Source organism: Uranotaenia lowii, chromosome 3, assembly GCF_029784155.1.
Source record: "Uranotaenia lowii strain MFRU-FL chromosome 3, ASM2978415v1, whole genome shotgun sequence".
Classification (NCBI taxonomy): Eukaryota; Metazoa; Arthropoda; class Insecta; order Diptera; family Culicidae; genus Uranotaenia; species Uranotaenia lowii.
This window is the reverse complement of record NC_073693.1, coordinates 30,160,868-30,404,660: the sequence shown is the minus strand read 5'-3', so window position 1 is coordinate 30,404,660 and position 243,793 is coordinate 30,160,868. Positions and strand designations below refer to the sequence as shown.

The following is a 243,793-nucleotide window of genomic DNA, read 5'->3' as shown; positions in this document are numbered from 1 at the left end:
TTGCTCATTTCAGCGGACCGGTTTTGGTATACACACTCTTTCGCGCACCGGGCGTTAGCAAATTTATTTTTAAATTTAGCATAGCACTGAGAAATTTTTTGCAGAAAATCTTGTTCAAAAATTTAAGCGACTGATTTAATTTTCTGAGCCGTGAGTTTTTTCGCTTATAAATTTCGGTTGATGGCACTTTGGTAGTGGATCGAAAGGGTTTGGCTCGTTTAGCTGCTTTAACAGATATATCGCCATAGTCGACATCCTGGAGGAACTTGCCGTACAGCACCAGCAGGGCCCAGCAGCTTCGAGCGACTAGCAACCGGGTCTGGTGGCGGATGTAGCCGGAACTTCCTGGCAGCAGCAGCCGGAATCAAAGTCAGCGGAACCTGCGCAAATTATGCTAGCATGCTGTGGAGATCCAGCATCAAGCAGGAGATTTTCCGCCGCTGGTCACAGCCTCCGGCTTCAGTGGGCCGGAACCGTCCGCCCTGGTGCAGCGAGATGGAGGACCAGCTTGACCTAACATTGCCCCGGTTCAAGCTTATCTGCGGCTATCTGAAAACATCCTCGATTTAATTCACCTCATCAGGAAGCGATCCACTCGCCATTAGGATCTGCGGTTGAACCCAATCTTCACCGAGGGAGTCATCCGTGCTGGCTCTGATTGACCAGGTAATAATTCTACCTCATTGGAAGAGTAATAACTGTAATAACCCATAATAGAACCAGATTTCAAAAAAATCTAAACAAATCTCTTCAATAACAGGCTGGACATAAGCTGCGTCGATCGACGAGAACATGGCAAGTATGTATCTGCTAATGGCACTGCGGTTCAACAACCTTCAGCTGATAGATTTCTTGTCGAACAAGCTGGGTCTGTCGCTGATCCAATGGGTTGGGCGGAACAAAACGCTGTAGCGGTTCGATCTCCGGAACACGGATACCTCGGCGGACGTTTGGGCCACCATCGACGAGCTGATCATGGAGAATCGGGATCCACACGTTTGAGGAAAAGGTAGTCGATGGGTGGTTTTATATTTTATTTATATTTTGAGCTGTAGTGTATATCAGAATGACTTATTGGGCAGTTTTACCATGATTACGAATACGAGAAGAGATATAACAAATGTAAATAAACTTTGTAAAATAATCCATTGCGTGATTTCTAAATGGTGTCCAAGAAAAACCTTGTAATCAGCATTCATATTTGAAAGAGCATAGGTAAATCTCAGTCATATCAGGACCACGCTATAAAGTCCAAATTTTGTTTTCTTGAACAAGGGAAAAAGGCCTTGGAAAAAAACCAATAAAAAATTACATTTCTAATCTGGTCCAACTGTAAAAAATATCTATGTTAGCAATCATTATGATGGCGAAATAAAATTGTAGCTGGGCTGGGAGTAAGATTCATAGAAATAACTCTACCTTACAATCGCTTGCCATAAATTCTCATTTTTTATTCACAATAAATTATCCTTATAAATATCTGTATTACACTTGCTGTGTTTTTCGTAATTGAAGCAAATAATAACAAAAATAAAATACAATTTTGATTTTCCGGAAGTTTCCATTCCATAGCACCAGCCAAAGGTAGTTATCGACATGCATTCTGAAATATAAAAAATATGAATTAAAATGGGGCTAATTTTTGAAGCCTCCAGTAGATCTTACATTTTATAAAATTCATAATCAAGTTGTTAGATCAAAAATATTAAACGGAGGTACGGAAATAGACGATGCAAAAAATATCCAACTTCAAATTCGATGTTTTCTTGTTAATCAATACCAAAAGCAACAGCCCCATTTTAAAGTCGCTGAAATGAAAACATGGAATTAAGAATGTTCATAATATTTTAGCTTCAAGAATTTTACCGGTACATTCTCGTTGGGTAGTCTGGAAATTTTTGGTTATGATTTGAGAATTTTCGGATTCATTCCAATCGCTTCTTCGTGCATCTTGTCATCGTTCCCAAATCGACTCCCATGAATAATCTAAAATTACTTTTTTAGATATTGTAAACATCTTTTCAAGTCAGCCTGCACCATTCAATTTCTTTTTTATCGTCTCTGAAATGAAAAAATAGAAAAGTCCAAAACTACCATGAAATTGGAAAAAAAAAATTTTCTTACGAATATTGGATAAATTTCGGAAATAAGTCTGAATGCCTGCTTTAGCCTTGTTTCCATCTTGCTTGCGACAAATTTGGCTTGCGGTCTTACGTTGGATTCCAAATGCAAACTCTGGACAAACAAAAAAAGTTTGATGATCTACACCAATGGAAGCTCCAGCAGCATGGTTGATGAAACAGTGGGATGCGACGAGATGGTGCATGGTAGTCGTTGAACGGTTGTTAACGTTTTATTGAGGGCAGAAAATCTAATTTCCGAGAAACTTGTGGAACGCTGCAATTTGCATAGCTTTGAATAGTCTCTCAATTGGAATTTTGATTGGATTAAATTCTATTCAAATAAATTTCAGCCAAAAATTGATTTTCATATTTCTGGCCTCATTAGACGCAAGAGTAATTGTTACAATCTAAAATGAAATTGAAAAAAAGAATAGATTTTAATGTTATAACCTAGGGGATTTCCGTACACTTACGCTTTTAAGATTTGAAATAATCCACATGCAGACGTTGACCAACATTGATCCACACTATTTTTAGCTGCCCATACCCGATTCGTTGCCGGAAATAGCATCTTGACTCTTGATGTTAAAACCTACGTACGAAGGGGGAATAAATGTATTGTTACAAGAACTGTCCTGTATCTTTGTGGACCATTTGCGCAGCTCAGATTAACTGGAATTTCTGTCGTGCTCTTATAGGACAATCACTTTATCTGCCACTTACCTTTATAGCCGCTGGCCAATAGCCAATGTGCCAAATCACCACAAAGATTCTTCTGCGATTCGATTTTCGCTCACGAACAACTATTCTTTTCCAGCTACAGGCTGCCGTTGTACCTTTCGGGGCCCTATGGCTGCTGTTGCTGTTGGTGCGAAGAATGATTGTGTTGTCGGTGCGGACCTCTATTCTGGTTCGGATTTGCGGTTAAAGAAATACCGACAGCAAACGAATCTGCCGGTTCCACCACGGCTATGGTGTTCTGTGGGCAGTTGGACGGTTCGACCAATGCGCAAAATGAAATGTAAATAAACTCTACACGCTGAACGTCGTTTGTTTAACTCAGCATTAAACGGTAGAATTTTTTCAGTGTATGTTTGCTCTCGCCCCTTTCTTGTGAGCAAATTTGGTGATTTTGTCGGTCCCGACGGCAACGGCCCTATTTTGCTCACCTTCATATTAACCCCCGGTGCGGTATAAAAGTGATTAAACTCGTGAGCATTTTCACTTTACTCGCGATTGCTGCGGATGCCCTTAGGGCATTGTTTTATGAGATCTACAACATCTAGGAAACATCTATGAATCCTCGAGGGCAACATAAGTTGATAGAAATCGTTTTCGATTTTCATATAAGGGCGTTATGATCCAAAAGGGTATAAGTGCTTAAAGCTAGTTTCGAGAAAACACGCTTTTGCTGTGGTATTTGGTTATTTTCCGTATAATTAAAAAAAAAACTTTTCTTTCGAATGTTGAAGTATGTAAATAAAATTCTTAAAATTTGAAAAATCGCAAAATATATTTTCAAATATGAAGAATCGATTGGCGTTATGAACTCAAAATCGAACATTTTTGCCCTTTTTTGGCTCTGATGGCCTCATGTAGGTTTATTAGCTCATCTATTTATTATCAATGTTGATTTTACTCAAATCTGATGAGGTTTAGAGTTTCCAAACAACATATCACTTAGAGCACCTGCAACGGTTCAGGCGTAAATATTGGTTTTAAGTATACCAGTTTAAGCACAATTTGAAATTTTAGAATCGGCTTAAACACCTACTCCCCACCGGTGTAGGAGCAAATTTAAAACGGAAACATTTTCATTGCAGACACTCAATAATTGAGAAGGAAGAACCCATTTTATTAGAAAAATTGCATAAGTTTTGAGTTTCACGGTTAATTGTCATAAATATAATTCTACGAATATTCTTTTTGACAGAACAATGATTTCAACTATTCTACCAGGATTACATTAATTTTAAAGCAAAAATGACTACACAACGAGGAAAAAAGGTCAATTGAAACAATTCTTCAATTAATTCAATCAAATTGCTTTGAATCAATGTAATAAGGTTTTGTTAAAATGAAGTGAAAAAGCAATTTTTTTTATCAAGTTATTGCTGACATTGATATAGGAAATGAGAAATGTTTATTCCAAAGTCAAAGGAAATTTTCCTTTGATTTGTCGATATTTTTGTTTATCAAAAACTTGTTTCACTTTGTAAATTTATGTATGGATACAGAAAAATATGCTGCTATTGACGAAAACTCCGAGCAATCTATACGAAACTAAAAATCTCTCAATATCTCAAATAAAACAAAAATTATAGAACAAACAATAAACATTTATTTTACCTCATCTAAAAAGTATTAAAATTTTCTTTTCGTTTATTTTTTTCAAATTTTAGAACGATGACTGAATTCACTAATTCGTCGAGTCCAAATGAAAAGCTTTTTATTTAATTATATTAAATCGAGAATAATGTGCTTATACTTGATATGGTTTTTATTAACATATATTCTCAATTTATGTTACGTATAGGCAGGTTGAAGCGAAAAAAAACATTCAAATAATATCTCAAAAAGAAACTATTATCACACCCAATGTTACCAAATATGTGTGAAAGAAATCATTGTTGGCTAAAATTTTCTCACCGTGAACTAAATCGGTCTGTCGTATATTTTGAAATCCTGTTCCAAATTTGCATGAATTTGGAACAAAGGCGTATAACTGTTGGGAATTTTGAAATCGATAACTGTGCTAAAACAGCAATTTACGACACCGGTGCCAGACGGACTGTTTTAGCGTGGTCGAAAACCGTGTTTTGCATCTACCGTTGGGACAGCCCTTAAAATAGAAGTTATTGAGAAATTTCGAATTCAGGATCCAACAATTTCCAGAATCGGCATTAGAAATATACGAATTTAAAGTGCTGTTGACCTGTGTAATTTGAAAAAAGAATTCTAATTTTTTATTTCTATTCTAAGTTTTAGACTTTAGAGTTTAGGTTAACTCTTGTTGCATAAATTGATTGGTTTTTCAAAAGTTTATCTTTTCCACAGAAAATCTTGAAACAGACTCTGATTTTGAAGCTACACAGTAGACATTCCATCCCAGTCGCTTGGCAAGTGCGGATGTATTTTTGTTTCGCAATACTAATCGGGTGCTTTATACACGCAAAAGTGCAGTTAAAATTGGAAGTTTCCACTATCAGTTATCCTGCATCATTCGGTCGTCAATTGCCGAATCAATTCAGCAACAGAAGTGACAAGCTGTGTTTCCCCCGGCAGCGCTGGTGCGCAATCCCCACATCTGGCTGGAACATCAGGCTGCCTTGTCGTCACCATCAGCACCAGGACCATCAGCAGAGAAGTACAAATTGTTTCCTCCCAATTATTCCGGGTTTGATTACTGTTTGGGTGGTTGTCCGATAGATCCGGTATTAATGGCCGTGACCGGATAACCGGAGACATTGCACAACTCTGATTCGATTGGTCATTCTCTCCCGGTAAATCGAGCCATCATCAAACAACCGAGGAAAAATCATCGCCGTCGTCATCGTCAGGGCCAGCTGCGATCAACGGAGAACACGTGGTTGTGTACCAAAGAAAATACACTCAAGAAAAATAGCTCATAAAGAAGTGCTTGAAAAAATTGTAAGTTCTTTTTCATTCTTTTTCACTTTTTCTTTAACTATCTTTTTCCCTATATTTTGACCATTGTTTGCTTCGTTCATATTTTTAACGTCGGACATTCGTGTTCGTGTGAAGAAATATGAGCGAAGGCGGGGGGCTAATCCCCTCAACTGAGGATGATGAAGATAGCATCTATGAGGATGAGGAGCATTTAGAGGATTCGATTGTTGCGGGTCCTTCTAATGTTTTTCATTCTCCAATGGATGATAATTCTGAGTCATCCTCAGTTGAAAGTAAAGCATCCCGACTCCGAGTCTACACAGAGAGCCCAACTTTCACTGGTCCTTGGGTGGTTTTCATCCGGCCCAAAAAGAATGGAAAACAGTTGAATGTGGTTCAGATCACAAGAGATCTGGCAAGGTGGTCCTCCGTAACCTGCATTAAAAAGGTGCGTCCAAACAAATTGCGAGTTGAAGTGGCCAACCGGAAAGCCGCAAATGAAATTGCTGTCAGCAATTTTATAAACTTAGAGTACCACGTGTACATTCCGTCTCGAGACGTAGAGATCGAGGGCGTGATTACAGAAATGAGTTTGAAGGCAGATTACGTGAAATCCAACGGCGTTGGTAAGTTTAAGAGCCTCGATTCGGCTTCGGTCGATATCTTGGATTGCCGCCAACTCAGAACTGCCACCGTCGTAAATGGAGTCAAAGGGTACTCACCTTCAAGCTCATTTCGTGTGACCTTTGCGGGTACCGCCCTCCCTCATTACGTCTTGATTGACGGAATATTGAGGCTTCCTGTGCGACTCTTTGTTCCTCGCCCAATGGATTGCAAAAATTGCAATAAGTTGGGGCACACTGCGTCGCACTGCTGTAACAAGCCACGGTGCCCCAAATGCGGGGAGAATCATGGGGCTGGAGCGTGCTCAGCAATAGAGCAGAAATGTGTCTATTGCGGGGGCTCACCCCATGAAATCTCTTCGTGCGAGGCATATAAGAGTCGCTGGGATAGTCAAAAGCGCTCTTTGAAGGAACGTTCAAAACGGTCTTATGCCGCCATTTTGAAGAGCGCGGCGCCTCCGATCCAACCTCATACAAGTAACATTTTTACTGCGCTGTCAGTTGTAGACAATGTAGAATCAGATTCTACCGACGAAGAACACCCGGTCATCTTTGTAGCCAACTCGCGAAAACGCTCAAAACCAGCACCGAAGACCCCCAAAATTCCAGCAAAAATCCCAACATTTAGTCCCTCAATTGGTATAAAGCAAAAACCGACACCTATAGTACCACTAGTGAAAGAAAAACAAGTCCCTCCTGGATTCCGTATGAATATGACATCTCAGAATACACCAGACATTGCAGAAACTGCTAAGTCTTTCATTCCTAACGTAATTTCGTCAGAATCAACTTCACAATCTGGAATTTTTAAATTGTCCGACATCTTAAATGGGGTCTTTACTTTTCTCAACGTCTCGGAATCGATCAGGAGTATTGTTACCTCTATGCTTCCTGTAGTAAAGACATTTTTGAAGCAATTGATGCAAACTTGGCCCCTTCTTTCAGTGTTTATCTCTCTCGATGGCTAGTTTAAGCCGAGAGGTCGGAGATATCACTGTGTTACAGTGGAATTGTCGTAGCCTAATCCCTAAACTGGATCCGTTCAAATTTCTTCTTCATGAAACTAGTTGCGATATTTTTGCCCTTTCTGAAACATGGCTTTCTTCTCAATCAAACATCTCATTCCACGATTTTAACATCATCCGTTTGGATCGCAATGATTCTTATGGAGGGGTGCTTTTAGGGATCAATAAGCGCCACTCTTTCTATAGAATCCACCTCCCTTTGTCAGGAGGAATTGAAGCTGTTGCTTGTCATACAACTATAAGAGGTAAGGACTTATGTGTTGTCAGTTTGTACTGGCCTCAGAGAGTTGCGGTTAACCAAAGCCACCTAGAGGACCTGTGCTCAGTGCTACCTGAACCAAGGTTGATCCTGGGTGACTTTAATTCACATGGGACTGTCTGGGGGGAGCAAACTGACGATAGTCGTTCTACTCTTATCTATGACATTTGCGATAGTTTCAATTTAACAGTATTGAACACGGGTGATAAAACACGGGTACCTAAACCTCCTGCTAGACAAAGTGCAATTGACCTCTCACTCTGCTCAAACTCACTATCATTGGATTGCCAGTGGAAGGTAATCCCTGATCCCAATGGTAGTGATCACCTGCCTATCAAAATTACAATCACCAATGGGGTGAACGCTTCGAATTCAACAAATATGGTATATGACCTCACAAGACACATCGACTGGAAAAAGTACTCGGACGCAATTGTTTCAGCCATCCATTCTGTGGAAGTGTTACCTCCGTTGGAGGAATATACCTTCCTTGCTTGCTTGATCCATGATAGTGCAATTAAATCTCAAACGAAATCCATCCCAGATCCATCTGTTCGCCGAAGGCCTCCCAATCCATGGTGGGACAGTCAGTGTACTAAACTTTACGTGGACAAATCGAACGCTTTTAAAGTTTTTCGGAAACACGGAACCCTGGATAACTTCAACGCGTATTTTTCTCTTGAGCAGCAATTTAAAAATTTGATCAAGGGGAAAAAACGTGCGCATTGGCGTAATTTTGTGGGAGGTTTGTCGCGGGAAACATCCTTAAGCACTTTGTGGAATGTGGCACGCAGCATGCGTAATCGTTCTCACACGGACGAGAGTGAAGAACATTCGCATAAATGGATTTTCAATTTCGCACGAAAAATCTGTCCAGATTCCACACCTGTGCAAAAAATCATCCGAAGTGTGTCTCCGAACAGATGCGATCTGGATTCCAGCTTTTCAATGATGGAATTCTCACTTGCTCTCCTCTCTTGTAACAATTCAGCTCCGGGAGTTGATAAAATCAAATTTAACTTGTTGAAAAACCTTCCGGATGCCGCCAAATTTCGCTTGTTGAATTTATTTAATCAATTCTTGGAGCATAACATTGTTCCCGAAGATTGGAGACAAGTGAGAGTTATTGCCATCCAAAAGCCCGGAAAACCAGCGTCTGATCCCAACTCTTACCGTCCAATAGCGATGTTGTCTTGTATACGCAAATTGATGGAGAAAATGATATTGTTTCGTTTGGACAAATGGGTAGAAACAAATGGTCTCCTTTCAGATACTCAATTTGGGTTTCGAAGGGGCAAAGGGACAAACGATTGCCTTGCTTTGCTGTCTTCAGAGATACAAATGGCGTACGCAAAACGTGAGCAAATGGCTTCAGTGTTTCTAGACATAAAGGGAGCTTTTGATGCAGTCTCAATAGAGGTTTTGTCAGACAAGTTGCACTCCCGGGGTCTGCCTCCTCTATTGAACAACATCTTATACAGCTTACTTTGTGAGAAACATTTGAACTTTGCTCACGGAGATTTTGCAGTTAGAAGAACATCTTACATGGGCCTCCCACAGGGTTCATGTTTGAGTCCACTTTTGTACAACATGTGAGTGACATCGACAGCTGTCTCTCTGAAGGCTGCACTCTAAGACAACTTGCAGATGACGGAGTAGTGTCTGTCACAGGATCTACTGAGTCTCATCTGCACAGGCCTTTACAAGATACTTTAGACAGATTGTCTTCCTGGGCTTTGGGGCTTGGGATTGAGTTTTCCCCTCAGAAAACGGAAATGGTTGTTTTCTCTAAGAAACGTAGACCTGCTCAACCTAAGCTTCAACTCCTAGGCAGAACGATCACTCAATCGAGGAGTTTCAAGTATCTTGGGGTTTGGTTTGATTCCAAGTGTACCTGGAGAGCCCACATTGAGTATCTGAAAGGAAAATGCCAACAAAGAATCAATTTTCTCCGATCAATCACTGGCACCTGGTGGGGAGCCCATCCAGAAGATCTTTTAAAATTGTATCGAACAACAATTCTCTCGGTTATGGAATATGGTAGCTTCTGTTTCCAGTCGGCTGCCAAAACTCATCTCATCAAACTCGAGCGTATCCAATATCGTTGTCTCCGCATCGCTTTGGGCTGTATGCCCTCAACGCATAATATGAGTCTTGAAGTTTTGGCAGGCATACTCCCACTAAAAGATCGATTCAATTTATTATCACTCCGGTTCCTCATCAGGTGTGAGGTCATGAACCCATTGGTGACCGCAAATTTTGAAAGGCTTCTTGAGCAAAATCTTCAAACCAGATTTATGTCTATATACCATGTCTTCATGTCCATGCAGGTTAATCCTTCTTCATATTCTCCAACTCGTGTTTACATCCCAGACTACGACAACTCTTCTGTCCAGTTTGATTTGTCTATGCAGCAAGAAATTCGTGGAATCCCTGATTCGCATCGTCCACTTCTGATTCCAAGAATTTTCGATGCTAAATATAGACACGTCGATGCTGACAAAATGTACTTTACAGATGGGTCGCTTATAGAGGAATCAACGGGATTTGGAGTTTTTAACGAAATAGCTACTGCCTCATATAACCTCCATCCACCATGCTCGGTATACATCGCAGAATTAGGAGCCATTTACTGGGCGTTGGACAGCGTCGTTTCAAGGCCAGTAGGACACTACTATATTATAACGGACAGCCTCAGTTCTGTTGAAGCAATCCGTTCAATAAGACCAGGAAAGCACTCACCGTATTTCCTCGGGAAGATACGGGAGACGCTGAGTACTTTATCAAGACGTTGCTTTGCAATCACCTTCGTTTGGGTCCCCTCACATTGCTCGATAATGGGTAATGAGAGGGCGGACTCTCTGGCTAAGGTGGGGGCGATGGAAGGAGACACATATCACCGTGAAATCGTCTTCAACGAATTTTACTCCTTAGTTCGAAGGAACTCTCTTGTCAACTGGCAGCGCAAATGGGACGAGGATGAGTTGGGTCGATGGCTCCACTCGATTATCCCAAAGGTAAGCCTCAAACCCTGGTTTAATAGATTGGATCTGAGTAGGGATTTTATTCGTGTATTTTCCCGTCTCATGTCCAATCATTATTCCTTAGACGCGGTACTCTATCGTTTGAATATTGTTGGCAGCAATTTGTGTAGTTGCGGCCAAGGTTACCATGACATCGAGCATATTGTCTGGTCGTGTGAGGTCTATCTTGTCGCCAGAACGAATTTTATAGACTCCCTTCGGGCCCGAGGAAAACCACCTAACGTCCCAGTGAGAGATGTACTAGCTATGCTAGATTTGGACTACATGCTCGAAATCTATCTTTTTCTAAAAGCTATTGATCTTCGTCTATAATACTTTTTATTTTCATATTTCCCTTTCCTATCCTCTTTCTCTTTAAAATAAAAGTGTTAAGCTAAGCAAAATATTGTAAAAACAAAAAACGAGTTTGGCTCCTTAAAACCTGAAGGTATGAGCCGTTTCAAATAAAGATTTACAAAAAAAAAAAGCTACACAGTAAACGAAAATTACCGAGTTCGGTAATTTTTTTTACCGAAATCCTAACATGTGTAAATCGTTAAACTGTTCGGTAATTTTTTCGGTAAAAAATAAACGAACATCGGTAAATGAAGAATCGATTTACCGATGTTCGTTTATTTTTTACCGAAAAAATTACCGAACAGTTTAACGATTTACACATGTTAGGATTTCGGTAAAACAATTACCGAACTCGGTAATTTTCGTTTACTGTTTACTGTTTACTGTGTAGGTATATTTTTGTTTGAAAATTGTATTTCAAACTTAATCTTAGATTGTAAATTTGAAATTTCGGAATAATATCGGAAATCTTAATATTAAACCTGAATTCTGAATATGAATTCTTCATCTGCATTTTGAGTCGGACTTCTATTATAGAAATAACAGAAATTTCGCTTTAATTCAGTTCGAAAATAATTTCAAATTCTGAAATTCTTCTAAAATTGTTGAATATAAATTCTTTGTGATACTTTTTCGGCAAACAGTCTAAAGGGCGAACACGAAATTATTGCGACACCGAAAATTCCATGCTAATGTTCTTATAATGTTAAGAATCAAACCAAAGTTTTAGGGTAGTTTTATACATATATTTACTTCAAAAATCAAAAGAAAAGTTAATCGATGGAGCCTTGAGTGTGAAATAGAACGCATTTTCGCTTGATGCCCTCTATAAAAGTCTCTACAGTGTCGTCTGGTACCAGTTTCTCAGTTTTTTTCCCATTTTCTTAACATGTCCTTCTCGTCTTTGACTGTCTTCCTGCTCTTCCGAAGTTCCCGGTTGATTATTGCCCAGTACTGTTCCACCGGGTGCAGCTCCGGATAGTTTGGCGGGTTCATGTCCTTTGGAAGAAAATCGACAGAATTGGCCTCATACCACTCCAGAACATTTTTAGAATAGTGGCATGATTCCAAATTTGGTCAAAATAGCGGAGCTTCGTCGTGCTGCTGCAAGAACGGCAAAAGGCGCTTCTCGAGGCACTCAGATTTGTAGATCTCGCCATTTATTGTGCCATTTGTCACGAATGGCTCAATGGCTTTGACGAATGGCTCTTGCTGGTGAAAAACAACCATATTTTGTCACACGGAAAATAAAAAAAAGGTAAAATTTACCTTTTTGCGAGGTTAATTTTTTCCACCCCTCTTTCGAGGTAAATTTTACCTTTTTCGCATTCACCTAGCAAAATAGTAAATAATACCGTTTTCCCATTTACTGATTTAAAAGGTAAATGCTGGTTGGTTTGATTGTTTTCTTCAATAAGAATTAAAAAAATACTAAATTCTTTCAAAAATGATATTTATTGGAGATAAATAGGGACTGGTAATTCGGCTTCGCGTTCTTCTGAGCCACTATGGCCGCTGAATCCACCTGCGTTGCGTACATTCATGGCCTCCTCCGTTCGACTAATCCGGTCAGGTTCGGCTTTTCCGGCTGGAGGATGACGTGGAATACACCTCAAAACTCTATGGGCCGATCTGAAACAAAATCAATAGTATTATGACGAGAACCAGCACAACTAAATGATATTTAAGAACATTTACCATTCTATTCCGATTTTCACATATTAGGCACAAAGCAAAACTTGTTCCTAGAATGACAAAACAGCTTAACCTTAATGAACGGGTTCGGCGAATAGTTACTTTTTTTTAGAAGAATTGTACCGTTTTGTTTAGCTCAATCCAGGTCAATTACACCTCGCTACGAGGTAAGTTTTACCTTATTTGGATTCACCTTTTTTCTCGGTGAATTGTACATTTTTTCCAACCTCGATTCAGGTAAATTTTACCTCGCTGTGAGGTGAGTTTCACCTCGAAGAGGTAGAAGTTACCTTTTTGGCTTTCACGAGCGTTCACCTTTGCTAACTCGGTAAATTGAACCTTTTTATTATTTTAAAATTTTTACACACTGAATGTTTGGATATTAAAAAAAAAATAAAGCAACCATGATTTTTTGCTGTCATATTGAGTAACAGCCTACTCGATCCATTTGCTACTTATATAAGGTACCAATATGAGTTTATGGTTTTATTATCTGAACTTATTTGTTCTATTACCTCTGATCACACTGACATGACACTTAGAACAAAATTCCGTTCATATTTTTCATATTTAATTTGTATAGAAGCATACGTTTCATAGATGGAATGAGTTTAAAGCCATTATAATAAACGATTTGTCGTACCCCGAAATCCTCAGAGGTCAAATTTGGTTAAATTTGGTTCAATTTGCTTGCTTGTTCCTTGTCAGGTTCCTACCAGTTGTTAGATCTTTTGTGGTTGCTTGGTTAGTTTTTTGAAATGTAAAAATTTCATACCATTTCTATGTAATTTTCTTCTTCCAGAAAAAAGATTGGTCTCAAACTAGCGTTAAAATAACATGCATTTCTTTCTTGACAAATTTGGGTCCATTTGCATTATTTATTCAAGAGTTTTGTAGATATTCAGGTAACATTTGTATGGGGACCCCCCATTCTTGTAAGAGGAGGGGTCTTAAAGCATCATTTAACTTATTAAGGGTCCTAAAAACCCTTACATGATCATTTTCACGCCGATCGACTGTGTAGCCTTCAAGTTGATAAGGAAAATCTGCTAAACATAGTTATCTAGATCAAATTTTACAACATCCAGATGAAAAAAAAGTACATCAAATTAAAGATTTTGATCAGATGAACAACTTTTCAGAAAACTTCAAACCAGTAGGATTTCATTTAAAAAAGTTATGAGGTTTTGACCATCGATTGGTCAGGCCTGCCCCACTGTGCGTGCCCGAGTTTTAGCCGTCGATTGTTGCCGCTAATCGCGGTTTGGGAAGTTCTGTACTTTGTATGTATGTGGTCTAGCTCTCTTCTTTGCATTCATAGCTCTGCAGTTCGGAGGAAAACGAATCCTTTGGTGGCTTGTTTTAGTATCGTTTTTACGTTTTTCTTTTAGCCCTTTTATAATGTTCGGTAAGTTCTTGTAGGTGTAGGAACGTCTGATGTCCATGAACAAATACATTCGGAAGCAGTCCTGCATTTGGAACGATGTTCAAAGAAAGGGTCATGGCCTCTAAAAACAAAATCAAATTTTCAGATCGGAAACCAAAAATCTCTTTAAAGCGCGAAACTCACTTCAAACCATTGTAACCCAGAAAAGCATATACTTGGTGTTCATGTTCTTGAAGTCCAGTAGTGAGTTTTCGCCTCGCAGGATGATTTTGTCCCACAGGACTACCTTATTGGGCTCGTTCTGTTCCGTCTGGTATTCGGCCGTCAGATACAGGAACAACTGCTTCACACTCCAGTTGAACAACCTAGGTACTCAGATTGGTATTGAGATCGAACGCCAGGAAGCCCTTTTCCGGGAAGCGCTGAAGTCCGGAGTGTTTTAGCTGTAAGATTTGATCGAATCACTCCCATCCCAAAACGAAATCGCATACGTGGTCTTAATTTTCAAAATTATTTTGTGTTATTGAGATTTCATTTCAAACTTACACTTGCATTTTGAGGGCGTTAATCCGAGCCGGAGTTCGATAATCGTTGAAGAAAGTTGTCGTAAAGCAGCAGAACGTCCCATCGATTGTGGTGTAAACAAAAATTCCAAAGCATGCTGTTAAAATTTTCGAACAAATGGTTAAAGTCTTATTCGTCAATATTATTTTGGCGCTAGTGTTTTGTCCAAGGACAAGGATATATTTTGTCACCGCTGCTTTTTCTCATCGTAATGGATGAGATCTTGACTGGATCGATTGACTGTAGACCAAACCGAGGATTGCCGTGGAATCCATCAAGGGAACAACTGAACGACCTTGACCTGGCAGGCGATATTGTTTTGCTCGCCCAAACACAACAAGACATGTAGAGCAAACTCGATGACCTTTTTTTTAACAAGATGGAAATTTGACTTTAAACCATAACAGCCGGGTGTTCGATGACCTCACCGAAAGCTCCAAGGCAGCAGGTCTCAAAATCAATGTCGGAAAGATCAAGTCGATGGAAATCAACACAAAAAATCGTTCCAATTTCGTGGTAGTTGGACAACAGATTGAGAAACTGGAGTGCTTCCAGTATCTTGGTAGCCATATAACGCCTGATGGTGGTTTTAAGAAGAACATCGAAACCCGGATCAGAAAGGCCCGATTTGCTTATGCGAGTCTCCGAAACATCTGGCGCTCACGCCAGATCTCTCTACGATCTAAGATACGAATCTTCAACTCAAACGTCAAATCCGTATTGTTGTACGGGTGTGAAACTTGGTGCACATATGCGGTGACGACGCGAAAACTGCAAGTTTTTGTGAATCGCTGCCTGCGGAACATCATCCGCGCTTGGTGACCTGGCCATTGGATCTCAAACGTGGAACTTCATCGCCGGTGTCATCAAAAGGCGCTGGACATCAAGATTCGGGAACGTAAGTGGAGATGGATTGGGCACACGCTGCGAAGAGATGAAAACGAGATTTGCAGAGAGGCGCTTGACTGGAATCCTGAAGGTCATCGAAGAAGAGGCAGGCCCAAAAGCTCGTGGCGGCGAAGTCTAGCCGCTGAAATCCGCACAGTTGACGAGAACCTTGGCTGGCAGCAAGTGAAGACGCTGGCTCCGGATCGCCAGCAGTGGAGATCTTTTATATCAGACCTATGCGTCGGTCAATCGGCGCCGGACCCTAAGGTAGGTAGGGTAGTGTTTTGTCCTCAAAATTTCTCAGAAGCCGATAGTACCTGCTTCCGGTCTTCCTTTCAAAATAGAAACATTGTCAAAGGTGGATGATGCGAGTCGACGTCTAACTGCAGGTATGGGTTTTATGTTGTCCACGTCAGCCTGTAAAGCCTGATCGGCTAAGAAGTTGTATATCATTTCCGTTTTTTCAATATGAAGCAGATGTTAAAAAATTATGAAAACGACACTTCAAAATTGGTTTATTTTAAGGTTTTGCACTTTTTCGTTACACTACTGAAAAACCAATTCTAACCAAAATTGTTGCAGCAAAATGAAGTTTTAAGGCTTCCATCAACGAACAAAGACAGAATCTTGAATGTTTCTTCTGTGCTATGCATCTTAAACAGTTTCGTGTAAAACGTCTTATATCGAACACACTTTTTTGTAAAAGAAATAAATTGAACTGCTAAACATGTGAAATGTCTTATTTACATGTCCTGAACTTAGAATGCGGAACAAGAAACTCTGATATCAATATTCATATTTTGATCTTCCATCAAATTCGATGAACAAAAATAGAGAACAACATTCATACTAGACAAAAAAAATTGCCGGAATAATGATTTGGTAATTCCACGAGTCTACATTAGAAGATTTAATGTATGAAAATTCGATTCGAAGACCCGATTGGTTTGCGCATATTCAAAAATCGAAACCTGATCCATAATCATATGTCTTACCGCGCCGTCTGTCAGGGGTTGAAAAGTTCGACCACCTGACTGCTGGCTGCTGCTGTGTCGTGTCGTATCTGGTTCAAGGAACCACTGAGACCGGGGTGGCTTCCTAAGAGCGAGCACATGGCCACCCCCACACAACTACCCCGCGCCAAAAGAAGATGCGCCCGGCTATCGGGATCCATCGTCCCCCGATGCAACAACGGAAAGTATAAAGCCCCGGGGCATCTTCACAGCAGCCATCAGTCAGTCGGAACACCAGAGGTTGATCAAATCAACTGCTAGTCACCAAAAATCTAACCTAATCATCCCCCCAAACTTAAGCCTGAAAATGTACAAAAAATTGGTGAGTGTTTTTGGGTGGTGTATAGATATTTTCTCCGAAGCCAAAAGCAAACTGAAAACGATAAAACAGTGTGCGATCTTTCTGTTGGAAATCATCCGGTGCATCAAAGTGATTCGAAGAAGCTTGACCCGTGGAGATCTGCAAAGCAGATGGGCATTTTGAGCAAACCAAAAAATGCAAATAGAGACATTAGTGATGCAGATTTACGGTTATTTCTGTTTTCGTAGAAGGGTATCAGGTTGTGGACAACCGCGTCGTGATAATAATGATGTGTGGTGCAACTAAATAACGCACATTGGAACTGACCGCATGGTGATGGCGGTTTCAAAATTTGTGAATTTTAAATCGAAAGTGCTGCCGAATTCGGTGGACAGATAGTTTTGTGAGGGGTATAATCGGTGGGGCTTCTGGGAATCATTGATTTATGTATTTAGATTCCACTCCAAGCCCCTAATCTGTAGACTGAATGTGATAAAGTTTAAGGGTAACGTTCAATTATGAACGCAGAAAACAAAATTCTCAACCTGAATCTAAATCCTGCAATTGAGGTGGAATCTGTTTTGTGATACTTTCAGAGACTTTGAAACAAATAGTTCAATTTTGATTCTCAATTCTATATCCGGGAATCCAAACAAGAAAATTCTAAAATCTTTATCTTTTGTTTTAGTAAGCGTACAATTTTGGACCCGAATGTAAAAAAAAGGTCCATAATAAAAAAGAGTGTACAATTTAACAAGAGTTATGAATTTAAAACTAAAATCTTTAATTTTCAATTTCGAATTCTAGTTTTGAAATTAAGAGTTAATCAAGGGTTAAAGTAGACGGATATAAGATGAGAAGAAAATGAAAGGTGTTCAATTTTTATTTCTAAATTTTGGTTAATGAGTTAGAAGTGTTAATTTGGAATTCTATCTGAGTGCTGATAGTGAGTTTACTTCTGAACTTTTCTCAAACAAATTTGAATCTGGATTCTGGAACTACATTATATTATCTATCTCATTATGAGTTTCAGGCTCAGGATTTTGAATCTAAAATTGTTTTTAAATTATCAAAATTTCAATTCAAAATCTGGATAATATCCCTCTTTTTTCATGTTCAGGATTTAAAATTTAAATCTGTAACGTAAAATAAATTACACTAAAAAGCTCAAATTTCAATTGAATTTGAAATCTAAATTTTGCATCTGGATACTTATTTTAAATTTGAATACAGAGTCGTTCTTTTGAATTTAAATTCTGAATCTAAACTTTGAGCCTTATTCCTAAGCTATGAACATTCATCAGAATCCTGAATAAAGATTTTTCAATCAGAATTTAAAATCGATATTTGGGTAGCTAGATTCTAAATTAAATTTTTATTTGCTGAATCTAATATTTAAAGCAAGATTTTCAATCGGACACAAAAATACAGTCCAGCGAGCCGCATTCTCGAAGCCAAATTTGTTTCTAAATCGGAATATTTCATTCTGAATGTGAATTTTGATCCTGTTTTCTAATTTTAAAAGTTTTTCGGAATTCTTAATGATATGTTTAGATCATTAGAGTCATAATCTGAAATCCTTATTCTAAATCTGAATCATAAACCTTAACTTGGAACTCTAAATCTGAACCCCCGTGCCAGAAATCTGAACCTCAAATGTACACTGACGGCCAAAAGTTTGGGATCACCTCTTCAAAAACATGAACATTTTGATCGGCCATATCTCAGCCATCTTATTACATATTTGAATGCTTTTGATCTCATTCAAGATATCGTGAGCAAAACCTTCTTTGTATGTATTTGACAAAATGTTAATATTGAATTTATATGACTAAAATTTAGCTTAAATTTGGGACATTTTCAAAAACCGAACATAAAATTCAAACCTGATCATCTCAGGGTGGGGTGGACCAAATTTCAAAATTCGAGTTTCATTCGAATCCTTTTTTTGTACTTATTAAAATACATTTATTGAATTTTTTGCTAAAAATTTGCAATGTACCTAAAATATATAAAATAGCTACTCAAGTCATCGTCCAAAAGTTTGGAATCACCCCGTAGTATGGTGCAACGGCCAAAAGTTTGGGATCAGTCTTCTAAAACATGCACTTTTATTTCACGCATATCTCTGTTATCAAACAACGTATTGTTTATCTAAAATGCTAATTTCGAAGCTAATGAGTTGAAATTGCTTTATGGATATTTATTTGAAACAGTTTTGACAGACTAACTTCTTCAGAACTTTAGCTAAAGATTCATCATTTTCTGATGATTTTCACAAAATAGTCCGACAGTTAAAAAAATGCAAATTTGTTTTGATCATAACTTAGTTGTCTTACAAGCTATTGCAGATCGGGTTGGTTTTTGAGGGGGTGATCCCAAACTTTTGGCCGGCAGTGTAAATCTTAGTAGAATCTGCCACGGCAGCCCTGCTTTAGTATTGGTACAGACTAGAGTGCCTATAAGAAGAGTGACGCCAATGTCAAAATTGGAATAAGCGATGAGCCGTCAGTGTCATTCCAAACGAACAAATGAGCTGTCAAATTCCGCCTTCTCCAGGCAGAATTTGACAGGTTTGGAACGACACTGACAGCTCATCGCTATTCCAATTTTGACATTGGCGTACATATTTTTGGGAGACCTTTTTTGGGGTTGCTTCAAAATTAAACTTTTTTCGCCACACCGAAACTAAATGCTATTTTTTTGAGAATCATGCATTTACAAATAAAAATCCAATTATACTATACGGCAGTAAATAGAAAACGAACTCTAGAATAATATGTGTTTTGAAAAAAGACTCAAAAGCATACAGATTCGCTAAAATTGAAAGTTCCCATCTTGCCTCGTGTGGCCATCATTCCCTTATTTCCCCTAAAGATCAATGCTTAAAAAGTCCTTAAATGAAATAAAAATAAACACATATTTAATGAGCATAGTTGGTTATACACCTACAGTACCGTTCATTATTGTATATAAATTGGAAGCACGCGCACTGTCACTTCGAATTTGAACTTCCATAACTTTTTACTCTGATGATATTTTTGGATCGAATTTTTTGCGTTAGATTGATCAACTATCGCACTATTATATCACAGAATTTGAGCTTTCTGGAGTTTGTTTGGCCTGAGATACAGTAATTCTACTAAAATCGGACTTTTTGGACTTTTCTCATTTAAACTGCAATAACTGAAATATAAAGCTAGCATCTCTGAAGTTACGAAAAGTTCTATCGATGAGATCAAAAGTTACGCGAGGTGCAATATTTCAGGCATGAACCTAGAAATGCGATTTCTATAGAATTTTGGTTAAATTTTGTGATATAATAGTGTGATAGTTGATCTATCTAACGCAAAAAATTCGATCAAAAAACATCATCAGAGTAAAAAGTTATGTAAGTTCAAAGTCGAAGTGACAGTGCGCGTGCTTCCAATTTCTATACAATTATGAACGGTACTGTATCAGACATAAAAATTCTATTTGCGTTTGAAACTGAGAGGAATAATTAAAAAACAAACGATTGGCATTGCTCTGATTGGCATTGTTGTCCAGAGTTATTAAACTACAAACGCTAAGAAATCTGTTTTAACTTAACCAGACTCTCTGGAGCCACCACCTAGAAATCACACTAATTTCCACCCGTTGCCTTCCTTCCACAGTTCATCGCCTCCGTGCTGTTGACGACCATCGTCTCAGCCGTGCCGGTGCCACCTGGTGGCTCCGATGCCGAAGCCACCATCGTGGCAATGGACACGGTCATCAACGACGATGGGAGCTACGCGTACAACTACGAAACCAGCAACGGCATCAAGGCCAGTCAGCGCAGCGAGAACGGAATCAACGCCAACGGAGAGTACTCGTTTGTGGCCCCGGACGGTGCCGAGTACAAGCTAACGTACGTGGCCGATGAGGCCGGTTTCCGCCCGCAGGGTGCCCATCTACCCGTTGAGCCCGAAGCGCCGGAACACGTCATCAAGATGTTGGAGGATTTGCGCGCCAGCAACAACCCGGACTTCGATCTGGCCGTGCTCGATGCCACCATCGCCCGGCTGAAGGCTACCCGAGGCTAAGGAGGGAGAGACCACGTAGCGCTTAAGGAATCCTGACCACCGTGATGATGATGATAATGGCTCCGTGGAAGGTGTACTGAACACTTCTTTTGTACATATTTCGATAAGGGACGATGATGAGTAGTTTAATGCTATAGGAATATAAAAAAATGAAAATAAAAACCTAAAAAAATATTAAACTTTTGCCTTTTTATGTCTGCTTAATTCACCAAGAAGAACGATTTGAAGTAAGAACAGATTCAAAGCCCTTCATAAGATCATCTCCCAAAAATTGATTTAGAAACCCGACATACCTCCTATACCTCCGGTAGTCCGGGGCTGACGTGTGATTGGAGGGTCCTAAGTCCTTCACGAACAGCGACCTTTGCGATTCATTATCGGACGGGCTCATGTACGTCCTAAAAGCGATGAGAGTTCGCTGTGCATACAGGATCATCTCAACAGATGTAGCTTTTTTCATCGTCGGCATGATGCCAATCGACATCACTCTGACAGAGGATAAAGAGTGTTACGTAGCTAGGGCAGTTATAAGAATATGTAAAGCTCAACGAGCAGCATCAATGCTCAAGTGGCAGTAAAGCTTAGTTCTTTTAAAAATGGGACAACTACGAAAACCATTCGTTTAATCGAAAAACTTTCTATGAAGGAAATGAAGGTAATGTTATGAAAATTCATGAAAAAATTAAGAAAAATATTTATTGTTTTTTTGGAATTTTTTTTTTACTTTACTTGTTTTTTTTTCTACGGAAGCGGAATCTTGGCAAATCATTATATTTTTTACAAAACAACCAGCAAATACATACTACAATATGCTAGGGACCTTGCCACGAGCAGACATGGTATAGGTTTCAAAAGCTGGAATTTGTTTGAAATAGGGTTTTTTATAAGTTTTATCGTTCATCAGAAATCATCTGTCACAGTGTCACATAGCCTCGGTACCGGCTATACAGCTTACGAGCTCTGGAACAAATTTGTTGTAAGGTTTGAATGACTCATAACTAGGCAACACTTTCAGCTTATCGGAGAAAATTTTTTTTTTGACATTTCAGCGATCTAAACTTAGTTTTTCGCTTATTCAATATCAAAAATGCTGGTATGAGACTTGACTTCCCTGATGACCCTTAAACGTAGTTACCGATCATGTCCTTCACTCCAATGCTTAATTTGAACTTTGTGCTCATTTTTGACAGTGTTAGTCAACTCACACACAGTAATTCTTCGAATAATCAACGTTTTGTCAGCTATCGTTTTAATAATGAAGGATTTTGAAGGAAACTGTGCAAAGTTATTTTTTTTCTTTTTCTCCTACATCGTAAATATAACAAAAATGCGTGAATTCTAAATTTTCGAAAAAATAGGTCTAAAATTACTTTTCACAGGTAGCAAAATGCTGTTGAAATGAATGTCCGATTACTAGTAAATGAACTATTATCAAAAGAAGGTGTCCCATTTCTAAAACAACTAAGCTTTAAATAGCCTAATGGGATGCATCGAACAACGCAAGATGGACGCGGCTCTCAGACTTGGTAAATCGCAAGTATGGAGAGGTCAACAACTTTTGCCTGAGCCGGGTGTTTCAGGCAATACCTTCATCGGTTTAATCTCGTCAGCTCACCATATTGCTCAGAATGCGTAGATACGGAGGAATCGGTAGACCATGCTATCTTTTGCCCTTATTCTGCGCCACGCGTGAGGTGACGATTGTCGACCTCGGAGTCACCGTGAAATTTGTCACCTTATTCTCGGACAATGAGTTACACTTCAACTAAGGTGGCACACTATTGCACGTCCGATAGAAAAAAAAAACGAAAATGAACATAAACGAAGTCGTTGTCAGGCAGCTGTAACAAAATACAACGCCCAAAGATCTTGACATCATTTTTGCATGGTAAAATTTTCAAAATGTGCTACAAGTGTCAAAATTTCTACCACTTTTTCTCAACACCAGTAAACTTGCTCTAAGCAAAATGCGTCGAAAAAATTGCCTGTAGTGACGTAACTTTTATCATGGTAACTATGTTTACGAAGAAAAAACTAAACTAGTACCATTGAATCGATTCTTTCTCATCACCTCTCTTTTTTCACCGAAGTGGAAGGTGACACTTCATCCGAAGCAGCGGTGTCATATACACATATTTTTCTGTATTATACAGATTTTTCAACGTCAATACAGATAAGATACAGATACAGATTTTTATACAGATTTTTGAACATTAATACAGATTTATACTTATTTTTTAGAAAACCTAAATCATTTGTTGATGAAACGGTTTCCACGGGCTAACTGAGCTAAATCTTTTTAAACCTTTATCTTTCCAACTGCAGTATACCTCAAATGCTTCCAACAGCACAAATAATTTATCCAGACCATTAACTTCTACAAGTAAGCTTTTGTGAAGACCATAACCATCATTTATTATAGGTTAGTAGGAGCTTTAATAGTCTCTTTTTCTCAACAGCATAGCATAACTTTATTGTTTTAACGGCGAATGATAGCCCCCCAAAAGAGTACACAAATTTTGATAATAAAATCAGTACAAAATCTCTTCTCCATAAGTTTGATATCTATAAAGTAGGGTGGTATTTAAGATTATCACTTTAAGAGAGTTATAAAAAGAAAAGGATTGAGAATCATATACCTAGAAAACTCTTATTTCATATTCAATTAGGTTTGCATCATCAAAGCTCATTAACTGAATAAAGTAGGAGAACACTTTAGAATTTTAAAACAAATTCGTTTCTTATACGATATGCAGTAATTTTTTTAAGCCAGCCCACTAATTGAAACAAGTTTTAGTTCATAAATACAGTAAATTTCGATATTTCATTACGATAACAAAAAGGATTTGCCTTTATGCTCCATGCACTGATTTGAAATTAACTAATTCATAAAATTTTATCAACTGAACCTGAAATTGAACGTGTTACATTTCGACAATGACTGAAGTCAATATTACATTTCATAATTTATCTAATGTGTCGAGTTTTATATTGCAGAATATTGTAAAATTGTTACTTTTATTTATAGATTTCGAGATATTCTTCTAAGTGTAAAAATAGGTTAAAAAATACATTCAAAAAATTTATGCACTGGCAAAACTACATGATAAAGATATAAACAAAATTGTTTCAATTCAGTCATCGACTTTCTCGAGGACCGCGAGTAATTTTCACTTCACTTCACTTTTTTGATTAAAGTTTTCGTTTTGTCATTTTTGTTCCAATTCAACAAAAAATGGAAATTTTGAACTAAATTTCATAAACAAAATAAATCTTTCATATTTCTTGAGGCATCAGTCAAAATGTTCTGCAGACTTCGGCAAGGTTGGGAAATAAGTTATAATCTTCAATATCAAATTCTCAAAGACTTTTTTGAATGATGCCAGATTTATTATTTAGATATAATTAAATTTTTTAAAGCGTTGTGTTTCTGAAACTAAAATATCTAAGCAAAATTGATTGAATGTAAGACAACAGAAAGGTTAAAATCTGTTGTACGTATTCATGTAGGTTTATTTTTGGGTTTAAAAGAAAATATTAAAATTTCTTTTTAAAATTGATTGATTTGAATTTAGGAACCCAAAATCTTCCAACATTAATTAAGTATTAAAACATAGGAAACATAAATGACTTTCCCTTGTGTAACTTTCATTTATAACTTGAATTCAATTTTCGTACTTAAATATACATTTTTGAATTTTAAAATTTTATAAATAGGGTTGGGAAAATTTAGAAAACAGAAATGAGATTCTGAATTCAGAATAACATTCATAATTATATGGTTAATTATTTAGAATTATAACTCAAAATCATTGAGCTAAATCTTAAGCATTTTGCCTTCCGATTTATACAATTAAAAAAATAGTTTAAAAGTTTTATGTATTAAAATGAAAAGATGCTCAACTAAATGCTGCTCAAATGTGACAAACTTTTAAATTTTGGTCCTAAGGTTGTTAGGTTGCGGCCAACAAAATCGCATGTTTTCATCTGGTGTGAGTTAATTAGCCTTTAGTAATAATTTTCATATCTGACAAAAAAAAAATCTTAGCAATCTAGATCAGAGATGAGCAATTCGTGGCCCTCAAGACCCCAATGTGCGGCCTGCGAAGCTTTTCCGAATTGAATTATTTTCTCAATTTTTTCCTGTGATAGATCGTTTGATATCATAAAATACCAGCTAATAAACCAGAAATAGTTGATACGGCGATGACTTGTTTAAATATGTAATTTACGTGTTTCTGTTTGGATTTATCCCTCAATCATTCATATAGGGGACTTTTTTCCAGAAATGTATCATTCAATGTGTTTTTCAAAGGGATAAGTGCAATGTTCAATATCATTGTCAGAAACAAAATTTATTCTTATTGAAAATAAAATTTTCCTATTTTTCTTGAACGTTTTTAAATTCAGAATCGATAACTAAATGAAAGTCGTAGTAATGATGATTTTCATATTTTTTGTCAAAGATAAAGTTGTATGATAAATTAACTCAGCAGATAATTTTTTTGAAAACATGATTATTTTATCAAATTGGAAAAAAAATGCTAATTTCGTTAGTAATTGAATTAAAATTCAGCATAAAAAGTGTCGAAAAAAAAATTTACATTCATGACAAAACCCTGTATTGTAATTTTGTATTTGATTCAAAAAATCTGTGGAAATGTTCTCTGATGTTATACCAAACGTTGATAAATTCAGTCTTTTCACTTAGTAAATAACAATTCATATTCAAAACGTTAAGATATGTATCTAGATACATTTTCTTCAACAGGCCTTCGAAATCTTTTTCCACACAGCAAAAATTATTTCCTGTAAAATAACGCAAATGTCCTGTAACAAAAAGGAGCAGGACATTTACCGTAATTTTACAGGTCGAAAAATAAATTTTTAGTTTTTTCGTTATTGCTTTGATATAGATACATAGCTCCAGAAGACTTTTAAAGAAAGTGATGAGTAGATACCGCCAGTTTAGATAAAAATGATTATTATATAGAAAGGCGTTAAACGTGTTTGTGCATCGTACGTTTTTAGGGAAAAATGTGATGCAAATGATGTCTATGTTTGGAAGAACGAATGTTTGCGAAGAAGTTAAAGTTAATTGAAAAACTATTTTTTCAAAGATTTAAAACAAATAATTTGAAATAAAAAAAAATCGCTAAAAATTTGTATTTATTACAATTTAACTTTTTATTATCTAGCAGATCTATTTGTTATTATCTATAGAGTTTGATAAATGATTCACGAGTGTTATTTTATATTAGCGCGGCCCGCCGAGAGTATGTTGAAATAAAACTGGCCCGTTGGTTCAAAAGGTTGCTCGCCCCTGCTCTAGTGTTCAATTAATGAAATAAATTGTCAAATTGTGAATAATGAATACGTTAAAACCACCAAAACTGATTTCCAAATTGCATATTAAACGATAAGCTTATATAGAAAACAATGATAAAAGATTTTGGTCGTTAAAGTTCAAATACAGATAAATACAGATTTTTTCATGAGGCCGATACAGATTTTTTAAAAAACCATCTGACACTGGATGCGACTACTGGAATCGAGTGACCCAAGTCACTCAACTTTTGTCACCCCACGCGCGGTGCAGAGTAAGGGCCTTTGTCTGGCCCAGGTTCATGTCAAGGCGTAGGAAACTGCTAACCTTGAATGCTGAGAATGTTGTGAATGAAATGTGTCGCGACAACTCAACAACGACGACGGTCTTGAGCCTCCTAAGCAAAAGCAACGATGGACTCATACGGGTGGTTTAAAGGATCTCACATACTCCTGCTACGATCTTTCCCTACAGCAACTGCGTTGCGATATGTCTTTGTCAGGGAGCTCCATTAATCTAAAGCGGGCCATAGACTACACAAATTGGCCTGTACAAATTCGATGATTCCGCGTCGATTGTTTGATCTGTGCTCGCCCACACACTATACAAACATATTTCACGCGAACACAAATGATTACTGGCGAAAACAGCAACAGCAACAAAAAAAAACCATCTCCACCCCGGCTGGGAGAATGTTTTGTACAAAATATTTCGATCCCGACCGATTTTACTCCAACCGTTTGGGCGCTCATTCAAGCAGTGCCATACACTATGCAAATCGTGCTCACAGCGACAAAATTTCATCGAATTTCATCGCATTTGTACAAAGGTTGTGTAGTCTGTGGCCCGCTTAAGGCAATATGCGTCGCGAAAATTGTCTGAAGTGACGTCACTTTTGTTATGGTTACTATATTTACGAACAAAAAACTTTAATACTACCTTTGCAACGTTTCTTTCTCATCACCTCTTTTTTTACCACATTGGGACAAATCCTAAGAGCACCTGCAACGGTTCAGGCGTAAATATTGGTTTTAAGTATACCAGTTTTAGCACAATTTGAAATTTTAGGATCGGCTAAAACACCCACTCCCCACCGGTGTAGGAGCAAATTTAAAACGGAAACACTTTCATTGCAGACACTCAATAATTGAGAAGAAAAAACCCATTTTATTAGAAAAATTGCATAAGTTTAGAGTTTCACGGTTAATTGTCTTAAAATTAATTCTACGAATATTCTTTTTGACAGAACAATGATTTCAACTATTCTACCAGGATTTCATTAATTTAAAAGCAAAAATGACTACACAACGAGGAAAAAAGGTCAATTGTAACAATTCTTTAATTAATTCATTCAAATTGCTTTGAATCAATGGAATAAGGCTTTGTTAAAATGAAATGAAAAGCAATATTTTTTCAAGTTATTGCTGACATTGATAAAGGAAATGAGAAATGTTTATCCCAAAATCAAAGGAAATTTTCCTTTGATTTGTCGACATTTTTGTTTGACAAAAACTTGATTCACTTTGGGGCCGTTCACATACCACGTGGACAACTTAGGGGGAGGAGGGGGGGGGGGGGTATGGAAATGTCCACGCTTGTCTACGGAGAGGGGGGTAGGGGTTTGGGTCATGTCCACGTGGACAAATTTACTTTCAAAATATTTTCTAAAGGTGAATTAGTATTCAAATGTTTAAATCAAAATCTTAAAATGGCATACCTTTCCAGTTTAAGTTTAAACAAAAAGTAGCTACTTAAAAGCAAGTGATAAATATGATAACTAACAACCCGAATAGAAATGCACCGTGAAAAAACCATGAATTCCATATTCACAGACCATAAATATTAACGTCCTCGATACCGTGAATGCACATTGGAATTCATATTTTTCGACCATACATTTCATCGTTTTGACGAAAATAACCATGAAAAAGGGGTATTGTTATGCAGCGTGACCATGAAAAAAATGGCGATTTTCCATACATTGGAAAGCCCAAAAATATAAAGTTCATGGTTAAAACAGCTTCCAGTTTTTCACAATAAAACCATGAAAATATGTTCATTCCGATCGTTTTAGCGAAGATGGAAATCAAGGTTAATTGATGGTACAAAAGCATAATTTTTACCGTACAATTTCATGGTTTCTACATTGAAAAATTCACATTTTCAAGGTTTGCAATAAAATTTTATTCATTCATTCATCATATTTGATCACTCATTTTTCACATTTTGATAACCAGCACCATGCACTTTACTGTATCACCGCCGACCGTTTCTAGTGTGGAACTTCCGATAGGAGACTGGTTTCTTCCCGTTGGCCACTAGCTGAGCTATTCTGGAACCTGACTCTCTGGTTCCGACAAGGTCTTCCCGATGACATTTTCCCCGATTTCACATCGGCCCATTTTGAAGGACTCAGCACATTTCCGACGGCTGCCAATGATTTTCCCGTACCGTCTTCGCCGATGGGGGGAAAACAACCGGACGCTTTGTTAATAAGAGCCTGCCTTCCGGAGCTGTGGAACAGTAGCATCTAGAAAAATAAATTAACAGTTCTCAAAACCGTAAATAAATAATTAAAAAGCAACTTACCGCATCCAAAATATTTCGATGCGCACCACAAAAAATTGACCGCGAAAACAATTTTTTGCCAAAATGGCGCGCACTGAAGAATCTCTGCACGATCAATTAAAAGTGTGTAAAATAACCAAAAATTTACCATTGTTCGTTTTGGTTTGGACTTACATTTTACCATGAAGTACACTGTAACAATAATAATCACAATAAAATTATTGTTAAACCGTGTTTCTGTCATTTTCGTCAACTATGAAATATTTTGAATAAACTATAAACTTTACGGTGACTTTAAAATTTATGGTGATTTCGAAATAAAATGCGGTTTATAGATATTTAGATACTACGGTGAAGTTTACAGTTAAATTGAAAAACATTGTTCGGTTATCTTAAAACCATGGTCTTTGCTATTCGGGAAGTTTAAATTTTTTTTATATCAGTAAATTCTTTTTCGGTTTTACAAAATCAGCCATTTTTATAACAAAAAAGGCAAAAAGTGGTGTTTTCTAACTGTCAAATTATAGGTATCTAAAATAAAAACTTTTCCAAATCTGTCCACGTGGACATCCGGGGAGAAGGGTAGGGGTGTGCCAAATGTCCACGCTTCTCCACGGAGGGGGAGAAGGGGGTCAAAAATCTAATTTTTCTGTCCACGTGGTATCTGAACGGCCCCTTTGTAAATTTATGTATGGATACAGAAAAATATGCTGATATTGACGAAAACTCCGAGCAATCCATACGAAACTAAAAATCTCTCAATATCTCAAATAAAACAAAAATTATAGAACAAACAATAAACATTTATTTTACCTAATCGAAAAAGTATTAAAATTTTCTTTTCGTTTATTTTTTTTTTTCAAATTTTAGAACGCTGACTGGATTCACTAATACGTCGAACCCAAATGAAAAGCTTTTTATTCAATTATATTAAATCGAGAATAATGTGACATCTATTATTTATACTTGATATGGTTTTTATTAACATCTATTCTCAATTTATGTTACGTATAGGGTGGTTGAATCGAAAAAAAAACATTCAAATAATATCTCAAAAAGAAACTATTATCACACCCAATGTTACCCAAACATGTGTGAAAGAAATCATTGTTGGCTAAAATTTTCTCACCGTGAACTAAATCGGTCTGTCGTATATTTTGAAATCCTGTTCCAAATTTGCATGAATTTGGAACAAAGGCGTATAACTGTTGGGAATTCTGAAATCGATAACTGTGCTAAAACAGCAATATACGCCACCGGTGCCAGCCGAAATGTTTTAGCGTGGTCGAAAACCGTGTTTTGCATCTACCGTTGGGACAGCCCTAAAGAGACTCGTTACACGGTAAACAAAGTTACTCTGTTCTGTATAAAAATCCATACAGATTCGAGAAAAGTGTCTCCACTTAGTTTTATGTTTGGGCGCTTTACACAGAGCGTGAGCAAAAAGCTTTTACACATTCGAAAGCTTTCAGCCAGTTAGTCAATTCTGTATATTTTGACATGGGGATGTCCATGCATTTTGGAAATTTCTACACAAAAGTAAAGTTGAAAAGAATTTCTTAAAAAAAAAGGTATCTTTGCAGTAATTAAGTCTTTATTTGTGTCATCAAAGGAAATACAATCGATTTAAACGTATCCATAGCATCGCGTCAGTAGATGCTTGTGAGTTTTGTGAGATAATCTGTCAACCTTCTTTGACCGGGTATCATTCGGATCATAACCCAACATCTGGTGCAGAATTTCGGGCGAATCGAGAACCAGATACCGTTCCGGATTCGATAAACCTGCTCAGCACCGGTTCCTGAAATTAAACCAATCAATTAGGTTCTGTAAAGTGTTACAATAATTTCGGAAACTACCTTTCAGCCATAGCAGGTGTTTCTTTCCCATTGCCGGGTCCCAAGTTGAATTATACCTACTGCAACACAATTCGCCGATTCCGATGCCGATAGGAATTATGTACCTGGAACAGAAATCAAAGTTTTTTCTTTGAATTGAAAAAAAAGCATCAATTTGGTGAAAAATATTTGAAGTATGTATTATATGAAACCATTGTTTTGAACAATTTAAACCATACCAAGAATAATACGATTTAATAAAAAATAGGGTTATTTTTTTCATGTGGGGTTTTTAATTTCGGTTTTGTTTAAAATGAACTAATTCCATTAATGAATTCATTTTCTAAAATAAAATCCAGACAAAATCAGAATGAATATCTAGAGAAGTTCTACCACATTTCAACTTAATCAGTATTCATGTTGTAGACAAGCAAAAATTAATTTATTATTTATTGAAATTACAGCAGTAATACGTAACTAATATGCAAGGTCAAGGATAAAACGTTACGGAAATCTTTAGAAATGTGTTTTATCGTAAAATTTCGCTTTTGAGTAGAATCAATTCGTTTTTAAAAGAAGAGTAACTTATAACTAAATTTGATAAAGTCTATTATGCAAATGGCATCGATATTTCCAACAATAAATTGTAAAAATCGATACTTACTCTTGGGACGAAGTACTTGAATTTGATGTTGTCTTCATCAAAAACCATGTTCTACCATCGTAAGCGACAAAATACTCGTTCCTATTTTTAGTTTTTCCACGTTATAATGAGCTGGATGCCATAGGGTTTCCTCACAGGATTTTATTTAAACGGCCGCTTCTCATTGCATCCTGCAAACAAACAAAAATAAATGTTGGTCTCAATAAATTTCTGTCGGTTTTAGAAAATTTCGGACCCGCCGATGACTTTCCGGAACCGTTGAAATATTCCGGGTTGGATCACTGCCAATGACGTAACCATTTCAGTTATGAATGTTCATTCATTTAAGGTACCAGGAGCAAAGATCGTCTTCTCGTTTCTAGTTTAGTTTCGGAACACACAGTACATTTTCGGATTCACCTGGAGGCAGCGTTACGTGAGCTTCCCGTACCTTTTTGAATAGTTCTTGGACTTTCATGAAAATACATTGAGTTGAAAGTACATCAAATCAGTTTTTTTTATGCTCGAAAATTGTTATCAACTTAGATAAATTAATAAACAATTAACTTACTTATTTTGGTGGGATCTTTTGGTACTTTTGGTACGCCGAAGGTTCCATGTCCAGAGTGGATCCGAAAATTTCTCCGGTCAAATCCATCGTCTCTTGTTGCAGAGCGTTTCTCAGCTTTTTCTGCATTATTTATCGCGTACCGTTGCAAAAGGCCTGTGCCTTGACCTACTGTTCCTTTTCTTGCGAAGCGCGTTCTTGGCACTGGATCGCACTTTCAATCGTCCTTGATGATCCTTCAAAAAAGTTTAAATATTTTTGTTTTTTTTTCTCGACATCCCTTTAAATACAATTCCAACAACAACAAACTTTTATACAGAGCTGCCTAATCGAGTTTTAGTTCACTTTTGTATATTGTCAACTCAAATCTACTCAAAACTGTATTGAGGATATACAAAATTTGAGCATCAATCGATTAGTCTCAATGAATGTGTATTCTTAACTCATTTTATAATTAACTCAATTTTTCCGTGTAACGAAACCCACTTACGGCAGCAAAAACTGCCGGCTGTTGAAGTCAAATAAAATTTCTATCTTATAAAACAGAGCTCTCTGAAAGTCAACACAATTCGACCAGAATGTTTTGGTCGAGGCGTTGAAGTGAGAGAGGAACCTGGACAACCTGTCTACGAAAGAAATGACGAGGGTACTTGCTCGCGTATGTGAAGCCGCGATGTTGAGGAGGGGCCAAGCGCAAAAACACTAGGCGGGTGTATTGGACTCATTTAAATGCAGGACTACGCGCCACCTGCCATAGGGCTAGGCTCACCATACAAAATGCAAGGACTCAAGCAGAGAGGGAGGTGCACAAGATGCTCTTCACAAGCACGAGATCTGCACTCCGCATCTCCGATCTGCAAGTGAAAGGGCACGTTTCAAAATGCCAATAGGATAGTTACGGCCAAAACAAAAAGTTGACTTCTTGGCAATCCGCAGCCGCCGGAGGAGGATACTGTCGTGCGAGACTTCGTCGATCGTGGCGGGCGTATTCCTCATCTTGATTTTGTTAGAGGAAGATATCTGCTGCTATTAAAAAAAAAAGGCCAAACCCAACGGAGGGGAACTCATCAAAGAGGACACGATGTCCAACTGGCAACATCTGTGAGAAAGCTCAACGAGAGTAAGGTGGAGCCATCGTCTGGTCCCACACATTGTGAGCTGAGAAAATACGGGAAAGTGGACTTCTACATAACGCAGTTCCTGACTGGTCCCGTATGTTCCATTATATATCACTACCGGTTCGGATTCGGACACGTGGTTTTTGCCACTTTGCCCGACTTGTGGTGAGGTAGAGGAAAAACTTGTTGATGTGGTGTTCGAATCAGCACATGCCAATATATTGCCGCCTGCGGACCCGGCACGATAGTTGATCGTGGTACAGATGATGTGATTCCAACACTTGGCATGCAGTAATTGATGGGTTCATTAGAATCATGACTGTCATGCAAAGGCAGTCCGCGAACGGTGAGGATGACTTTACGTACGCAGGTCCTCCTCGAGCAATATCCATGTCTCGTGCCCATAGAAAACAACCAGTTTAATGAGCGTCATGTACAGGTTACACTTCGTGCGAGGGCTAAGTCTTCTCGACTGCAGTTTCTTGTGGAGTTCATAGTAGGTACGACTCTCGCTGATCATTCGCCGTCGGATCTCACACGGCTGGTGTCATTGTCTACGGTCACCAGTGAGCCGAGATAGACAAAGTCTTCGAATATCTCCAGCTCGTCGCCGTCAATCGTGACCTTGTTATTTCGGGACAAGCAGGTTCAGTCATTCTCGGATCCGCAGGCCAGCATATACTTCGTCGTGGACGTATTAATCATTAACCCAATCCTTCCTGCTTCGCGTTTCAGTTTGCGGTAGATCTACTCCACCGCCGCAGATGATCTGCTGACTATATTAATGTCAGACAAGTTAACCGGATTTGTTCGAAATTGTACCCCGAATTTCGCCCACCACTCGTCGAATAACATCTTCTAACGCCACGTTACCGGAAAAGTCGTTCTCGTCCATGATTTTCCATAGCTCGTCACGGTCCACCGTATCAGAACCATCTTCGCAGCGAACCTTGTAGGTTTTCGAATAAAGAGGCTCGCAACGCCAGACAAGTCTCTCAAGTCGGTTAAGTCGTAGTGTAAAAGGTTTGGAAGGTGTGATGTGGGGCGACACTCAAACGGCACACGACGGGCAGAGGGGAGAGAAAAACACAGGGAAACTATCGTAGATTTGCTGTGAGGATAAGACAAGATTTTCTTCGCATTGGATGTTGTTGGGAAAAGGTTATTCAACTGGCGGGAAATACCCGCCTATTAAAGTGGCCCTCGACGCGGGATGTGCCATTTAAGTCGGTGTAGGATGAAATCCTCATCGTTACGCTAAATTCCGTTCGTGTGACAGGCTAAGCTGTTTTCGACCGGTACACGTTGCGAAGGGATAAGAACGAGATTTTTGAAAAGCACTTGAATTTAGTCCAGATGTGCATCGAAAAGACAGGCCCAGAAGCCCAGACATAGTCTATTCGCTGAAATAGGCACAGTTGACAAAAACATTGGCTGGCAGCAAGCGAAGGCGCTGGCTCCGGGTCACTAGCAGTAGAGATCTTTTATTTCGGCCCAATGCGTCCGACAATCGGCGCTGGATGATTAAGTAAGTTAATGCAGTAAACTGACATCTAGTGCAAATTACGGTTTGAGAGACGTCATGGTTCGTTCGGAAAATGTAAGACAAAGCCAACAGAACAGCACATGTAGTATTTTTTTCAGAAATTTTATTGTTGTTCTGGTTGGTTGGTTGGTTTCATATTTAATAGTATATATGCATTTTTAAATAATATAATTTTGTTTTTGTTTGCTTCTACTATCTTTGTTAATGCTCGACACACACAATCGGGTAGCCGACTTACGATTTCTTCATTCTCGGACTTTTAATCCTTTGGTAGGTATATATATTATGCATTCAAACGTTACTCGGATAGAACTAAGCAAATAGAACGACGCCTGGTAATAGTTGGTATGTAATAATGACAATAATTATAATGGTGGTACTAAAAATCTAAGAAAGGAAAGCATCAATACAAAATTTATTTAATAGAATAAAAAACAAATAGACGAGATAGTGCGCGCTTAAATCCTAAGCAAAAAACAACTGCAATTCAACTAAGTAAGTAATATATTGTATGTATATGCAAAGACAAAACATGTTTTTTCATTCAGTTAAGGATTTGGATTAGTATGTTTCTCCTTACTTGCTTTAACTTTTGCTAATAATGTCCTATATTTTCCTAGGTTTTTTTTTCTGTGGTTTTCTGTAAAATCAATGTTTGCAAGGTTTGGCAGGTTTTTTTTTCTTTTACATATCCCACCAAAACATTGTCAAAATTGGATAGTTTACAGCTTAAAACTAGCCACAATCTTTTTGTGGGTCTGTGTATGGATGTGTGATTATGACAATTTTGTGAAAATGTCGAGTTTTGTTTGCCTTTAAAACTATTAACCATTGTCGGTTAGTTTATGTAGTAAAACAAATTGTTTGATTTTCATTTCTTAATTGGTCGACCGGTATCTACTAAATTTTGCTACCTAACATTTCAAAACTTCCATACATCTTCAGTTGAGTAGATCTCTTGTGCTTCTTATTGTACACAAGATTTTCTATTATATTTTGAAGAATATTAATTTGCTAGCCATGATATAGGGAGGGTGTTCTATGTATCGGGGTTTGGCTCCTTAAGGTTAATAAAAACCATGGTGCTGTATTTTTGTTTTAGAATAATTTGTTTGTTTGTTTTTATATATTAGTTTATGATAAAATAATCTACACACTCTGAGATACTTGCATGCCCGTAACCTTCTACTAAGTCTATTGTTTAATCGCTCTTTGAAGACATATTTACTAAGTTTGTTTTTGCTTTCGGCAAACGCGTTCACCGGTTTTGCTCCTCGCTCTATTTGGCTGTGACTACCTACTGCCTAGAAATAATATTCACATTAACACACACGTGTACGATTTTTTTTCTTGTTTTTTCATAGTACTAATTTTGTTTTTAACATGTTTTGCATTGAAAATTTCGTCACCTGTACGCCGCAACTACGAACACATTATTTAACTGCTTCCTCTTGAGAAAACTTAAATCAAGGATGAAATTTAAAAACTACCTCTCAAAGAACCACACACACGCACACTCTATTTACAAAGCTTGATCGAAAGGACAACCCCCTCGACCGCTTAGAAAACTTATATTCAGTTTCCGACGGTTTTTATCCATTTTTTTAGTTGTTTCCTACTACAGTGAATGAGGGAGTGCTGTTGTTTTGTGAGCTTCTATTGTTTCATCTGGATTAGGATTTATGTACCTACTACTCAAATCGTAATTTCCTGCCATTTGGTTTTGATGTTGATTGATTTTTTTCTCATCTTTATTTTGTCACTTACCAGAGCTGATATGGTATAAGGCATGTTCCCTTCAAAGGCGATAACTTTTCCTTAATTGTTGCTTTTCCGTTTCTATTTATGTTAGTACTGATTTATTTTTTCCTTTGTTTCATTGTGATCAGTCAAATGAGACTGAAACTGTTCTTTGTTGGATATTTTACGCAGTCAGGGTTATTATAAGTCTGAAGGATAATAAGTTACCCGAAAGTCATTTCAATAATTTGAAAGCATTCATACTTAAATTGAACTTAGTTCAGACGAGTTATGGGTTGGAAAGCTCTTATTTAGTTCTTTGTCTGTAACCACGAAAAAGTTTGACATTTTTTAAAGTTTGTGACAATTAGTGATAATATCGAAATTAGAAATTCACAACCAAATAACTGGAGAACCAATTGGTTATAAACTCATTGTACTTTGCAGAGGAAAATATTCGACGGAGTCCAGTTTTAGGTTTCGCTTTAAATAATCCACCTTCACCGGAATCGAAACATTCGCCACAACTGATCCTTTACAGAACGAGACTTTTAACCCAGCAAAACTTTCTCAAACTGTCGAACATTCGGATTTGATTGGTTGGGATTCGATCTCACAACTCACAAGATTGCTCAGTTTGAAACCTATTTGTGCAGAATTGTTTGTAATCAGCGATACATGCTTTTTATTAAATCTGCAATCATACATCATCCTCTCACGTTTGGCGACCATCTTCTAGTATGAGAAAATTTTGATGAACCAAACATGGAAGCAATGAATATTTTATTTATTTGGTAGGAAAAAAGTTCCTGCTTTCATTTACGCAACCCTCCAAACGCATCATTGAGTGCCATTTCCGTAGCCCTTCTCAATTTATAACAAGTCTAATAAGTGCACTTAACAATTTTTTTTCATTTGTTTTTAGACATTATAACCAGATTTCCTTCAAAGGAAAAAAACTATGTTCAAAATTATCATGTATCACTTAGATCGTAAAAGGGAAAACAATGAGTGAACAAGAATGAAACTTAAATGTCACATAAATATCGAAATGATGAATCAAAATGGTTCAAAAATGTAATGAATAGAGTTGAGTACAAACTTTTGCCTTGTACGAACAACAACATCCTGTACAATCGAATCAAAACCGAACTTATACTTTTAGAAGTTGAGCTAACTCAATACACATAACTAACAGCGGCTCGGTGCCGTTTTGTTTGCCGGACCGGCTCCAGATCAACTTCCTGTCTCCGCTTGCGTTGCTTCGGTTTCGATTTAGTGGTCGTTATCGTCGTCGTCAACATCGGTTGTATGTGGAACCGTATGCTTAGTGGTACGGCTGCCAGTTCTTCATCGTCGAACCCACGGAAGAGCAGATCATCCGTGTCGAAGCCTATCTCGAAGGATGCCCGCAGTCCGAACAACAGAGATTCTTCCGAACATGACGAAATCTCAGGATCGAAGGAATCATCCAAATCGGCTTCTTGCTGTGGTTCTTCTTCCGCATCCGGTTCCTCCTCTTCCTTTTCTACTTCTTCAACATCCTCTTCTTGATCAATGTCGTCCTCTTTCTCTTCTTCAAAGTCGATCTGCTTTTCTTCTGATACCAATTGTTCAATAATCACTACCGGAAGAGGTTGATCTACAGGTATTTCAGGAAGTAACAAAGGCATCGTGCAACTACTAGTATCACTCGCACACGATTTTCTTTTTTGCTGTTCTTCCTCTTGAATATGTTCCGATTCTGATGGTACTTCTGCTTCTTGTTCCTCCGCACAATCTTCATAGCCTTGAAGGAACTGATCCAACATATCATCAACTGCATCCTCAATTTCTTCTTCGTCATGCTCCTCCGTTGATTGAACCTCAGCCTTATCCACGTCATTGTTGTTACTCTCCGCAGCAGGTTCTATCGATTTCAAATTCTTTTGCTGATGTTTCTTCTCTACGCTTACATCCTCAACAACTGCTTCGTCTTCTTCCTCTTCCTCACCACTACTCTCTCCTTCATCTATCACCACGACCTCGGAACCATTCGTTGAAACGCTTATCGTCCGCTGATTATTATCTGAAATAGAACTGCTCTTGCTCGACTTACTTCGCCCAATTCCGCTAGAAGTGCTCTCTTCCATGGAACTGCTGTACTGACTCTCGGTCGATTTCTTTGACTTGGTACCATTGGTTCTTCGCTGGGTAGCACTCACTCGACTGACTTCCCGTAACCGGAATCCTTCCTCCTCGGCTCGTTTAAATGCGTCAAAGGTGTTCCTTACGTTAGCTTCCAGTTGTCTCAGGCTCTGTTGGTTGTACACCAATTTCAGCTGCCTCCTTACGCCAGCTGTCCTACTTAAATCGAGCCACTGATGCACCAACAGTTGTTCCATGGTTAGCCTCCGGTCCGGATCCACCGTCAACAATCGTTTGACTAAGTCTTTGGCCTCTTCACTCACACACACCCAAGCCGACGAAGCGAGATCGAACGACCCTCGTCTGATTTTGTCTATAATAATTTCCATCTGCTTGGCAGACGAAGCCAGATTTGGATGACCGAAAAATTGTCGTGGCGTAAACGGAGCCTGGCCACACAACATCGTGTACAGTATCACCCCCAAGGACCACAAATCTCCGGCCACTAGCGAACCACTACTCGTTCGACCACCTTCTTCAAACACTTCAGGAGCAGTGTAACCCAAGGTGCCCGATATAGGTGAATTCACTAAACAGTTGTTATTCTCTATGCTCCTCGCAAAGCCAAAATCGATCACCTTCAAATGTTCCGAATTCGGACTCACGAAAAGCACGTTCTCCGGTTTAAGATCACAATGTGCGATGCCCTTCTGATGCATAAATGCCACCGCCTCCACCATCTGCCGGAAATAGTGCCGCGCTTGACTCTCGGTAAAGCTCCGGCACTGGTTTATCCGATGCAACAACTCCCCACCGTCCAGCAGTTCTAGCACCAGGTAGATGTGATGCGAGTCCTTGAGTACTTCCACGAACCTGACCACATTGGCGTGACCTTGACAGGCTTTGAGGGTTTCAATTTCGGCCTTCGCGTAGCCCGCTGGTTCAGGATGATTGTAGAGCACCTTGACGGCGTATCGTTTCTCGCTGCTGCTATGGTTTCCGTTGGAGGAGGAGGAGCTGGACGACGATAACCGGCGACATTTGAAACACGTTGAGAAAATTCCATCTCCGATGGCAGGCTCCGACGTTAGTTCGTACCGTTTGTGGAATGATGAGCTCTGGAATAAAAAACAATTTAAATCAATTTTGAACAACCTCAATGATTCCATTTCAGTAAAACCAATTTTGAGCCTATTTGAAGCAGATTATAATCCAACTTACCTTACTGACAAACCGGCGAACTGAGCTCTCATGCGGTCGAGTATTTTTATTTTTCATGTATTTGTTCTTATCGGCAACCTTATTCGATAGTAAACGTGGTGATACGTACGAGTAACCTGAAAGGAAAATCGAAAACCAGAGATTTTAGGTTCAACCTTACCCATCCAGATGTAAAATATACAAACCGTACCTCTAAATAACCGTTCCGAATTGGGTGGCGCCGCAGCCGGTGTATCTACCGGTGTTTGGCGGGTAAATTCGTCACTAAAGTTGTTCGTATCCAACTCGTCCGATATCACCGGTTTGAAGGGGGCACCGATTTTCTTCTCCGCCAGCTGCCGCCAGTTTATGCTTTTGAAGAAAGAGTGCGACTTCAGTTCGGAAGCATCGGCCGATCCGCCACCCAACCGCCGCCGTGGATCCTTGACCAACAGCTTCCGGATGAAGTCCTTCGCCTCCCGGGACAGATGATCGGGTATAATAGCTTCGGTGTTGGTAATCTTTTTGGAGATCTCGGTCTGGGTAGCCGGTTCCTCGGAACTGAACGGTGAACTACCGGTTAGAAGTTCAAAGGTCAATACTCCTACCGACCACCAGTCGACGGAAGCGTCGTGTCCGTTCGGGGTAGACTTGACAATCTCCGGTGCCATGTACTCAATTGTACCGCAAAAGCTGTGTGCCCGTTCGTTCTCGTACACCAGTTCCCTGGACAGACCGAAATCGGTCAGCACGATGTGACCTTCCGAATCGATGAGGATGTTTTCGAGCTTGATATCGCGATAGATTATTCCGAGCTGCGAAGAGCAAAATCAAAAGTTTATTAATTTATCATCTAGGTGTTTAAAAAACCGCCTTCTTACCTTATGAAGTTGTTCCAATGCTACGATAATTTCTGCGATGTAGATCCGCACCTCGTCTTCGGTAAAGTGTTCCTTATTGTACAAATGGGTGAACAGTTCCCCACCGCTCACGTAATCGAGGATTATGTGCAATTTGGAGTCCGTTTGAAAGGCGTAGTGCATGGTGACCAAGAAAGGAGACGTCTTGATGGACTCCAGTACCTGAAAACATTGATAATCTATTAGAAATTTTGAAAGCAGAGCGATCGTTTTGTTTTTCCTAAAAAAATATAATAATCTTCGAACATTCAAAAACATTTAACAAATACTAACCTGCCGTTCGGTTTTCGTGTGTTCGGCTGTCTTTTTCTTCTGGCAAATCGTCGACTTTTTCAGCACCTTCATGGCGTACAGTTTGTTGTGGTCAGCGCCACCGAGCTTCCGCACTAGGAATACCTTGCCGTAGGCTGAAAATTTGAATGCCATTAATTTGAACGTGAACGACATTGGCAAAAAAGGTCTTCAGTTTTTTCAGATTTTGAGAAAATCTACTTACCACCGGTTCCCAATACTTTTAACAATTTAAAGTTGTCCATGCTGACTTTGTCGTCTTCGCATAATTTAACTGTAAATAAGAAAAAAAAAATGTCACGATAAGTACAGTTGAAGATCTCATAGATCATGTGATAAATTATCATTAAATAGACATAACGTTTAAGCTTTATATGGAACCAAATGAAGACGATGGCTCCCGATCGTCAACAGAACAGAGAGCGCAAATTGTCAAGGCTACTGCTTCGAAAAAAATATTTCTGATTCGGCCTCCGGTATGAAAGACGGATTGGCACAGGGAGCACAGATTTTAAAGGCTGCTGCTACGAACAAAATTGATTTGATTTGGCCTCCGGTAGGAACACGGACTGGCATAGGGGGGAGCACAGATGTTGAAGGCTGCTGATATGAACAAAATTGTTGAAGAATCGGTCAATGGAAAAAGACGGAATGGCTTTGGAAGCGCAGATTTTTAAGGCTGCTGCTGCTGATTGTTTGTTTTGGTTTGGATTTCCGGTGTAAAAAAAATGTGCCTGTTTAACCCGATTTTATCGTAGAAATTGCCTGTTTTTTTTTAAGTTGGAAGGCACTTTCTAACTGGGATAGCATTTCTTCAAATCGATCTATGCGCACTCTGGAATCGATATTACGTACTGTTGGGAAAAATTATCCAACAAACGAAATCGAGTGTCCAGTCAGTATGGTCAGTGATTTGGCTTTCCGGCCGATAAAGACTGAATGGCTTTCGGAACACAGATCTTTAGGACTGTGGCGACTGATTGTTTGCTATGAGTTGGCCATCCGGTGGAAAAAGACGGAATTGGCTTAGAAAGTGCAGATTTTAAATAAGGCTGCTGCTACTGATTGTTTGTTATGATTTTGTTTTCCGGCGGAAAAAGACGGAATGGCTGCTGTTTGTTTGTTTTGATTTGGCTTTCCGGTGGAAAAAGACGGAATTGGCAAAGGAAGCGCAGATTTTTGGGCTGCTGCTGCTGGTTGTTTGTTTTGGTTTGGCTTTCCGGTGAAAAAAACGGAATTGGCTAAATAAGAGCAGAATGTTAAGGCTGCTGCTGCTGATTGTTTGTTATTATTATTATTTTTATTTAAGACACTTTACCATTTATATGGCATTCATGTCTGGATTTGTTTGTTATGATTTGACCTTTCGGTGGAAAAAGGCGGAATGGATTAGGAAGCGCCGATTTTCAGGCAGCTTCTGCTGATTGTTTACTTTGATTTGGCCTTTCGGTGGAAAAATACGGAATTGGCTTAGAAAGTGCAGATTTTTAAGGCTGCTTTTGCTGATTGTTTGCTTTGATTTGGCCTTCCGGTGGAAACAGATGAAATTCGCTTTGGAAGCACAGATTTTTAAGGCTGCAGCTTCTGATTTTTTATTTTGATTTGGATTTTTAAGGCTACTGTTGCTGATTGTTTGTTTTGGTCTAGCCTTTTGGTTGGGAAGGCTGTTTCTAAGTATACTATCGAATTATTCCGGCTCCGGTAAACACAAACCGAGCGACAGGAAAAGCACAAATTGGGAAGGTTATTGTGAAGAATATTTTCGAATTGAATGAAGAATATGCAGAAAATAAATAAAATTTGAAGATTTGCAAAGCTTTTATCGAGAATGGAATGTAGAATTGGGATGAGGAATATTTGGTATACAAAATTTTGTATTTTAGAAAGATTCTATTGAGAATAGAGTTAAGAAGGAATATAGAGATGAGATGAAGGATAAGCAGAAATAAAATAAAATTTGTAGATTGGAGAATAAAGATGTGGAATATGGAATAAAAGTTTGGTAAATAAAATTTTGTTCTAAAGAAAAAAAAAAACAAAAGTTGACGCATAAAAAGTTTCAATTGAGAATAGAGGTTAGAAGAAATGTAGGGATGAGATCAAGGATATACAAAAATAAATCAAATCTTATTAAAAATAAAATAAAATAATAGTTGTATTCGGCAACACTGAAAATCTCTCTAATAAAGACATATAAAAAAACTGAAGATAAATAAAATAAAATATATGTCTATGGGAACGTTTGTTATTTTGGCAACACTAGGAAAAACAAACAAAACAAAGCCAGTCATTGATCTTTTAGTCATCGGTTTAAGTCAGGAGTGTCAAATTGATACTACAGAAACTCTAGAGGATATAAATTTCTTGGACGGATGAGGGTTAAGAATTGCATCTCCTAAATGGTTCAGCATTAGGTTAGGAAGGTCAGAAGTGGTATCCAAAGTGTTGAATCTGAAGCATCAAAATTCTTAAATGCCTTTGTAAATGAAAGTCCTGTGCAGCTGTCAGCAAAAATGACATCCGAAAAATTAATTTTATTTTATTAATTAATAAATCCTACTGTAGGACGACTTATTGTATAATGTTACCAATAAAAATAAAAGTTAATAATAAAAGTTTTGGGTGAATTGTACCTCCTCCTCAAAATGGGAGCCCCCGAACATGGGAAACATTTGGCATCAAAAAATCAAATTTAAATTTTTCTGATTTCCTTTGGTCCCCTCATTGATGATTTTTGAGAGTAAAAATCGAAACTTAATGCGCATTGAGGCACCCTTAAATCAAGTCCGATTGAGCTGAATTGAGGCACAGGTCAGTTTTTTGGGCCAGCCAGCAGCAGCCTACAAAATGTTAATGGTCGGTTTGCGACATTCGAAATTATCCATTTGGCCCATTAGAAAAAAATTACATTATTTGTTACATGTAAAAAATCTAATATCTCAGTCAATTATCTACTAGCCAACAGTACCTTCTCATACTCGACGCCCTTGAGTCTAATGAGAATTTTTTATCTGTGTTCGCCTCTCATAGTATTTAAAAATACTAACCATAACCACTACTCCTTCAACCGAACCTCCACAATACTATTCTCTCAATCGCCGGCATGTTTCCATTCCATTCGCTAAATACTAGCGCTGTTCTGTGTATGGATGCGAGAGAAATAACCAAGCCTCCCACTGGGCTAATGTTTCCTCGTTTTCAACTTGTGTACCGACCCATACTTGCAGAAACATATGTTCACTCTTACTCCGGCGTGCTTCACTCATTGAAAATTTCCTGATAAACTACACAGAAAAAAATTTGGAATATCACGTGTCATTGAAAATGGTTATCTGTAAATTAATACAAACTGTAATTTCGAAATCACGTAATTTTTAGTTGATTGGTTGAAAAGAAATGTTAAAATTATTTAATTTTACAGCAAATGTCCTGTAACAAAAAGGAGCAGGACATGTACTGTAGTTTTACAGGTCACAGCATTTATGTTTAAGTGAGAGCATTATTTACAGGCTGGTTTTGAATTTCAGGACTGTAAAATTCGAACGATTGTGGCTAGTGTTTGTGAATGCTGTTTAGAGAATGTTCGTTTTGCGGGATGTGAATATCAATTGGTACAGTTCACAAGTAGATCATGAAATGAAAACTACGCATCAATTGTGAAAATTGCAATATTGATTGGCCAATGTATATCAGCGCGATTAGACTCGTTTGCACACATTTCGATTGATTCCGTCGATTGATGGCTTTGTTGACGCGCTGAGGTAAATCTTCCGGCTAGGAAGATGCAACACCAGTATCGACGGTGGAAGGGACCGGAAAATCAGGAGCTGAACATGATGGAGGGGAACTGCATACAGGATAACTAACAGGACAGACCGCTGAGAAACGCCTGCAAACGGGACTAGCACCGGGTGGATTCGAACGGGTACATCCGGCTGCATTATCTGCTGTGAAAATTTTGGTTTGATTGCTAGAAATTTATTCTACGGGAAATTTCACTTTGACTAAGATTTTTCTGTATGCTATCGTGTTCTGTAGCAAATATTTCACATAACTTCCCATAAACATACTCATGAACGTAAACTAAGTGGATGATAGAAAATCATTTTTGATTACTTTTTCACGAAGGTGTAGGTGTACGAGGTGAAAATTCTTATAAGAAAATCGAACAGCTGACTTGCACTTGCTGCTGCGCTTGTTTATATTCATTTTCAATCGAGTGTAACGAGATTTCGCGACCTTTTTGTAATATTGTCAGTATTGTGATGTGTTTTCCTTCCGTGAATTTACTACCTGCCCCAACGAATGTTCACGTAATCTTCACTTCTAAATCACCAGCATAGCGGCACTTCCAAATCACCCCAAAGGTAAGAGTCAAAGTTGAAAAAAAAACAAACCCGACCGAATCTGTTTTGTTTGATACCACCGCTAATTTGGTTGCCTTTTGCAGATCAAAGTGGTATAACACCGTCGAGTGCCACGGAATTGTCGTTCCACTGTTCCCCTGGGTTAAAGAAGAATCGAAACTAGTAACGGAAAGAAGTAAAAAATCGTTGAGGTCCGTCACGGAGCATCCAAGTGAGACCAGAAGGAAATATAATCACGGAAAATCCTGCTATGCCAGCCTTATAGACAGAGGTAAGTTGATTTTCTAGAATATGAAAATGTAATCATTTTATAAATTGTTACAGTTATTAAAACTTCATTGCTAAGCCTGGATTATTCTTGCTTGATATTGCTGATTGGGACAAATTCACAATCGAGCATAACGGAGCTCCTGCCGAAAACATGTCGATAGCAGTTTGCTTAAAAATGATTCTCCTTGGACGCTGGTGCAAATAACAACAGAAGTTTGCTATACTGAATCAAAGATACCCTGGTCGAGAATATTGAGATCCAAAAACTGTCTTCGATGATTTTCACTCCCGAGATGAAATGGTACCTGGATTCACTATGAGCCATTCCCTCACGGAAGAGGGATCCGCACCACCACAGGTGAGCAGTTTTAGCGAAACGAAAATGTTTTGTTTTGCTATTAAAGAAGTTTCTTTTAAATTCTAGTACAGCGGGTAATACGGAACAAATTCAAAGAAGAACTACGACCAAACCAGGAGCTGGAGATGGAGGTTTTCCGGAAAGGAACCGTTAAAGGTAACAAGCATAGCCAAATGGATTTTCATTCATTCAACATTCGTCCTTTTGATGATCGAATATGTTTAAAATACTGTAAATAATGCTTATTATTTTGTTGAAGGTTGGTTCACATCGTTTTAATCTTCGAAATCGGATTCTAAGACATTCTAGAACTAAAAGATTTAAAAAACAAAAAAATGCATAGGGCTTTTACAATTTACAAAAGTTTATAAGGCACTAAAACTTTTGAAGACAGCATTAATTGAAATTAAGGATATTACAGTCAAAACAATGTTCTCATCAACCTTACGATGTGAATCGGTCATTCAATTTAAACATTAACATTTGTTATTTTTACTAAAATATCCAAATGGTAACATATTTTTATATTTTTATTTTCGAATTCAGGCAACCGGATAATAATGTAGCTCCTTCAAAGAGGCCACCTGGAAAGGATATATTAAACCTAATTGAGGTCACCTATCAGAGTTGAACCCTCAGCCAAACAGATTCAGATAAGGTATTTTATTTGTATTTTGTAAGATAGACTCCAACACCTTTCTCATTATGCACATTCATTGTTTTTTTTATTAATTCAACAGGACATACCGGAAGATCAACTCCCACATCTGCTGTTACTAGTAAAGCTAGTACCATTTTATCATGCGCCCGGCAGCTCTACAAGCCCCAATTGTTCAACCAGATGGTATTGGAACTGAACGCCTTGGCCTCGAACCTCAAAGTATCATCGAAAAGTATACCGACTATATGCAGTTTTGTTTCATCTGTAACTAACTGAGCAAGATTATAACGGTTGTGTAGTCAAATTGCATCCGGTTTCGGTTTGCACCGCTGGCTGCAGCACAGATTCTTCCCCGGCTGGAGCATGTCGTTGAAGCCGAAAAGTGAGCGATTTAATACATTCCTAAATGAAATGTCATTTTTTAAAATGTTTTTTTTTTCAGTTTAAAATTTCTGAAGACGTAAGAAAGCCCTTATAAGGTTCTGAACGTGTTGCAAGTTGCAAGTACCTGGATAGCATTTAAAGATGTAACCGAGCGTAAAAGCCACATTACCAACATCGTTAATTGGTTGCTGAATGTCGGAAAATTCCGGGAAACTTTAGAAAGTATGATTCCATTATTTTCAATGTTTTTGTGAAATTTCAAATTTACCAATTTTTTGTTTCAGAAATTCAAAAGCTGAAATCCAATAAAGGTTGAGCCCTGGAGGATATTCACTACTATATTCATCGGATGGAATTTCCTGGAAATCGCAGCCTTCGAACAAAGGTTGGCCGGACTGTTTTAGCAACGCCCGCCGTATTGGAAACGATTGTATTGACTTGCCAGCCGCATTTAGACGGAGGAAAAGCATCTTTCGAATATTGAAATTGAACAATAAAATTGTCATGAATGGCATTTAAAAATAGATACGTTTTAGTTTTTATTATTTCTCATCTCATTTCATTCATTTGTTTTATAATGTATCTGAAAAATGAGGTAGAAACTACAACCCTGAACAGTGTACACGGCTTTTAATTACAGGCCCGTAATTTTACAGCAGCCTGTAAAAAAATATGCTCACGTAAAAATAAATGTCGAGTAATTTTTTTTACGACCTGTACAATCACGGTAAATGTCCTGCTCCTTTTTGTTACAGGATATTTGCTGTAATTCTACAGTAAATAATTTTTGCTGTGTACTATGTAGTAAACAGTTTTCGCTTTAGCATAAGGTAGTGTGGAAACCAATGCCCAGTCGCTTCCGACGAATTTACTCGTGTTCGTTTGATTAAAACTCGTGTTGTTGCGAAATTTTCCTTTATAACCCATGAGAAATAACAAACATTCAAATTCATGAAATTGTTCAGGTAAATCCTGATTATCAAAAAGTTTACGAGTTCCAATGTCAATTTCATTCATCAAATTTTACTATTCTGGAGACATGCATCATTTCAATCGAAGATTCTCAAAGTTCATTCGATGAAACTGTTCCAATCTTTCCCCATCAACTGTCTCTGACGACATCGGAGATTCCACACCAGCCAGACAGTTGAGTAGTAGGCAGCAAGCGAGCAACAAACCAAGCAAGTACAATGATGAGGGCCCGAAATCTGGGTCGCTTTGTTGGTGTTAAATGGTGTCAACGTTCTAAATGGAATGGATCCGAAAACAATCATCATCATTACCTGGTATCATCATCATTTACCATGTAAACGAAACAGAGCCAGGGCAAAAAACAAACTTTGTAATATTTGTTAGTAGGTAGTTGATATTTCATATCGCTGACTGACTGTGGTGCTGCGCTGTGACATCAGTCAAACAAATTTTGACACAATTGCAATGTAGGACATTCGGATTTTTATGGTGTTAAATGTGGAAGCGCTCCAGACTGAAATATTTAAGTCCTCCTAATCGAAAAAGGTGAATCATGCATGAGCTTCTCAGGTAATCTGATGCAACAATAATGAAAACATTCAGCCATTCTGAATCTTGTTCCGTCTAAATAGGACTCAAAGTCAAAGGCATCGAATAGAAGTTGTAGGAACCGTTATAATGTATTGAAAAAAAAAAATTATAATAATCTTCTTAATCATTAATTCAATTTTATGACTGCAAAACCACTAAATTTCAACCATTCGGCCGATGGACGTTAGGTTAGGCCGTATGGGTTATTAAGCCTAATAGATCACTAGGCCGACTGGGTCATACGATAGTTATCCAGCCGAAAGGATGTTAGGTCGTAAGGCCGAATAAACGATAGGCCTCATGGACGTTAGGCCGGATGGGTTATAAGTCAGGATTCATGCAGACTAGCGTCAATTAATGTCTAATCGACATGGATGCTTTTCGGGGAAAGCTCCCTGCACGAGTAGTTATCTATTGTGGTAAAGTAGCATACCATTCGGTTTAACAGTCTCAGGCTGTATAAGCCAGATTGGTCACTGAATTTCAATTTTTCATTTTCCGCGTTTTTCTCAACAAATATAACCCGATTCTCAAAAACAAAAAATTAAATTTATAATCTAAGCTTAAATCGTGTTCCACCTTAAACTATTGGTTTCATCATAAATTTTTCACTAAACCTAAAAATCATAGCCTATTCATGAAAATTTCCATTTTTAAAAATCTCACTGTGAGCGGCTCTAATTCTGCGCCTTTTTCATCTTTCGCTAACGAGAAAACTTATTTTAAACTAATCAAATTGAAAGAACACGCAATTTTTTAATCGTATTTTGAAGTATTTTAAAAAAATTGGAAAGATTTAGTTTTATCTAAAATTTAATACTTAGAGTATGAATATGATAAATAGGTATATTGTTGTTAAACTGCTTCTTAGAGCATCGGCAGCGGTACATGCTATTCTAGGTGTTAACCCGGGAAACATTGCAGGTCGTATTTTGAATTTAGCAGCCCATTTGTGCATCGGTAAGTGGTGAACCTGTTTCCGCCACTTTGGTTGGTTTGGTTGTAGATTTTTTGGTATTTTGTTTTGAAAATTTCCCCCAGACACATTAGCACCTCTCAAATCATGAGCTTGTCGGTATTCCAATTTAGCTCCTGATACTCTTATTAGGGCTAAATTTGACATTCTTCTCTTGTCACTCGGAGATAAGACATCACAAGGGGTTAATATTAAAAAAAATAATTCAAAAAATTGGTATCGGAAAAATCTTGTATGCGAAAAGTGCATGAAATTCACATTGAGATTGAGCTCGCCATCAACTATGGTCCACATGCGGCCCTCCTGGTCAATGGCATACTGGTTGCACTCCGTGATTGATTCGAGACAATCAAAATTGGACAATGAACCAAATGGAAAATGCTGGAAACAAGCATCAAAATCTCAATGTACAATTTCGAGAATCTCACTTGAGCATAGAAACCAATGACGACGCCGGTCAAGTCCATGTAGTCGATAGGAAGAAGGGAAGTGCAGCACATGTGGAAATATGTTTAGCGGAGATCGGTTGTATGCCATCCCTCCACAAATCTCCACGATGAGTGTTTGGGGAAAGGGTAGTGTGGCACGGAAAATCATATGGATAGACAATGAAGCTGCGTTAGACCTATGCTCCTAGCACCTACAATTGCTACACGCAAAGTAAATTAGAAATTAAATATATCTACGGTATTTTTCACGTAAACTAAGATATTGTTGCATCCCATCGATTCTACGTGTGTTTTGGAGTAATTTCTTTAAAGAACGTAACTGCCGCATGAGTTTCACGTAAAGTTGAAGTGGATGCCTTAAAGTCCATCTGGATCAGTTTTTTAAAGAACGTGTTTTTTTGCGAATTCTTATAAGAAAATTATTAGTCCTCCTTTAGCACACAGCTAACTTTGTTAGGTGTGAAATTTTTGAATGTTGTGGCCTTTTCTCTTTATTCCCTGGGTGTAACGGGGTCCCTCGTTGCATCTCGTGCCCTTATCAAACTGTCAATCACGCGACAACAGAAATGAAATGTAAACGTCAGGAATAGATAGGTAGAAGGATAGAGAGATAGATCGAAAAGTGCAAATCATCTAAAAAAGTTATCACAGCGAGAAAACGTGTGTGCGAAATTGCTTATATTAATACTTCCTTTCTGAGTATCAGGTGTTGTAATTATCAGCATAATATTATCAGGTTATAAAAACAGAAGTTGCTATAGCGACTAAGTAAGTATTCCCGTTTCGATAGCGGTAGGAATCAAAACTTAAGTAGTCGTCACATTTTATCTAATTTAGTATCATAACCTGACCGGAGCTGCTCAGAAACCACCAATTAAAAAGAATCCTATAAACCGGCAATTGGTGCTCAGTCGGCAAACGTAAGCTCTTGAACCTTAACTATTAGATGATTGTAAACAATTATGTACTACTTATCCAGGGAACACTGAGGCTAACTTACCTTATTGATCAAGCCGAACATATGAGATCTTCGTTAAGTGCGGACAACATACTAAACGTAAGTTTATGAACATTATTAATTAATCGCACCTATCTAAATTTGTATCAATTATTCAGGGATTTAAAATACAGCATCATAATTGTAAACTGCGTATTCGTGATCCGGAAATATTGTTGACTAAGAACATTTTTTAAATCCGTTTACCGAGGATCTTTGTCGTTCGGACATGGGACTGGACAGAACTACACTTGCGACAACGAGAGGCTTCGGAGATGCCATTCAAGAAACCGTTGGGTTTAATTGCCAAATATGCGAGCAATGTGACAGCAGTCGGATGGTGTTATGTGATAATTGCTCCCTATGGCATCACTATGAATGTGTAGGTGTAACCGATCAGATAGAGGATGAAAACGTTCCGTGGAGCTGCCAAAAATGCAATAAAAAGATGAAGCGCTCCAAAAAGGGCTTTCAAGATGCAGCATCCTTGAATCTACCGGGCCCAAGCAAACCAACAAGCAAAGCAGATATGCCATTGGAGACACGTGAGCAGATAAGAGCAAATCGAACATCAAAGGTAGGCTCGGTTTGTTCCCGAGGATCGGCGAAAGCCTTTCTTGAAATTCAACTTCGTAAGGTGGAGGCGGAGCAAGAGATTTTAGAGGAGAAAAGAAAACTCATGGAAAAGAAGTTTAGCTTACTTGAAGAGATGGCAGAACTCGAGGAATTACATTCTGTCAAGGAGGACCAGCACACTATGGACGCCGTTGATAAATGGCTAGAAGAATCGGAACTATCTATTAAACTCCAGGACGACCGGAAGAAAAAAGCTCCGCTCAACGTTCATCACAGCTCCGAGTCAGAGTCCTCAACGGACACCGATGCTGACTCAGTGAAGAGCGACCCAACGAAAAAGCGGAATTTCAGACCACATAAACAGTCTACACCGAAAGGAATTTCTTCAGGATCGATGAGATCGGGTAAGGCTGGGGCGAATGCTACCAAAAGCAACCAGAATGCCTGTAGCCTTGAGCGTAGTCACCTAGCAGCCCGACAAGTGGTTAAAGACCTACCCGTCTTCACAGGGAACCCGGAAGAGTGGCCCATGTTCGTATCCACCTATGATAGTACTACCACCATGTGCAATTTTAAAGATGAGGAGAATTTGATTCGCCTGAGAAATTGCCTCAAAGGAGATGCTCTCAACGCTGTGAGGAGCTTCTTAATTCAGCCATCGACAGTACCAAAGGCCATTAACGCGCTTCGTCTGCGATTCGGTCAACCTCAATTCGTTATAAGTGCTCTCAAAGAAAAAATCCATTCGATGCCATGCCTAAAAGTAGACTATATGGACAAGTTGATAGACTTTTCTTTAGCGGTCCTAAATCTCAGCGCCACTATAGACGCGTGTGGTAAAAAAGAATATTCACGAGACACCTCGTTATTGAAAGATCTCGTCGATAAACTTCCGGAAGAACTTAGGATGAAATGGGGCCGGCACCAGCGTAGTTTGAAGAGAGTCAATCTTGCGAAATTTAGCGATTGGCTTTACACGTATGCTGAGGATGCTTGTCTGGTAACGGAACCGCGAAGCTCAAAGAACAAACCTGCTGATGCCGACCGGTATGGTCCCCGTAAAATACGGGCTTCACTCAACACCCACACTGAGTTGGTTGACTCGGAAAGCAGTATCCACGAAGAAAAAAGTTCAACATTGACGCATTACGCTAACAAGGGTTGCCTAGTATGCAAAGGAAGTTGCATAAGTCTTGAAAAATGCAATAAATTTCTGGGAATGACGTACAACCAAAGATGGTCAGCAGTGCGAGAGAAAACATTATGTAAGAAATGTTTAAAATTGCATAGAGGACGTTGTGTGGCACCCGTCTGTGGTCAACAAGGCTGCACATACAAACATAACGCCCTGTTACACAAATATTCCGATAGTCCAACGGCGGCACCTGTGGAAAATTCTGTATGTAATACGCATCAAGTCAATTCGGGTTCAGCACTACTCAGATACGTTCCAGTTAAGCTCTACGCAAACGGAAACGAGCTAGAGTGCTTTGCATTTCTTGACGATGGATCCCATCTTACGCTTCTAGACGAAGAAGTCGCTAACACATTAGGAATTGTCGGGGAGAAACGTCCAGTTTGCCTTCAATGGACGGGCGGAACCGAACGGAATGAATCCAACTCCCGAGTGGTAAATCTCCAAATATCTGGACTAAACGGTGAAAAACATCAATTAGACGGTGTGCGTACTGTTCGTGAGCTCCAACTACCATATCAAACCCTCGATTTCGATGACATGAAGCTTAAATATAATCATCTCTGTGATCTGCCCGTCCAATCGTATCAAAATGCACGACCACAAATTCTCATAGGAATCAAGCACGTAAAGGTGGCGCTAGTGCAGAAAAGTAGAGAAGGAGATATGGACGGTCCCGTGGCAGTTAAAACTCGCCTCGGCTGGTCCGTCTACGGAGGAGGAACAGATAGTTATGCTGTGAGCATGGTCCACTACTCCTTCCACATACGCTCGAGTGGAATTGAAGAAGAGGTACACCTGGAAACACAATTGAACCAAGCGTTAACCGATTATTTTGCCTTGGAAAGCCTAGGCATTACCACTCTGAAAAACGATATACGTTCCAAAGAGGATGAACGAGCCCTGATGCTCCTCCACGAAAAAACGCGGTTTACCGGGGAACGTTATGAGACCGGACTCCTGTGGCGATATGACCATATTCGTCTTCCTAACAATGAAAGTATGGCTAGGCGCCGTTATGAACTTTTGGAAAAACGAATGAAACAGAATCCGGAACTGAAGCGAATGCTTACCGATAAAATCACTGACTACATAGCTAAAGGATATGTTGAGAAACTAGCTCCGTCTGAGGGTACCTGGTCCGATCAGTATCCGGTTTGGTATCTACCAATCTTTCCAGTAACAAACCCGAACAAACCAGGAAAAATTCGAGTGGTTTGGGATGCTGCCGCAGCTTACAATGGTATCTCACTCAACTCTGTACTGATGACGGGCCCGGATCAGCTGGCGTCATTGGTTACAACATTAATCAAATTTCGAGAACATCGTTTCGCCGTTAGTGGCGACATCTGTGAAATGTTCCACCAAGTCATCATAAGAGAACCTGACCGCCAGTGCCAGCGCTTTTTCTGGAAGGACCGAGAGACAGACGAATTCCCCAGCAAGTACGTTATGAAGGTCATGACCTTCGGAGCCAGGTGTTCTCCATCAAGCGCTCAATTCGTTAAAGATGCTAATGCGGAACGATTTTCAAAACAGTTTCCCGTCGCCTCGAGCATCATCAAGTATTCAACTTATGTCGATGATGTTCTCTTTAGCGTAGAGAACGAGGATAAAGCAATTGAAATAGCAAAAAATATTCGCACTATCAACGCTGCAGGAGGATTTCAAACACACAACTGGATGTCCAACTCGCAGCGGGTTCTGATGCTGATGGGTGAGTCACCGAAAACGGAGAAGAGTCTCGAAGTCACCTCGGAGACTACAGGCGAGAAAGTTCTTGGTATGTTTTGGTGCACCGAGGACGATTGCTTTACCTTCAAGATCAATTGGAGTCGACTGGACTGCGAGCTGCTGAACCTAAAGCGAATCCCTACGAAGCGTGAAGTCCTAAAAACATTGATGTCCATATATGACCCGCTCGGCTTAGTGTCCCATTAGCTTATGTTTCTGAAAATTCTGTTGCAAGAAATATGGAGAGCCAAGGTAGAATGGGACGAGTCAATTGGAGAAGAATTTTTCAAAAGGTGGACAGCGTTTATAAGCGTACTTCCCTCCCTAGAAAACTTAAGGATTCCTAGATGCTACCATCAGATGTACGAACCTGATCCGAACGTCAAAGTACAACTGCACACGTTCGTAGATGCAAGCCAAGACGGAATGGCTGCGGTGACGTTCCTCCGTTACGAAATTAACGATGCCATCTATTGTTCCTTGGTTGGATCTAAAACTCGAGTAGCCCCTCTAAAATACCTGTCAATCCCGCGAATGGAACTACAAGCGGGGCTTGTTGGCGCCAGGTTAACAGTAACAATCAAAAAAAGCCTGACTATCAATATTCAACGAACGTTCCTTTGGACCGATTCACGCAATGCACTCTCGTGGATCGTATCAGACCACCGTAAGTATAGTCTTTTCGTCGCGGCAAGAGTCAGCGAAATACTCGAACTAACTCATGAGTCCGACTGGAGATGGGTCCCCACTAAGTGGAACGTGGCTGATGACGGGACGAGATGGCAGCGACAATCAGATCTCTCACCGACATCGCGTTGGTTCGTTGGGCCTCCATTTCTACGCCAGTCCGAGAACACATGGCCGATGGTGAATTTGAAAAAACTAAGTACGCACGAAGAACTAAAAAGACCACTGCACATACATGGTGAAAGACCAGAGGCAATATTTCGCGCAGAGGACTTCAGCCAGTGGAAACGGTTAGTTCGAGTCACTGCTTACGTGTTTAGGTACTTAAGAAAGCTTCGTCGAGAGGGGAATTGCGGTGTACTAAAACGGGAAGAGCTACTGATTGCTGAAGAGTTTCACTACCGTCAAGCGCAAATAGAGGCCTATGAAGAGGAGTATCGTAATCTGGAGACAGGCACAACAGCAATTTCTAAGCGAAGTTCTATTTATAAGCTTTCAGCGTTCATGGATGAGAAAAAGCTACTTCGGATGGATGGCAGAACAGGTGCGTGTCGGTACCTGGACCCCGCAACGGTGAAACCCATTATATTACCATGGAAACATGCCATCACCAGACTTATTGTTGCATCGTATCATGACATGTATCACCATCAGAATCGAGAAATGGTTGTAAACGAAATTCGTCAGAAATTCTACATCGCAAATCTCCGTCGCGTATGCAATCAAGTGCGATCAGGATGTCTACGCTGTAAAAACCGCAATGCTAATCCCCTTCCTCCAAAGATGTCCGACCTACCCCCTTCTCGTTTAGCAGCTTATACAAGGCCCTTTACTCATACAGGGTTAGACTACTTCGGCCCGTTGGAAATCGTGGTAGGGCGAAGAACTGAGAAAAGGTGGGGTGCATTATTCGTCTGCCTTACTACTAGGGCCATACACCTTGAAGTCGCGTATAGTTTAAGTTCCACCTCCTGTATCATGGTTATAAGAAGTTTCATGGCCCGTCGCGGAACCCCAGCGGCCTTTTACAGCGACAGAGGAACGAATTTCGTAGGGGCATACCGAGAGCTTAAGGAGGCCTTGGCAAAAATGGATCACGACGCTATAGCAGAGGAATTTATTAGCTCGCAAACAGATTGGATCTTCAACCCTCCAGCTTCACCCCATATGGGTGGAAGCTGGGAACGGCTTGTTCGTTCCGTGAAACGAATTCTCCCAGAGCTGCGAGTATCGAGGAAACCAAACGACGAGGAACTACGTAACGCCTTTGCAGAAATAGAAAGCACTCTAAACAGACGTCCGTTAACTCATGTGCCGGCAGACTACGAATCACACCATGCCTTAACTCCCAATCACTTTTTGCTGGGCAGTTCGGATGGGTCGAAACCGCTGACGGACATTAGCAACGAAGGTATAACTCTGAAAAGAGGATGGATGATCTCGCAAGCAATAGCTAACCAATTCTGGAAACGATGGTTGCACGACTACCTCCCAGAGATCACCCGGCGGACCAAGTGGTACGAACCAGTCAAACCTATCAAGGTAGATGATATCGTCGTTATAGCTGATCCTGATCTCCCAAGAAATTGCTGGCCTAAGGGACGAGTAATCAAGACAACCAACAGAGATGGCCAAGTAAGAAGAGTTTGGGTTCAAACCAGTAAATCCATCTACGAGAGACCTGCCGTTAAAATCGCCGTACTGGACATAGATGGAAGTAAGACGATCTCGGAGTAGGGAGCATCGCCTTACTTGGGGGGGAGTGTAACGGGGTCCCTCGTTGCATCTCGTGCCCTTATCAAACTGTCAATCACGCGACAACAGAAATGAAATGTAAACGTCAGGAATAGATAGGTAGAAGGATAGAGAGATAGATCGAAAAGTGCAAATCATCTAAAAAAGTTATCACAGCGAGAAAACGTGTGTGCGAAATTGCTTATATTAATACTTCCTTTCTGAGTATCAGGTGTTGTAATTATCAGCATAATATTATCAGGTTATAAAAACAGAAGTTGCTATAGCGACTAAGTAAGTATTCCCGTTTCGATAGCGGTAGGAATCAAAACTTAAGTAGTCGTCACATTTTATCTAATTTAGTATCATAACCTGACCGGAGCTGCTCAGAAACCACCAATTAAAAAGAATCCTATAAACCGGTAATTGGTGCTCAGTCGGCAAACGTAAGCTCTTGAACCTTAACTATTAGATGATTGTAAACAATTATGTACTACTTATCCAGGGAACACTGAGGCTAACTTACCTTATTGATCAAGCCGAACATATGAGATCTTCGTTAAGTGCGGACAACATACTAAACGTAAGTTTATGAACATTATTAATTAATCGCACCTATCTAAATTTGTATCAATTATTCAGGGATTTAAAATACAGCATCATAATTGTAAACTGCGTATTCGTGATCCGGAAATATTGTTGACAAAGAACACTGGGTCCCCGGCAATTTGAAAATGTATTCGAATATCATGCTCAAACAAAAAAATCGATTCTTCCAATCTGTTTTGATGTGTTTTTTGTCGAAATACTTTAGAAAAGTGATCTAACAGAAGAAGAGTAAGTTCACGGAATTTGGATCCAGCTTGGCATCCGCTAGGACACTAATTCGGGATCGAACACTCGGTGCGATTGTGTATCGAATTTAGTGCAAAGTCTAAAATAATTTTTTATTATCTAAATAATTTTTATTCATTAATATTTTCAATTTCTGCAGGATCTTGAAAATCGAGCTGCGCCAAAAGAGCCCCGAAATCCAGTATTTATCTTTTTTAAACAGTGTTGTGCCACTTATGTGTTAAGTGAGTGATTGTGAAAATAAATTTCATTTCTGAAGAAATATTGTCCTTCTGAATTTTATTGGCTGTAATAAAAACACACAGAAACAGAAAAATCGACCTGCATTGAATTTGGTCATTACACACATTAAACATAGTATTCATCATTACATCGCGTTAAACTCGTTAAAAATTCACGTAGCTTGTAGGTGACTTCCATGAAGCATTTATTCTTATAAAGGGCGATACGGTCAAAATTTGGTCAAGGGAATACGCGTGAAAATCGGTGAAATCGTTTATTTAAAAAATCAAATTAAATTTCTTTTTCAAGTTTAATTAGTATAAAATTCAGGAAAAATATTCAGTTAGGCTTCCGCTTTTCCAAATCCGAATTGCCGGGCCTTACGCTTAACCTCTGCCATCAGATTTTGTACAGCCACCTTGTCCACCTTCTCGCCGCAGAAAGCCTGTTTGCCTTGAACTGCTGCTCGTCCTTAGCAGTTTTTTGGTCTTCTTGAGGTTCCGCATGACAATAGCCAGTATTTCACAATAAGGCGGAGCTCTGGCGTGTTGGGAGGGTTCTTGTCCTTGGGAACCACTTGCACGTTGTTGGCGGCGTACCACTCCATGGCCTTTTTACTGTAATGGTAAGATGCCAAATCCGGCTAAAACAGTACGGAACAATCGTGTTCCTTCAGGAAAGGCAGCAGACGTTTATTCAAACACTCTTTCACGTAAATTTCTTGGTTGACAGTCCCGGAAGCTATAAAAATGCTGCTTTTCAAGTCACAGGTACAGATAGCTTGCCAAACCAGATATTTCTTCGCGAACTTTGACAGTTTCATGTGCTTGAAATTATCTGCTACCTCTCCCCTTCCTTTTGCCGTATAAAACTCCTGTCCCGGAAGCTGCTTCTAGTTGGCTTTGACGTAGGTTTCGTCGTCCATTACCACGCAGTCAAACTTTGTCAGCATCGTCGTGTACAGCTTCCGCGATCGCGCTTTGGCCGTCGTATTTTGTTTATCATCGCGATTTGGAGTCACTACCTTCTGTAAGTCGATAGTCCGGCTCGTTTTTTGGCTCGATGCACGGTTGTAGACGATACACCCAGCTTATTTGCGGCATCTCGGAGAGAGAGGTTAGGATTTCGCTTGAAACTACCGACAACTCTCTTTGTCGTCTCAGCGGCTTCCGGTTTTCGATTTCCCCCCGATCCAGACTTCCTGGCTGTCGACAAACGTTCCCCAAACACTTTAATTACATTTGTAACGGTTGATTTGGCAACTTTTAGCGATTTTGCCAGCTTTGCGTGCGAGTAGCTCGGATTTTCGCGATGCGCGAGCAAAATTTTGATACGCTGCTCTTCTTCCTTGGACGGCATTTTGACAACTGAAGAGTGAATTCCAAAATCAAAATAGGAGCAACATTCTACACACACACACACACACACACACACACCTTCAAAATGAGGGGTGTTCAGGTTTTAAAATGCAAAATTGAAAGAAATACGTCAAGTTGATATTGACAAAATTTCGACCGTATCACTCTTTAGGCGATTGTTTACATATTTATTTCGTAGCCTCTATGTGAAAATCAATTGGATAAAAATTATGTAGTTTTTCACGTAGCCACGTCGTGCAGATTATTTTGCGTGTATAAGTTTCCTTTTGAAATTCCTGAATATTAGTAATGGATGAAAATCTCGTACAAAAAATATACTTTCAAGAAAATTGTATCAGATTCTTTGATGGAAAGATTCATAAAAAATTGCATAAGATTCACATCCCAAAAAACCGAAATATGAGTTATTTGTTTATGATCAAATTTTTTAAATATTTGGAATATGTAAAAATAATGGTAAAGTTCCCATCTTCCCATTCTTTGTTTTGTTTGCTCTTGTCGTTGTTTGAATATTCGATGACTTCAGGTTGAGACTTTGAGTGTTAACAATAAAGCTAGATCTTTTAACGGTAACTAGCATCATACTGATGCTTAAACCACAGAAAGAGTACTATGTATGCCGTTACCTCTGGCTTTGAAGACTTAAACGCTATCCCGCTCTAAGCCAAGTATGTTCTATGAAAATAATAATCATGTTAACAAAATAAAACTAAAATTTATGTAAAATCGGTATCGGTCAAAGTTTCCATGGAATCATCACATACGTATTTATTCATTTGTAGATAGATTCATTCTTTAAAATTACGAATCTTATTGAATCAGCTCAACACAATAAACTTGTACGAAATATATAGCATTTAAAAAAATGATAGTTTTTTGGGACTTTTTTCCATTTGTTGCTGACTACAGGTTATTTACTACAACATTTTGGCCTAGTTTTAGAGTGTTGATAAACAAAAGCAAATTTCCCTTAAAATTAATCTAACATCTTTGAAATCGGTCAACATTGGTGGCCAGAAGAACTATAACAAACTACGGGTAAAAAAGAAATTACCTAAATTTGCACGGATTTTTTTTTGCGAACGGCAAGGGAAGGTTAAATGCTGTCATTTAAAGTAATTTATTGAACATTTATCGTTTCAGTATTCAAAAATTCGTGAACTGATTGATTATACGTCATTGTAAAATTTGTCCCTCAAATCTATATTATACATCGGTTTGGTAAAGACTACTTTTTCGATTTTCTCTAAAATTCTCTAAAAATTGGCGTATTGACTATCCAAAAATGTCGTACCCAAAAATAGCGATGTATCGACTATTCAAAAATAGCTAGAAGATTAAAACTTAAGTCTCCTAAGCCAAAGGTCATGAGATTGAATCTCGGTCATAGCCGCCAGTTCTGGAGGCGGGAACGCTTTAGTAGAGATATGGATGGATTTTTCAAAAGACTTTAAGGTTGAACAGAATACAGAAATAGAATTCAATTGTACTGTTAACATGATATTTTTTAGTATTTCCAGGATAGCGGAATACAAGATTTTTCGAATTTGCTCTGCAATGTATTGATATGTTAGACACGTTAAACAATTGACAAATTGACTGATACCTGCATTTTTCCCTATCGGTGTGATAGGATCAAATTTTGTTGCTTTATCCTTACACTTATTCCTTTATTTTGAACACACATTTAAAATAGTTCAAAAAAAGTTTTTTGCTGAATTGTATGTTCAATATAAAGTGGGTGCGAGTGGATTCAATTTCACTCTCACCCGTCCAACCGACAAACAACGAACGGAATCATAACAGTAAATTCCAGTCCCAGTGAAGGAGAAAGGTGGAACTAAATCGCACACCTGCAACATTGGCAAAGGCCTCCTGGCCGGCCGTCCTCCTTCTCCTAGCCTTTCATTCCATACCATTCGAATCTACAGGTGTGTTCCAGGTGTGAGAAGCCAAACAAAACACCCCCTCGATACCCATTCATGATGTTCGTTTGTTCCTCGATCAACAAACTGACTGAGAGAACTCTCTGAAAGTAAAAGATTGGAAAACAGATTTTTCCCTAGACTCGTTTACAGTTGCCCAAAGGAAGAGAGCCCACTCTTGGCAGCCAAAAACAAATTCACCGCACAAACGTTCGTCTGCCTTCCGGAATCCGTTTTCCCTCGGAGGAATGGTCAAGGGAGGATGATGTCTGGCTTCCACCAAGGCTCCAACACTCATATCAACCCAAAAGCCATTCGCCAATGTCTTCGTCTGAGTGTGAGTCGTCATTTGCTCTGCTAGTGTGGGTGTGCCTATGCTGTGCATACTTGAGGTTTTATTTTGTTCAATGGTTGGTTGGAATCTGCCGGAATTCGCTGGCTGCCGATCAGGCCCGTCAAGCCGAGAAAGTGTTGTTGTTATATAAAACCGTTAAGGTTTCCACTACTACCGTTCCATTCATTCGCCCATTCGTGCGTTACACTCCAAGCTCCGATTCGGAAGCTTAATTTTTAACCTTTTGCAACATTGCTGGAATCGATTACTCGTTTTGTTCGTCTTTTCGATTGCAGGTTGCAGGTTGAAGATGTTCAAAAATACTGTGTAAAATAGCTCGATTTAAGCTTGAATAGTTCAGAATTGAACTAATTTCAACAATTAGAATGAGTAAGAGAGATTGCGCAACCAGAGCTGTTTTCTAATCTTACTCATCCTAGAATAACTTTTAAACTTCGAACATATAAATTATAACTTCAAAAAAGGTAATTTTTTTAACAAAAAACCGGTGTGTGGGACAAACTGGGGCATAATGGGCACTTCTATAAAGATCAGCTAGAGAGATGGATGGAAGCATAACAAGCACACAACCATATACACGTAAATAAAGTATTCTGATAATTATAAATACATACTATAATAACCGTCATTTCAAAAATCATGTAGTGTTCAACCAAATTTTGGCTGCGTACTGTTGTTTACATTCAAGTGAGTCATTTTTTGTCGTTTTTCGCGAAGGAATCTGAAAATGCTTGGCCTTACTTACAATTACTGCACAATTCGCAAAATTTTGAACAATTCGCGCAATTTCTTTCTCTTTAAGCACTGCTCTGGTTTTTTTAACTAAAATTTACTCATTTTCCCGCACAATTAGGCACACAGCAAAAAATTTCTTAAAGTATACGGAATCTAAAACATGAGTGATCTATTTTTACACAAGTATAATTATAAAAAGATGTAATTTTCCACTCTTTTGGATGTAATTTTAGTCTTTTCTCAAAAAGCGAATAAAAATCAATTGCTTCGGTATAATTTTACATTCCATGATGTAAAAATAAAGCGGCCAATGAAATTTATATCACAAGCAGTGTAAAATTATATCTGTTTGAATTAATATTGACTGAAACTGTTTGTTTGTGCAATTTGCCAGTCGAGTCATTTTCCGGAAACCCAGTGTCTTCATTCTAAGACGAAGCTCCATCATCTCTATGGTAAAAGTGGTAGGTTTTTAAATTGAAAAACAAACGAATGATGTTATTGAATTTAATTATTTGTTTCTCGATTACAGCGACGGCAGATTTTGAAGTGGCAGGGGTCCGGAATTTGATTCCCAGGAGAAGAATTTGCCAGAACAATTCGAGGCAAATCCGGACCATAACAGTCCGGAACAGAATTCTCTTTGGTCCCCCTAGTGACGTTGACCGATTATTAGCAGAATGGACATCTTCGTATTCAACAGTGCGCCAGCCTGGCGGTGCTCTTGATGGTGTACTTTTTTTATTATTATTATTTATGTTTTTTATAAATAAATGTTTAATAATATTAAACAATAGTGTATTTTTCTACTCAAACGATTCATAATATCCCAATATGTCATAAAAACTTTCTAATATTCCGAAAAAAAATCTAAAATTTTACATCGCATCTTTTTTTTTAACTCTAAGGCTGATGTCATGCTGAAGCAACTAGCAACGCGACCTACAACGCAACGTTCACACGACTAACCAGCTCTCATTTGATCTCCATGGAAATCGCGCAGACCTGTCATACTGGTCGCTTTGTATAGCGCGACCAATCTGATGCCAATGTGTTTTGTAGCGCGACTAGTAGGAAATCCAATAGGAATATTGTTTTTTCTCGATTTGAAGCAGTGATTCCGGGTTTTAAGCACAATAGTACGAAGATCTGTCCGAACTTGTGATAATAAACTAAAAAATATCTTAATCGGCGAGAAAACTTCCATGAATTCTTAGTTCCGGCAAAAAAAACAAGGAATTTTGTCGGTTCAAATTTTGGCATTCTTGCAATCCGGGTCGTGATTTGATGAGTTTTGATGGCTCCCGAAAGAAAGGAGACGATTCAAAGCATTATCAGATGTAGAGAAGTGATGATTTGTAGGGTATTTCAAAGTCACAGGTCGCGCCAGCATGACATACCAATGCGTTGCAACGCAATCTTATTGGAACGTTGCGTTGCGTTGCTAGTTGCTTCAGCATGACATCAGCCTAAGCGTACATCTTTCGAGGATATGTGGCTACCATCTTACAAATGCTAAAACCATCAACCCACAGAAAATGTACTACGTCGATCTCATGCCCGCTGGCTTAGGCCATTAAGATATTTTTTAGTTTATTATCACAAGTTCGGACAGATCTTCGTACTATTGTGCTTAAAACCCGGAATCACTGCTTCAAATCGAGAAAAAACAATATTCCTATTGGATTTCCTACTAGTCGCGCTACAAAACACATTGGCATCAGATTGGTCGCGCTATACAAAGCGACCAGTATGACAGGTCTGCGCGATTTCCATGGAGATCAAATGAGAGCTGGTTAGTCGTGTGAACGTTGCGTTGTAGGTCGCGTTGCTAGTTGTTTCAGCATGACATCAGCCTTAGAGGACTTGGAGGCTATCCTCCAGGCCGCGGGCTGCGAACTAGTGGCCATTCAGCCTAGTGACCATTTGCCCTAGTGACTATCCAAAAATCACGGGGGCAGACCTGACCAATCGATGATCAAAACCTCATAACTTTTTCAAATAAAATCCTACTGGTTTGAAGTCATCTGAAAAGTTGTTCATCTGATCAAAATCTTTAATTGGATGTCACTTTTTTCAGATGTTGTGAAATTTGATCTAGATAACTTTGTTTATTGATTTTTCTTATTAACTTGGAAGCTACTCATCGGCGTGAAAATTTTCATGTAAGGGTTTTAGGACCGTCAAAATATTAAATGATGCTTTGAGATCCCTCCTCTTAGAAGAATAGGGGGCTCCTATACAAATGTTATCTGAATATCTGCACAACTCTTGAATTAATAATGCAAATGGATCCAAATTTGCCAAGAGAGAAATGCATGTTATTTTATCGCAAGTTTTCTTTTCTGGAAGAAAGATATTTCATAGATATTGTACAAAATTTTTAAATATCTAAAAACTAATAAAGCAACCACAAAAGATCTAACAACTGGTAGGGACTTGACAAGGGACAAACCAAGCAAATTGGACCAAACTTGACCTCTGAGAATTTCGAGATACGAAAAATCGTTTATTATGATGGCTTGAAACTCATTCTCTCTATGAAACAAATGCTTCCATACAAATTAAACATAACATTTATGTATAACTCGAGAATTCAGCAATCAAACCGAACTAAAGTTAGGCATTAAGTCTCGTCTCCGGAACAAATCTCGGGAAAAAAAATCAGAAAAAATCAACCAAACTTTTGTCAAACCAATAAAAAAACACGTGCATGAGGTCAGAACCAAGAACGCGAACTGTCACTTCGTCTTTGAACTTCCATAACTTTTTACTCTGATATTTTTGACTTTATGAGACTTTTTGCAAAAGATAAATCAACTATCAAACTATTATATCACAAAATTTGAGCTTTCTAAAATATGTGTGGCCTGAGATACAGTAATTCTACGAAAATCGGACTTTTTGGACTTCAAACTGCAATACCTCGAATATTTTGCAACGCTTTTTATTGAAATTTTGCAGAATGATTGTTGAAACATAAAGTTAGATGTCTAAAGTAAGGTTGCCAGAATTTTTTTAGCACGTATCCGGGCCAGAAAATCTGGGCTATTTTTATTTAAAAACCTGGCAAAATCCGGGCATTTGATTTCAAAATGGTCGACCAAAATCCTGGCAATATCCTGGCAAATTTGGTCAAAACCTAGAAATTACTCAGCAAAAATCAAGAAAAAAAGATAAAAAAAATTTAGACTTTCAAAAAACCTTTCATGATTATTTTTATGAAACTTGCTCAGAAAGTTTCGTTTTGGACGCATAAATAAAAAAAATATAGCCCAATTTGTTTTTTAAAGTGTGATTTTAGAATGAAAATGAGAATAAACCCGGGCAAAATCCGGGCTTTTCCAATGAAATCCGAGCAACCGGGCCGGACCGGACTTTTTCCAAATTTTATATCAAATATCCGGGCAAACCCGGATAAAACCGGGCAATCTGTCAACTCAAACGAGTCAAAAGTTACGCGATGTACAATATTTCAGACGTGAATCTAAAAATGTGATTTCGACATGGGGTCAGTTTCTGAAAAGCATAAATTTATGGTGAATTTCCGAAATTTACAAAAAGGGGTTTTGGCCAAGCTTTCATAGGTCCTGTCCCACTGTGCGACGTAGCAACTATCAAAAATAGTTAGCGGTTTCGATGTAGCGATTAAAGCTTATTTTTTCTAAGCCAAAGTCAACCAAGCTTAGCTAATACGAGACTTTGTTTTGTTTGGATTCAAACCTTTGTATTGAGATTTCTCTATTCTACATGAATACATTCAATAAGGGCTAAACAATTCTTAGTTGATTGTCATTTGTAAAAGAATTCCGCCGATATTGTAATCAGTGGAAAAGAGTTATTCAAATAAACGAAATCGTCTCCGGATTGGCGTGATTCATTCGTCAAGCTATTGAAATTGGAACACTTTTGGAACCGAGAAAAAAAAAAACACAACGACACCATTCATTCATTGTGGGTGGAATGAAGCAAAAGGTACTTTTACAAATACACAGAAAAATCCCGTTTGCTGTGCATGAAATTCTTTTTCTTGATTCACCGAAACAGGCACGACCTCAATTTCATATTTTAACTTTTATTGTCGACTGCTCGTCCGTTTGCAGGCCATAAACACGTGATTGAATTCGAGATTTTGATAAGATTGCTCTGATAAATGACGAAAATTTGAACTTCAAAATCAGTTGGATGATGTTGTCTTCCGATTTGTCTCATTTATTTTTAAATTAATTATCTTGAATTCTGGTGATTAGTATAACCTTAAACTTAACAAATACTCTATAAGAAATTTATCATTATGAGCTCTAGAATTCGAGATCTCATCGAAATTAAAACAGTACCCGTGTTGAGTTCAGTGCGTCTAGGGGTCAAAGTACGCCAGGGCAGAATGAAAGCAGCAGCACCAGCAATTTCACATGGTTCAAAATTTTATTGAAAAAAAAAACCACCAGAGTAAAGTCGGTCGAAATGAAAGTAAAAGTGATTTCTGGCTTCCCATCGGGTAAAAATCCTCTCGTGGCGATTGAGGCACGAGCGACACTCCACATACCTATACCATTAAAATTAAATTAATAATAAAATAATAAAAAATACAGCACAAGATCTGTTTACCATCGTAATGATGATGGTCTCGTGAGTTGCGACCATGCAGGGGGGTTGGTTTAAGTGATTGTGAATCAGTTGTGTTTCCCAGCGTTATTATTTCCGTTTTTCTGGCATTTACCGCTTTTGTTGAGTTGGGTCTTGTTTCTGTTATTTTTTTAAATAATAAATTTATCGAACATATCAAATGTATTGCGTCTTTAGTTGGAATCCCATTTCTTTAAACGATTCATAATTTCATCAATAAACTACAATAATGGAAAAATGAAATGATAATATTCAAACTTTACAAGCCACATAGTATCGATTGGTCACCACAATCAACGATATACTAAGGAATAATTTCAGTAGCAGACTCGTGCGGTAAAGGAAAAGAAGTAAAATAAAACCGGACAAATTCACATGATTGTCAGTGAAGGCTAAGCAGCAATTTAGGAAACTTTGTTGTTGGTTGTGGTTGTGATTGGCTGGTGTCAATGCTCTCCCCCCGGGCATACTCGTTATCTATGATGGACTTCCTTGAACTTGATTTAGCTTCGAATGGACACCGGTGTCGAGCCGGAGACCGCAAGGCAAAAAATTAAAAGGCAGAAAAAAAAACAATTCAAACCACTTCCCTTTTCGGTTGAGTTGCAGGGTAGCTATGTATTCGATTATGGAAACTTCAAAACACCAGACTCTCGTTATGACTGTGAAAATTGCTTGTCGTTCTGTTATACTTGCATTAAAACTAATTTCAATATCCTTGTGCTAATTTTAAAATTTCAACTTTCACTCCATTTTCTATTCCTGTATCTTAATTTCGAATCCTCAATTCTCATCTTATAAAAATGCTTAAATCTTATCATCTCATACTATATTTCAATTCTGTAAATATGAATTCTGTAAATTCCCCACTCCATACCTTTTACTTTTCACGTATAGATACTTTTCAACGTTTTACCACAAAACCAATGCTATATGAACCTCTACCGTATTCGTTTATGTTCAGTTTTGCACCAGATCAGTTGTGCCCTTTTTGCTATTTTCGTGTTCGTTTATACGTTCAATTTTGTTCAGCTTTGCACTGGGAATGCACCAGAAAATGGACGGTGGCAACCACTGAAAAGTTTCAATTTTGCTGTAACTCCACCAATACTAGGTACCATAAATTTTAACAGGTGGTGCTTCCCGATGTAAACAAATTTTATGGACTTCACTTTAGTGTCTGAACACATCACATAAGTGGAAATTACATACTAAAGCTTTTGAGTATTGTTGAATAACCGTCTTCCTTAAGATGCCCATTACGCCCTCATTTCTTCTTAAAGAAAAAACAATCTGATAAAAGATTTAAATTTAAACACCCGAAAACTAATTTTAACTAAGGAAGTGTCAAGCAAAAAACTACTCCCATAGAAGAGGATACAAAAATCCAACGCCGATTTAGCAATTCTCTGTGCTGAAAATGCGCTGAAAAGTGTACTGTACCAACGATGATATGATTGGAAAAGTACTATTGGCATAAAGACTCGAGCTTCCAAGTAAAATGATACCAATGCTTTCCTTCTACCCTCCTCTTAATCATATTTTTTGTCGTTACTCATATGATACATTCAACGCACTTGCGTTCAGAGAGTCGGAAATTTTCAAATAACTTCTACAGCGAAAACATTTCCTGTGTTTCTAGAAGAGGATGATTCAACGCGTTCGAAAATGTATATTTTTCACAATTAATAGTTCATTTAGCAGCCTGTAAATTAAGTGTCGAAAATGGTAAAATTGCTTTAAAAACTGAACCTTTTCGTCAAATAAACTTCAAACTCACATCCAGGAAGTGAAATTGATCAAATTCAAATTCGTTAAATGCAGTTTTTTAATTTACTGGATGTACAAAAAATTTGCCAAATAGTGTATATCGAATTTGTTTAACACGGGCGAGTTGTTGTAAAGGAGCTGGTACACGTTTTTTGCGTTATCACGCCACGAAAAAGGTACATTTGTTTAGTTTTCTCTTAATTTACTATTTAAAAAACTACCAACTATCTACTTTGTGATCATCAAGATCTTGACAAGAGCTTTCCAAAAAGTATCGCTTTTTAGAAATCGGTACAACCGTTTCCGAGATGCACTTGCGCAAAACAAGGTTGCGGAAATCACAGAAAAATCTATAATTCGCAGAATTTTTGAGCAAACTTTCATCACAGATTCTGTGTCACAGAGCAAAGAATTTTGTAAATATTCACAGATTTCACAGATTTTTTAAATTTCGCACGTATTTCTAAAATTACCACTTTTATGTAAACCTAAATTTTGAGTTTTTAACTTTGTTTTGGAAAAACATTATAAGATTAGTAATCTTTATTGATTTTTTGCTAGTAAAATGTAAAAAAGATTCAATTTTTCATTAATTTTTTAAAGAAATTTATGCTGTTTCCAACAACGAAAACTGGGTAAAATCATTGAAAGTCAGAATTTTTTTCGCAAAAGCACAGAATTTTTTTTGGCAATCTTGACGCAAAGTTCCGTAGTCACGCCCCTTTGAAAAAAAAAAACAGGTCTAAAATTCACACTTGCACACTTGTACAGAAAGCGGAACTATATTAATAGCGCCCAGGGATGCAAAGATAGACTGTTAGTGTCTTGACTCTTGAACAACATTGTTAAGTTTAACAAGGCGCATATTTTGATATAAACATAAAGTCGAGAAGTCCACCAATAGAAAGATCAAAATGTTAAGTTTTTGCCAAGCATTTTAGAACTTTAATTTCTTCAACGAAGTTGTTTATATCAACACAATGCACAACTTCGATGACAACATGTTTAAGTTCTACAATTTTCATCCTTAGGAGATTTGATAGAATTGAAAAAAATTACATTGAAAATCTTTTTTTAATTTATAACGTTGTAGGTAAGACAAAATGATTTGTAGTCTTCGACTAAAAGTTGGAATGAGCCAAGATCCGGCACTGTAAGAAGCATTTAGTGTAATTTTTGAACAATTTTAATTAAAATGTGGAAATTTTGCAACGCTAGACTATGCGTCATATATATTTGGTATTTTTGCACAAAATTTCATAGTACAAAACATTTTTGAAGGTACCTCGTGACTATTCCTTGTTGAAATAATGTTTTTTTGCTTAGGAAGTTGATAATTTTTGCCATTCTGTTGCAGCTCTATGAAAACGTGAAATAGCAACGGAACGAAAAAGCGAAAGTTTTGCGTTTTTCATTTTTCTGGTTAAAACACGAAAACACATCTTAGTCATTTTTTAAATTTTGTTGATCCTGTTCTTTTCGATTTTTGTTAATGTTGCGCTGGTAAAAAAGAAAGTTTTCCTGATAGAAAAAAAAAAAACAGTTAATACAAGGGTCGTTTTTGAAATTTCATCATTAAAACAGGGATAACTGTCTAAATTTTTCAGAGTCAGTCTCTGGAATATATAGGGACAAAAGGTTGTGGATTAAACCTAAAAAGTATCCTACTAACATCCTTTCTTATTTCCCCTATTGACTACTAGGACGTGACCGGCGCCGTTATTGATCTTTTTCAAAGGAAGAGTATGAGTCTTGTGCATTCAAATGAACTGTTAGTCCCAAGCACCATTCTGTTGGCCCTTGCACAAAATTGATGGCCTCGATCAATCACGGAGTAGCAACCATTGGCGAAGTAGAATTCGTTCTACCTAGTCACGCCAGCGATCATGGAATTGGAAATGCGTAAGTTGAACAAAACATAATAAAATATTTTATCTGAAGTCTCGGGCCTCGAAAAGCGTTTCGTTTTCCAACAGGATAACGATCCGAAGCATACGGCCAAGCTGACGAAGTCATTTTTCCGTTCTTGCCGCATCAAACAACTTGAATAGCCCCCACAAAGTCCTGATCTGAACTTCATCGAAAATTTGTGGGCCATCCTCGATGCTCGGATTGATAAGACTGGTGTGATAAATAAAAATACTTATTTTGATGCCCTGGAGCGTGCGAGGGAAGAACTCGACCCACAACACTTGCACAACCTTGTTGAAAGTATGTATGCCGAAGCGCTTGCAGGAGGTATTGAAGGCTAAAGGAGGCCAGACCCGTTATTGAATCGTTCTTGTTTTCCTTCAGTTTGATTTATTTGAAGCTGTACTGATATGGACACTTGATTTTGCCCCTGTTTTTTTTTCAATATTAACTGTTTTTTTTTTTTTGGAATATTAACTGTTTTTTTTTCTATCAGAAAAAGAATTCTTTTTAACCAGTGCAACATTAACAAAACTTGAAAAGAACATAATAAATAATATTTGAAAAATGATTACGATGTGTTTTCGTTGAATTTTAACCAGAAAAATAAAAGAAATGGGAAAAAAATAATTTGCCCCTTTGAAAAAACTTTATTTTGCCCCTCACTGTAGTTTGATGGGGTTCTTTGGCTATAAAATAAGAAAATAGACAAATTATGAAAAACAAAACCTTTCAAAAGTACTCATTTTAATGGTTGTGCTAAACGTAAAAATTTATGCTACACAAATAACACACGACGTATTACAGGACACGACACTTAACGTTTTTACTAACGGAAAAAGGAATTAAATTTACCTTTTTTGTCGACCGGTTTCGGGCTCGATGTTGCCCATCTACAGGACGATGTCTGACTGACTGATCAGTGACGACAGTCAGTCGGATATCGTCCTGTAGATGGGCAACATCGAGCCCGAAACCGGTCGACAAAAAAGATAAATTTAATTCCTTTTTCCGTTAGTAAAAACGTTAAGTGTCGTGTCCTGTAATACGTCGTGTGCTATTTATGTTTCAAAAGTAGGCACGTTACGCTGGAATGAGCCATATCGGCTTTTTGGAAGGCCAAGGAACGATTTCAGTCCCCAAGGTTCCGATTCCATGTAATATCCCTGTAAAATATTGACAATTTTGATAATTTTGCAGATTTTTTCGGTTTTAGTCGTGTTAACATCTTTATGTCATTCGAGACTTATATCAACGATGCAGTTGACAGAGTCATTGAAAAACTTATCCGATACAACTGTGATCGATGTTCACTCTAGGGCACGAACTCACGGACATCGGCTCAGGGAGCAACTGACTTTCCAACTGAGCTATATCACTAGCCCAGTTTTCGATGTAATATCGCAACACATTTTTTTTGCTTAGTTGCATCAAAATTTGAGAAATAACTTTTTTTTTTTTTTTTTTTTTATTCTACAAATGGCTTAACCTCTAATACATAGCCGGCCAAGTGTTAAATGGTAAATTGTAAATTACATGTCTATATTACAATCAATGAAAAAATCAGCAATATTTCTAAACATATTTAAATTTTTGGTTTTTAACATCAACTGTAGATCAGGTGCGATTCGTTTTTCCAGCAGAATTTTCCAAATAGGCCATCTCATCTGTCCAAAATTGGGACAGCTGAACAAATAGTGATCCGGATTGGCATTAGTTGCTCCACAGCTACAGTTTGCACTTTCAATTATGCGGTTACGATGAAGGTGTGCTGGCAATCGAGAGTGATTGCTTATCAGTTTAGAGAGTATAACAATTTGCCTCCTTGAAAGCTCCGTTTTGAAGAACCATGGTTGTAGAGACACTTCCTTCATGATGCTATGACAAAAGCGACCTTTGCTTCCTGAGTTCCACCGATACTGCCAAAGTTGCTTGGAATGCAGACGACATGGAAATGAAACATCGTTAGATGTTAGAATGTAATCATTTCCCATTCCTTCAGTACACGCTTTTTTGGCTTCCTGGTCAGCCAATTCATTGAGAGGGATTCCTCGATGCGAAGGCACCCACATAAAGACAAGTTCTGATCCTTTATAGGTAATTGATTTTGATATTTTTTTGATCTCATACCATGCCAGCGGGTTTTTGGACAAAGGTTTAGAACATTGAAGGCTTTTCAAGCTGCTCATGCTGTCGGAAATTATTACGAATTTCCCAACAGGTTGCTCATCAATGATTTGCACTGCCTTTCGTATTGCTAACAGTTCAGCCATGTACACCGAAGATGCTGGATTTAGTTTGATTCTTGCATAATCAATGTTGCTGTTGTTCACGACAGAGAACCCTACTCCAGAGATATCTCTGGATCCGTCTGTAGCTAGTGTAGTCCATTCATCGTATTTCTCCTCCATAACAGTTAAAACCATCTCGGCGGCTGATGTTTCATGAGGTTGTGCCAGTTTTGTTTCCATGCACAAATCAATAGATAGGTCGAATTTACCAACGTCTAATATGAACAGAAAGCACGGGATATTGTCCAGTGTATTCTGTAACGGAATAAAATTATTTAGTTCATTTATAGCTTTACGAATATAACTATTTGTAGATCCTGTTTCCAAGATTGGCTGGACAAAACGTTGATTCCAATTCGTTAGATGAGACCGTCTGTTGACAAATCGGATTGCTGCTGATTCTCTCCTTATGCTGAGTGGACATAATCCAGCTAGGACTTCTAGTGATCCGGTATGTGTAGTTTTAGTTGACCCTAAACATACACGGATACATGCCCACTGAATTCTATCCAACGCCACCGAGTCCGTTTGGTTTAGCTGAGTCATGAAGATGGAACCGTATTCGAGTATCGATCTGGGAGCAGCCTTATATATCTTTATCAAAGACGCTGGATGACATCCCCAGGATTGCCCTGCGATGCTTCGCAGAAAATTTATGTAGGGTGTGACACGTTTTTTCACATTTCTTATGTGGCACGACCATGACAGATTCCTGGTTAGATGCATACCCAACAGTTTCATGGAATTCACGAATTGAACAGGTTCACCAGTTATGATAATCTCCGGAATTATATCGGGTTGTTGTTTCGCTATCAATAAACATTTGCTTTTATGCGGGGAAATTTCAAAACCAAGGTTCATAATTCCGCAAATGAGAGTATCGACTGCCCCTTGCAATACGTTGCAACTTTCATTCAAATTATTACCTCGCCGAGCGAGTGTTGTATCATCAGCATAATTTATTGTTATCACATCGGTGGTTATTCTTTTCAGCAATCGAGTGATGACTACGTTGAAGCAAATCGGACTAAGCGGGGACCCCTGGGGTAGTCCTTTCCATGTTGTTCTTGTTAAAGAGTTGGAACCACCTACGTCAGCTGGTATAAACGCATTTTGTTATACATTCAGGGATTTCCAGACCTCGCAGTTCCTGGATAAGAATTTCAACTTCCACGTTGTCATAAGCGCTTTTTATATCGACACTGCAAATAATCATATGCTCGCGACTATTGAGTGCATCAGTTGCTTGTTCAATCAAGGGACAAAGGGCATCCATAGTTCCTTTACCCTTTCTGAAACCACAAATTTCTCCGGAAAAAATATGGTTGCTTTCAATAAACCATTCGAGTTTTTCTTTAACCATCAGTTCAAATATTTTTCGAAAACATGATGCTAATGCAATAGGGCGAACGCCAGACACATCATTTACATCTTGGTCTGGTTTTGGAATGGCGACTACTTTAAATATCTTCCATGCTTGTGGAATAATCCCGTTGTTAGCAATGGTGTTATAGATTTCGACCAGATGCCTTAGTGCGATAAATGGCAAATGGTTTATCACCGAATACGGAATTCCGTCCACTCCAGGAGCAGAGTCTTTTCCTGATTTTTGAACTGATTTAACATCTTTAATCGAAAATAGAATATTCGTGGGATGGTCGCAACATTGACAATTAGCAAACTCTATTGGTTGTTTTTTTACAGATTGAGGGGCAAGTTTTTCTAATAGATCCGTGATAACATTTTCTGGGACAGTCTTCCCACTAATCGATCCGCGATTTTTAAAACGTTTTGCTAAGCGCCAGAGTGAATTCAAAGACGTTGAGCTATCGAAAGAATCGCAAAAAGCATGCCAACACTTGGTTTTCTTCTTCCTGACCATGTCACGAAACTGGCGCTCCAGTTCAGCGTATTCATTATAGCTTTGCGAAGACAGTGTTCTTTTCCACACCCGAAAAGCAGTCCGAGAAGCTACTTTTGCTGCACTTAATTCACTGTCCCAGTATGGTTGCGGAATTTTAGACGGATACGTACCTCCTCTACGACTCGGTGTGGCAAAAACAAGAGCATTCCATATGTGTTCAAAAAATTCTTCAAAAGAAGGCGTTTGAACATTGCAGAGTAGATCCTCCACTCTGTTTCCGAAGATTTCCCAATCCGTTTTTGACAGATTGATACCTGTCCGTTGATGCAGTACATTAACAGCATTAGTCCCAAAATGTATCGGGAAATGATCGCTTCCGCTTGGAGATTCGTCGGTGTGCCATTCAAAGTCCAGACTTAGACTCGACGAAACCAGTGTGATGTCGATAGCGCTCCACAACCGGTTCACGTCAAATCTAGTCCATTGGCCGGTGTTTAAAACAACAAGATCGCTCGATTCCAGGGCATCCGATAGTTGTGTTCCGCGTCTGTTGTTGGATGTATTTCCCCACGAATCGTGTTTCGCATTGAAATCACCTCCAATTATGCAGGGTTTAGGAATAGCAGCAAAGAAATCCTCGAAATTGGATTTAGTTACCGTAGCTTGGTGATGGATGTATAAGGAGACCACAGTGATTGTTCCCAGATTACATTTTAATTGGCAGGCAGTATGCTGGATATCAAAACGTCCAGAAATACGGAAAGCAGTTGGTTGTAACTCGGATCGTACAGCTAATGCTACTCCCATTGAGTTGCTGCGATGGTCGGCTCGAAAAATCACGTGTTTGGGTAGCGTAAAACTCAAGGATTGGTCTAGATGCGTTTCGCTTAGTAGCACGATATTAGCTTTGGATGTGTTAATCATGTTGATTAACGACTGACGTTTACTGAGAACGCCCCTACAGTTCCATTGCAGGCACTGTAAGGGTATCGTGGTGTTTGAATCGTTCGGTGTGGATGCTCATCATAATCTTAGCGTACTAAGATATGATTTCATTTTTTCTGTTACGGCTTCGGAGATCCGGACCAGTACATCACTGCTTATCCTTTCCAATATTGGCGTATCCTCTTCGGAGATTCCTAAGGCATCCGCGATAATATTCAGCGTCAATTCGGATTCGATGACTGACTGGATGGATTCGCACGCCCCTTCCGAAATGTTTACCTCGAGTTGGGGGAGCTCTCCAATCGAGTCATCATCGTTTCCGCAGCGTCGTTTGGGGCGAGGTGCTTGTTCGTTTTGTGTTTGGACATTTATTGGTTGAGAAGAATTATTCATATCATCATTTGAAGCTGATTGACAGAACCAATCTGAAGTGCCTTGCGAGAAGGTGTTTCGACGTTCCTGATCTTTCTGCTTTTTTTGCTGAATTTTCGGGCAAGCCCTAAAGTCATTAGCTCTATGAGCCCCGTGGCAATTCACACATTGGGGCAACGCGGCGATACAGTTGTGTTCGGCTTCGCCTGTTCCATGGATACAGACGTTACAGCGAATTTGGCTTTTGCAGTTGTTTTTGCTGTGGCCCAAACGCCAGCAATTTGCGCATTGGCGCACAGGATAAATGTACTGTTTCACGGAATATAACACTTTGTTTAGTTCAACATGAGAGGGCAGCGTTGATCCACTAAATGTGAAAATAACCGTATACAAACGCACATCTTTGCCATCATGTTGTTTCTTTATAATTCTGCGGAATTCAATCATCTCAGGGTTCCCCTGTTGAATTAATTTATTTTTCTCGAAAGCACGAGCCATGGCCAATTCATCATCATCAACATCGATATCGATGTAGGCAACTCCCAAACATTCCACTAATCGTTGAGGGATAACAAAACGAAGGTCATCGCTCACTTTTTCCACAAGCGAGTTCGCAGCTTCTTTTGTTCGCATCAATATTTTTAGTTTCGTTTTCGACATTGGTGTAGCACGAACGTAATCTTCTTTGTATTTCTTCATGATCACTTTAGCAATTTTGCCGGTTGCTAAATTGGATCCTTTGGTTGATTCCGCAATCACAATGAACGGACCAACATACGAATCCGGATATTTCCTGATCCGACGTTCTTTTCCAGGGAGCGGTTCTCCGTCGGTGGACATTATCCGTGAAAGTAGAACACGATAAAAGAAGATTAGAGTTTGCTCAGATCAGATCTCAACAAAATAGGTGCGATACGTACCAAGGCACAAAAGAGAATGTTGAGAAATAACTTTCTAGGTACAAAATTGGTACAATTTGGTTCTGAAAATTTTAAGCAATTCAGAGAATGTGTTTTCCTTATAACTTCCAATTTTTGCTGTGTCATGTCCACCAAAAATAGCACAAGGCCATCGGGTGGAATGAATAATTTTTCCACAATAATAATTCACTCGCAGGACTCTTCAAGACTCCGTTACACGACAACCTATTCATAGCGGTGTTATTTTTAAATAACCCTCAATGGCATCCGTGTCCAGATGATGTGCGGTCGCGGGTCATTCTCTATTTACTGCTGAACCATATAGATACCGAATATATCATTGCAATCGCAACTTTCAATGTCACTGTTCGTTGGTAGATTGGCTTTATTCTTATCGCCCAGCAATGCAATGGTCGCTGTGCTGTCAAAATGCAACGCCATATCTTTTGCACGTGTAGGGTGCAGTCCGATACACATGACCAGACCTTCGGGGATGCGCGTGTGTCCGTCACCCTCCCCCGCCTCTCACCAAACTGCATCTGACTGAACTGCAACAAAATTTCATATTCTTCCTCTCCATGCAAACTCAACCTGCGCCGCCTCTCATTCGCACGTTTGCCGTCGTGTAGTACGAAAACTACTCAAACATACAAACGCGACCGGGAACGAAAACAACATTGCAGTAAATGCTCACTACTCATGGATCAGAGCAGAGGTTTGTTTACGACGACGACAACGACTGTGGCTCCGGTCGATTGGATCGGAAGGTCGTTACCACCTTGCGTCGACGTTACCACTTTGATTCCCCAACACAGCCCGTATGAAGGTTTCACTTCTGCATTTGGGTTTACGTATACTCGTCCGGTTTTTTTTAATTAACTGCATGTGTGAGTATGGGGCGGTAAATTGCAAACTGGTGTCAGTTGTTTTGGTTTGTCCTCACGGAGCTACGGCACGAAAAACAACATACGCGCCTCATTCAACAATGGCGTGTGTTGTGCAATTATGATTAAAATAATTATAAAAATAATATTGTTATGAATAAGGAAACATTCACATATTTTTATATACTGCGAGTCTATCATCTGCAACAGTAAATAAAACGAAGGAGGTAGCTTTTTACCAGCCGGGTGCACTTTCCTGTATTGATTTGCGCTAGCTGCTCAACCGAAAGCCAAACAAACAAACATGACAGTATCAATCTTTCTCGGCAATTACTGCTGCTGCAGGTACTGAGTGCGCGAACAACTGAAGTTTGTTTGTTTATGGACACGTGTCCTCCAACTGTCCCAAGTTCAACCGGTTGTTTATTCCCATATGTGCTTCTCGTCTATACACTTGCTACTCGACGGTTATGGCGTAAGATGGTTTAGGAAAAAGTTTTTGCATTCGTCACATACGACGATTTGCAAAAAAATGATGCAAATTTCCTTGATGTTATGTGGTGAACAAAACATTCTGGGTAAACTGGCTAATTGTTCACCGGAACTTCCGTTTCCACAAGGTAGTAAGTAATCTTGAAACACTTCAGTCTACAATCGCTTTTATCGATGTCACAACTGGATTGAGTGAAATGTGTACAACCAAAATGCGCTGAGAAGTGTACTGTGCCAAAGATGATATGATTGGAAAAGTACCACGGGCATAAAGACTCGAGCTCCCAACCCATTTTCACCCCATTGGACAATTCATCAAAAAAAAAAATATAGTGAGAGTCGAACTCACTGCAACATCTCATCTCGGCTTGCCAGTCCGACATCTTACCAAGTGCACCAACTGAGTCGGTTGGCAAACGAAAGTTAATTTTCCTTCTTTGTCTTGTGATAAGATATGGGATATGATTTATTTGGTTTTTTTCATACATACATATGCAATGCGGTTGTGCTGGAAGAACAATGCCAGTTATTAGAAAGCTTGTAAATGCCGGTTCGGCATAGAACCTAATACCGATAATCCCACCTCCAAGGTAGTTCACTATTGAAATAGAGCCTGATTTGTGGGTGTGCCACATATTAAATAAGTCTACAGCGTCTGACTTAGGATCACGTTCCCCATTTGTGAAGGGCGTCAGCTCACGCTGGTGGTGCAGAGGTCGACAGGTTCAGCTGGAACAACACCCAGGAACAGTTTGGCGGAGCTGATACTCTCATGATTTGGGTGTGTTCTTTGGTCAGCATGCATGAGTTAAGTAATACATACATAAATGAATATCAAAGCAGAGGTCACGAGATGTTCCAAGTCAAGGTGTCACGTGTCTTTAGAGATCGAGGCCGACAAGTTTGGTTTCCCTCGATGTCTTGCGGATCTGCAACCAAGGTGGGTCGAAGCTCAAAATCTAGCCCAGATCGTAGGTTGGAAGAAGCGGCTTAGTAACTCTTAGGATGTGGAGCCACTGATAATCTGATATAACTCCCCCTGCGTAGGAGAAAAATATTCATCGCGAAGTGCTCCTGGCGCCAACTAGCTCATCATTCCCTAAGCTTCGTTTCCCTATCATGTAAAGATAAGTAGCTAAATTTCGATTTTTTCGTAAATCATTCAATTTTTATTCGACAATTCGAAATTCATTTAGTTTTAATTTTAGTTTCAATGTATCGGATCCATTCTATTCTTGTTGAAAAAGAGTGTATGATCTTTTAAAATTTTTATCCAAATGGGAAATTTGAAGAAATTTCAGAAGATCTAGAAAGAAAATTCATTATTAAAATGCCTCGATCTAGAAAGAAAATTCATTATTAAAAATCGTTCACCAGAAGATCCCGTTTTAAAGAACTGCGATTTTATCCTCAATAAGATAAAGAACATTTTCGCTTTGAAAATCTTTAAATCTACACTTTTATTCATTAGCTAAAATTAATTCTTTAAAACTGTTAAACTTCAATTCAATTATATTATGAAATTATTTTTCAAATTTTAATATCCCATTAACTGGAATAGTTTTTTTTTTTTAATATGAAGAATTGATTTTCATATGTAGGCACGTTTCTAATTATGTTCCTCAAATTTAAAAGCTCAATTAATCTAGTAAATTTCAACCATCGGGACCTTTTTTCACTGGGAGGAAAACAAGGTTGATGTCCTTTTCAACAAAATCCACCCGTTGGCCGAATACCACTGTAGTACCTCCTAGCTGTAGTGGCAGCATGCCAAATCTGACGAAAACTTTACTGGTCTTTTGTGAGATCTATTGTACGAAAAAAAAAACATTTTTTAAGGCACTCCTCCTTGTACATTTTGGAGTCCATGGTCTTGTTTTTCACAAAAACCGGGGTTTTTCGTCCGCAGCTGCAAATACCTTGCCAGATCAAACACTTTCTTGCCAACTTATCGGCAAAAACGAATTTGAACTTGGCGAGGACATCACCCCGAGTGGCTTTATATTTTTTTTGGCCAGGAAGCTGCCTTAAATCTATCTTCGCGTACGTTTCGTCATCCATGAGGATGCATCCGTCGAACTTCGTTGGAATCTTGTTGTATAACTTCCGGGCACGTCCTTTGGCTACTAAATTTTGCTTAAATGTCCGGTTTGGTTGCTTACTGACCCGATAGGATCGTAATCCTTATGACGGTGCACCGATCGGCGTTGAATTTCTTGGAGATGTCGTAGTCCGACTACCCTGTGTTTGCCTTGATCGTTCTCAAGACCTTCAAATGCAGTTTCTGATTCTTAGGTCCGCTATAACGTTGGTATGAACCTGCCGATCGATAGTATGCATCTCACGGAAACGTTCGAGAACGCTGCACACGGTTGATTTGAGCATTTTTAACGATTTCGCGATTTTTTTTAACCCGACCACGTCGGTTTTTGACGTGAGTGTCCAAAATTTATTTTCTTCTCGAGGCTTCCATCACATGTAACTTTTTTGGAACAAACGAATCGTAATGAAATTTTCAGCACTGATAGAGGAAACTTTTCCGAACAAAGTACTGTCAAAACATTCCAGATCCAACAACTAGGAGCGTAATGGTATAATAAACAGTGCGTCCAGATTCATGGTGATCCATGATTTATTAATCACTTACTAAGCAGTAAGACACGAACCTTTGGTTGATGGAAATGTGGTGCAGAGTTATATCAGTTTATCAGTGGTGGAGCTACGCTGCAGTTATCACGTGTGAGCTGATCCAAGACAGCAGTTTCATTCATGTTTTGGAGGAGATGTTTTGGGAGATGGTTAGTTGTTAGCAACTTCAGCAATGCATCTGTTGGAAATCAAAACAAACGCGGTGATTGGAAATGCAACATTTGACAAACGGCGGTTAAACGAGGCGACGAAGAGGTTTAGAATATATAAGCAGGGTTGCTAGTGATTTTTCGTTTTGAAATTCCAAAGTTTTTCCCGGTTTTCCCAGGTTTTCTCCCGGTTATAAATGCTGATTTTCCCGATATTTATTACACTCGTTTTTGAAATAAAATCATGGTACATAAAAAACTCAATATAAAGGGCTTCAAATTTCTACTAATTGTATCCCAAAACTTGTTAAATGGTTAGAAATCATGACAAACACTTCGGCGTCTTCTAACACAGGTTTTCTAGACAGGTTTTCATGATTCTTGACAGGTTTTCATGATTTTTTTTCAACAAATCTAACGAACTTTACAATTTAAACAATTTTGAAAAAATATTCCAGTTAAATTGATCTTGAAACTAAAAATAAACTAAAAATGTAGTACTTTTAAGCCGACAAATCTTTTACATAGGAAAACAACCTGAGCTAATTCGGAGTTCTCCACTAATTGTTTATATTCGTCTGGTTTTCGAAGTCCAGCTCTCATCGTATTTGAGCAATTTTACGCGCGAGCAGGTTTTTGTAGATTCAAAAATATGCGCTGATGTTTCCAGTTCATTTTAAAATCAGTTAAAACTTTGGATTCTGTATATCATTTGTAATTTTGCCCCATTTGCAGTTTGTACTTTTGCACCTTTAAGATTTTTTGTGATTCATAAAATGCAACTTTCCCTTATTTCATGTCTGGATGTAGGCAATCCAAATCATTTTCGATCCACGCCAGAGTTCGAAATTTTGCTGTTCCCAGTTTATGACAATCTTTAAACGTACTTTTACCCTACCCACCTTACTCTATAATTTGTATAGAAATATGTTAACAATACATCGAAACATATTATAAAATCATCTTGTATAGAGATTTGTCGTACAAAACTTAAAATTATCAGATTGCAGGAAAATATTTAGTTATTTTTAAAATGCAGTTAATTTTAAGACATGTTTATTAAATAAATGTTTTTTTTTTAACACAAAACAATGAATAACTTTAGTAATAGTCATTTGAACTAAAGATTCATGAATATAGAAATCGTGTATAAGACAGGGCTGAGCTTTAATTGTTTGAGTGTAAAATATTATTTTTTATCAAGGTTAAGACCTTAGATTTCGGAAAATTCAAGCAACAGCTTAACGTAGAATAGATTAAAAACCTTAACACTTGCAAAAACACTTTTTTTTACTTCAAACGAATCTTTAAATTAGTTTCAATTCAGCTTCAATTAGCTTCGTTCCTCAGGCCAATCCAAACGCAATACACAACAACAACAACAACGTTGGAAATCCGATATCTTTTTCTGGTGAAAAAGAGGTATAACTCTGCTTAAAAATGTCTCACGCTGCCAAATTATTTGCTTGCGAAGAGTGAAAACATAAGATAACTCATGTTTCTCCGCAATTAGTGAAAAAAGCGATTCAAACTTCGTTTGTTTACTAATGAACGAAAATAAGCTTTTATGAGAAAATATCAAACATGTTAATTTTCCCGGTGAGGTGCCGAAATTCCCGGTATTTTCCCGGTTTCCCGGTGACGTGATGAAATTCCAAAGTTTTTCCTGGTTTTCCCGGTTTTCCCGGTTCGCTAGCAACCCTGTATAAGTGATATAGAAGATATAAGTGATAATTTTGATAGAAACGTGGTCAGTCAGTGAGCTCGATAAGCCAGTTATTTAAAGAGAAATTAGATAGGGAATCCAGAAGTTGAAGGTTGTGTACCGCAAAGTTGTGGTGATAAAATTGAGGTTACCTCAGATACTCAATCGGAATCGTTAGGACGATCAACACCTCATCCAAACCTATCGAAATGGGATCGTAAGTTATATCCGGATTAGAATTGTTTCCTAGATTGTAAAAGCCCTTTTTGATTTAGATATGAGAGACGAGAGGTACCTATCCATTCGAGTGCAGGACATCAAGTGCTCAACCGACTAAGTGCACGTTTGATTAGTAAATCAAAAGTAAGTGGCCTCAATATCTTCACAATTGAATTTATTGTTTATCAATGTCAAAAGACATACCCCTGATAAATAGCCAATAACTTTTTTGGTTAATAAGATAAGAAGTTACGATTTTCGAAAAAGTTGTTCAGCGAAAAATTTCCGTTAGAGAATTTATAAATTGACAAAAAAAACCATTAGCGGGATCGGTTCCACAGGAGAAACGAAAATGATGTTGATTTTTCAGTAATATTTAGTAACATTCAATTTTCCCATACAAACCTAAAAGTGCAAATTTAAAGTCTGTTTCACAATCTGGTCGCATATTTTCATTTACTGCAGCGCCCCTAGTTGTCACATCGCGAATCTATTGACAGTGTTTTGATCCGGATGGTTTGTTTACAGTGGTGAAAATTTCATCAAGATTGAAGCAGTCAGTCAAATGACTCCAAAGTTTTTGACGATGGAACGCGAAAGGCGAGAGAAAATTCTGCACACTCACGTAAAGAAACCGACGTGGTCAGGGGTAAAGATCGTGAAATTCCTGAAATATCCAAAAATCGACTGTAAATTCGGTGCTGCAACGTTACCGGGAGACCCTTACGGTGGATCGAGCAAAACAAACCAGGCGTAAAAGTGGAACATATGACCGGAAGCTTCGAGCAAAGGTAATTCGATCAGTTCACAATAATCCTGGAATCTCCTTGCGTGATTTGGCGAAAAAGTTCAAGACGAACCACAGTACAGCTCGACGAATTTGTTTGCGAGAAGGATTGCGGTCGTATCATGCAAGCAAACACCCCAACAGGACGCTGAAACAAAACCTGGTTGCCAAAACCAGGGCAAGGAAGTTGTACGAGAAAGTGTTGACCAAGTACAACGGATGCATTTTGATGGACGACGAAACTTACTTCAAAATGGCTTTTGGAAAAATACCCGGTAACAATTTTTACATTGAGAAGCGTAAAGGGAATGTTGCGGGTAGATTCACGTTTGTTTTAGCAAATAAATTTGCTCGTAAGTTAATGATTTGACGAGGGATCTGTAGTTGTGGGAAAAAGACTAAGATTTTCATCACTGGGGACACAATGAATGGAAATGTTTACAAAGAAGAATGTCTCCAGAAGAGGGTTTTGCCATTCATTCGGTCCCACAAAGGTCCGGTGAAGTTATGGCCGGACCTGGCACGCTGCCACTACAGCCGGGATGTCGTTAAGTTGGGCAATAGTTAAGGGCAAACTGAAGAAATGTGGCAGAACCATGAAAAACCCGCTCAAATGGAAAAGTGGTGGAACAAGATGGCGAATGAGGTTACCAGCAGTACTGTGCAGAAAATGATGGGTGATATTACAAAAAAAAGTCATTCGTACCGCATCACTTGCTATAAACGGTCGTGTTTTTTCGCCTCTGCTAGTGTAGCTCAAAGACAGTGACGAAAAGTTTATTGTGCCAAAATTATTCGGGTGTGAATACCGTTCGGTAGTGAAACACGATTGTGATATTATCACTGATCACGCGATCACAGCTCAGTGATAAAATTTGTGAATAATTGGGTGTGCAGTTGTCAGGAAAGCCGTTTCTATCTGTACGCATAGAACAAAGCCACCATTGACCTTGGACTTCAGCTGCTTGGAACAAAGGGCCACACGTTTGGTCGGGCCGAGAAGTTTGAGATTGGTATAGGGTTACCAGACGGATAAGTATTTGCTAAAAAAAAAAATTTTTTTTTTCTTCTTCACTAGTTTTTTTTTTAACTTATTCTTGTTTATTATTTTGTTTGGTTTTATTATTCTTATCCACTTATTATTGATCCTCATTCTTTTAATTTTTTTTTTTCTTCTGATCTTATTTTAATTGCTAAATTTTATGACTACACACAGTGTAATACACAGTAGTAAAGGTTTCGTTCTCCACTTTTGCCCGTTATGTCGGAAAGCAAACGTCTAACGGATGACGATGGCGAGGATGGTATGCATCCTCCATTCAAAGAGGGAATGCGCACGGAAGATAATCTTTTGGAGGAACCTCCTTCTCAAAATATCCCTATACAACCGATGTATCTTTCAGATACAGAAGATACTCCTGCCTCTGCTCCTGAACTAACTAAAACTCCTAATTCGTCAACACCCTTCATATTCGGTAATCCCCGCCCCCTTTTAACAAATGAAAGTTCAAAGTTACCGGAAACTACCCCTCGCCGTCGGGTTTACCAGTCTCAATCGACGGGACCCTGGGTAGTCTATATCCGGCCCAAACAGAATGGGAAACCACTTAATGTGATTTCAATCTCCCGAACCCTCGACCGATCGTACCCTTCCATAATCAACTACCAGTCGATGAGTCGGAACAAGATGCGCGTTGTCGCTGGTAGTCTGAAGGAAGCAAACGCCATTGCTTGTGACGAGAGGTTTACGATCGAGTACCGCGTTTACGTTCCCGCTCGTGACGTGGAAATCGACGGAGTGGTAACCGAAGAGGGTTTGACCGTCGATGACCTAATGGAATCAGGGGTTGGCCGATTCAAGGATCCTGCTCTTCCAACGGTCAAGGTGTTGGACGCGCGACAATTAAAATCAGCATCTGGCGAGGGGGAAAAACGAAAGTTTTCCCTGTCGAACTCTTTTCGGGTTACCTTTTCCGGCACTGCACTTCCTGATTACGTTGCGATCGGGAAGGTTCGTCTACCTGTGAGACTTTATGTGCCTTCGGTCATGTTCTGCCAGAAGTGCAAGCAGTTGGATCATACGGCCGCCTACTGCTGCAATCAGGCACGCTGCTCTAAGTGCGGGGAGAAGCATGAGGAAGCTTCGTGTACAACACCAGCGGCAAACAGGTGTTTGTATTGCACTGGTGAAGCATCTCATGCTCTCTCGGCGTGCCCTAAGTACATATCGCGCCGGGAAAAAATCAAGACTTCTTTGAAAACTCGCTCTAAAAAATCATATAGAGACATGCTGATGAAGTCTCTGCCAATCGTCTCAGAGAACCAGTTTGACCTTCTAAGTGACTGTGAGTCCGAAGGGGAGGATCCATGTGAAGGGACTTCAACTGGGCCATTTTTAAAAAATAATGTTTCACAGGCTCCAAAAAGGAAACGCATCACTAAAACACCAACCAAATTAGCTGCCAGCAAAATTAAAAATAAAAGAAATCCTCAAAGTGGAAATAGTAATTCTGCCCCTCCTATTCAGAGTCCTCCGGGTTTTAATCCGTCCCCGAAGGACTTCCCTCCACTTTCTGGGAAGTCAAAACCCCAGGCTTTCCTTCAGAATTCAGGCCTAGCAGTAACTAACAGGAATGCAACAATTTCCAGAGAAACTGCATCTGATCCATCGTCGAAAGGTTTTCCCAGCTTTTCGGCTGATGGTAAGATGAAATTCTCGGAAATTGTTGCGTTCATCCTGGACTTTTTCAGTGTACCAGCAGGATGGAGGACTATGATCAATATGTTTGTACCGCTTTTGAGAGAAGTCTTGAAAAAGAAAGCTCTCACCATGACCCTCATCGCAGAGACAATTTCTTTTGATGGCTAACTCATCCAATAAGGGAAGAGAAATTGTTTCTGTATTGCAATGGAACTGCAGGAGTATTTTACCAAAATTAGACGCACTCAAAATATTGGTACACAATTTGAATTGTGATGTGTTCGCCTTATGCGAAACTTGGCTTTCTCCTAACGTAGATTTCAACTTCCACAGCCACAACATTATTCGCCTGGACCGTGATGGTCAAAGAGGGGGTGGTGTTCTTTTGGGGATCAAGAAATGCCACTCTTTCTATCGTATTCCACTACAACCATCTCCAGGTATTGAAGTCGTTAGTTGCCAAGCTAGAATAAAAGGTCAAGACCTTTGTCTAGCCTCGGTTTATATTCCGCCATCTTCAAGCGTGAGCCGGAACCAATTGGCGAATATCATTTCTCTTCTCCCAGAACCCCGGTTAGTTCTGGGAGATTTTAACTCTCATGGCGTGGGCTGGGGTAGCTCACGTGATGATGATCGTGCTAACATTATTTATGAGCTGTGTGACGACTTCAACATGACTGTCTTAAACAATGGGGAAGTGACTCGAATTAATGGATCCCAATCACAGCATAGTATTTTAGACCTTTCTTTAGCTTCTTCCTCTCTGAGCTTGGATTGTACGTGGAAGGTAATCCAGGACCCTCAGGGAAGCGATCATTTGCCTATCCATATTTCTATCATCAGTGGTCGTAGTCCACCCGGAGAAATCAATATTCCTTATGACCTCACAAAGAATATAGATTGGAGAAAGTATGCATCGGGTGTTAGCGACGCCATCAACTCAACGAACGAACTACCTCCGGAGGCAGAGTATGGTTTCATCTCCGAGACGATTGTGGAATGTGCAATCGGGGCACAGGTCAGACGTAACGAAAACTCAACGATCCTGAAAAGACCTCCTACTCCGTGGTGGGACGGTGAGTGTTCTCGCGCGGGAAATGAAAAGCGCAAGGCGTTTGTCGAGTTTCGCAGAACCGGATTGCCAGAGAAGTTCCAGCGTTACTTAGTTTTGGAACGCAAGTTCAAGAACCTGATCAAGGCCAAGAAACGTGGATACTGGCGGCGATTTGTGGATGGGTTATCTCGAGAAACGTCTCTGCGCACACTTTGGCAAACAGCACGAAACATGCGTAATCACACTCCCTCGAACGAAAGTGAGGAAAGTTCGAGTCGATGGCTATTAAAGTTCGCGAAAAAGGTCTGCCCGGACGCAGCGCCAGCTCTGAAAATATATCGGGATACAGAGAATAGCTCCGACACCGAGGATAAATTCTCGATGGTCGAACTTTCACTTGCGCTCTGGTCCTGCAACAATTCAGCTCCCGGACTGGACAGAATCAAATTCAACTTGTTGAAGAATCTGCCAGACTCCGCTAAAAAACGGTTATTGAATTTATTCAATAAGTGTTTGGAACTGAACATTGTTCCGCATGACTGGAGACAAGTGAAAGTCATCGCCATCCAAAAACCGGGAAAACCAGCTTCTGATTACAATTCGTATAGTATAGGCCGATTGCAATGCTCTCGTGTCTCCGGAAATTGCTCGAAAAAATGATCCTCTTTCGGCTGGATAAATGGGTTGAATCAAACAATCTGTTGTCAAGGACACAATTTGGATTCCGTAGAGGCAAGGGTACGAACGACTGTCTAGCATTACTTTCATCAGACATTCAATTGGCGTTTGCCCAAAAAGAGCAGATGGGGGCAGTATTTCTGGACATCAAAGGGGCATTCGATTCGGTGTCCATAGAAGTGCTATCTAGTAATCTTAACTCTTGCGGACTTTCACCAATTTTGAACAATTTTCTATATAACCTGTTGTCTGAAAAAATCATGCATTTTAGCCATGGAGAAACCAATATTGAACGAATTAGTTACATGGGTCTACCCCAAGGCTCATGTTTAAGCCCCCTGCTATATAACTTTTATGTCCGAGAGATCGATGCTTGTATGGCACAAAATTGCACGCTAAGACAGCTTGCGGATGACTGTGTTGTTCATATCACAGGTAAAAAAGGCACTCAAATTAAACCTCCGTTACAAGAAACTCTAAATAATTTATCACATTGGGCCAGGAATCTAGGCATCGAGTTTTCGCCTAGTAAAACAGAGTTAGTAGTTTTTTCAAGGAAACATTCCCCTCCTCAAATAGAGCTCCTTATGATGGGTAGAACTCTAACTCAATCTCTTAGTTTTAAATATTTGGGTGTCTGGTTCGACTCTAAATGCCTTTGGGGAAAACATATTAGGTACTTGACACAAAAATGCCAAAAGAGAATCAATTTTCTTCGAACGATTACTGGAACCTGGTGGGGTGCTCATCCACAGGACCTCATCAGGTTATATCAAACAACGATACTGTCGGTCATAGAATACGGAAGCTTTTGCTTTGAGTCCGCCGCGAAAACTCACTTGATCAAACTAGAACGAATACAGTATCGTTGTTTGCGTATTGCCATGGGTTGTATGCAGTCGACACATACGATGTGTCTCGAAGTACTGGCGGGAATAATGCCGTTGAAAAATCGGTTCTTCGATTTATCGCTACGTTTCCTAATTCGAAGTGAAACTGTGAATCCTTTGGTGATAGAAAATTTGGAAAGGCTTATGAATATTAATCCGCAAGTAAAATATGTAGATAATTATAAAACTTTTAGTCAATTAGAAATAAATCCTTCTTTATTAAATTCGGACACGAGTCACTTTTTGCCCGAGTAGCAGTTCCTTGATAAAATTCGATCTGTCCATGACCGCTGACATCCGTGGAATACCAGATCACGTCCGACCCAACATTATTCCTTCAATCTTTGCTTCAAAAGTACGTGAAATTGACCCTATAAAAATGTTCTTTACTGATGGTTCTAGAATCGAAAACGCGACTGGCTTCGCAGTGTATAATGAGGGCTTTGAAGCTTCGTTCAAGGTCCGAGAGCCATGCTCCGTTTACACTGCTGAGCTAGCCGCTATTTACTGTACCTTGGAACACATCCGCACACTGCCCGTAGACCACTATTTCATCTATTCGGATAGTCTCAGCTCCGTTGAGGCAATTCGATCGATGAAACTGATGAAGCGCTCTTCCCATTTCTTGCTGGAAATTTCAGGGGTATTGGGCGCTTTGATCGAAAATTCGTATAGGATTACCTTAGCTTGGATCCCGTCTCATTGTCTTATACAAGGCAATGAGAAGGCGGACTCATTGGCTAAGGTGGGCGCGTTACAAGGTGAAATCTTTGAGAGGATAATAACTTACAACGAATACTTTTCAATACCTCGCACTTTAGCGATTAACGCTTGGCAGTCTAGCTGGTATAATGGCACAAAGGGACGTTGGCTCCATACGATTATCCCTAAGGTTCCGACGAAGGCATGGTTCAAGCATTTTAACTTGAGTCGCGACTTCATTCGCGTGATTTCTCGGCTCATGTCAAATCACTGCCGGCTTGACGCGCACTTGTTTCGTATTAATCTCGCTGCAACCAATGTTTGCGTTTGCGGGGATGGCTACCACGACATCGATCATGTTGTATGGACGTGTGAAAGGTATGGTCAAACGAGGGCTTGGCTACTGGATACCCTTAGGGCCCGAGGTAGATTACCTGGTGTTCCAATTCGAGACATTCTGGCAAACTTAGATTTTGGATATTTGTTCCCAATTTATAAATATCTCAAGCTGTCTGACTTGGTCGTTTAGTCCGCTTACCATGTAAACTCTCCCCTTATGTGTTCTTCATTTAATGTCTGTTTTGTTTGTTTAATTCTTAGTTCCACCTCTCATCCAACGGGTTTGACAATAACGTAAAGAAGGCTGGCCAGAAGGAAACCAACATCAAACCGTAGCCATCGAAACTACAGCTGCAGGAGGCCACCACTGAACCCTAATGGAAAACTGTTCTCGAAGAATACCCCCCTATAAACCCCCTCCTTCCCCTTATTTAAAAAGTTCTAACAGTTGAGTCGCTGCGACTATTACGGCCCCCTTCCCTACTAACCTAGTGAAACGAATACACTCGGCACATTGAAACTTGTAAAAGTAAAAGGCCTTTAATAAACTAGTTGTTAAATTAAAAAAAAAAAAAATTACAAAAAAAGTTCGAAAATTCATCCGAAAAGCTGATGAATGATTTTTATGTATTTTTTCATGAAAGTGCAATAAAAACCCTACAAAATGACATTTTTACTTTTGTTATACGTTATTTCTTTGCGGAGAAATGATCTATTTTATCCGACCAGATTCTATGTGAAACAGACTATACTCGTGTAAACGTTACTTGAAAATTCTGCTAAAAATTATGGATGAGTTTTGAACCAAAACGAAGCTTTTAAAACCCCAGAGTTTGAGAAATTCAAAAATGACCCCAAAATCGACTTAGTCTAATGATCTTTCTCATATCGCACGGAACAAAATGGTAGTTCACAAGTACCCGAATGTGTCCGTCCATGGTTAAATGTATGGAGGGAAATGTTTCGTAAAAAATTTCAAAGGTTCCATTGCTGTTCTTTAAGCATGTTGTTGAAAAAAAAACAACCAAGGTGGCATTGATGATGTCTCATCGTCTAAAAACACTACAAGACTTCAGTAATCGAAACCGCAAATATACTACCAAATTCCACCCAAATCAAATAATATCTGTTCAACTACCAAGCCGATCGCTTTAAAACAAACTTTTTCAACACTTTTCGCCGAGTTCCACTTCCCTAATTCGATCGATTGCCTTCTCAGTTATGGAGGTAGATATACGTTATTCAACAAGGTTACACAATCGTGGCGGCCGATTAACCAATTCTGACACCAACTTACCACACCGGTTGTCGGTAATAAAATGTGCCAAAACATCAATGAAGGAATCACCGAAACTGATTTAGATTGCATCGAGTTGGATCATCGATTTCAGTGAAAAGAGAAGGTGAGAAGGTAACGAATTAATGAATTTTGAAGGTGGAGCTAGAATAGTTAATAAATAGGTCGTTATTTTGTAGTCAAGAAAGTACACCAATTTTTTGCAGAATTTTTAAGTAACGTTTACATGAGTAAATTAGCACTTTTATGTTTGTTTGGGGAAATTTAATATTTTGTACTGAAAAATCATCATAATTTTTATTTTTTCTGTGGAACCGAGCTTGCTAATGGTTTTGTGCCAATTTATAAATTCTCTAAAGGAAATTTTTCGTTGAATAACTTTGTCGAAAACTGTTACAATAAGACATGTAACTGAAGACCTTAGACCTGAGACGTGCAACATGCAATCTGTAAGCTGAGGACTGAGACCTAAGACCTGAGACTTAGGAAAAAGCCCTTAGACATGAGACCTTACTCCTGATACCTCAAACCTGCTACATTAGAACTTAGACATGAGACTTGAGCGAGACCTGAGACATGATACTTAAGACCTAAGACATGACACATGGTACATGGGACGTGAGATACGAAAAATGAGACGTGAGAAGTGTGATATGAGACGTTTGAAATGACACGTGAGAAGTAAGAAGTCGTACGTGGAACGTGAGAGTTAGAAGTGAAAATTGAAAAGATATGGGATATGAGAAGTGGAATGTGAGAAGTGATACATTAGATATAAGACCTGAGAACTGAGACTTAAGTCCGAAATCTGAGACATGAGACCACTCAAATAACTTATTTGGACAAGTTATTAGTGCTCATGGTTACTTAGGGAGAGACTTTGAACATGAGACAGTGAGATCTGAGACTTCAAGACCTGAGACGTGAGAAGTGAAACATTTACGACCATAGCAGTCCGTTGGACTCGGGGAGCAAGCAATGGACCTCGTTTGCATGAGAAGGTAATGGTGGGATAATTCGTGTAACATAGTCTTATCATGCGGTACGCCAGGAACAGTCGGAAATGCCGCTTAGGGGCAGAGGTGCCAGGTCGTTTTGTCAAAAATCAGGACACCGCGAAGAAAAAATCAGGATTTTTCAGGACACCCCCAAATTGTTGAAAACAAAATGCAGTTCTGCTTAGATTGCCTAACTAAAGGCGAAATATAGGTGATGAAGACGCCTCGAATTATGCAACTGAAGCGAGAATGACCTTGGCTGGCCTGCAGTTAATATCGAAAAACCTCATTTGAATGTAATTTAAATCAAAGAATCTCATTGGTTCAACTGGTTTAACTATTTTATTTAAGATTTGTTTGATGTTCTCATCATTTAACAATAAATTTAGTTATGATTTGGATATTTTTTAAAAATCAGGACAAATCAGGACATTTTCAGGGTCATTTTTCAAAAATCAGGACAATTCAAGCGTTTTTGAAAAATCAGGACGGTCTCTCAAAAATCAGGACAAATCCTGATAAATCAGGACACCTGACACCCCTGCTTAGGGGTGCCCATATCTTGGAATTTACCACTTGGATGAACTACTAAAAACGTTAAAGTGAGACATTTTAGGCCGTCAATCGAATGCGTCACTCAATTGAAGAGCCCTTGTTTTAGCCAGGTATGAGCTGAATTATTGTGATCGATTATAACAAATATAATAAACGCCAAAAAGTTTAATAATGGTGAATCTAAACCGAAATTGTACCAACTCATGCAACTCGGGTGGCTGAAGTGTCTAATTTGAATTCCGCTTAATTCGAAACAGTAGCATTAAATTCAATTCTGCTCAACTTCCTCAAACCCGACGACGACACAAGTTGCGCACGCCGATTCCAAAATTTCACTCTTACATAACAATCTCTATCGCTCAACACTCCACAGTTCCCTGAGCCTACCCACCCCAAAACCAAACCGAACAAAACGTCAAGGCAATGCAGCTCAACTTATACGTACACCAAATATGCAGCAGCATCGTCGTTATTGTGTTTCTAAACAGTCGTGAGTAGGTAGCTGGGAATGTATCCGAGAAGCATTTTACAAAGCTGGTGGGTGCTAGCAGCGAACTGAATTGTAAATTTGGCATGCAACCGGTTCCGCAGATGCACGCTTCTGGCATCCATCAGGGTAGTGGTAGCGATCATCGAAACACACTGGCGCGCGTTAATAGGAAGCAAGAAAAAACAACGACGTAAACATAAACCTCCACATGGACGTGCCGTACGACATTAGCATAATTCCTTGTAAACGTCATGTGTGTTGATGTTATAGCCATCAGGCGACGACGGCGACGGCCAGTGTTGTTTCCGAGTAATTTCCAAGTAAAAATAACTGTGCTCCACCACCAGCACCAGCATTGATCATCACCATCATCCATTCAGCTGTTGGTGTTACGATTGTTGTTGTTGATGTTCATTGAGGAAGTTCCTCAAATTCAAATATACATAGACAATCGGTGTGCGTTTTCATCATCAGTCGGGTCGGAACACAACTGAAGGTATCGGCGGATCGCGAAGTTTTCCTTCAAGATTTGGGAATGTGTGAGTGCAGTGTTTTGATCGAGCACTGGTAGCATAACATGCCATCGACCACCAGACGAACCATTGAAAACACCACCAGCCCCGTCTCGAGCAATGTCACGTAATATTGTTGCCGATTCATGGCGGTGTTGGTGATGTTGGGGCCCGTCTTTTAAATGTTACGGAACCTGAATTGAGCTTTCCACCCCCTTCGGCTGCCCACCTCCCCCTTTTTTGACTGTTCCTCTTTGATCGATACAATCGTGTGCGAGATTGCCCAGGAAACGTTAGCCAATCGAATTTAGCACGTACGCATATCTCGGCAAAGGTTTCGCGGGGGATCTTGTATTCAAAAAATAGCAGTAATCGTTCTTCTGTTTTCTTCAATGCTTCCCCACATTGAAATATGCTGCTCAACTTAGCAAAGCGCAAACAATCGTCGAGCCGGTTCAAGTATGACGAGTACACTTGCTCGGTTCGAACGGTACATACTGGCTCTTCTGGAGTTCTCCTGCTACGGAAAGAGGATTATAGAAGGCACATCATAGGAAAACTACAACAGGTGCCGGCTGTCTGGTTAGAGATGGTTAAGTTTGAGAGCTGTCTAGGACAAGTGCCCATGAAACTATGTCCCAGAAATGGAATGGAAATCGTTCCCTGGTAGCGAATAATCTAATAGGAACTATGTAATTGCCGTTTTTTTTCTCGTTCCATCGAAATGGAGTTTCCAATGGAATGCTGATCAATGAATAAACAACAGTTGAAGGGCACCCTGCAGTCGTTCGACTAAAATGGAATTCATTCCCATTTCATTTCGCAGTTTGAATTTCTTCATTCCTAACCAACTTAAAACTAATAAAACAAGCAAACAAATCTGACTCACCTTTGGTGTTGATGGTGGAAATCTTTATCATTTCCAGTCCGTCCTTATCGATGATGGTCCCGTTGTAGATAACACTGCTACCACTTTTCTCGTTTCGCTTCTTCGGTGTATCCTGTTGATGTTGTTGACGTTGCTGATGCTGTTCCGATTGATACTGTACCTCGTCCTCGTCGTCCTCTTCTTCCTCGTCGTCATCGTCGTCTGCCTCGACTTCCTCAACGGTGTCAATCCGCTGCTGTTGACCGTTATCGTACTTCTTGGAGGACGATTGCTTCTGCTGCGGCATTTTACCGTGAGTAGCAGGGTGACCCTCCCCGTCGCTAGCACTGTCGTTACCACTGCCGGCATCCCCATTATCGGAATCCTCGGAATCGATAATGACCGGTGCTTCCCGGACCTGGTGATATTTGCTACTGTTCCCACTACTGCTGCTGGTGCTGCTCACTGCCGAGTGTTGCTCCAGTTGCTTCTTGCGAGCGGCATCGGCCACAATCTGATTGATCAGATCCGGCGGTTCTATCGAACGCTTCTGCTCGGACGATTGTTGCTGTTGATAGTACTTCAGATTATCGTAGTACGAAGTGTAATCGGTCTTCTGCCGATGAGGTTGATGACGAGAAGAGCTGGAGCTCTTTCCGGACGATAACTTCAAATCTTTGATCATTACGTGAGCCAACTGGGAAGTAGAGTAACTTCCCTCGTAGAACACATTATCCTGTTGCTTCTTGCTGGAAGAACTCGAGCCAGTACCGGTTTTGTTGCGATTTCGACTCATTTTACTTTTTTTTTCTTGGCAAGCCTTCCCCTTGCACTGGCTTTTCCCAAAATTCACTCAATAATCACCAGAGGGCCCCCAAGAAACTGAGCGATATTTTCGCAATAAGAAACCAACCCAATGTAGGCATCACATCTTATAACACTCCCATTATTTTGCTGGCACTTGATTGTGACGTAATTATTTTTATCATCTTTACATTAAAAATTACACTTGATATTTTGTAAATCTCCGGTTGGGTATTTCATACACAGTTTTTCAACTAAGTGAAATCTGGAAATAGAAGAAAAGAAATTGTAGTTAGATGTGATGTTTAAAAAATAAAAAAAAATCAATAGAAAATCGTTCTGTTGCAACCAAACAAATGCAATGCAAGTCAAGGTGAGGTGTTCAAACTCAGAAAAAACAGTAACAATTCTTGGAGCAGATTTATTTATTGCTCTGTTTATTGCACCGGAAAAAATAGGACACATGAACCACTCAGAGTAGGTACGGGCGTACTTCACGACGCGGACGGCGTTCTCGATGGAGACACGATAATGATGATGATAGCTTCGACGATGATGATGATGATGATGAGGGATTCTACTACATATAGAAACAAGTCCGGTCGACCGTCGACTTTGCGTGTGAGTTACTTAAGCTTCTTAAGTATTTAGTACCGTTAAGTTAGTAGTATGTACGAGACAGACAGCCTCAGCCACGCCATGGGAGAAGAATTCTTCGTGTTTTCCATGCGGGAGACGAACGTTTTCGAGCTGTGTTCGTTATAGCAGCTCAACCTTGCAATCCCTTCAAACTACCAGGCAGTGGTTTTGTAAAATTAAGAGGAATCGCAACGGAGAATGTTTTGAAAATAATTTTCCTTGGAATAGGAATTTTCTGTTATTTTACTGTTAACTAGGAAGAAGCAATAGAAGCTAAACTCATTAGCTTGAATATATTTTTTATCTGAATTCTGGACGGATTTTTTAACCGTAACATTCTAACCGATCCAATTCAAAGTATAACTATTTTTAAAGAAAAACATACCTGTTCAATCCAAACAATAAATTTTGTGGGAAGTAGGAAACAACTATATTGTTACAATAAGTTTTTGCGTTGGTGATTGGTAACTTTGCCAACCAGCAACGATGAAAAAGTCATCAAACACTTCGGCAATCGGAAATTCTTTCATTTGTTTGGTTCCGATTCTTGGAAGATGTTTGATTGATGTCGGATCAACATGAAATTTCGTCAGTGATGTCGCCATCGCTGATGTTGACGAAATCTCCGGTTTGGGAATCCAGCAACAATATAAGCACGAAATAATCAACTATTTTCAAGATTATAGTTTTTTTTCAGTTGGGAACATAATTCTTTTTTTTTTTTTTTTTTTTTTCTTTTTGATAAAACATAATTCTAAATTTTGGACTTTAATTGAAAATTGTGCCCTGAATCAAAAACATGATTTTAATATAAGACTGCGAATTAAGATTATATATACAATCCGACTTAAGGTTTCAAACTGTGATCTATAACTTCAAATTTTGGTATATTTGAAGAATCTCAACAATATGTTTGTACTACTTATTGAATTAGAGTTGTTTAGCCCTTTCCTTTCCACGAAGTTTTTTACGTTTTAAAAGTATTGATGAAAAACTAATTATTTATTTCGCCTAGAACAAAAAATGCATAATTTTAGGCTACAATAAAGATCCATTTGATAAATTTGGGTTATGAGGTGGATCATATATGCTCCATTATTGGGAAGATAACAACACATAGGGTGCAGAAGAAAAAATAAATAATTGCAGTGTACATGAAATTTCATCACATCATTCATCAAAAACTTAAACGATCCTATTTTGTAAAATATTTCTTTGGTATACCTATCCCTCAAAGGTCTGATTATTGAAATTTTTAAAATTTTCATTTTTGCCTTGAACAATGGCCGCCATGACACTTTGCGCCAGAAAAACAAAACAGGCCGTTTTTCGAAAATATCACAAACTTGTTTTAAGGAGATGGGCAAATTTTGTGACGTTCTGTCAAGTGGTTTTTGAGATAGCATCTTACAAAAAAGTTAGTATTTTTGGGCACCACTAGCGCCTTCTATAATGAACCACCCTTTTTCCCAATCAACGCAATTTTTGATTACGTTTTCTATTTTCTGGAGCTTGGCCTTACAAATTACACGATTTTTTTTAATTTTCTCGAAGATATGACAAATTTAGCCGGTTGTCCTCTCGACACAAAAACAACATATATACTTGACTTTCTACGACTCCACCACAATTTTTGCGTAATGACTCGTTTCCAGATCCAACCGAAACAGAGTATAAACTTTGTGAAACCTACTGAAGTGCTATGAAGGGAAAACGGTTGCATTTGAAGGCAGCCTTCTTTGTATATTTATTTTAAAAACTATTTAGCCATTCATCGTGTCAATCGCTATGAAACACTGATCGATTTGCAGCTTCCACAAATCGTCAGCTTCCTCAACTACTAGACATCAATTTTTTCCATTTTTTTTTCTTCGTGTTTAACTCCGGAAAATACAGGCGAGATAGTAAACGCAAAATCGCTGGCTGGAAACCTTGCAGGTGCCCGCTAAATAGTGCGTTTTGTTATCCATTACGATTATTTTTCAAAACATCTTTCCACAGGCAGTCCAAATATTTTGCGCACGATTCGACCACCGTATTTTGTTTATTATCCGGTTGGCAACTTTTTTTCTTCCTTCTAAAAATGAAGTCAGCCCTGTTTATCAGTCAGCAAGATGAACCAGTCAGTAAAATCTACCTTTTTTATTACTTTTTTCATTTAAATTTTCATTTTCGGATTGTGCTCTCACATTCCTTAACTTTATGAAATCAATCATCTTCACTTTTATTCAAATTTAAGCTCACTGTTAGAACCTCTAGGACTCCTTAAACGATTTACCATATGAAATTTGAACAAATAGTTGATTTCTAGTTATTTTCGTTATAGTTATTTTGTTTTTTCTTGATTCTGCCCAAAAAATTTTGTCAATAACTTTCTGTACCTCAAAAACCACTTGACAGATTGGTACTAAATTTTGCACACGTACACATTACATTACTAGGAAGCTTCACTGAAAATTTCATCAATTTCCATCCATGCATGCAAAAGTTATTTACAGATTTTTTTTGAATACACTCCTTAGTTGAAATTTAAGTAAACCATCATTCGGTTCTGCTTGCATAATCAATTGGGTGGCCCAAAATTTCACTATGTCTGGGATTTTGGGGGCTCAAGCTATAAATGATAGCTTAGGGTGTAAGAAACAATATTGTATATGTAGGCGACTCAGAAAAATGATGTTTAGAGGTCGCACTGGTTCGATTTTTGATAAAAAGGCCATTTTTTCGATAGTTTGTCCTAATAACATATTCAGTTCTTGAAGAAGTATCAAACATGTGTTTCTAATATTTTTTAAATTTTCTTTATAATGTGTGTTTTAAACTAAAAATTTATTGGGACTGTTTAGGACTCTCAATTTGTATGTATGATTTTTTAAATTACGCAATACTATAAATTTTTGTAAACAAAAAATTATAATTAATAAAAAAAAGTGTACTTTGGATTAAGATTTTTCATCAACATTGATTTCAAAAGATTTGCGACGTTATGATGTGCAACTTTGCAGAAGAAAGTGTATAGCTATGACTTGTCGTTTCAAATTAATTCAAGTTTCACTGTGGAAAAAGGCCACAATTTTATAATTTTGGCTAAGAATTGCTTTATATTATGATGTGGATGAGTTTCGAGCAATCTAATAACCAAATAAACTCCTGATATCAATTTTTTTCATACTTTTATTAGCCTTTTAATCACTAGAATTTAAAATAAAAATCTAGAAACTAGTCACGGTTTTTTTCTGCTGATTGAGGGATCGATAAAAGAATGAAAAAGTTCGATATCAGAAGTTTAGATTGTTCGAAACTCATCCACATCATAATAAGAAGCAATTCTTAGCAAAAGTTTGAAATTTGTTACTTTTCACTCAGAAAAACTTGGATCACTTTTTAACGACAAGTAATAGCTATACACTTTCTTCTGCAAAGTTGCACATCATAACGTTGCGCATCTTTGGAATTCATTGTTGATTGAAAATCTTAACAAAAAGTACCCTTTTTGTGAATTGTAATTTAAAAAATATTAGAGACACATGTTTGATACTTTTTCAAGGTCTGAACATGTTATTAGGACAAAATGTCGAAAAAATGGCCTTTTTACAAAAATCGAACCCGTGCGACCTCTAAACATCATTTTTCTGAGACGCTGCCTTACAAAAGTTTGTTTCTTACACCCTAAGCTATCATTTGAAGCTTGAGCCCCCAAAATCCCAGACATAGTACAATTTTGGGCCACCCTAATAGGTAACTTTCTACACGTCAGTATTTTCATTTGAAGATTATTATAAAAACTTGTCAAATTATTGAACAAATCCGACTTTTGTGCAGCTTTTGATCTGCCGAGCAATAACTTATGAATCGATTTTCTTCATATTTTGTGCAATGATTCTCCACTCATCTCTACACATTCGGTGAGAAAATGGTGTTGATCCGAAGCGCCCAGCTCGAATGGGAGCTATGTAAGGTTGTGGATCACCTGTGCTTCCATGGAAAGAAAAGGGTTAAGTTAAGGTTACCAGATTGCCCGGTTTTATCCGGGTTTGCCCAGATATTTAAAACAAAAATTGACATAAGCCCGGCCTGGCCCGGTTGCCCGAAATTCATTGAAAAAAGCCTGGATTTTGCCCGGATCTATTTACTTCATTTGTCAAAACAAACAAACAAAAACAAATTGTGTTGTAAAATTCTTTATTTATGCGTCCAAAACGAAATTTTTTGAGCATGTTTCTTAAAAATAATCATAAGATGTTTTTTTAAAGTCTAAAATGCGATTAAAAAACTTATGATGAATAAAAAATTTCCTCAAGTTTTTTTTATGATTTGTATTGAGTAATTCTTAGATTTTGACAAAATTTGCCCGGATTTTTGGTCGACATTTTGAGATCAAATGCTCGGATTTTGCCAGGTTTTTAGATAAAATAGCCCGGATTTGTCCGGCCCGGGTACGTGCTGAAAAAAAATTTGGCAACCTTAGGTTAAGTACTTCCTGTTTTTGGGAAGAAGGACTTCCTGTTTCTGGTTCAGTAAAATTTAAATTTCTTACTGCTGAGTTTTGAAATTTCAACAATTTGAACAATTTTCAAGTAATTTTCATAAAATTTAGTTCACAAACAAATACTGGCATATTGACATGATTCATCAGAACTCGAACAAATTTCAAGTGATTTTGATCAAATTTGTTACATATGCAAGTTTTAAGGTGATGGAATATTGAACATTGAAAAAATCTTTCCTGTTTTCAAAATAGGGGGTTCCCATATAAATTCAATCGAAAATGTGACAAACCTCGACCAACTTTTAGACTCTTTCATCATTCATTGTAGTGAAAGACCCCTCGAACAATCGAAAAGTAAGGGTTTTAGGAGTTTTGATATGATGAGATAATATATTAAATTGAAGACCTCTTCCACTTTTTGAAAAGGAATGCTCTATCATTGAGCTAAAATGATGGTTTATTATATCAACATAGGAACACCCCTGAAAATAAGGAGCTCAAATCCTATTTATTTTTCAGCATGCCGTTCAAATAAAAAAAATTCACAAATAAATAAAAATAGAACTAAGTTTCAAAAATTCCTGTTTTAGACCTCTAAAATACAAGTAAAGGCATTGAAGTTTACAATTTCGGTAAAAAACATTCTTACAATCATAAATTGAAGAATTTAACAGGTCGAAAATTGAAATCACGCAAAAAAAGTGATTCATTTCACAATTAGAATCAAAGATGATTTTTTTAATGATCATTTAAAAAAAAAGATCATACATTTATTTCCAAACCCGAATCCCTTCTTTTGTGAAAGTGCATGAAAAGTCATATACTGGCTTAAGAAGACAATCTCAAAATGGAGAGAACAAAGTCAATTTTTGAATTAAACACATTAATAAAGGCCATCAAGAGTAAACAAAAATATTCCTTATACCATTGATTTCTCAAATTCGAAAAACATGAAAAATCGAGGACCCTGGTAACATTAGACGCCTTTTCTCGATAAATTCTTTTGATCACTTGCAACCTCAAGACATTCATGCTGGAAAAAAGTCACTTCAAATTCGTAGTATTTTTGTATTATTTTAAAGTTTATCTAAAAAGAAAATTTGAAGTCTAAATAGTTTAAGCAAATTTGAATAATTTTTGGTAGGTTTAACGAAGCACACCAGGTTAGCTAGTTTGAAATAATTGTCGGTTTTAGTAGTTAGGTATGACAATTGAATGCAAAATATTTACATAACAAATAAACCATTAAAACAAGTACTTGATAACTTTCTATGACATATTTAAGACCAGTTACGTGGCAACTCATGTTTCATATTTCGGCACATTGAAATCCAGTTCAACTAACTTTCACTATTCCCCAGATTCGCATTTCGTCATATTTTTCTTCACAAACAGTTGAAGGGACCACCAAACCAAAACCAAAACCAAAAACAAAAGCACACAAAGTGCGAAAACAGACAACCTTCAACCAGCCAGCCATCAACTTAAAAACAACAACAGTGTGTGCGCCAGCGATAAGTCACATCGAATGAGGTGTAGGTAAATATGTAGGTAGGTACATGTATGTACGTTGTTTCAAGGAAATGTTCGTTCCGAAAAATAAAAATTCATTGCAGGGTTGGCTTTTAAACTCTTCCATAGAAGAAGTAAATCGAATACTAACCACTTATTTAAAACACGTTTTCTAGGGGTTTCTCCTTCTAATCACCGCAAAACATCAGCTAATCCAAACACAATCACCTAAACACACGTAGTTTGAGCACCCCCACCCCAACGACTGACAGCAATCGAATGTAACCCCAAATTTCACTGCCCAAAATTCGGGCGCAATTCTTAGCTTGGCAGCCACTAGACACTTGCTAGACGACACTCAACTCAATTCCGATAAGCAAAAACTTAAGCACCATACGCGAAATGTCTCTTAAAATATCCTTTCCGCCACAGAAAAAAAAACAGTAAATCCAATCAATCCAAGAGTCAAATGAAGCCCCCCCACAGATGGAAGGTGAAAACCGCGCGCGTGGCAGAAACTTGCTGCAACTTCACTTCCAAGTCCGACCGTCTCGTTGAAAGTCGAAAACGCAAATAAGCTTGCCACTGCCAGAGTAAGTTGGTTCTGTTGGGTTGGGGGACTGTTCACGACACGATACTCACTCACTTGTTCATTCATTCGCAGTTGCTCACTCAACTCACCACTACTTGGGGAAAATTAACTTCCATCTGGCTCCCATGTCTCGAAACACAATCAAATAATACACTGTTTGTTGGTAACCAGCAGGCGTGTCGATTTTCGTTAAATTTTCCGAATTTTAAAAAGTATACCCGAACGGAACCGAAAATGAATATGGGGGCCGAGTATCACCCCAATTTTAAGTTTCGAATAGTTATGGAAATTGAAAATAAACTATTAAAATTTACCTGGAATAACTATAAAAGCTTTCAGGACGACGGCAGCGATTAGGTGATAAACATCCTACACAAAATAGTTATGTGTACAAAAAAGCTGGGGTTAACGACACTATAATGAATGTATAATACATTTTTAAAGGATGTTTTTGAATCATGTATGTATGTATGGTTCCCCCATAGCAAGGTCCTGCCTATGACTGTGTGGCTTGGCCTTCGAATTTCTTCTAGGGCTTGCACGGTCCGATGATTCGGCGAAGGAAGGCATCCAACCCTCAGAAACCTACAATGGCCCGTGCCGCTTGCAATAGTCTCTTCAGATTAACCCCAGACGCATTCCTTATGAAATATTGATAATATATAATTATTTATACAATGAAACAACACATCTTACCTGTCGGCAACTTATGGGATTCGAACCCAAAAGTTTGCTTGCCGATATCGGGAATCGAACTCAGTACGCCTGGGTTAGCAGACTCGCGCCAGCCTATCCACTAGGCCACATCAGCGCTTTAAAGGATGTTTTTGAATCATGCTCATAAAAAATTTAAAAAAGGTGCATAAAACAAAACTTTTCAACCAATAAGTCGTCATTATGGTCGTGGAAAGGAAAAAAATCCTATTCTATCATTTTTTAATATATTATACTTATAAACTGGCCTTTTACCTATACCAAGTGTGCTATAACTTTAGTTTACCAAAGCCAATACATCAAAAAACCAAATGAACTTTTTAAATATATTGCTGAAGGAGGTTTTTAAACCTTGATTAATGATTGCAGAGTTGCAAGTTTTCTTATAATCATTTGAAATTGATAGTAACTGTAGTGAGTATCAATTCAGTAGCACAATAAATTTCGTTGTGACGCTCGCTTTCGACGTCAAACGAAATTAGCTGAGCATCACATCGAGAAAAAAAAATCACAAATCGGATTTGTTTTGATTAACCCATTAGTGAGTCTTCAGCTATTTTCCCAATTTTTTATCCTACTGTTTTCTCACGACATAATTTCTTATAGTTCAATTTAATTTCTGAATCCTTGGATTTTTTCAATGTGAACAATTGCTATTAACACTAAAGGGCGCCAAGTTAAACAAAAAGCGGCTTTCATTCTATACCAAAAAAATATCTATTTCAACTCCAAATGAGTTTCTGAATATTCAAAATAATCAAATTACTATTGAAATTTTGATAATTTACATTTTTTGATTAGCTGTGACGCCTAAGGACTTTAAATAATTTTCTGGAAAGCAAATGAAGTCATTGTGTTTTGATGAAGAGTTTTTAGCTTTGGAATTTAGATATTTAAGAATCTACGTTCATCATGGAAATGCAAACATTTTGCACCCACATTTTTAACAGATTTAAAAGTTCATTACTGTGGGCAACACAATTAGTGGTATGAATAAGGTTTAGCAATTGCTTCGGCAGCTTTTACTTAGCTCGAAATCAAGCAAAGCAAAAGCCCAAAGCATTTGCTTAGTTTGGTATGAATAAACATTTGCTTAGCGGATGTGTACTAAAGTCTTAGAACATAGCGTTTGCTTCGAAAAATAGAGCTATCCAACCAGCAGAATCTGAAGTTTTCTAAAGTTAAATGAAAAAAAGACGATCAGAAAATTTAAAAGTCCGGCTAAAATAGCCATGAAGTCGACGGTGCGGATGGTGGGTGTAAGAACGACCGAAAAGTTTTTGGTTATTGCGTGCTCGTATGTTGATGTTTAAAGAAAAATGAATACATATTCGAATATAGTCAAACGACAAATGGCCTAACTTTAACATTTATCATAGCTCTCCCACACGTATTCGGATCGGGATAATCCGATGTATAAAAAATAGGCAATAGGCGCGCATCTTAATTTATTTTTTTTTTTAAATCTTAGAATTATAAAAAAATCATATAAATATGGAAGTCTGAATTATGTTTTAAATTATTACAATTTTCTTCCAACTTCAAGCCGATTGGGACTTCTTCCACTCTAGCCGGAATTTTTAATTTAGAATATTTACTGATTGATTTGTTTAGTTTCATCTTAGACGAATCATTTCATACAACGACAGGAATATGAAAAAAAAGATGGATTATCACTCCGACTTTTCTTTATCCATGTTGAAAATGCCTTTTTGAATTGTATTGAAGTGTAATATTGCTAATTTAATAAATTCATGACATTGCTAAAGAATTTTTTATTGGAAAAGTCTGCTACCGAACATGCTTAGAAAATAAAGCTATTGCTAGAAGATTTGTCGAGCGATTACTTCAGATTTGGGCTTTATTCATACCAAATTAACTTGTTCTAAAAGTAAAAGCTCCTGACAGAGAAAACAGCTGTCAAAAAAAACTTTATTCATATCAACCGAAGCAATTGCTTTAAGCGACTGCTCGACTGCTCGATTTAGTTTAGCAAGAGCAATTGCTAGGTTTTTTTCATATCACCTAATTTTATAAATTGCATGTCTTCAATCTTCCGAGCACGATGTGAAACTTATCACACAAAAAAAAAACGTACTTATCCCAAGTTTGTTCAAACATGAGCCCAACAGAATTTTCGTTGTTGCTCCAGTAACATAAACGAAACATTGGCTGTGTTTTTTTTAAAAGTTGTGGTAAGTTCAGTTTCTTTTGAACTGGAACACTTGTTTAATTTTAACTTTTATTTTTCAAGAGATTGGGCAAATACTATTGTTTATTCCTTCGATCTGGCAACTCTGCCCTGACAAAAGTAGTTTTTTTCTGCTTGTGACTCTCAGGATGAGAAAACGTCAACACTAAGACAGTTATTGCTTGTGATGCTTACGATGATATTTATGAACATCACAGGGAAATTCAAAGAGCAAAAATCTCTCTCATAAAAATCTCAATCTCATGAGATTTTGCAACCTTGAATAAAACATTGCTTATGCCATCATTAGAAGTGCTTATTGCAGAATTTGGAAATCAAATCTCAATTCTAATCAAAAGTTAAACAAAATATGAGTTTCATAGTCTATAATTGTCTCCTGAGCCGATGTCCGCGAGTTCGAGCCCAAGAGTAAACATCGAACACAGTTGTACCGGATAAGTTTTTCAATAACAATCCGCCAACTGTAACGTTGATAAAGTCGAGAATGCCATAAAAATGGTAAAACGACTATAATCGAAACAAAAAAAAAAATAGTCTATAATTTACAGTTCTGCGGATAATTTAACAGCATACCAAAGTTTAAGATGTTAAAATATTATGAAATTTAAAGATTTGTAATGCAAAAATTTGTGGATATCAAATCAGTGGAAAAGATACAGTTATTTGTTCAACATAATTCTGTACTTCCCTCAAAATACATTTTTAAATGAGTTTCTCAGGAAGACAAATTTCATAGGTTTCTGGAGAATCAAGTTAGACTAAAAACAAAAGCTAATTTTAAGGATTTATGCAAAAACTTAGCTGAACAGTGAGCAAACAAGGTGTCAAATTCAAAAGTTTATATTATATTTTCTGAAGCTATGGAAGCTTTGTTATAAAACTTCTAGGTTTAGGGATACTGCGTTTAAAAAATTTTCCCTAGCTATTCTAGTTCCAGAGAAATGATGCTTGCATAAATAAATCAACAAGTTTTAGAGAATTTTATAAAAAAAAAATGTAATTTTAACTGACATCTCTGGAAAACATTTATGAGGCTTTTGGTATCAGAGAGAAGCTTAAATTTGTTGAAGAATGCGAATCGATATGATATGAAAATGATATAAAATTTTTTTAAATATCCTGGAAATTCTCATCATTTACTGGTCCGTGATAAATGAGCTAAAAGAAAACAACAGTAACTTTTTTTTAAGAAATCAAAACTACTTGCGGTCTTCGAAAAAGTTGATCATTGATCTAAAACATTCGAATTGAGTCATGCATGTTATAAAATTTTGCTCAAAAATTTGAAATGGATTTTCACCCTTTTTCAAAAGTTAACCTTATATTATCAAAAACTAGAGACGGCAGAAAAAAAAAACAAGTTGCGTATTTGGTATTTGGAGCGCCTTAACTTCAGCCTTTTGTCAACACGGAAAATGGGAATTTTCGCCTTGTTTTATCGAGCTAGAGAAAAAAAAATAAAAAATTCAATTATAATGCAATAATGTCATTATTTTGTTTGGCAAGGCATTATATAGAGACCGCGATGAAATCTTAGCCGAAAATGCCGAAGTTTGGCATGCTGTATCTCAGAAACCACTGTAATAAATTCTACAAATTTAGTGTCTTTGGATTACCTAAAGTGTAGTGTTTAATTTTGTAGAATATAGTTTCATTATTGATTTTTTAACAATCGAGTTATGCTTCCAAGTGGAGCACACTCGCGGCAACCAAGAAAACTAGAATTCTTGTATTTTATCTGCACTGTGTTAACATAAAACTGTGAAAATTTTTCGAGGATGGATCAAATGGATGGATCTCGCTTTTTGCTAGTTTGGAAATACACAAGAAACAAGTAAACCTTCAAGAGAATTTTTTTCAATCTCATCAAAAAATTACATTTTGCTACCTTGGATTTTTTTACACAAAAAACTGAACATTTCTGATGTTTAGAAAATAAAATATTTTTTATATGGCTCATGGATCGTCACTCATCACTCATACATTATGTTTCTGGTGCTTTGTTTGGCGGATGATACTACTAGCCGTATAATGCAACAACTAAAATAATCGATCTTAAATGGTAAGTGAAAAAAAAATTCGCCTCGACCAGGAATCGAACTCGAGTCATCTGATTACCTCTCCGGCACTATACCGAAAGGCTGTAGGATGTAAACCAGTCAAACTGTAGTTCTATATATCAGTTGGCTTCATTGAGTTGAATTCGCTTTTAAATTCTACGTCAGAAAATGCTCATCGTGCCCTGATTAATAGTGCTCTGTTTGCCCCGAGTCAACTAGTTGAAGTAAAAACGCGTTTCAAAATTGATTATAGTGAAAAATCAAAAAATTAATGATGGTGAAAACTGAGAAACTATGTGTACATTAGAGTGCCCCAAATGACCCGACTTTTGAAAAAGTTATGCGCTGCAGGCTAAAATTGATCCTTGGCCTAGTACAAGATCTCATGCCAAATTTGGGCGAGATCGGATCACGGGAAGAGGTCGCTCAACGAGCCTGAAGTTTGTATGGGATTTTGAGACATTTTGTTCGGGAGAAACATGAAAAACCAATTTTTCATCAATAACTTTGGTTTCCGTCTGCCGATTTCTTTCAAAAACGGGTTTTCTTAAAGCCTAAATATTTCATCCGAAGACTGCGTTTCGATAACAGTTAAGATAAAAAAGTTATTAGGCTTCAAAAATGGGCTAACTTTTTTAACGATGGTATTCAGCACTGTTAAGGAGGCGTCAATATGTTCGACCGCCTCGACTCATTAACAGTGATGAATACCATCCTTAAAAAAGTTAGCCCATTTTTGAAGCCTAATAACTTTCTTATCTTAACTCTAATTGAAATGCAGTCTTCGGATGAAATATTTTTCAAAATTTAGGCTTTAAGAAAAATCGTTTTTGAAAGAAATCGGCTGACGGAAACCAAAGTTATTGATGGAAAACTGTTTTTTTTATGTTTCTCCCGAACAAAATGTCTTAAAATCCCATACAAACTTCAGGCTCGTTGTGCGACCCCTTCCCGTGAACCGATCTGGCCCAAATTTGGCATGAGATCTTGTACTAGGACTAGGATCAATTTCAGCCTGCAGCGCATAACATTTCACAGGTTTTGAAATTCCCAAACAAATTTGGGGCAGTCCAGTGTACATATTACATCATGTTGCCATGAGTACATTATAGATCAAGATGATTGAACGATCAGCAAAGCTTATTTTCCGTTGCTCAAAAATTATAATGTTTTCATCACTTGAGAACTTAGTAGGTTTTTTTTTATATTTCTGTAAAGATGATAAGGAGATTTCTTTTTTTCTGAAAAATTAATACTATAGGAAGAACGAAACTAATCCTCATTAAAATTTATTTTAGAAAATACGTACTTTTGTAGAAAAAAGGAGTGCTCACTGTGCCCCGGATGCTCGTTATGCTCCCCTACTCAAAAATTGTAATTCGGAATTTTTATAAAGATTAAGACAACTAATGTTAATGAAAAAGTGAATTTTGAAAGCTCAGCTTAAAAAAATAGATCTAGACCGTCTGATGAATCATTTTCACTAACTTTTCGTTTGATGACAGAAAGTTTCCTATTTGTTGTTTTGAAGCTACAAAAAAAACAAAGTGCCGTACGTTGATTTTTGGATTTATTTTAAATTGTTTCATTGTCCTATGTTTAGCTCTTTAACCAAACACTATCACTGGAAAATTATAATAGAAGATTTTTTTTTAATTTTCAAGTTTGCACCAAACAGTTCTGAATTTTTGCTCCTGAACAGTTTTCCCGGTACGATTTTCAATTCACGGTTCTGTGCCCACCCTGAATGACGATTTAAAAATTTTATATTAAGAATACCAGGCAGGACAGAGTTAATTTTGATTATGTTCGCTAGTTTATTTGGAAAATTTTCAATAATTTTGATTTTGTTATTGTTGATTCATTTACACAAAAAAACCTTAAGCATAGGCCTTTTTATCAGGTCAAAAATTTCATAGAAAGTTCCCAATATACGATAAATTTCTCGATCATGTGCTAAAATTCCTGTTTTTTTTCTGGCTATACAATCAATTCCAAATTTTTCCCGGTTTGCTACCCAACCCTCTATAAACAACAACACGACATAAACAAAGGTTGTTTTTTATTCTGCCCACAGTCATATATGATTTTAACTGAAACAGTCAGTTTATCGAAGTAGACAGTTAAATAAAAATGTGTTTGATATATTACGTCTGCTCATAACACTATCAAATTTAAGTTTTTTTTAAAAACGATGTTACGTTGAAACTTTCATCACAGGTTCGGTAACCGCATTCATTCGATTCCGGGGAGAAAGTGTTTCCAATTCATAAGCTGTTGGATCCATTTTTGGTAGGCCCAACCGAGAAGCAGACGTGAGTGAAGCCAAACAAGACGACGACGGACGGATGGTTGACTGCTTGCTTTGGAAATCTTGGTTTGGGGGATGGGTTTTCCCGAATCTTTTGAACACCGGGCTGAGTTGAACTGATGATGATGATGATGATGACGATGATTGGGGCCTGACAAGCTTCGACTTGGCTGTGTGTTGGAAGACTTGTTTTGATGCAGCGCCCAAGTTTAGCCACAAAATGGTGGTGGTTGTGATTTGTTGTCTCCGCCATACCACAACGACGATATATGTACTTTAGTATACCTCTGCTGAGTGCATTTCATGAAAGTAACTACTGAGCGCAACGTCTACTGCTATTTACGGCACAAATATAAACGCACTCGCGTAAGGCCATCACGGTCAGCCATGTTGAACCATTAATGTTTGAAAAATAACCATAATGGCAGTTTTGTGGGTTAAGTCGTTTTATGAGTTTTCACTGAAAACTCATAAAATGAGATTTCAAGGAGAACTTGCATTATGGTTATTTTTCAAACATGCTCTCGCAGGCGAAAATGGTTGAAAAATAACCGTTTTCAAAAGAAAGGAGTTAGTTCAATATTTAAGAAATAAAACGAAAACTCATTTTAGCGCCAAATCTGCTTTTATCAATTTCACCAATTTATTAGTTTAATAAAGTATGCGAAACATGAAATGTATTATATTCAATTGATTCCGGTAATACTTGTTGAGATGCATTAACACAAAGCTTCAGTCAGAATGGTTTCCTTTGCCCCGCGGCTCGATCTGAAGTCTCTATTTAGGAAAGATGTTGACGAAAATGTAAATCGATGTTTTTACTCCAGAAATTCAAAATGATCAAAGCTCACTTCGCACTCGCACTTCCGTTGAAAATTTTCCGGAACAGCTCTCTCCAATACTACTAGCCTGTTCATGGAACAGATCCAGGTCTAATAAAAGCTGGCTTTATCTATCTGGAATTTAGAACGGTATTTCAATAAGACATCAAGAATTATAAACTGACGAATTACCTAATCTACACCTGGAACCTCATTTTTTAGCAAATGATCAAGATAAGATCCATACTGGGAAAGGATCCGACTGTCGATTTTTATGGTGGCCCTCTCTACTGCCATCAATATGCCGACCGGAACCCTGTAGCTTAATTCATTTGACCGTAAAACGGATATGAGGTTATGTTACCCGCATTCAATTTTTTCCATACCTGTTCTTATATTATTTCCGCTGGATCTTATGGCCACTCGGATCTACTCCTGAATTAATCTATTGCAAAATTGTTCGGAATCAGCAGCAGAATCAGATTCAGAGAGAAGCAAATAAACACACCCGAAAACTTTATGCGCTGTCAAAGGTGCAAACACTTTCGAGTACAGCAGTGAAACTTTTCCCGATTGAATTTAACCGTTTTTCTGCGATTTCGATTGGAACTTCAAGAATGGTTAAAATTCAACGATTGAGTATGGTTCAAAAATAACAATTTTAGAAGTTCTTCAAGAAATACCAAAAAACGGTTGAAAAAAAGTCAAAAATGGTTAGAAAAAAATGAGCGTGATGACCGTAGCCAGAGCGCTGCGAACATAGAGATGATTTATCATGAAGGACTTAGCATTCACGAGTTTGGTATGCTACAAAGTTTCGCTGGATGGGTATTATTTAAACATTAACCTTTGAAAAAGTATCGGATTAATTAGTTAGCTGGCTTTATTTTTATAACAGCCATCCAAATTTAATATTTTGAAACTAAATTATTTGATATTCATATACCTATTTACTTAGGATTCCGATAAAGAAATGCCAGGAAAGCTCAACGACATGTGTTTGTTCGGCTTGTAGCGCATTATAATTCTGATTGGCGTTGAGTTGCGTGCCCTTTCGGGAGTATTGATAGTTAAAAATAGAATGTACCACCCACCTCCGGCTTAAAGCGCATCGACCAATTGTGCGCGTACGTCCCTTTCTTCGGTCAGAGAGTACCCAGTATGAACGAACGAGGAAATTTTAGGATCATTTGCTGCGATCTATGGACGAATCATTGTCGTTTAAATCGATGATTTGGACGATGCTTGTTTGAATAGTTTGAAATGATATTTTTCTGGAAAGACAAAGTTGATTCTTCGTTCTTAAAAAAAATCCCAACTATCGACTATGAACAAGCTGGAATTTACTTTCATTTTACAACATCATGATTAGCTAGAACATACCGAGAACATGAAAATTGTGCTTCTGGCAACTTCTGGTTAAGTGATTTTTAAGTAAACATTGTAAACATACAAAACGAGTTTGGCTCTTTAAAGCCTCAAAATATGAGCCGTTACTTAAACTTAAACTTAAACAAAGAATTGTGGTTGAATGATACTTCATCATTCATACTTGATGGAGTCAGTATGTACAAAAATTTGGCAAGAACGTGAATAGCAGAACAAACCTCATAGTTCCCGTTGTGGTACCATCAGCGTTGCCAACCTTTCAGATTTTTCTGAATTTTTCCAGACTTCCAGTCTTTTGTCATTTCTTCCAGACATTTCCGGACTTTTGAGTTTCGACATGAAAATTCAAAATTTTCGTTGCAAAATGGCAGGAAATGATTCGAATTAGTAATTGAAGAGTGAGGAATGCCACGAAGATGATAGTAAAACAGGAAGTAACGCATAAAACGTAGTACCGCCGACATCACCAAAATAATCTCAGGCATTGATAGTGTATAGAATATATGATTATTATGAAGTAATGAGTGTTATTTCCTATATAGACTGCAATATTGCGATCTGGCGACCAAACAAAAAAAGGTATAAATATAAAGTTCGCCATCTAGACTTTTCCAGACATTTCTCACATACAGTGTCGGACAATAGAATAGGACCGCTCTAATGCAAAATATTCAAATCACTTTTAAACTGCCAATTCAAATGTAATAATATGCGACACCTAGTGGCAAGCACTTATTGTAGTATGCCAACTTTGTATACTGCACGTTTGTTGCAATCAAAGCAACCCGTTTGTTCTACTCGACCAGAAAGCTGTCAGAGGGTGAAAAAAGTCGCGTCATAAAATAAGACCAGCTGATCGGTTCGGCTGTTCCGGCATTTTCAGCGCTCTAGATTTGAAGAAAAGGTGTTGTTTGTCAATTTTCGTGTCCTGGTAAGTATTTCCCATAAAATTAATCATGTAAATCATGAAAACAAACAAAAAATAAAGATTTCCTTCCTCCTACTCTGTTTTTAGCGAAAAAGCGATGGGTCGGGCACAGCACTGCACGGAGGTCCAGTGAGCGATCATCCGGAATCTGTACAAGCCAACGCGAGATTGCCGACTTCTTAGGAAGGTCGAAAACTTTCGTTTTCAACGCGCTTCACAGCACCGGCAAACGGGAACTGATCGGCCGCCCCCGCAAAACGACGCCGAAGGACGATTCGGCAATCAAGCGGGCTTCGCAAAAGGACCCTTTCAAAGCGTCCAAGCAGATCAGAGACGAGCTGAACTTATCTGTGAGTTCCCGGACGGTTCAGCGACGGTTGGCGGAGAATGGACTAGGAGGAAAAAGTTCCCGGAAGGTGCCGATGCTGACGCCGAAACACTTGAAGGCGCGGCTGAAGTATGCGAAGGACCACTTCGATTGGATCGGTCCGGAAAAGGAGAAACTATGGAGAAATGTGCTGTGGTCGGATGAGACCAAAGTGAACCTCATCGGCTCGGACGGAAAGAGTTGGGTCCATCGCCCACTCGACTGTGCGTTTATGCCCCAGTATATAAATAAAACATTCAAACATGGAGGAGGTTGCATTGACTTAGAAGGCTAAGGTGCAACCCTCTAATCCATGGCGAATCTTCGTAATCTACATATTTGCTATTACATATTTCAAGCTGTCGGGTTTAAATTGGTGCTACTTACATAATTAAAACACAAATTTTTATCCAAATAAATTCAACACAGACTTTTGCACAAATGTTATATAGTGTATGACGCTTTATAAGGTAAAGTAGCTGAACTGAAAGACATTTGGCTCTGAACGCTGTTTATTAAAGATTTTACCCGAGGTGCAGAGAGGCCAATGTGCCTGATTTTTCAGGAATTACCTGATTTTTCGAGGCTTAGCCTGACAATCTGATGACCCATTGAATTTGCATGATTTTGGAAAATATGCCTGATTTTGCCTGATTTTTGTTATTATTATTAATTATTATTAATATTTATTAAAGACCCTTTAACAATTGTCATTCGGGTCAAAAAACCTGATTTTTGTGAATGTGATGAAAAATGGGTAGTGAGGAACTGGATTAAGTACCATTGCTGAAGTTAAAAAGTGAAAATGTGGCTGAATCACAGCAATCGAAAGATTCCCTTCAATTTCTATTTAAAAGAATTAAACGGAATCTTTCGATTGCTTTGATTCAGTAGAATAATTCAACCAAGTAGGCTCACATCACATATCAGAGTAAAAATGTAGAGCGATGACCAAAAAAAAACAAGGCCATCACTTTGTGCGCAATTTCCGTTACTTTAATGTGCCTGATTTAGCCTGATTTTTATTTCACCAGTTCCCTTTCACAACTTAACCTCAATAAACGGGTTCGAAAAATTTATAGTAACCTTTATTTCGAGATGAATTGTACCGTTTTGTTTAGCGCAATCCAGGTCACTTCAATTTGCTACGAGGTAAGCTTTACCTCAAAGAGGTAGAAAGTACCTTTTTTGGATTTACCTTTTTTTCTAGGTGAATTCTACCGTTTTTGTCTGTTCGTTTCAGGTAAACTTTACCTCGTTGTGAGGTGAGTTTCACCTCGGTGAGTTAAAAGTTACCTTTTTGGATTCCACAAGCATTCATCTTTTTATCTCGGTAATTTTTACCTTTTTATTATTTTCCTTGGATGTTTGCGGCATCGTCGCGTAATTTAAAAAAAAAACACGGAAAATAATAAAAAGGTAAAATTTACCGATATAGCAAGATGAACGCTCGTGAAAGCCAAAGAGGTGACTTCTACCTCTTCGAGATGAAACTCACCTCACAACGAGGTAAAATTTATCTGAAACGAGCTGAAAAAAAGGTACAATTCACCGAGAAAAAAGGTGAATCCATAAAAGGTAAATTTGACCCGAATGGATCTCATTTAGTTGTGCTGGTTCTCTTCATAATACTTTGCTTTTGTTTCAGATTGGCCCACAGAGCTTCGAGGTGGATACGTTTCATAAATAAATATAAGGTGTAAGTCCCTATTTATTTCAAATAAATACCAATTCTTCCATGTATTTTTTTTAAATTTTTAATGAAGAAACCAATCAAACCAACTAGCATTTACCATTTAAATAAGTGAATGGGAAAACGGTCATATTTACTATTTTGCTAGGTGAATGCGAAAAAGGTAAAATCTACCTTTTTGGTAGGTGAATGATAAAAAGGTAATATCACCATGCTTCTCGGTAAATATTACCTTTTTTTTTTATTTTCCGTGAAATATTGCTTGCAAGTTTATCTATAATCCACCCCACGGTAAGTTGAAATTATGCCAAATGGCTTCTCTGCCAAATATCCATTATGCCAAATGGATATGTTAGACCTCTGTTAGCAAAGATTGAGTTTAAATTTTTTGAAGGAATTAAAGTTAAAGATATTCCATTAAGTTCTTAACACCAGTGTCAGTGTCAAGTTTTAATTTATGCTAAATTGAGATTTTTTTTACGAATTCTTTAGTTTATGCTAAATTTAAGTTTTCTTGAATTTTTATCTCCATATTTAAAAAAAATCACCTTCCAGAAACAGAAACGATCAAAATTTTTATTTTTTTTAACCCTATCAAAGAGTGAAATTAGACCAATTTTCCAATTTGAAAATGTAAAGGATGATTCGATTGCTTTGGTTGAATAAACGGAATACTCGGGGAAGTAACCGAACCCGAACCGATTTCACTTGCATTAAAAGTATTTTTGATACCCAGACTGAGAATTGCTGAAGAAAAATCCCAATTTTAATTTGAAATTATATTGAAAAAATGTAAACATATTGCGCATAACCTCACATATTTTATCCTTCAGTTCAACAGAAGGGAAAAGGAAGAGAGGGCTAACACGATCGATTTCGCCCTTTCGTATCGAATCGAGCCAGGCGGACTTTCCCATAGAAACAAACAAGTCTGGTGGACTTTTTCCTCAGTAATTACCCGAATGAGGGAAACTTTTTTTTTTAACTAGAATTCCAGGAACTTACCTGTTTGTAAGCCCGAATGCAGCAAGGATTTCACCAGTCAGCTTCCACAAAATTTGGCTTTCCAAATGTAAAATCACTAGGCTTATCAATAAGAATCACTCGACACCACTTGAAAATTCCCAACAAGATTGCGTGAACACGTCCAAAAATGGCGATCAAATTTTGTGGGTTCGAAAACCAACACCAAAGCACTTTTCCTCCTTGGACACCAAAATTTCCGTTTCACTTTACCAAAACACGGTCGAAACACATGGGAGGCTAATTTTTCACGGAACTGGCACCACAAATTAGTCGAAATTTAGTTAAAGTTTCAAGAAAATGTTACTTTTAAACCGAACACCATCCGAAATTTGGTTGTACAGCGGACCAAAAGCAGCTTGCAACTCTTTCGAGATTTCGCCCAACTTCCACTAACACCAACAAAACGGAACGGCGATTTTTTGACGGCTCACTTCACTGCATGGCTGCGAGAGGGAGAACGTTTGAAAATGTTTATACATGTCTCTCGCTCTTGCGTGAAGGATGGGACCTGTTCGCATCTCTTTCATTTCTGCGGTAAACGATAGCTTCGTTCAATCGTTGGTAAAAATCGGTTTCAACTGGTTTCTGTCAACTGGCAGATATTCAACGAGCGAATGTTCTGGTACAAATCTTTCCAAAAAGTGCTTATTTCTCTATCGAAAAGAAAAAAAATTGCAAAAATACTGCTTGCGAATCTCTATTTGCCTGACCTAGGGTTCGACCAGACTTCATTGAACAGACTTGATTCTGGGGATGCCCTCTCTCTTTCTCCAAACTTTTTTCGGAGATCTCTTTCTCTCAATGGTTCGACGACACACACGGAAAATTTGAGTTAGTCTCAAAATGTGTTGCGAATATACCTTCATCACAACTATTCGATTGTTGCTCAAAACTTGTATATCCCCAATTCAATTTTGGGTAATTTTGGGCTCCCAATATACAGAATTGAACTAAAACTCAATTACTCTACTCTGTGTAAAAAGTTTGCTGTTGTTGGAATTTTATTGCAAGGGATGTGGAAGCGAAAAAGAAAAAAAATTAAAAACTTTTTGCTAATAGAAAAAAAATTAATCAAACAATTTATATTGAAATCCATTAAAATGAGATATAAACTGAAACTTTTTGATGTAGAATATGTCGTATGAGCTTCGGAAATTGGTAAGTTAATGTGCATTTTTTGTTTGTTTGATCTTTTTGTTTAATTCTCACGGCACGTTAAAGGTTCGTCAAAACAAAAATCACATCAGGATGGTGGAGCTGTCTGATTTGCATATGGAAATAACCGACGGAAAAGGCGGAAAAGGAGCTACTGTTATCTTGTTCTGCATGGGCTACTTCCGTTGATTAGGTACATATTTGGAACTCAATTGAAATGAGAAATCATAACTATCCGTTACGTTTTAATTGACGCTACTGCATCCGTTTAGATAAACTGGACAAGCTGGACAGATCGGCATTGGAGAAAATTTCCATATCAGGTTTTCTGGAAACGGTTGGAAGCTAGTCTTAGTGTCGTTGATCAGGAACCGGTGTTGTTGAGCAGAGTGGAGAAACAAAATTACTTTACCCGGATCATACTCATTGTTCGGGATGGTTAATCCGACAATCGAAACAGGTTAAAAAATCAACCCAGAAGACCTCATCGAAGAGGTCGCCTTCTTTAGAACCTCGGCGGATGTGCATCGGATACTTCTGCCGAAACGGGTAGGTCAGCTATTGCGTCTCAATATTCTTAATCGTAGATTTTAAGCCTTTTTCAATTTTTCCTTATTAGATGAAATATTGACTTCACTTTAATTTTCAGGAAATTCCTTGCAAGCTTGAGAGAACGAATGTTTTATTTTGGTCACCTCATCGAAACTGTTCCAACAGGTATCTTAAACATATTTGTGAATAATTTTCATTTTCATTACTGATTATTGTTCTATAATCCTTTTTGCAGATGCTTTGTACCCTCCTGACATCCAGGTTGGTCATATAGGCACGAATCAGTACCGGATGTTGAGACGGATGCCCTCTTAGAAGAATTATTGAGGTATTGAATTTGTTGCCAACTGCAATGAAAAACTACATTTCGGAACCAGGATTGTATTGGATTGACAATAAATATTTTATTGCTACGATTAAGAATTTATTTTCTTGATTTTTTTTTCGAAAAATTCATTTACTTTTACTTTTCTGAAGAAAACTTGGAAATGCATGGGCATCCCCATGTCAAAATATACAGAATTGAGCAACTGACCGAAAGCTCGCAAATGTATAAAAGCTTCTTAGACACGTTCTGCCTAAAACGCCCAAAATTAAAAGTATGTGGAGACACTTTTCTTGAAACTGTATGGATTTTTATACAGAATAGAGTAACTTTGTTTACCGTGTGCAGAGTGCGTTTAGTGGTTACGATGAGTGTAGTTAGCCCTTTCACGAGAAGAAAACTGAAATAAATGATACATAATTTATCAATTTTTTAATTTTTTTTTTTTTATTTACAACTAGTTTATTAAAGGCCTTTTACTTTTATAAAGTTTAAATGTGCCGAGGGTATCTGTTTCACTGGTTAGTAGGGAAGGGGGCCGTAATAGTCGCGGCGACTCAACTGTTAAAAAAAAAAACTTTAAATAATGGAAAAGGAAGGGGTTTATAGGGTTTATTCTCCAATATCAGTTTTCCATTAGGGTCCGGTGGTGGCCTCCCCAAGTAACCATAAGCACTAAAGCTTTGCATTTTTATAGCTTTACACCAGCATTCAAAGGCTAAATTACACTATATCAGCACGTCAAGTGCAATTTTGCATTACAACAGCCCTTCGAGTGCTATGCTGCATCATTTTAGAATTATACCACCGTTTTAAAATGCAACTAGCATTTTATCAGCTTTGCACAATGCTTTTGAAATGCAACATTGCTCTAAATCAGAATAACAAATGCTATATTTTCTAAGCATTAAATTGGCATCACACAAGCTTGTTTTAATGCTTTTAAGCACTATGTAAGCACTACAGTGGCATTAGGCCAAAGCACATAAGCATTGATTGATGCTGAATCAATGCAAATTTAGGGCACCGGTTGCTAGAAATTTGATTCAAATAGGTCTTTTTTTTCATAGATTAAACGCGGACCTGATAGGTTCACAGGCAAAGTCAATGTCAAATGTCAGAGCCATATATGTCATGAGTTCGATTCCAGATTATCAGCTGAAAAATAAAAAAAAAATATCATGTAGAAAATTCAATCCGAGAGATCTTCTCAATATGCATAAGCGAATATAAAAATAATTACAAATTAAGTATCATGGCAGAAAAATGGAACCAAACAAAAATCCGAAAAATATTTTTTTCCGCATGGTCGAACCTCATTTGACCGCCATTTGCATTTTCCCAGCATTTTGCCCGCCAACGCTATAGCATCAACCAATGCTATAACAGTGCTTTTATATGGTTATACCAGTTTCTGCACTAAAGCAGCAGTTAATTTCGCCAAACCTGGCTCACAGTGCTAAAATGATGCACAGAATCAAGCTATATAGCTGACGCTAGAGCAGAATTGGTGCTAGATTTTAGTGCTTATGGTTACTTCCTGTAGCTGTGGTTTCGGGAGCTACGGTTTGGTATCGGTTTCCGATTTTCTGGCCAACCTTCTTCAGGAATGTGTCGGACCCGTTGGATGAGAGGTGGTACTAATAAATAAACAACAAAACAGACATTAAATGAAGAACACACAAGGGGAAAGTTTACGTGGGTAAGCGGACTAAACGACCGAATCAGACAGCTTGAGATATTTGTAAATTGGGAACAAATATCCAAAATCTAAGTTTGCCAAAATGTCTCGAATTGGAACACCAGGTAGTCTACCTCGGGCCCTAAGGGTATCCAGTAGCCAAGCCCTCGTTTGACCATACCTTTCACACGTCCATACAACATGATCGATGTCGTGGTAGCCATCCCCACAAACGCAAACATTGGTTGCAGCGAGATTAATACGAAACAAGTGCGCGTCAAGCCAGCAGTGATTTGACATGAGCCGAGAAATCACGCGAATGAAGTCGCGACTCAAGTTAAAATGCTTAAACCATGCCTTCGTCGGAACCTTAGGGATAATCGTATGGAGCCAACGTCCCTTTGTGCCATTATCCCAGCTAGACTGCCAAGCGTTAATCGCTAAATTGCGAGGTATTGAAAAGTATTCATTGTAAGTTATAATCCTCTCAAAGATTTCACCTTGTAACGCGCCCACCTTAGCCAATGAGTCCGCCTTCTCATTGCCTTCCCGCATGCTAAAAAACTATAGCTTAAACAGTCTTTACCAAACATCAACAGTTCTAGAAATAGTGATTGTCTCTGTAAAAGTATTTGTAATATTAAACTTTACTTCGACAATATTAAAAACGAAAAATGAACGTTCGTGTGGAAAAGTGATGGTATTTGGAAAGGTGAACGAATGGTATGCACGATTAACTTCAAATTTTCTTGAATCGTCAAAATTATCCCGAACCGTTACCCATAGCGTTCATGTTCTGTCAAACCCACGTCAAAAATAGCCAAAATGCGAATCAAAGATGCCAGATGATTTTGCAAGAAATCAGTACACATTTATTAAAACTTTAATATTTTTTTATATACTTTTTCAACTGTTGAGAATAGATTTACATTAAAAAAAAAGTTTCTCTTGAAAATGCCTGCACCCAGCCAGATGGTTTTAGCATAGCATAGCATAGCATAGCATTGGGTGACTACAAACATCTTGCATTGGCTGATAAATAAGGCACAACTCATAATTAAAACCAACACAAGATGCCAAAATGCGTATCTGGTTGCAACACGCATTTCTAGTTTTGGTTTTAAAGATAAGTGTGGTGCCTTATTGCACACCGCGACAAGTCAATGTAATCGTAATAGGGATGATCTGATACAGTGATATAAACTTTTCAGGTGCAGAGAACTCATACGACCCAAGGTGCTGTATTCAGATAGGTAGGGGAAGGGATAGTTATATGGGAAATCCTACTTGGCAAAAAGGATTGACAGAGAAGCAATTCAAATAGAATAAATATGATGTTAATGCATTAAATTTCCAAAAAGAAACGATCTCACCAAAGTCCATTAAATAGAAGTTGGTTTCCGCCGGCCTGCACCCAGCCAGATGGTTTTGTACACAAAATGAGTACAGATTGATGAAAACAGTTTTAATTTTTTTTATTCAGATACTTTCAGGTTAAGCACTTGAATAACAATATGCTTCTAACAAAAGCTTTAAGTGACATTATGGAAGATTATTATTATATGAAAATTTCTTTGCGAATCTATGGACTTGATTAAAATTTGTGACATGCGTGTTTCTCTACAAAATTCACATTATTCCAACAAGTCAAAAGGAATCATATTAGAAGCAATCATTCCAACTGCTGCTCTTGTTGCAAATTTCAGGCTATTTCTTCTGTTAGGGGTACAGCTTGAAGTTTCGATGGTGTTTTTATTACTGTTTTCCCCAGCATTCGTTTTTTTTAATGATGTTTGTGAGAACTATGGTTATTTTTCAATGTAGGCTAGCATACATGCAATCAAGTGCCACAAAATAATCGATTCGAATGAATTCATTGAAATTTATAACGGAACAAAATTTAAATAACTTGAATGTTTAACATTTTCTAAATTTTTTAAGTTCAGTGCACCTGGCATCCCTGGTCGTTTTTGTCCGTTGTTTGTTTTTTTGCGCTGAAATTTCGCTAGCTCGTCGCGTCTTTTTCTACTTTCCCCGGGGAAAAAAGTTAATTTACCGGATTCTGTATCGGAACACCCGGTGTTGTGGCTCCCACTGCCGGTTCGTTCCGAGCGGGGCTTATTCAGTTGCGGCAGCGTGCTACAACACCGGGAATTGGAGTTTCTGCTCAACATAGGAACATTGAAATCCGTGCGCTTTTCAGGTAGGTGAAATTTAGTGTTTTGTTCTTCTTATTGCTTAGTTTTCGAAACAAATTACTTATGTACCTACTGACAATTAATTTTATTTCTATTCCAGCGCCTGAAGTTTACCTCCCACGAATAAAGACAGCAGTTTTCGTGCAGCGGCAACATTATGTTGCGTGTGAACGGCGCCCCGGAAAATTGTCCTGGTCCGCCGGCTAAATCTATCATACCAGGGATATCTGAAGAAAAAGGCGCTGGAGCTGCGATTGCAAAATTAGGGTGTACAGTTTCGCTGTGTAAGTACATAATAAAATCTCGATGAATTAAGTTGAAAAACTGAATTTATAAAATAATTAACATCCGAAAATCCCCAAAATAATTTTATCAATGTGTGGGTGAGGGTCGAAAAAGGCTTTGAGGTTATCGTCTCTTATCAGTTCAACGATATAATCTAAAAGTTTTTTCAATGGTTACGTTATTTGAAGCACCATCACAGAAACAGTAATCTTAGTACAAACGGTTCGTAAAATAATTATTCCGATTTCCGTAACAGTTCTATTAACGGTTTGATAAATCGTTGAAAATATGCCTACACATGTTCATTCTAGAAACAGTTCAATGTACTGAAAACGTTATTCATAAGCGTTTTATAAACCATACCCTAACTGTTCCTAGAACAGTGTCTCCATATAGAGGTTTTAATAGTTTTAAACAGTAACATAACTTAACGCCATATTCAACAGACCGTCGTTTTGGAATTCAAGATAAGTGCAATGTTTTTTATGGTTTCAGATAGCATCGTCTAAACGTTTTTTTACGCTGTTTTTAATCGTTTTATAACTGTTACATAAACTGTTATGTTACAATATTTTCGTATTCGGGTTGTATAAGACAATGAGACGGGATCCAAGCTAAGGTAATCCTATACGAATTTTCGATCAGAGCGCCCAATATCCCAGAAATTTCCAGCAAGAAATGGGAAGAGCGCTTCATCAGTTTCATCGATCGAATCGCCTCAACGGAGCTGAGACTATCCGAGTAAATGAAATAGTGGTCTATGGGCAGTGTGCGAATGTGTTCCAAGGTGCAGTAAATAGCGGCTAGCTCAGCAGTGTAAACAGAGCATGGCTCTCGAAGCTTGAACGAAGCTTCAAAGCCCTCATTATACACTGCGAAGCCAGTCGCGTTGTCGATTCTAGAACCATCAGTAAAGAACATTTTTATAGGATCAATTTCACGTACTTTTGAAGCAAAGATTGAAGGAATAATGTTGGGTCGGACGTGATCTGGTATTCCACGGATGTCAGCGGTCATGGACAGATCGAATCTTATCAAGGAACTGCTACTCGGGTAAAAGTGACTCGTGTCCGAATTTATTAAAGAAGGATTTATTTCTAATTGACTAAAAGTTTTATAATCATTTACATATTTTACTTGCGGATTAATATTCATAAGCCTTTCCAAATTTTCTATCACCAAAGGATTCATACACGCAGAGAAAACTTGGATTTTGATACAAAACAAAACTGACTTTGATTCAAAACATTCAGTTTTTTGAATCAAACTCCTGTTTTCTTTGAATCAATGAATTATGGTTCTGATTCAAATGAATAATTTTTGAAAGAAAGAATTAATTTTTTGAACTGAATAATTTTGGACTTAGATTTTAAACAAATTCTTTGATTCAAAAGAAATTTGTTCAATTGCACATTTCGTTAAAAACAAAGTAAATTTTCTTTCAACCAAAGAAAATTGTTTTCAACAGAAAGGAATAATTTCTTTAAATTAAAATTTTCAACTTAGAAGATATTTTGGATTGAGCAAGAACCGAATTTCGAATAAAGTTTGTCCGGTTGTGTCAAGAATCAAAACTAGTGAATCAGAGATAGCTTTAGGAGGATTCAGGATGAAGAATGGTAAGTGTGTGTTAATCCATTAATCAAAAAGTGAATGTTTAAGATTTTATATAAACTCTTGCATTACAGGACCACGGTAGATTCCGCCCCAAATCCAGCGGTCTGGTTATCTTCGGCCCGATCTTCAGCGGTAATCACCAGTTGGATGACCGCTAAAGCTAGCAACCGGAGCTGCTTCCGGAAGTCTATTGAGCGGCCCAAGAAGTATGCCCTCAGGCCAAAATTAGGATCAAAATTATAGTGAACCAGTGTTAGTGTTAATTTTGTGAATAAAAATGAATTGAAAATGTAAATTCGTTCTTTTTATTATTCAAAATTCCTAATAGGAACTTCGGGAAAACAGAAAATATTTCTTCCAATTGGAATAAAAGGAAAATGGTTCAATGAACCAATCCTTTTAAATCTAAATCTAAGTTACATTGTAGCAAACGAGAACAACTTTGCATCAAATGAAACTGTTTTTTGTTTCAAAGCATTAATATTTTGATTCAAAGATTTTTCAAAAGAAAAATTCTTTGAAACAAAGAAAAATGCCTTTGAATCAAAGAAATTTTTATTTATCCCAAAATCAAAGGAAAAAATCCTTTGTTTTTGCGGCACTTTCCTTTGAAATAAAAAATCTTTTCGCTGCGTGTAGTTTCACTTCGAATTAGGAAACGTAGCGATAAATCGAAGAACCGATTTTTCAACGGCATTACTCCCGCCAGTACTTCGAGACCCATCGTATGTGTCAATTTTTTAATATTGAATTAAAATTTTATGTAATTCTACGGGAAAGCCATAAGCCCTGGTTTAATACATTGGACCCAGGATAGCTAGATTCCTTAGGTATACTACTCCGTTGCTTGCATATGTATTAGTAGGCCAACCGAAAAATAGTTATAGAAATTTCACAGAAATGTATGGAAATTTGTTTAAATATTAGTTTTCTTATAAAACTACTGATTTTAAAATTATGCAAAAAATATAGAAATGTTCACCAAAGTATTTACAATGCATTTAGCGCTCTGCGAATGGAAAACATGTTTCCTAAGTGGATTTTTATAGAGTTTAAAAATATAGCTTTTTGCTGAATTCTTTATAACTGAAACTTTTTTTTATTTTTTAGTGTCTAAAATACAGAAGCATTCATTACAAATTGTAACAAGTCATTTTTTTACCATATTTTTAAAACTACATATGAAAAAATGCTTTCCGAAATTCGAATATTTTGCTGAAATACTGCTAAATTGCCAAAGAAAAACTGTCTCGTAGTCAAAATAAAGAGAGCTTTTGATCATAAATTTTACTAATTACTTCACAACGTATTTCAAAGAATACGACTGATTACTTATTTGGACAATAAGACCGCTCAATCTTCCATAAATTGAAATTATGTTTCAAATCCCATACATATTGTTCTAAATTTCATAACTATTTTTGACCCTGTGTTTACACGGCTTTGTCGATTGAGGTTAAGCGCAATGTCATACCTTTTGATCTACCTATCTTGCATTGGACCTGAGTCGAAATTTTATTCGTACATTTTCCCGTCTCATGTCCAATCATTATTCCTTGAATGCGGTACTCTATTCGTATAAGATATTTATTGCTGGCAGCAATTTGTGTGGCTGTGGCCAAGGTTGCTATACGAGCATATCGTTTGGTCATGTGAAGTCAACCTGGCAGCTAAATGTCTTTTCCTAAAAGCAGTTGATCTCCAAACATAATTCTTTTTATTCTCATGATTCCCTATCTGTTTCCTTTAAAAATTTATGTTCTAGACCTTCGTAAGCAAAAAATTGTAACATACAAAACGAATTTGGGTACTTAAACCCTCAAGGCATGAGCCGTTTCAAATAAAGAAACCATGTTTGGCTCCTTAAAACCTAAACGTATGAGCTGTTTCAAATGAAAAATTATTGAAAAAAAAAAGTATTACAAAAAATATATGTATATAAAAATTATTGATTTAAAAAAAAAACGATCATGATTTTTTTTTTTAATTTCTGTCCATGGGAAAATCAAAATCCCTAATGAAACAAGAAGAAAAACTTCAAATTTACTATAAGGATCTTGTGTGCGATTTATAGCACGTCAATTCATGACAGATCGATATCGAATATGGTGTAAAATAATTGAGCTTTAAAACAGTTAAAACTGATTTATCTACAATCAATCGACATAAAATTATCATTCAACACCCAGTACCAAGATGGGAATCGAACCCATGCCACCTTACCAGTAGATCAGCGATTACCGTCTTCAGAAGAGATGCAGGCTTAATTGCGGCACGTTATCCAAACATACGGGAAAATTTTGCCTAGAACAGTCTTACCACGCAAACCGCTCGGCCACCGAAACGTATCTACATATTTTTAAAATCTTATATTTTAAACAATTTGTTGGATGCTGTAAAGAACTATGCCTTCAAAATTTCATTTTCAATATAATTCGCAATGTTATAGAAAAAAAAACAATATTTTGAAATATCTTTATAATTCAGTGCAAAACAGTTACATTCTAAAAAAAGCTTAGAAATCTATTTCCTCTTCTTCCCACCAAATTTCTGACCCGGTTTGGAGGATTTCCCAAATTGTTTATTCTTCTTAACTTGTCCTCCCTGGAACTTTTTGTGCAATCCACTGGAAGAACCCTGCTTTTTGGCCACAAACCGTTTCTTGCCGCTGGATTGCATTCGATTTTTCCCACTGAATCTTTTCTGTTCCCAAGCGAGTTGTTTAACGGACGCTCCATCCCGGTTGAATATTTCGCCCACAGTTCCATGGGATTTGTCTTTCGAACCAACGTTCTTTTCCAGCATTTCGCTAAAATCATCAGCTGCGGCAAACAGAGAATTAAAGTCGTTGCTCTTCAACTTTTTCTGGAACTCTTTGTCGTTTATGCCGTAATCATCGTCGTCCGATTTCTTCCGTTTCGTTTTCTTTCCTTTGATGGGTGTTGGATCTTCGTCTTCATCCAGATCGTCATCTTCGTCTCCCTCATCCAAATCGTCATTTTCGTCCAAGGAGATGCTTCCAGCATCACTGAACTCATCCTCATCAGCTTCAACGTCATCGTCATCTTCATCTCCATCAGCATCGTCCACATCCTGGGAATCTTCCCAATCACCCAGATCTTCCTCCTCATCATCATCCCCATCGTCCTCGGCGGCGCTAGATTTTTTCTTTTTATTTTGCTTCTCTGCCTTCCGGGCCAGATCCTTCTCGAAATCGTTCATAAAGTCCACCTCGTCATCGAGACCCTTGAGATCTGCATCGGCATCGCCACCAGCCACTCCCAGCCGATCCAGATAGCGATCGAACTCATCATCATCAAGCGATTCGGTGTCCGATGCCCGGTCGTCGTCGTCATCCTCATCTTCCACCGGAAGACCGGCCGCTTCTTTGCGAGCCTTGGCGTACTCTTTGGCTTCCCGGATTTTCTCCCGCTTCTGCTCCAGGAATCTGTTTCAAAAAGAAATCGATTTAAAATTATTTTTTTGGGCTTGAAAGGAAGACGGTATCACTTACTGAAAAATGAACCGCTCATCTTCGGTGCAGTGATCCTTGGTGAGTGATTGGACCGGGACCCCCCGGGAACCGCTGGGCATGTAGTCGCTCTTTCGTTGCGCTACTCCCAGTATTTTTCGCCGAGGTACCGCTTCTCCGTCGGCGTTGAGTTCGGTTTTCGGCTTCTTGGGATTCTTGAAGGCAAATCGATCCAGGAAGTGTCCCAGCGAGAAGTCCCGCAACGGATCGCCGTAGTAGGTGAGCGCTGAATCTGTCAAATGAAAAATGTTATAAGACTTTTGTTCCTTATTCGAAAAAAGTAGCAACTTACTAGCAATGATGCATTCAGCAAAATTTCGAACCGTTGGATGGAAATGTTCCAGATAGCGGGTCAGCTCGTATTTGACAGTATAGTTGGCACCGGCATGTTCTGACGATCGATGGAATGGATCGTATCGAGTAGCATGGCGACCGTCAAATTCCGACTTAATCTCCGTTTCTTCTGATGGTTCTGAAGTCTCGTGTTCCTCAATTTTTGCTTCGCTAGGATTGTGTCCATCTTGATGCAGATGCTTTCGTTTCCGCAAGACTTTGTTAATGATAATCAGAACTCCACAAAGTTTGGCCGCTGGGAAGTAGAAAGCTACCTGGAGCAACCTTTTAATGAAGGCTTGAGCCCGCTCCGGAATCGGATCATTTTGGATAGCTCGATGAATTATGTAGAAAAATATATTGGATATCCGGGGTCCAACGGCTGCCAGCTGAGGATCCAACAGCTTGCGATACAAAGCATTATAAAAACGATTCTGTTCCCTTCCCTTGGTTTCGGTTGTTTCCAGAAGCAGAGACAGACCCTGGCATGCGATCGAAATATCAGCCAGATGGATCATTCGGTACACCGTGTTTAAAACCTCTGGTTTGATAACATCCGCAATCGGTACATCTCGTTTAACGTTTCCAATCGCTTTTCGCAGACAAGCCAGAATAGCCTGCATCGTCCTGGAGTTGACTTCGCCTTTTTCGGTCAAAATTTTGAAGAACGAGAAGCAAACATTGATCATCTTCTCGCAAGACGCAAAATCCCCAAAATTACTAGCGGCTGCCAGAAAAGTTAGAGCGTAGTGTTGAGCACTCACAGAAATATTATTTCGGAACAGCAACTTCTCCGTTTCCGTTACAATAATCAGGCACATGGCCGAGTGCTTTTTGACTACTTCCGTCAGATGATACAACGCTTTAACAGCAACCTTCTTGCTGGGATCTCCCAGCTTGTTAACCAACATTGCCAGCAGGAAAGCTTCTTTCTCAGGAATCATCGTAAAAAGTTTCGATCCATACTGAATAATCTTCATTTTAGAGTTGTCCTGTCCATTTTGCAGGATTGACGATAAGTTGTTCAAAAAACTGAAGTAAATATCTCGCAGTGCGTCCTCAAAATGCCAATGAGCGTAAATCTTATCCCTCAAATCTTTTGGCAACTCCAATTTTTTAATATTCTTCCAATCGGCTCCCCTCAGCGGAATCTGAATCAACTTCCGGTCGACCGGCATCAACGAGTTCAGCATCAGCTCCGTCAAAACCTCTACTACATCCAAGTGGCCCTTATTCGAAAGCTTGACCATCGCAATGACCGTTTCTAGCGCCTGCAAATTACAGAGCGGATTCGTTTGAACCAACAACGCACCCGAATTGGCCCGATCTCGGGATGTTCCCTTCTCCAAGGCCGTCAACAACCACTTGCTATCGGCCGGATTTTGCTTCTGCAAAATTCGACATTCGGCTTCGAACGCAGTCCGGCAAAGCTTCCTCAACTCAGCAATCTCCCCATCTTTCAAGTCAACGATCTCCCCAACGGTGTTGTAACCATCGTAAGGTTCGTACCAACGTTTTTCGATTGTTTCTGTACCGGATTTATCCGCCAAATCGAACGGCTTTCTTCCCTTCTTGTGCTTTTTCTTTTCCTTACCAGTAGCTGCAGCTGGCCCACCATTTTCAGCGGAAGTGTGATCAACTGGAACCTCTACCTGATCGCCATCGTCCGTGAATACAATCTTCTTTTTTGGGCCCGCAGGATTTTCACCTTTTTTTGTCTCTTCTTTTGATGCCGTTGATTTTTTCTTCTTTCCAACTTGCTTCGGTTTGCCGTTTGCGGGTGATTTCTTCGGTTTTTCCACGCTCATTTTACGTGACTCTGTCTGTTGCGTTTTAATCTTGTAATAACTGAAATTAAATGGTGAAATAATTTCAAAAACTACGATAAAACACTGATTTTTTTCTAAACTTTTGATCGCAAAGCCAAGTACACACGTGCAGCGCGAGCAAATTCAAAACATGCGGCTGCCGTTCACTGTTTGTTGTGATTTGGGTTTTCGCTTTTTGACGTTTTGTGGCTTTCCTTCAGTGGCGTCGGAATTTCGTTTCAAGTTATGAAAAAACAATTTCCCAAAGTTTTTCAGGAAAATAAAATTTTTAATTCAATAATATTCAAATTTAAAAAAAAATAACACAAATGACATAAATGACAAAAAGACATAAATGACAAAAAGGACAGAAACGACAAACATGGCAAAAATTGCAAAAATGACCAAAATTTAAAAAAATAATGAAAATTATAATAATAACAAAAACGAAAATAATGACAAAAATGAAAAATTTTCAGAAATGAGAAAAATGACAAAAAGAAACAAAATTTAAGAAAATAGCAAAAATTCTAATCATTATTTTAGTTTTTGTTATTTTAATAATTTTCATCATTTTTTTAAATTAGTGTCAGTTTTGTCATTTTTGCGATTTTTGTAATTTTTTGGTTTTGTCATTTTTGCCATTTTTGTAGGTTTTTTCGTTTCTGTCCTTTTTGTCATTTTTAATATTTTTTCTGTCAATTTCAAGTGTTTTTAAGTCAAATTTTAAATTTCATATCCTTTATAGTTATACCTGTTTCATTTTAAATTTCAAATTATTTAAAAATTCATACTCCAAACTTTAAATATTAAGATGCCAAATTTAACATTAAGATTTCAGATTCAATTTTGAAATATGTCATTTGTTGGGGCTCTCGATTTTGGTAACTTTCCTAAATGCAAAATTGAGTTTTGTTTGTAAAAAAACTTTGTTGGTGGTGTATATATATACACACCTTGGTGGCATCGTTAGATTTCCACTGAACAGACCTATTGCGTTGGAAAAAAGCGAACTCGGTTTTTCAGCAGTTCTGTTGCAAAAAATCGTTTCAGTGGAGATTTTCTTAAAATTAAAGCGTTTTATAAGTTTAAATCCGCCTTCCAATGCCTCCGGTACGAAAGGCAACAACCACGGATGAGGAGGACGATGAGTATCGAAAGAAGCGGGACCGAAATAATCAGGTAAACAACAATTTTTTTTTCTCATGATCCAAACTTCTTCAGGGATGTCGTCATCCTCTAATTTATTTCCTCGAATTTCGTAGGCGGTCAAAAGAAGTCGAGTCAAGTCGAAGCAAAAGACGGAAGAGACGGTGAAGCGCGTCGACGAGCTGCGGGTCAAGAACCAAATATTGGAAGACAAAATCGAAACCCAAACCAAGGAACTGAAGTTCCTGAAGGAACTGTTCCTGACCCAGGCCCAGGCCAAATCGGACAAACTGGTCGGGGTAAATCTGGCGGAGCTGCTGAAAAGCTCCGACGAGGAAGGTGATGATGGCGAGGATTCGATCAGACCGGGGACCAGTGGCCGGAAGAAGAAAGCTGGCGGTGATGATTCTGGAGGAAGGCGGAAAGCAGCTGGATCATCTTCCAGCAGTCGGTCCCGGAGTTGAGGTAAGTTTTGTTCTGATTGTTGTGCTCTATATGTGTAATATTTTTCTAATCGATAAGAATTCAATGTTAAGCTCACATTTAAACATCCACAGTAGGATTAAGGAATGACTTGAAAAGTTAAATCTGATTAAATCGGAAACAACGTCTTTGGTTGAAGTCTAAATCATACCGAAAGCATTGCATTTGAATTAGTACAAAGCCCATATTTAACAAAAACTCAAAACTGAATTCCAAAGACAAAAAGCAAATTGAAGACATGTTAAAAACCTTATATTTATTCATTTTGATATTTCATATTGGAATTGATGTTCACTGAAATAATACTCTCTACCATATCTCGTGTTTCAACTTTAAAAATTCTTGAAGATTTTGTTCCTGCCAAGACTCTCGTTCGCTATTCTTTACTTTACTATTCTTCTGACGGTCACGTCGTCAGGTTTTTTGCTTCCCTGGTGCAATTCCAGCAGGTGGTGTCGCAGCTCAATTTTATTGGCAAAGTTCGAAATGCCACAGAACTCACAGTTGAGGGTGCGCTGGTTTTTGTGTCGGTAGGCCTTGTGGGACCGCAAAGCGGGTCCATTCTTGCACCACTCCTGGCAGATGTCGCATTGAACCTTGGGCGTTGATACCTCGGCGTGCTGCATCATGTGTACGTTCAGGTTGTACTTGGTCGACAGGGGTCTATCGCAAATGTTGCACACGAACCGAAACTGATAGAGCGGATCGTGTTTGTTCTTCCGGTGCCTCTGAAGGTCTCCCTTTCGGGAAAATGTCGTGTCACATTGGTCGCACGGATGACGTTCGCCTTTTTTAGGACTCCTTTTTCTGTGGGGAGGCTTTTGGAGTAAGGATTCCTCTTCCACGACGATACAATCGTCATCGTCGTCTGGTTGAGTGTCGGAATCAATCAAATCCAGTTCGGCTGTGATCTGGAGAGTGCTTTCAGGAGTGCTCGCATTCTTTTCTGTTATAAACTGTTCCTCGACTTCCAGGTCCATCGAATGATCCGGTATTTCTTGGCTGCTTGTTCCGTCATCTGCAGCAAGAAGTAGTGCGTCTAGATAAGCTTGATTCTTTCCTACCATTTCCAGGAAATTGTGAATTCGGTAAATAAAACCGAAGCATGTGGAGCACACAATTTGGGACAGTTGATCGTGATAGTTGATCTAAAAGTATGGCGTTTTTACATCCATCATCATTAAGACAAAACAGATACATACCGTGTAGTTGAACACCGTCATCATTTTCTCCTCCAAATCCGGATTACTGAAAATGTCGAGGTTGTCTTGGTGGCTCTTGAAGCAAAGGCGACAAACGCCAGACAGCTCGGAAAGCTCCATTTGCGTTGGTTTTATTTTTGACAAACTATTTGTACGCTAAGCTGTGCAGAGCTATTAACTCTTAAAAAATTATTTGTTGTGTTTTAGTTGATGTTAGCTTTGCTTGTTGACATCTGTTGACATGAAAATGGAAACTCTTTTAATTTATGTTTATTCCGTCAGGTAGAATACTGTACACTGACAAACATCTTCATAGTGTAGTCAAATGATAGAGAAGGTAAAACGTAAAACTCCTATCCAGGTCCGTTATCTCATGAAGGAACTGCATTGATGGTTCGATTTGTTGTACTCTATAGGTATACCTTTAGGTAGGGTGACACTCTAGGCCGCTTTCGTATTGAAATATCCAAAGAGTTACTCACTAGCGCGGAGAGAGGACTTTTGTTACTCTATTATGGGCTATTGCAATTCGGCTTATATAGCTCAGGCAATAATACTAGAGACATTAGATAAGAGACATGTGGCCTGAGACTAAACTATAAGACTTCAGAACAGAAACATTTAGTTTGTTTGGTTGTTTAATTCAACGACCTTGTAACAACTTTGGTCACTCTTGTAAGATTAATGTAACAATTGACATAAATTGCAATTTCAATTTTATTGTAAAATTGTATTTATCTTCTAGTTGTCACAATTTTAAAGGTGATGGAAAGTATTAGAGAAACACGAGATTTCAAAGAAAGAAAGAACATAAGCCGTAAATATCATGAATTTTTCGAAAAAGATACAACGGCTGACCAACGGGACTTGAACCCACAATTTCCGCTTCAAGCGGAAAGGAACAAAGATGTTCCACGACGAACTCAGAACATAGGATTTTATTTGCAAAGTTCTATCGTTGGGATAAATACGACACGAAAAATACGATTTCTATAGGACCGAACTAGGAGATTGTCCCTAGCTTTGCGTAAACCTATAAACCTAGGGCTTTGAATAAACCTAGAAAGACGGGGCATTCCTAAATGATGGACCAAAAATCTAGGAAATCTAGGAAAAAATTGAAATACATTAGTTTTTTTTTCTATTTAACAAGTGTCTAGATTGTGCGACTCTTCGTGCCTCGCCCAATGCAAATGCAACAATTGCGTTAATTTGGGGAATACAGCTTCTCATTGTTGCAGCAAGAAGCGTTGCCCCAAATGCGGGGAGGTTTATGGAGAAGAAGCGTGCTCAGGCATCGAATAGAAATGTGTCTATTGCGGGGGTTCACCTCATGATATCTTCTTGTGCGAGGCATTTAAGAGCCCCTGGGATAGTCAAAAGCGCTCTTTGAAGAAACGTTCAAAACGTTCCTATGCCGCTATACTAAAGAGCGCGGCGCTTTCGATCCAGCCGCTGTCCAGTAACATTTTCACAGTGCTGCCAGTTGACCGACCTGGAACTTTGGCGATGACTTTTAGCATGAAAACACGGACACGAATTGGAACTTGGAATGTTTTAACCCTTGCCCAACAAGGCAAGCTGGCTCAACTTGCTAGAGAAGCTAGCCGTCTCAAGCTTGAAATTCTGGGACTGAGCAAAGTCCGTTGGCCTAACACTGGAGAACACAAGACACAGTCCAGGCAAGTCCTGCTTTACTCTGGCATACGAGGAGAACATGCTACTCGGGAACGAGGAGTTTCCTTTTAAGCCCGCAGGCCTACGCGGCCCTTATTAGATGGGAACCGATAAACGAAAGAATAATCGTGGCCAGATTTAGAACACGTATTAGAAACCTTACAATGGTCCAGTGTTATGCGCCAACTGACGTTGCCGATTTGCAGGAGAAAGAGCAGTTTTACAGTCAACTGAACAGCGTGGTAGAGAAAATTCCGAAGGGTGACATTCAAATCCATTTGGGCGACTTCAACGCAAAGATTGGCTCCGACAATCAGGACCGTGAGCGCATCATGGGGCGCCATGGCCTAGGACAGATAAGCGAAAACGGAGAGCTGTTTGTAGAATTTTGTGGCAACAACAACATGGTGATCGGTAGATCGCTCTTCCCCTATCGACCAGCACATAAGGTCACTTGAGTATCTCGAGATGGCCGAACAGAAAATCAAATTGACCACATCTGCATCAACCGAAAATGGAGAACGAGCCTTCTTGATGTCCGCAACAAACGAAGCGCAGACATTACATCTGATCATCACCTCGTCCTTGGCGAGATACGACTGAGAGTTGCGCGTGTTCAACGGCGCGAGGAGAAAGTCGGGTGTCGATACGACGTCCGCCGGTTGGAGAATCCAGAGGTGAAAAGGGCATACGTTGAACAGCTAGAATCCCGAGCCTCGGAGCTGCCGACAGACGGAACAGTCGAAGAACAGTGGTGTGGAATCAAGAATGCATTTATCACGACGAGCCATGGTACTCTCGGTAAAGTTTGTGGAAGAAGAAGTGAATGGATGTCGGATGAAACCTGCAGGATGATCGATGATCGAAGAAATGCGAAAGTCGAAATTGAGCAGGCATGTACCGGGTCAGCCAAAGCAGCCGCCCGCTTACGATATGCGGAGCTGGAAAAGGCAGTTAAACTAGCTTGTAGACGAGACAAGAGAGCCTGGACAAACTCCCTAGCCGAAGAGGGAGAAAGAGCCGCCGCCAATGGAGATATTCGATTACTTTATGACATTTCTCGCCGCCTCAGTGGTGCAAGGACTAATGCAAGAATGCCGCTGAAAGACCGAGCAGGTCAGTTACTGACCGATCGAACAGATCAGCTCAAACGATGGACTCAGCACTTCGAACAACTCTTCCGAGTTACGAATAGCGATGGTCAACAGAACCCGCAGCTTGAAACGCCAACAGTAAGTCGCATAAATGGCGTCAACTCGGAAGCGCCCTCGCTGGCTGAAATAGAAGCGGCAATCAAAAACATAAAATCCAACAAAGCACCTGGGATCGATTGCATCCCTGCTGAAATGCTGAAAGCCGACCCTGCCCTGTCAGCACAAATGTTGCACCGTCTTTTCGCTGACATCTGGGATATTGCAACATTTCCGGCCGACTGGATGCAGGGTATCCTCGTAAAGGTCCCGAAGAAAGGAGACCTGACAGAGTGCGGTAACTGGCGAGGCATAACGTTGATCTGTAAAACCCTCAAAGTACTCTGCATAGTGATCCTGAACAGGATCCAGGAGAGAATCGACGCTACACTCCGACGGCAACAAGCTGGATTCCGATTCGGACGATCATGTGTGGACCACATCACAACGCTATGAATCATACTGGAACAAATCAACGAATTCCAGGACTCTCTTCTGCTGATGTTCGTTGATTTCGAAAAAGCATTCGACCGACTTAACCATGAAAATATCTAAGCCGACGCGGGGTCCGAGAGAAACTAGTCCATCTCATCGAAGCACAATACGAGGCATTTTCGTGCAAGGTCTTGAACGATGGTGTCTTGTCCGAACCAATCCCGGTAACTGCTGGAGTGAAACAAGGATGTATCTATCACCGCTACTTTTTCAAATCGTAATGGATGAGATTCTGATTGGATCGATTGACTGTGCACCGAACCGAGGATTGCAGTGGAATCCTTCAACAATGGAGCAGCTGAACGACCTTGACCTGGCTGACGATATTATTTTGCTCGCTCAAACACAACCGGATATGCAACACAAACTCGACGACCTCACCGATAGCTCCAAGGCAGCAGGTCTTAAAGTCAATGTCCGAAAAACCAAGTCGATGGAGATCAACACAGGAAATCCCTCCAGTTTCATGGTAGCTGGCCAACAAGTTGAGAAAGTGGATTGCTTGCAGTATCTTGGTAGCCAGATAACGAATGATGGTGGTACAAAGAAAGACATCGAAACCCGGATTAGAAAGGCCCGATTTGCGTTTGCGAGTCTCCGAAACATCTGGCGGTCACGCCAGATCTCTCTACAAAGGAAAATCCGAATCTTCAACTCAAACGTCAAATCCGTATTGCTGTACGGGTGCGAAACTTGGTGCACATATGCGGTGACGCGAAAAGTGCAAGTGTTTGTAAACCGCTGCCTGCGGAATATCATCCGCGCTTGGTGGCTTGGCAACTGGATCTCAAATGAGGAACTACATCGCCGGTGTCATCAAAGGGGGCTAGAAATCGAGATTCGGGAACGTAAGTGGAGATAGATTGGGCACACGCTGCGAAGAGATGAGAATGAGATTTGCAGAGAGGCGCTAGAATGGAATCCAGAAGGACATCGAAGAAGAGGCAGACCCAGAAACTCGTGGCGGCGAATCCTAGCTACGGAAATTCGAACTGTCGACGAGAATCTTGACTGGGACCAAGTGAATACGCTGGCTCCGGATCGTCAACAGTGGATGTCTTTTACCACGGCCCTATGCACCGGAGGATCGGCGCGGGAACATTAAGTAAAAAGTAAGTAAGGAAGCTCATTTTCACCATCTTTCATTCGGAATTCTATCTTTCTATCCATCTATAAAAATTTCATTATCTTTAGATGTCCCTCCTAAAAAGGACAATGGCATCTCAAATCTAATGGAAGTTTTGTGGCAAATCTTTTTTTATTTATTTTCTTTAACTTACAAAAAAACACATTCACTCAAACGACAAATTTCAACTAAAACTAGAAATGAACTAAAAGATGTTCATTTTAAGTATTATCACTGTAATTCGGATTGAAATAAGAACGCGTATTACTTAGTTTGAAGCCAGAACTAAAAGAGACCAGCTCTTCCAGTTGCTAGTTTATTTATGCTTTTCCAGAGCTATTGTTTTCATTCGGTTGTTTGTTTAGTTCGGCTGAGCGTTAGTACGAGCGGACACGCTTAAATAAAATTAGCTTATTTTGGATATAACAGTTCACCAAAAAAATAGGAATATGCTTCGGAATACACCCTCGTAACGTCAAATAAAAAGTGCCGAATAGGTACGAAAACCTGTATATTCGGATTCCTTGAAACACAGGGTCACCCAAAGAGGTGCGAGGCATTTGACCCGTGTGCTTACTTTCTCATAACCAGAGTTGAGTTTACGAAACCGATTTTTGGTTTCTGCAGTAGAAACGAAGTACTCGAGCGTCTTCAATTGTTGCACATTTTTCATGATCCTTTCTCAGGTCTAATTTTTTGCCGGTCGGATGTGAGATCATACTAACTGCCGTTCAGCATATTCCTTCGGATGTTTCGTTTTCCGATGCAAAAAATAATTGCCACTGCTGGCAAACGATTTCCCGCAGTATTCGCACTGATACAACGGCTTCCCGTGGTGTTCCCGGGCTACATGCTCTTTGAGTTCGACGTTTTTGCGGAATCGTTTGTCGCACTGTCCACAGCCGTAGTTCGTCTCCCGCAGATGAACGTACCGGATGTGGGCAGTGCGAGCGCTCAGACTGGGAAACAGCTTTCCGCACTGATCACAGCGATGTTCCCGCTGGTCCCGATGCTTCACTCGGATGTGAGTCCGTAAGGTTTCCTTATTTTTATACCACTGGCTGCAGACATCGCATTGTATTTTAGAGTTGTTACGTTCACTCTGGTGACTGGTCATGTGAGCTTTGAGGTTGGCCTTGTGAGAGAAGGCTTTAGCACAAATGTCGCAGACATAATCTTTGATGCCGCGGTTGGAGTGCAGCTTTTGGTGTTTGGCAAGGACGAATTTGAAGGCAAACGTTTTGTCGCATGCTTCGCAGCGGTAAGGCTTTTCGCCTTCGCTCATGTGAGTGGCCTGGTGGTTGACCAGCTGGCAGCGAAGTACGAACTTTTGGTCACACTGTGTGCAACCGAAGGGTCGTTCTCCAGTGCTAAGGTGTTGCTTCTTGTGAATTTTTAGCAGGTTACGATCCTTGCTGGTATGACCGCAGATTTCACATTTGAAAGCCCCGGGGTTGATATGGTTGGTGATGTGCGATATGAGTCGGTCTTTGCGGACAAACTTCTTGCCACAACATGTAGCGTAACCTTTGACGCAGTGCTGGCTTTGGTAGTGTAGCTGTAAATGTTTAAAGGATTCAAATTCCCCTGAAGTAGTCTCGCATAGGTCACAAACTAGCGCAAGGTAGCCCTTAATGAAGTTGTCTCCTTTTGTTGTTCTTGACAATTTTCGGGGGATAATAATTTCAGTAACCGTTCGATCTAAAGTCAAATCGGTTTCTTCATGAGGTGGTGGTTCCACGACATTATTCTCAATTTTAAAATCAATTTGTATTGGGTCTTCATCCAGTTTTTCATTTCCGGTTATCGGTACAATTGTGTTGGTTTCGAATGGCAATAGCGCTTGTCCTTGTTGCAGTACCGAGCTCATAATTTCAGTATCTGTTCGATCTGAAGTCAAATCGGTATCTTCATGCGGTGGTGGTTCCACGACATTGTTTTCGATTTTAAAATCAATTTTTATTGGGTCTTCGTCCAGTTTTTCATTTTCGGTTATCGGTACGATTGTGTTGGTTTCGAATGGCGAAGGCGCTTGCCCTTGCTGCAGTAACGAGCTCAAGTAGGCCTGGTTTTGGCAAACCATATCCGAGTAGTCGTTGAAACGGAATATTTTCTCGTAGCAGGCCAGGCATACCAGCTTTGATAGTTGCTCATGGTCATTGAGCTGGAAAGGAGTAAAATTGTCAAGAGTTTGCCTAATTGGCTTCAGAATCAAAAAGATTTTACCGTGAATTTGAAAACTTTGGTGAGTTTGTCTTTCACATTTTTGTCCGAAAATATGTTTAAATTGGTCGAACTTTGTTTGAGGCACAGGCGACACACCTCCTGGAATTCGATCAACTCCATTTTGGGTCCTTATTCAAAATGTTAGGTACCCCTCTCAAACTGTTTTTAAGATTTTTAACGTGTTTAACGAATACGCACAGGCACAGGGCAGCTGCCGATTTCGCAGCGAGGTAGCAAAACACTGCAGTTTGTTTTGATGGTTTTGATGCGCACAAGGTTGAAGTTAGCCCAAAAGGAAGCGTGTTTACCTACGCCTATAACAAAAAATCAGTCTACGATTCGCAACAAAACTAAAACTTTTCCATCGATTAACGCGAGAAAGTTAGTGGCCGAATAAACCCAGAAAACATGGAACCGGATGTGGAACTACAAGCCCTCCAAACAGCCTGTCGGTTGTGTTTAAGACGAGTGCCCGTTGTTCGAGAGTTTTTTTCCGAACCGCGAGTCGCGGAAAGCTTTTTCCAAGTGTTCAAATTTTCGGTGAGTAATTTTCAGCGTTAATTTTCCGATGTGTTCACTTGGTATTAATTAAAATTTTAATTTTAAGTTATCTCAAAATGGTCAATTGTCGACCAAGATATGCGAACCATGCTGTGGCAACATAATTCTTTGGAATGACTACTCGAAAATGGTGGTGCGGAACCAAGCGCATTTGAATTCATTGCTAGTAAGATCGGAGAAAGAGAAACAATGGATCGAAATCGAAGAAATTGTTCAACCAAAACTGGAGCCAAATAACGATGTACCAACAGAAGAAAGCCTACCTATCGGTGATAATCAGATGATTGCAGAAAATGGTTTGAACGGGAACGAGCCCTGCACAAGCTCCTCTAATCAGCAGGTTCCGATGGTTGTGGAAAATTGTTCAAAGGACAGCACCAGCTCTTCTAACCATCTGAATTCTTTACAACTAGTCCCTGGTTCCATACAGCCATACAGTCATCGATGCGAAAAATGTGATAAGAGTTTTTCCCTAAAAGTTTTCTTAGAGAAACACAAACAAAAGCATTCCTTGCCAAATCCAGCTGACATCAGGAAACAAAATGGAACAAGTAAAAAGTTCCACATGCCCGTTAGTTTGTTTGAAGAACTTCGCAAGCTGAAAGCCTCACCACAAGTCGAAGAGCATCCTTGCGATTACTGTGGTGTCTCGTTCCGTTTGGGTGCAGCCTTGAACAAACACCGACTACGGCACCTGGAGCAGCAAAACCAAATGCCAGTAGAGAAACAAAACATTCGCTGTTTTCTTTGCCACAAACAGTTTGAATCTCTATCCAAGCTGTACTCGCACGTATCGTCTGCCCACAATCATCTGAAACAGCGGAACGATGAAAAGGTTCAGTGCCAGGTTTGCCGGCAGTGGTACAAAAACGCTAGCTCTCTGTCACATCATATGCAAAATTTCCATGACGTTCGAGGTTTCGACTGCAGCGGCTGCAACATGTCCTTCGCCATACTGGACGATCTGACGACGCACCGTCGCGATGTGCACCAGAACCAATTCGGTTATACCTGTCCTAAGTGCCGGGAAGTTTTCCTCAGTTCGAAAACATTCCGGCGGCATTTGCAGCGGTCCCACGGTCAACGAGTTATGTACCGGTGCGAACAGTGTGGGGAGGAGTTTTTCTACGAAGCCAGCTACCGGAAGCACCAGCAGGAAATGCATCCGAAACCGGTGGTGCATCCGATACCGGAAGAGCACCGGAAGCAGGAAGTGCAGCCGAAAAATGAGAACCACTGCGCCAATGGTGCCGCCGCCGATGAAGACGACGAATTCGGACTGGAAGTTATGTACGAAAAACATTTGTAAGACATTATTCTGTCTGTGTGGTCGATGGACGGCACTTTAATTTAAGATTGCTTTAAGATTTGTTTTAATACGCAACTAGATCCTAATAAAATTAATTTAAATTATTATAAAAAGAAAATTAGTAATTTTGAATTTACGGAGAAAATATTTTCATGATTTTTGGAAAGGGTTCAGAAAAAAAAGTCTTTAGTAAAGACCAATATCCGAGATATGGTATGGTCCTTCGAGCCGGATCATATTTCAAAGAATATACGGTCTAACCAGGCAAATGCCATCGATCATTTTTTATATCCTTTTACAATTGTCTTCCATTAGACATAAAAGACATCTAATCGAAATTGAGAGGTCATTTTTTTCGTGGGAAATGAAAAAAAACTAATTAATTTTAGAAAGAGATGATAGTACAAAGTTGAATACTTATATTTTCTCGGGCTACTTTTTGAGTCACGCCACGGTTATAAGTTTGCTTTTAGTCTTAGTTTAATTAAGCTTACTTAGGGATGTATGAGCCCCAACTTTTTCTGGAGGCTGAGGATGTCTTCTAAACTTTAAATAATACACCAGGTTGTAATTTTTCACCACTTCTTATTTTCAGTCAGCAGATTTGTCACTTTCTGAAGGATAGGATATGACAGCCTTTTTCAGAAAGCGGCATTTGTGCTTTTTCAGGCTTCGTGGATGTGCGAACTTTAATTTACATTTTCTGCAGTACAGTATCTTTTTAGGAATGCTTTCAGTCGCTGAGTCCGACCTGGGCGGGAAACACGATTGTTTATGGGTGATCATGATATTGTGGTCCTCGCAGAAGCCATCGCAAAGGTCACACTTGAAAAGAGACAGGTCCGGGTCCTCCGGGGAAACAATCTTCTGATAGCCGACCGTGAAACCGTGGATCAGTGCCTTGTGCCGATGGAGTAAACATACCAGCTTGAATGGTTCCTCACAGGTTTCACATTTGTAGCGTCTCGGGGTTCTATGCCAGTTGTACTGTAGCTTCATTAGAAACACTCGATTGCAGTCCTGGCAGGTAAACTTTTCCGACATGTGCTTAAACCGTTTGTGGTAGGTCAGCAAAGTGAATGAGGGCAACGTTTCTTTGCAGTCATCGCACTGAAATGTACCCCGTTTAGTGTTCGTTTTCTGAAGCCAACACGCTGATTCGTGACATTGCAACGTTCGCTCATCAAGAAAAGTTTTATCGCAATGCTCACATTCGAAAAGCTTGTTTTTCGGGTGATGCTGGGCATGATGCTGCAAAAGGTCCTTTTTCTGGGAAAAACTTCCGCCACAATAAGGGCAAGGTAAAACTTGCTCTCTAGTATCTTCAACTCTATTCCCATTTGAGTGACCATTCAACAATTCTGTTTTTTCCTCTTCGTCCAAAGCCTTATCTAGATATGCTGCATTCTCGAGAACCATTTCTTTGAATGTATACAGATAACCGATGGATTCGTAGCATACGTGACAGACTTGCTGCGAGAGTTCATCACAGGACTGTCAAATGTTAAGAAATGTTAGCTTAAAATAAACTATTTTTTTAGTATCGTTATCCTACCTTCAGATCGAAAATTGCGTTCAGTTTATCTTCCACCTCCTTAATGGAATACATTTTGTTATTCTTGCCGTAATTATTGGTACACAGCCGACAACGATCCACTGGGGAAATGGTCCTATTTTCACCATTGATGTAATTGAGATTTGCGATGGCTGTTAGTTGCGAGATTTGATTGCTTTTTATCGTACGGTTAAACTCCTCAAAACAGCAGATTATCTCGTGACACGAAAGACACATCAACTCGGACTGATGATCGTGGTCACTCAGCTAAAAAATTTTCATCATTAGTTTATCGTTGAGGAATTTATTGGTTCTATGGGTTATTAGGGTACCTTTATATCAAGTAATTCATAGATTGTTTGCTCCAAATTATTGATTGGCACGGATTTCTTGCCTCCGGAACAATCCTGAAGACAAAATCGGCAGGTTTTCAGCAGTTCGTTGACGTCGGACATTGGTTCTAATAAACGTCTTCGTTGATCTGTTGAGGTACATTGAAACATAACAATGAAATACTTACAAGCATTAGAACCTTGTCTTGCAGTAAAACTTACAATAATTCAATAACTGTCTCCAAGACTTCTTGAACAAAATCAGTACATCTTTGCGTTCCCTGGTAAATGTGTTCTATATACAATTTCTTTAGCTATAACTACGAGAAGTTTGGTAAGAATACTTCATTGAATATTTTGAATTAACGATCCACAAACGCGATCACTCACTATTAACACGCTTGTATCGAATGCCTCGAAAGTTGTGCGTAAACTCTACATTGAGGAAAACCCAAAATTGAGAAGTTGGCCTTAAACCGGCATGCATAAAATACTGACATAGGCCGTATTTTTTTCTCCCCTCGTTCAGTGGTGCATTTAACCCGATTGAAACAACACAAATTATCGCCAGTGTATTGCCACCTCACTCACTCACACGCTCTCTCGCACACTGACAAAATTTTCGGGGCACTATCGCCCGACGGCAGTGCACCATCAGGACCGAAGACCCCTTTTTTTGGTTCTCGGACAAATGACCTTCCAATTGGTTCCGGTTCTATATGCTTCGAAATTGCCCTGGTCCAACCGCCTCGCTATGCATGGCTTCGACTTGTCTACACTCCATATCTCCGGTCCGACGCTCTGGCTACTTCCCCTGGCTCCCTCAACATTCCATGGCTCCAGATCAACGACTTTCCTCAAAACCTGACCCAAGACCTTCTGAATCACTTTCTAGCTCGATGACCTTTTACCTGGCACCGGCCCGAGGACTTTTCATTGCTCCAGGTTCAACGACTTGGAGACTTGGAGAATTGCAGAACTATCTGCATCCGATCTGGCTCCTCTTGAAGTTGGGCTTAGCCCGTCAACTTCAGCTCGAAGAATTTCTTTCGATTGTACCTGTGGAGCCCCGGGTCTAGACCTCATTAAGATCCAAATCCAGACTGCCGCACAACTGACTTGATTGCTTGCTACACTCTACAAAGGTCAGTTGTGCTATCGATTGCTAAACATCGTTGGTTGAGTTTGGCTCTCATACATTGTCTGTATGTTGGGAGCGCAAAGACGATTAATAACAAGATACCATATTCTCCCCGTTCTCAATAATTGCTTCATTATTATCATTATCATATTATTTTTATATTGCCATGGGCTGAACCCGGCTCTTTACATTATACCGATGGCCATGGGCAAAAACCCGGCTAACTATCGGTTGCCATGGGCTGACACCCGGCTATTATTCTTTTACCGATGGCCATGGGCTAATACCCGGCTTACTATCGGTTGCCATGGGCTGAAACCCGGCTATTCCCGCCTGGATCCTGGCAGGATCGCCAATGTGGAGTCCCGGGTCTAGACCTCATTAAGATCCAAATCCAGACTGCCGCACAACTGACTTGATTGCTTGCTACACTCTACAAAGGTCAGTTGTGCTATCGATTGCTAAACATCGTCGGTTAAGTTTGGCTCTCATACATTGTCTGTATGTTGGGAGCGCAAAGACGATTAATAACAAGATACCACAGTACCATTCTTTTTTGATTGTATTTCGACGGTTCGACGACCTTGTCCAACGACATTCCAATGACCTCTGGTCGAAAGATATTCCAGGGGCGTCTTTAAACGCTCCGGCACGATGGCCTCGCTGTGGCTCCGGGTCAATGGCTCTAACCCAACATCATTTCCTGGATCCCAGATCCGACGACCGTCCATTGGTACGTGGTCCATTGACATTCTTCGACCCAATGACTTTCCAGTGGCTCCGGTCCATAGTCAAAATCTGTTATTTTTGCACCACGTGTCAGACAATCGACGGTAATTGTCAGGCTTTGCACACAGGAGTCGAATCTCATTGATCGGAAGGTCAACAAGATGAAAGTTGGTCACCCGACTGGTTCTACAAAGGTGATATAAATCGAATAAAGGAGAGGTTGGCAAGATGAAGGCACTGATGATGGTTAGGAAGATGCCCAAAACGTTCCCTATACGTTCCATATACCTTATTTTGAGGATTCGATCTCATTTTGAGTTATCTTTTTTATTCAATGTTCATAATGGCTAGTTTTTACCCACTTACTGATTAAACGTCCCGATGCGTGTGGAAAATGTCATCCTGAAATTTGATTCGCTTTTTTGCTTTGCATGCTCAATCGTGGCCGCACGCAAAAGATAAGTGGCAGGGGGGGGCACTTAGCTCAGTCAGCTAGGTGATGGTTTGATTTGCAATCAGACAATGAGAGGTTCGATTCCTCACCCCCCTAACAAAAAATAGCCCTAAGTTAGACACCTTTAGCTTGGGGCTAAACAAGAATAAGTCAAGTCTTCGGAAAACCCACAGAATAAAAATGTCTTCGGACAAAATACCAAGAATTGTAAACTCTTCATGAGTACAAGAAACAAATAAAAAAAAAAAAGGCCTCGGCCAAGAATAAGGTCTTCGGACAAACACACAAGAAATGGTAAACTCCCCAGGAGTATAAGCACAAGAAGTAAATCGGGCTCGCCCATACAACCAAGAATAACAAACATGAACATGTATTCGAAATAAAAATAATGATTGTAAACTCCTCGGAGTATAAACACAAGAAGATCAGGCACACACTACCGATAAAGTAGACTCGAAAAATTCTAAAAATAGATATGACAGGAAAAACAATACAAGAACACATATACACAAGAACTGTAACATACACTAGTCAGCCAAGTTGGGCCATCATTGGCCCTAGGCAAAGTCGTGTAAACGCAGACAAATAAAAAAAAAAAAAAGATAAGTGGCATCAGCTCAGCGGTGTCATATATACAGATTTTTCTGTATTATACAGATTTTTCAACGTCAATACAGATAAGATACAGATACAGATTTTTATACAGATTTTAGAACATTAATACAGATTTATACAGATTTTTTAGAAAATCTTAATCAATTGTTGATGAAATGGTTTCCACGGGCTAACTGAGCTAAATCTTTTTAAACCTTTATCTTTCGAACTGCAGTATACCGCAAATGCTTGCAACAGCACATATAATTTATCCAGACCATTAACTTCTACAAGTAAGCTTTTGTGAAAACTGTAACCATCATTTATTATAGGTTAGTAGGAGCTTTAATAGTCTCTTTTTCTCAACAGCATAACTTTATGGTTTTAACGGCGGATGATAGCCCCCCCCCAAATAGAGTACACAAATTTTGATAATAAAATCAGTATAAAATCTCTTCTCCTTAAGTTTGATATCTATAAAGTAGGGTGGTATTCAAGATTATCACATAAAAAGAAAAATATTGAGAATCATATAGAAAATTCTTATTTCAGATTCAATTAGGATTGCATCCTCAGTTTTTCAATTCAAAACTCTTTAACTGAATAAACTAGGAGAACACTTTAGAATTTTAAAACAAATTCATTTCTTATACGATATGCAGTAATTTTTTTTAAGCCAGCCCACTTATTGAAACCAGTTTTAGTTCATAAATACAAGAAAAAATCAGGCGTGATGTTTCTTAGACGAAACTTTTCATAGTTAGTCCTAAATGTGCTAAGGATTTAAAAATTAGATTTACAATTTTCATCGATAGCACAAGGCAGAAAATTTCAAGCAATATAAGAGTGATATAAGCTCTTATTTTAAATATAAATACTAAAAATAGCTAAAAAAAATGCATTCAATGAATTTATGCGCTGGCAAAACTACATGACAAAGATATAAAAAAATTGTTTCAATTTAGTTATCGACTTTCTCGAGGACCGCGAGTAATTTTGACTTTGGAGGAAAAAGTGATAAAAGTTTCCGTTTTGTCATTTTTGTTCCAATTCAACAAAAAATGGAAATTTTGAACTAAATTTAATGAACAAAATAAATCTTTCATATTTCTTGAGGCACCAGTCAAAACGTTTTGTAGTCTTCGGCAAGGTTGAGAAATAAGTTAAAATCCTAAATATCAAATTCTCAAAAACTTTTTTGAATGATGCCAGATTTATTATTTCGATAATATTTAATTTGTTAAAGCGTTGTGTTTCTGAAACTTAAATATATATATATCTAAGCAAGATTGATTGAATGAAAGACAACAGAAAGGTTTAAAATCTGTTGTACGTATTCATGTAGGTTTATTTTTGGGGTTAAAAAAATATATATTAAAATTTTTTTTTGAAATCGATTGATTTGAATTTAGGAACCCAAAATCTTTCAAAATCAATTAAGTATGAAAACATAGGAAACATAAATGACTTTCCCTTGTGTAACTTTCAATCATAACTTGAATTCAATTTTCGTACTTAAATATACATTTTTGAATTTTAAGATTTTAGAAATAAGGTTGGAAAAATTTAAAAAACAGAAATGAGATTCTGAATTCAGAATAACCATCATAATTATATGGTTAATTATTTAGAATTATAACTCAAAATCATTGAGCTAAATCTTAAGCATTTTGCCTTCCGATTTAGACAATTAAATACATAGTTTAAAAGTTTTCTGTATTAAAATGAAAAGATGCTCAACAAAATGCTATTCAAATGTGACAAACTTTTAAAATTTGTCCTAAGGTTGTTAGGTTGCGGCCAACAAAATTGCATGTTTTCATCTGGTGTGAGTTAATTAGCCTTTAATAATAATTTTATATCTAACAAAAAAAAACTTAGCAATCTAGATCAGAGATGAGCAATTCGCGGCCCTCGAGACCCCAATGTGCGGCCCACGAAGCCTTTCCGAATTGAATTATTTTCGCAATTTTTGCCTGCGGTAGTTCATTAGATATCATAAAAAACCAGCCAATAAACCAGAAATAGTTGATACGGCGATGACTCGTTTAAATATGTAATTTACGTGTTTCTGTTTGCATTTATCCCTCAATCATTCATATTGATAACTTTTTTCCAGAAATGTAACATTCAATGTGTTTTTAAAGGGATAAGTGCAATATCATTGTTAGAAATGAAATATTGGAGTTTATTCTCATTTAAAATAAAATTTAAAATAAAATTTTTTTCATACGGCCGCCTACTGCTGCAATCAGGCACGCTGCTCTAAGTGCGGGGAGAAGCATGAGGAAGCTTCGTGTACAATACAAGCAGCAAGCAGGTGTTTGTATTGCACTGGTGAAGCATCTCATGCTCTCTCGGCGTGTCCGAAGTACATATCGCGCCGGGAAAAAATCAAGACTTCTTTAAAAAATCGTGTAAAAATGTCCTATAGAGATATGGTTTTGAAGTCTTTGCCAATCGTCTCAGAGAACCAGTTTGACCTTCTAAGTGATTATGAGTCCGAAGGGGAGGACCCATGTGAAGGAACATCAACTGGGCCATTTTCAAAAAATAATGTTTCACAGGCTCCAAAAAGGAAACGCATTACTAAAACACAAACCAGATTAGCTGCCAGCAAAGTTAAAATTAACAGAAATCCTCAAAGTGGAAATAGTAATTCTGCCCCTTCTATTCAGAGTCCTCCGGGTTTTAATCCTTCCCCGAAGGACTTCCCTCCACTTTCTGGGAAGTCAAAACCCCAGGCTTTCCTTCAAACTTCAGGCCCATCAGTAGTTAACAAGAATGCAACAATTCCCAGAGAAACTGCATCTGATCCATCGTCGAATGGTTTTCCCAGCTTTTCGGCCGATGGTAAGATGAAATTCTCGGAAATCGTTGCATTCATCCTGGACTTCTTCAGCGTACCTGCAGGATGGAGGACTATGATCAATATTTTTGTACCCCTTTTGAGAGAAATTTTAAAAAAGAAAGCTCTTACCATGACCCTCATTTCAGAAACAATTTCTCTTGATGGCTAATTCATTCAATGAGGGAAGAGAAATTGTTTCTTTATTACAATGGAACTGCAGAAGTATTCTACCAAAATTAGACTCTTTTCAAGCTTTGGTACACAATTTGAATTGTGATGTATTCGCCTTATGCGAAACTTGGCTTTCTCCTAACGTAGATTTTAACTTCCACAGCCACAACATTATTCGCCTGGACCGTGATGGTCAAAGAGGGGGTGGTGTTCTTTTGGGGATCAAGAAATGCCACTCTTTCTATCGTATTCCCTTACAACCATCTCCAGGTATTGAAGTCGTCAGTTGCCAAGCTAGAATTAAAGGCCAAGACCTTTGCCTAGCCTCGGTATATATTCCGCCAAATTCAAGCGTGAGCGGGAACCAATTGGCGAATATTATTTCACTTCTTCCAGAACCCCGACTAGTTCTGGGAGACTTCAACTCCCATGGCGTGGGCTGGGGTAGCTCACGTGATGATGATCGTGCTAACATTATTTATGAGCTGTGCGACGACTTCAACATGACTGTCTTAAACAATGGGGAAGTGACTCGAATTAATGGATCCCAATCACAGCATAGTATTTTAGACCTTTCTTTAGCTTCTTCCTCTCTGAGTTTGGATTGTACGTGGAAGGTAATCCAAGACCCTCAGGGAAGCGATCATTTGCCTATCAATATTTCTATCATCAGTGGTCGTAGTCCACCCGAAGAAATCAATATTCCTTATGACCTCACAAGGAATATAGATTGGAAAAAGTATGCATCGGATGTCATTGAAGCCATCGACTCAACAGACGAACTGCCTCCGGAGGCAGAGTACAGTTTTATTTCTGGAACAATTGTGGACTGTGCAATCGGAGCACAGGTCAGACGGAATGAAAGCTCGACGATACAGAAACGGCCTCCTACTCCGTGGTGGGATGGAGATTGCTCACGCGCGCGAGGTGAAAAGTGCAAGGCGTTTGTTGAGTTTCGCAGAACCGGATTGCCAGAGAAGTTTCAACGTTACTTAGCCTTGGAACGCAAGTTCAAGAACTTGATCAGGGGCAAGAAACGGGGGTACTGGCGGCGATTCGTGGATGGGTTATCTCGAGAAACGTCTTTGCACACGCTTTGGAGAACGGCACGAAACATGCGAAATCACACTCCTTCGAACGAAACTGAAGAAAGTTCAAGTCGATGGCTGATACAGTTCGCGAAAAAGGTCTGCCCGGATGCAGCACCACCTCAGAAACACTATCGGGATACAGAGAATAGTTCCGAAACGGAGGATCAATTCTCGATGGTCGAACTTTCACTTGCGCTCTGGTCTTGCAACAATTCAGCTCCCGGACTGGACAGAATCAAATTCAACTTGTTGAAGAATCTGCCAGATACCGCCAAGAAACGCTTGTTGAATTTATTCAATAAGTGTTTGGAGCTGAACATTGTTCCGCATGACTGGAGACAAGTGAAAGTCATCGCCATCCAGAAACCGGGAAAACCAGCTTCTGAATACAATTCGTATAGGCCGATTGCAATGCTCTCGTGTCTCCGGAAATTGCTTGAAAAAATGATTCTCTTTCGGCTGGATAAATGGGTTGAATCAAACAATCTGTTGTCAAGTACACAGTTTGGATTCCGTAGAGGCAAGGGTACGAACGACTGTCTAGCATTACTTTCATCAGACATTCAATTGGCGTTTGCCCAAAAAGAGCAGATGGGGGCAGTATTTCTGGACATCAAAGGGGCATTCGATTCGGTGTCCATAGAAGTGCTATCTAGTAATCTTAACTCTTGCGGACTTTCACCAATTTTGAACAATTTTCTATATAACCTGTTGTCTGAAAAAATCATGCATTTTAGCCATGGAGAAACCAAAGTTGAACGAATTAGTTACATGGGTCTACCCCAAGGCTCATGTTTAAGCCCCCTGCTATACAACTTTTATGTCCGAGAAATCGATAGTTGTATGGCACAAAATTGCACGCTACGACAGCTTGCGGATGACTGTGTTGTTCATATTACAGGTAAAACAGACACTCAAATAAAACCTCCTTTGCAAGAAACTCTAAATAACTTATCACACTGGGCCAGGAATCTAGGTATCGAGTTTTCGCCTAGTAAAACCGAGTTAGTAGTTTTTTCAAGGAAGCATTCCCCTCCTAAAATAGAGCTCCTTATGATGGGTAGAACTCTAACTCAATCTCTTAGTTTTAAATATTTGGGTGTCTGGTTCGACTCTAAATGCCTCTGGGGAAAACATATTAGGTACTTGACACAAAAATGCCAAAAGAGAATCAATTTTCTTCGAACGATTACTGGAACCTGGTGGGGTGCTCATCCACAGGACCTCATCAGGTTATACCAAACAACGATACTGTCGGTCATAGAATATGGAAGCTTTTGCTTTGGGTCAGCCGCGGATACCCACTTGATTAAACTAGAACGAATACAGTATCGTTGTTTGCGTATTGCCATGGGTTGTATGCAGTCGACACATACGATGTGTCTCGAAGTACTGGCGGGAATAATGCCGTTGAAAAATCGGTTCTTCGATTTATCGCTACGTTTCCTAATTCGAAGTGAAACTATGAATCCTTTGGTGATAGAAAATTTGGAAAGGCTTATGAATATTAATCCGCAAGTAAAATATGTAAATGATTATAAAACTTTTAGTCAATTAGAAATAAATCCTTCTTTATTAAATTCGGACACGAGTCACTTTTACCCGAGTAGCAGTTCCTTGATAAGATTCGATCTGTCCATGACCGCTGACATCCGTGGAATACCAGATCACGTCCGACCCAACATTATTCCTTCAATCTTTGCTTCAAAAGTACGTGAAATTGATCCTATAAAAATGTTCTTTACTGATGGTTCTAGAATCGACAACGCGACTGGCTTCGCAGTGTATAATGAGGGCTTTGAAGCTTCGTTCAAGCTTCGAGAGCCATGCTCCGTTTACACTGCTGAGCTAGCCGCTATTTACTGCACCTTGGAACACATTCGCACACTGCCCGTAGACCACTATTTCATCTATTCGGATAGTCTCAGCTCCGTTGAGGCGATTCGATCTATGAAACTGATGAAGCGCTCTTCCCATTTCTTGCTGGAAATTTCAGGGATATTGGGCGCTCTGATCGAAAATTCGTATAGGATTACCTTAGCTTGGATCCCGTCTCATTGTCTTATACAAGGCAATGAGAAGGCGGACTCATTGGCTAAGGTGGGTGCGTTACAAGGTGAAATCTTTGAGAGGATAATAACTTATAACGAATACTTTTCAATACCTCGCACTTTAGCGATTAACGCTTGGCAGTCTAGCTGGGATAATGGCACGAAGGGACGTTGGCTCCATACGATTATCCCTAAGGTTCCGACGAAGGCATGGTTTAAGCATTTCAACATGAGTCGCGATTTCATTCGCGTGATTTCTCGGCTCATGTCAAATCACTGCCGGCTTGACGCGCACTTGTTTCGTATTAATCTCGCTGCAACCAATGTTTGCGTTTGTGGGGATGGCTACCACGACATCGATCATGTTGTATGGACGTGTGAAAGGTATGGTCAAACGAGGGCTTGGCTACTGGATACCCTTAGGGCCCGAGGTAGATTACCTGGTGTTCCAATTCGAGACATTTTGGCAAACTTAGATTTTGGATATTTGTTCCCAATTTACAAATATCTCAAGCTGTCTGACTTGGTCGTTTAGTCCGCTTACCCACGTAAACTCTCCCCTTGTGTGCTCTTCATTTAATGTCTGTTTTGTTTATTTATTAGTACCACCTCTCATCCAACGGGTTCGACACATTCCTGAGGAAGGCTGGCCAGAAGATCGGAAACCGATACCGAACCGTAGCTACCGAAACCACAGCTACAGGAGGCCACCACTGGACCCTAATGGAAACTGATATTGGAGAATAACCCCAAAAACCCCTTCCTTTTCCCTTGTTTAAATTTTTTTTTTTTTTTCTAACTGTTGAGTCGCCGCGACTATTACGGCCCCCTTTCCTACTAACCTAGTGAAACGAACACACTCGGCACATTGAAACTTTGTAAAAGTAAAAGGCCTTTAATAAACTAGTTTTAATAATAAAAAAAAAAAAAATAAAAAAATAAAATTTTCCTAATTTTTCTTCAGCGTTTTTAAATTTAAAATCGATAACTAAATAAAAGTCGGCAAACCCAAATTAAAAAAAAATCGGAAGAATATTTATGAGCACATAATGATGATTTTCATATTTTTGTCAAAGATAAAGTTGTATGATAAATTAAATCAGCAGAAAATTTTATTGAAAACATTATTATTTTATCAAATTGGAAAAAATACTAATTTTGTTAGCAATTGAATTAAAACTCAGCATGAAAAGTGCCAGAAAAAAAATTTACATTCATGATAAAACCCTGTATTCTAATTTTGTATTTGATTCAAAAAATCTGTGGAAATGTTCTCTGATGTTATACCAAACGTTGACAAATTCAGTCTTTTCACTTGGTAAATAACAATTCATATTCAAAACGTAAAGATATTTTCTTCAACAGGCCTTCGAAATCTTTTCCCAGTGACACTAAAATTTAATTAATAAAATCTATTGCTAATGCTAAAAAACAATAAAGAATGTAGACTCTCCTAAAATTTGCTTGGGAATCTGTGAAATTTTTGTTATTCCCAGGATTTCAGTGAATTTGGTTGACACGTTATATTAAAAATGTTTTTCGCGAATTGCAGGGAAAAAAATCAGGGCTTCGTAGGGCCAATTTAAACTGTGGATTTTTTTTCTGGAAATACGTACAGAAATCCGAAATTTAGATCAGTGAATTTGAACCACAAAAATAAAAAAATATATCTCTAGTTTTTTAGTTATTGCTGTGATATAGATACATAGCTCCAGAAGACTTTTAAAGAAAGTAATGAGTAGATACCGCCAGTTAAGATAAAAATGATTATTATATGGAAAGGCGTTAAACGTGTTTGTGCATCGTACGTTTTTAAGGAAAAATGTGATGCAAATGATGTCTATGTTTGGAAGAACGAATGTTTGCGAAGAAGTTAAGATTAAAAATAAATGATTTGAAATAAAAAAATCGCTTAAAATCTGTGATTATTACGATTCAACTTTTTATTATCTAGCAAATCTTTTTGTTATTATCTATAGAGTTCGATAAATGATTGACGAGTTTTATTTCATATTAGCGCGGCCCGCCGAGAATATTTTGAAATAAAACTGGCCCGTTGGTTCAATAGTTTTCTCGCCCCTGCTCTAGAAATAAATTGTCAATTTGTGAATAATGAATACGTTAAAACCATCAAAACTGATTTCCAAATAGCATATTAAGCGATAAGCTTACATAGAAAACAATAATATAAGTTTTTGGTCGTTAAAGTTCAAATACAGATAAATACAGATTTTTTCATGAGGCCGATACAGATTTTTTAAAAAACCATCTGACAACCCTGCATCAGCTTGATATCGATTGGAAAATAGTGAAACAGTGACTTTTTCGTACCAGCAAGGGTTCCGAACAAGGCCCCGGATGAATGTTCAACAATTGGAAAATGCCTGCCGGCTTTGCCTGCAGGAAATCGATGGCCAAAACATCTATCCCATTCGGGACATAGAGGACAAAATTGAACTGCTGTTCAAGTTTGAGGTATGTTATTCTTTTTTTCGTTTTAATGAAGCTTCGGGTTTCTAATCTTCCTACTTCAATTTCAGCTTATCAGATATGACCAGGAATCGCAATGGGCTTGTAAGTCTTGTTACGATTGCGTCGGACTGTTCTACAACTTCACGGAAATGGTTTCCGAGAAGCAATCCTGTTTGGAAACTTTGTTTGCTAGCGGCAATGACGAAAGTGGTCAGATGAACGAGGTGGGTGTCAACATAAAAGCGGAACCCACCGAAATTTTCGACCTGGTAGATGACGACGATGACTATGGAGACGACGATTTATCGGAGCCGGATCTGAGCTCATACTTTGAACCTTCTTTGGAAATAGGGTATCAAGGGGGCGTAGCACAAACGTCAACAGCCTCGAGAGCTGCGCCCCCTCAAGCGGTTCCGGCTTCACTAGCCTGTGACCTGTGTACGTATGTAGCCAGCAATCGTACCCTTTACACCTTGCACCGGAAGAGGGCCCACGGTCCGAAAGTGTACAAATGTCAATGTGGCCGGTCCTTTTCCACCAACGAATACCTAACAACGCACCAGAAGCGAGCTCACCAACCGAAATCATTCCACTGTAAGCTGTGCGATAAATCTTTCGCCGAGAACTTTTATCTGATGCGGCACCAGGCCAATCGGCACCGGAACGTGTCCACAATTGCCAATTCTATTTACCGGTGTCAGCGATGCGATAAACCGTTCCTGACGCCGAACATGCTGTCCCGGCACCAGCAGGCCAACACCTGCGAGGTGCAACGCAAAGGTTTCCGAAAGAAGTATCGAAAGCGTAGGAAGGCAGCCGAGTGAAATTATTAAGAAGGATTTCGGATTGATTTTGCCCTCAATGATGCGAAAAAAGAGTTGAAAGTATGTTTAAAATACCCTATTTGAATTTCAAAACCATCTAACTTTCTGACAACAGGTATTTGATTACCTATCAAAACTTTACGAGTTTTCAAATGTGTACCGATTTCGTAACAAGAAATACTTTTGTAAGTTTAGGCATGCGAGAGTGATAGGTCATTCAAACATCTCACTCGAGAACGTGCCAAATTGTAGTTGGTCTAAAGTCTGGGACGGTAACCTTTTTGTTGATCTAGGTCCATTACATTCGGGATTGCTACGATCATTTCCAAACTAATCAGTTGTCTGTATAATATTTCTTGCACGAAATTTGCCATTTATTTTAGTTTTAGAAATAGATCTTAAGTCCCAAGATAACACAATGTGTGAGAGCTTAATTTGTCTTGTGAATTTGTATTTTTTTTATTCTTTATAATTTCAATCTGGTTGAAATTTGAAGATTGGCTGAAGATACTTATTCGTTACGAATGCGGTTTGCAAAAGCTTTGATTTTTAAATTTTGAAGAAACACCAAAATGAAAGAACGCTCGTGGCTAACAGCTGGCCAATTGAAAGGAAAAGTAAACAGTAAATTCCAACGTGTGTCCCAGTTTCACATTACCTTTTTATAGGTGTCCAGTCATAAAATGTATAAGTTAATAATTTCGCAGAAGGTATTGCATTTTCCCAAAGCTGTTCCAACAAACAACAGATTGATAATAAACTTCTTCTACCCTTCACCTAATGTTTGTGCCTTTGTTTGAAAGAAATTCTTATCAGGTTTGTTTATTAGGGCATTTTACTTACCGAGTGGTATCAATTTATTAATATACATTTAGTAGAAGGGGGAGCCAGTCGTGGCGACTAAACTGTAAGCTTTTATTCTAATTTGGGAGAGTGTAGAGGGGAGTTTGGAGTTCACTGGATGCTGAATGAAATTCTGCACTCATGGTTTTTCATATTAAAATTTTCTAGCTCTATTTCACAATTAATGTAAATAAAAACGTTCTCTTTCATCAGGTTATCAAGATGGTTACATTACCTACAGTGTCTGGATTTTGAAATTGAAGTTGAAAGAAGCGGTTTCGAAAATGTGTGCTGCAGAAGAAGCTTGGAGGAGCAATAGCTGGGAATAGATCTTATCAATTGAAGAATAATCATCCAAAATATGTGATTAAAGTACAAGATCCTCCGAGCTGCCAAAGGAGTAAGCTGATCTGCAATTTCAGAGTTAGATGAACACGAGACGCGTAAATAGGTACGTAAGTTTTTATATTACAAACATTAACTTTTTTTATGCGCGTGCATTTTTCTAGTCACGAAATATTTATCACAAGAATGAAATTCTCTTAGGAAAATTGTCGTTCTACGAGCCGTTTTCAATAAATAAACTATTAAAAGGATTTACAAACTATTTTTAATCTGAAGGATATTGTTTATATAGTGTTATTTTAATTTTACAACATCTGGCCGGTTATATAATTTGTGATGAAGCCAAAAAAGGAAGTACTTATAAAAAAAAATTTTGTTAATTTTTTTTTTACCAAATACAGGTAATTCCGACTGATGATCGAAAAATTTCAGATTCACAGAACAAATTGTGAAAATTAGTTAAATAACTAGTCGATAAAATAAGTTAACAAACTCGCAGTGTCCCGGTTACTGTGTAGGATTGTTTTTCTAACTGAACAGATTGTCATTTTTATTGATTATTCTTATTGATTCGAGAAATAAAATTACATGCCGACATAAAGATTTTGAGATACACTCAGATGTTAACCAAGCAAATCACACAGGTCTCCTGTAGTTTGTTAAATTTTTGCAGCTTTTCTAATATTCAATATTTTGTGTCATTCGGACAATTGTTTAACTGTATTTTGGCAATTTATTATACCGAGCTGAATAATGCGTTCTGGACCGTAGATCAGTAAAAACTACTCATCACAGATTTTGATCACGGGTCAACTCATTTTCGATATTCCAGCAAGCGTGTGTGTACGAAAATCTGGAGCAAAACAACTAAAAAACAAAAGACCACGATCCAAAACAAATGCGGATAGCGTTGTTTTGAAAAATTTCACCAATTTCAGTCCTTTGCAGCGCGTTGCTAAACTGAGATTTTCCTATTTATTTATTTTTTATTTGTCTGCGTTTACACAACTTTGCCTAGGGCCAATTATGGCCCAACTTGGCCCTATTTATTTTCTTAAAAGTAAAAAATGCTTTCTGTGCAGAGAAATTTTGAAAGAAAACGGCTGTGACGTTCGATCTTTGGGACATCTGTTGAGAACATTTAGCCATTTGCTGACTGACAAGGTAAGTAAATCATTTTGGTGTTCAATAAACTAAGTACCTACTCAGAGATTCTTTAAACTACTTATGGTTATTTTTCAGACGAATGATGGAACGGAACCTGGGGTGCAGATTTGTTCCAGTTGCTACGAGCAGCTTAAAGCTTCCATTAGTTTTATCCAGTCGGTGACCGAAAAGCAGGACCGTTTGATGAAACTTCTCGACGATCAAGAGTACGATATCGAGGCACAAATTGAGCTGCACGGCCTGATAACTGCTTGTCGTTTGTGTCTTAATAAGAACGGCAATGTTTCAACTGCCCCGACTAAATTGGAAGAGATAGAAAAACAGCTGGATTGTGTGTTCAGGATAAAAATTATCGACCATAGAAAGTTATCCAAGTCAGTATGCTCGGTTTGTTTCGAAACAATTGAGTCATTCGACAATTTTATGTTTATGGTTTGTGAGAAACACAAAAACCGGAACTCACCTGCTTCAGAACACGACTCAAACGATGGTCAACTCGAATGCGTTGACCTATTGGACTCCGATTCGGACGATTTGGTTGAAAACAACAAAATTGAAAATCGTTCAACATTGAACATTAGCAAGAAAAGTAAAAACCAAACAATTCCCAAGACTGCAGATTCCCAGGTGATAGTCATTGATTCAGAAAGCGACTCTGAGAGCCAAATTGTTGAAGTCTTCAATGGAAATGCGGATATATATCAATGCTACCATTGCAAACAATTGTTCGAACAAGAATTATTGTTCGTCAGACATGAATGTTCTAAACTAAATGGTGGATTGCCTTCAGCTCAAAACTCTTCCGAAAAAACTGCTCCTAAACCAACCGTCCCGGCCAGTAAAAAACCTACGAATCAAACCCCACCACCGCCACTATGTCAGTCATCAAATGGACAAAAAATCGAAATAACCTGCAAATGTTCTAAATGTAAGAGAAGGATTTTCGAGGCTAAAAATAAGTGCATAGAGTCGGAACAAAACCCTTCCACAACCGAAAGTCCCAAAACGAAAAACTCCTCTTCCAGCGAGCCCCAAAGTCCCAAAACAAAAAACCCTTCCATAAGCGAACCGCCCCAAACCTGTACCTTCCAATGCAAGGAATGCATCAGGGAGTTTCCCAGTCGGTCTTTTCTGTTGGCACACATGGTTGTTAGCCATACCCGGAGGAAATATCCGTGCGATCAGTGCGGTCTCCGCTTCCTAACCAACGGCAGTTTGAAGCATCATCATCAAACCATTCACACGGAGAAACGGTACACGTGTTACCGTTGCAGGGCTAAATTTCCCATATCATTGTTACTTCAAAGGCATATGGCAGAGAAGCACGACGTAGTGTCCAGTCCAGTTCCAGGAATTAACAAAAACGCTACAGCTTCCGAACAGGAGCAGGATTCATGCAGAGTTACACGTTCGAAAGGAGGAGCAGGAGAACACAATCTGGAGCCGGTGAATCCGCTTTGACATGTTGCCGAAGTTTGTATTTATTTTAAGTTATATCTTCTAATGAAATTTAACAATTTATTATGTTACTTATCATTTATTTTTCTCGCGATTGTGGCAGGAAAAAAGGCATTTTTGTTCAGTGATGTTTAGAAATAAAACAGCCAGAGTCGCTTATTCAAAAATATACGTATTATGCAATCTAATCTCAGTCTTTTTATTAATTGAAAAATTTTGTAAATAGAGTTTTTTACACTATTGGATATTTCGAGAAAAGTGACCAGCTTCCCCGTTTTGTAGTATGTTCCGAAAATACCAACTGTTCACTGCAGAGCTTCGACGAGGCCTAATGGCCCTCATTCTGCGCTGCGCGTGAGGTGACGATAATTCGACCTTACTGTCAGGAATATTCCGAAAATCAATCATTATCACTGAGCTATTTGGGGTTATTTTTGAATTTATCAAACTCTAGGTTCTAAAAAGTTTTGTTTTGTTCCAAAACTGATTCTGTATTATTTACAAATTTTTTAAGTAACGTTTACAGTGGTTTACATGCGTAAATTCGAACTCTTAACTTTATATTGAAAAATTGAATATTTTGTACTGAAAAATAAAAATCATTTTTGTTTCTTATGTGGAACCGCGCTTATGGTTTTTGTGGCAATTTAAAAATTCTTTAAAGGTCATTCTTTGTCGAAGGCGGTAACTTCGTATCTTGTTAGACAAAAAAGTTATTAGCTATTTAACAGGGGTATTTCTTTATCAATTGCAAAAACAATAAATTCAATTGACATCACTGCTGGGTGCCTAGCGAGGATTGCATACATTTAATGCGATACTTTGAAACATGTACACCAAAAAGCTGTTCCCTTGTGTTATGACAAAAATTACACAAACGGCAAAAATTACAAAAGAACAAAAATGACTAATGTTACAAAGAGATACAAAATATACAAAGATTTCAAGTATGACAAAATATTGACAATAATTTCAAACTGTCAAATATAACGACAAAACTGACAAATAGTGAACCTTCATATAAGAGAAGCGACATCTGATCCCTCTTAAAATAAAATATGTGGCAACATCGCCGAAATCTTGGACAAAAAAATCCCCAGCACTGTTTTCTGACTCAATGTTCAAGCTCTAAAGTGAACGCTCCTTCAATCCAACAAAACAACATTGAACTCGATGCCCGAAGGATCGCGATAAACGGTTTGAATGACTTGAATTTCGGTTATAATTAGTTACCTAGTTTTCTAACTAGGAACACGATTCACCAAAGCATTGAAAAAAATTGCACCTAATCATAAATTCATATGAACAGCTTAAAAACTATCTGTTTGAACTATAACAACAATCACAATACCTTCCTTGGTTGAGTTTTCAATAAGAAAGATAAAAGCTCTGCGACAAAATGCTCTGATGGATTGGAATCGATTTTGACAGTTCTTTTGCTCGATTGGAATTTTGTGTTTCAGATGTCACTTCTCTTATGTACAGGTTCACTACTGACAAAGATAGATAACAGCGATAACAGCAAAAATGACATACGTACATGACAAGAACGGTAAAAATGGTGAAAATGACAATAAATACAAAAACGATAATTATGATAACACTAACAGCATTTAAAAATGACAAAAACGATTAAAGTTACAAAAATGAAAATATGATGAGCATGATCAAAATTAAAAAGTTAATAATGACAAAAAAAAAGAAACAAAATGACAAAAGTGACAGAAATTACAAAAACGACAAACATAAAAAGTCACAAAAAAAATAAAAAGAAACAAAAAGTTAAAAGTTACAAATAACAAAAGTTACAAAGATTACTAAAAAGGCAAAAATGACAAAAATAACAAAAACTCAACAAATTACAATAATACCAAAAATTATAAAAGTGGCCAAATTACATAAGTGTCAAAAATAATGAAAACTACAAAAATTACAATAAACATGATCAAAATGCATAACGAAGATGCCAAAATTACAAAAAGTACAAGAAGTACAATACAATATATATGATAAAAAAACGACAAAAGTGTTAAAAAGACAAAAATTACAATTGGTATAAAAAACATGACCAGATTGAAAAAAACTGACAAAAATAGCGATGAAAATTATAATAACGACACAAATGGCAAAAATGAAAAACGTGACAAAAAATAACAAAAATGACAGAAATGAAAAAATAACAAAAAATCTAAAATGACTAAAATTGCAAAAAAAAATAAAAGGTCTTAATAGTGATAATAATTACAAAAAAATGACCAGAACGTCAAAAATAACTAAAAATGACATAAATGACAAAATTACGAAAATGGCTAAAATTACTTAAAAAAAACAAATGTAGCATTATAATTACCCAATCTCTGCAGATCCATGTAGCTGGGAAAATTTGTAGTGTACTGATGAGTCATCCAACATTATCGTGAGTTTGACATCTATCTGACAGTTCAAATTGACACTTAACTGTCAAATTGTTTTTGTTTTAGTGATGTTCATTTATATGCTATACAAGCAAGATGAACCATCTACGTGTATGACACATATTATTCATTTTTATCTTGCAGGTGTGAGTGAAGCTGCACTCGTTGAGCACGTTGTGCACAGCATCGGCCATTTTGAGACTCGCGACCTTCAAGAGCAGACACCGGATTATCGGCTGGGAGAAATAACATCACGATAGGCTACCGGCCACTTTTGACCAGGAACCCACAACAAGTTTTTTTCTATGATCCAATGGTGTGTATCACAGCCTTCAATCATAACTTTGGTAAGCCAATTGCATTTATCCATTAAGACAAAATTAAGAAAACCCTTTTTTCTTGTCAACAGATCATCCTGGTTTTCGAAGGAATACGCAATGTGGTGCTACTCATCAAGAACGTTTTTCGCTTCGTCTAGGCCTGAGTCTTTGGCCTGCTGGGTCGAATCACATCACAATTTGCTACCGGCCTACTTTGGACAGGACAAAATTGCTTTTAATTACGGATGGTATGATGGACGGATAGAAAATTTTGAATTTATGTGCTTTGCATTATAGGTGATTATAGTGATTGTTAAGCGTTGAATGATATTTTCAATAAAATTCAAATGGATTGCTGATAAAATTCAAATGAAAACTAAAACAAATTATTTTATTTAAAAAATAACATAAATGCCTTATAAAACCGAACCACCCTATTGCATTACACATACATGCACACTTTTCAAAGCAATGCACTCACACAAAAGCACAGATGTCAACCGAGCTGTCATTCTGAAAATTCATTTCTAGTCATCAAAATTCATTTGGTTGGGCCATTTTCCACTAGAAAACAATGGGACGGCTAGTAGGCGGCTAGTAGGATTTCTACTAATCTTTCTAGTGGTCCTACTAATCTTTTCCGTCAAAGGGTAAGTTCGTGTAGCTAGTTTGTTTTGTGCGGATTACACGCTCATCTGAGACAAAAAGATACCATAGAATGAGTGTATGGGATTAACAGTGTAGCTAACAAACGCGCACACGCTAAGAAAATTTTACATATTGGTACCGTTAAAAGTACATATTTTGATGATCGACAACTTTTACGTAGAAGTAAGTTCCAGAAACTACATACTTTCTCAGTTCTTTTTGTTCTACAAGGTCCTTTCTGTAGAAACAACTACAAAGTATGTAAAATTGGATACGATGGCGTGATGCTTCTCACTCACACCTACAGAACATTGCTCAAGCAATCTGTCTATCTGCATTTCACTTCCGCATCTGGAAAAACATTACATCTGATTTGCGTTAAGTAGTCATATACATAAAAACAAACGGATGAGAAATCAAAATATCTTCGGGGGATTGCTTTAAAAGACTTGATTCTTTCGGTAAGCTAGTAAACATTAACCTGCAGCATACGATTTTTTGATTAATCTTTTATGTTTTAGCGTCTTTGTTTGCCTAAATAAGAAGCGGCCTGTTATGAAACCGGAATCATCACCGAGGATTTAGTGACATGATATTATTATTTCAGCAAATAAATATTTGATATCCAAATTTAAATTGAATCTCTTGAATTTAAAATATCCTTGCTTCTGAATTTATACTCAGAATTTTCAATTTTTCCCTACAGTATGTGATTTTTACACATTTTTTGAGTTCATAAGCAGAACATACTTTCGAGTACTTTCTACATAATCGTCCGTATCAGCCTTACTACATAATTTTTCGTATCAGCCTTTTTACATATTAGTGGCTTCCTGCACTTACGGGTTGTTTTGACTTCTTTTTACATACTTTTGTGTAAGATTTTTTAAGGGTGCACATGAAAAAAAACAACATAATCAAAGAGCAACGAAACAACAACAATCATCAACGTACTAAAACAATCAACGAATGAAATCGTTTGGGCGGTAAGATTCGCCTTCGCGTTTTAAAAGTTCCTGCAATCATTTGGTGTCCCGGAGCCATCGATCAAGGAGGATATCCCGGATTTGCTTGGTGAAAAGGTGAGACTGCATGACCACTTTAATCGGATCATATTAACCAATAGAGATTCTTCCAGCTCCTAGACAACTGATCGAGGGCGACACGTATTAGTTACGACCGAGTAAAGACAGCCTGAGAAGAAACAACGATAATGCAGTAAGAATTCATTCAGTTTTATTCTAAAACTCGCCTCTCATCGTAGGTTGAGGTTAGTGCCGTGCGGGGAGAAGGAAGTAGAAGGCGAAAGAACATTCCAAGCAGCGCAAACCAGATAGTAGGGCAGTGAAACAAACCGATAACCCCTTCCCACAAATGGTGGTTAGAAAGCCTCGATTTTACAGAGCACGTACGGAACTGATGTCCTGATATACCCATCCGACAGGTTGGGAATTGGAAGTGCAGAAAGAAAGCGACCCCTTAGCCCGGGAGTTTGGTTTTACGAGTCCCGTTTTCGCGGAAGTAAGGTGCGGACGTGGTGAGAGACAGCCGGTTCGAACCGGAAGTCATCGGAGGTGCTCCGGGCACTGCGCTACGCCCGTCGAAGCAGTGCAGCCAGGAAGGGTTGCCAAATTGGAGACATTTCCCGACCGGATTCTGTCATATTAAGCAGTGATGCACCTGTGCCGTCCCAGATTCAGCTGTGATACCTATGTGCCGTCCGAGCTGTGATATGATTGCTATTATTGTTTGGATGTTATGGTACACAGCAAATTTGTTTTTGCTGGAAACCAGCAAAATTTTGCTGGTTTTTGTCCCGCTGACTTTCCAGAAAAATTTCCAGCAATTTAAATTGCTGGAAAAATCAGCAAACGTTAATGCGGGTTTCCAGCACTTCAAATTGCTGGAAAATCAACAATCCAGATGGCTGGAAACCAGCTATTTCTTTCAACACAACCGGCTGTATTTAGTATCAAATTTATATTTTATTTCAACATTAAATTTTGATTGCTGGCTGTGCATATAATAAGCAATAAAAACAATTATTTCCTCCCATTTTTCCATAAAGGGATATATTTATTTCCAGAAACACGATATTTTTTTAAAATATTCTATAAATCCGGCTCTGGGCTGGCAGCTTTGTGCCAAAGTGTTGATCATCCGCCACCTGTAAAACTAGTTTTGATAAGAATATTTTAGAGAATATCTATCTGTCTAAGAAAAACTCACCCTTGACTTGTTATCTGGTTGCTAGAATATAGAGGAAAATAAAATAATTATATTAATTTAACCAAAATTTGTAAAATAGAATCTCACCTTGCTTACAGCGTACGAAACAAAAACAAACTCGAAATTGACAACTCGATTGCTGGCAAAAATTCGAGGCAAAAATTTACAGTGTAGGAAACGGGTCCGTGGAGTAATTATGTAAGCTAGCTTAAGTTTTTAAAATGTCGTGTGAGCAAAATGTAAATAATGAAAAATTGCTAAAAAAATTGGATTTTGCGTAATTGTGTTGTGGTAAGAGTTAGCCGTGTAGCACACACTGAAAGTCATTTGTTCTCAACCTGTTCCACTAAAAAACATAATATCGAAAATAATTCCGAAAATACATCTAGAACAAATATTAAGGTCCGCGAATAAACTATCCAATAAATCCTGTTTTTTAACGAATTTTCCCATTCCAGCTTCTGAGTGACGTCCATGGTTCGAGGAAAATTCTGAATGCCTCATGGGCAGCAGCAAAGTGGGGATCAAACTTACCAAAAGAGAGAGAACCGATTTCCGCGAGAAGAGAAACGATAACATGTGCTTCTCCGTCGCGCGACATGTTCGATTTTCACAAGTTTCAATTGGATGCTACACCAAAATGTTGCACGACCCGAAAAGTGTTGCACCAATCAGGAAAGAATTCGAGAGAGACGCCTGGTTTTTTGCTGGAGCGAGGAAAGGCGTCCGCACCGCAGTTGCTTTTGCGTCGGTCGTCGATTTGGTTCGTTTGCGTTGTAAGTTCTACGTCGTCGTTCCGGTCAACAATTGCATGCAGCTATCACGGGATTAGAATTTTGTCGAGTGGTGGATAAAATTTGTGTGTGGATTTGTAAATTTGCACCTGTCACTGGTGTTTTATTCCTGTCGTCCGGATCATGGAAACTGAATACGAAATACGCGAGTGAGTTTCGGAGCGTCGATGCATTTTCGCGTAAACAGTAGCGTCGTCGTCGCCCCTCGGGTGGGTTTATTTCTTTAAATGGAAACAGGTGCAGGAAGTGCCCTTCGTTTGACGTGATCTGGAATTATTTTCCTGGGAAATATTTACTCTTCGAGAGTCCGGATTACGGATGAGTTTAAATTCGAATTCGATGGAAATCCACACAAAGCGTCGAGATTGATTGATTGATTAGTCGTGACAGAGGGCAGTGCTTTTATTTTCCTTCTTTGAAGGCGGCTGTTTGTCCAGCAAAACAAAAGCGGAAAAATCAATTCTCCCTACGGCCTTTAGCTAGCCATTGTGTCAAAGTGTAGGGTGGCCGTTGTTGATAGTAACAACATACAAGTGAGTAGGTCCCCTGGATGTTTATGTTAGTATCGTCGAAGTGGGTGCGATAGTCGAAGCATTAGTAATGTTGAAAAAGTCACTAGTGTATGTTTAACGATAGTGTTCTATTAGGTCTTCGAGTCAAGAGAGTGTGAAAGTGTAACATATTTTTGAGAAACCGGAAAAGTTCAGTCGGTTTGTAGGGCTCGAACCCAAAAGCCCAGAAGGTTTGAAGAAGAAAGGTGGTAAAAAAGTGGGTGCACAGCCCAGGCGTAGAGCACACAGAGCGAAGAATCCGCTGCAGTTTTCGACGAGGGGAGAAATGTGGAGAATGTAACAAAGCAGGCGGAAGAAACATCGAAGGTGTACACGCGCATGGGTTCGTACATAGACATGTTGAGTTGAGTAATATATGAAGCAAAGAGCAACAAAAAAACCTTACAGGTGATACGGTGAGTAAGCACAAGGGTTTAGTTTATAGTGTAGAGTGTACACGACGAAGCGGTGCACTATCCCAGGTGTGTTTTTTACCGGCGACTGCATCGGTGCATCTTATTCCCTAGCGCAAGGGGTTAGTAGCAGTAGTTCACACATGCATATCCCCCAGCCGATGAAAAATGGCCAGCACGCCAAACTCCATCGAGGTGCAGATCGATAACTTTCTGGAGCAGTTTAAACGGAGCGCCTCGAAAGCGATGGAGGGCGACTGGTCCTCGTCGTCGTCGACGCCGACCAATACGACGCCCGGCTCATCAACGTCGGCCACGGCTGGATCCAAGGTGCGGAACTTTTTCTCCGGCACTGACCAGTATCATCAGCAGCAGTATGGTCAATCAGCATCTCAACAGCAACAGCAACAAATACAACCGGAAGGAGGTAAGTGAGCTGGGGAAGCTTTTACCATTGGGATGGGGGTGGAGTGGGGGTTGGTTAGATATGTGGGGAAAGGGATGGAAATGAATCAGCGTGCAAAGGCGTCTGGGATTCAGGGGGCTTCGAATGCTATCAAATTTGAGGCTTTTTTCCAAATAGTTTTGGGACAAAAATATACTCTGAGAATTTATTTGATTTAAAAATATTCAGGTGTCTACATTTGATTATAAAAATTGCTTTTTCCGTGTGCTAAAAGTTCCAATAGAACGGGATCTATAGAGGAGAATGAGGATACTTGATCCCTGGTCATACTTGATTCCTCAGCTATATCTCGAAACGTGAATGTCTTACTTAGATCACATGCTCTTGAAAAATGGCCAAATAGACCAATATATAAAATTTGTTTTCTAAAAAAAAATTAAAAAAAAATTTCTGGAGTTCTTGCACTTGGTTTGGAAAATCTTGAAATCTTGAAGATCTTTTTCAATCACTTTAAAATGTTTCCCACACGAAAAAATAATAAAAATCAAAGCAATAGTGAACTCTTAACTTTTTCTAGAAAAAGTTTTCCAAAATGTATGTTATGGGTTCACTTGATCCTCGAGTTCAAATGTTGATCATTTCTAAACACGTAATTGTTATCATTTATGCAATGACTTATATTTATCCAATAATTTACTGATAAAATGGACTCGAACACGTGCTTTTATCCAAAAATTGGAAAATTGGGCCTTTAAGTATGCATTGAAATTAGGATAGTAAAAAAACTTGAAGAATTCTTTTTGTCTGACGCATATAAACTGTGAAATAAAAACTAACACGGCCAAAAAAACCTATTTAACTTTTAACTTTAGATTTGCATGATTTTTGACAAAGCATAGGGCACCCTAATTAAAGGATCAAGTCTACTTTAATGAAGGATCAAGTCTGCTTTAACTTTCAAAATATCATAATTTTTTTAATGCCATGAAAACGCTTCTAGTTAATCGGGTTCATGCATCGATCAAACTTTTGAAGCATTTAAACTTGAAATTACACGCTGTCAGAAAATGCATAAGAAAGCAATCTGCAATTGTTCTCCAAGAAGATATGATGAAAATAAGAAAAAGATATCAAGTATCCCCATTCGCCTCTAATCTTACTCAGCCGTGCCTAAGGATGCTTTTAAGAATTTTTCTCAGCTGAAAATTTGAGATTTTGGGGATAACTCTTAGATCTCATGAACAAACTTTAGAAACTATAAGAATGAAAACATTACGTTTTAACGTGCCTTTTCGTTTTGAAAACAGCTCAATTCAATTGTAGAACCTTTTTATAAAACCGATATTTTCATAATTCATAATAAAGATGATACGGTCAAAATTTGGTCAAAGGAAAACGCGTGTAAATCGGTGAAACCGTTTATTTGAAAAATCAAATTAAATTTCTTTTTCAAGTTCAATTAGAATGAAATTCAGGAAAAATATTCAGTTAGGCTTCCGCTTTTCCAAATTCGAATTGCCGGGCCTTACGCTTAACCCCTGTCATCGAAAGGCAGCAGACGTTTATTCAAACACTCTTTCACGTAAATTTCTTGGTTGACAGTTCCGAAAGCTATGAAAATGCTGCTTTTCAAGCCACAAGTACATATGGCTTGTCAAACCAGATATTTCTTCGCGAACTTTGACAGTTTCATGTGCTTGAAAATATCTGCTACCTTTCCCCTTCCTTTTGCCGTATAAAACTTCTGTCCCGGAAGCTGCTTGTAGTCGGCTTTGACGTAGGTTTTATCGTCCATTACCACGGAGTCAAACTTCGTCAGCATCGTCGTGTACAGCCTGCGGGATCGCGCTTTGACCGTCGTATTTTGTTTATCATCGCGATTTGGAGTCACTACCTTCTTGTAAGTCGATAGTCCGGCTCGTTTTTCGGCTCGATGCACGGTTGTAGACGATACAACCAGCTTATTTGCGGCATCTCGGAGAGAGAGGTTAGGGTTTCGCTTGAAATTACCGGCAACTCTCTTTGTCGTCCCAGCGGCTTCCAGTTTTCGATTTCCCCCCAATCCAGACTTCCTGGTTGTCGACAAACGTTCCCCAAAGACTTTAATTACATTTGTAACGGTTGATTTGGCAACTTTTAGCGATTTTGCCAGCTTTGCGTGCGAGTAGCTCGGATTTTCGCGATGCGCGAGCAAAATTTTGATACGCTGCTCTTCTTCCTTGAACGGCATTTTGACAACTGAAGAGTGAATTCCAAAATCAAAATAAGAGCAACATTCTACACACACACACACCTTCAAAATGAGGGGTGTTCAGGTTTTTTAAATGCAAAGTTGAAAGAAATACGTCAAGTTGATATTGACCTAATTTTGACCGTATCACTCTTTATTTTAGCGAATTATAGAACCACAAGTGTATTTATTATGTTATGTCAGCTTGCCTAACAAAAAATCGTGATCTGCTCGATTATTTTTATAAGAAGAACAATTTTGAAATAGTTTTGTAAAAGTTATATTTTCAATAAATCCTCTTTGCTTGACAGCCACGAAATTTGTTTCCTCATTAACCAAACAACATGTTGAACTTTTTTCTGCTTTAAGAAAAATTATTGGCACATGAAGCCTGCCAGATTTCCTGGTTTTTCGGTCAATTTAACCCTTCGTTTCATAAAGTAACAAATTTGCAACAATTAATGTATGGAAAAAGTGAAAAATCGTATTTAATTTTAATTTTTTTTCTTGATGTACTCATCATTTCCAACTGTTAAAAATCATTTTTAACGAAAAATAAAAAATCATGAAATGAAGGGTTAATGAAAAATTCAAGGGTTTTTGGTATTTTGAGAAAGTTTTTTTTTTAAATAAACATGAACGATTTTTAGATTCAAATTCTGCTGATATGTTTTGATACTAAAAAATCAAATGTTTCCTTCTTGGTTTTTTATTATTCCTGACTTTTGCCCAAATTTGCTTCAATATTGTCCGATTTTGGGTTGAAAATTTGACATAAATTTCTTTTTAACGAAAATAACACCGGATATTGTAATGGGAATGGGAATCCCGGAACAGCATTTTCCCTGAGGCTTATTGAGTCCTTTCCTTTGATATTGGATAGTTCGTTGCAATACATAAGTTTTTTCTACCGTTTCTCGATTTGAAGGCTAACTTCAAAGTGTATACCTAACTGGTTTTTTAAGCATGGAAAAATGAAATATTTGCAAAAAAATGGTCTTCATTGTGTCTTATGTGCATCAGACTGGCCCATAACAAAAAAAATCCTTATACTCCACACGGCACCCCCTAGGCACCCCCGGCCTTTAGGTGAAAAAATGACTTACTGAAGGTTTCAGGTCATTTGGCAGAAGCACGAGCTGGCACAAAGGACTTTAAATTTGTATGGAGATTTTCGGAAAAATGTATGAAAAATCTACATACTTTCATGCTTTGTGTGTGTTCTAAAACATGTTTCCAGTATGCTAGAAAGCGCAGAATTTCAGGAATTGTAGTTCAAACAATGACAAACAAGTTTGTAGAAGATTGTCACGCGATACGAGTTGACTATGATGAGTTATCCGTAATTGAATATGTGATTTTTTTTTTCGCATTTCTTTGATATATCGTCCTAGCATTCCAGAAACATATTTTAGAACACTAAGAGTGAAAGTAGTTATATCGATTTCTCATACATTTAGCCGAAAATCTCCATACAAATTTCAAGTCCTTTGCGCCAGCTCGTGCTTCTGCCAAAAGACCTGAAACTTTCAGAAAGTCATTTTTTCACCTAAATGCACCAATCTATAGGGAGTGCCGTGTTGATTTTTTTTTGTAAAAATCATCCCCTGCAAATTTGGGCCAGTCTAATGTGCATGGATGGGAAATTTCGAAAATGATCCTAGTAAGCTTGATCCGAAATACAACCCTTTTTTTTATCAAACACGTTTTCACATCGTTCGAGAATGTTGACTTTCCTTAGTTACGGTGAAGTGAAAAGTTTCTCATCCCATTTTTAATCTGTTAAGCAAATGTCTAATTTGTTTTACGGAAAATTATGAAGAAAAATCCGTTTTTATATAGAAAAGTGTCGGAAATTTCGTGTTGAAGTGTTTGAAGTGCTTTTCGTTTCGCTCGTTTGAGTTGCAGAAGCAATTTCTCAAGGTAAGCCTTTTGCGTCAATCATTCTTCCTGACGCAATGACAAATTTGAAATAAAATTTCTTTTCATCCGTTGATCTTTGAAAATTGATAATTACTGTAACCGTATACTCTTAAGTTGTTAACGAAAAAAAGCTCTTTTGATTTCTTTTTTTTTTTTGACGCCTTGAGCAGCCAAAATTGATAGAGCGAATTGAGATCAGTTTCAGGATTATGTGCACTTATTGACTTTCGAATTATGGGATACAAAAATGAAATTATCTGACACATCCAACGCGTGTTCCAAAACTTTGGGGAAAATAAACTTGTAAACTAAAATTTTTCTAGTTTTCAAAAAATATTCGAGCTCCCATATGAACTCGAGCGTCGTTGGGTGATCCTCAATAGTTGCCCGATAAACTGAATATTCGCTAGATTCCTTCTGGCATATAAAGAAGCAATTTCAACCGCCAATTTTTTTTTATTCTGAATTATATCAGTTTTTTAGATCACTTCAATTAAGGAAAATACTTGTATAGCACAGGGATTTCTACCTGAGAGGATTTAAGGAAAAACTTTTACATAGTAATTTTGCAATTATACGCATATTTGAAAAATTACTATGTAAAAGTTTTTCCTTAAAACCTATTCAGGTAAAAATCCCTGCGCCATACAAACATTTTGCTGAATGTCACAAACTAGATCATACCTGACACAAAAGTTGGAAGGTAAAACAATAATGTTCGGAGAGAGGAATTGCTTTTAAAAAGAACTTTTTACAAGACTTGGCATAGGTAATAAGCAACAACATATTTTAACCCTTCCCATAAAAAAAACCTCACACCAAACAGACACCACTGACCTTTATTCTGTATCGAATTGGCGCCCACCCGTACGGAAAACGATGAAACGAACACGTTAGAATGTAAGTGAAAATGGAAACAATGCTCATCAATGTAACATACAGACGGCAGAACAGCGTATAGTAGGAAGGTACACAAGCAAAGAAGGCAAAATAGAATTGTTTAATTTAGTTTTCCTGCTCTTCTTTTTTTCTTGAATTGATATTGATTTTCCCACGGCACACGGGAATCCAATCCACTTCCAATGGAAGGTATAACCAAGTTTAGTGTGGTACCTATGATTTGCACTTTTCATTAGATAACCGCGCGCACATTGCTGTTACATATACGAGTTTGGCTCTAGGTTCGTCTTTATTTGTTGATATGACGTTCTTCTTTTTATTGCTATTACGAGTGTTGCTCACTGTTATCATAGCTGTCGTTTATTTGCCATTCATGAAAACGACCATGCGTATTCTGCTTGTGTAAATTTTATCTGACGCAAATTATGCCATTATTTGCAGTATGATACGAGTGGTTGGTATTCCAGTTACTTCTGTTAAGACCAACAGACCGATTCACCTCACCTACTTTCCCAACCCTTTACCTATATTAAGTCGTTTGAGGACTAAATTGAAGAAGAAGCACAACGTTCTTTGTCATTCTTACACACAAATGTTTCTGCTGCCAGTCAAGTGGTTGGCAGAACATATCACTGAAAGGTGCCAATTTAGCCGCATTTCGTGAAATGTATACGCACTTCAAAAACAGGGCCCGGTGTCTGGCTGCTAGAATAGCCAATTCTGTTCCATCCTCTTCCGATGAAAGCTGACATCATGCAATTGGACCAGCAACTTTGTGTAGGTACTTGGACGACTCCATTAAAACGATCGTGGTGGTTTTATTCGTGAGAGTCTTGGGCAAGGGGTGCCAGTTTGTCTGGCAAAACTTATATGGTAGAGGTTGGTCGAAGCGTTATTTTCCTTGTTTTAGCTAAGTATTTCACCAAACAGAAAAGACAGAAAGTCGGAAAAGACAAAAAAGAAAGCAAAGACAAAAAAGCCAGAAAAGACAGAAAAGACAAAAAAGACAGAAAATACAAAAATTACATAAAATTCAAAAATTCAAAAAATTCAAAAAAATTGGAAAATGATAAAAATAACAAAAATTTCAATAATGCCAAAAATGACAAAAATGACAAAAATGACAAAAATGACAAAAATGACAAAAATGACAAAAATGACAAAAATGACAAAAATGACAAAAATGACAAAAATGACAAAAATGACAAAAATGACAAAAATGACAAAAATGACAAAAATGACAAAAATGACAAAAATGACAAAAATGACAAAAATGACAAAAATGACAAAAATGACAAAAATGACAAAAATGACAAAAATGACAAAAATGACAAAAATGACAAAAATGACAAAAATGACAAAAATGACAAAAATGACAAAAATGACAAAAATGACAAAAATGACAAAAATGACAAAAATGACAAAAATGACAAAAATGACAAAAATGACAAAAATGACAAAAATGACAAAAATGACAAAAATGACAAAAATGACAAAAATGACAAAAATGACAAAAATGACAAAAATGACAAAAATGACAAAAATGACAGAAATGACAAAAATTAAAAAATTAAAAAATTAAAAAATTAAAAAAATTACAATAATGACAAAAATTACAAAACTTACAAAAATGACAAAAATGACAAAAATGACAAAAATGACAAAAATGACAAAAATGACAAAAAACGACGAAAATGACAAAAATGACAAAAATGACAAAAAAGACAAAAATGACAAAAATGACATAAATGACAAGAAGTGATTCAAATGATAAAAATGACAAAAATGACAAAAATGACGAAAATGACAAAAATGACAAAAACGACGAAAATGACAAAAATGACAAAAATGACATAAATGACTGAAATGACAAAAAGTGGCTCAAATGACAAAAATGACCAAAATGACAAAAATTTCAAACCTGTCAAAAATGACAAAAATGACAAAAATGACAACAATGACAAAAATGACAGAAAATACAAAAATTACATAAAATTCAAAAATTCAAAAAATTCAAAAAAATCGAAAATGACAAAAATAACAAAAATGGCAATAATGCCATAAATGACAAAAATGACAAAAATGACAAAAATGACAAAAATGACAAAAATGACAAAAATGACAAAAATGACAAAAATGACAAAAATGACAAAAATGACAAAAATGACAAAAATGACAAAAATGACAAAAATGACAAAAATGACAAAAATGACAAAAATGACAAAAATCACAAAAATGACAAAAATGACAAAAATGACAAAAATGACAAAAATGACAAAAATGACAAAAATGACAAAAATGACAAAAATGACAAAAATGACAAAAATGACAAAAATGACAAAAATGACAAAAATGACAAAAATAACAAAAACGACAAAAATTCCAAACATGACAAAAATGACAAAAATGACAAAAATGACAAAAATGACAAAAATGACAAAAATGACAAAAATGACAAAAATGACAAAAATGACAAAAATGACAAAAATGACAAAAATGACAAAAATGACAAAAACGACGAAAATTACAAAAATGACAAAAATGACATAAATGACATAAATGACTGAAATGACAAGAAGTGACTCAAATGATAAAATTGACAAAAATGACAAAAATGACAAAAATGACAAAAATGACAAAAATGACAAAAATGACAAAAATGACAAAAATGACAAAAATGACAAAAATGACAAAAATGACAAAAATGACAAAAATGACAAAAATGACAAAAACGACGAAAATGACAAAAATGAAATAAATGACAAAAATGACAAAAATGACATAAATGACTGAAATGACAAAAAGTGACTCAAATGACAAAAATGACCAAAATGACAAAAGTTTCAAACCTGTCAAAAATGACAAAAATGACAAAAATGACAAAAATGACAAAAATGACAAAAATGACAAAAATGACAAAAATGACAAAAATGACAAAAATGACAAAAATGACAAAAATGACAAAAATGACAAAAATGACAAAAATGACAAAAATGACAAAAATGACAAAAATGACAAAAATGACAAAAATGACAAAAATGACAAAAATGACAAAAATGACAAAAATGACAAAAATGACAAAAATGACAAAAATGACAAAAATGACAAAAATGACAAAAATGACAAAAATGACAAAAATGACAAAAATGACAAAAATGACAAAAATGACAAAAATGACAAAAATGACAAAAATGACAAAAATGACAAAAATGACAAAAATGACAAAAATGACAAAAATGACAAAAATGACAAAAATGACAAAAATGACAAAAATGACAAAAATGACAAAAATGACAAAAATGACAAAAATGACAAAAATGACAAAAATGACAAAAATGACAAAAATGACAAAAATGACAAAAATGACAAAAATGACAAAAATGACAAAAATGACAAAAATGACAAAAATGACAAAAATGACAAAAATCACAAAAATGACAAAAATGACAAAAATGACAAAAATGACAAAAATGACAAAAATGACAAAAATGACAAAAATGACAAAAATGACAAAAATGACAAAAATGACAAAAATGACAAAAATGACAAAAATGACAAAAATGACAAAAATGACAAAAATGACAAAAATGACAAAAATGACAAAAATGACAAAAATGACAAAAATCACAAAAATGACAAAAATGACAAAAATGACAAAAATGACAAAAATGACAAAAATGACAAAAATGACAAAAATGACAAAAATGACAAAAATGACAAAAATGACAAAAATGACAAAAATGACAAAAATGACAAAAATGACAAAAATGACAAAAATGACAAAAATGACAAAAATGACAAAAATGACAAAAATGACAAAAATGACAAAAATGACAAAAATGACAAAAATGACAAAAATGACAAAAATGACAAAAATGACAAAAACGACGAAAATGACAAAAATGAAATAAATGACAAAAATGACAAAAATGACATAAATGACTGAAATGACAAAAAGTGACTCAAATGACAAAAATGACCAAAATGACAAAAGTTTCAAACCTGTCAAAAATGACAAAAATGACAAAAATGACAAAAATGACAAAAATGACAAAAATGACAAAAATGACAAAAATGACAAAAATGACAAAAATGACAAAAATGACAAAAATGACAAAAATGACAAAAATGACAAAAATGACAAAAATGACAAAAATGACAAAAATGACAAAAATGACAAAAATGACAAAAATGACAAAAATGACAAAAATGACAAAAATGACAAAAATGACAAAAATGACAAAAATGACAAAAATGACAAAAATGACAAAAATGACAAAAATGACAAAAATGACAAAAATGACAAAAATGACAAAAATGACAAAAATGACAAAAATGACAAAAATGACAAAAATGACAAAAATGACAAAAATGACAAAAATGACAAAAATGACAAAAATGACAAAAATGACAAAAATGACAAAAATGACAAAAATGACAAAAATGACAAAAATGACAAAAATGACAAAAATGACAAAAATGACAAAAATGACAAAAATGACAAAAATGACAAAAATGACAAAAATGACAAAAATGACAAAAATGACAAAAATGACAAAAATGACAAAAATGACAAAAATGACAAAAATGGCAAAAATGACAAAAATGACAAAAATGACAAAAATGACAAAAATGACAAAAATGACAAAAATGACAAAAATGACAAAAATGACAAAAATGACAAAAATGACAAAAATGACAAAAATGACAAAAATGACAAAAATGACAAAAATGACAAAAATGACAAAAATGACAAAAATGACAAAAATGACAAAAATGACAAAAATTACAAAAATTACAAAAATTACAAAAATGACAAAAATGACAAAAATGACAAAAATGACAAAAATGACAAAAATGACAAAAATGACAAAAATGACAAAAATGACAAAAATGACAAAAATGACAAAAATGACAAAAATGACAAAAATGACAAAAAAGACAAAAAAGACAAAAATGACAAAAATGACAAAAATGAAAAAAATGACAAAAATGACAAAAATGACAAAAATGACAAAAATGACAAAAATGACAAAAATGACAAAAATGACAAAAATGACAAAAATGACAAAAACTACAAAAATTACAAAAATTACAAAAATGACAAAAATGACAAAAATGAAAAAAATGACAAAAATTACAAAAATGACAAAAATGACAAAAATGACAAAAATGACAAAAATGACAAAAATGACAGATATGACAAAAATGAAATTATTGACATAATTGACATCATTGACATAATTGACATTATTGACATAATTGACATAATTGACATAATTGACAAAAATGACAAAAATGACAAAAATGACAGAAATGACAGAAATGACAGAAATGACAAATATGACAGAAATGACAAAAATGACAAAAATGACAAAAATGACAAAAATGACGAAAAATGGCAAAAATGACAAGAATGACAAGAATGACAAAAATTACAAGAATGACAAAAATGACAAGAATGATAAAAATGACAAGAATGATAAAAATGACAAAAATGACAAAAAATGACAAAAATGACAAATATTACAAAAAAAACAAAAATGACAAAAATAACAAAAATGACAAAAATGACAAAAATGACAAAAATAACAAAAATGACAAAAATGGCAAAAATGGCAAAAATGACAAAAATGACAAAAATGACAAAAAATGACAAATGACAAAAAATGACAAAAATGACAAAAATGACGAAAATGACAACAGACTATAATGACAAAAATGACAAAAATGACAAAAATGACAAAAATGACAAAAATGACAAAAATGACAAAAATGACAAAAATGACAAAAATGACAAAAATGTCAAAAATTACAAAAATGACAAAAATTACAAAAATTACTAAAATTACTAAAATTACTAAAATTACTAAAATGACAAAAATGACAAAAATGTCAAAAATGACGAAAATAATAAAATGACAAAAATGACAAAAATGACAAAAATGACAAAAATGACAAAAATGACAAAAATGACAAAAATGACAAAAATGACAAAAATGACAAAAATGACAAAAATGACAAAAATGACAAAAATGACAAAAATGACAAAAATGACAAAAATGACAAAAATGACAAAAATGACAAAAATGACAAAAATGACAAAAATGACAAAAATGACAAAAATGACAAAAATGACAAAAATGACAAAAATGACAAAAATGACAAAAATGACAAAAATGACAAAAATCACAAAAATGACAAAAATGACAAAAATGACAAAAATGTCAAAATTTACAAAAATGACAAAAATTACAAAAATTACTAAAATTACTAAAATTACTAAAATTACTAAAATGACAAAAATGACAAAAATGTCAAAAATGACGAAAATAATAAAATGACAAAAATGACAAAAATGACAAAAATGACAAAAATGACAAAAATGACAAAAATGACAAAAATGACAAAAATGACAAAAATGACAAAAATGACAAAAATGACAAAAATGACAAAAATGACAAAAATGACAAAAATGACAAAAATGACAAAAATGACAAAAATGACAAAAATGACAAAAATGACAAAAATGACAAAAATGACAAAAATGACAAAAATGACAAAAATGACAAAAATGACAAAAATGACAAAAATGACAAAAATGACAAAAATGACAAAAATGACAAAAATGACAAAAATGACAAAAATGACAAAAATGACAAAAATGACAAAAATGACAAAAATGACAAAAATGACAAAAATGACAAAAATGACAAAAATGACAAAAATGACAAAAATGACAAAAATGACAAAAATGACAAAAATGACAAAAATGACAAAAATGACAAAAATGACAAAAATGACAAAAATGACAAAAATGACAAAAATGACAAAAATGACAAAAATGACAAAAATGACAAAAATGGCAAAAATGACAAAGATGGCAAAAATTACAAAAATGACAAAATGACGAAAATGACGAAAATGACGAAAATGACAAAATTGACAAAATTGACAACAATGACAAAAATGACAAAAATGACAAAAATGACCGAAATGACAAAAATGACAAAAAAGGCAAAATAGACTAAATAGACAAAAATCACAACATAGACAAAAATGACAGAAATGACAAAAATGACAAAAATGACAAAAATGACAAAAATGACAAAAATGACAAAAATGACAAAAATGACAAAAATGACAAAAATGACAAAAATGACAAAAATGACAAAAATGACAAAAATGACAAAAATGACAAAAATGACAAAAATGACAAAAATGACAAAAATGACAAAAATGACAAAAATGACAAAAATGACAAAAATGACAAAAATGACAAAAATGACAAAAATGACAAAAATGACAAAAATGACAAAAATGACAAAAATGACAAAAATGACAAAAATGACAAAAATGACAAAAATGACAAAAATGACAAAAATGACAAAAATGACAAAAATGACAAAAATGACAAAAATGACAAAAATGACAAAAATGACAAAAATGACAAAAATGACAAAAATGACAAAAATGACAAAAATGACAAAAATGACAAAAATGACAAAAATGACAAAAAATGACAAAAATGACAAAAATGACAAAAATGACAAAAATGACAAAAATGACAAAAATGACAAAAATGACAAAAATGACAAAAATGACAAAAATGACAAAAATGACAAAAAATGACAAAAATGACGAAAATGACAAAAAATGACAAAAATGACAAATATCACAAAAATGACAAAAATGACAAAAATGACAAAAATGACAAAAATGACAAAAATGACAAAAATGACAAAAATGACAAAAATGACAAAAATGACAAAAATGACAAAAATGACAAAAATGACGAAAATGACAAAAATGACAAAAATGACAAAAATGACAAAAATGACAAAAATGACAAAAATGACAAAAATGACAAAAATGACAAAAATGACAAAAATGTCAAAAATGACAAAAATGACAAAAATGGAAAAAAAGGACAAAAATGACAAAAATGACAAAAATGACAAAAATGACAAAAATGACAAAAATGACAAAAATGACAAAAATGACAAAAATGACAAAAATGACAAAAATTACAAAAATTACAAAAATTACAAAAATGACAAAAATTACAAAAAATGACAAAAAATGACAAAAATGACAAAAATGACAAAAATGACAAAAATGACAAAAATGACAAAAATGACAAAAATGACAAAAATGACAAAAATGACAAAAATGACAAAAATGACAAAAATGACAAAAATGACAAAAATGACAAAAATGACAAAAATGACAAAAATGACAAAAATGACAAAAATGACAAAAATGACAAAAATGACAAAAATGACAAAAATGACAAAAATGACAAAAATGACAAAAATGACAAAAATGACAAAAATGACAAAAATGACAAAAATGACAAAAATGACAAAAATGACAAAAATGACGAAAATGACGAAAATGACAAAAATGACAAAAATGACAAAAATGACAAAAATGACAAAAATGACAAAAATGGAAAAAAAGGACAAAAATGACAAAAATGACAAAAATGACAAAAATGACAAAAATGACAAAAATGACAAAAATGACAAAAATGACAAAAATGACAAAAATGACAAAAATGACAAAAATGACAAAAATGACAAAAATGACAAAAATGACAAAAATGACAGATATGACAAAAATGAAATTATTGACATAATTGACATCATTGACATAATTGACATTATTGACATAATTGACATAATTGACAAAAATGACAAAAATGACAAAAATGACAGAAATGACAGAAATGACAGAAATGACAAATATGACAGAAATGACAAAAATGACAAAAATGACAAAAATGACGAAAAATGGCAAAAATGACAAGAATGACAAGAATGACAAAAATTACAAGAATGACAAAAATGACAAGAATGATAAAAATGACAAGAATGATAAAAATGACAAAAATGACAAAAAATGACAAAAATGACAAATATTACAAAAAAACAAAAATGACAAAAATGACAAAAATGACAAAAATAACAAAAATGACAAAAATGGCAAAAATGGCAAAAATGACAAAAATGACAAAAATGACAAAAAATGACAAATGACAAAAAATGACAAAAATGACAAAAATGACGAAAATGACAACAGACTATAATGACAAAAATGACAAAAATGACAAAAATGACAAAAATGACAAAAATGACAAAAATGACAAAAATGACAAAAATGACAAAAATGACAAAAATGACAAAAATGACAAAAATGACAAAAATGTCAAAAATTACAAAAATGACAAAAATTACAAAAATTACTAAAATTACTAAAATTACTAAAATTACTAAAATTACTAAAATTACTAAAATGACAAAAATGACAAAAATGTCAAAAATGACGAAAATAATAAAATGACAAAAATGACAAAAATGACAAAAATGACAAAAATGACAAAAATGACAAAAATGACAAAAATGACAAAAATGACAAAAATGACAAAAATGACAAAAATGACAAAAATGACAAAAATGACAAAAATGACAAAAATGACAAAAATGACAAAAATGACAAAAATGACAAAAATGACAAAAATGACAAAAATGACAAAAATGACAAAAATGACAAAAATGACAAAAATGACAAAAATGACAAAAATGAAAAAAATGACAAAAATGACAAAAATGACAAAAATGACAAAAATGACAAAAATGACAAAAATGACAAAAATGACAAAAATGACAAAAATGACAAAAATGACAAAAATGGCAAAAATGACGAAGATGGCAAAAATTACAAAAATGACAAAATGACGAAAATGACGAAAATGACGAAAATGACGAAAATGACAAAATTGACAAAATTGACAACAATGACAAAAATGACAAAAATGACAAAAATGACAAAAATGACAAAAATGACAAAAATGACCGAAATGACAAAAATGACAAAAAAGGCAAAATAGACTAAATAGACAAAAATCACAACATAGACAAAAATGACAAAAATGACAAAAATGACAAAAATGACAAAAATGACAAAAATTACAAAAATGACAAAAATGACAAAAATGACAAAAATGACAAAAATGACAAAAATGACAAAAATGACAAAAATGACAAAAATGACAAAAATGACAAAAATGACAAAAAGGACAAAAATGACAAAAATGACAAAAATGACAAAAATGACAAAAATGACAAAAATGACAAAAATGACAAAAATGACAAAAATGACAAAAATGACAAAAATGACAAAAATGACAAAAATGACAAAAATGACAAAAATGACAAAAATGACAAAAATGACAAAAATGACAAAAATGACAAAAATGACAAAAATGACAAAAATGACAAAAATGACAAAAATGACAAAAATGACAAAAATGACAAAAATGACAAAAATGACAAAAATGACAAAAATGACAAAAATGACAAAAATGACAAAAATGACAAAAATGACAAAAATGACAAAAATGACAAAAATGACAAAAATGACAAAAATGACAAAAATGACAAAAATGACAAAAATGACAAAAATGACAAAAATGACAAAAATGACAAAAATGACAAAAATGACAAAAATGACAAAAATGACGAAAATGACGAAAATGACAAAAAATGACAAAAAATGACAAAAATGACTAATATCACAAAAATGACAAAAATGACAAAAATTACAAAAATGACAAAAATGACAAAAATGACAAAAATGACAAAAATGACAAAAATGACAAAAATGACAAAAATGACGAAAATGACAAAAATGACAAAAATGACAAAAATGACAAAAATGACAAAAATGACAAAAATGACAAAAATGACAAAAATGACAAAAATGTCAAAAATGACAAAAATGACAAAAATGACAAAAATGACAAAAATGACAAAAATGACAAAAATGACAAAAATGACAAAAATGACAAAAAGTACAAAAATGACAAAAATGACAAAAATGACAAAAATGACGAAAATGACGAAAATGACAAAAATAACAAAAATGACAAAAATGGAAAAAAAGGACAAAAATGACAAAAATGACAAAAATGACAAAAATGACAAAAATGACAAAAATGACAAAAATGACAAAAATGACAAAAATGACAAAAATGACAAAAATGACAAAAATGACAAAAATGACAAAAATGACAAAAATGACAAAAATGACAAAAATGACAAAAATGACAAAAATGACAAAAATGACAAAAATGACAAAAATGACAAAAATGACAAAAATGACAAAAATGACAAAAATGACAAAAATGACAAAAATGACAAAAATGACAAAAATGACAAAAATGACAAAAATGACAAAAATGACAAAAATGACAAAAATGACAAAAATGACAAAAATGACAAAAATGACAAAAATGACAAAAATGACAAAAATGACAAAAATGACAAAAATGACAAAAATGACAAAAATGACAAAAATGACAAAAATGACAAAAATGACAAAAATGACAAAAATGACAAAAATGACAAAAATGACAAAAATGACAAAAATGACAAAAATGACAAAAAAGACAAAAATGACAAAAATGACAAAAATGACAAAAATGACAAAAATGACAAAAATGACAAAAATGACAAAAATGACAAAAATGACAAAAATGACAAAAATGACAAAAATGACAAAAATGACAAAAATGACAAAAATGACAAAAATGACAAAAATGACAAAAATGACAAAAATGACAAAAATGACAAAAATGACAAAAATGACAAAAATGACAAAAATGACAAAAATGACAAAAATGACAAAAATGACAAAAATGACAAAAATGACAAAAATGACAAAAATGACAAAAATTACAAAAATTACAAAAATTACAAAAATTACAAAAATTACAAAAATTACAAAAATTACAAAAATTACAAAAATGACAAAAAATGACAAAAAATGACAAAAATGACAAATATCACAAAAATGACAAAAATGCCAAAAATGACAAAAATGACAAAAATGACAAAAATGACAAAAATGACAAAAATGACAAAAATGACAAAAATGACAAAAATGACAAAAATGACAAAAATGACAAAAATGACAAAAATGACAAAAATGACAAAAATGACAAAAATGACAAAAATGACAAAAATGACAAAAATGACAAAAATGACAAAAATGACAAAAATGACAAAAATGACAAAAATGACAAAAATGACAAAAATGACAAAAATGACAAAAATGACAAAAATGACAAAAATGACAAAAATGACAAAAATGACAAAAATGACAAAAATGACAAAAATGACAAAAATGACAAAAATGACAAAAATGACAAAAATGACAAAAATGACAAAAATGAAATTATTGACATAATTGACATCATTGACATAATTGACATTATTGTCATAATTGACATAATTGACAAAAATGACAAAAATGACAAAAATGACAAAAATGACAAAAATGACAGAAAAGACAGAAATGACAGAAATGACAGAAATGACAGAAATGACAAAAATGACAGAAATGACAAAAATGACAAAAATGACAAAAATGACGAAAAATGGCAAAAATGACAAGAATGACAAGAATGACAAGAATGACAAGAATGACAAGAATGACAAAAATTACAAGAATGACAAAAATGACAAGAATGATAAAAATGACAAGAATGATAAAAATGACAAAAATGACAAAAAATGACAAAAAATGACAAAAATGACAAATATTACAAAAAAAAAACAAAAATGACAAAAATGACAAAAATGACAAAAATAACAAAAATGACAAAAATGGCAAAAATGGCAAAAATGACAAAAATGACAAAAAATGACAAATGACAAAAAATGACAAAAATGACAAAAATGACGAAAATGACAAAAAGACTATAATGACAAAAATGACAAAAATGACAAAAATGACAAAAATGACAAAAATGACAAAAATGACAAAAATGACAAAAATGACAAAAATGACAAAAATGACAAAAATGACAAAAATGACAAAAATGACAAAAATGACAAAAAATGACAAAAAAATGACAAAAATGACAAAAATGACAAAAATGTCAAAAATTACAAAAATGACAAAAATTACAAAAATTACTAAAATTACTAAAATTACTAAAATGACAAAAATGACGAAAATAATAAAATGACAAAAATGACAAAAATGACAAAAAAGACAAAAATGACAAAAATGACAAAAATGACAAAAATGACAAAAATGACAAAAATGACAAAAATGACAAAAATGACAAAAATGACAAAAATGACAAAAATGACAAAAATGACAAAAATGACAAAAATGACAAAAATGACAAAAATGACAAAAATGGCAAAAATGACAAAAATGGCAAAAATTACAAAAATTACAAAAATGACAAAATTGACAAAATGACGAAAATGACGAAAATGACGAAAATGACGAAAATGACGAAAATGACAAAAATGACAAAATTGACAACAATGACAAAAATGACAAAAATGACAAAAATGACCGAAATGACAAAAATGACAAAAAAGGCAAAATAGACTAAATAGACAAAAATGACAAAATAGACAAAAATGACAAAAATGACAAAAATGACAAAAATGACAAAAATGACAAAAATGACAAAAATGACAAAAATGACAAAAATGACAAAAATGACAAAAATGACAAAAATGACAAAAATGACAAAAATGACAAAAATGACAAAAATGGAAAAAAAGGACAAAAATGACAAAAATGACAAAAATGACAAAAATGACAAAAATGACAAAAATGACAAAAATGACAAAAATGACAAAAATGACAAAAATGACAAAAATGACAAAAATGATAAAAATGATAAAAATGACAAAAATGACAAAAATGACAAAAATGACAAAAATGACAAAAATGACAAAAATGACAAAAATGACAAAAATGACAAAAATGACAAAAATGACAAAAATGACAAAAATGACAAAAATGACAAAAATGACAAAAATGACAAAAATGACAAAAATGACAAAAATGACAAAAATGACAAAAATGACAAAAATGACAAAAATGACAAAAATGACAAAAATGACAAAAATGACAAAAATGACAAAAATGACAAAAATGACAAAAATGACAAAAATGACAAAAATGACAAAAATGACAAAAATGACAAAAATGACAAAAATGACAAAAATGACAAAAATGACAAAAATGACAAAAATGACAAAAATGACAAAAATGACAAAAATGACAAAAATGACAAAAAATGACAAAAAATGACAAAAATGACAAAAATGACAAATATCACAAAAATGACAAAAATGACAAAAATGACAAAAATGACAAAAATGACAAAAATGACAAAAATGACAAAAATGACAAAAATCACAAAAATCACAAAAATCACAAAAATGACAAAAATGACAAAAATGACAAAAATGACAAAAATGACAAAAATGACAAAAATGACAAAAATGACAAAAATGACAAAAATGACAAAAATGACAAAAATGACAAAAATGACAAAAATGACAAAAATGACAAAAATGACAAAAATGACAAAAATGACAAAAATGACAAAAATGACAAAAATGACAAAAATGACAAAAATGACAAAAATGACAAAAATGACAAAAATGACAAAAATGACAAAAATGACAAAAATGACAAAAATGACAAAAATGACAAAAATGACAAAAATGACAAAAATGACAAAAATGACAAAAATGACAAAAATGACAAAAATGACAAAAATGACAAAAATGACAAAAATGACAAAAATGACAAAAATGACAAAAATGACAAAAATGACAAAAATGACAAAAATGACAAAAATGACAAAAATGACAAAAATGACAAAAATGACAAAAATGACAAAAATGACAAAAATGACAAAAATGACAAAAATGACAAAAATGACAAAAATGACAAAAATGACAAAAATGACAAAAATGACAAAAATGACAAAAATGACAAAAATGACAAAAATGACAAAAATGACAAAAATGACAAAAATGACAAAAATGACAAAAATGACAAAAATGACAAAAATGACAAAAATGACAAAAATGACAAAAATGACAAAAATGACAAAAATGACAAAAATGACAAAAATGACAAAAATGACAAAAATGACAAAAATGACAAAAATGACAAAAATGACAAAAATGACAAAAATGACAAAAATGACAAAAATGACAAAAATGACAAAAATGACAAAAATGACAAAAATGACAAAAATGACAAAAGTGACAAAAATGACAAAAATGACAAAAATGACAAAAATGACAAAAATGACAAAAATGACAAAAATGACAAAAATGACAAAAATGACAAAAATGACAAAAATGACAAAAATGACAAAAATGACAAAAATGACAAAAATGACAAAAATGACAAAAATGACAAAAATGACAAAAATGACAAAAATGACAAAAATGACAAAAATGACAAAAATGACAAAAATGACAAAAATGACAAAAATGACAAAAATGACAAAAATGACAAAAATGACAAAAATGACAAAAATGACAAAAATGACAAAAATGACAAAAATGACAAAAATGACAAAAATGACAAAAATGACAAAAATGACAAAAATGACAAAAATGACAAAAATGACAAAAATGACAAAAATGACAAAAATGACAAAAATGACAAAAATGACAAAAATGACAAAAATGACAAAAATGACAAAAATGACAAAAATGACAAAAATGACAAAAATGACAAAAATGACAAAAAAGACAAAAATGACAAAAATGACAAAAATGACAAAAATGACAAAAATGACAAAAATGACAAAAATGACAAAAATGACAAAAATGACAAAAATGACAAAATAGACAAAATAGACAAAATAGACAAAAATGACATAAATGGCAAAAATGACAAAAATGACAAAAATGACAAAAATGACAATAATGACAAAAATGATAAAAATGATAAAAATGACAAAAATGACAATAATGACAAAAATGACAAAAATAGACAAAAATGACAAAAATGACAAAAATGACAAAAATGACAAAAATGACAAAAATGACAAAAATGACAAAAATGACAAAAATGACAAAAATGACAAAAATGACAAAAATGACAAAAATGACAAAAATGACAAAAATGACAAAAATGACAAAAATGACAAAAATGACAAAAATGACAAAAATGACAAAAATGACAAAAATGACAAAAATGACAAAAATGACAAAAATGACAAAAATGACAAAAATGACAAAAATGACAAAAATGACAAAAATGACAAAAATGACAAAAATGACAAAAATGACAAAAATGACAAAAATGACAAAAATGACAAAAATGACAAAAATGACAAAAATGACAAAAATGACAAAAATGACAAAAATGACAAAAATGACAAAAATGACAAAAATGACAAAAATGACAAAAATGACAAAAATGACAAAAATGACAAAAATGACAAAAATGACAAAATTGACAAAATTGACAAAAATGACAGAAATGACAAAAATGACAAAAATGACAAAAATGAAGAAAATGACGAAAATGACGAAAATGACAAAATTGACAAAACTTTCAATATTGACAAAAATGAAAAATGACAAAAATTTCATTAACAATGTTAGAAATAACAAAAGTGACATAACTACTACATAGACAAACAAAACAAAATGACAAAAATCACAAAAATCACAAATATGATAAAAATGACAAAAATGACATGAATGACAAGAATGACAAAAATCTCAAAAATGACAAAAATTACAAAAGTGACGAAAATAACAAAAATGACAAAAATGAAAAAAAGACAAAAATGGCAAAAAGGACAAAAATTACAAAATTGAAAAAAAAAAAAATTAAAAAAAAATGACAAAGCAAAACAGAAATGGCAAAATGGACAAATATGACATAAATAAATGACGAAATTTAAAGCTCGACACACTGGATAAAAGTATTTTCACCAATTTTAAGGATTTGAGAGCCTTAATTTAGTGTTTTAAAAAATAAATCTGATTTTCAATTCTTAAAGCGATTTTTGAAGAAAGCTTATGAGAATACCGTGAACCATAGTTTGGAAATGCAAATTTGCCGGCAAATTCTTCCATTACTTTTTTTTCTGTGTCATTTGCTCATGAGATACTCCTCTAGCCTGATCTAATGTACGTGACGTGACAACGCCAATCCAAGCAATTCTTCTAGCAGGGATGTATTTTTTTTTGTGTATAACACGTTTGGGATATGTATTTTTTTGCTCTCTTTCTTATGAGTTGCGATTTTTTTTCTGGATGTTTGTTTGATGATTTTTTTGCCAGATTCGAATGTTTTACTGGGTTTATGGTCCATTGTGTATGCATTTTTTGCTTTGGCCTTTTCATACAATTTTAAAAGCAAAAAACTTCCTTCTTGATCGATAAAGTAGTATTTCAACAACTACCTACCAAGCATCTGTAGTTCGTTCGGTAATTGTATAAATTCTCTAATGAAAGGTGAGAGCTGTCAATACTGTTGGCATTTTTAAAAATTGTACAATAAACCAATATTAACAGCTGTCAAAAAATATATTGTTGAAATTGGTTTTAAAAGAAGGCTGCTTATTTCATAGGCTTGATTTGTTTTTTTTCTCACATATACCCAGAAAATGTCCGATCATGCTCAACAAATTACAGCTACTTGGCAGATAATTGAATTTAACATACTTTAATAGATGCTGCAAATTTCTTCCAATACATTTTATCATTTCCATCCGAATCAGATACCTCTTAAAATACCCGCTAAAAGTGAACAAATTAACACATTATCTTACCCATGCTTGATTGATTACACGCGTGCATGTTTTTTTTTTTTGGAAAATTTTTTTCAAACACATTCCCCCTCTCAAGCAGTTAGCTATCAAACCACAAGGGCCTCTTAATTCGAAGATGAAAGAGTAAACCACTTAGAGCGTGCAAGAAGCGTGATACATATCGGCTTGGCTCACACTTTTCAGCATCGGCTCGCATGAATGGAATCACGAGTGGGTAGTAAACAGAAGTTGAAGAAAAAAACAATTCGAAAATCATTTCACACTTGACAGACGATGCGTCAAACCAAATGGCCCCTAGCAATGATTAAACGTACAGTTCTACGGTACCAGTGATAGTAAATAAAAAATAGGATGCAAAAAAATCAACAAAAAAAATAACAAAAATCTAACCATTATGTCGGAATTCGTTTCGATCGATTGGGATTGTGTTTTTCTATCGGTAAAACAGTTTCACCGACCTAGTCAGATTCCAGTGGCACCTATTATTTAGTGTCGGTAAAGTTGAAAATTTGACAAATGCATTCGGCATAGGCTACTTTGATGCTTAAGTTTTTTTTTTCTTTTCCCACTCAACCCCCATTGATTGATTGGAGTGAATTAACAATAACAACCGTCTTTATTTTTATTGCTAGTAGCTTCAACGATAAAACTTAAAACCATTTTTACGGCTGGTTGCGGTGCCAAGCGGCTGCCATAACAATAAATTTGGACACCCATCCGGTTGACTTCGAAGGAAAAAAAGGGGGGCTCAGCTCCCTTCCACGCTTTGTTTACGTTCTTTTTTTTTTTTTATTAAAATCAGAATAAGCTCAAAGCTGTTCTGTAGCGGCTTCCACGATGACGTATGGGTGGAATTCCTCAGGGAAAACCGCCGCGGCCCCAAAAGTGGTACAATGCTTTCACTGACATTGTGACAGTTAGAACGTGTCTAAAAAGATGAACACCCAAATAAATCTACTGGTACAAACCGGAGAAATTTATGATTGATTTTTTTTCAGTGTAATGGCACTTTTAACCATATTTTCACGTTAAAAAATTGTTTAACTGCAATTTACAGCTAAATTAAAAATGTTTTAATTACAATTGTCCTAACGAAGTTTTTTTTTCAAAACATTTTACCCTGCAACATTGTGGCCGACTAGATGAGGGAACTACCAATGTGCTCCCCAATCTATTTTTCCCATACACTCACATAAATGCCTAGTCCATTTAATTTTCCTTTCCGATTCCGATGCTACTGCATTCCAAATTCTCTGACCCATGGTGCTGCTGGAATAACTAACTACAATCGTGATGATGTTGCTTTTCGTTTACCGATGGCTAGGGTAGCTAGGTTTTGTGCATCTTTTATTTATAGCCATGGAAGCCGGTAAAACATCGATGTGTACACAGCAAATTTTTTTTTGCTGGAAACCAGCAAAATTTTGCTGGTTTTTGTCCCGCTGACTTTTCAGCAAAATTTCCAGCAATTTCAATTGCTGGAAAAAACAGCAAACGTTAATGCTGGTTTCCAGCAATTCAAATTGCTGGAAAATCAGCAATCCAGATTGCTGGAAACCAGCTATTTCATTCAACACAACCGGCAGTATTTAGTATGAAATTTATATTTCAATTCAAAATTAAAGTTTAATATTGGCTGTGCATATAATAAGCAATAAAAACAATTATTTTCTCCCATTTTCAATCAGGGATTAATTTATTTTTCAAAAAAAACTTTTTTTTCACAACTTCCACAACGGCTCTGGGGTGGCCGCTTTGTGCCAAAATGTTGATCATCCGCCACCTGAAAAATTAGTTTTGATGAGTATCTTCTATGGAATATCTACCTGTACAATAAAAACTTACCCTCGACTTGATGCCTGGTTGCTAGAATATAGAGGAAAATAAAATAATTATATTAATTTAACCTTAATTCGTAAAATAGAATCTCACCTTACTTCAGCGTACGAAACAAAAACAAACTCCAAATTGACAACTCGATTGCTGATTTTCCAGCAAACTAGATCAATTGCTGGAAAGTCCAGCAATTTGAAAACCGATTGCTAATTTTTCAGCAAAAATGACAAGCACATAACCGAATGCTGAAAAATCCAGCAATTCGAAAACCGATTGCTGGTTTCCAGCAAAAATTTGGATTGCTGAACATTTCCAGCAATTTTTTTGCTGGAAATCGAGGCAAAAATTTACAGTGTAGGTACCTCGTAGAGGGAATTTGAAATGGAATTTTTTATCGTATTCGTCGTCGGCTTAGCGAGGCGATAAATCTGAACGTTTTACTTCTGTGTTTTGATCCGGCCGATAAGTGGTAGAACATAATAAGAAATATGAAGCCTTTTTGATCTCTTTTTTAATTTAAATTTGTAAATAGCTTCTAATGATGAACGATTTTAAGAATTGAATTTCTAAGCACGCAAGTTATTGTTGTTTCACAATTTTTCTAGGAAATGTAAGAATTTTGTCAACACGGAGAAAAAATATAGTTTTTCAAACCATATTCCGCCTATATTCAACTATTATTCTGATTGATTCTCGACCAACTATAAATCTGAAGATTTCAACTATGTATATGATAGATTATCTTCTTGATATTTTTCGTTTGACAATACATATAATAGATTCAGCTATAGTGGTATGATTGATTTTAGACATTCAACTATAAATATAATAGATTCAACTATTATCGCATGATTGATGTTGTGCATTCAACAATAAATATAAAAAAATTAACTATACAGGTATAGTTGTTTTAACTGTAAATATAATAGATTTATATAATCGGTTTTGATCGTTTTTACTTACGTGTATTTTAGAAGTTATCAACTATTAAGAAGGTTTTTTTTTATATTTTACTCATGAGTTTGTTTTATGCTCGCATTTTTATTTCGACTCATCCATACTCACCTCTGAAACCGGCTATCGCTGCCATCGGGGTCTTCGTTTTTGGGGGGGAAGGATCGATTTTCAATAGCCGAATACCCCGCTTCGATCCGATTGATCGGGTATGCTGCATACAAAATAATGTTATAATTTAAACAAACATTTAAAAAGGGACAAAACTTACCATATCACGGTGGGTGCCTCCAACGGGAAGAATAGTTTTGAGCACCGATTGTCGGTTCCGTTTTTTCTTATCAGGGTCTCACGGCAAAGTAACCTCCTCCCGGGCCTCGGATTGTGTTGCACATTTTGGTTTCGGTAGCAACCGGGGCCGACCGCTTATCGAACACATGAACTAAGTACACTTATGTACATGTAGTGTTTGGATGTGTATTTATGTTTCTATCCAAGTATCACACAATCAATCATAAGAATAAAGTTGAATTTATTATATTTATAGTTCAATGCCTACAATCAATCATATATTTGTAGTTGAATGAATAATTTTTACAGTTGAATTAATTATACTATTACAGTTGAAGCTACCGTATTTTTATAGTTAAACTAGCTGATCCTTTACGAACTCCGTTTTGCTTTAAACTTGGAATATGTTAAGAACAGTTTGTATGAAAGTCAATTGCCAAGCATTTTCCAGATGCACTTCTGAATTCATTGTTAAGTAATAATTGCAAAAATATTGGTCGATCACTTTGTCTGTCGTCTGCTACGAAATTTGAAATCAGAAATCCTTTGACCGTGCCAAAAAACCACGTGTATGAATTTCGACTCGATCATTGCATAACAACGCAATTATTGCCAAAAAGCTAAACCCCTATCGGGGGCTCTAATACAATCTTTGATGACTCGATCGCCCTTCCCTCAGAACTCTCGTGTGCAAATTTTCATCCCAATCCGTTGAAAAATAACGACGATATTGCAAAAATATTGAAAGGTTTATACTGACGACCCCCTTACACTGAATTCAATAGCTGAAATCCATTGCTCATCTCTCAAAACTTCCGTGTACCAATTTTCGTCTGAATCCAATGTATAATAACGGCAATATTGCATCAATAGTGAATAGTTAATATGGACGACCCCTTTGGCCGACCCCTGATTTTAGTTTGGATAAGTGAAATCAGTTATTTGTCCCTAATAACTTCTATGTGCAAATTTTCACCCCAATCCGATGTATAAAAACGTTAATATCACTAAGATACTGAAAATTTTATATGGACGACCCCTTCTGCCGGCCCCTTACACTGAATTTGACACATCAAATCGATTGCACGTCACTCAAAACTATTGTGTACCAATTTTCATCCGAATACGATGTATAATAACGTCAATATCGCAAAAATAGCAAACAGTCAATATGGACGACCCCTTTGGCTGACCCCTTACACAAAATTTATTACCTGAAATCGATTGCTTGTCTTTCAAAACTCTCATGTGCAAATTTTTAGCATAATTCGACGAACAATAACGTCAATATCGCGAAAACAATATTTGTCTTGTATGGACGACCCCCTTCAGAAGGGGTCATTCGACAATCTAAAAACATTTTTCATCCTTCCTGGTCTTAATGAGCATCCATGCCAAATTTCAGACCTCTAGCTCTTAAGACGGCTGAGTCTATAGAGGACAAACAAACAAACAAACAAACAAACAAACAAACAAACAAACAAACAAACATACAGAAATTGCTTTTTATATATATAGATGTGAGAGGTCAACCAGGAGTGTATAATTGAATCCCTCCTATTCATAATTAAATGGCTAAAATCAATCATAAAATTGTAGTTGAATCTGTTATATTTACATTTGAATCTATTATATTCATAGTTGGATGAGTTAGGTCTATCAACAGGTTGTAATTGAATCTATTATATTTATAGTTCAATTCCTACAATCAATCATACAATTGTAGTTGAATCTATCATTTGTTTAAATTTGAATTAGTTGTACCATTACAGTTGATTCCATTGTATTTCTAGCTGATTGATTAAGGACTATCTACAGTTTATAGTTGAGTCTGTTCTATTTATAGTTGGATGCAAAAAAATCAACTACACAACAACTGCCGTCTTTTTTCTCCGTGAGGAGATTGTCGATAGCCGATCATATTTCGAAATTCTTAGCGATTGGCAATGAATATATAATTTATTTTAAATCAGTTTTCACAGACTTGTTTTATCCAAGCTGATGGGTTTTCTTGTTGGAAACGTTATCACCAAAACTTAAATTTTTAGAATTTGATACACCCAAAGCAACTGACTATTTGCCGAAAATGTGCTGAAATGTGCATCGCGCCAAAGATGATATGATTGCTTTCTCGTCCCTGACATAAAGACTCGACTACTCGAACGCTTGGGTAAAACGACGTAGGACCGCTACATTTAAACATTCAAGCAACAAGCATACAAACGCACAGCCGGAGGTTGTTTGCCGGTGGTTTGAAACATTAAAATGTTTTTTTCTCTGTAGTTTTTCTAATGCCACGCAGCATTGCTGAAGCAGATCAATTTATTCTATGCCGGTGATTTTTTTCATCTTTCTTTCTCTTGTAATGGGATAGGTAGGGACATGAAAACGTTTTTATTTTGTTTCCTTCGATCATACGCAATGCGGATGCGCTGGGAGGTTAATGCCGGCGGTCTCAAATCGAATCACAGCAGCTGGCGTTCACATCTTATGCCAATGTTGTTGAAACTTTGAGAACTCTTGATTGGAGTAAAGGCTGAATTTTGGGTGTACTCATAGTTATTAGGGAAAAAAATTAATAAATTTGAAAGAGTGCACACAACTCTTTAAACTTGTGAAAACTATGAAAAATTTCCAATTTCTGTGATCTTTGATACATATTCTGTGACAAAAACTTGCTCAAAATTCTGTGAAATTATAGATTTTCTGTGATTTCGGCAAGCTTGAGTTCTATGTCAATATTTGAGACAGTTGTATGAGTGGATCTCGTTTTATACCTATAGTATCTACGAAAAATAAATCTGTACAGTATACGCAGTTTTTGTCAAAATTTCTTTTTGCCAAAAATAAGGGCGCAGTTCTATACACCGTTAAATACGATAGTATCAATTTTCATTATGCTACAGGAAATGGTGATTCATTCGAAGAATCTTGTTGATATGAAAAAGAAACACTCAGCTGTAAGAAAAAGTTATCAAAAGGAATTTTATTATTTAAAAAAACAATGGGTTACCAATTAATTTTTTTAATTATCTTACAATATTCACAAGCAACTTATTCTTGAATAGCTGGCAGTATGGCCCATCAATCTCTCGGGTTTTTATCAATCAGAGAACTTTATTTAAATCTGGTGACTTTCTATTGATTAGGAAAATCTCACACGGTATTGGGTTGTATTCTGGACTTCATTGATGATAGAATCTTATTGTTAGCCCTTGGCTTTTATAAAACTTACATGTCCTTCTTGAAGCAAACATACAAAATTTTATACAAAATGTCTGAAGTTTTAATTTTTGGAATATTTTCATAAGTTATGATACGTTTAAAGCTAGCACAGCTGCATTCACCGTCTGCAGTTTTTGTTTTCGTTCAACAATCAACCATGATTAAGGGCTGTGAAGCACGCTTTGCACCAGTCAGTAATGTTCTGTAATTACTATCACTGCAGATTTGTGACGGCCGCCAAACATCCACAACACATGGATGCAACAAGGTGTGTCGTTCTAAACTTTGTTCCCAATCTATTTTTTTACGTTTTGAATTATCCAAAAAAGGTAGAGTGGCTATCAACTTCTTATATAGGCCACTTTGCTTTGAAAATATTGAATGTTTTATATGAAAATTAAACTTCGATGAATGTTTTTTAAGCCTGTAACACCTTATTGACACCGTTTATGTCCAACTACTGCATTCTGGCAGCATGCAGTCCCCATATGTTTACTTACTTCTGGACGGATGCTATCTCCAGATTCTGTTTTGCAGAACCTCCACATGCATGATGGAAGGAAACTATTTACAAACGAATTGGGTCTTGGTGATTCAGCCTTCTAAGGTGACTATTTATGTATGTCATATGTACGTAGGTTTTTTTTTCTTTTTATTAAAAAAAGCAATCTGCATGATGGGGAAATGTGGTTTATTTTATCGCGGAGCAGATGTGGTGACATGACTTCCGTAAAAGCTGTTATTTAAAATTCGTGATAATTTCTGAGTAATGAATTGTGCTTTGAATAATTTATGAGTGCTTATCATGAAATGAATAGGAATTCATTGACACCTTGTTTCTTAACTGATGATATTTATAAACGGCTCAGAAACACGTGGGTATCAAACCCGCAGTAGGCTGAGTTTCGACAGTAAAATCAAAACATGTCTCACTCAGGTACAAGTACCTATGTTTCTTAAATCACGGCCAAGTTCACGACACTGCCCACGTGAAAGTTTTGCGACAGAAACAGCGAAAATAAACCTAGATGGAGGTAAAAGGGGGGAAAATAATAAACGCCTGCCTCAAGTAAATCCTCTTATTGTTACTTACTTGCTTTTTAGTTGCCAACCTTTGGCTGCAGGCAAAATTGACAGGTGACCGATTATGACAATCGAAAACAACTTACAACCAATTGCGTTTCTCTAGGAAGCTTTGCTCAATTGGTTTGCATGTACAACCGAGTTCGTCCACTAGTAATAATTTGTGCTTTAGAGTCAACAATAATTTGAATTGACTTTCTTAAATAATAACACCAATGACTACGAATTAAAAATTGGATAAAAATAACAAAAAGACAAACATTTAAAACAAGACGATAATGACCAAATGAAAAAAAATAATTTAGATAACAAAAATCAAAGAAGCAATGATCAAAAAGACAAAAATTATGAAAATGAAAAAAAAAACGAAAAAAACATTCTATTTATAAAACCCACCAAAATAACAACACTTTTGAAAAATTACAAAAAAGCAAAAATTGAAAATGTCGGAAATTATGAAAACTCATGAAGTAGTAGCATGACATTCTAAGAAGCACAAAAATGAGGAAGTTGAAAAAAGGCTCTTGAATAAATGATCATAAGGAGAAAAATACGTACGTCTCGGTTGGTCGTGCGGTTAGCGTAGTAAGACGGTCCACTGCTGGTATGGGTTCGATTCCCATTTCGGTACTAGGTGTTAAATGTTATTCTCAAGTTGCCCATGTTTATTCGATCTGAAAGCATAAATCAGCTAAGACGGTGTCTGTCTTAAAAAAAAAGAAATAAACAAAATGACGAAATTCACGAAAATGTCATTAAATGCTAAAAGGTCAAAAAATGAGAAAGACTTACAAAATAGATATGGAAAAAGAACAATACATACAAAGAATACGCTTAATGGGTTAAATTTCCATAAGAAAGGAATGAAAAAAAATTGCAAGAATAAAATTTACAAAAAATATTAAAAAAGGAATAAAAAAATACAGCAAAAAAGGCAAAACGAAATATTAAAATAATTATAGAATAATCGCAAAAAAGAGCTGAACTTAAACGACGAAATAAAAAAAATTGAAAAAAATTAAAGAAAAATTACAAAAAAATTAAAAATAAAATTTAAAAAAAATTAAAAAAAAAAAAAATAAAAAAAAAAATAAAAAATAAAAAAAAAAATAAAAAAATCAAAAAAAAAATTAAAAAAATAAAATAAAAAAAAATTAAAAAAAAATTAAAAAAAAAAAAAATAGAAAAAAAAATAGAAAAAATAAATTGATAAAAAAATTTAAAACATTAAAAAAATTTAAAAAAATTAGAAAGAAAATTAAAAAAATAAAAATAAAAAAAAATAAAAATATTAAAAAAAATAAAAAAAAAAACAAAAAAAGTAAAACAAATACATTAATTAAAAAAAAATGAAAAAAAAATAAAAGAAAAGAAAAGAAAAAAATTAAAAAAAACAAAAATAAAAAATTTAAAAAAAAAATGGAAAAAAAAAAATAAAAAAAAAAATGAAAAGAAAATAAAAAAACTTACAGATAATGAAAAAATTCAAAAAGATAAAAAAAATAAAAAAAAAGATAAAAAATTTGAAAAAAATAAAAAAAAGAATAAAAGAAAATAAAAAAATAATTATTTTTTTTAAATAAAAAAAATTGAAAAAAAAATTAAAAATAAGAAAAAACTAAAAAAAAAATTATGAAACAAACTAAAAAATAATGTAAAAAAATTAAAGAATAAAAAAACAAAAAAAATATAAAAAATAAATAAAAAATTTGAAAAAAAATTTGAAAACATAAAAAAAAATACGAACAAATTAAAACAAAAAAAAAAATAACAAGAAAAACAAATTACAAGAAAAAAAATAAAAGAAAAAAAAAGACAAAAAAATCAAAAATGAAAAAAAAATAAAATAAAACAAAAAAAAAAATTAAAAAAAATTAATACATAAATTAATTAATAAGAAAAAATAATTAATAATAATCAATTAAAATAAATAAAAAATATCAAAGAAAAAAAAATAAATAAATAAATAAATAAAATAATCAAATTAAAAAATATTAAAAATAAAATAAAGAAAAAAAAATAAAAATACAATAAAGAAAAAAAAACAAAAAAATAAAATAAAGAAAAAAATAAAAAAATAAAATGAAGAAAAAAAATAAAAAAATTGAAAAAATAAAAAAAAAATTTAAAAAAAAAATAATAAAATAATAAAAAAAATAAAAAAAAATTATAAAAAAATAAAAAAAAACTTAAAAACAAAAAAAAAAAATAATGAAAAAAATAATACAAAAAAAAATAAAAAATAAAAAATTCGAAAAAAAAATTTAAAAAAAATTAAAAAAAAAAATTTAAAAAAATTGAAAAAATTTTTAAAAAAAGTTTAAAAAAATTAAAAAAAAAATTAAAAAAAAAATTTAAATAAAAAAAACAGTTAAAAAAAAATTAAAAAAATATAATAAAAAATAAAAAAAAAGAAACATAAAAAATAGAAAAATAAAAAAAATACATAAATAGAAAAATAAAATAAATAAAAAATATATGTGTATTAAAAAAAATACAAAAAAAACATAAATAAAAAAAAATAACAAAAATAGAAAAAAAAATTAAAATATAAAAATAAAAAAAAAATTATAATTAAAAAAACCGATGAAAATAATAATTTATAAAATTACAAAAATGAAAAAAAAATTACCAAAATTGAAAAATTAATTAAAACAATAAATAAATTAAAAATTTTAAAATATGTAAAATTTAAAAAAAATTAAAAAAATTAAAAATTTAAAAACGATTAATACAATTAAAAAACAAAAAAAAATTAAAAGAATTGAAAACCAATTGAAAAAAAATAAAATGAAAAAAAGATAAGAAAAATTTAAAAAAATATTTTTTTTAAAGCCTTAAAAAAAATAAAAATAAATAAATAAAATGAAAAAAAAATGGTTTTATTATGCCTCTTCAACTGACTGATGATGACTTCCTTGTATTGGGAAGTAAGAAGAAGAAAAGGAAATGATAAAATTCAATTATCAGTTTAAGCCGCTCATCACAAGGGCAATTAAAATTTAAATATGGAACTGGCAGCAGTGCAGAAAATTTTCGGAAACTTCTTGAAAATGTTGTTGAGTACATTATAACGGTTGCAAATTATGATTTTCTCAAAAAAAAAACAAAAGTTTTTTCATGATCTTTCACAAAAATGAGCAGTCTGAGTTTTAAACTTTAATGGCAAAAGTGTAACAATATTTCTAAATTCCCAGGTGGAGATCTTTTTTGACAAATCTAGTTTAAAACTGTAAATAATTTTTTTAGAAGACTCTACAGTAAGGCGTGTCTAGTATGACAAAATGTTAAATTTTGTTGAAAAGAAGTCGGTATTTTTAATGTGGATTTGAGGCACCTGATGGCCAGTCTTAATTTCTTATTACTTTTAATTATTTTTTTTTACAAAAGATAGAACGTTCTATGTTGATCAGTTTATCTGCAAATTTTGAAACTTCATGAATATGTTTGGCATTTTATTATATTCGATCAAAATTTTGCATAAAATTTTTGCAAATCTACAGCCGCTTTCCTCAAATCTCACATCGAAAAATATACTCTTGTTAATTTTCAAAATAAAGGAACCTAGGGGGTTTGAATTTCCATAAAAGTGCCAAGCTACTCGAAATTGTTTGAAGTTAATGTATGAATTTCTATCCAAAGCCTCGAAAATCTTGAATTAAAACAATTGACTGAATGCTAAACCAATTATTTAACACTTTTTGATAAGAGGTCGACTATCCTATCATTTTTATTAACTGCTTTTGGTTGTTTAATCCGATGTTTTCATAACAACATGTATCATGCGCTTGTAGGAATTTTCCCCTCAGAACTGTGTTTATTATTATTTTTGCTTAGCTATTGACCATAGATTTGAGTTGTGTTTTGGAAAATAATTGTTGAGGACAATCACAAGAAATTCTTCTTATTTTGATATCTTAGACTTTATAGGTAGCATACTACAAGCCACGAAATGAATCATTCACGAGGATGAAAGAAGCAAAAAAAAACAAGTTATAAAATAGAAGGGCTGAGTTAAAAATCTAGAGTTTGTTTTGATTAGGTCGTATGAGCCACCTAACGTGTTTCGAGAAAATCGTTGTTTAAGTTTCGTAACCTATTATCTACAATTTAGAATATTGGTAAATTTTATCTCATAACTTTATTTCATGTGGCTTAAACTTAGCTTATTGTCCATCCACAAAAGTACCGCTTATTGAACTTATCTAGCAATAATTTTAAGGTTTTTTTCATTACGATGACTTAAATCACTCTTCCTAGGGGTTTCCTATTAGCTTTTTGAATTTTATTACATTCTCCAAAGCATTTTCTTGGAAAATACAAAAATTAACTCCCCGAACAGTTATTTTGCGACCTTTGTATTGCACGCCAATCCAGTGCAGTGCAAAACGTCGCAGAAACCATATTGCACTCAAAAATGAGAAAGTCATACGTCCTAAATTCATATCATTTTGTAGAATTTATTCTTTTATCAAATGAAACGTAGTTGATAGCTAACATAGAATAATGTTTATCAATCGTTTGCAGCCAATAACTCAATTTGGTTATATTGGTTCATACAACGTTATCAAAACTAACTCTAAAAATAACCGTTTTTTATGATGAAATCACCAAGGTGGGTATATATTCAGGAGGTGTTCCCGAATAACGAATTCCCGATTCAGCCATTTTGGCTATGTAGGCTATGCAACTATGCGGAACTCATGAAGTTTGTTTACCAACAAACCACAGATAAGCTGAGCAAAAAATAAACAAACTCATTGAGAGCCCCGCTCACTCCTCGCCTACTTACTGTGAAAGTCGGAGAACCTAGTGTTTCTAAGAACCTTGGAAATCACAAGTTTGTTTTGTATTGTGTGTCTGTCAAACATTCAGTTAAAAATACACTGAGAAATATCTGTCAATCGGTTTTATAAGATTGAAAACAGATTTTACAATCAAAACTGTTTTTTTTTATATGTTCTTACAGTGTGACTTGGCTTTTAAACGGCTCCTTTAAGTTCAATAACTTTTCGGATTTTAAAATGTAATGAAAGGTCGTTTTATTGGTTTTGGTTGACACCGAGCTTTCCAAAATAGGTCGACTTTGTCCCTTGAGTGAAACAACTCCATAAAAAAGGTGTGTGTGCCACATTATGAAAGCCTAATTCGTTTCACCATGACCGCTTTGAGTTCAGCAGAAAGGAAATAAAACCTAAACAAAAAACTCACTGTAGCAACGTTCATCGATCGACAACTGGTACTGACTTATCCGCGTGACGGCGTGACCAATGTCGCGCGACGCCCACTTTTCACGGTCATCACCAGCATCAGCATACCTTGACAAGCTTTAGATCGTCGGGTTGTTGTCATTTCCACACGTATTTAGTAGGCGTTGAACCGCAAAGGTGATTCCAGCTTTGAACAACCTACCTACAGTTTACACTCTATCTAGCGAGAGATAGTTTTGTATCAAAACAAAACACAAACTTGAATTAGAGAGCAGAGAGTTGAGGCTCTGCGAGAGCAACAAAACGAGTGATCTCTCATTCATGGGTTGCTTTCTTCCGTCTACCTTCTACTAACTCATGCGATCATGTTGCATAGCTGCACGATGGATGCGCGCGATGATCTTTCCGCAGTTTGGTTGTTTAGATTCCACTCGATCGCAGCAGCGTTCTAGTACTCGGGAGAGACTCGCCGCGTGCGTTTGATAGTCAGTAATTCTGCTAAGCTCTCGAGTTAGACCGTTCGGCGGTTCGTCGTGTATGCTTGGAGAACGTGATCTTTAATCGTTAGGGTTTTTGGAATTCTCAATTAACTACCGTGGGATTTTCACCGTCGTCGTCGCCGTCGTTCGATAAAAGTGATTAGTTACCGACTCTTTGCTGTAGCGTGTGTGGTTTGTTTTTACCACAACACCTACTGGTAGCCAGCTTTTCCTCCGTGATCACCCACCGCATCATGTAACTTAAGTCCGGCTACCTATACCTCGTTAGTTACAAGGGAGTTGCGTGTGTTCTGTGTGTTGTATAACGGGATACCTATTGGTTTAAAAGCAAGCTAGTATCCGGAATAGCTTCCGTTGGTGTTGTTGGTGGTGGTGGTGGCCTCTCAGCTGGAGGTCTAGTTGGGGATTCGTGATAGCGGTGGTCAAAAATTGGAGCAACTAGAAACCACGCGACACGGTTGATTGCCCCCTTGAAGATTGTGTTTTTTGTGCGCTGCTGTTATTGCTGTTTCGTTCGCCGTTTTTGCTATCGTGTCATCCACAGTGTCAAAGAGCAGGCACCGGTGCTATAGATGTTCCTCCTATTTCGGTGTGCACTTCTTGGAGTACCATCATCATCACGGTTGTTTTAGTATCTATTTATACCTACCGGTTCGATCCTGCTATTGCCGGGAACGACTACGACGACGTGTGATGGATGTTTCTTTTGTTTTGTGCATCGTCGTGACCGACAGCTGTCTCGCTAAAACGGAGACCAGTCAGTGAGAAAGAGCCCTATATTGTCTGACAAGCATAATATTGGTTGTTTTTTTTTTGCACAACGAATAGAAAAAAAAACCAGTGAATACGCGGAAAAGTGACCCCATGGGAAATCAATCTGAGTTTGTTTCGGTGCCACCAATCGAATTGACGAGAATGTTGTCAAAAGTTGAACGTGATTGAAATTAAGTTGCCTGTTAATTATGTATGCAAGTTGCCTTACGTTCAACTGAAAGAAGAACATATCTGCCACTGAAGATTGTGAATCAGTGAAAGCATCGGTTAACATCGATATACCTTCCTCAAAAGATCCGGTCCTGTCAGTGAGACACCGTCTGTGTAAAGTTTATTCGAAGTTGGAAGATGAAAAGTAATCAGCTGACGACAATGCCGCACAACAGCTCCAAAGCCGGTGTCGAGATGTCTGGAACCGGTTCTAAAGGAAACGCACCGGTTGAATGTGTTATATGAGAAGAAAGGAGTGTTGGGGAAAAAAGTTGTAAATAAAGCTATTACAATTGCCAGATTCAGTTATCTCATTGGTAGATCCAACCTTTGGGATTGTGTCGATGAAAGTTATCTTTGGTTGTTAAATTGTTCACCACAAACGGATACGCATTGATCGTAGCAGGCCTTGGCACAGTGGCTCCTGGTTTTTCAATTTTTGAATCACGTTCAAAAGTAAAATGGGCCAAATTATAAGCACAGGTAAACTATTTAACTTTTATAACATTCTACTTCTAATGTCATCAGTCAACAGAATCATTTTCCAGCAAACTCTTCAGCTTTAAAAAAACTTTTATAAAGGCACACTCGAAGACAGTTGGTCTCGAGAAGGTTTCAATATCTCCCATTTTACTCGGAAGACCAACAACAATAACAATAACAGACAACGAAGTTCGTCTCAAAACAAAAATCGCAGTTCAAGTTTCCTGTATTGTGGACTTAAGAGTTTCACAGATTAAGCCACCTATACTAAGTTTGATTTAAAAGCGGTTAGCGTGTATAAAGACAGATCGCACAAATGTCGCCGTTATGAGTGCGCAGTCTAATTTAGTACACTGTGCATAATATTTGCTGAATATAATTCATTCATCCGTCGAGTAGTATTTCGGGACTTTCACATGTTTTTAAAAATCTAGCTGGACCGGTGTGTTTTTCTACTCCTTCCGAAAATTGAGTATGTGAAAGTATTTTTTTGTTTAAAGGGCGAACACGAAATTATTGCGACACATTCAACAGGGCATAACTTTTTTACCATTGGGTAAAAATCAACCAAAATTTGCACACTTTCTCATTGACGTGTATTGTTTACATGCTGTCAAACTCGAAGTCGTGTTTTTCGATTAAACGAAAATTCTACCGTCTCCAGAGTGTTGAAGCGGTTCCAGGAGTGGTTGACGTTGGACCAAAGGAGCTGGAAGAAAAATCGGGACCGGAGAACAAAAAGACGAAGGGAAAGGTGAAGCGGATGATTAAATTAGATCAAATTTCTACGTCTCAAGCCATGATTTGGCTAAAAAGATCGGCATGTCGCAGAGCTACGTCCTGAATGCAAAGAAGAGAACTGGACTACATCCATACAAGGTACAGAACTGCCCAAACCACGATGAGCGGCAACAATCGACGGCTTAAACTCGGGCACGGAAGCTCGACGAGAGATATGGCTGCTGTGTGATGGACGACGAAACGTATATAAAAGCCGATTTCAAGAAAATTCCGGGGTTGAAGTTTTTCACAGGCAAGAGCAAGTTCGATGTGGACGACAAATTTATGAAGTTTGCCTCCAAATATCTCGTTTGCCAGGCCAATCAGCTCTTGCGGACTGAGGAGTGAGCCTTTCGTGACAAAAGGCACAATAAATGGCGAGATCTACAAACCTGAGGGCCTCGAGAAGCGCCTTTTGCCGTTCTTCTTTCAGCACGACGAAACTCCGCTATTTTGGCCAGATTTTTCATCATGCCACTATTCTAAAAGTGTCCTGAAGTGGTATGAGGCCAATTCTGTCCTGTCCGGAGCAGCGCCCGTGGTACCCAGCTAACATGAAATCGTAATAGAAATGATAATCCAAATCGAATATTAAGACATTTTTAATAACCATTGTAAACAAGTTGGTATTGAGTGATTTTCTATCATTCATTTACGACAAGCTTTGTCCAAAAAAAGTTGAATCGGATAGCAGTTTAGTCAATTCGTAAATATGTCTCCGAATAGTTGAGAATATGCTAATTCGACATTTACGATTTGAGTAAACTGATTTACGATAAATGGGCGATCCTTCCTTCTTTCTTCCTTTGACTGTTTCGTGAACAGAAAATCTTACATATAGAGCTGTAGCGCGAATCATATCAACTGATTAGTTGGCATCGTGGTAAGATACCGGACAGCCATCTCGGAGGACTGGAGTTCAATTCTCGGTCGGGGAAAATTTTTTTTTTCGTTTTAATAAAATTACTCAAAGTCGTATATTTTGCTTTTTGTGGGGAAATCGAATCGTTAAAATCTTGTCATTGTAGATATATCGCCTCCACTTTTGTAGCTATATGCTATTTTGGTAAGTTTAATACAATCATTCCATTTGGTATATTTGTTTGAATAATTCTGTTGTTCCTGCGATATACCCTCTTAAATGTTTGCTGGGTAGCAGTACCGGGCAATAATGATGCGGGAACTTCGGAAGAGCAAGAAGACATTCAAAGACGAGAAGTACATGTTAAGAAAATGAAAAAAAAACTGAGTAACTGGTACCGGATAACACTGTAAAAACTTTGATGGAGGGCATCAAGCAAAAATGCGTTCAATTTTACACTCAAGGCTCCATCGATTAACATTTCTTTTGATTTTTGAAGGAAGTATATATATAAAACTTCCCCTGAAATTTTGGTTTGATTCTAAACATTATAAGAAAATTGGCATGACATTTTCGGTGTCGCAATAATTTCGTGTTCGCCCTTCATAATTTTGATTTGCGATGAAGCCTTATTAACAAAAATGGAATTATTGGAATACACTGAAACTTTTAAACTTTCTGAGCTATTTAAAATTAACATTCAAAATCATGACTAATATGTGGGTCACATTTTTATCGAAATCTCTTAAACATTGTTTGAGTTCTGTTAATTTTTTCGATACAATTGAACTAACTTAAGCCAAACCTGATTCTATTTAATTGATTATAATCAATTATCGTTGTATGAGAGCTCTCATGTCTTACCAGATTTGGATTTTCTTGCTTGAATAGTCTATTGAAACTCACGATGGGTAATTCGCGTATGAACGATCACTGGTGGAATCAACAATCGCTAGTGTAGAGTGTAGAGTGTAGCTGTGTAAGAACCTTACTGAGATAGAAAGCAAACGATTAACTCCAGTCCACCATTTAAACCTGCGTTAATTACTTCATTGGAACAGTTTATGGGCCCAGGTACGTCTGGATTGGAAGAAAGGGTTAGCACAAGAGGGTACTCTAAAGACTTGCGGTTAGCAAATGCACTAACGCCTAGGACAGAGGAGTTCGTCAGGCACATACCCAGTAAACCATTAAGCCCTGTTCTAGGCCGCATAATGGACGGATAACAGCATTTGAGTGCTTATTGGCCGTATAATATGTTTTTAAATGCCAACAGGCCCTGTAAGACAATAGCCGTTAAATAAGCCGTATATCGGTGAATAATGCTGTTTCAGAGCTTCCAAGCTCTGTGCATGACAGCTTCGTGGGGTAGACGTCAATGCTTCGAACATGTCATTAAAGGAAAACAAACTGGAAGGCAAATGAACAGTGAGATTTTCTTTCTGTTCAACTTTGGATGGCTGATTTATTACGAGGAAAAAAGTAAGTATTTATGTTTTTATACAGGATAAGAAATGTTAAATAATCATTTTAAATCTGTTCTTCACACAGGATCATCAAGCAAGCGCTATAGAGTATGACACCCAACAACATGGACCACCAATATCCAGTTGCGCTGTTAGCTTCCAATTGCCGCATCCACTGGATCACAAATTATTCTGAATCAAGAAAACTTGCTGTACGTAATAGAATGTGTACCTTCGTGTCTACCAACGCAGACAACCCAGATGCTGACCCTTTCTCCGAGACCAATGGATGCCGCCGGTTGACTTTGGAGGAACGAAGACAAGCGAATTTGGTGCTGCTGGTGAAAGTTTTTCTAAAAGCAATGAAGTGAATAAAGTGTGTTTTAAAAATACGTTTTTGGAAAACCGGGAAGAAAAAATGAATTGTTACGGTAAAAAATTTCAATAAATCAATCATCAAGTCATGCTCAATGTTTTCTTTCCTTTAGCGCTGACAAAACCCTAATAATTTTTCTTTTTATCAAAATCAACTAAAACAAGATCCATTTAGAACTCAAGTAGAGCATATTTAAGTATGACAAATTTACTACAGTGAATGCATGGATGAAATGGTGCAAGTAACAAAGGCGGTGATGGATGTTAGGGACTGGTAGGTTAAGAGTTCGATTCCTGCTTCCGCAGCAGTATTCCAAGCGACAAAAAATCAACATCTGGGAAAAGAGGGATGAGGAAGACAGGAGGAAACCTTGGGGAAAAAGACAAAACATAAACATTTGTTTTATTTTTTTTTTAACCAGTGGGTTGTACCCACTGGAAAATATTTTGACATTTCCGAATGCAAGCCGTATATCGGCCGAAATACCACCAAAAGTGGCCCTTGGGCAGCCCTTAAGTCAAATATAGGGCTTCCAGGCTTTGTAAAGTAGTTCTATATTCGACTATAAGGCTGACTAAGGGCCATTTTTAACGGCCTAATGGTTACTTGGGTAAGCCAACCTGCGCAGAGTGACTAGCCAGCGCAGAGAACATCCAGCGGTGCCACTGGAGTTCGAAGACGGCAAGGAGGGTTCCGAGAGGGTTACTTTAGATTAGGGTTACCATACGTACTCTTTTAAGAGTACATGTACTCTTTTTCGATCGAGAAATGAGCGTACTTTTCTTTTTGTGAAATCTTGCAGTTTGTACTCTTTTTTTGTTGAAAGACATTTCATCAGAGAAACGAACTTATTTCTCCCAGTTCTTAAGTTTGTGTTCCTATGTTTACAAGAAACCGAAAGAAATGCAACACTTTATGCATTTATGGTACAGTACTCCAGGTTTTTCTACAGTTGGCAAAGAGCACCACAGCAATTTGAATTCTTTTTGAAATGCAACATTTTCTCATGTTTACGATGTACTGATCTCTATCTCTTCAATAATCCAACGACCCTTTGACTTTTTACTAAAAATCTGCAAGAAAATGAACAAAAACTAAAAATAACTTTCAATTTGAAAAAGTATTTTTTGAAAAGTCATAATTGCAGATAGATCACATAACTAGCAACTAAGTGTCACTATTTGAATGACCTTAAATTGCCTGGTTTTTCCCGTTTCTCCTAAATATAATGATATATGATTTCAACGTACTCTTTTTGCCGTTGAAGGATATGGTAACCCTACTTTAGATGTCGTGTCGAGCTACGCTGCAGATAGTAGCGTGAGTTCTTCGCTGGCGACCGGGAGGAAGTCTTCCGGGGTTCGAAGCCGAGATTGGTCAGCGCAGAGGAGAAATGCTGCCTCACCTCATTGCCGACGCCAGAGTAAAGCTGGACAACGACTTCTGCCGGGGATCAAGATTGGAAGGAGAAGCTCGCTAAAAGAGTTCAACTGGCGATATTCAACTATGCGATTAGCATGTGTATACTGATTTCCGATGCTCGACGTCGACGATGCTCTTCAACATTCTCAATCTGCGAATTGAGGGGAGGTGTTGAAACCCACGATACGAATTCGTGTATTGACGATCGCTGGTGGAATTGACAATCGCTAGTGAAGAGTACAGCTATGTAAAGACCTTGCTGAGATAGCAAATAAACGATAACTGTATTCCACCACGGAAACCTGCATTTTCAACAAGAATTAAAGCCCTTAGCCGCCTTTCTGTCTTCCTTTAAAAGGAGTAAGCGATCTCAAACTATCAGAGAAACTTTGTTCGTAACCGAAGTTTGGGTCCCCATTTGCAAAAAAATGTATGAGAGCCACCTTGGCCTATGAGCGAGCCCTTCCTCCCTCTATTCCTTATCTCACTCCATTGCAAGAAGAGAGAGAACTCTTCTTCTTCTTCTTTTTCTTCCGATTCTATTCGCCAATTCTATTTTTAGCACGACTCGGAACTGCCTTATCGACTAGATTCTATAATGGTCCAGACGTCCAGTTACAGACACTATATAACCAACAATTCCGTTTATACTCCGTAGAGTTTACAATCTTTTTTGTAGTCCGTAGAGATATTTTCCATTTCTTTTAAACTGCGTAAAGTTAACAATTCTATTTTTGTTTCTTCGTGTATTTCATTTATGTAAATGCCGTGGACTACAAAATTTGCTTGACCTAGTTGGAGGCGGCGGGATTCGATCCTCGATCGGCTGATTACAAACCAATCATGGCTAAACGACCGTCTTTGAAAAGGGGACTCAAACCATAATAGAAACATGTTTCGTACCGAAATGCATTCCCAAGCCAAATTTGATTCTTATTTTGAAGCTAAAGGATTTAAAAATAGTTAATATAGGTACCGGAATATGGTATTATTTGGGGAAATTCATCTTTAACATGGTTTTCCATTAGAATGGTTCGTTGATTTCACAATAGGTGCACACATAAATCGATTGTTTATTTCTACATGTTATATTTAATGTTGATCTCTTAAAAAAAGGTTCCACTCAACCTCTCGCCAGAAACATCAGACAAACATCTCCACAATTAGCAACCATTTGAGAAGGGTCAAACTGATCACTATCAATGAATGGAACGTAAACTTGTCCGAAAACACTACACTTTTCTGGTCATTGTTAGCCCCGCACCATCTTTTACGAACCGAAGCATAATGTTGGAACGGGAGCAGGCAAGCCGGAAAGCTGTGCGATTTATTGCCGATGATTAAGAGTCCATTAATCTCGATTTAAACCCGTATCTCTCATCATAATGCGAAACAACCATCTTTCATCTCGGGGACTTTACTGGAATTGTCACCCGTCATTTCAGCTGAAGTAGGCGATGACTTTTCATTTTAAATTATAACTTACTCCGGGAGTAAGACTTGGAGGTGTTGTAATATAGAGTTTTCTTTCCCACCGACGGAGTCATCGGATCGGGGGAGCAAAATTTGAATTTAATTTGACAGATAAACATAACCTAGTTTTTGTAGTTTTTTTTTCGTTGATGAAGTTTGGCTGCTGTGGCTTAAAAATAACCATCGCACTTAATTCTAAGCAGCGCGAAAAGTGAAAGAGTAGGCGCTCACTGATAAAATTTTCGTAAATCTTTTGAAATCGCCTTAGAAGGGGTTGAAAGTTTAATTTTCTACCAACCACTTCTTTTTCTCAGACAGCGACAGAAGATTTCCTCGCGTTACCGGACCGAGTCTTGTCTTGTCAAGCCAAACCCAGAAGTCAACTGTCCCCCAGTAAATATTAAGAGAGACATTTGAGTGAGCGTCCCCATTGAAAATTTAAAAAAAATTAAAGCGTGGGGCGCCGAGCGAGACATGTTTTTCCTATTTAGTGTGAGAAAGTCTTAAAACAAGAAACAAGAGATTTGTTTACGAGTCAGGTTGTTGTTGTTTTTGTTTTTTTTTTATCTAAAGAGGAAGTAGGAAAAAGGTGGGTTGATCTTTCCGTGCGGTTCAATGTTCGCGGAGGGGATTTGCTTTATCGACCGAATCAAAGTGACCATTGAGGAGTTGTATGATAATGTGATTGTTTCACTAACGCGGTAGGCGGATTAGTTAGCTCTGCCTCACAATTTACAAATGAGAATGTTCGTCTGTTTTATTGTTCTGACTATGAATAATCTAATTAATATTTTTATTGCACAATGCATTACACTTTTTTTTTTAAATAATTTTTGTTAATGAATAAATAAACAAATCTAAACCGTTAGCTTATTATCAATCAAAACATATTAAAAGGGTTAAAAAGAATAAATTCCATACATTTTGTTTTATATGGTATCAAACAAGACATCCATCATAAGAATCGATACGACACGGTTTTATGAGCTTTGGATGGCGCTGGCTTCGTGATTAAAATGCATATCCGGAAGCCTTTAAAATACAAAGACAATGCGTTTGTTCTTTTCTTTACGATTATTCCATTATGGAACTTGCTTCTAATTTCGTTTCGATTGCTGCTGTTTGAGGTTTTCCATGTTGGGTTACGTTTCATAATTAATTTTTTCACCAATTAAATCAGTTACACGCACAGTGGGTTGTGAAATTTTTGAATATATTTTAAAGAAATATTCAAAATTGATTAATTGAAGTAAAATGAAAATCATACATAATGACAAAAATAACAACAAAAAATGACCAAAATTTACAAAAATGTTATTAATGACAAAATATGGAAACAAACAACTGAAGACAAATCAAAACTGAGGCAGAAGTAGCATAAAAATTAAAAAAATGGAACAAAACTTAGATAAAAATGATACAAAATAACACCTAAAACAAAGACAGAATAAAAAAATGAGTCATAAATAATTTTTAATTAAGAAAATAAGACAACAATAAGATAAAAAAGTTACTAAAATAAAAAAAAATGAGATAACACAAAAATAAAACAAGCTATGATTGCATCAAAAATTATTTAAAAAACGAAATTAAGTTGCGACAGAAATGTGATTAAAATGTAACAAAAAATATACAAAATTGGAATCAAATGAGGCAAAAAAAAGCAAAGAAATAGACGAATATGTACTATACTCACTTTTAGCAGTTTAATCGTTATCCGGGACTCAGTTGTTTAGCCCAATTGTATATTTTCTCAAAAAACAACGTTTTTCATTTCATCTCCCATTTCGTTCAGTTTGCCTTCCCGACCGGCAGAAACTTTCAGATCATTTATAGGTCAGTCGGGCGAACGGTCGGTCTCCAAGCCTGGGATCTAAAATGTAAACTAACATCGGGGAACGACGATGACAAACGTTCCGTTTATTTTTCCAGCTAAAATCTTACCAGCAAATTTCTGAATGAATCCAGACGCAGCAAGAAGGCCAAACGAGCAATTATTTATCGGATAATTCGATAAAAGTCTTCATTCAGAAAACAAACATTTTCTGATTTTTTTCAAACTAACACATTTTTGATACTGTTGCTGAAAATGCATTCCGATCAAGTAGGCCACAAGCCTCACATGTTAGTGTTTTTTCACGTGGCATGCGTATATGGTTACCCATTTCTAAAGTGCATGGTAGGGTCAACGGCATATACGACGAATGTGTAAGGTTATCATATTACATGTTGTAATCCAAACATGTGGACCACACTGGCTTGTTGTTTGTTTACAAAAGCTACCGATTTGATGCAGTTGATCATAGTGGAGATTGTAAATCATGCTTTTTACGTTCATCCGATCAGTTTCAATTGTGGGTGGTCAGAGAAGTGCTCTGAAAATCACTGGCCATCAAAATGGAAATCGTTTGGTATTGTCCATCTAAAATTTCAGATCGACGTTGCCTACCCAGCAAACATTTTTGTAGCTATAATCTTATTCTGTTTTGAAATACGTTCCATATACATTATTGAAATATCGAATGAAAGTTAAATAAAACAGCATATACCTTCCAAAATGGAGGCGATATACATACATGAATTTCATTTCTTTCTTAAGCGAAGAAAAATATACCAATTGGGCGTTATTCGTCACTTCATTCGATCCAGTTCTCTCATTGGTCAGAATTCCTCAATTCCTATCCGATTTTTAGCTATCTGGACAGCGCTGCCAGATCTACGGATTTTAAGCACTTCTACGGATCTACGGTTTGATGCTCGAAACCTACGGATTTTCAGCATTTCCTAGGGATTTTCTATAGATTATCAAAAAAAAAAATTATAGGGATTCTGCGGATAAACGAAAATTTTACCTGACGACCAAAAAAGGGTCATCAAGTTTCAATTTGCCAAAATCAGTACATTTTTCGATTTTCGTCACCACCGGATTTGAGCGGTTTGCAATCATCTGGCAACGCTGCATCTGGATACTCTCTTGGTTTGCAGAGAGAACATGACGATGATTTTCTCACTTGAAGCCCGCGTGGGAGCAAAATCAATTCAAAATTTACAAACATTGCGGACTTTCTATCACATCCGATTTAAACTGACTTCAGATGACAAATTATACGAAATAGCGATTCGAAACACCATTGTAAACGACTCAAGTTATCATTTCTGATACGATTTCATGTTTGCTGGGTATGATCACAACACAAGGTAAAATGAAAGTAAATAGGCAAAACAAATTTATGTTAACGAGTTTGCACCCTGCTATTGGTAGATTCTCAGGAAGCAATCTTGAAAAAAACGTTACACTGTTATCCGATATCACTTAAAATGTCATTAAATTTTAACCCACATTTACATGTAATAGTCTAGTCATTTTAGTGATGTGTATTTCAAGAATAACTTTCATATTTTATTTCCGAATAGGCAATTTTCTGCGAAGTTTGATGTATTGAATCATAGAAAAAATTTGTGGAAAAAATGATCCAACAGTCCACTCACCTAATCGATTCTTTCGAGACAGATACTATTAGCTGAATCATCGATTGTTTTCATTACTGGATTGTAACCAACCGGGGAATTGCAAAGAGTCACAAGCCTTAATCACCTTTTTTCGTGACGGGATCACCTTCTTGGAGCTGTCTCGATGATTTTTTCTCGAGAGCTTAGGTGCCTTTCATAACTCGCGGCAGAACCAGGCATAACAATCGAAAGAAAATCATTTCCCCAGTAGACAGTAAATTGCATATAAGCTCACCGATGTGGTGTATGGATGTGTCTACCCAAGCTTGAACGATGAAAAAAAATATCGCGTGCGAAAACTTCATTACACGAAATTAGCATATCTGGCGAGTATACTACACATTTGCGACCGCAGGTAAACACCGAAAGAGAACTTTTTTTTCCTTCCCAACTTGTCACACCTTTTTCAGAACCATGCAATTCTATCAAGTCTAAAAGTTCTAACAGAAGAAAATATAAAAAAAAACCCAAAATACTGATGACAGTCCCGCCCAAGCTGAGACAGACATCGACAAGACAAGGCGGCTGCGTGCGTGAGTTGTTAGCATATCGTATCCGCAGAAAGTAACGTATAAAGGTAAATTACGGCACGCGATGCCGGTTGATTAGTTGGTCTGTCTAGCTATTATTATCGTTCGTCGGCGGCGCTGACACTTTTAACGTGTGAGTGAAATCTAGCACGTGACGTGAACGGAAAACTTTCTGAGACGAGAAACGAGAATCGCTTTTAGTGGAGTTCGATTCCGAATGAAGCTCTGAAATTTCTTAGTTTACGATTTCGAGTTCTAGTTTTTTTAGTGAGCGAACCTCAATACGAAATTTTTGGCAGCTACAAATGTAGATTTCATAAGTTGAAACCAAAAGGCTATCCTGGTTAAAACCTAACTGAGGTCACGACGAAGGAGGAACTAACAGTGTAGATCTGCTCGAATAAGATTAGAATTCGGCTGAGGAACGAACCCTCCCGAGACTGGAACTCAGGTTGGACTTCTATCAGTCCCATACCGCAAGGCTTCAAACGGCAAACGGCAAAAGCGGCCAATAGTGCTAAATTGGCCAAATTGAGTAGTACGTAAGTTCTTGATTCAAGAAACTGCGTCGTACCACGAGGAACGCTTTTTTAACCAGGGTTATCGGGATCTTCTTCTGTAGCTTCTATGCCTCGCCAAGGTGGTCCTTGATGAAGTTTGACACAACGGTGGACAATAAAGTCAACTATTTCACGAGAAAGGATCTCACGAGCTTCAGAAAACAAAGCCGAGGTACTACTATAGTACTTTTCACATAGATGCAAGGATGCCAGGTGTTGAGGATAAAAAAATTGGGGCAATTTGGAAAAAAAGTCTGTGTATGTCTGTGTTTAAGGACGGTCACAAATTTGGTAGCAAACAAAAATTTTGACAAAGCGTGTGAGCAGGGGGTTGTTCAAAATTCGGTTTATTTTCCAGTTGCGAACTATATGACAACCTAGCATAGAGTGCACCGGGATAACTCGCTCATCTTGGTGATAGAAGAGAGATCAGGCCTCGAGCCGTCTATAGGAAAGGTTTGTGCGTATAATCTCGAGTCATTATAAGAAGAGGTCAGTTCTCGAGTCGCAAGAGAAGAGATCAGGCGTTGAGTCAGCAAGAGGAGGGGTATATGTGTTAACCTCGAGTCGTTACTATTAAGGAGAGGTCAGGCACACGAGTCGTCAGCCATCGAGTCGTGTAGAGGCGGGGTATGTGTACGTTAACAACTAGTCATTACGACAATGGGTCAAATCTTGAGTCTTCAGAGGAAAGATAAAGCTTCGAGTCGTCAGGAGAAGACGTTTATCCAGATATTTCCCTCCAGAATAACGTTCCCTCTTACGAAGCCCTATCTTTGAACATCAATTCCCAAACAACAAGCTCCCTCAATGTACCAGATTCATCTTCCCCCAGAATACCCACCCCAATACGAAAAATCCCTTTCGCTCTACAGTGGAACCTACGAAGTCTAAGAGCACGAGCTCTTGAAATTCCATTACTGATCAATGAATTCTCACCTATTATCCTTGCCTTTCAAGAAACCCTTGCTCATCCAAATCAGATCTCTGAAACGTTTATCAAAGGATATGAACTATTTTTGAATACCAACCTTGGTCAAGGATCTGGTATCGCTGTTAAAACTGGCTACCCCTTCTCCAATATTCCCATTGATTCCTCTTTAAATGCAGTTTGCATCCGTCTTAAATCGCCCTTTGAAATAACAGTACTGTCGATCTATATTTCACCCGAAAAATCCTTCATTGACTACTCCAAAGAAGTAGAAGAAATACAGCTACCTCAACCAGTGCTCATTTTAGGTGACTTTAATGCACATTCCACCAGTTGGGGCTGTCATAGAACCAACAGAAAAGGTTCTTTTACAGAAAATTTCTGTTATTCCGATAACATGACAATACTAAATAACCTCCTGCCTGCTAGAATTGACCCCTACACCGGAAACACCTCTGCCTTAGATCTGAGCTTTGTATCCTGGCACATCGCCTCAAAACACAGTTGGAGGGTCCTTGATGACACCCATGGGAGCGAGCGATCACTATCCAATAATCACTCGAACACTCTGCTCCAAAAGTAGCTACAAGACCGCGTTGGAAGTATGAAGACGCCGATCGGGTCAGGTATCAAATTCGAACGAGTCCTTGATAGAGATCCCCAACACACCCCTGAATCCTTTTCCCAACTTCTTTTTGATACAGCTGCTTTACACATACCACGAACTACTGGCGTATCTGGCAAACGATCTGTCCCATGGTGGGCCCCGAAGTCCGAGACGCCATAAAACTACGCCGGAACGCCGGAAAAAACTCCGTGCGCTGAGACGCCTCTCAGCTGACCATTCCAACAAAGAAACAGCTCTTAATGATTACAAGACCGCACGCTCAGCTGCCCGGGCAGCTATTAAAACCGCTAAAAGTAACAGCTGGAGGGAATTTGTCGAGGAAATCAATCCCGACACACCTTCCGCCAAATTTCGGGAAAAGATTAAACGCCTGAGTGGCACCAATTGCACAAGTCGTTTCCAGCTTCTGATCACCAACAGTACTCAAACGATCCCTCTCTTTTAGCCGAATCCTTTTGCCAACACTTCTCATCCATCTCATCCCCTGATCCTTCTAACAACAGCAACTCCTCCATTGATTTTAAAACCGACTTAATCCTTGAATACAATTCCGATTTTACCTCACATGAACTTGATATAGCTCTCCAAAACGTGAAGGGGCGATCGGCTGGACAGGATGAAATTGGCTATCCCCTATTAAAAAATCTTCCTCCCGTTGGTAAAGCATATCTCCTACGAATACTGAACAAAATATGGGATTCGGAGAAATTCCAGTTCAATGGAAAAAAGGATTAATCATTCCCATCCCCAAACCGCAACAAGACCTACATCTCATTAACAGTTTCCGCCCCATAACCCTTTTGAACTGTTCAGGCAAAATTCTCGAGCGAATGGTAAAGTGACGTCTTGTCTCCGTTATTGAATCTAGAAACCTTTTGGACACCCGACAGTATGATCAGTATCGTCCTGGATGCTCAACTGATGACCACCTTACCATGTTTTAAAAAACTCTAGACGATGCCCGAGAAAGACATCACCACGTTGAGTGCCTATCCTCAGATATTTTCAAGGCCTTTGATAGGGTCATTAGACACAAAATCCTATCCACTATTAAAGAATGGGGAATCCTCGGTAAAATGGGACTCTTCATACAAAACTTTTTATCTGAACGAAAAGCCAGAGTCTTCATTGATGGCAAATTATCCTCGTCCAGAGTCATCGAAAACGGCGTACCACAAGGGTCAGTCATTGCCCCAACACTGTTCCTCATTGGAATGCAATCGCTCTTTGAAATTATCGCAGAAAACATCAAAATTCTTATTTATGCCGACGACATCACCCTCTTTTCTATCTCCTCTTTTTATCTGCTAAACGCCTACAAACCGCTGTTGATAAAATAGCTAACTGGGCCCCTACTATGGGCTTTGATTTTGTCTCTTGTCCACGGTGCCCACATCTTGGGCGTCTGGGTGGACGATCGTCTTAGATTTACACGTCATTGTAACAGAGTCCGTCAAGCTTCCTTTCCTAAACTTAACATTCTCAGAAAGGTGTGTAGTGTCAGTGGCGCTGGATCCCGCGCGTCGTTGTTTCGATTTCTCTACGGATGGCTTTTGCCAACAATGCTTCACGGTTTCGGCATTTTTAGTGTTGGAGGTGATCATATTACAAAAAGTCTCGAACCAGTATACAACCAAGCCGTCCGTATCCTAAGCGGTGCTTTCAGAAGTAGTCCTATTCTGTCCCTCATGCATGGCCGAAAGTGGACAGCTTCCCTTCGAATATATCCTCTGCAAAAACCTATCAGCCAAAGCTAACCGTTGGTTATCCTATGGTCGGGATCGGGACCCTGATGTCCCTCTGGTCAGGCGAGCCGGGAACTTTAGGTTGACTTAAGCCGTCTTTCCAAAATACGCGCCGGAGGCAGCCCTGCAATTGTCCGGTCATTTTTTCATCATCTTGTAGAGAGAAAATATAAACATCTTCCTAAATTTTACACCGACGGTTCAAAATTCACTGATGGTCGTGTGAGTTGTGGTGTGTTCAGTAACAACGCTAGCACTTGCCTTACCACCCAAGTGCTCTGTATTTAGCTCAGAGGCTTTTGCCATCTTGAGAGTTGCACAAGACCTTTGCCCCCATCCAAGATCTGTTATTTTTTTCCGATTCGGCCAGTGCATTGAAAGCTGTCCTGGCCGGAAATATATAACACCCATGGATAAGTGACCTATCCGATCTTGCTGTCCAGAAAAACATTACCCTATGCTGGATACCCGGCCATGTCGGCATCCAGGGCAACGAAGCTGCTGACCGTCTTGCTTCCGAAGGTAGTGAACATGAACTACCCAACAATCCCTTCTCCAGATGTCTCTCACTGGCTCAACGAATTCCTTTCTATAACCTGGAGCAATGAATGGAACAAGTGTCGGGATAACAAATTAAGAGAGGTAAATAACTGCACCTCAACTTGGACCGACCGCAAGGCTTTCCTCGAACGTCGTGCTCTGACACGGTTGCGGATCGGGCATACAAGGTTGACCCATGGTCATCTGATGGAGAAAGAGGACCCTCCAGTATGTCATTCCTGTAATGTACAGATTACCGTTAAGCACATATTAGTGCAGTGCCAAATCTACAAACAAGCACGAACAGACAGTGATCTCTCCAAAACCCTTCGGGAAATTCTTTCGAATGACTCAGACGAAGAGGAAAAAGTCATAAGTTTTCTCCTAAAGAGCAACCTATTTGCTGAAATTTGAAATCTATATTCTGTCCTATCCTTTTTCCTATCTTTCTATTTCTTATCACTCTCCTTTCCTAAATTTATATAAAAAAAAGAAATACAAATACAAAAAAAAAAACAAAAAAAAAAAGAAAAAAAAAAATACAACAACAAGCCACGAAAGGAAAAGGGATGAAAATCCCGGAAAAAGGGAGACGTTTATTCAGGAACTTATCATTGCGAGAAGAAGTCGGTTCTCGATTCGCTAGAGAAGATTTTAGTTAGGCTTCGAGTTGTCATCAGAAAAGTGTTTTTTTTAAAGCGGATTCGTCTATGAGTACGCCTTAGAGCGCATTAGCGCGTATATTATGAGGGCGGATCGTGATCGGTGCCACAAATGAAAAAAAAAATCAAATTGCAATAAATTTTGTGTGTATTGGGCAACATCTTTACGGACTCATCCCTCCCATCTTCCCCAAGATTGTGCGTACTTTCACAATGTTACGATTTGCCTCTTCATTCCTCGATGGTTCGTTCGCCTTGTCGGATGATCAGCCGAACTCTTCTGGGCGCCTGATGAACGCGGACGACAAACCCGGAACTTTGCCTCTTTACCACCGGGATTTTCTTCACCGGTGTGGCCCCTCGAACCACTGAAATTTTTCGCCACTGATGCGGCGATCAGATGCCTCGGATTCGGTGGCTGTCCTACCGGGATTTTCGCCACTGGTGCGGCGATTAGATGCAGACGAATTCCACACCGGTTCGCCGGGATTTTGCCCCTCGTTCGGCGGCTGTCCCCCCGGGATGTTTCGCCACCGGTGCGGAGATCTGACGCAATATGATTCGGCGGCGGTTCCACCGGATATTTCGTCACTTGTGCGGCGATCGAAAGCAGATGAATTCAACACCGGTTCGCCGGGATTATTGCCCCTCGTTCGGCGATCGGAAGCCTCGGATTCGGCGACTGTTCCCGGCATTTTTTCGCCAAGGGTGCGATGATGAAATTCGGTCCGATTCGGCGACTGTTCCACCGGATGTTCGGCTAGTGAACGGTAGATAATGTGCAACTCGAGACCCCAGTCACCCAACCTTCGGGTAGTGGTCATATCACCTCTTGTCTGCAACTCCGATTCTCTACCTCCCCGTGTTGCTAGCTGGGGTGCGAGCAACCTTAGCGGAGATCGGGTACCCAACCCCGGTGGATGCTTTTATCGCATGCACACTGAGTCAGGGGGCTTCGTACGCGTCTGTTCTCCATGTCAGGGGCGGCGTTCGGAGTGTAACAACGTCCTGGTGGTGTTCGGGACCCAAAGCAGCAACATCACGACGGTCCTCCTGCGAAATAGTGGGGTTAGCTGCGGGCCTTGCGAGCCCGTGACTACAAAAAACATAAGCAACGAACAACGAAATAATCCACCGGATGTTCGCCTCTGGTGCGGCGATCGAATGCGGTCGGCTATTCCACCGAATGTTCGCTACTGATGCACGGTGGAATTCGGTCCGATTCGCATCGGTTCGCCGGGTTTTTTGCCACATGTGCGGCGATCAGATGCAGACGGATTCGACGGCTGTACCACTGGATGTTCGCCACTGGTGCGGCATTCGAAAGCAGCCTGGGACCGATTGGATGAGCCGAGTTGTTGTTTGCCGACCCTGGGGAAGATCTCCGACGAAACCAGCGAGAGGAGGGTGTTAAAATAAAAGGAAAAATGCCGCCTTAGCGACCTTTTCTTGGATCTTTTTCCTCGCCTCGAATCCTTTTCTGCAGACACAGCCGCATTTGCTGTCGGACGGTCTGGCGCAAAGCTGCACGTGGTGCGGGCAGGCTGTTTGCCAAGCTTTAACTTTATTTTCCGGAGCTTTTAGGCACGCTTCCGAGCCTCTTTTCGCGACTTTTCCCCCGGACGACACAACTTTTATCTCGTGACGATTTTTTGCGTGCCGACGTTTCATCTCGCGCACCGGAAACGATTAGGTATGACCATGATGAATCTAGATATGGTGGTCTCACTTTGGCAAAAAGTAGACGAGAGTTGGATGCGGAGGAGGGGGCGAAACGCAGCCGAAATTTGACAGCTGGCTGTTTGACTGGCTCATGATGAATCTAGATATGGTGGTCTCACTTTGGCAAAAAGTAGACGAGGGTTCGGGTTGGATGCGGAGAAGGGGGCGAAACGCAGCCGAAATTTGACAGCTGACTGTTTGGCTGGCTGGGATGCCAGGTGCTCTGATGTTTTGTAAAACACGAAGTTTTGCCAATCATCAAGATATTGCTAAGACAAAGATTTCGCCTTGATTTTTGCAAATATAATTCATAGAATCGAAAAAAAAAACTTCCGGCTGAGCTCCGGGCTGGTAAGCAAAGCTGGAAGACGGACCTATAAACGATGCTTATTCAACACTTTTTTCTTCCAAGAGCTGTCTAGAAGCAGCAGAAAGTCATCGAATCGATTGCCGCTTCGATGGCGAACACCCTGAGTCCGACCTTGATGCCAAGGATCGAACAAGTAACATTCGGTTTAGGATTTTGGTTATTTGGTCCACCCTTAAAAGATCCTTCCTATTATCACTATTAATCACAGCTATTTCGGAGCGTCCGAAAAGTGCGGAGTGTATTGTAATTTAAGATACAAAAAAGTGTTTTGAATAAAATGAATTCATTGAATACTCAAATCATTTCTTTTTTCCGGAAGTGTAATTTAAATAAAATAAAATAAACTGAAACAATTTGGTTTTTCAATCTTTTGATCTTTGGTCTACGACAAGCTTGTGCACAGACATACATAGACTTTTTTACCAAATTACTCTATTTTTTTTATCTCAAACACCTGGCATCCCTGCACCCCCTTTTTCGTAAACCTTTAAGCCATCTGTCAAAACTTTTTTCAATATGGCTGAACATGCGATTTGGCATGTGAGACCACCATACTAGATTCATCATGGGTATGACGTTTCGCTCCGATCCTGCACGCTCAGTATGGTTTACTCATTTGTTCTGCACGCTCAGTATAATTTCCTTATTTTCGCGTTTATTCTTTATACGCACTTTTTGAATGAGTTATGTTGCCAATCGCTTTAAACGTATCAATTTTGAGACTAATGAAATAAGAATAAATTTAAATGCAACATGTATATGACCATTGTAGGATAAACGATAAACGACTGTTCGAGGTGGGAACCAAGGTCAGATGCCGTAAGCTGAGTATAGGGACTAGTGAACGTAAACGATGACTTACCACCTGGGTATTCAACTTATAAAGTACATAAAAGGACGTGAATTTAACGGAACATTTGATATTACGGGGGTTTCTCGGCAACTGGAGGATGAGTGAGTCTTTGACGGATAGTGACAACTTTGCGTTTTATCACTTTTAATCAAGAGAGGAATAACTCATTGATTTAGCTACGCCTATTTCTCTGACAACCGGATATTTGACGCTATAAAGCTTGATTGGGCTCATTCGTTTAACCGATCCTATAATGAAAGCTCCTCAGATGGACAGTCAGTTCGTCCCCCAGAATGGCTGAGAAGACGGTTCCTCCAGCATCCTCCAAGAAAACCGCAAGAATGGATGGAGAAATTAAGACAGATGTGCAGGAAACAGGTATGGTAAAGCTTCACTTCATCAATCTTGCAGTAAAGCTGCCTTAAACAAGCAGAGGGATCTGTGAACACTTCGCAGCGTGCAGAGACAATGGACATGCGGGTTATCAACGTATATTGGTCCACCCTTTACGCAGACCATTTGGGAGCAGTCTGCATTCAGTAGCGAGAGTTATGGCCATCTTGATTACGTTGAGTGAGAAGGACGGGTATTGCTACATGTGAGGATGTACGCCATCAGTATGCAGCTCTGAAGCTTCAACACACCACACAAATCGATAGCGAACGCCCGAAAAGATGACTTTCCAAAAAGATATGATGAAAATAAGAAAAAGGGATCAAGTATCCCTATTATCTCCTATATATGTGTCCAGATTCTATCGCCAACAAACCTTTAACTGTTCCACCACTAAATGCTGCTCATAATTCGATGCAATTTTCGTCAGAACCCCTCCCTCGACGAATAAGTAATACCCGTTGAGAGGCTGATAAATGGAGATAAGGCAGGGAACAACACAGCTAGGACTATCTTCAGCGAATGAATACATAGCGGGCGTCACCTTATCATTTGCCAGAACCGCAAAAATTTTGGTCATTCGGTACTCTGCGGTAGGACAAGATAGTCGAGGAAATGGCTCCAATAACGCTGTACACGACTCGTCGATCGGCACCCGGTAGAGCTGTCGAAATTGTGGCCAGACTTTTGGATTTGGAAATGGAAACAACATATATAAACCTAGCCAACAAAGACCACATGACACCGGAATATTTGAAGGTACGTTGTAGAAAGCCTTTTTTAAATGCTTTTCTTAAATGAATATTGAACGATTTTAGATGAATCCACAACATACCGTACCAACAATCGTGGACGATGGAGTTGCCCTTTACGACAGCCATGCCATTAACGTCTATCTGATCTCAAAATACGCCAAAAATGAAGATTTGTACCCACGGAAGGATTTGATAGCTCAAGCGCGTATCAACGCTTGGCTGCACTTTGAATCAGGCGTTTTATTTTCCCGGCTCAGAGCTACACTGGTTCCATTTTTCTACCACGGTGCGAAGAAAATTCCTTCGGAGAACCTCGAGGGATTCCGTCAGGCCTATGAGCTTCTGGAGGCTACCTTGAAGGGGAAATTTTTAGTTGGTGATTCCCTGACACTGGCTGATATCAGTATCTGTACAACGTTATCTACCGCAAACTACCTAGTCCCCATTGATAGCCAGAGGTTTCCAAAGTTGGCAAACTACTTGAATGATTTGGAACGCAATCAGCCCTGGTTCGGGGAACTCAACACGGATCGGAACATTAAGAATTTGGCAACCATTAAGAAAACTATTGAAAAAAATGCTTAAGCTAACTTATAAGGGCAAATAAACTTCCGAGATTTTTATTTTTTTTTTTTAATTTTTGCGTTTTTCTTTAATAAAAATGTTGAAATATCCAGCCTTTTAACTAAAAATCATTGACACAAATGTTTCCCTTCTTTGTTGCTTGACTTCACCTCATTAATTTTTCATTGGATTTTGATTCAAATTTCATGTTTTTATGAGTTTATCATTTATTCCTACCGTTCCACAACCCACATCCAAATGTGCGATACAGATTTCTATACAGATTTTTGGGATTGTAATATAGATTTACAGATTTATTAACCTTCGAAATACAGATTTTAATGTGGCAACGCTGGTTAGCTTCCGACGATTTGCTTTAGGGCGGTCTCTGGATAGGATCAAGATTGAAGGCCGCAGATGAACTTCAGGGCGTAAGATATACCCCCATATACCCTATAGTATGCGAGTATACGCAGGACGGCCCTCAGAAAACTTATCCTGGTCTAAGTTTAGTTCACAGTTCTCAACTTGCTGCATAATGTAAAAGTTCATTTTTTGGGTAATAGTCTTTTAATTAATTCCAGTAGAAATTCACCATTTCCGTTGATTAACTTAATAGAGAATCTTATTCAAGATTCTTTAGACCAACTATCTGTAGAAACATCGTCTCCGGTAATTAGTTTAAGCTCATATTTTTCTTAAATCTTATTTTCATTAAAACAAAATCACGAAACCGACACACTCAAAACCATACATAGCCCATAATGTTCGCTGGATACATTTTTTTCTTTAATCAACTGAACGTTCATCGTTGCATAATTAAGGCACTTGGTGCCGCTCATTAACATCAAAGCAAGCTAGCGAGCAACAGTCAACATAAAACCTACTTTTACATGTTGCCGGGATTCGCCCCAAAAGCACACTACGTTTAATTAAATATTTTATTTTCTAATTTAAACGTCATTATTCGGCTGTTTAGCACCAGCCACAAACTCTCTTCTCGCAGTGAAGCTTTTTCGCTGTACCTACCCATTCATTCATTAGCGCAAAGGGTGTAACAATTTTCTAGTAGCTTGCAGCAGCTCGCTTTACCCAGTGACTTCCTTTCCATCACTCTGATTATGATTATGCTGTTACTACTTCTGCTAGTTGGTACATTTAACATCTCGCGTTTGTTTTGCATTCGGTAGTCGGTTAACAGGTGCAGCGCGTAGTTTTTTCTTTTATTCTTTGGCGATCGCATGCTGCACTCTTTATGAGAAATTTTTAGAGTGGCTAGTTTGTTTATATTACAAAAAATATAACAATGTCTTGATTATTCCAGACGCCAAAAAAAATGGCAGAGTCGTAGTATTTTTCATACTACGTTTGAATAATGGCAGGATCGCCAATGTTAGTGTACTTGAAAAGCAAGAAAATAACTAAAAACAAAGTCAATTTCCTCACATTTTTGCATTCAAGCCACGCTACTAGATTTTCATCATCTTTGGTTATGATCAGTCGGGGTTTGAGGAAGAAAAAAACTTAGGTAAAAAAACACACCGATTGATGAATTAAAACCCGAAGCTTGCGTGATTTTCTTACTTCAGGTATCAGGTATCAGAAAAGGGGTAGGCTTGATAGCGGCACGTTATCCAAACAAACGGGAAAATTGTGCCTAGCCTTTTTTTTACAGATTTCATCATATACCTGAGAAACCTGTAAACCATAAAAGGGTTAGAAAATAAATAAATATTTAGGGCATAAAGCCGATCCACGTAGGGATTTAGAAGCATTGAAGCTTAAAACCACATTGGGTGAAAAATGACCGATTGTTATTTTAGTTTAAATTCTTAGAATTAGATACCCTTATAACAGGATAGGCGAGAGTACATAAAAGCTTTCTAGCAAACGAAAAACAGGCATATATGAGCTAAGAAGAATCATACATTATTGATTCACAACTACAAAATTCAGGAGATTTGAGTTCACAATGATCAGAAAATGTTCTAACCAGGATGCTACAATGAGGGCAAATAAACGATTTTATAATGGCAAAGTTGGCATTAGCCTATCCACATTGGGATTTTTAAGCAATGAAGCTTTTTTTAATCATAATATTGGAAATAAGGACTTTTTTTTAACTTACTTTGTTAAATTCTGACATACATTAAAAAATGAAGTCGGGCAAAAGAGGGACATGTACACACTAAGTGGAAGGTAAATATTGGTACAATAGTACCTCTGAATCATAGTTTAACCATACAGGAGATTCAGAGAACAAAGTCTTGATATTATATATTTTTATTTAACTGACCAGTTAGCGCTCTGGTTAGACGACTACAATGAGCTTTTGTGACGCCAAATTTGACACAAGCGATATGAACACTGCACGAAGCTGTAGCAGTGGATTCCAGAACCAGGATTGACGTATGATACGAAATATCAAAGTACGATATTAAAAGAGCTTTGACTCTTCTTAACACTATAACCATTCTAAAGCTAAGGGAACATGTATCAATACAAAAGAAGTGACATATATTAGGTGAAACAGATATGACTGTCGACATGCGATACAAGTTTTGATCAAAAACCTGATTAAATAGGGAATATTGAAGCCATTTGGCAACCTAAAAAAAAAAAATATATATATATTTTTTTTGAAATTTTTTTTCCTCGGAAACAATATTTGTACGGTTTCAATGATTGAATAACCATGACGCAATTTTAACAATTAAATATCTTTATATGAACGGACATTAACCTCCACATAATTCTGTTACCAATCCAAAGATAGAAGGAGCTGAATACTAGTCCATTATAAGGAGAAAACATTAATTTTGCGCTTGACGTAACAGATATAACTGATGTAATTTAGATCATATTCTTCTATGATTTCAAATCGGTAAATATTAACAAATGGCCAAAAGCAATGGGACCGTAAGCGATGCGTTTGCGATTCACATTTGAACACTTATGAAGAGATTTTATTGAACGGAGTTACTAGGAGAGCAAAGAGATTAGTTAAGTGAAAAATCATATTCCAAATTGGTAAAACGAGAAAATATGGAAGAATACAGCTTGTGCAAATGCATGTACTACATATGCACTATTGGCATACCCTTCTCGAGAGAAAATACGTACAAAGGTCAAAAAATACTAGCAAGAATTTAAAACTGATTCAGATTCAAAACATTTTCTTCCAATGTTTTGAGCTTGAAAAACTTCTGAACTCTGCATGCAATAATTGACCTTGACCTATTTTCTCCCCCGCCCAGATACAGCCTCATTGATTTCCAATAGACAGAAATATGAGATAAACGTATCTGGGAATTCAAGCCACGCTACTAGATTTTCATCATCTTTGGTTATGATCAGTCGGGGTTTGAGGAAGAAAAAAACTTAGGTAAAAAAACACACCGATTGATGAATTAAAACCCGAAGCTTGCGTGATTTTCTTACTTAATTTCTTTCCCCTTCGGGACAGGTTGCGTGTGGCGCAAATTGGGAATAGGGATAGGAGGCAGATAGAAAAAAGCGATAATTATGGCCACAAGCTCTTTCCCATTAGACGAAAGGAAGGGAAACTGTGGAATTGAAGACTCTCTCGAAGAAGTTGTGTAAAATGTTGCTTGATATTGCTGTATGTTGTAAGAGGTTTTTCGTAAGTTGGTAGGAGTCATTCTCAGATTTTTGTTAGTGTGTCTCAACTATAAAAGCTGGCAAAAATTTAACATATAATTACGTTATACTTGGGTGATCGCAAAAAACACGACGAAAATGACAAAAACGACAAAAGTGACAATAATGGTAAAAAATGAAGAAAAATGATGAAAATCACAAAAATAACGAAAATTTAAGAAAAAAAAAACATACCAAAATACAAATACAAGTCACAAAAATTATATAAACAACAAAAATGACATAAATGACAAAATTGACAAAAATTACTAAAATGACTAAAATAACAAGACAAAAACAACAAAAATTAGGAAAACGTCAAGAATGACAAAAACGACTTAAATGGAAAATATGACAAAAAATTTCAAAAATTTAAAAATGAATACAATGACATAAATGACATAAATGACATAAATGACATAAATGGCATAAATGACATAAATGACATAAATGACATAAATGGCATAAATGACAAAAATGACATAAATGACATAAATGACATAAATGGCATAAATGACATAAATGACATAAATGACATAAATGACATAAATGACATACATGACAAAAATGACAAAAAAGACATAAATTACATAAATGACATAAATGACATAAATTACATAATTGACATAAATGACATGAATGACATAAATAACATCAATGGAATGAATGACATAAATGACACAAATGACATTAATGACATAAACGACATAAATGACATAAATTACATAAATGACACTAATAAAATAAATGACACACATGACGTACATGACAAAAATGACAAAAATGACAGAAATGACAGAAATGACAAAAATGACAAAAATGACAAAAATGGCAAAAATGACAAAAATGACAAAAATGACAAAAAATGACAAAAAATGACAAAAAATAACAAGAATGACAAGAATGACAAAAATGACATAAAAGACATAAATGCCAAAAATTTCAAAAATTACAAAAATGACAAAAATAACAAAAATGACAAAAATGACAAAAATGACAAAAATGACAAAAATGACAAAAATGCCAAAAATGACAAAAATGACAAAACTGACAAAAATGACAAAAATGACTAAAATGACAAAAATGACAATAATGACAAAAATGAAAAAAATGACAAAAATGACAAAAATTAGAAAAATGACAAAAATTAGAAAAATAACAAAAATGACAAAAACGACAAAAAACACAAAAATGACGAAAATGACAAAAAAGACATAAATTACAAAAATGACCAAAATGACAAAAATGGCAAAAATGACAAAAATGACAAAAATGATAAAAATGACAAAAATGACAAAAATTACAATTTATAAAACTACATTTTAACTTGATTTTTCGGGAAAAATAGGAACTATTCGAGCTTTTAAAATGATAAAAAAGTGTAGCCGTGTGATAATTTTTTGTTGAACTAGCATCGGTGCGTTTTGATTCTATGCAAAAGTGTATTTTTTTTTGGCAAATAGCATTGTAAAATGATAAACATGAACTGTTTACTATAAAACACTATCGATGCATTTTCAGTTTGGGAGAAATATTATTGGGGCTTATTCTGCGAGGCGAGTGACGTGAATTGACTCCGTTTTTAAGAGTCACCGTATTCTAGCAGGCGAATGCCGTGACTTGAATGAACTTTAGGTGACTTGAATGAACATTTTTTTACTGTCACCGTATTCTCAGAGGCGAATGGCGTGACTCAAGTCGGTGGCAAGTGACTTTTGGAGTCGTAACCTATTTCGCAGGTGACTCTGTTGGAAACGAGGTGGAAAAGCCAAGAAATATATGAAAATCGAACGGAATTGGAATAAATCATTTAAAAAAATGTGAATTGCAATTTTGTAAATATTTTAACGTGAATTTTTATTCCAAAATACGTTCTTCTACATAACGATAGTAGCAACCAAACAAACAGTTGGGGTTCTATCCCCGCCGGCTGATCGAAAATTTTCAAGACTCGAAACAGACAAATGGGTGATGTGTCTGCTTAACGCAACCAAGAGCTTTGCGATTACTTTTACACTATTTTCGTGTATTTCCAATGAAAAAATACAGATTTTTTTCATTAATCTGCTTTATTGATTTGGCGTTCCATTTTCTTTCACCGTACTATTATTTAACTCTTGTGTTTGTCAGGTACTATAAATAGCTATCCATCGTATTATTTTACGGTAGTTCATCAGTGCAGCAGAAGGGGCAGTTAGTTCTGGAAAAATTATGACATGTAAAAATTAAAAAATATCCCTAATAAAATAAAAACTATCTTTTTTAATTTTCTAAACATTTGCCTTGGTTACGTGCCTTGACAACAAATCATCAAACTGATGCTGCACATCGTCCTCCTTAAACGCCTCAACGGCTTGGAACCGCTTTTCCGGATCCGACAAGGGCTCAAGGTTATTTATCAGCATCTGTTTGATCAGTGGCAAATGCTGGCCTTCCCATTTATCGAAAAGTTCGCAGTGTTGATTCCTGAGGCTGGCTGTTTAGGCTGCTGGCACATTGAAAAATAAACTGCTCGAACTCCAGCCACTGGTTGTTGGCATGGTCATCAATAAGATTCGGGGCAACCTCCGCAACCGCGAATCTTTCGCCGCATGCTCGGAATTTCCGATTGATGCTGCAGCGTCGCATTCGTTAACAGAATTAACTGATTGAGCTGTTCCTCCGATTCGGTGGTAGATTTAAAAATTTCCGAACCTCAGCCGAGAACAGCCCTCGTAACAGTACCGTGGCTATGATCCGGGTATCCTCGGTCATCTTCAGATTCTGGATTTGCTTCAGCAGATGTGATGTAGGCCTCCTGGAGACGGGTATTTGCCGTTTTACGTACCGGCAATGGGCGCTATGCTGATGTTTAAATTTTTGGAACCAAACCGAGCCGTCGAAAAATGCTGACGTGCTTTGACAGCTTGTTGGATTCATTTTGTATTCATGCGAATGAACGCAATGGTAAAAACCAATGATATGTAGAGATAGGCGATGCATAAATTTATGTTTCAAATTAATGGTAACCAAAAGAAACAGAAGTTACTTTTTATTGTTGATAAAGTGCTTGGGCTTGTTGCAAACGTAAAAATATATACTTGGCTAAGAAATCAAAATACATTTACACTCAAAATTTTGAAGAAAGTGTGCAAAACTGTGCATTAAATTGATCTGGTATGCATCATCTTAGTATGTTAGAATGTTGGGCAATAGTCATTTGGGATGAATTTCAAAGAACTGCCAATCAGTACCAATCAGAGGTGCCAGGTTGTTTTGTCAAAAATCAGGACAACGCGAAGAAAAAAATCAGGATTTTTCAGGACACCACTAAATTTGTTTAAATAACATGCAGTTCTACTTCAATTGCATAACTAAAGGCGGAATATAGGTGTTGAAGACGTCTCGTATTATGCAACTGAAGCGAGAATAACCTTGGATGACCTGCAGTTAACATCGAAAAACACCATTTAAATATCGTTTGAACCGAAGATTATCATTGGTTAAACTATTTTATTGAAGATTTTTTTTATTATCCCATCATTCAACAATAAATTTAGTTATAATTTCGATATTTCTTAAAAATCAGGACAAATCAGGACATTTTAAAGCCAATTTTCAAAAAATCAGGACAATTCAAGCGTTTCTGAAAAATCAGGAGGGCCTCTCGAAAATCAGGACAAATCCTGAAAAATCAGGACACCTGACACCCCTGGTGCCAATCCATAAACATAACTTGATTTTACAGGTACGAAGTTCTTGCTTTTGCATATGTATTAGTAGTTTAAAAATATGGAAAATTTGTATGAAATCAGTTGTGTATATCTAAAGGCCCTGTACATTTTGTGTTCCCAAAATTGAATGTTGCCAAAATCGAACGAGGTCTGTATATTGTTATGGATATGTCCATTTCATTATAATTAAATTATTTGATTTTAAAAGTAAAAACTAAGAACAAATAGTACGCCATTTATTCAAGCAACATTCCATTCATTGTTGAGTTATCAAGCACACTTTTCTAATCGAACTCTAATTCGAAAAAAATTAAAATATCCGAAAGATTACAAGACCAAAAAACAAATTTTGGAAGATTAGAGTTATTTCACCTTTTGTATTCATCATTTTGATGAGTTTATCGATAAAAAATACTTGATTTATAGGTTTTGAGCAATGATATATTATTATTTTTAATGTTTCATCTCCGAGTATTTTAACTTTGTTCTGGCCTCATACAGCATAGAAAAGGTTTTCATGTTCAAATAATTAAAAAAAAAACAAATTTCAACATGTTCAAATCCGAAATTTAAATTTCAGTTCATTTGTTATTTAAATTCATATCCTTGTTAAAAATAATCAAACAACAACTTATTCAGTTTTGTACAAAGGCTCCAAAATTCAAATTTATTTCAAAGCTTATGATAGACCTATTTTTTTTAACAAGGTTTCGAGAGATCACTTACAGGAAAATAACTATATATTTGGCTTCGGCTCATTCGACTTTTAAAATAAAATGAATTGAAAGTTTTAAAGTTACGCAATCATTGAAAAACAAATATCTAAAAACCAAAAATGTATATTTTTCGTAGATTTCCTATTTTTAGAGAAATAAAAGTTGAAAGATGTAAAATTACACAATTTTCAAAGATTTTTGGTGTTCTGATTCATTTGTAAATGTTCAAGGCTAGGAGGTTATTTTATTGAAAACTATTATGTTAAGAAATAAATTTCTATTTTACCTACATATATGTTTGTTTGTTCAAGTTATTGAGACAGAACAATTGCATATGTTTATTTCTATATTAAGAAAAGGATTTTTTTTAAGGATTTAGTTCTTTTAAAGACTGTATTTATTTTTTATTTAATTGTTTGTTTGAAATTTAAACTTTTAATCTGAAATATGTTTTTATGAAGGTTTTTTGTATTTGAAATTAGTTCTCTGTGGAATTAGCATGACGTTTAATCGAAAAATTCAAATTAACCTGACAATCGATAATATAGAATGAAATTTCAGTTTTCAATCTGAATTGGATCTTTGAATTTGGAATTCTCTATAGCTATTTTACTTTTTAATTCTTATTTTTTTAATCTAAATCTGAAAATTTATCACGCACAAAAATGAAAATCTCAATTCTCATCATGGACTAGAGCGGAAGACAATACGGGCATGTTCGAAAAAGATTGGTTTGATTTTTTTTTCATGCATTTGTTATATTCAAATTCTTCATGAATGTGACATTTTTGACATTCGCATGGTGAACCCGATGAAACTGGTTCACCGCCTATGGAACGTCAAAATGAACTATTCGTCTCTGGAGCAATGAACTAGTCACCTGGGAGTGAGTCGACTCTCGGAATACCCCGACTATAGTCACGTGACTACGACTAATGTGACTACGAGTCACTTCATTCGCCTCGCAGAATAAAGCCCAGGAAGTATAGCTGAAACTTCAATCGCGTTTTACTCGTTTGCACGTTATTTCACATGGGACAATTTTGCTTGGAACGGCAGTGTTACAGCGAAAATTATAAAGTAGTGGTGTTTCTGAAAACCGTTCGATTTTGGCACATGTGCAAAATACGGATGTTTTGCCAAAACGAATGTAGCCAAATTTCAATATTGTCAAAAAAGAACGTGGTCTGTACCTACATATTACAAAAATGGTAAAAATTACAAAATGACAAAATGATAAAAATCTTAGATACGGTACTCTATCGTTTTGACATTGCTGGCAGCAATTTGTGTAGTTGCGGCCAAGGTTACCATGACATCGAGCATATTGTTTGGTCGTGCGAGGTCCATCTTGTCGCCAGAACGAATTTTATAGACTCCCTTAGTGTGAGATATGAGCGAATCAATCATAACTTGTGTTGCAACAAGTTAAACAATGCAACTGGCAGCACTATTTGCCAGCATTGTCAAACCGTCACGATTGATATCTCTCTCGCTCCGACCTTCTCCTTCTCGCCAACGTGGTTTGCCACTGGCTCAATCAATCCGTCAGTCGTCCGTCTCTCGTGCATCTCAACGGTCGTGCACTTTTGTCGCGGAGCTAACAAACTTCAATTGGACGCAGGAATTGAGACCGTCGCACCGGTTCTCCGATAGACTCCGGAACCGGTCCCACATTTTGGCGACCGTGACAGGACAGGACATCACAGTGTTGATTCCTGGAGGTGAAATAATCGGAATTGAGTGTAAGACGCCAACAAAATGTTTTAAATGGCGGCCAGCAAAGTGAGAAAAACAATTGTGGAAGTGATGCAAGATTCATGAGGAAAAAATCGAAAGTTTGGCCAAAGTATGGCGGATACCGACTTAGACCAACAAAATCCGGCGGATACCGGTATAAAAATGTCCATAGTTCGGCGGATACCGACTATGGTTGGAAAACCGGCGGATACCGGTATAAAAATTTTCATAGCTCGGCGAATACCGACTATGAAAACCGGCGGATACCGGTATACAAATTCTCATAGTTCGGCGGATACCGACTATGGCTTAAAAAATTCGGCGGATACCGGTACCAAAATGTACATAGTTTGGCGGATACCAACTATGGATCGAAAACCGGCGGATACCGGTATAAAAGTTTCTATAGTTCGGCGGATACCGACTAAGGTTTATAAAATCCGGCGGATACCGGAATAATGAGTGATGGCAAACAGTTCTGTGGATACCGACTTTGAAAATAAACCCGGCGGATACCAGTGAATGGGAATCAAAGTTCGGCGGAGACCAACTTTAAATTGAAAGCTTTAAACCAAAAAAAAAAAAGGAAAAGGCGGCGGATACCTGAGATTTTATTCCAGTTGTTCGAAAGATGTCGACCTTGGATTGAAGATTGATAGAAATGAAGATCCGGCGGATACCGGATATTAGATTGCGATCTCTAGATACCGAAAACGCATGGAATTGTTGCAAAAAAAAAAAATAGAAATAAGATCGGAAATTTCTACGGATAATAAAACCAGATGTGTCTAATGATTTGCGTTTTTTTTAAGAATTCGACTATTTATTGATGTTTTGAATAAAAAAAAAAATGAACATTCAGGCGGATACCGGATGACTATAAACCATTCTATTGTTATCTGTTTTATGCTTTCGACATTGAAATTTTAATTCTATTTGGATCTAGTTGGGAAATGGTTATTGTTTTAACGTTATATACGAATTTCGAGATCAGAAACTAGTGATTTAGAATCCCGGTGGATACCGGATGATTGTAAACAATAATGCATCAGTGCGATTTTTTTGAACCTCAATACCCGAAGTGTGAGTTATGGTTCGATTACTCGAGTTTTAATTGTTCGATCAACCTAGTAGCGATTCTGCTCTGGAAAAATTGATCGAAAAACTAGCGTACGGTCTTAGTGTTAACGAACCGTAACTGTAAGGTATTGATCTCATGTTTTTTCGTTCCTTCTCTTACTTAGAAATAGATGTTTTTCGGGCCGGTGTTTTACAACTTTCAAATTCGATTGATTGGAGAAGTTAATGAAAACCTGAAAGAATGACCAAAACAACTGTATTGAATCTTGATCCACGAATATTGTAGAGTTTTCTGATCCGTCTGATTTATGTTAAAGCATAATGCTATGGGACAGATTTCTTACAGAAGATTGTGTTGGACATGAATGTATGAACGGTGTTACAGATCTCTAAAACGAGTAAATTTTGTTTATCTGTGAGACACTAAATGCGCTCGTATATACTGAACACATGCAAATAGTTTACTCCTGAAGAAGGATTTTGACTGGATAATTGTATGTGTAACTGTCGGAATTTGAGAACTTCTTTTGTGACAAAAAAAAAAAAGTTTGATCTTAATCTGAATTTTTGGAGTCTGTGAAGGCTGCTGGTGAGGCCTGAGTCTCATGGTAAAGTAAATAAGTCGTTTGACACAAAAGTCAGGGGTTGAAATTAACTGTGCGACTGAATGAATCTTTTTCTGAAATTGATATCTGACTATAAAAAAAGGGATACTGAAATGTTATTTTGTCTTATGAAGGTTAAAATCTATTATCTGAGCTTGAAATCTTTATCGATAACATGAAACGATTGCATCGATTGTAAAGTTTAGAGTATTAATCTCAAGATTCAATCAGGAATTTCGTCTGAAGAGGTGTCAAAAGTCGGAATTGGAATTGAAAAAAATCTGAGTTATGATTTTTGCACAATAATTTTGGATTCTGAATTTTTCTTGAAAATATATCTATGAAAAATTAACTTTTCGAAGCTAGGACAAAATAAAGGATTATGAATAAATGATTACATGCTAGTATTATTGAATTCGAAAAAAAAGGAAGTATAGAATGGAAAAATTATAACGGCCATTCTCTATTTGAATTTCGGAAAGAATGGTAAGAAGTTATCGGCAGTGAAACGTTAAATTACTCTCAGTGTAGGATGATGTGATATTAGGTGAAGTCATTAAGTCAGAATTTGGAGAAAACTTTCGAGATGGAAGGTTACCAAAGAAGTAAGCGCTTGAATATTCATAAAAGAAACAATAGCCGAATGCCATGCTTTGTTTCATTTTTCTGGAGAAGAGGGAAGATGTGAGATATGAGCGAATCAATCATAACTTGTGTTGCAACAAGTTAAACAATGCAACTGGCAGCACTATTTGCCAGCATTGTCAAACCGTCACGATTGATATCTCTCTCGCTCCGACCTTCTCCTTCTCGCCAACGTGGTTTGCCACTGGCTCAATCAATCCGTCAGTCGTCCGTCTCTCGTGCATCTCAACGGTCGTGCACTTTTGTCGCGGAGCTAACAAACTTCAATTGGACGCAGGAATTGAGACCGTCGCACCGGTTCTCCGATAGACTCCGGAACCGGTCCCACACTTAGGGCCCGAGGAAAACCACCTAATGTTCCAGTGAGAGATGTACTAGCTGTACTAGATTTGGACTACATGTTCGAAATCTACCTTTTTCTAAAAGCTATCGATCTTCGACTATAATTCTTTTTTATTTTTCAAATTTCCCTTTCTATCTTCTTTTCTTCTCTCACAAAGTGTTAAGTTAAGCAAACAATTGTAATCACCCAAAATCGATTTTGGCTCCTTAAAACCTAAAGGTATGAGCCGTTTCAAATAAAGAAATTGTTAAAAAAAAAAAAAATGATAAAAATAAAAAAATTGAGACAAATAGTACAAAAATGACCATATAATGATAAAAATGACAAAAATGATAAAAAATACAAAAATTACAGAAATAACCAAAATAACAAAATTGACAAAAATAACTAAAATGATAAAAACGACACAAATGACAAAAGAGAAAAAAATTACAAAAAAATACCAAAGACAAAAATGACTTAAATTACAAAAAAAAAATTTAGAATTTGAACTGCATCTATTCCCGCAGCGTTAATTGAGGCCACAGTTGTCAATTGCTTGAACTTTGGCTTGAAACTACCAAGCTCTAGAAAAATCCACTCAACAATTAAAGCATTCCAAATGCATTGTGTGCACATTTTTTTTAAATTCAAGTACAAAATCATTCCACAGATCACCAGATAGAGAGAGAGGGGCAATTCAGGCAGAAGACTCAAGCTTCAAATGCTGGTGCAAATAAATATCCATATGCAGATAAAACGAAGGCCTTCGGAGAAGCATCGCCGGGAGAAGCAGAAAACAAAAACAGAAAAAAAACAAAAACAAATAAAACGTGACACATTGGGGCCAGCCAACCCTCTCTGGATTTGAACGACGATCTAACTAAGCCTGCAGTTAATCAGTTAGTCAGTCAGTCAGTCTGACGCCTCAATATGTAGACCAATAGCACCCATTAGCCGGGTAACCTTCGACGAGATGTTGAATTCCTCCATTTATTGATGCTCGTGTTTTTCAGTTAAATGAATTTTTTATACCCAACTTCTATCCCTTTATTCTTTAATTATAATGTTAAATGAATTGCCTACTTAATAATCTACGTCTGGCTTCAAGTTCTAACCATGTTCCATTTTTTTCCTTTCCCTGATTATAGAATCTCCCCTGAGCCAAACCGGCAATGGAACATTCCACAACCACCACCAGCATCTGTTCCAGCACCAATCCTCGATAACCTCGTCCAGCTCCATTCAAACGGTGCTGCTGAATCAGAACCTGCAGAACGCGTCCCAGGTGAATCGGCTAATAGACAATGTGTGCGCCAACGGCAATCACCTGAATCTGAACACGTTCGGTAGCTGTGGGTCGTTGATAGCCACCGGCCATGCGTTACCCCCAACTGGGACTACGCCGGCAGTGTCAGTCGGCGCCGGAGCAGCTGCTGGAGGACAAAAACCGGCACTAGCTGGTGGGGAGCAGCAAATGGCATCCAGCGTTAGTTCCGCGGAGGAACCGCTGAGTGTGGCCGATGTGGCGGAGCTGCTGCATCCTCAGTATGCCATTATCACCGGTAAGAATTGAAGGGGGAATCGGTTTATTATGTTGGTCAGATTTTTTTTCATCGTTTCACTGAGAGAAAACGCCAGAATGTATGCTAGATTTATTCAGAGAGTGTTAGAGGGAGAGAGTTGAAGCTGTATGTCGCACGATATTTTCTTCTATGCGATGCTACAAGTTAGTGTAATGTTATGGTGATAAGTTCAATGTATCGAGGGATTTTCGTTGCGCAACATAATGAAACATGTTGCATTGTCTCATCAACCTTTAAAGAACTGCTGAAAAAATTGACCCTATATTTATTGAGATTTATTTTTTAAAGAGAATTAGCGTATTCTGAATGAAAAATTTAGAGTTTATTGACATAAATAAAATTTAAGATCACAGTATTGTTGACATTCCTCTCATCGTAGCAATCGATAAGACATATATAACACATAAATAATTTGGAAATTAGATGGTTTTCCCATAAGAAGAGTGATAAGTTAGAAATAAAGTATTCCAAGTTCTACATAACTCAAAGTGCTGCATCAACAGGTTATGCCCAAAGTGCTGCAGCAACAGATTATGGGCCAAGTCTTAATGGAAAGGAGAAAAAGAATCAACATTGGAAGATCATCCGGAAGCCGATGGAAGAACAACGAGCCGAAAACAAGGAATGAAAACGAGCCAGGAACCATTAGGAGATCATCGAAACAAGGTTACTGAACCAGGAACCACCTGGAAGGACATTGGACAGGTGCCATGGAAGGTCGTTGGGCTCGAACCATTGGAAGCGGACCGGAATCACTTGTAGGCCGTCGACCCGGAAGCCATGGCAGGTTGGTGGGCCGGTATCATGAGAAGTCGTCAAGTCAGGAACCAGCCTTCGGGTCAGGAATAACTGAAGGACTTACGAGTGGGGTAACGGGAAGGTCATCGGAGCAGATAGCCAAGTAGAGGTTATTCGCTGGTACCAAGCGTCAGGCTTCAGAAAAAGGCGTCACGCAGTCTCGAGACACAGAAAATGTTTTGAGACCATAAGTCAACTGGGAGGTCACAGAAAATATTTTGAAACCAGAAGTCAACTGGGAGGTCGTTGGATCGGAGCCAAGTTGAGGTCATCGAGCCAGGAATCAAGTAGGATCACTGGGAATTGCAATAGCTTCGCTGCTTGGAAGATGAGGTTGGAGCTGTGTCTGGCCAAGCTGAAGGAGAAGGATTCGCTGCTTTTTGAGGACTTCCAAGAGGAAGCTGCCAGGTTCAAGAGGCGGATGGGCAAGAGGTCGATGCAGTGCGTGGACATGAAGAGAATATTTTTTAAGGTTTCGAGCTCCTTCAGAACAGCAGCGTTACATTTGGCGTCGAAGAAAGCCAACTGTAGCAAACAAAGCTTTGCGGATCTCACCGAAGAGAGGAGACAATCATTGCTTCAGGTGAGGCGAGAAGGGGCACATCAAGTAGCACTGTCTCAAGCTGAAGGCAACCAAGAAAGGCGGTTGTAGACGTCACCAAGTTATAAGTAATCACCAGGCGATACGTTACAGCGTAGGAGACCGAAATCCGGTGGCAGGAAGGCAACTGTCAGTCAATGAGTGGAGATGGAAGCCCAAAATTTTCGATAAGGAAGTGTTCACCGAAGCTATTAACATGCAGGAAGCATCGCAGGTCCATAATGCTGAGTAGCTGACGAAAATGAAGGTAGCGGTGTGCGACATGACTACGCCCAGAAGGAATACACCGAAGTGGTGGCGACAACCAGCTTACTGGTGGACCTCAGAAATAGCTGAGCTTCGTACTAGCTGTCTTAAAGCCAGGCGACGAGCTCAACGGACGAAAAACGAAGCCGGTAGAGAAACGAAAGGTGCCGTTTACCGAGCAGCCAGGGTAGCACTTAAGCGAGCTATTAAAACAAGCAAAGAGAGCTGCTACAGAGCGTTATGCCCAAGCGTAGATGATAACCCATGGTGCCAAGCCTATAGAGTTGCATTGGCGAAATTCGGTGGCTCAAGGTCGCCGACCGAAAAGTATCCATGAAAACTGAGAGAGATCGTTGCACATCTTTTCCCGCAGCATGGCCCGATGCAGTGGCCACTTACCGCGTACGACGCGGGTGTCCACGACATCGAGCCAATAATGAACGAAGAACTTATGGCTATCGCTAAGAAACTTGCGGTTTATAAGGCCTTTGCTCCGGACGGAATCCCAAATGCAGTGCTGAATGTGGCAATACAGACCATTCCGGAGAGTGGTGCTACAAAAGTGTCTTGACGAGGGATCTTTTCCCAATTCGTGGAAAACGGCGAAGTCGGAGCTACTACCGAAACCTGGGAAACCCTCAGGGCATCCATCATCATACAGACCCATTTGTCTACTGGACACCCTTGGTAAGCGTCACTGCGGTGTCCGTCACTGCGCCAATGTGACAATCGACGTAAAGAATGCCTTCAACAATGTCAGCTGGGAAGCGATTGCCAAAGCGCTTCACAGGATGTGTGTTCCCAATACCCTCCGCAAGATAATAGGAAGCTTCTTCGAAAATCGAGTCCTGACGTACGAAACCGAAACTGGGTTACGATCTATTGCCCTAACAGCGGGTGTTCCACAGGGTTCTATACTCGGACCTGTGCTTTGGAATGCCATGTATAATGAGGTGTTAACCCTGAAACTACCAGCAGGCGTGTAGATAGTCGGATTTGCTGACGATATCGTGCTTATGATCACCGGCGAAACAATCGAGGATGTAGAAGACCTTGCAACGGTGTCCGTAGAAAGGGTTGGCATCTGGATGGAGGGAGTTAAGCTTCAGATAGCTCAGCATAAAACCAAAGTTCTGCTCGTGACCAAGAAAAGAGTTGTGCTGCACAAGGAGATTACTGTTGGATGGGCACACGACATCTTCGAAACAGCAGCTGAAATACCTTGGAGTAATGGTCGACAATCGCCTAAGTTTTGGTGCACATGTCAAATACTGTTGTGAAGGTGCATCGAATGTCATGGATTCATTGGCCTGGATTATGCCGAACTGCCATGGTTCAAAGAGTAGCAAGAGACGTCTCCTTGCGAGCGTAGCACTGTCAAAACTACGATACGGAGGAGCGGCCTTGAGCTCCGCGATAGAGGTAGAGCGCAACAGATCCAAATTACGGAGCACACATCGGCTGATAGCCATATCAGCAAATACAGCTTTTGTCATCGCGGGCATGATTCCCATCGACATAATTCTGGCGGAGGATATGGAGTGTTATAAAGAAAGAGCTGTTGGAGGAGTGCGTAAAATTCAAAGAGCAACGTCAATGCTCAGCAGGAGCAATGGGACGCATCGAACAACTCAAGATGGACGCATAGACGAATTCCGCGACCTTCAGACTGGGTAAATCGGAAGTATGGAGAGGTCAACTTCTACCTGACGCAGTTCCTTTCTGGTCATGGGTGCTTTAAGCAATACCTTCATCGATTTAAGCTTATCAGCTCGCCTTATTGCCCGGAATGCGTAGATACGGAGGAATCGGCAGAACATGATATCTTTGTCTGCCCCAGGTTCATTTCAAGGCTTTAACAACTTCAAAATTTCAACGCTGAAAACATTGTGAGTGAAATGTGTCGCAACGAACAGTCGTGGCTTGCTGTAGTCGACGAAATCTGGCAAATCATGCGCGATCTAATTAGAATCAGGAAAGATGATGAACGGAGAGAGCGAGATAGTCAACCAAATTTGAGAAGCTAATGGATGGTCTTGGACAAAAGCAACGCGATTTTAGGGCGCGGTATAACCATAATCTGGACTCAAACACAGTTAAACAGTTAAACGGTCTCACGTACCCAGCGATGATCTTTCCTGCAGCAAAAGGAAGCGGAGATACTATTCGGGGTGGTCGTGACGGATTTCTAGCTTGGCAATTTCTCAATCGGCCATGTCTTGGTGGTTAGAAATCCTGCGGGAGTGGATGCTGTGACGGGCGCGAATTACTTTGAAAGCGTTACCTAACCGGCACACGTCTCGGGGTCTTCCGTACCAGTCTGAAGTTGGCGATAGAGGGAAAGGAGAAGGAGGAAAAAGGAGAAAGATGATAAGGAGAAAGACCAAAAGTGAGAGGAAAAGGGTGAGATACATAAGTGCATGAGCACAGCCTACCCCTCGATGTAGTATAATTGGGTGAAACCAAGGGGCACATCTGGCACACGAAGCCCAAGGCGGTTTTAGTGGGACGAGCCCACTCACGGCAGCAAACACCCGGCTGTTATGGTTTGAAGTTAAATTTTTACTTGTAAAAAAAGGTGTTAGTATAAATCGTTATCAGCTGAGAATTAACACCCTCAGTCAAGCGGAATCCCGAAGAACGCACTCCAGAAGGTAGCACCTCCGCATACAAGCGGACCCTGAAGGCGATTCGGGTGGTCATGCGAAGGTTGTCATCAAGGTTACTATGAAGAACGAGAGGCGTGTTCGCTTTGTAGTGGATACAGGAGCGACTCATCACATGATCAGCGGCGAGTAAGGAAGGAACAGTTTTTTGAAAATCCATGGTTAACGGGAAAATAAAGAGAATCATTTTATACATATAAATCTCCTTTAGATTAGAAAGCCTATGACTAAAGGTAAAGAGTAATGATGAGTGAAGAAAATTCCATACAAGAATATACAAAGGAGAAGAGGCACGCAAAGAAAGACGCCAACACTAAAAGCGTCATATGAATCACGGAGACACTCGCTGTTTTGGTGGCTCCAGAGAGGCAAATATTAAAAATTGGAATCATCTGTCAATATTCTAATAGTTCATGCTTTCAACCGTTACTGCTGGAATTTTTGAAGAACCTTTCAAGGCTATGTGAAGAATTTATCTGTAGATTAAATTTAATTTTTTCCTAATATCGTTTTTCCCATTTTCTTCAATCCGCAGGCGGACGCTCCAAGGACGGCTGCCCGTTGATCACGTTTCCGGACAACAACAACTTCCACAACTTGTCGGACGTGGACTACCAGAAGCTGATCCTGTATCTGACCTCGGTTCCGTCGTTGTCGGAATCCGATATGGGCTTCAATCTGATCATCGACCGGCGCAAGGACCGTTGGGCGGCAGTCAAGGCCGTACTGCTCAAGATCTCGATCTACTTCCCGGCGATGGTGCATTTCGTGTATGTGC

The 243,793-nt window shown here is 37.2% G+C and overlaps 12 protein-coding genes and 5 long non-coding RNA genes across 23 annotated transcripts in view; 9 read left to right on the top strand and 8 right to left on the bottom strand.

Annotated features, from left to right (window-relative positions):
* Positions 1–1,426: 1,426 nt before the first annotated feature.
* Positions 1,427–3,300, bottom strand: LOC129755747 (uncharacterized). 2 transcript variants are annotated; one of them, XR_008739320.1, is made up of 6 exons: positions 2,847–3,300; positions 2,597–2,715; positions 2,125–2,530; positions 1,867–2,061; positions 1,666–1,808; positions 1,427–1,603 (listed from the first exon to the last, which is right to left on the bottom strand). It is a non-coding gene; the product is annotated as an uncharacterized LOC129755747 (long non-coding RNA). The 2 variants fall into 2 exon arrangements; XR_008739321.1 differs by having other exon boundaries at positions 2,215–2,530.
* A 13,332-nt stretch (positions 3,301–16,632) lies between these two features.
* On the top strand, positions 16,633–21,090 carry LOC129757524 (cuticle protein CP14.6-like). The gene is made up of 2 exons (XM_055754792.1): positions 16,633–16,909; positions 20,545–21,090. Exons 1-2 carry the CDS (start codon positions 16,895–16,897, stop codon positions 20,953–20,955), a joined length of 426 nt encoding a protein of 141 aa, XP_055610767.1. The 5' UTR covers positions 16,633–16,894; the 3' UTR covers positions 20,956–21,090.
* A 7,351-nt stretch (positions 21,091–28,441) lies between these two features.
* LOC129758761 (uncharacterized) lies at positions 28,442–28,955 on the bottom strand. The gene is made up of 2 exons (XR_008740063.1): positions 28,871–28,955; positions 28,442–28,811 (listed from the first exon to the last, which is right to left on the bottom strand). It is a non-coding gene; the product is annotated as an uncharacterized LOC129758761 (long non-coding RNA).
* A 1,568-nt stretch (positions 28,956–30,523) lies between these two features.
* On the bottom strand, positions 30,524–31,515 carry LOC129751702 (uncharacterized). The gene is made up of 3 exons (XR_008738783.1): positions 31,352–31,515; positions 30,709–30,812; positions 30,524–30,650 (listed from the first exon to the last, which is right to left on the bottom strand). It is a non-coding gene; the product is annotated as an uncharacterized LOC129751702 (long non-coding RNA).
* Positions 31,516–34,644: 3,129 nt separating this feature from the next.
* LOC129751202 (ribosomal protein S6 kinase alpha-5) lies at positions 34,645–116,858 on the bottom strand. Of its 2 annotated transcripts, none has more exons than XM_055746566.1 (8): positions 116,467–116,858; positions 94,952–95,999; positions 41,046–41,114; positions 40,823–40,956; positions 40,511–40,711; positions 39,841–40,444; positions 39,651–39,766; positions 34,645–39,547 (listed from the first exon to the last, which is right to left on the bottom strand). In XM_055746566.1, the coding sequence occupies exons 2-8, from the start codon at positions 95,724–95,726 to the stop codon at positions 37,481–37,483; spliced, it is 3,966 nt and encodes a 1,321-aa protein (XP_055602541.1). In that variant the 5' UTR covers positions 95,727–95,999; positions 116,467–116,858; the 3' UTR covers positions 34,645–37,480. The 2 variants fall into 2 exon arrangements, with proteins under 2 accessions (XP_055602541.1, XP_055602543.1); XM_055746568.1 differs by lacking the exon at positions 116,467–116,858 and adding an exon at positions 102,526–102,938.
* Positions 44,364–46,872, top strand: LOC129751203 (uncharacterized). The gene is made up of 6 exons (XR_008738646.1): positions 44,364–45,207; positions 45,291–45,478; positions 45,532–45,835; positions 45,902–45,991; positions 46,382–46,493; positions 46,576–46,872. It is a non-coding gene; the product is annotated as an uncharacterized LOC129751203 (long non-coding RNA).
* Positions 116,859–117,302: 444 nt separating the features above from the next.
* On the top strand, positions 117,303–118,599 carry LOC129757794 (uncharacterized). The gene is made up of 5 exons (XR_008739805.1): positions 117,303–117,645; positions 117,709–117,835; positions 117,915–118,191; positions 118,292–118,359; positions 118,430–118,599. It is a non-coding gene; the product is annotated as an uncharacterized LOC129757794 (long non-coding RNA).
* An 8,170-nt stretch (positions 118,600–126,769) lies between these two features.
* Positions 126,770–130,136, bottom strand: LOC129752002 (CCAAT/enhancer-binding protein zeta). Its single transcript, XM_055747793.1, has 3 exons — positions 128,125–130,136; positions 127,815–128,064; positions 126,770–127,748 (listed from the first exon to the last, which is right to left on the bottom strand). The coding sequence occupies exons 1-3, from the start codon at positions 129,971–129,973 to the stop codon at positions 126,824–126,826; spliced, it is 3,024 nt and encodes a 1,007-aa protein (XP_055603768.1). The 5' UTR covers positions 129,974–130,136; the 3' UTR covers positions 126,770–126,823.
* Positions 130,137–130,970: 834 nt separating this feature from the next.
* On the top strand, positions 130,971–131,717 carry LOC129757078 (CCAAT/enhancer-binding protein homolog 2). The gene is made up of 2 exons (XM_055754198.1): positions 130,971–131,155; positions 131,239–131,717. Exons 1-2 carry the CDS (start codon positions 131,078–131,080, stop codon positions 131,584–131,586), a joined length of 426 nt encoding a protein of 141 aa, XP_055610173.1. The 5' UTR covers positions 130,971–131,077; the 3' UTR covers positions 131,587–131,717.
* A 143-nt stretch (positions 131,718–131,860) lies between these two features.
* Positions 131,861–133,048, bottom strand: LOC129756763 (zinc finger protein weckle-like). The gene is made up of 2 exons (XM_055753756.1): positions 132,808–133,048; positions 131,861–132,753 (listed from the first exon to the last, which is right to left on the bottom strand). The coding sequence occupies exons 1-2, from the start codon at positions 132,925–132,927 to the stop codon at positions 131,989–131,991; spliced, it is 885 nt and encodes a 294-aa protein (XP_055609731.1). The 5' UTR covers positions 132,928–133,048; the 3' UTR covers positions 131,861–131,988.
* Positions 133,049–137,614: 4,566 nt separating this feature from the next.
* Positions 137,615–139,760, bottom strand: LOC129754252 (zinc finger protein OZF-like). Its single transcript, XM_055750200.1, has 2 exons — positions 139,522–139,760; positions 137,615–139,459 (listed from the first exon to the last, which is right to left on the bottom strand). The coding sequence occupies exons 1-2, from the start codon at positions 139,639–139,641 to the stop codon at positions 138,011–138,013; spliced, it is 1,569 nt and encodes a 522-aa protein (XP_055606175.1). The 5' UTR covers positions 139,642–139,760; the 3' UTR covers positions 137,615–138,010.
* LOC129754253 (zinc finger protein 184-like) lies at positions 139,412–141,468 on the top strand. Of its 2 annotated transcripts, none has more exons than XM_055750201.1 (3): positions 139,412–139,540; positions 139,722–140,061; positions 140,129–141,468. In XM_055750201.1, exons 2-3 carry the CDS (start codon positions 139,930–139,932, stop codon positions 141,389–141,391), a joined length of 1,395 nt encoding a protein of 464 aa, XP_055606176.1. In that variant the 5' UTR covers positions 139,412–139,540; positions 139,722–139,929; the 3' UTR covers positions 141,392–141,468. The 2 variants fall into 2 exon arrangements, with proteins under 2 accessions (XP_055606176.1, XP_055606177.1); XM_055750202.1 differs by having other exon boundaries at positions 139,427–139,540; positions 139,609–140,061.
* Positions 141,469–141,937: 469 nt separating this feature from the next.
* Positions 141,938–143,706, bottom strand: LOC129756077 (zinc finger protein 782-like). The gene is made up of 4 exons (XM_055752828.1): positions 143,501–143,706; positions 143,279–143,427; positions 142,947–143,213; positions 141,938–142,885 (listed from the first exon to the last, which is right to left on the bottom strand). The coding sequence occupies exons 2-4, from the start codon at positions 143,399–143,401 to the stop codon at positions 141,983–141,985; spliced, it is 1,293 nt and encodes a 430-aa protein (XP_055608803.1). The 5' UTR covers positions 143,402–143,427; positions 143,501–143,706; the 3' UTR covers positions 141,938–141,982.
* Positions 143,707–145,477: 1,771 nt separating this feature from the next.
* On the top strand, positions 145,478–156,437 carry LOC129755514 (zinc finger and SCAN domain-containing protein 12-like). The gene is made up of 3 exons (XM_055752047.1): positions 145,478–145,616; positions 154,644–154,835; positions 154,901–156,437. The coding sequence occupies exons 2-3, from the start codon at positions 154,719–154,721 to the stop codon at positions 155,654–155,656; spliced, it is 873 nt and encodes a 290-aa protein (XP_055608022.1). The 5' UTR covers positions 145,478–145,616; positions 154,644–154,718; the 3' UTR covers positions 155,657–156,437.
* A 1,309-nt stretch (positions 156,438–157,746) lies between these two features.
* Positions 157,747–159,622, top strand: LOC129755388 (zinc finger protein 567-like). Its single transcript, XM_055751842.1, has 2 exons — positions 157,747–158,008; positions 158,087–159,622. The coding sequence occupies exons 1-2, from the start codon at positions 157,871–157,873 to the stop codon at positions 159,470–159,472; spliced, it is 1,524 nt and encodes a 507-aa protein (XP_055607817.1). The 5' UTR covers positions 157,747–157,870; the 3' UTR covers positions 159,473–159,622.
* Positions 159,623–165,810: 6,188 nt separating this feature from the next.
* Positions 165,811–243,793, top strand: part of LOC129751686 (guanine nucleotide exchange factor DBS) — a 361,927-nt gene continuing 283,944 nt past the window's right edge. Inside the window, exons 1-4 of one of the 4 annotated variants that reach the window (XM_055747343.1) lie at positions 165,811–166,841; positions 166,953–167,265; positions 238,270–238,683; positions 243,551–243,793. The exon at positions 243,551–243,793 is cut by the window's right edge and continues 344 nt beyond it. In XM_055747343.1, the coding sequence (XP_055603318.1) occupies positions 167,007–167,265; positions 238,270–238,683; positions 243,551–243,793 (916 nt within the window). In that variant the 5' untranslated portion in view covers positions 165,811–166,841; positions 166,953–167,006. Of the gene's footprint in view, positions 167,266–200,206; positions 204,496–238,269; positions 238,684–243,550 lie in introns of those variants that run through there. The other 3 variants (XM_055747344.1, XM_055747345.1, XM_055747348.1) reach the window with 3 other exon arrangements.
* Positions 223,884–224,683, top strand: LOC129751687 (glutathione S-transferase 1-like). The gene is made up of 2 exons (XM_055747349.1): positions 223,884–224,077; positions 224,137–224,683. Exons 1-2 carry the CDS (start codon positions 223,934–223,936, stop codon positions 224,656–224,658), a joined length of 666 nt encoding a protein of 221 aa, XP_055603324.1. The 5' UTR covers positions 223,884–223,933; the 3' UTR covers positions 224,659–224,683.

Excerpts from the sequence above, each read along its gene's own strand:
- LOC129751202 (XM_055746566.1), bottom strand. The coding sequence starts at position 95,726 with ATGAGTCGAAATCGCAACAAAACCGGTACTGGCTCGAGTTCTTCCAGC. Across the intron at positions 40,957-41,045 it reads AAAAGTATTGGGAACCGGTG|CCTACGGCAAGGTATTCCTA; the intron begins GTAAGTAGATTT and ends TCAAATTTTCAG. Across the intron at positions 40,712-40,822 it reads ACACGAAAACCGAACGGCAG|GTACTGGAGTCCATCAAGAC; the intron begins GTTAGTATTTGT and ends CAATGTTTTCAG.
- LOC129752002 (XM_055747793.1), bottom strand. The coding sequence starts at position 129,973 with ATGAGCGTGGAAAAACCGAAGAAATCACCCGCAAACGGCAAACCGAAG. Across the intron at positions 128,065-128,124 it reads TGCTGAATGCATCATTGCTA|ATTCAGCGCTCACCTACTAC; the intron begins GTAAGTTGCTAC and ends TTCATTTGACAG. Across the intron at positions 127,749-127,814 it reads GATGAGCGGTTCATTTTTCA|ATTCCTGGAGCAGAAGCGGG; the intron begins GTAAGTGATACC and ends TTTTTGAAACAG.
- LOC129757078 (XM_055754198.1), top strand. The coding sequence starts at position 131,078 with ATGCCTCCGGTACGAAAGGCAACAACCACGGATGAGGAGGACGATGAG. Across the intron at positions 131,156-131,238 it reads AGCGGGACCGAAATAATCAG|GCGGTCAAAAGAAGTCGAGT; the intron begins GTAAACAACAAT and ends CGAATTTCGTAG.
- LOC129756763 (XM_055753756.1), bottom strand. The coding sequence starts at position 132,927 with ATGGAGCTTTCCGAGCTGTCTGGCGTTTGTCGCCTTTGCTTCAAGAGC. Across the intron at positions 132,754-132,807 it reads TGACGGTGTTCAACTACACG|ATCAACTATCACGATCAACT; the intron begins GTATGTATCTGT and ends CCATACTTTTAG.
- LOC129754252 (XM_055750200.1), bottom strand. The coding sequence starts at position 139,641 with ATGGAGTTGATCGAATTCCAGGAGGTGTGTCGCCTGTGCCTCAAACAA. Across the intron at positions 139,460-139,521 it reads CCAAAGTTTTCAAATTCACG|CTCAATGACCATGAGCAACT; the intron begins GTAAAATCTTTT and ends ACTCCTTTCCAG.
- LOC129754253 (XM_055750201.1), top strand. The coding sequence starts at position 139,930 with ATGGAACCGGATGTGGAACTACAAGCCCTCCAAACAGCCTGTCGGTTG. Across the intron at positions 140,062-140,128 it reads TCCAAGTGTTCAAATTTTCG|TTATCTCAAAATGGTCAATT; the intron begins GTGAGTAATTTT and ends TTTAATTTTAAG.
- LOC129756077 (XM_055752828.1), bottom strand. The coding sequence starts at position 143,401 with ATGTCCGACGTCAACGAACTGCTGAAAACCTGCCGATTTTGTCTTCAG. Across the intron at positions 143,214-143,278 it reads ATGAATTACTTGATATAAAG|CTGAGTGACCACGATCATCA; the intron begins GTACCCTAATAA and ends AAAATTTTTTAG. Across the intron at positions 142,886-142,946 it reads ACGCAATTTTCGATCTGAAG|TCCTGTGATGAACTCTCGCA; the intron begins GTAGGATAACGA and ends AACATTTGACAG.
- LOC129755514 (XM_055752047.1), top strand. The coding sequence starts at position 154,719 with ATGAATGTTCAACAATTGGAAAATGCCTGCCGGCTTTGCCTGCAGGAA. Across the intron at positions 154,836-154,900 it reads AACTGCTGTTCAAGTTTGAG|CTTATCAGATATGACCAGGA; the intron begins GTATGTTATTCT and ends CTTCAATTTCAG.
- LOC129755388 (XM_055751842.1), top strand. The coding sequence starts at position 157,871 with ATGGCCCAACTTGGCCCTATTTATTTTCTTAAAAGTAAAAAATGCTTT. Across the intron at positions 158,009-158,086 it reads GCCATTTGCTGACTGACAAG|ACGAATGATGGAACGGAACC; the intron begins GTAAGTAAATCA and ends GTTATTTTTCAG.
- LOC129751687 (XM_055747349.1), top strand. The coding sequence starts at position 223,934 with ATGGCTCCAATAACGCTGTACACGACTCGTCGATCGGCACCCGGTAGA. Across the intron at positions 224,078-224,136 it reads TGACACCGGAATATTTGAAG|ATGAATCCACAACATACCGT; the intron begins GTACGTTGTAGA and ends GAACGATTTTAG.